Source organism: Carassius carassius, chromosome 38 (genome assembly GCF_963082965.1).
Source record: "Carassius carassius chromosome 38, fCarCar2.1, whole genome shotgun sequence".
Lineage (NCBI taxonomy): Eukaryota > Metazoa > Chordata > Actinopteri > Cypriniformes > Cyprinidae > Carassius > Carassius carassius.
The window spans coordinates 20,665,131-20,922,055 of NC_081792.1; the positions used below are offsets into that span (position 1 = coordinate 20,665,131).

At 36.8% G+C, this 256,925-nt stretch overlaps 9 protein-coding genes and 1 pseudogene across 15 annotated transcripts; 2 read left to right on the forward strand and 8 right to left on the reverse strand.

Annotated features, from left to right (window-relative positions):
* Nucleotides 1-332: 332 nt before the first annotated feature.
* Nucleotides 333-19,848, reverse strand: LOC132119542 (constitutive coactivator of PPAR-gamma-like protein 1). Of its 4 annotated transcripts, none has more exons than XM_059529600.1 (17): nucleotides 19,077-19,848; nucleotides 16,976-17,222; nucleotides 16,600-16,682; nucleotides 15,686-15,814; nucleotides 14,802-14,892; nucleotides 14,029-14,093; nucleotides 13,682-13,932; nucleotides 12,785-12,869; nucleotides 12,437-12,658; nucleotides 12,170-12,341; nucleotides 6,618-6,867; nucleotides 6,328-6,442; nucleotides 4,961-5,170; nucleotides 3,643-3,832; nucleotides 3,208-3,349; nucleotides 2,555-2,651; nucleotides 333-2,177 (listed from the first exon to the last, which is right to left on the reverse strand). In XM_059529600.1, the coding sequence occupies exons 1-17, from the start codon at nucleotides 19,548-19,550 to the stop codon at nucleotides 1,866-1,868; spliced, it is 3,135 nt and encodes a 1,044-aa protein (XP_059385583.1). In that variant the 5' UTR covers nucleotides 19,551-19,848; the 3' UTR covers nucleotides 333-1,865. The 4 variants fall into 4 exon arrangements, with proteins under 4 accessions (XP_059385583.1, XP_059385582.1, XP_059385581.1 ...); XM_059529599.1 differs by having other exon boundaries at nucleotides 3,208-3,346; nucleotides 13,682-13,938; XM_059529598.1 differs by having other exon boundaries at nucleotides 13,682-13,938.
* A 4,378-nt stretch (nucleotides 19,849-24,226) lies between these two features.
* Nucleotides 24,227-36,450, reverse strand: LOC132119544 (cas scaffolding protein family member 4-like). Its single transcript, XM_059529602.1, has 7 exons — nucleotides 36,119-36,450; nucleotides 28,688-29,092; nucleotides 27,399-27,470; nucleotides 27,085-27,171; nucleotides 25,661-26,929; nucleotides 25,054-25,137; nucleotides 24,227-24,949 (listed from the first exon to the last, which is right to left on the reverse strand). The coding sequence occupies exons 1-7, from the start codon at nucleotides 36,122-36,124 to the stop codon at nucleotides 24,536-24,538; spliced, it is 2,337 nt and encodes a 778-aa protein (XP_059385585.1). The 5' UTR covers nucleotides 36,125-36,450; the 3' UTR covers nucleotides 24,227-24,535.
* Nucleotides 36,451-39,817: 3,367 nt separating this feature from the next.
* Nucleotides 39,818-42,464, reverse strand: LOC132119197 (cleavage stimulation factor subunit 1-like; annotated as a pseudogene).
* A 348-nt stretch (nucleotides 42,465-42,812) lies between these two features.
* LOC132119545 (eukaryotic translation initiation factor 4 gamma 3-like) lies at nucleotides 42,813-96,198 on the reverse strand. Its single transcript, XM_059529604.1, has 34 exons — nucleotides 95,473-96,198; nucleotides 84,217-84,289; nucleotides 83,616-83,783; nucleotides 82,371-82,463; nucleotides 80,783-80,815; nucleotides 73,138-73,314; nucleotides 72,089-72,195; nucleotides 71,748-71,859; nucleotides 67,362-67,544; nucleotides 63,297-63,393; nucleotides 62,482-63,192; nucleotides 62,306-62,385; nucleotides 59,739-59,973; nucleotides 59,284-59,408; nucleotides 56,302-56,427; nucleotides 55,386-55,535; nucleotides 54,920-55,117; nucleotides 54,650-54,796; nucleotides 53,854-54,090; nucleotides 51,994-52,098; nucleotides 51,244-51,382; nucleotides 50,223-50,326; nucleotides 49,886-49,973; nucleotides 49,604-49,724; nucleotides 49,289-49,506; nucleotides 49,054-49,172; nucleotides 47,580-47,752; nucleotides 47,355-47,480; nucleotides 46,291-46,372; nucleotides 45,999-46,097; nucleotides 43,946-44,092; nucleotides 43,774-43,855; nucleotides 43,543-43,689; nucleotides 42,813-43,461 (listed from the first exon to the last, which is right to left on the reverse strand). The coding sequence occupies exons 1-34, from the start codon at nucleotides 95,634-95,636 to the stop codon at nucleotides 43,280-43,282; spliced, it is 5,148 nt and encodes a 1,715-aa protein (XP_059385587.1). The 5' UTR covers nucleotides 95,637-96,198; the 3' UTR covers nucleotides 42,813-43,279.
* A 1,428-nt stretch (nucleotides 96,199-97,626) lies between these two features.
* On the reverse strand, nucleotides 97,627-127,034 carry LOC132119546 (endothelin-converting enzyme 1-like). Of its 2 annotated transcripts, none has more exons than XM_059529605.1 (19): nucleotides 126,730-127,034; nucleotides 111,247-111,333; nucleotides 109,369-109,507; nucleotides 108,180-108,392; nucleotides 106,949-107,073; nucleotides 106,678-106,824; nucleotides 106,389-106,454; nucleotides 106,118-106,306; nucleotides 104,759-104,901; nucleotides 104,543-104,657; nucleotides 102,469-102,579; nucleotides 102,284-102,382; nucleotides 101,895-101,972; nucleotides 101,681-101,784; nucleotides 100,899-101,009; nucleotides 100,739-100,806; nucleotides 99,839-100,029; nucleotides 99,271-99,366; nucleotides 97,627-98,240 (listed from the first exon to the last, which is right to left on the reverse strand). In XM_059529605.1, the coding sequence occupies exons 1-19, from the start codon at nucleotides 126,772-126,774 to the stop codon at nucleotides 98,064-98,066; spliced, it is 2,304 nt and encodes a 767-aa protein (XP_059385588.1). In that variant the 5' UTR covers nucleotides 126,775-127,034; the 3' UTR covers nucleotides 97,627-98,063. The 2 variants fall into 2 exon arrangements, with proteins under 2 accessions (XP_059385588.1, XP_059385589.1); XM_059529606.1 differs by lacking the exon at nucleotides 126,730-127,034 and adding an exon at nucleotides 115,582-115,738.
* A 1,476-nt stretch (nucleotides 127,035-128,510) lies between these two features.
* On the forward strand, nucleotides 128,511-150,348 carry LOC132119547 (alkaline phosphatase-like). Its single transcript, XM_059529607.1, has 11 exons — nucleotides 128,511-128,647; nucleotides 129,434-129,553; nucleotides 131,237-131,352; nucleotides 132,879-133,053; nucleotides 133,850-134,025; nucleotides 134,871-135,011; nucleotides 135,435-135,504; nucleotides 135,599-135,733; nucleotides 144,971-145,162; nucleotides 145,273-145,392; nucleotides 149,887-150,348. Exons 1-11 carry the CDS (start codon nucleotides 128,578-128,580, stop codon nucleotides 150,150-150,152), a joined length of 1,581 nt encoding a protein of 526 aa, XP_059385590.1. The 5' UTR covers nucleotides 128,511-128,577; the 3' UTR covers nucleotides 150,153-150,348.
* A 33,453-nt stretch (nucleotides 150,349-183,801) lies between these two features.
* LOC132119060 (guanylin-like) lies at nucleotides 183,802-189,772 on the reverse strand. Its single transcript, XM_059528810.1, has 3 exons — nucleotides 189,657-189,772; nucleotides 185,930-186,116; nucleotides 183,802-184,055 (listed from the first exon to the last, which is right to left on the reverse strand). The coding sequence occupies exons 1-3, from the start codon at nucleotides 189,765-189,767 to the stop codon at nucleotides 183,991-183,993; spliced, it is 363 nt and encodes a 120-aa protein (XP_059384793.1). The 5' UTR covers nucleotides 189,768-189,772; the 3' UTR covers nucleotides 183,802-183,990.
* Nucleotides 189,773-192,056: 2,284 nt separating this feature from the next.
* On the reverse strand, nucleotides 192,057-193,166 carry LOC132119061 (guanylin-like). Its single transcript, XM_059528811.1, has 3 exons — nucleotides 193,007-193,166; nucleotides 192,489-192,675; nucleotides 192,057-192,407 (listed from the first exon to the last, which is right to left on the reverse strand). The coding sequence occupies exons 1-3, from the start codon at nucleotides 193,076-193,078 to the stop codon at nucleotides 192,349-192,351; spliced, it is 318 nt and encodes a 105-aa protein (XP_059384794.1). The 5' UTR covers nucleotides 193,079-193,166; the 3' UTR covers nucleotides 192,057-192,348.
* A 16,577-nt stretch (nucleotides 193,167-209,743) lies between these two features.
* Nucleotides 209,744-214,921, forward strand: LOC132119549 (neuromedin-U receptor 2-like). 2 transcript variants are annotated; one of them, XM_059529610.1, is made up of 3 exons: nucleotides 209,744-210,127; nucleotides 211,289-212,242; nucleotides 214,156-214,921. In XM_059529610.1, exons 2-3 carry the CDS (start codon nucleotides 211,384-211,386, stop codon nucleotides 214,464-214,466), a joined length of 1,170 nt encoding a protein of 389 aa, XP_059385593.1. In that variant the 5' UTR covers nucleotides 209,744-210,127; nucleotides 211,289-211,383; the 3' UTR covers nucleotides 214,467-214,921. The 2 variants fall into 2 exon arrangements, with proteins under 2 accessions (XP_059385593.1, XP_059385594.1); XM_059529611.1 differs by lacking the exon at nucleotides 209,744-210,127 and having other exon boundaries at nucleotides 211,208-212,242.
* A 2,341-nt stretch (nucleotides 214,922-217,262) lies between these two features.
* On the reverse strand, nucleotides 217,263-226,978 carry LOC132119548 (putative beta-lactamase-like 1). Of its 2 annotated transcripts, none has more exons than XM_059529609.1 (7): nucleotides 226,785-226,978; nucleotides 226,196-226,346; nucleotides 223,315-223,418; nucleotides 222,140-222,297; nucleotides 219,978-220,225; nucleotides 218,809-218,914; nucleotides 217,263-218,600 (listed from the first exon to the last, which is right to left on the reverse strand). In XM_059529609.1, exons 2-7 carry the CDS (start codon nucleotides 226,299-226,301, stop codon nucleotides 217,622-217,624), a joined length of 1,701 nt encoding a protein of 566 aa, XP_059385592.1. In that variant the 5' UTR covers nucleotides 226,302-226,346; nucleotides 226,785-226,978; the 3' UTR covers nucleotides 217,263-217,621. The 2 variants fall into 2 exon arrangements, with proteins under 2 accessions (XP_059385592.1, XP_059385591.1); XM_059529608.1 differs by having other exon boundaries at nucleotides 223,315-223,421.
* Nucleotides 226,979-256,925: the final 29,947 nt, after the last annotated feature.

Here is a 256,925-nt window from a genome sequence, read left to right on the forward strand (position 1 = left end):
TATTTGGAGTGGAGAAGAAAGAAATTACTCTTGGATGGAAAAAAAAATGTAATGGTACAATATTAAGAATTTATGCCTTACTTTGTGGCAGGGCGAATTAAGACTCTAAGACCCGTTTAAGAACCACAGAAACCCTGTTATCTAACATTATTGTTTTCATGAAGCAAAAAGACCTTTTACTAAAGAACATGACTTGACAGTTTGTTGTCCAGCAGGGGGCTGAAAACATGTAAAACCTGATACTGTAAAATCATGGAAAACAGCATGTGCTACTTGAGGAAATATGAGATGACACGTCATCAACCCTTAAAAACACACATACACAAAGCAAATTATTCTAAAAGAATAAAGACTTTTATTAAGCATTGTAAGTTGCATTCAATTTCCTTCAAATACATCACACCACAATCCATCAACAATCACTCAAACCCAACAGTAGTTCATTCTTTTACAACCCATAAGTTAGGAAGAAACTCCGATCAACTTACATCAAGGTAACCTACTTAGACTTGCGGCAGGGGACTGAGGGGAATACACCATATTTCTGATCACTAATGTGCAATGAAAAGCTTCAGGATTAGATGGAGAAGTAATGATTCTCGTTTAGAAGCACGTTTATAAGTTCGGAAAACACTAAAGTAAACATCAAAATGATTACAAGTGTACTTGCTTAGGCAAACTCTCAAATGGGAGGGTCGAATATTTAGCAAAACTTGTCACGAGCTAAGAAAAGGGGGGAGAATTTAAGATCAAAGCTTTTTTTTTTTTTCAAAGATTTTGTTTTTCAAAGAAGGTCTGCAAGTATGAATGCAGAAAACAGCAACAGAGAATAATAATGTATACAGCGATGAGTACACCAGGATTAACAATATTTCAAGTGGCTAGATAATGTTGGAGTAAATACAACAGAGGTCAATAAATCACAGAAATAATAAACTTAAGGTTAGCGCAAATCAGTTTCTAACAGTTAACTACTTTTTAATGATTATCACCCCTTTTAAATTTTGCAGATGGGCACGGTATTTGTAATGAAGAAACAGGACAACATGCATTATAACTACACACAATTTTGTTTGTTTGTTTTTTCTTCTTTTATTCGTGAGCCATGCAGTTTAGCGGAGACAGTTGTAATAATGTGCTACGTTTGATTAAAGAAACCACACTGATCGTTGATCACTGATGCATGGCATTTTCTGACACGGAAAGAGACATTGTTTTTTTTTTTTTCAAGAGCTCAGATTTTTCTAGCCATTTCCTGACATATTACCTATAATCGTTAATGTATGACATATTGAAATCATCAGAACTAAAGATCCAATAGTAATACAGTTACTCGATGTCAAAACAATCGCACATCTGAAACAAGTAAACTCACAGGGATGAGAAATGCGTTCTTGGTTTTGTCTTTTTCAAATTGTGAGTATTACATTTTCTAAAAATAAAAAAGCATTTAATGTGACGATACAAACCCAGTTACGATGGCAAATATATCAACTTACTAAAACTAAAAGACTGGCAAATGAAAATCGGTATTTCGGTTTCTGCATTTCCTAGAGAAAGTTAAATCATTTCATGTAACCAGTTGAAACACGTAATATCATTGACGAGGGAGAACACGGTCTTTCATCATTCAACTGGTAAGATTCTCAATATGACTTGTATATCTATGTTTTACCGAGAGGTATCCTCATCATTACTTTGTTGTTTTAACTCGCTGATATTGAAGAGGGATTTCGAAAATTCGTAAGTCCTCATTTATCGCTTTCGGAGGAAAAAATGTACACCAACTGTAGGCCTTCCATCCTTCCAGATATTCCTTAACACATAACCTTCCATCAACCTTCACCCTCTCTATAAAAATAGGTTTACTCTTCTGTTTTTAAGACAGCAGCGCCCAGAGCTTCATCTCTGCAGCCCTCGCCATCTTCATTTAGTGCATTTAAATGAGCATTAGTATTGCACATTTTAGATTCGTTGCTAAAGGCACTTTCAGGTTGGTTTGTAGCCCTGCTTTCCCCTTCGTTCCCATTGAGCTGGTCTGCCTCTTTACCCTCAACCGAGCCGTTCTCTGCAGCCATGGACCCTTCTAAGGCCAGATTTGGTGTTTTGGTCTCCAACTTCGGCTTCTTTCGGTCTTTTAATGCTTCATTGGTTGAGGCAGTATATGCAGGATTGCTCTGTTAAAATTAATTTTGTACCATTTGTTTACAGTCAATGTCCATCAATCCAATCAAAAATTATACCATTACCGATTTTTTAACAATAACTAAACACTGTATTTGAATAACTTAACATTATGACCCACGACATGTGACAATTCAAACGTTTGAGGTCAGTAAGATGTTTTTAATAAGTCTCTTGTGCTCAGTAATACTATGAAATATTAAAATTTAAAATAACTTTTTTATTTTAGTATCTTTTAAAATGTAATTTATTTTTGTGATGGCGTGGTTGAATTTTCAGCAGCCATTACTCCAACATACTGACCCCAAGTTTAGAATAACAGTTTATGTATTCCTGTTGTTTTCAAATCTAGGAAAACAATATTATTCACCTGGTATGTTACCTGACTCTTGAACCCTCTAGTGTGGTATTTGGTTCCTCGACCAAAGGTCCTTATAACAGGAGTAGAAATCACACCTCTTGGACGACTGTTCAAAGAAAGGCAATCATTTAAAAAAAATTTTTTTTTAAGTAACAGTAAAATATAAAATTATTTTAAGATTCTAAACATGATGTGTGACCCTGGACCACAAAACCAGTCATAATGGTAAATTTGAAAGCTGAATAAATAAGCTTTCCATTGATGTATGTTCTGTTATGATGGGAAGTATTTGGCCGAGATACAACTATTTGACAATCTGGAATCTGAGGGAGCATAAAAAAATCGAAATATTGAGAAAATCACCTTTAAAGTTTTCCAATTTAAGTTCTTAGCAATACATATTACAAATTTAAAAAATACGTTTTATACGTAGGAAATTTACCAAATATCTTAATTGAACACAATCTTTACTTAATATCCTATCAGTAATTTTTACCCTTACTATATATTTTTGGCTATTGTTACAAATATACCGCAGCGACTTAAGACTGGTTTTGTGGTCCAGGGTCACATATTAGAGGACAGATAATTGCAAACATTCCATCGCGAGAATTTATCTATAAACAATTTATCTAAACAACTATTGAAAATGTATTGCTTACCCTCTGGTTTGTCCACCAACTGATACCACCTGAATGGGAAACGAGGCTCTCCCTCTTCCACGACGACTACCAGCCCACTGACCCACCACTGTGCCTGCAATCTCAAGCTTCCCACCCTGTGAGGGCATGGCTTGAAGTCCTACTTTAGAGGAATGAAATGATAAACAATACCTTAAATAACTCTGAAGCAACTCCATACCTAAAAGACCAATCAAACAGGTTTAGCTGCTTCAGCTAATTACATTTAAGAGTGCACTGTTCACCACTCAGTGATTGGTTTCCAACTTTAACAACATAGTAATAAACACAACTTACGTGGTATTATCAATTTTGTTGAAATCTTTTCGCAGCTAAGCCAAAAAATAATCAATTACTAATGAAGAGCTGTTTGGTATGCTGCTTATGTTTGCCAACCAGTCGAACCATCATTCTTACCAGGCATGCCCCTGCCTCTAGCCTGCAGTGGGGGCAGAGGAGGTGGTGGGTAGAAGGTGCTGTTGGGAGGGTAGAAAGGCATAGCGTGTGGAGGTGGAGGGTGGAATGCGAGCGGCTGGGGTGGCCGAGAGAAGTTCAGACCCTCCAGGATACTCTGACGCATCTTCTCCACCTTGGCAACTAGTTCAGTCTGGAGATCACATGCAAGATGTGTACATTTTAGCTTGATTAGATTGCAAACCCGGATTTACTTTGTAGAAGTACAATTACTTCCTTATAAAAAAGTATTAACATTAATGTGAAATTAGGTATCTATCAACCAATTCGAGACTGTGGATTAATGGTTAACAGCTGAGTAAATATTACAGTATATATTAAGCAATAAATTACAGTGAGCTACAGCACCATAAACGAAAGTGCACTCAAGACTGAAAGCTCAAAGTAGCATTTCACCTCCAAAAACATCTGTGTTAAACATTTTAAAGTAGAAAAAGAAATATTTGTTATACAATGATTGTGGTGCATTGTTTTGGATTCTGTGTTTCATACAATTATATTTACAATGTAATATAAATGTATTTTATATACACACTACTGTTCAAAAGGGTTAAAAAGATTAAATGATTCTGAAAGACTCTTATGTTGACCAAGAATGCATTTATTTGATTAAAAATACAATAAATATCAAATATTACTTTTATTAAAAAAATGTATATTAAAATAAATGTACATACATTTTAATATGTTATTAATCCTGTGATAGAAATGCTCCAGTATTCAGTGTCACATGATCCTTCAGAAATCATTCTAACATGCTGATTTGGTGCTCAAGAAATATTTGAAAACAGTTGTATTGCTTAATATTATTGTAAAAAACCATGATACGTTTTTCTGGATTCTCAAGTTCAAAAGAACAGCATTCATTGGAAATATATACGGTAAATTAAAAATGTATACATTAAATTATTTTTTTAAATAAAGTCCGTCACTTTAGATGAATTTAAGGTGTCCTTGCTGAATAAAAGCACTAATTTCTTGACCTCAAACCTTTGACCAGTAGTGGTAATATATACACATGACTGGGCGAGGACAAAATGTAAAAAACAAAATTTCCTCTTAAAAAGGGAACAAAATGTGTAAATGTTACCTATATAAAAAATTCAATCCCTCCCTAGCACACAGTTCTATCACCAATCTTTTCTGCTGTAGTACTTCAATCCGCTGTGTCAGTTTGAGGTCTGCATTAAATCATTCAGTCAGTGATGGCTTTGAAACTCTTATGCATGTAAAAAACACAGTGGTGTTGTGCCGACTGTACCTGACCATCGCAGAGGTCAATGAGTGGGGCCTTGTCCCTGCTGCCCCGGATAAGTTTACTCTGTAGCAGCTTGCCATCAAAATACATCCACGGACAGCAGTGTTCCCAGGGAATAGGCTGCCCGCACACGTCATTGGCAAACAGCGCCATATCCACGCCGCTCATAAAAAGAGCAGCCAGCTGAACTCCGCGTGGATCCAGGTTATCAATCTGGAGGCGACAGATGCAGCGACAGTAAAACAAAGCTCTTAAGGTTAAATAAGCATCTACATGTTAAACCACCCAGCAGATAACCACCCCACCTATCTCAGCCAAAGCACAAAGCAAGCATAAACAAATCATAGCCTATCCATACATGTAGACTAATGCACAAACCACCCCAGCAGATTCTGTCAGCGAGAGCAACCAGCAATGGCAGCAGCGAAGCAAAAAGAGTGTACAGATCGACAGAACTGACAGACATGGACAGCCACGACACAGCACAGCTAGTGTGGATGGTTCACATTTTTTTTATGAGCTCATAGCCATTTTGACTAAAATGAGCAGGAAAAAGCAGCTCAGCTAGGCAAGTAAACCCTCTACACAAAAAGACCACATTCCTAGCACTCCAGTTAAATGCCACGTCTTTTCCTGCAAAGCAGACTATCAGATGAAAACATGCTTTTACAAAGCATTAAGGCCAATCAGCCTGGCAAGCGTTCTTACAAAATAAGAAGTCTCCAGAAAAATACCTAAAACCCTACTTTTTGAGGTTTATTGCTTTAAATACTTGAACATATAAACACATCTTTACCAGATTATTAAATAAACTGGAAAGAACTGTGGCCCATTCACACCAAATCTGAATGTAAAACACCATATACAAGCTTTAAAACCAATTATTTATCTATGAACTCCTTTATAGACTATTTATAGAATAATTTCAGTTCATTTTTAAATGAAATGAAAATCTCCAAAGGCTACCAACAAAAATTGTTCAGGTTTCTAAACTTAAAACTAAAATAAAATGTCATCATCATAATAATAAAAAAAAAAACAGTTGTAGGGAAGAAAAAAATGTTACTTTCATTTTAGGATGCTAACAATTAATTTTTTTAGAAAGACAAACAGGTTACCATACTTTGCACAAATAGCACTGCATAGTAGTAACTGGTAGCATATATCTTGAATTTCCATTTCATGTTCATGACAATTTAGTTGGGTATTAATTGTAATTTTTTTTTTTAAGTCTGTGCGAATAATTTTGCGCGCAATTGTTTTCTGTTCATGTTGTTAAGTCGCATATGCCTTGATGTGAACGGGCCTTTGATGTGGGTTTGTGGGTATTCTCTGGACACTCCTTATGCATCATTCTCCACATAAATCACCTTCAGGTCCTGCAGCTGGTCAGGCTCATATAGTTTAGGAGAAAGTGCTTGAGCTAGGAAAGCGTCAAGTTCGTTACGACGCAAAATTCTTACTCCTGGCCATTGTAACATAAACCTGAAGTAAAACACAAAGGAGTGAAATATTACAACAAAACAAAAAAACAAGAGCTGATACTGAAGGCCCTTCCTGCATTGGATTAAACCATTTGTAATTGTATGAAAGCATTTAACATAGCATTCCACAGTGTTTTATGTCTTTCCAAGATTTTAGAAGCTGTTCAGACTCTCACCGTAGCACACAACAAAGAACCATGAGAGGTGTGGGGACATTGGCAGGGTTCAGCATAGCTGGAGTGTCCGACCTCATGCAGGCCAAGAAAGCCCTCATCCTCCGGTTCTTGTCCTCAACTGCTTTGCCCAGCCAGAGTTTCTTCAGGTTTGGGCAGGTCCACTCCCGGAAGGGAAGAGCTTCCACTAGTTCAGGGGTGTGGGGAGATTTGCCTTTGTATGCAGCCCATTCTTTTATTATCACTGTTGGATCTATAAAGGTAAATCAAAAAAAGCTTAACTGGGGAATTCACCATTCAAGCCATTTAAAAAACATTCCCTTTTTAAAATATTGAGGGTAAATAAACAAAGTTGTTATCTTAACATAAAATTTTTTGGTGGATCATGGGTAGAGAAGTTTTTCCACTGTGAATTGGACAACTGACTGTTTTTGCCTAGTTGTGTAGTAATCAGGTATAAATCATATAGTGGAGGCTAAACGCACGTACACGCCATTTACGCACCTCCCAAAATTCGGAAATAACGTTTACCCACCACCAAAGTGCGTTTATCTACCTCTAAATAGCCTACAGTTCCTAAGCCATTTTAAATTAAGCTTATGTCGTTTTAGTTTCATATTGTTCATTATTAGTTTCAAAGGTTGTTTGTTGTTAAACCTAAGAGAAGACAGGAAGAATAAAAGACTCTGACTTCACTTGTCGATTCAGAACCCATATGTTGCGTAATGCGCATGTGTGGTCAACACAAAATGAACGAATCACTCTCTGAGACAACTCTGTAGTCCCGAGTCATATTAAAGATTTGTTCAAAATGAACGAAGAGTTCATGAACGACACGCAACAGACTGCATCAAGATTCAAAAATGGATATCCGGCAATTTTTTAAGCACCGTCAAGACAGCAGCCATCCTCCTGATGCCAGCAAATGGCCTCGGCTACAAGCCCAAAGTGAGTAGGATCGGAAAACAGTACTAAACTTCATGTTTTTGAGGTTAATTTGGTTCACGGTAGATTCATGCCACTGACTCAAGTCACCTCTACCTAGCTAGTTAATGTTATCACTAGCCGTTCACGGTTTCACGGGTACGGTAAACTGCAATGACGCTGTCTGTGTCATTGATAAAATATATGAAAGCATCTTATCAGGCTTTTTTAAAACTTCTCCAAAGCCTCCCATGATACGGTCTTACAATTATAAAATGCATAATTTTAGAGATATCATCCTCAGATTTGAAATGAAGCATGACCACACTTGTAGCTACACTTTAGTTGTGGTTAGTGTGTAGTTGATATCCTACATTCAAAAAAATATTTTATACATTTAATAAATATATTATTAATATTTGTTGTTTTTGTTTTGCTAAAGCATTCAGGGTACCTAAACTGGGTACCTAAACATTAAATGCATACTAAATTTATTTTAATGGTTCGTCTGAAAGGGTTAGTCTATAGGCCTTACAACGTGACCAACTACTTGACAAGATGTGGTGTGCTAAGCTGTTTTTTCTCCATTTTAACTTAATTTTACAGACATTAGATTAATGTATGGATTGAATAGTGATTGTGTGACCTATATGAAGGAACAACCAGTGATACCCTTGGTAGTAATATCAAATGATAGCCTATAGCGATGTCATCAGGATACACATACACCGGCAGTGGCCCACCTTACCGTGACCACGATGTGGTCAACCAGAATTTATAGTTTACCCACCTCTTTTTTTTTTACAACTACACCTCTGGTAGTAATAGTATATATATTGCTTAATTCCAGAGCTCATAGAAGATCTGACTGAAAATTTCTCTAATTAAATAAATTGAATGTTTACTTCTGAATAACAGTGTTTCCCTCATCTATTTTCATTTCTTGTATTCTAATTTCCAATGACAGAAAAAAATATGAATCAGCATTAACAGAACCAATGTTCTTTTTTTGAATGATGCTAATTATCAAAATTAATTTTTCCAGTTACAGACTAGAATAACAAGCTAATTTCAACACTCAAGTGCGCTCTCCGAATAATTAAATCAGTCATCAACAGGCCCCTGGAGAGAATTTAGGCATTGGGAATTGAGAACTGACTCTTACTTTGAGCCAATTCAAAGTATGTCACCTTTAACACTGCAGGAACATGCTACAATCTAACAATAGTAACATTTCTAGGATTCAAACCTCTTCTGCTTACACAATTCTGAACAGTCTATATTATGACAACACTACTTAGGCTTTTTCACTTATTTAAACAAAATTTATCCCAAGTGTTATTTGTTATTTTTAGGTGAGAAGGTCATTTATTTTTAACGTCAAATCTGCACCAAAGGCTATATTCATTGCAAAAAATGTACAAAGTTTAACAATAATTAAACTTTAACTTCAACATTATGATAACTATACAAAATCTTTTAGTGGGGAAGATTGCAAAACCTGTGATCATACTGTACAGTACATCATGTAGATCCTTATTCTGAAACAATTTCAAAATGTTGTAAAATTGGTTAAGGTCTGGCTCATGAATATTGATTACATTAGACAGATGGCTCAGAGAATGTCATGTAGCAAATGTCGTAAATCGCATTGCACTGGTACTATATATATATATATATATTTATATATATATATATATATATATATATATATATATATATATATATATATATATATATTAGTGGTGGGCATAGATTAATTTTTTTTAATCTAGATTAATCTCACTGTGATCTTGAAATTAATCTAGATTAAAATAGCTCATTCGAATTCTGCCGAAGGCATTCAGAATATGTGTGTTACCCAAATAAAATTGACAAACAGTAAGTCTTTGAGAAGGGGTTTATCAAGCTAGTATACGCACTGCAGACAGAGTATGTGTGAAACAGGCGTGAGCAGGGCCGTAGCTGGGGTCAGCGGGGACCCGGTGAAGGTTGTACCAGTTGGCCCTGCTTGAAATTGTTTCATTTGTATGTTCGTTTATTTTTATTTATTTGTGCTATTTACACATGTTTAAGTTTTTTTCAAGTTTGTAGGTGTCAAGGTAAAGAAACCAAATAATTAAATGTAAAATAGAACTGGATAGTCTTCAATGTAAAAATGAAATATACAATCAAACCTACATTTATTCAGACACCTTCAACATTTCTCACATTATTACAGTTTTGCTATATATATATATATATATATATATATATATATATATATATATATATATCAAAAATTATATCTGGTGTCTGAATAATTTTTGGTTTGACTGTTAAAACTACAAAGTAATTCAGTCAAGAGCAGTGAGTGATTTTCATTTTCATTTTCTTGGATTAACATTACAGCAGCCAGTAGCTAAATTAGGCGCGGTCACTTTAAGAGACGATGAACAGATCCAATATAATACACATCCCATTTTTTTCCTCAACTGTTTACTTTCACTTAAGAAATAACTGACAGTTTTTTCGAGCATAATTTCCATGGTGGATATTTTGACATATTTTGTATGTATTTGTCGGCACAAGAACAAAAATAAGCAAATTCGATGTTCAAGTGTTTTGAGACGCCTCTCTCTGCGTGAGCCCTGAACATCAGAACACCGCGAGTACTGAATTGGGCTCTTTCGCATCTTTTTGTTTGTTCAAACTGCGATTTGTATTTGTTCGTTCAGGTGCAGGAGGGACTTTGAGGAGAACTTCGCAGAAGAGAGCTCGGTTCAGTGTCGCTGTCCGTGATACACGGCTCTCGATCTCTCTCGTGCGCACCGAACACAGCGCCCAAGTAACCAGCTACTCTGTTCAGCTTTTCCGTGTCTTGTGTTTGGATGATTTAAATGTTTAAATCGACAAGCGGTAAGGCTTAAAAACACATGAAAAAGATAAGCTTTCGTGACGATGCGCAGCAGTGGCCCGTCAACTGTCCTGAACATCGTTTTAGGCTGGCCTCGGCCAGTCGGTTATATAAAATATCAAGGTGAAAGTCATCATAGCTTGCTTAGTATAGACCCAGCTCCCAACCCAACTTCGAGAATATATTAACGGCGATATTTTTTATCGCCCGATAAGAGTCTCACATTAACGCAGCACGTTAACGCCGATAACGGCCCAGCACTAATATATATATATATATATATATAATTTTTTTACATCTAGATTAATCTCACTGTAATCTTGGAATTAATCTAGAGCGTCAGTGTGTTCCAGTAGCGATGCGCTCTGCAGCAGTGCACGTGTACTTCAATAACTGTCTGGTTTGGTTCAGCAACAAAATCAGACATCAGAAGACTACAGAGAACTGTTTGGACTGCTGAAAGGATTATTAGTGCTCCCCTGCCCACCCCCTTCAAGAACTGTATACATCCAGAGTGAGGAAAAGGGCTCAGAAAATCACTCTGGATCCCTCACATCCAAGTTACCCCATCTTTGAACTTTTACCATCTGGCCGGTGCCTCAGAGTCACAAATACCAGGACAGTCAGGCACAAGAACAGTTTCTTCCCCCAGGCAATCTACCTCATGAACAGTTAAATGTTTCCCACTTATGCTTATGCAATACAAATGTGCAATATCCTTCTATTTATTTGTTACCCCTCGATCCTAGCACATCCCTGCATCTTACTCAATCCTATTCCATTATCATTTATATCACAATTGTTTATACACGTATTTATTTGCCAATTTTTTTTTTCTGTGTGTTGTTGTCTCTGTGTACTGTCCTTACCTATCTATTTGTATCCTTACCTACAGATTTGTATTTTTTTTTTTTTTATTCCATTTTGTGTGTTTTGTTCTGTCACTGTCATTATGTTGCACTGTGGAGCTTCTGTCACGAAAACAAATTCCTCGTATGTGTGAACATACCTGGCAATAAAGCTCATTCTGATTCTGAAGCTTATGTCACTAAACCAAATTCCTAGTCTGCACAAGCATACTTGGCAATAAAGCTCTTTCTGATTCTGATTCTGTACGTACAGAGTAGCGGACCGCAAACGCGTCCTGTGTGAAAGCACAATGAGTCCGTGCTGCTTCTGCACCACATACGAAACGCACACGGATTGCATACGCACTGCATACAGTTTATGTGTGAAACAGGCGTGCGTCTTGTCGCGGTTTCCATTGGGAAGCTTCTTTAAAAAAAAAAAATTCCCTGAAGCAAACCCGGCGGTATCTTAGCTGCATCCATGTTAGCACGTCACGTTTGATGTGGTAATTTCACAGTAGGCATACACACAGGTTTAAAGACTCCCTACAGATTCAGTTAGGTATACATCCGCGCTAAAATATCAAGGTGAAAGTCATCATAGCTCGCGTAGTATAGACCCAGCTCCCAACCCAACTTTGAGAATATATTAACGGCGATATTTTTTTTTTATCGCCCGATAAGAGTCTCACGTTAGCGCAGCACGTTAACGCCGATAACGGCCCACCAATAATATATATATATATATATATATATATATATATATATATATATATATATATATATATATATATATATATATATATAAAGTTTTCCTTATTAGTGATACTTATGATTGTTTAAAAAGTTTGACTGTTGCAATTTAGCTGATCTGTTCTGTAACTCACAATCAGGGTGGTGATTTCTCCTCATGGCGAATCTCTCCGCCTTCTTTTTGGCTTCGGCCAGGCTGAAGAGTACCCCATAAACATATTGGCGAATTGGCCGGTACAGCTGCACCGCAGAAGGCAGGTCTTTGTTTGCTTCATCCTCTATGGTGACAGATAACTTTATCTCACCCTGCAAAAAATAACCATCAAACACTTTAAACCATAACTGTTTAACAAGAAGTAGTTTAAAAGTTACAGCTGAGTTGCTAGTAACTAAAAACTGACCTTGGTAAGAACATGGTAAATATATGGGTACATAAGGCCCTTTTTGTGTCTGTGCTCAGCGACTCGTAACACCTCTGGTGCCACCACTGGTAAAGGGGGAGTGGTAATATCCATGTGATTTCTTGTTGGCATAGAAAGGAGGGATGGGATATGGGCATTGACCCCTGGGTGACCTCTGCCCTCCAGGCCTTGGTTTACAGCGGAGGTCACAGAAGTATCAGACTGAAAGAAAAATCAAAGAATTCACTAAATGGCTATAACATTATTTTATCAAGATTATTATCCATCAAAAGTTTTCTTTACCAAGCATATCATATTTTAACACGTAGAGCTAAAAAGTAGACCTACTTTATTTTGGTCCCCATGGTCTCCTTCTGGGATGTTATCCATCTGGTTTCTCTGTTTGTCCCATCCCTTATGGTCACTCACATGGCTACATTTGAGAATTAAATATATGCACCAATATTAAAATTCAGACAGATACCCTATATTTATATACCCCATATTTCCATATTCTGGCCAATAACAGATTAACAGCCAATAGTCAAATTCTATAGTATTTTTTCTGACTAAACTAAAACTAAACCGTAAACATTTAAATAAACAATATAAGTGAATTTAAGTCTGACAACATTATAACGTATAATCTAAAAAAGGTTACTGTTTTGTAACTGACTAAACATTACATTTTAATAGTGTTGAATTATTAGTGCTTTTATATATGGGGATTATTATAATAATTTTTTATTTAAATCTCCTATGCTTACCCAGGCTGCATTTATTTGAAGAAAAGAATATTATATTGTCAAATATTATTAGAATTTAAAATCATATTTGACATTTTCTATTCCTGTGATGGCAAAGCTTGACTGTCAGCATCAGTACTCCAGTCTTTAACGTCACACGATCCTTCAGATTTTGTGCTAAAGAAACTTTTCTTCTTATTATCAATACTGAAAACAGTTGTGCTGCTCAATATTTTTGTAAAAAGTTAAAATCATGATATGTTTTTCAGGAATGATTGATGAACAGAGTTCAGAAGAAGAGTATTTATTTTAAACAGAACTCTTTTGTAACAAAGTAAACATCTTTACGATCACCTTTTATTAAGTTAATATGTCCTATATATTATAGCATTAAAACATTACCTCTACCCACAAATCAATTTCTGATTAGAAGAAAGCTGTTTTTTTTATAAGTCGACATATTCCACATACATCCCCATACATGTTCTCGTTCACTCACTTGGCAGTGGAGCCCGGGTTCTCCTCATTCTCAGAGGACGAGGATGTGGACGAGGTGGTAAAAAAGGCTGGGTCTGTGTGGTTGGAGTTGCCGCCGTGAGCCGGGTTGATGGGAGACAACCTCTCGTAGAGTGGCGTGTGCTGATTCCCATTAATAGGAATGTTGCTGTAGCTGTTCTGTTCTAGGAGCCCTTTACCCGACGGGTCCGCCTCATGGACAGGCTCGTCCAATGGAGGGCCGGAATAGCCATGCTGGACCTTGGAGTATGAACAGAAACATGAATGTGTCAGTCTGATGGGTAAGCGCGAGTCGTTGAGGATGGACCATAATGGTGGAATGGTGCTCACCTCAGGTTTGCCTGGAATGTTAAGCATCTGCGGTGCTGCTGGCAATCCCATCTGATTTGGTCTGACTGTGGGCCAAATGTGAAAAATAAAACAGTCTGTACATTATACATACAGTGTATATATATAAAAAGCCCTAACTGAGGTTCTCATTATACCACATGTCCACCCACCAAAGAAGCTGACCTTGATACATTTAAAATATGTGTAGGCACAGAAATGTGTTGAGGTAAAGGCTCATGTCTATACCATTCTAACAACCAGAACAGTTAAAATAATTCAAAAAGTCAATCTGCCTGAATTCAAATAAGCACAATTATAGTTCTACAAGACAACCACTATAATTTTAATCAAACATGCTCTCACTAACTGGAAAATGTCGAATTGAATTCTTCTCTCATCTGATAATCTTCAAGTGACAGCCTTTTAATGAACCTGTTGAAAGTTTTCAGGCAAGCGGAGCTGAGGAGAGTTTTTCCAGACTAGCAGCTCTCTGTGCGAGAGTCTTTTATGAAAAAGCCCATTTGTATGCACAGGGCACAGCGGCCATTCCGAGTGCACACAAGGTCTGGGGTGAATGGGAAAATTTCTCACATTACTGTGAGGGCTGAGACTGAGAGATGGTTGAGAAAGAGAGAGTGTGCCTCTAAAAGCTGGCCTCAAACATAACACCAGGCGAGCATTAGTAGACATGTCCCGCTCCAAGAATTTAACAAGTGCAAACCAACACAAACAGATGCCATTCTGTGAGAGAGAAAAAATATTAATAATCTTACCTAAATAGGGGGGGAAGTGAAGGGGTTTGCTGGCAGTGGCATAATACTCCACTGCCTTTTTGAAACGGACAACTTTGTCGTCAGTTCGAGACTAGAATGCAAAGCCACAGAATTATTACATATTGTCTGTCCACAGTTCTTGGTAGTTGATAGTTCCCCCAGAAACGAATAATTTGTCATTCTTCACTCACCCCAATGTTGTCCTAAACCAATATAACTTTATTTTGTGGAACAGATAAGAGGAAAACAAAACACTGTTTTTTTTTTTTGGTCCATACACTAAAAGTAAATATCCAATTTGTTTTTTTTAAAACCACATTATGCATATGCATACATGTTTACTTTTTTAATAATATATATGTATAAATACACACAGAACACATATATAAACAAAAACCTTTATTTTGGATGTTATTAATCGCGATTAATCGTTTGACAGCACTACTAAATAATAACAATATACAAAGTATTTCACTGTAAAATAAAACTGAGTATAAAAAAAAAATCTAATTTTATTTTACAGTACTACTGTAAAATTACAACACTAATATTTATACTATCCTTTAAGATTCTTTTTATCTGAAAAGTTTTTCAGCAGTTCAAATTAAAATTTGGGATTATGGTTGGTGCATGTTGCATTCTGAGATGCTGAAAACACTGGCTCATGAGCTGCTCGTGTTTAAAAGAACACAGTGTATATATATATAAAATTCAAATCACAGTATTTTTCCGGTTTGATAATTACACTAAGCCATATAGCGATGCTGTTTTTATTCCGATTAATTATGCAGCCCTACATGGGATAGAGTGAATGATGACAATTTTCAGTTTTTGGGTAATCTATCCTGTTAAAGGTGCTACGATGGTATGGTGTGTTATCTTACCTGGGAGTGCTTGAATATGTCTTTAGCAATAGCTTCCAGGTCATGGATATCTTGTAGGTTGCGGACGTAGTCTGCCACGGCTCTTATGACGACATCACATGGAGGAAGTACAAGTTGGTGGGCACGGACCTGCATCAGAGAAAACAACCCATCACACCCCCAGCAAAAGCTCCTTCTGCTTAAAATGTGATGGGCATCATAGGAGTACATATCTGACTAGGTACAATCCGATACAAACACACATATATTAGGTTTATCAAGCTCAATTGACAATGGATATCATAAACTGCAAAGAAGAGCATTTTTATACAATAACAATCAAATGACTACCAACTATAGACACAAACATAGATATGCAAAAATTTGCAGTGATGGTGACAAAAAGTAAAGAAGAATGCACCGATGTGCAAATCAGGTGTTAAAAGTAAAGTTTACCCTACTCTATCTCACACTGAATCAATGAAGCAATCTGTCAAGCAACACCAACACCGAGAGAAGATAACAGAAGGTTACACATGAAGCCATTCCTCAGCTCAACTCTTTCCTTTATAATCACAGGGCTCGATTTGTTTGGGCGAGATTCAAGGCAGAGTATTTAAAGCCAAAAGGGTACACATTGAGGACAAAGTTGTCAAGGAAACTGGTCACAGTAGCTTGTGACCGAGGGAATCTAATGAGAACTGAAGTCTTTTTTTTTTTTTTTTTTTCTTTAAACATTTATTAATCAATGTAGAAAACCTTGAAGTATTTGAATTGTTATACACATGTATTTCCATTATGTGATGCATTTACAAGTCAAATAGAATATTCAGCCACAATTGAGTCAGACTAAATGCATGTTTGCGAAAACAGTTCTTAAATAGCTATTTGGTTATTTAGTGCTGTGCTACAATTATATATGCAGAGACATTTACCTTCAAGGATGCTAAAGGATGCTCAGGGCCAAGTAAACTCCAGTGAAAGGCAGCCAAGTCTTCATCAGGCAGTATGTGATTCCCTTCAAAAACAGCATTTAGTTATTTGATCATGAATTGGAGAAGTACTAACATGTACACTTCATTATTGCAGCTGGAAAACATTTAAAAGCCATGAAATTCAACAATTTGTGACATTATTGATAATATGTGAGCCATTCTTTCTACTGCATTAGTAAATAAAGACAGTCAAGAAATTAAGATATTCAAGGTTTTCTTTAGAAAAACATGCAGTATTGAATCCTTCACAATATGACTAAGAACATGCATTAAGCGAACAGGACTAATGGAGATGACATTTTGACTACAAACCTACCTAAAAGTGAAGCAAAAATGACAAAACGATTTGGATTGAGATTAAGTTGCTTGGCAACTTCGTGCATCAGGTATTGGCTGGTGGTGAGGCTCTTGCCATTACGGCTGAGTTTGAGAGCATGGGCACTGAAGTAGCACGGGATGTTGCACAGGGCATAATCAGAATCATAGGCAACCAGGCCATGGAACCCATTTTCTCTAAATAAGGCAATCACTTCCTGGTGATGATCCTCGGTGGTCTGGACAACCTGAGTGAGGAAGCAAATTACAGAAAGGCTCATTAGAAGAACAAAAACAAATTTACATTGATGAGATTCAGACTATACTCCAGGGTTTCACAGATTTCCATGAAAGGATGTGAGGCACGATTAGCCTGGGAAATGTTACTTCTAATTGTATCATATAATGGTTTCTCTGTCAAATGCTTTAATCGATTAGCACTATTTGAATGAATCAATGAAGAGATGATTCTTAGCTGTGATGTGAATTTTAAAACTATTTATTGAATGAGAGGATGTTCACTGGGCTTTAACTGATAGGAAACGAGGCTTGACTCGTAAACATATACATTTTTAAATCAATCATATTTCCCATTTCCTGCCCCACATTTCATAGTTTCTGTATTGAACCAATGTTTATGAGAACAGGAGATAAGAAAGAAAATCATAGTAACATAATAAACACTTATGCTGAAAGTCCTCTGAAAAATAATCTAAACAAATAAATGCAAATAAAATCATTCATGGGCCAGAATCTAATAAGTCATGTCTCTCTGCTCAAAACAGGGCCCATAAACTTAGCCACGGCTTGTACGGCTGCTAAATCTCAGCAGAAATGACGCAGGAAGCATGCAGCCAATCACAGAGCAGTTCTTACTATTCTTGTGCCACAAGAGTGTGACACATCAGCCAATCACAGCAGAGAAGAGGTGGCGCTTCCTTTTGCCAGCACAGCCTACTACTAGATGGCTTCATTTCAGTCTTCATACATAAATGCATGGTTTTATTCTATTCTGGGATGTTTGTATTTGGTTGTTGATGCATAAGGTTATTAGTGTGTAGACATAAATTGCACTTTTAATTATTGTTGATGATCCAGGTAAAAAATTAAAATAAATATTTTATACATGTTTTTGTTATCATTTATACAACAATTACATAATACAGTTTTTTTAATTTTATGTCTTTCATTATTCACTTGTGCGTCCTTTTCATTCAGTTGATTTTAAAAAGTGTATATATATATATATATGCAAGCAGTGAACCAAAACCATACAAATTGATTATGGTTTTAAAATATTGTGTGTAATTTTTTTTGGATTTGCATGCAAAAAACAACAACAAACAGCTGTACAGCTGGCATCTCTATGTTCCCCAAATGCCTGAGGAAATGAGATCAGAACTGATCAGAACAGATTTGTCCAAGACCTGTTTTCCTCTGCAAAATAAATAACCCAACCCAAATATATATATATATATATATATATATATATATATATATATATATGTTCCAACATGTTGTACTCCTGTGTTTAAAAAAAAAAGAAAGAAAGAAAAACAAAACAGTGAAAATAAACCAGCTGCTAATCTTGGTTTTAACATGTCTGTGTATATTATTTAAGACCTACACTGGTTTTCAAATGAACAAAGCAGTTTCACTAACAGCCTAGTTTGGTCTACTACTGGCTGGTTTCAGATTGGTTTTAGGAACTCAGCTTGGCCAGGATGTGAGACTAGCTTAAATCAGCTGCTGGTCTTGTTTTTAACATGTTTGTATGCATGCATAACGCTACATAAAAACCAGGTTAGGTCTTGATTCAAATCTGAAGAATGAAGTTGCACTGACAGCCTAGTTTGATAACCTAACCTGGTTCAATGACTGGTTTCACTGAGGTTTGGTGAACTTTTCAGCTTTCCTAGGCTGTCAGACCAGCAGTCATCTTAGACTGTCTTGGTTGTGCTAGATATACAACCAGAAAGCCGTGTAGGCCACCTGCTAGCTACCAACCTACGGTCTTGTAAGACGAGCACTTGATCTGGGTCTGGTTCTGCTAAGCTAATGGCAGCATGTCAAAAACACAACTAGCATCTGTCGCTACTCACCCCGATGTGGAACCTGAGGAGCGCCAGGCGGATGCAGTGGGCCATACACACCGGCGGCAGGAACCAGACCTTGGGCGGCGGAGTTCCCTTGTTCTGGACGTGGCTGACGATCTGCTGGGCGGTCTGCCTCTCGTTCACCTGTCGCTTGACCCACTCGTGGAGACGGCCTTTCTCCATGGCGCCATTGAAGCACACTAGCAGCTCGATGTTGCCGTTGAAACAGGCTTTGGCGAGGGCGGCGAGGTACCCGAGCATGTGGTTCCACTGGCCTCCGCTCACCCAGTCGGTGTAGAAGCCGCCGTAGAGCCGGTGCAGGCAGTTCTCGGCGTCCACTAGCAGCCGGAGCGGAATTTGAGGAGGTCTCTGCCGGCCACCGCCGACCAGACTTCCCCGGGCGAGCTTCTGGAGCTCCACCGGCACCACGGCATTGGGGCAATGCTTTTCAATGTATTCCTGGAAACCCTGGATACCCATTACTGTTGTTGTACAATATGATATCTACGATAATGTCGGGTTAAGTAAGAACGTAAAATATTCCGGTGGAAATGGAGACACAGAGAGCGAGAGAGTTGCAAGCAAGCAGCCTCTCCCGAATGCTGAAAACCGGATTGAAGAATATTGCGGCGGATGTGGAAGTTGATCAATCGAAAATCAGTCAAATCAGAGATGCATCTGTAGTTTTTGGTGAGTTGTTTTTTGGTTCATGGCTGCCAGCCGCCATGTGCACCCTTATGAAGCCATGTCTATGGTCTGGATGTATCTTGTGTGTAGGGGAAAGAGAGGAGCGCAGAGACGCAGGGCACGTACAGTCAGTCACACTGGAGGAGGAGTCTGGAGTTCAGTGGGCGTGGTTCGCCTGAAGAACTGTTGCATGTTATGATACTCTCACTATTTTAAAACGTCTCATACATGTTTGTTTTTGTGAAAAGCGGGGACATCCCATAGGCGTAATGGTTTTTATAATGTACAAACTTTATATTCTATGGCCCTACACCAACCCTACACCCAACTCTAACCCTCACAGGAAACTTTGTTCATTTTTACTTTCTCAAAAAAACTCATTCTGTATGGTTTATAAGCGTTTTGAAAAAAGGGGACATGGGTTATGCCCTCATAAGTCACCCTCTCCTTGTAATACCTGTGTCATACACATGTCATTATACAGAGTTGTGTCCTGATATGTCACAAAAACAAGAGCACACACACACACACACATAATATATATACAAACCATTTTAAAGTTAGTTGTAAAACTTGTTATTAGTAATGTTCTTAAAGTTAATAGCTTTTTTATACTTTGGGTCTATCTGTTGGTTGAGGGTCTGGTTGGGGTCCCTGGTTACAACAAAACTAAATGGCTTTCCAGGTTCAATCTACAGAGGGCGCCAGCGCGTTATTTATATCGTACATTAGAAACCTGACATTTCTCATTAGAAGCAGACAGTTTGCACACTTACAAAGTCAATCTTAGTAATTTGAACTCTTTTAATGTAAAACAGCTGGAGGACTTTAAAGAGATAGTTCACATTAAAAATTAAAAATTCTGTCTTAATTTTCTCACCTTTATGTCACTCTAAATCAAACTTTTTTTCTTCTGTGGAACGTAAAATAATATATTTTGAGAAATGTCTTAGTGTTCCTTCTTCTCTCCATACAGTGGAAATCAGTGTTAACTGTGGAAGAATATTATTATTAGTATTATTTGTGTCACTATACTAAAGAGTGTTCTTTAGACTGTCTATGAGAGCTTGAGTTTCTGATGAGCTGAGAGATAACAGAATATCTAATGGATGTGTGTGTGTGTGCAAGACAAAATGTGAGACAGAATTAGCCACTTAGAAAATGATTTACATTAAATTCTTAGAAACTCATCTGGAGGACATAATTGAACTGAAAATTTGAAATTTGGGATGTTTGTTCTGGGATGAACTTTAAGTCGGCGGGTTCTGTGTTTGTTCCTAGTTGATTAAGAGTATTTTTAAGAACAAAACTGAGATCAACTAGTGGATCATCGGAAGAAGGATCTGGAAAGAAGTTATTGGTAGAATAACCACCTGTTCAGTTGGGAAGACTGTATAGGGAAGAGAGAGAGAGAGAAAAAAAGAGTTATTGGTAGAATAACCATTTGTTCAGTTGGAAGGACTGAACCACCAAAGAGACATCTGGAGGTGGTTTATAGAGCAATATGTGCCTGGATAATCAGAGTGCTGGGTGATGGGAGAGTCTCAGAACAAACAAAGAAATAACATACATGATAATCCTGTGTATCATCTAATGCAAAGTGTAGGGTATATGGCTATGGTTCTAAATGAATAACAGGAATGGCACAGGGGGCTTGATTAAAGTGAAAGTGAAGTGACATTCAGCCAAGTATGGTGACCCATACTCAGAATTTGTGCTCTGCATTTAACCCATCCGAAATGCACACACACAGAGCAGTGAACACACACACACACACTGTGAGCACACACCCGGAGCAGTGGGCAGCCATTTATGCTGCGGCGCCCAGGGAGCAGTTGGGGGTTCGGTGCCTTGCTCAAGGGCACTTAAGTCGTGGTATTGAAGGTGGAGGGAGAGCTGTACATGCACTCCCCCCACCTACAATTCCTGCCGGCCAGAGACTCGAACTCACAACCTTTCAATTGGGAGTCCGACTCTCTAACCATTAGGCCACGACTACCCTACAATAATTAATCATCATGGGTTCCCTGTTGGTGGAATAATAATTCACATTGAAACTGTTTAGCCTTGAAAATTTAATCAAAGGAACTTGTATTTAAGGTGATGAATTAGAAACACTATTGAAACTAAAGATCAAGAAAGAGATGTTTAAAGAATTGAATAAGATCAATAGATCAGTGTTGATTATCCTGAGATTTTGTACTTATTTTTTTAAACAAATAAATAAATAATAATAAGTTATTAACTGCAGGTGTTTAAATATACAGTGTATCTGAAGACGTCTAAAATTTATATCCCATATCCCTGGGAGACAGCATGAAAAGTTGATCCATTTCAGAGATTCTATGATTTTGCTTTGGTTTAGGTTAACTTAAATCATGCTTGTGCATTGTGTTGAATGAGAACGAGACTGGGTGACCAAGTCAAACATATAACAGACATCTCACAGTAATGTTAGTTTACAGTAAACGGGAAAGACCAATACTTGTTAACTATTACACCATATACATTATTCTATATTAAGTAGCCTAAGTAGTGAGGTTACTGCTATTTTCTGCATTTTTGCAAAAAATGTAACTGCTTGCTTTTTTCTGCAAAGAAGATATGCTTATTAAATTATTAAAACAGAATGAAGAACTGCTGTTCAGCAGATGAGACTTATAAAATGTGGAGAAGGTTAAGATTGCAGAGAGAAGAGGAAGTCACTAATGAGCCTTCTCCCCTCATAAAAGAGGAAGTTGACACTTCTGAGTTGTCATGGAGGCAGACTGATGCAGGAAAAGGTTTTCACTTGAGACTTCGCCTAAAGACTTCTTCTGTTAAAATTAACATTCTGAATCTCATTAAATAGATACCAGTCCAGCCTATTGTACATCTTAGGGAAGGAAAATGAAGTTAATTGACATAAGTGGGAGCTTGACTCACTTATTAGTTTAAATCTGGGCTGGATTTGGCATAGTGAGGGTTATTGATAATACACAAATAGATTACAGACTATGTAGAATTCTTTGGCAAAGAAATGGGAAGGAAGGCACATTACATTACATTTATCTATGAATTCTAAATTTCTGTTTGAACATTTCAGCATGATGAACGTCATTGGACTGATTTTGTAATGTGTTGTGTCAGAAGTATTACAGATTTTCTTGTTATTGCTAACATGAACAAAGTGGGTTGAGAGTTTTCCAGAGTGAAGTGTTTATTGTGCTGGAAAATTTTACTGATGATAAAAGGTTCCAGTTTTTAAATCAAGGAGAAAACAAAAGCTGAACTGGCTAAATTTGAAATTCATTATGCCATTATCATTAGCAGCTCTATCAAATATCAGTGCCAGGGTTTTGATTCACTCCATCAATAAGGACCAGCAAATGTGCTGTTGTGATCTTAGGAAAAGATCTGCAATGATCAGTGAAATGGTTGGAGAATGTAACACCTGAAAACTCAAGAAAGTGAAGGATGAAGGGCGTGCTAGTAATTGCCAACATGAAGAATGAACTCATTTGATGCAGGTATAAATGTTGAGTCTGGGTGTTTCCTCTTGGTCGCACTCTGCAGTCAACTTGGATGACTATCACCTTTTCTCACAAGAAAATAAATATTCAAAAGAATGTTGTCCCATAACTGAAAATTGCCACAGCAGTGACCAAAACAGTTTGGATGCCAACATCTTTTAAATATCTTCTATGTTCCACAGAAGAAAGTGAGTTTCATGATTTAAACGACTTGATGGTGAGTGAATGATGAACTAACCCTTTAAATAATGCTATCGCATATGACAGCTGTTAAAGTCACGACATATTAAACAGTCAGAAAATGTTGGTAATTAAGATTTTATTTGTGTCAAGAAGAAATATTGTCATAATTATATGCATGGGGGGGGGGGGTGAAAAGACTGAATACTGAAAACAAGAAAATTGACAAATTATACAAAAAAGTAACATTAATTGTATTGAGGAATTATTTACATTTTGCTCAAACACTGAATTTTCAATTATTATACAAAAAAGAGACACATACTTTAGTCATCTACATGTATTTTGTCTACTTATTATAACCAAAAAATCTGTATACAGTGTCAGGCATTATAAAAGTGCAATTTTTGCTTAAGTCATTTGAAGTCTGAGGTTTGGCAAAGTGAGTACACAAAAAAAGAATAAGACTAATAGATGCACAGATCGTGTTTAAGACTTCCTCTATTACGGTTTTTAAAAAGAACAGTGTACCCAAAAATTAACATTCTTCAATAACTTGACAGACTAACAGAATAACTTGAACTGTCACTTTCACATCTAAACAGCAACTAGAATGTTTTCTGTGTTTCCTTTTTTTTTTATATGCACAATCAAAAAATGATATTGCTTAATAACCCAACAACGATGTTCTTTTATCAGGTAACATTTTTAAACGATAAAAGCAAGACCTGATTGCAACACGTTTTTAATATTTATATGTAAACACCTTTACAGATATTTGTACAGATACTTTTATTTTTGCATCAGCATATTGTTGTGCATGTAAACACATCAATGCCATTATTTGAAGTTATAATTATAAGGTGTGCCTTTGCTACCTTTAACACTGCCTCCTCATCCAGATTAACAAGTTGGACATTTTTATTTATTTTTTTAATTCAGTGAAGCTTGTTTTAACAGTGGCTGGTTTAGACTCACATACAAATCACACAAATTGAGATATTTCACATATTCTACATCTGTCTTCTGTCTTCACCAGTCCACTCCCACACGATACACTGGGCAAACAGATGGCAAAACTACAGCTCAGACATCCAATGACAGTCTGAATTGTTGTGCCCTTTGAGCCAACTCTTTGGCAATGTCCTGCACCTCCTGGAGAGCCAGTTTGTCGGGGAAGTTCAAAGCTGCCCTCTTGGTCATCATGGCCAGTTGCTTGAGATGGGCACACAGCTGATTGCTCACAGACAACATTTCCTGGCTGGCTTCATGATTTTTAGCTTCACTACACAAAGTGTTCACGAGTCTTTGGCCCACCATAATGACCAGCTTGCTGTGGGATATGAACTTTTCAGGTGGCTGGCCATCATTCAGGCTACTTATAAACACACTGATGGCCTTCTGAATAGCTCCAAAATACAGCCGGCAGTGGTCAGAGATGGAAGGCTTCCTGGAGGTCGGGACTGGAGTGCAGGGGTTAACTGATTGTGATTTGGAAACCTTTTGAAGACACATTAAGTAATAAATTGGTTTAGAAATTTGAAATCAGTTCAAGTTTTGAACACAATACTGTGAGCTGTACTGGGAGGGTCACAAGTTTTTACCTGTTTTTTCAAGGTATCGCCATTTCTCTTTGATTTAAGACTGCTTTTTGCTGGTTTTAGTTGTTTGTCAAACTCTGTCTTGGTCTATTAAAAAGCAGTAAAGAATTAATACTGAATATACTTAAGCAAGAGAACATCACATTGATTAAAAGTCAAAGAAAAGACATTTATAATGATATAAAGATTTATCTTTCCAATAACAATCTGACAAAATGTTTCCTGAGCAGCAAATCAGCAAATTAGAATGATTTCCGAGGAATCATGTGACAATGAAAATTGGATGAAATGGCTGATGAAAATTTTGATTTGCCATCACAGGAATAAATAATATTTTATATTGTAATAATATTTCACGATATGAATTTTTACTGTTAATAGATCAAATAAATGCTTAAAAAGTTAAAAACATTAACTTTGCTGTCATTAATACATTTACAATGATTTCCATTCTTGGTTAGTGCATTATTTTTACTTTTCTAAGTTTATGACGATTTAATACTGAATTTATTTTATAGTATACATTTTATATTTAACATTTAATATCAACCATTTATCATTTAAAGGCCATAGCATGAAAATAATTATGCTTAAGGTGTGATTTGCCTACCTGAAGTTGTACATAGTCACTTTCATCTATTCCGGAGTCTACCATTGGTTCACTTTTGCTCCTTTCAGACATGTCTATATTTTCCACTACATCTGGTTCCTTAACCAGCACTCTGAAAAGAAGCTTTCCGTTTGCATTCAGGATGGATACCAGCCTCTTCACATCCTCTGGTATGGTTCGAGCCACCATAACAAAGCGCTCCAGATGATCAGGTGTCTGTGACTGACTGGCATCCTGAGCTAGCGTATCCAGCGGCCAGTCCACATCTCGCAGAGTCCTTGCAGCCTCCTGAAGGATCAAGCCCGAGTCTTCAACGATGGTGAGCTGCTTCAGCAACCTGGTCTGCAGGTTAAAGTCTGTCAGCCGCTGTGCATTACCTCTGACATCCAAAGCGAAGTTCAAGAAACAGGTGACAGAGTCAGTCACATCTTCAGTGGCCATGCGGATCTGATGGAGGTGCTGACTCAGATGCTCTTTGGTTCTCCATTGGCTGCTGACGAACAGCATAAGCTTGGGCACGGATTGGCACACCGCTTCTTGCAGCGCAAGCAACCTGTTGCTGACTTCTTCCTGTGATAGTGTGACCTCACGCAAGGGCTCAGGTTCAGGAGAACTTAGCATGAAGGAGTCGCATGAGCTCCTGGAAGAACTTGAAGCAGTGGAGGATGTGGACACCGTTGAGCTCCTCTGGTGGTCTTTATCGTCCCTTTTAATTGTCCCTTTCACAGGCTGCCTGGACATTGTCCTGCCCCTCGAGGGCCAACGATCAAGTTGGTCATGCATGGGTCCAGGTTTATCCCTGTACTCAATGGATTCATGGCTTGTTTTAAAGTCCATTTCAGGAGGGCTTTGCTGTCTGGGTAACACTACAGGGCTCTCTGTTTGTTTAAGGCAAGGTGGGACATCATAGATGCATGTATTTGTTGAATCCCCAGTGTCTGTACAAGACTGCACCACTGCTTTGCTCGGTTTGGGGATGTCATAGAGGGGCTGGATGGGACCATGCTTCATTGCAGGCCAGCTGTGATTTGGCAAAGTGTCATAAAGTGGCTTGTTTGAAAACATAGTTTTGGGTGGCATGGTGCCATAGTAACAAGGTTCACTTTCTTGTTTTTGGGGGAAAACAGGCACGTCATAAATCCATTCAGACTTACAGGGTTTTGGCATGGTATTATAACGACATAAAGGCTTTTGAATATCATCATTGATGGAGGGCACTGGGATGTCATAATTGGGTTCTTGGTAAGCCAATGGGGGTATGGTGGCGACCTTAAAAAGAAGGAAATAAATTGCAAATTTCACTTAGACATTTCACAAATTGATTCGATTCAGCTTTTGTACTGAATGAGAGTTATATAAGTAAAGATGTCTTCACAGTTTTAATGTGTTTGTTCGAGTTGCTGTACAGGAGTTACTAAACTTACTTTTTTCTTGGTTAAAGTGGCGCATCTTGCAAAGTCTTTGCTTGACATCAATGATGTTTTCCTTTCCAAAGGCTTCAGTGTAGGTGGCTTCAAAAGACAAGTTACACAATTTACGACGTTATCTTTGATCAGTATTATCTTGCTGAAGATTTATTAAGGTGACATTCTACTCTTCTTAGTCATTTGAATGAATAACCAAAATGACAAGTGCAAGGGTTTTTAAACATTTTAATGACAAAGGCCCCCCAAAATAAAACACAAGTTTTTTTTTTTCACAAATTTATTTACAAAATTAAATGAGCAAGAGGACTTACTGTGAACAAGGAGGGTTTTCTCACCAGGCTTGGGACATCATATATTTCTATACCACGTCTGGCAGTTGAAGCCTGAAAAGCATAAAAATGTAAGTCTAGGCAAAAAAAATTTAATTAAACAAGCAAAAATGTGAATACTTTATGTAGATGACAACACATGGCCCACTTCTTAAAGCGAGACAGGATCCTTTAAAGTGCTGTAAACTTTACTGTGTGCCTGCCCAATTAACCCAGATTTCTAATTGAAGCCATACTACACATAAGCTGCCAAGGCAAACATCTCTCCCTGAAACAGGAGGGGAAATGGGCAACATGTGAACCCAGCTACCTCACCTATAACACAGTAACTTGCACAGACACTTCTCTCTCTCTCTCTCTCTCTCTCTCTCTCTCTCTCTCTCCTTTTCTTTGGGGTCCCTTGCCATAGGCCATAGATCTTCTGGTTGCAGTTAGTGGTGTCTGAATTCTGTCTTTGCTTCTCTTTTACAAGCTCATAAAGCCCTTGTGCTACATACCTGTCCCCACAGAGAAAGGCCCCTGGTCCCCATCTGTGAACTCTTTGCCAGCAGGGGTTTCTGAGACACTGCTTGTTATTAGCCACTGTTCAACATATAGTCTACTAAATCATCTACACATTCAGTTATTCCTTTTATATTTCGGAATGATTGGCTATTGGCATTTCATGGAATAGTGGATTGTTTTATGATTAAGCAATATCAGATTAGTAAAGGCCCAATAACCTTAGAATCCACACCAATGGACAATAACATAGTTTATTATAAGCACTGTTTATATGTTGAGTCAGTGATTTAGTGACTCGCGTTGCATTTGTTTCACATGAATCAGAGTTTTGAAACAGTCGATTGGATAAATGATTCAATTGAATGACTTGTTCATAAAAACAGTCACTAGTAAAGTGACACATGGTAGGTATGTTTACATGCATTTACTTTCCATCAGTCAGAATGAATCCAATCTAAATTCAGATTCTGAAAGTTCTGTTATATAATCCCTAACATACTTGTTTAAAATGTATTCAAACATACACATCACAGAACGGTACATTGTACATTTAAGGTATTTTTTGGAATCTGATTAAGAAAATAGTCTGTTTCAGCAGTTAACATGCTTTTTTTTTTTCAAGTTGATCATATTATTTCAGATGTTCACCACTAGTTTTCAATCCGAAAAATGTATTTGGATCGAGCTCAGTCAGATTATAAACTGATTATTTGGGTGCGTATATAAACGTAGCCACTGATGTGCTGTTGTTCTAGTGAGAGACTTACGTCACGAGAAGAACTGGTTTCATCGAGATCCTCTTGTGCTGTGCGTTTATCTGGTGCAGGGACGGTTTTAAGAGGCACTTTATATATTGTACTCATTTCTTCATAAATGGGAATTGCTGGTGGCCTGGGGGCTTTTGGAGTTTGATAGATGTTCTGATTACTGTCATTGTCCAAGTAGTCCTTCTCTGTTCCTAATTTCATTCTAATTTTCTCAGCCTCTGCTGGGGAAAGCGGAGCCAGGCGGTTCGCTGGTGCCAGGCCCTGACGTTCAAGAAGAGAACACTTCCACCAGCCGATGCTCCCCGCCACGCTTTTCTCTAGCACCATGACGATGTCACCCTTGCGAAAAGCCAGTTCATCTTCAGTTTCGGCTGTGTTGTCATAAAGAGCTCTGGCAAACAGCGTCTGAAGGAAACAGAAGACAGAAGATGTGAGAAAATGGTCTCTTAATAAGACAACTATTGGTTAGAAGAAGACACGTAATTACAATGACACACAATGAAGGACCACCACAGATGGCAGGGCTGTCTTGGAATTGGACCTGAACAAACAATGGGTTTGTGTGACATGGATAATGGGTCTTTGCGTAACTAGGCACAACTTCGTAGCCCTGCTGAAAGAATGCCTATGACCTTGTTCCCTATAGATATCAACTGAGACGTTGTTCTTGTTTTTATTTTGTTCTTGTTTTGTTTTTGTAGCCTGAACAGACTTTTCTTCTTTGTCTTATTGCAATATATGATATTGGTATAATAATGAAATATGGTCTGATAAAATGGTTTTGTTCTGTATATATATACAAACTCTGGGGTTAAAATAACACTTTTATTCAGAAAGGACACTAAAAATGTTACAAGTTGTAGAAGATCATCCACAAAATATTTGTTTTCAATACTGAAAATAATAAGAAATGAGCACCCTATCAACATATAAGAATGATTTCTGAAGAATCATGTGACTCTGAAGATTGGAATTATGATGCTGAAAATTCAGCTTTGCATCACGGGAGTAAATTGAATTTGAAAATATATTAAATTAGTAACTACTACATTTTTTATTAAACAAATGCATCCTCGGTGATAAAAAAAAAATTGTGCTGACCCCAAGAATATATGCGTGTTTTTGGGTATAAATAAAATTTTAATAACCAAGACAATGTTCAGAAACGTGTTTAAATGCATTCATTTTTGTGTATGTTTTCTTAATATTCACTACGCCAACTGAGATTGTGGATGTCCAAAGACAAGTGTATGGATGGGCAGCCTTCCTCTCTGCTTGGTTTTCACATCCTGCAACAATTTTCTTTAGAAAAAAAAGGAAACATCTTCTACACACTTCCTCATAAGTCTGTATTTTAGATTCCCAAAAATACAACATTCAGGTTTCTGGTCTAGACTGCTTAACTGTGGGAAACAATTTAAACAATGAATCCATTCAAATCATTTTTAGCAGAACTCTATCTGTACGTAAATTCAACAGTAGATCCGGAGTTTGATACTCAGTTACTTCACTTGTCTGTACGGTTATTTATAAATAGGCCCTCAGACACACACAAACACCTGCACCTGCAAATCATACAGTAAATAAGAGATCTGATGCGGGTGACATCTGGAGAGCCCCTCACTCAGCACACATTACCCCACACACACATGCACACACGCTTCTAATATGTGCACACGTCCCTTTAAACCCCATCCCATGTGTCACAAATTCCTCAGCAGCAACAGTGCACATGATTAAAATTAAACATCATCTTACAAGCAGCATTCATTATATATATATATATATATATATATATATATATGCATTTACCAAAATATTCCTTTAAAAAAAAAATTCTGATTGACTCACAACCCACCTAACACCTCAAAATGCAACTACTCAAATGAATAGCTGTCTGCAGAAATATGAGATCACTACCTCTTCGATGCATTGTACATGTGTGTATGTGTGTTCAGTAGCTGATGTTCAGCCCCCCCCCACCTCCCCCCCCCCCCCATATCCTCTTCCCCCACACACCAGCCTTCCTTCCTCAAAGCTCTACTCCCTACTGATAATAGACGGACGCAAACGCTGCCTTAAATGGCTCATGGAATGGCAATGGCCTCTGCAACAAAGCCTCTATTCAGCCCACATGACAGACATACTGAGCACCTGTTCTGCTCGCAAGCCCTCCACTCGATTGCAACATGGGCTCTGGTTAATGCACGCTGACCACAACAAACCGCAGGCCCTCTTACACTGATCCATACAGAGCAAAGCACGCCATGGCCAGTCCCAGCATGCTTTGTGTGTGCATGAGAACTTGGCAGCAAACGAGAACACCAAACCCAAGTTTCACCCACCTTGTGTGAGGTGGTTCGGCTAGCATACAAAATAATAGGATATGTATTTTTTGTGGTTATATGTGAAAGACCATTTCAGTTGGTGGATTCTTGGCTAGGTTACTCCTGTAAAACAGATTTTTTTTTATATATCAGTCAGGTTCTTTCCTGGTCAAATAAAGGCTTAATAATAACAATCATCTACAATAATGTAATACACCTAATTTGCATAGAAAAGAAGTTTGCACAGAAAAAAATGCTGTGGGTACTTTTTGTGGTAACTGAATATGCAGAAACAACCACGCTGAAAATGGTTTGAACATTGTTCACACTCTTCACTACAACTAAAGAGTCTAACCAGCAGACTTTTGTGCTCAGATCCTGTGTGCTGAAATGGTGCGACTGTAATGAATCTGTACAACCACACACGTGTCTTAAAAGGGAAGATTGCTGAGTGTGTACATTTCTAAGTTAGCGTTTGGAGTATGCGCGTGTGTACAGTGAGAAAGGAGGTCAAATTCAGCTGGGATTCCAGCACACGCCTGCTTGTGCAGATCAGACTCAGACAGCTGGCCTCAGCTCTCAAGAAGCAGCTGTCTCTCTCCTTCATGTCTCACACTCTCTCTCTCTGCGCATCTTGTTCTCTTGTGGGATAAAATCTGTGGTATTATTATGTAAATGCATAGCATGGATTATCTACATTTGTAGCAATTTATCAATATCTTGTTAATACCCATCTTATTATTTCTACATGTAGAAATTCATATTTCATGTTATTTTATTTAGTTTATCAGAAAATGCATTTTGCATGGGGGCCCTGATCTCCCTGTTGAGTTTCTTTAACAAAAAAAGATTTTACTGACTGTATATTGCACTTATTACATTAGGCTTCTCCCACATTAACCAAACTTCTCAATAGTAAGATTCAGTATTACAGAACTACATATATTCCTCTGAACAAGTGTAGCTGTGAGTGTAAGCTTTTACAGTAAGAATGTGTTCACACTTCTGCAAAATTTAGTGTGTGAAGCTTCCCATTCACTTTAACCCCTCAACCCCAGTGTCAGCACTCCTCAGCAGATGATTCTATGAACGAGACAAAAAGGTTTGATATTCAAAGAATGACGCAAACACAGACGTCAGAGCTTTTCATCTTTAGCACTTTCTAATGCAATATCTGTGGACCCCCAAATGAAAACTCATTTTATTAACTCCCACGCCCTTAGAAATGTCCTTACTTACTTTCTTTTGCAAAACACAAATGGTGATATTTTAAGGAAAGTTGTAACACTTTTTCACCTTTTGTCCATTCAACAAAAAGTCAATAAGGGGTCCAAAACAACCGTTGACCAGTTTGACATACACTGTATGGGCAAAATTACACTGAAACCACACTTTTTTAATTTCCACTTTTTGTATTGCAAAGAAAGTAAGTAAACTTTCTCTTAATTGAAAAATTGCACACATATTTGAAACTGCAGAGAAGCTGTTGATAAGATAAAGTCTCCATATTTCCAAAGCAAGAATATTTTCGGACTGAAAGGACTGCTTTGACATAAATATTTATAGTCTGCACGCAGGGTCACTGGCTCAGGCAATGAGCATCTCTCTTTACAGGGACAGGAAGCTGCTGTGTAAAGATGATATATTAGACTTTCCCACACTGAGTGAGTGCATGAGAATGCATCGATGTATGCCATCTGAGATGTGCTTCATGCAAATTGTGTACCTAAGTAAAATTCCACTTGCTTTTCCAAGCTCATTCCTTAGAGAATCCTAGTTTAAGGCTTGATTAGAAGTGACAACTTTATCCCACTCTTGTCCCAAGCATTAGGGAGTAGTTTTGTTTTGACTATCGGCATGAAGTCTGGTTCACTTTGCAGGGAGTGAATAAAGCCCTCCTGTAGCAAGTCGATTAATTTTTGTAAAAAAAAAAGAAAAATCCATATTTAAAGTTTTATAAACAGTAATCTCTAGCTTCTGCTAACTGTTGTATGCGCATTCAGAATAGAACACCGTTCCGGCGGATGATGAAGGATGTTAGAATAGACATTAGGGTCCGGTGAGAATATGCAAGTCTTGCAAGAATCAATGTTTGTTTACAGGAGCAAGGGAAGCAATGTTTCCTTACTTTAGCAAAGTAAAACCAGTCTCCTCTTGGCTTATGAAATCCTCAAACATTTTTCTCTACAAATCTTCATTTTCGTCATCTGCCAGAATGGTGTTATTCTGAACTCGCATATGACAATTAGCAGAACTACTGTTTATAAAGTTTTAAATATGGATATTTTTCTTACAAAAAAACATTGATTCGCTACAAATAACTTAAAACCCATTAACACCAAAATAACACCCATTCACAGCCATTATAAAGCTTGTAAGTAGAAAGTCATTGATGGCTTGAGGGTGTTTAAATTTTGGGGTAATTTTCATTTTTGGGGGAACTATTCCTTTAATATTAGTTATTACACGGTTCTCTGGAATACATGAACAATGTAATATTGCTCAATGTAGATTCATGAACATTTACAATATGTTAATTTATACAACTTAAATGCAAAAAATGAATAAATCAATACATAAAGAACAAATAAGTAAATAAATAATTGACCATAGAGGACGATTTAGGTTATGATATGGCATTGCTAAGAACTAGGTCTGTGAACTCCCACCCAATGCATATATAAACCGTCCAAATTCTTTGGTATTTCCTGTCTCACAACAATGATATCATATACAAACCTCTCGCTTCTCAGAGATGACTTCCTGGGACCCATGCTTGTAATATCTAAACATAATGTCTATGTTTAGATATTACTGGCTACAAGTTCCCCTTTCTGAAATTGATGAATCACAGTAAATGTCATACATCTACATAACATAAGGACTAAACTATTTAATATAAAGACAAATGGCAGATTATGCGAGTCATGATTGATATACTGCAAATAAAGACTCTGGGCTTTTAAGGCCCAATGAGTGGACTATTTTGCAGAGCTGATTTTTTTTCTTTTTCTCTCTTTTCCTGGTTTCATCTAGAAGCCGGTTTCCTGACCCTTCATGTCTTCTGATTTTTTATGCAGATACTATCACCACATTCTGACACCTTCCTATAGCTGAGGCAACATACAGCTCAAGCCACCAAACATTTGTGTATATTTTTTCCCAAATTCATTAAGTTGTTAGCTTCCACTGTTCCAGTTCTAGCATTAAATTTAGACACAGATGTGAATATGAATTTTAAAAATGTTTCTGCATGTATCATGTATTAAAGTACAGCTTACAAAATGTAACCAAATAGCATGTTGTATTTTTATTGCAGAGGAACTGTCTTTCAATTAAATGCTATTTTAAATGACTTTGGTACCAATTTTGGTCCAGGGAAATAGAAAACAGAAGTTCTCAAAAGATAATTTAGGGTTATTAACCATTCGATTAAGCAACTTTTTTAACGACTTGTTGGAAGTGTGGGAGGAATCAGGCTGGTCTGTGGGAGAGATTTTGCAATTAATATCTGTCGTATCACACGGCAGATGATTAAAATACTTGGAAGATCACAGAAATGGCCAGAAGGTCAGATGACAAAGAAACCTGAAAGTAGCGAACATATGCTAACATTCAGATATTTAGGGTACGTTTTTTTTTTTATTTTGATTGAAATTAATATTTTTATGCAGAGAAGACTCATTCAATTGATCTAAATTGAGAGTAAATACATTCAAGTTACAAAAGATTTCTATTTCAATTTCAAATAAAATGCTATTCATCAAAGAGTAAAAGTAAATCTATTCATGAAAGAAACCTGAATCCAGATGTATTATCTTTTCCACAAAACTATTAAGCTGCGCAACTATTTTCAACATTGATATTAATAAGAAATGTTTTGTTAGCAGCAAATCAGAATGATTTCTGAAGGATCATGTGAAACTGAAGACTGGAGTAATGATGCTGAAAATTCAGTTTGGTCTCAGAAAAAAATTACATTTTAAAATAAATTAAAATAGTGTTTTAAATTTGAATATTTCAAAATTTTAATTTTTTTACTGAACTTTGATCAAATAAATACAGCTTTGGTGCGAGTCTTCTTTTAAAAACATAAAAAAATCTACGTTAATTGAATTAGTGTAGAATGATAGAACGGCAGTGTATTTTAAAGACTGCAAATTAGTTTGTACTTAGTCACATTGGTCACTTTAATGCAAAGTGACCAATTATTTTTCCATTATGTCAGTAGAAAGCGTACATAAAAGAAGTGCACATAAAACTTCGATACATAAACCCAGATCAGGAGTCAGTAGAGTAGATCACGCATTTGGACATCAGCTTTTCTGATCGTTGGCTTTACATTACATTCTAACCTTAAATTAATTCCTGTTAACTTCCTGTCCAGTCTAGTAAACTGAACCGACCTGGATTTAGAATTATAATAAAATATATTATGGCTAGCATCAAACTCGCTCAATATTCTCAACGTATCACACGGGCAAATATATAAATATTTAGTCAAATGTCATGTGCGATATCTGATCTGATTGGCTTTGCAATTATGAGCAAATAGGCTACACATATGAAGGTACAAACTGCAGCCATGGTTGGAAATGTCAAATAAAGATCAGCAGTTCAACACTAACAGCATCAGATGTCCATAGAAAAACATTCTTATATGGAGATGGGACTTTCTTCAGGAATAGTAAAAGAGCTCATTCCCCCTCAAACCTGTAACCTCTCTAGCCCTACTCAACCCTAGTTTCAAAAGAAGAGAGCATGTTAATAACAGCCATAAACTGCCATTCTCTTCCTTTCACTCTCAGGGTTAGCAGTGTCAAGTTACAAAGCACCTTCTGCATACTTAGGGGTCTATACAAGGCTCAGGGCAGTGAGGACAGTGAGGACAGAACAGTATAAAATCCCAGAAGTTTGATGTCGGCAAGCAAAAAATATCTATTGTACAGAAAACGGTTCTTGTTTGAAACACTGACAGCAGAGGTTGGTAGGTTCCTCTGAGAAATAATTGAATATTACTAGTTCGTTCAGGGTCAAAATGGTTCGAAGATGCACCTAAAGAAGTGCTATTTTGTTTCTAAAGTTAATAGGGAACAATACTGACCTCCATCTCTCTGAGATATGAATCCTATGATAAATCAGTTCATAAATCCAATTCAAAAGTCCATGTAGAATTGACAGACAGAGCAAATCTTGTCCAACAGCATCTGTGAATCTGTCTGAGATTCGGTTTTTATGACTGTCTGCTATGCTTCTATGTTCTCCGGTCTTCTTGTTGCTGTCTCTCTCACACACACACACACACACACACACATTGCCCAAATTAACCAGTCCAGACACTTTACAATAAGGGGCGGGGAGTGCAGCATTCACTCATGACATGTGTCTTGCTCTCATGCATGTCAGCCAATCTGAATCCCCTTGAACAACTGCTACCACACCTCCTCCAACTTCTACGAAAATGTGGGAGAATATCTGTGGGTCTGATTTTAAAAAGAAGAAAAAAGCAGAAGTTGGTCAAATGCGATTGTAGGTTCTTTTCCAAAAGAAAGACAAAGTCTTTCAGTCTGACTATTATTATACTTCCACTATTTGTTTTACAAATCTATTTTCACTTTCGTCTTTGCACATGAGTTTTTGTATTGTTTTAATAGGGCAGATTCTCCAGTGGACAGACTTTGCTGTCAGGACAACAGATAGAGCCCCTGGAAAGGCCTGGTGGGGGTGAGACACCAATGATATACAACAGTGGTTCTCAACTGGTCTTTAATAGAGAATTAGAGATCAGTGTTTGTGACCCAAAAATGGGTCACAGGTCTGCTCTGATTAGGTTGTGGACAACATAGAATAAAACGCCAAATAAAATAAAATCTCATAATTTGTAAAGTTGCACTTCCTTTTTTCATGATGACATCAAGCACCGTCATGCATTTGATCACACTCTACACTATCATGAAGCTATGAAATAAAATATGACTTAACAAAAAACAGATTTACTCGTACTGGGAATAAACAAATTTTTTTTCTGGCAGTTAATTATTGGTGAATCGGACATTTATTTCATTCTTGAGCCTATGCCATGTACATTTAGATAATTTTGTGCCTGTGCAATTTTAATAAACATCCATGTGTGCTTAAAGGAAATTTGGTATGAAAATCAAACACACGCAGAAACACATGTTAATTCATTCAAAATATAAAATACAAAAATAAAATAACACATACATAGCTATATATTAATTCATATATTACAAAAATGTTAATATTTAGATTGTAAATAAGATATTTAGGCTAATACTGATAAAACTTGACTCTAAATAATGTGTGTGTATGTACATACATATATATATATATATATATATATATATATATATATATATATATTAAGAGTACTATCAGTGCCAAGAAAAGGAGGATCTTGAAACCGCTATGAGGAATTACCCTTCTGCGTCAAATAACATTACGCAATTTAACCTAGAAAAATTCTTGCCTCAGAGGAAAAAATTTATATATATTTTTAGATGTTCCAAACTCATCATGACCTTAACATCTGACATTACTGAATAAACTCAGTAGAGCTAATGTAGTGTTCAACTGTTCGCTACAGTTTACAGAAAAATGCAGGCCAGGTTTTAAGCAACTATCTACCACACACAGGAACAAACAACCATATTAACATATGAAGATGTTGCAATGCCTGTAACGGACTAATCTGCCACTTCTTCTAAACGTTCCTTTCTATAAAACTCTTTCTGTGAATGCTTTCTTTGACCATTTACCACAAATAGTGCGTGTGTGTGTTTGTGTGATGCGATCTGGGAAAACCCGTCAGATGTTGCTCTAGGAAATTCTAAAAATAGGTTGTATGTAATTTTTTTTTGGTTTAAATTAGGGTTTCACTCAATTATTATTCTACAACATCTTGTCAGCAGCAAGCATTAAAGACAGTCTTTTTCTCATGTTAAGAGTCCTGCGGAGGGAGGCTACTTTCTCTGAACACCACAAAAACAGTTCACCCTATCAAAATAAGTCAAGTAACATATAACAAAGGTGTATCAATGCACATTTCCCACCAGTCCTGTGTAAACTACGGCACACAAAGTTTTTTATTTATTTATTTATTAATATCATGAGATCTTAGTCTGCTCAATCGTGGTGACGTCATTGCCCTAAAGATGTTATAGGCTGTTGGACTATGTCACATCCAGAGATGAAGAATCAGATGATGTTACTAAAAGGAGAAGTCTGATGACAGTCTGTAATATGCACAGGTGTGCTGCGCTCACTCTCCAAACTACAAGGTACACCGTTCGTGCTATCCAAACAAAAAAAAAAGTGGTGATCAAAAGTTCAGAGACTATGCCCATCATGATAAACAAAGGAAAACTGTCCTCTCCAGGGTAACGTTAGTCTGTTTGTGTAATGATGCAGTATAGCGCTCCTGACAGACAGCGGTCGTTAAGTAGAAGTGAAAGTGAAAAACGTCTCAGTTTAAACCCGTTTTTCTCAAAATTCCATTCCGGGAAATCATAGCTATCAGCCAACTTCAGATAGCCATAACTTTTGTTACGATCAAGCTATGGACAAAATGAAATGGCTTGAACTCACTCAGCTTTCATATGTTATCCCCAAAAAAATTCACCATGTGTTGGGTTTTCCCAGATAATTTCACGGTTCGGTATGTGCTATGTTTATGGAGAAACTACACTTAAAAAAAATCTATCTAACTATGAGCAACAGCACAAATAAATACAATAGAGTAAAGATACAAATAAAACAAACAGTGATTTTCTTTTTAGGGAGGTCTAGCATTAGTTTTAGGTACGGAAATTGAATCAAATGTAACAGCATCGCATATTGGACTGTATAAATTAAAGATTGTCCTTTATTAAAGTTACAAAAGCGTTTTAATCAAGAGCAGTGAGTGATTTCTTTGTTGTTGCCGTTCGATTAATATAAAGACTGTCACTTTAAGAGAATGCACTGATCCAGTAGGCCTACGTTCAGCCGGCTATAGCCCCTTTCACACTGTGATTCCAGCAAATACACGGGTAAAGTGTTCCGGCAATTGTTCCCAATTGTCGCTAGATTTTGCACTTTCACACTGCCAGTGATTACCCAGAATATGAGTCAGTCTATTGTTCGTTATTTGTCTCGGCTCGGTGTTCATCTTCAGTTCTCTCTTCACAGCAGTTCAGTCAGTGTACTGTTTGAGTACATGAATTACTCCAGGATATTGGTTTGTTTGAATTCAGAGGGAGTGTCAGCCACATTAAAAAAGTTAACAGCTTAATTCATTTGTGGATTAATGCGTATTGGAGACGCGAACAGTTTTTAAAATGATTCAGTTCGATTTGGTGAACTGGTTCAAAAAGATCCGGTTACATCGAATGATTCGTTCGCGAACCGGATATCACTACACTGTTGTGTTTTGAACTCTCTCACAATAGACACGGAAGAGAAGATAATGCTGAATAAAGTCATAGTTTTTGCTATTTTTGGACCAAAATGTATTTTCGATGCTTCAAAAAATTCTAACTGACCCTCTGATGTCACATGGACTACTTTGAAGATGTTTTTCTTACCTTTCTGGACATGGACAGTATACCGTTCACACAGCTTCAATGGAGGGACTGAGAGCTCTCGGACTAAATCTAAAATATCTTAAACTGTGTTCCAAAGATGAACGGAGGTCTTACTGGTTTGGAACGACATGAGGGTAAGTTATTAATGACGTAATTTTGCTATTTGGGTGAACTATCCCTTTAATATAAAACAAAGAGCACAGTACACAAATCAAAACGGAAAAAATGACATTCTAGGCACTTGCCATGACAGAATAACACTCATCTACTTGTTGTCGGACACACATATTAAAAAAATTCTGTCTTTAGCTTCAATGCAACTTTACGGCTGATAGTTCTGATGTTATGGTAGTAAAGAAAACGACAGATCTCATAGTAGTAAAACAGCACCACCTGGCAGTAATACAAAGGTACCACAGTCATAAGCTCTCTGGTGCTTTTAAAAATGGTTTTGTGCGTTCAGTGACATGGAGGCTTGGCAAACAAGCCTGTGAAGTCATATACAGTGTTTGGGACCTGCTGATAAAAGAACCTCAGAGCCTTTCACTTTTAAAGCACACAGATGTGTCTTAGTCCGTGGTGGTGCGGCGATACCAGAAGCGTGCTCTGAAGTCATCGCTGCAGGTCATGAAGCCAGGGTTGGTGGGTGAGTGTACGATACAGCGCACAATGTTATGTGGCCTAATGAGAGCAGGTTCTTCCTCTCAGCAGTGCGTGAATCCCAGCAGCACAAGCTGATGGTTCACTCGTCTGGCAGCAGCACATAGTCCTCAGTATGGTTGACAACACCCTGAGTGCGGTGCGTTTGTCGCCCACTAAGACCTGTGCCTGCATGACAGGAAACACAATGAGGGTGAGCAGGCGGCAGAGTTAAAAACAGTTAGACATGGTATTTCCAACATATATGTCAAGGTTTACCCCAAACTGACCAATGGAAGTTCCAAAATTATATTATTAGCTACTAGCACTTTTTACCCACATTTTGTTTTTAACACATATTATAAAATTATTTATATTTCCACTCCTAGATGCTTATAACATACACAAGTTTACTGATTAAATTTGATTCAGATTCTCTGGCTCTAAATTTGGTTAGATTCTGATTTATTCCAGTATATTTCAATCTATTTTATTTACAAACAAATTTATTCTTTCCCAGTTAATGATGTTAATTATACAAGGCAATGTTTCAGACTGATTTAAACCGTTAACCGGTGTTTATGAACTAATTATCAACATAACCACTCATAGCACTGGCCCTGGCTGTGATGTGTGTTTCTGAAGTAGGTTCATACGAGTCATTTTCTAGTGAGCTGGGCTACACTGGTTTGAATAAATCAGTTCATAATAGTTATTTGAAAATATTTTAAATGATATTGAAATAGCTTAAGATGGAAAATCTTCACCTTTTTCCAACCTTTAATCATAATTCCTCATCTAGCCTGTGTAATCCATAATCTATCCCTACCCATAATTCTCCATTTTACCTGTGTATTTGACCAGAGTACGGCCTGTGGGAATTTCCCAGAGTTTAGCAACGGAATCCTTCCCGCTGGACAGAATATACTTGGGAGTTTTTGGAGAAGATGGCTAAGCAGACCTCAGCGCCACCGTGGGCTCTCTCAAAAGTGGTCACGCACCGGTTCGACACTCCGTCCCATAACTTGATGCTGCCGTCTTTGCTACAGGTGACGTAGCTGTTAGCGCTGGGATTGTAACAGACTCCGCAGATGGTGTCTGTGTGCTGATCCAGAGGGCTGCAGGACACAAAACACTGGAAAGTGTTGACGTCATAAAGACGCAAGGTTGGATGCTGCGTGCCAACTAGTAAGAAATCCCCAGAGGATGAAAAGAGATGGAGCGCAACATTTCAGCTTCCTGTAGAAAATGAAAGGGAGAAAGAAATCCATGCAAACTTCTCCATTAAACTCCAGCTTATTATACACTTTTATAATAATGTAGAATCATGATTTAGTTAGATTTTATACCTGTATGTGCTTGAAGGCTCTTTTTGCTGAAGTTTGAGCGTTTAAGTAAACAACAATTACTATATAAACGGAGTTTCATTTATTTTAACGTTGTATTTCATTAACGACTTACCAAATTGCGACTTTAGGAGGAGCGCCCCCACGCTTTGGACGTCTGACGTCACGACGTACGCAGATATGGTGGAGTCGTGGGAATAAACCTTATAAATTAAAAGTCTCCGGCTGTCTTAAAGTAAAAGACTCTGACTGGTTGTTATCGTTACATTTTCACACAGATCATTTTTATGATTTTAGAAAAAAATTGTAACAAATATTGATCACACTCTATGACTAATTAAACTAACGCAATATTAATAAAACTGGTTTCATTACGTAATGCTTAAGTCAATAAGGAAATGAAGTAAAAAAAATAATAGATCCTAAAACATATAATTGATATTTAAATATATCTGAACTGCTGATATGTTTATTAAAGACTTATTAAGGTTATCATACTTTGTATTCAATGACAACAATTAGATATAGCGTTTTGAATTATATAATGGAGGAATAAAGGTGCAATTTATAAGCCGCTCTGCTGCCTAAAACGGTCCAATTTATAAAGTATCTAATATATTTCTTGACATACTTTTCAAATTATGTTTATTATTATGCATGCCTATAAATAAGATTTATTAAATATTTACCCAAATATTAACAAGTCTTTTTTTTTTTCTTTTTTTTTACAATCCTTTATCCTTGAAAACAAATAAGGGTAAAAACAGCAAATAATCTGTTCAAGATAGCCATTCACATATCAGGATGCAGAGATTAACTAGTCTAGTGTATAAGCAAAATCCTGTAAATTTCCCTGCAAAAACAAACAGCACACCATCATGGTGATTTTTAGATCTTTTTTTTCTCTTTAATGTATTTACAAGCTTTACATTTCCTCTGTAGTTCTTCATCACAAGTACACTGAGCAATCCTGGCAATGCTCTGACTTGCATTAGTGTTTGTACTTCACCTTAATGCATACAAGCCATGTTGAAGTCTGAATTCTTATCATTCCATTCAGGATGCATATTCATTTTTACTGTGTTTGCCATGTTACTTGGAAAGTTCGTCGAGCAAAAGCCGGAGCAGAAGAACCAGTGGCGGGTGTTTCTCAAAACAGCCTGAAACTTCAGCAACATTAGCCGATCCTGGACCAGTCCCCACCTCGGGCCGAAAATGTATGCATTAATTTATTTCTGAGGAAATATTTGATTTGTTTTAAGGTGAATCACATGAATCCAGGGCGGCTGCTGACACATTTAAACAAAATTAATACATGTTATGATACATGTTTATTTCTGTTATTTAGATCAATGTTCTTTTTGCCTGCAAATGTTAAATAGAACTCCGTACTTGCAGTCTCTTAAAAAAATAATAAATTAAAGAATTCAGAACCTATTTTAAGTCTCTTCTTTTAAAAGTAACAAAAGAAAAAAAAAAGTGAAACTTTAAAACAAAAATATTTTCTATATATGATACAATAATTAAGTGTTCCCTCTGTTGCGTAGAGAGTTCCAGCTCAAGTTGGCCAGCGTTTCAAAGTCAAAGTTCCTGTGTCTGCAGGAGTAAGTCTGTCTATGGCTGGACCTGTTTAGTCTGGATGCATTTTTCGTTTGTGTCAGTAGGGGGCCTCTGGGCGTCGGCCACCTGCTTGTGTCAATTATCCTCAGACTCCTCCTCCGCCTCACGTAACCAGGTAAAGAACGCGGTGACAGACTTCAGTGCTACGCCTTTTCCATGCTGTTCTGCCGGGTCTTTACTTGTTTCCCACTGATAGAAAGCGTCCTCCGAAATAACGTCCTCATCGTAAAGACAATCGAAAAACATTCGCAGTAGATCTGTGGATATACGTAGAGAAAAATTACAATCCTAGAAATCTTTAGTTCAGTTTGGCATCTTTATTTTTATCTGCTACATACTGGGAGGTTGATCCAGGGCGACAATCAAAGACTGAAGAGCATAAAGTGCTTGTAGCTGCCGCTCGGTGTCTGAGTTAAGGTACTTATGTAATATAGGCAGGCGTCTCTGGATGATAGCAGTGTCCACTCTACAGCACGTGCTTTCATCTGGAGAGGAAAAAAAAGACTAAAGTAATTGGGGAAAGGAAGATAGAGATGAAGCTGTTTAAGTAGAGTAAGTAGTTTGCTCACCTTTAACTGCTGCTTTACAAACAGCCGTCATTAACGCTCTCAAAAATGGAGATGAACTCATTTGAGATTCGTCCAAATTAGCCTAAAAAGAAAAGCATCTTTTAAGCCTTGCATTTTCTTGAAAACGTTGGCTTTGTGGATCTGCTTGAGAGGACTTTGGGATCCGTCTCACCTCAACCCAGTCGAAGATCTGTTCATCACTAGCAATGTCTTCTAGCAGGAGGTGCTCTAGCTGTTTGAAAAGCTCCTCAGGACTGAGGCTGGGTTTAGCTGAGGCCGCGGACACAGGGGAGACTTCTGATACGGTGAACTCTAACTTCTGGAAAAAGTGGGAAAAGATACAGCTGGTTGATTTTGTGTTTAAAAGCACATTTTTCCTTAAAGGGTTAGTTCACCCAAAAAATTCTGTCATCATGGCTTCCATCATAAATTGAACAACAGCGTAATTTGTAATTTGAACTGTATGTAAACAGTGTATGATATTCTGTGTCAGCTGTGTCAGGCGTATATGTTTTCTACGTTGTTTACGCTTTGATTTGAACAAAAACAACGTGTCCACGTGATGTAGCTGACACAGAATAGCATACACTGTTTACGTGGATTTACGTGTCAGTGGATACTCTCCAAAATGGCACCAGGGTGATGCAGAGGAGATGAATTGTGGAATAAAGTCGTTAATTTTGTTTATGTTGCGTACAAAAAAGTAGTTAATTAAGTACAATTTTGAATTCATGCATTTAACAGACGCTTTCATCCAAAGTGACTTACAGTGCATTCAGGCTATAATGTTTTTTTGTTTTTTTTACCAGTATGCGTGATCCCTGTGAATTGAACCCATAACCTTTTGTGCTGCTAACGCAATGCTCTACACCACTGAGCCACAGGAACACTAAAAGTATTTAAAATTAAATTAAATTAAATTAATGCATTTAGCAGACGCCTCTATCCAAAGCGACTTATAGTGCACATTCAGGCTAACAATTTTTACCTATCATGTGTTCCCGGGGAATCTAACTCCCAACCTTGCGCTTGCTTGCTTGCTCTACCACTTGAGCTACAGGAACACTTTATTTATATTTTTATATTTTTTTTTATTTGTATTTCTCGTAGCTTCGTAAAGATTACGTAAAATACGGTTGAATCCCTGATGTCACATGGATTATTTTACCAATCTCTTTGCTACGTTTCTGGACCTTGATCGTGGCTATTACTTTGTGTCTATGGGAGGGTCACAGCGCTCAGAATTCATCAAATATCTTAATTTGTGTCCCTAAAATGAACGGAGGTCTTACGGATTTAGACCGACATGAGGGTGAGTAATAAAGACAGAATGTTAATTTTTGGGTGAACTTACCCATTAAAGCTTATTTTAGAACACGTTCCTTGAAATAGAGGAAGTTACTTTAAACTGGCTATAAACACACACACACACACACACACACTACTGTACACCAAGGCTGCATTTATGTGATCTAAGAATCAGGGCTGCCCTCAACTAAAGATTTTTCTAGTCTACTAGTAGTTATTCGTTTTTAGCAAATAGTCGACTAATCATATGTTTATATTTGAATTGCCTATAGCATAAGGGAAAAAACAGCAAGATTGCCTTAACATTGTAATAATTCAATGATAAACTAGTGTTTTCTGTAGCAGTGATGAAGTCAAGACACTGACTTGTCATCTCCACAGACTGCAGACATGCAGGTTTCTTACGGATTACATAATTGAATAGCACACATTTTTCTAGGTTAATGGTAGAGCGAGCAGCTTGGATGTCTGATGTACAGTAATTACCATATAGACCAGCTGTTAATAATTTGTCCGTCACGGACTGCGTGATTTTGCCACTTCCTGTGGAAATAGTTTTTTTCTGCGACAAATAAAATTTTGATCTGCTAAGCCTCTTCTTGTTGACTAATGGTTAATCGACTATTAGGGGCCAGCACTACAAAGAATACATTAAAAAGTAATTCACTTAAATGAGTCAGAATTTCTAATGCTTCATACAGTATAAGAACAAGAGCTGACATTTTGGGTCAGATTATAAACATTTTTTAAACTTTTGGTAACAATTGTGCAATGCTGCTATCCGTTATAAAACGTTGCTTGATAAAGCTATGCTTTTTTTGAAAACAGGTGAATTTGTATATGTTGCTATGTCTAGTAAATTACTTCCTAACACCAGTGGTTCATTTCTGGGAATGGTGTTCAGGCTACATTCTCACCTGTTGTGAGATGAAGGCAGGAAGATGTTCTCCCTCAGGCAGGAAGTCGGCCCAGTTCAGCCCAGACTCTCTCCACAAGTCTCCAACTTTCCTATGGCTCTGTAGCACAATCAGATGCATGTAAACACACAAACCCATGGCACCCAGAACATTGCACAAAGCTTAATTACAGCATACTGTTTCTGTCACAGAGGTGTCTGTTAATAGTAAGCATCATGCAGGAGCCCTAAACCACAGATGACAAATAGATAAAGACGAACTTGAACACCATGTCAACAAAAGTTGATCTTACCATTTGTTTGCATAGTAGGTGCAGTATTTCAGAAAATAAGATGGAAGCTCTTCCCACAGGGAGCAGCGGTTTACTTAACTCACTGCAGAAACAAAACAAATCTCCATTAGATGCTAAACTGAATCACTAAGACAGCTGGAGCCTGCAAGGACCTGGAATGACTGCAACTACTGTGCACTGCCAAACTGTTAAAGCCCCAGAAGTCCCAATAACCCAATACAATGAGGTGTGTCGGAAGGGATGCGTTGAGTTTTTATTTATTTTTATCTAGTACTGAATTCTGTAGTCCAACTTATTTGGAAATTTAAAAAGACCATGTACACTTAAAAAAAAAAAAAAAAGAATTCTCAAAGACTGCAAAACATCACCTGCTTTGAATGCAGCTCACCCTTCGATAATACATTCTTGCCTACGGAAGTTGTTTTAAACAGAATTTTTTAATAAATTATTCAAAAAATTGTAAAATGTTCTTTTAGTGTAATAGTGACAAAGTAGCAAGTGAGGCTGCATATTGTACTTTTTTTATTAAATGTAAAAAATATATATATTTTGTATTATTTATTTTAGAATTGAGATTCTATACTAGCTTTTCTTAATATTTTGGTTATTTTAATGCCTAAATCCACCTAAGCCATGGATTATCCCACTTATACCATGCTCATTTGCCATCACTTACAATTTAAAACTGTAATAAAAAAATAAAAATAAAAGGCCGGAGACATGCTGGGATATGCTACAGCAATTCCCCATGAACCTACAGATATATGGAAAGAAAATAATATAACAATACTATAATTTCATGTTTTAGATGTATTATATAATATGTATAATATTTTGACCCTGTACTGGAGCTTGAACAGTACATGCACTTCTTAAATCATCCTTTGAAAGGAGATTCCACCTCAAACGAAGATCCATCTATTAATCAAGGACAACATGTAACAGGGTTTTTGGGGTGGAATGTCCTTCTTTTATCACAAATGAAAAAAAAACAAACAAAAAACAACAACAATAAAAAAAGAACTCATAAGACCATCCTCGTTCAGTGTTTTGGGGGTCCTGACCTGAGCAGCTCTCTCATGTTGATTCCTCCTTCTCTCAGCAGTGGACTGAGCAGCTCAGCCAGGTAAAGCCAAATGAAGGGAACATCTATGGCCATATCATCAGCCTGCTCCAGCATCTCCGAAAACCTACAGAGCCAAGAGACAGGGTCAAACCGTAGCGCTTTACTACATTAGTACACAACAAGTAAACTACATTTGATCTCAATGTAATGTGTGTGTGCTCACCCTTTGTAGAGTTGAGAATGGGGTAAGATGCTCTTCTGAACAAGCTGATAGAAGAGCAGTCCCATGTGCTCTCTGGCTTTCTGACTACGCTCCAGTGTGCACTCCAGACCCATGCGCACAAACACAAACAGCAGAGAGGGCTGATCCATCTCAATCACACATTGCACTGCCTCCTGCACACACAAACAGACACGGACACAAATCGGCTTACAGTACTGACAAACAGTCACATCGCAGATATTCAAAGTTATTTTACACACACTGAATCGAACATTATAATGAAAAGCTGTATGATGGCAGGGACACACATAGACAGACACTCTTACAATGAATATATCATGGTGAAAAGTTATGCACATAATAAAGACTTCCAAACACTAGATACAAGAATTCAACTTCCTTTTTAGCTGAACGGTAACACTGTCATGGGGGTTAAAGTGAAAAATGTCCAGGTAAAGGTTTCAAATTGAATTTTAATTCTTAAATAAAAAACATGTTCATCCTATGAGCCGTAGTCTCTCCTTCTTGTACCTGACTGCCTGTGATGCATTACAATCCTCCGACAAGAAAGTTATCCATGTTATGCTTCTCGTTATTCCAAGTCCAAGCTTAATCCACTCATTATTTCAGCTTCAAAAGTTCACTTGATGTCACGGTGACGGTTGACAAATGCAACTGTGCACATGTACATTCTGACTCGAGTTAACGTGCATAATAACTTCGACTGTTTGCCCTTTTGAACTATAATAATCATTGCTCGTTCAGTGCCATGGCTGATGACATTATTTATTTGCTATCATCTCTGTGCTCTCTGCTCTGCATCGAGTCTGAATCTGACCACTAAAACTTTAAGATTAAACGGTTCATTTAAATTATTATAAAAATGGGAGAAAATGTAAAGCGCGGTTTGTCCCTCACTGGTTGCCATAGAAACATGACACGCGTTTGAGACTGCACATGCGTGCTAGCTGGATCAACCTAAAATATGCTTAATGCAATTTGAGCGTCATAGAAAACATTCATGTCACAGTTCACCTCAGATTTTGTTGCTGATTTGAAATATATTCAATATGAGTGTTTCAAGTATGCAAGCATTATTACTGTGCGTGCCCTTGCATTAACTCTGACTCTACGTGAGAGAGAGAGAGAGAGAGAGAGAGAGAGAGAGAGAGAGAGAGAGAGAGAGAGAGAGAGAGAGAGAGAGAGAGAGAGATCACTTTTTTTTGGTTCACACTTTTCTTTTCCTAATTTTACAAGTTGCAAGTTACAAAAAACACAAGCACTGTCTGATCACGGCCGGGTGTTCTCCGAGTCCGATGACTCCGATCGCACGGGTATTACACACAATGTTAAACAGACCCGGGACCCGAAGTAATAGATTCGGAGCTGGACCCGGCTGATCATTTAAAATATATACCCGAACCCGTATGGGTCCCGGGTCGACGGGTCTCGGGTACTCTGTGAAGACCTCTACCTTGTAGTCATTAATGTGCAGAAACTCATCGATGATGGATTTGGACTTCCGCTCGACCTCCTCTTCGGTCAGGACGGGCTTCTCTGAGCCACCAGTGACCTGCGGCGTCTCAGAGTTCACTGCAATGAAGCAGAAGCTCAGTATTAGAATATATATTCAGTACACAAGCAAATACATGGAAAATGCAGCTTTAATGTATACGTGTTCACTAGTGTAAGCATGTATCCTTCCTCACATGTCTCTGTGGCTCTGATGTTCTCCATCTCACATTTCTCCTCTGAAATGCTGGCTTTACAAGGTGTATGGTGTGAGTCAGGTCCCTCTCTCCATGTCTCCTGAGGGGCCATGTTGTCTGTTAGCTCCTTAGCGCTGCTCCCTCTGCTGAAGAGCCCCGGTCGTGACGGCCCCAAACTCAACGGCTTTTCACTGCGATCACGACCAGTGCTGCCTCGACTGGCAGAGATATAAGACAAATGAAAAGATGTCAGGCTTTTGACATTTAAATTCTACATTTGTAATTGCAGCTCCTCAGTTCTCAGATGTTGGGTACCTTCCCAGTGGGCGTCTGGAATCAGAATCAGAGGTTTGGGCTGGAGCTGGGCTGAGCTGAGACGTGGGCGACTGTAGTGCTGAATAACGGTTCAGGGTGCTACTGGCAGAGCGTGTTAACTCTGGAAACATGGGCATGGACGCATTCATACATACATGTTATATAGAAAACCGTAATCTAAACTTCACTGAATCGGCAGTCAATTTAAGACACATGAATGTTGGTAGGTTTAAGTCTTGATCAGTACTTCACACTGTGTGTCATTTGTGGATGTGGCCTCACCAGGGTCACTAGCTTTGGCTCCGCCACTGCTGCCCTTTATCCAGTTCTGAGCCCGTGGACCAAGCTGAATCTTTTCATCGATTTGAGGCTGTAATGGGGATTGGTTGGGATTCAGTACGAGAGCATTACTATCTCATCATTCTAAAATGACTCATCATTGATTGTTAAAAGCACATGTGGTGCCCAATGTTAACATATTCTGTGCTGCACTTAACAACTGTGATTATAATCAGTAGACGGCAGTGTTACTTCAATCAATTGTACCCATTGATTTGCATTCAAAAATGGGATTTATGTGTGAAATATGAAGCGTTTGTGCAGCGAATCGTCTCTTCACCTTGGAGATCTTGGGGATCTTTGTGGGGTCGATGGTCCTGCTGTTCTTAGTAGTGGGCACAGTGTTCCACGTCTCCTCCCTCTGTGAGCGCTGATCTCTTTGGTCTAGAACCAAAGACACAGAGCAGCGTTACTTCACAACAGATCACCACTAGCCTTTAATAGTCATTGAACACTGAATCAGAAATGCCAAGGATTTTATTACATATTTAAAGCAGGGGGCCAAGACCAACCAAGGGGCCTCAACACAATATTTCTTTTAGAAATAGAATTATTATAGCTTTTCAGTGAATTAATTCCAAGCATATTTCTTATTTTAATTTGTTACCTCAAAAACTATCATTTTTATTTAAGCATTCCTAAAATAAAACCTGTATATATAAGGGTATTTAAATAGTTTAAAATGCGATTTTGAAGTGTCATGAAAATGTTTTAAATATTACAAACTTTTATCAATTTAAAAACAATACATTTCTATAATGAATAAACACTTTTATAGCTCTGTGACGCTCTGAGATTGCTGAGAATTACAATCACAAACTAGTGCAGTTCTTGACATTTTTGGATAGAATGTCTGGATTTTCAATATCAGCTCTTCTAGTTTCTGAAAATATAAAAAGGAAAACAAGAAGCTTTGTACCAGAAATAACTTTAAAGGTTGAGAACCACTGATCTAAAAGAATAGTTCACCCAAAAATTTGAATTCTGTGATTAGTTTATTACTCACAAGCCATCATATTCCTTACTTTTCAAGATTAGACATTTTGAGGACCATTCCTTTAAAATAATAAGAAATCTGTCAAGTTACTGTTGTATGAAAAAGCCCAAAAGCACAGTCAAAACCTTGTTAACCATCTGTCTGTTGTCTGAACAGCATGTTCCCAGTAATGTTTTGATGTTCAGACCTTATCTCGGAGTATACATGGAACGTCAAATGAGGTTTTGTCCTCTGGGTGGCGCTGTAGTTATAACTGGAAACACAATCTAAAAAAAAAGCTGCGAGGAAGTGCTGTGAATCTCACCTGGCCTTCTCTTGATGTCCTTAGACAGAAGCTGCTGATGAACCTTCCTCTGTTCCTCCTGTTCCTCCAGCTTGGCCTCTTTATGGATCTGCTCTATGGTTTTAGGACCTTGGTCTGCTCTTCGGGACACCCAGTTATGCTGGACAATATAAATAATCAGAGAGCTCAGGTGTCTTTGATGAATAAATCAGTGTCCTTCTGAGAAACACTTACATTTAACTCCAAACTATAGAAACCTTTCAGATTTTTTTTTTAACCTGTGTACAATAAAGGCTTCAAAATTTTGAAGAAGCATCCCTACAAAACTGAAGAACGCTGGGGAGCATTTCCGTGCCTATATTTTTCCACTTTCATATGTTAAATAAAAATGAAATAAATTATTATAAAGTAAAATGAAAAGTAAAATTATATATTTTATTTAAAAAAAAAATGTAATACTATAATTAGAAACAAATGCAAATTGATAAAAGGTGACAGTAAAGAATACATTCTAAATTGTAAAAATATTTCACCATATTAATTCACTGTACCACTAGTTTCGTATAAGTCAAATGCCACATAAAGCACTACAGATTATGAAATGGTTAAAAAATAATTAAGACAGCAAAAACACTACACAGATGTTTTTGCTTCTTTCGGTTACCTTCATCAAAACCAGGCCTTTCTAAAGGTCTGGCAATGGCTATCTGTACACTCTCTCAACACACACACACACACACACACACCCCACTCCCACCCCATGGCACTTACCAGTCTCAAATCTATCACATCCTGTAGCATGAACCGTATCCGTGATGATGTCTTGCGCTCTTTGACAATTTTCTCCATCTGGTTGAAGTACTGGTCCATACGGGGCTATTCAAGGACACAGAGCAGGGAGTGATAAAAAAATATCAGTTGAATATCAAACACTGAGTTCATGAGTCCATGTGTCAATCTCTGCAAGATTACTGATTATAAATGAAAACAGACTTCTTCAATGCTGCAGTGGACAGCTGTGATCATATAGCACAGATCTCGTCTGTACCCATCCATTACTGGGTACAGGACATACAGGGAGTCATCGTAAATCTAAAAATAATGTTTTGAAGCAAAAAACTGCTCCTAAATCAAGAGGGTTGATAAATGCAGAACCTAAAACTGCCTTAAGTTCTTGCTGCTAGAAAGAAAGGATGGATACAGGAAACATTTACCCTCTTGCCTAACACTTAGCTCCAGGGTCTGTTGGGCCCAGCTGAAACACATTTAGACTGTGTGTGTGTACAGTATTCAGAATATGTTCACCCTCATGCCTGATTATTCCTCATTCTTTCGAGGAAATGCACTGCAGCATTTTCCCAGCTCAGTCCTTTGTACAGCTACAATGACATTTCAATCAAGTACTTCAAGTGATTTACAACAGATTCACAATCAGATTCAAGATAAACTGCTCAAAGCTACACAATCGTGCCACGATGATAAGGAGCTGCGCTGAAAACCTGGGTGAAAAACGTTTATTTCCTGTCAAAGCTTTTGGAGTGTAAACTGAGTTTAATGCACTGTGATCTTCCATTTAACTTATAACTGCATTAAAAAGGTTTCTATATTGAATTCTAATGTTATTTAGATGTCATTCAATGCATGTAATTTAGAGCTAATTTAGTTGAACTGCAACAAAAAGAGTTAAAAGAGTTCACTTAAAGTAAAAAAAGAAAAATAACAAACAAAAAATTCAGCTTTTGAGTGTCACTTTGGGCTAAATAAAGCTCCAGTCCTTATATACAGCAGTCTCAGCCTCAGACAGAACACCCATTGACTGTCTACAGGCCGCCTGTCCGATGCATATTGCACACTAAAATGGCAAGCTCCAGTCTGATTGGCTGAATTTATGCAATGTCCAACAGGGAAAAAGAGGTTTTTATTAGTCAGGTGGGAAACAAAACTTTTGACATGTTCGACTTTGTTCCCATGATGTGCACTTCTAAGGTGAAACCAATTACAGGATTTGCCAATATCCGCAAGGTTCTGGCACTGAACCGTTTCAAGATATTCAAGAATTTTCTTTGAGGAACGTAGAAGCACATCTGCACATGATTTCAGATTTACCTTTCCAGAAAGATCATAAAAAAAAATCAGTGTTTGGTCTGGTACAAGTCATTGCAAGATGTGCAAGTCACGACAAATGTTTTCTTTAGTAGATGATTTGCATGTCTTTCATTTAATTCGCTTGAGTCATTTACATCATGGAGGATTACACAAGTCCAACTAACCATGCATTATGTCGCAATTCCTTGCAAATTAACCCAATGTCATCAAAAATCATTTTAACTTTTATTTGGTGCTCGACGAGTGTTAATATCAGATGCTACTTACTTGTCAATTAGATGCTTCTCTCCTGTCTAAGAGGCCGTTCTTGAGCAAAGTGTTTGCAAAGTGGACCATACTTTTGCCATTAGGTTTTACAGTGGTTCTAGTTTCATGGTCATATTAGATTACTTAAATAAAAAGCTAAATATTCTACCTTGGATGCCTTCACCAATTTCCCTTTCCAAGGGATTTCACCGCTGATCTTGTGAAATACGAATCAATACGGCTCCAGAATGTAGAATAACAAACTGCTGGGCGAGTTACCTTGGCTTTCTCGAAGTCAAGGTCTTTGCCGATGGTAGTGAGGAGTCTGCAGAGGCACTCTAAGCTCTCGTCGTCATGGTTTTTTAGTAGTTTCACCATACAGTCATGCATGATGGGCTCTGTCAGCATCTTGAGCTTGAACAGCTCACCGATAAATTTGATATTTCCTGTGGAGCGACGCCGAGCCTTGTCCTTCGCCTCCTCGAGCTCCTCCTGCAGTTTTTCCTTTTCTGTGGGCTAAAAAAAAAATAGTAACATATAAATCCCATAATGCTTTTTGAAAATGTCTTTAAAAGAATAGTGCAACCAAAAATTCATTGTCATTATTTACTCCCCCCTTTAATGTCATTCCTTGTGTTCGGTAGAACACAGAAAAAAATAGAAATGTTAAAGAATGGACTAGCAGCACTGTTACTGTTAAATAAAACAAAAATGAAAACTAAAATGATTAAAAATGTTTTTTGGGAACTGAAATGAGGCTGGAATAAATAAAATACACATATTGGATGGAAAACTAACAATAAAATGAACACTGAATATTCAAATAAAAGCAAGTTCACAATATTAATAAATATTTGAATAGTATTTAAAACTAGCATTATATATAATTTAAAATAATAAAGTAACAACTGCATACAAACCATTTTTAGGGTGAGTAAATGATGACAGATTTTTCATTTTAGAGTCAACTTCCTATTAAATACATTTGCCCAGGTGAAAATAGTACATAAATGGACATTACGGACAAAACGTTGCACAAGTCTAAATTCTTTGCTAATCATTATTGAATTATTACTGATGTGGTAGAGTCCAGCTCCTTTTGTTTTCTCTCAAGTACGACGTCGTCCACTTTGTCCCTCTCGAATTCCTTCTGACAGCGGTTCAATAGCAGCTTCCGGAAGTTTACCGTGGTATTAGGTTTGTCTGCTGTGGGCACTTTTAGCTACAATTGGATCATAAGAGGAAGAGATACGTGTGACATACTAAAGAAGGAATAATATGAGGCAAAATAACAGACAGTCCAAGGAAAATAGACATAAATAAACTCAAAGTGCACAGAACGTACTGTAGCCAGGCAGCGACACATGTTGGCGTAGGCCACAGAGAAGCTGGGCTCATCAATGGCTTTCTCGAATACAAGGTCGATGACACCTTTCAGCCTCTCCTCCGTGTTGATCGTGAGATCCGTCACCTGCTTCATCAGCTGATTAAACATCTGGGGTGTGAGCTTGTTCAAAATGCTACGAACTTTCCGGAACAACTCCTGGAGTGCCAGAAAAGCAACAGATTGCCAACGCACTGTAGTTCAAATCAACAAAACAACCTTCAGATAAAATAAACAAATCAGGTGACAAATCAGGACTTAATGGATGGGAGAACCTCCAACAAAACCCCAGTGCCGACATTAACAAAAGCAGCCACATGTGACAGCCATCTACTTCAAGCTTAGGAGTGCATCTCTTGAAGTGCTTCTTTTACAGTGAATTTTTTTAAACACCTATGGATAACAGTAAAAGAACCAAAATCCACACCTGGGTTTTCACGGCCTCTGGGTCATCTGTGACATTTTCTTTCTTCATCCCAGGTTTCCAGGCGTTCTCTGCCTTCTTGAGCTGAACGTCATCATTAACCGAAACATTTACTATGATCTTGCGTGGTGGAAGTCGCCGCACGTTTATAAGCTTGGGATAAAGCAAACAGATAGAAAAGAAATTAACAACTTTTAGAAGAGTGTCACGCTTTAAAATGTAGACAATTGCTGGGTCAATCTCACTTAGGAAAAAAATAAATAAAATTAAACTATATTTTATAAATTAAGCACATTCTACCACTAAATTCACAGTACTGTAATATCTGTGGATGTTTTGCTTTTTGAGCCATTACTTAATTTTTTTTACAGTAAAATAATGTTAGAAAATAGTGAAGAATTTTTTTTTTTATTTAAATTAAAAGCAGTAATAAAGGTATCATATAAAATTCTCAATATATCAGCTTTTTTTCACATTATATTAATGTGAATTGGATTTTTTTGCATCAATAAAGTAATAAGAATTAGGATGGACATGTGCTTACGTATTTGTTATGAAAATTATGTCATAAGGCAAAAAAAACAACAACTTTAAATGGACCTAAAAAGAGGCTTTATTTAATTTATGAAAAATACAATGACTTAGATCTTTCTTTTGATTTTGGGGTGAAACATGTCCTAGATATTAATCTTAGGTGGTTTCTTGATGAACAGATTAATTTACCAAACTGCTAAATGTTCTAAAATACTCCTCAATCATACGTATATAGGGTTGGTAGACTCAGATTTGTGTGTGTGTGTGTGTGTGTGTGTGTGTGTGTGTGTGTGTGTGTGTGTGAGAACACCTCACATCCATATACTGTATATGAATCGCTATTGGTATTGGGTCTGTAATAGAGCATATGAGTTATAAAACTCACTGGGACGCCATGTCCTCCTGGCATCTGCCTGCTGAAGTCAGCAAAAGCGGGAGTGAAATCCTGGGGAGCACCCCTGGAGATCAACCTGGGGTCCACAGACCTCAGTGGCAGTTTGTTTTGGTTAATCTGAAACAGAAGAGATCAATTCCATAAGTAGTCCAGCAGGAGGCGCAGTGAGAAACAGAGCTGTGACGTGAACAGAACACCAGATCACCCTCCCCTCCTCCTTATGCTGATCTTGGACAAGCTGAACCTATCTGTATCTTTATCACAATCAGTATGAGAAAAACTGGTTTGAGATCAGCATTCCCTTGCCCTACAGCACTGATGGGAAACAGTATTTGCCATGTAGACTAGCTCCATTTGTTATTTATATATCAACAACATTTTCAACGATTTACGCTCCAGTCATCTTGTGACAGAAGGAGCAAGAACAGCCAGAAACAGATGTGAGCGAGTACACATCCGGAGTAAAATCTAGGAACTTAAATAGGAAACTGAAAGTACTGCGTGTACAATCGTGGCCAAATGTTTTGAGAATTACATAAATATTAGTTTTCAAAAAGTTTGCTGCTAAACTGCTTTTAGATCTTTGTTTCAGTTGTTTCTGTGATGTACTGAAATATAATTACAAGCACTTCATACGTTTCAAAGGCTTTTATCGACAATTACATGACATTTATGCAAAGAGTCAGTATTTGCAGTGTTGGCCCTTCTTTTTCAGGACCTGTGCAATTCGACTGGGCATGCTCTCAATCAACTTCTGGGCCAAATCCTGACTGATAGCAACCCATTCTTTCATAATCACTTCTTGGAGTTTGTCAGAATTAGTGGGTTTTTGTTTGTCCACCCGCCTCTTGAGGATTGACCACAAGTTCTCAATGGGATTAAGATCTAAGGAGTTTCCAGGCCATGGACCCAAAATTTCAACATTCTGGTCCCCGAGCCACTTAGTTATCACTTTTGCCTTATGGCACGGTGCTCCATCGTGCTGGAAAATGAATTGTTCTTCACCAAACTGTTGTTGTATTGTTGGAAGAAGTTGCTGTTGGAGGGTGTTTTGGTACCATTCTTTATTCATGGCTGTGTTTTTGGGCAGAATTGTGAGTGAGCCCACTCCCTTGGATGAGAAGCAACCCCACACATGAATGGTGTCAGGATGCTTTACTGTAGGCATGACACAGGACTGATGGTAACGCTCACCTTTTCTTCTCCGGACAAGCCTTTTTCCAGAGGCCCCAAACAATCGGAAAGGGGCTTCATCGGAGAATATGACTTTACCCCAGTCCTCAGCAGTCCATTCACTATACTTTCTGCAGAAGATCAATCTGTCCCTGATGTTTTTTTTGGAGAGAAGTGGCTTCTTTGCTGCCCTTCTTGACACCAGGCCATCTTCCAAAAGTCTTCGCCTCACTGTGCATGCAGATGCGCTCACACCTGCCTGCTGCCATTCCTGAGCAAGCTCTGCACTGGTGGCACTCCGATCCCGCAGCTGAATCCTCTTTAGGAGACGATCCTGGTGCTTGCTGGACTTTCTTGGATGCCCTGAAGCCTTCTTTACAAGAATTGAACCTCTTTCCTTGAAGTTCTTGATGATCCTATAAATTGTTGATTTAGGTGCAATCTTAGTAGCCACAATATCCTTGCCTGTGAAGCCATTTTTATGCAACGCAATGATGGCTGCACGCGTTTCTTTGCAGGTCACCATGGTTAACAATGGAAGAACAATGATTTCAAGCATCACCCTCCTTTTAACATGTCAAGTCTGCCATTCTAACCCAATCAGCCTGACATAATGATCTCCAGCCTTGTGCTCGTCAACATTCTCACCTGAGTTAACAAGACGATTACTGAAATGATCTCAGCAGGTCCTTTAATGACAGCAATGCAATGGAAAGGTTTTTTTGGGATTAAGTTAATTTTCACGGCAAAGAAGGACTATGCAATTCATCTGATCACTCTTCATAACATTCTGGAGTATATGCAAATTGCTATTATAAAAACTTAAGCAGCAACTTTTCCAATTTCCAATATTTATGTAATTCTCAAAACTTTTGGCCATGACTGTATGTTCAGAACAACAGCAATAAGTGTTGTCAGGAAAAGTAACCGAGAAAGTATACACAGATGACAACAAACCCGCAGTAAAAACGCACTTCAACAGATTAGACTAAAGTTTAAGACTATGCACAGAACAGGGGCAGGGCATTTATTTTCTAACATCTTTAGACTAAATGATGCCTACTGCCAAGTATGACATAACCGTAATGCAATTTTAATGGAAACAGGACGTCAAGGGAGTTTCATGGCTGAAGAGTGCAGCTCAGATGAAGTTAAGAAGTCCGGGGAACATACTTGTATTACTGTACTTTTCACGTTGTAAGCACCTTAAGAGGAAAATTTGATTCTTCAAAGTAGCCAAATAATGTTTCTGACACTAAAAGAATTGTTAGGATCACCCTGTTAAACGGAGTAGTCAGGTTACGAGATTTCCCTTTTTACAAAATGGGTTAAGATGCAATGTGCATATTTATAAGGTTTATAACACTGATTAGACATGTTTGGCCATCGACTAGTTTTGATAACTTCTTGTTCATTTTTGTTCAGTTTTGATAACCGCTTGCTTGTGCAAGTTTATTTTTTATTTTTTTTTAAATGTTTGAAAGTCTTGCGCTCACCAAACATGATTTTTTCCTGTGATACAAAACTGAATTTTCAGCATCATTACTGTAATGATCCTTCAGAAATCATTGTAATATGCTGATTTGGTGCTCAAGAAACATCTCCTATTATTATCAATGTTGAAAACAGTCGTGCTGACTAATATTTTTAGGGAAACCACGATTCATTTAATATGTGATACTGTAATACTATTATTTATCAAATGTCTACAAGAAGCAGTCAGACAGCTCAAGTCCAGAAGGACTCCAAAACTACTGATAACATAAGAAATAATAATAATAATAAAAAATTAAAAAACACCTTGTCTAGCACCACATCACTGATTTGAGGCAGTCCCTCTGGTTTCTGCACGCAGGCTGGCATAAACTGAAAACCCAACAGGAAGTCCCGGTCATACTGTCTCTTTCCATTTGATTGCACAAGACCTGGGGTGGAAAAAGCACAACAATAGTAGGACAGACATATATTATTGTTATACAATTTGTTAAAAGTAATACATTGGAAGAATCAATAAAAATAGTATAAAATTGTATGGTGCTTTTTGGTGTTACAAACAACAAAAACTTTTATAAGCAGTCTATGAAATCAAAAAGTGACTAGCAATAGCAATTCATGGCTGTGCTGTATACCAATGTCTCATGGCTATTTGACAAACAGGATGAGCTCTTCAAATCTCCAATAAATGATTTTTTTTTTTTAAGTACGCTAAAAAGAGAAGATCGGAAATTTTGATTAGTTCCAGTGGGAAGTCTTACCTTCCTGTATGAATGGAGTGGGTGAACACATGGACCCCCCACTGTCTCCGAGTGTAACGCCACTGTCAGTGCTTTCTGTCTCCACCCCATTCCTAAAAGGCTCTGTTTCACTTTCACCGTTCTCTTCTGAGAGCTTCTCCTGGTGCTCAGGTACTGTAAATGGGCTGCTGTAAGTCCCTAAGGTTAGCTGTGAGACCATGTCATCTCCAATAGAGCTGTCTTTTGAGGTCTCCTCCTGATGTGAATGAAGAAAAGCTGCATTAAACAAGGGCCTGGAGGTTTTATGTGAAATGAAGGACTGCATTCTGGTTTGTGCTAGGGATATCCTGGTATCAAATTTTCCTGTTGCGATTAATTGCTAATGCTTTTATCACGGTATACAATATAGGGGTATAACGATTCACTCGTTTTATCGATGCATCGATTACAGACCCTGACGATGCATATGCATCGATCCTGAAACATGATTTTTGAATCGTGAATTGCCTATCTTGGACAGTAACCGATCTAAAACGCTAAGAATCGAATGAATCACGATTTCTATAGCGATTCAATTTTTTCAAAATATATACACATTAAATTACTACAAGCAAGAATTAATGGAGACCTTGAACAGTGTTCGTGCCTCGCTTCTCTCCTTTACGCGCTCCACTATTGCCGGCCGAGACTGTCACAGGATTGTGCTTGCACTTTGTTCGTCACTGATGCAGCATTTGTGTGATTTCTCTTTAGGACTTGTGGCCAGTAATACTAAAGTCGTTTTACTTTTCTGTAGTTTTTCAACTACATAATAATTTGGTAGTCCGGCAATTCTGTCTGGTAAATACATAGATACTTAGAGACAAACAATATTAACTTCTCCATTGTTGTTTAGTTCAGGCGTGGTACAAGCAGGGTATGACGGTTGGTCTTAGTCCTGCCCCTCCTCCACGGTGTTTGGTCAGCTGACTAAAAAAAGTGACAGTGATAAGTGCTGCGTTTACCCAAAGTTGAACATTCTTCAACTCCCAGCACTGAGAAGAAACACCCGAGCACTCAATGTTAAAAAGATGCTCAGCATGCTCCTACTGTTTTAAAAAAAAAACGTGGTGCTCCCATTGAAAACAATTAAATATGCTTTGCTGGACACATGGCCTAACTCAGGCCCCACGGACTCCTCCTTTTAGGATGGCATTGATGTCCAACCAATTTGTCCAACCTGCCTTTCCCTGTGGTTGTTAGTTCTTAGCACCACCTCTGGTGGTCAGGAAGAATGAATTTACGCTAGAGTTCCTCGTTATTCAGAAAGTGTGAGAAAGCATTCAGAGGTTGGACATCGAGCTTCTGTGGTTTATATCCTCGTATCTTGGTCTATGTTATGACGTGACTATGTTGGTATTTCATTCTCGACCTATCTAGCTGATTCAGCGATTATCCGCTAGTGCTTAGCACTGCCTCGGTTGGTCATCCGTAATTCACAGAACCACAGTTACATATGTAAATAACGATAATGCATATAACTGGTTTCAATTAAAAATATTACGCGTCTTAACAAGATTTGGTTTGGAGGATTGTAAGGAGGACGGTAAAATTTTCAGGCTTTTGGAGGATGTTTTATGATTCCAAAAATCCAAAAGTAATTAAAGTAAGATAAAATCCAAAACGTAATAAAACAAAATGAATAAAATGTATGTATTTTTTAGCTTTTTGAGTCCAAAACCATTTGAAAATGTTTTTTCAAAAAAAAAAAAAAAGAAGAAAAAAAAACATTTTGAAAATGTTTTAATTTATTTTTGTTAGGGTTGGGTATCAATTCAGATGTCCCAATTCGATTAGATTTTGATTCGCAAGCTCTCAATTTGATTCTCAATTTTTTTTTATTACATTCAGTGAATATAGTTTAAATACAAATGCTATTGATATTTTAAAAAAATAAACTGTAAACATCAATTTACAAATGGTGAATTAATAAAAAGAAATTAGGAACACAGGCCTGTATCTTAAACCTATTCTTTTTTGTATAGGGTCCTTTTTTTAAACAATAATAGGGCCCTATAAAATATTCTTCCTATTTTTTCTGGTAATCAGAAGGCATAAAACTAGAAGTAAAAAACACTGCGAGCGTTGTCCACGATTTAGTATGCTTGTTGTTAGTAAACAAAACAGTGCGCTGCACCATCCGCCATTCAATCATTGATTGCAGAAATCATGGCGCCTTATGCGTGATATCAAATGCTTCTGCAGATTTATAGTATTCCCATAGCATTTCACCTGAGCATTGAGAATCACGCGTATGGCTTAGTTCTTGGTTCTCATCAACAGTTTCTCCGCCATGATAATTAACGCTGAATGAATGACAGGCTTTGTTATAACATTGCGAAAGGTAAATAATGGTGATCTAGTGGAGAAGAGTAATGATAAGATTCACATTAATCAGATTTTGTTTTAAATGTGTGTTGAAATAAATACCGAAAAAAATAGATTCACGGCTTTTGAGAATCAATGTCATTTTAAAAAAATGATAAATCAGAAAATCTATTTTTTTGCCCGGCCCTAACTGTTGTCAATGTAACCTCTGTGCATCTCACCTCATTCTCCTTCAGCAGTGTTTCCACCATCAGAACATCTTCATTTGGTTTCTTCAAAGACTTTGGTACAGCAGAAACAGCTTGGGCGATCACAAAAAGCACAACACAATTGGTAACGGGTCATTTGAACTTTAAATTTTGCCTGGTTTGTAACATGAATCATTAAGAACAAATACCTGAAGGTTTTAACTTTCTAGAGTTGTTCTGAGTTTGTGATTCTGAAGCATCCAGAACCTTCAGTTGGACATTGTCCGAGGAATTGTTTTGCCCTGGCACCTCAAGGACAACTGACTGCACTAGTGGTGCCAAACCAGGTGGCGGTCCAATGACAGTAGCAGTGCAGGAGGTGCTTGAAGGGGCCTGAACTGTAGGGATCAAGGGCACATGTACAGCTAAAGAAGGGAGGTGCTCTGCCTGGAGCTCCTCCAAGGCCACTGGAACTTCCTGACCAGACTCCTCCAAGGATAACATATCCTGGGTTGGCAGCTGAACCTCTTGGGACAATGATATCTTTAAGGCTTCCTGGACCTCAGGTTCTTCATAGCTTGATAAGATAGTTTGAGACTCAGCAAGGCCATTTACCACTTTGAGGGACAGCAAGGGCGAAGCAGATAGTCTGAGAGTACTTTCAAGAATAGAGTCCCCACCAGAATTAACCAGATGAGTCTGAGCCTTGGTAGTTGAAGGAGAAATAAATCCAGGTTCTCCTGCAGCAGTCGTTTTAATGCATTCACTTGAATGATGGGAGGGAACATCAGAGGCCATCTCTGGAGAAGAGGCTAATAATGGAAGACTTGGGGCTTCCCTTTTCTCTAAAGTGGACTCTGAATGCCTAGGCCCAGGAGATACAGGCATTATTGGAGCAGACACCATTTTTGGCCTGTCATCTATAAGGTCAAGAGCAAAGAGAAGGTTAATACATAAATAAAAGGAAATTAGATACCTAAAAGACAAATATTACCAAAAACGTGGGTTGGGTGTGGAGTTATACCTAAATTAAGTTTGCCATCCATGGGTGCAGGGCTCTTTGAGATTCTCTGAGGGGGGTTGACACATGTCGTTTGTTCTGGGGTCTGACAGTTGCTTGGCTGTTTTAGGGTGAAAAAGAGAGAGAGAGAAAATGCAGACACATCAGTCAATCGTAGCACAGTCCTGCAGAACAAGAAATTTAACTATGGGCATAAAGCCTAGCCCTCAGTCTAGCTTATTCTGGCCCATAATCACCCACCCAGCATCTTACTTTATGTAATATGGTAATTAGGGGTGTCAAAAAAAAAAAAATCGAATTTCGAATATTCGTCGAATTTATAATTAAAAATCCACATTCGAATGCAAAAATGTTGCATTCGAATTTTAGGTGTGCGTTAAGGAGGCTGCTTTAAGGCCCGCCCCGGGTATACTTCACATTCCGTGTTTTGTTCCATGTCACACACAGCCTTGTCTGCACAGCTTTCAAAAGGCTGACGAGCTTGACATACAGTACCACTTCTGTCTCATCATTCACATCATGCATGTGTTGATGACAGTCGTGCACTCCGTGACTGATGTGCGGCTGTCCGCGAGCGGCCTTTATCAGTGGCACTCGAGATGCGATGACAACATAAGAGTCACTGCATAATGTTTTTGTTAACCTATACAGTTGAAGCAACTAGATGCAGCGCTGCTGCGATGTTCATTCAAAATTTTGTGGAAACAGAGAATGTGGAGAAGATCTTGTTTACGTCAAAACTGAAACCAAGCCACACAGAATGCATATTTCACAAATTTTCTAGAGGGACATCTTCTATCACCGTTGCACTTGCATCTCGCATCTTGCACAAGAGAGCCACATGTTTAGAAGGCCATGTAAAATTAAGAAGTGTTCAATTTTTTTCAAAAACATATTTCGAGACATGCACACGTGATGCTGTTTTGTTCATAGTTCTTTAGACTACTTAAATATAATTGGTTTATAAACATTATTTTAAATATTAACTTTTTTTACAGTCATATTTTCTTATGCTTTGAATAAACGTGCATTAGTAATATCTTTCCCAATGTGCCCTCTTGTGGCCTCAGAAGAGAAGCCAAAAGTTTTTCTTCACCCTAACTGAAATTATGCATTTTAAATTCTAATATAATTCGAATTTTGATAATATTTAATTGCAAATTCGAATTTAGTTTTTCAGCCATTTTGACAGCCCTAATGGTAATGATAATTTACTTGTATAGTATTACCATGGCAATACAATGTTTTTTGGACATCTATCATGGAAACATTTTTAGGACGTGAATCATAGTAATAGCATGTTTTTTTTTTTTTTTACATGGTACAGTAGTAATATCACATTTTGGGTACATACTATGGTAATACAATGTTTATGGATAAAGTAATCTAGTGGGGGGGTTGGTACCGTGGGAATACCAAATTTTTGGACCGATTAAATGGCAATGCCATGTTATTGGGTATAATGATACCCTCATGTTTATAGACATCAGAGGTGGAAAGAGTACAAAAATATTCTACTCTAGTAAAAGTACCATTACATTAATGAAATTTTACTTAAGTACAAGTAAAAGTACCAGTCTAAAAATCAACTCAAGTAAAAGTAAAAAGTAGCTCATTTAAAATTTACTCGAGTAAAAATTACTTAGTTACATTTTAACAGTGGGAGGGAGTCAAAAATGGGACAGGCCAAGGGTGTCAAACTCAGTTCCTGGAGGGCCACAGTCCTGCACAGTTTAGATATAACCCTAATTAAACACGCCTGATCCAGCTAATCTAATCATTTAGGTTTATTTGAAAACTACATGATATGTGTGCTGGAGCAGGGTTAGAACTCAACTCTGCAGGGCTACGGCCCTCCAGGAACTGAGTTTGACACCCCTGGGATAGGTCTATTAATCTCAAACTAGTAGTTTTTAATTAAAGGAATCAGTTATTTATAATAATAAAACATTTGGGCTGTTACCAGGCAAATCAGTATCAACAAACTCATCTTTTAATGCAGAGGAAATGCAGAAGATTCATTGGAAGTGGCATTTAGATGTATTACACTGTTTAGTGCAGGACAAGAATGCATTTAACCTGCAGTTACAAATGCATGAATAATGTTTTGATATACAAGACATAAAATGTTGAATACTCATTTGAAATGATAAGAAATTAATTATTTAAAAAAAATCAAAAGATACTTTAAATGTGAAATTAAAATGGCCAGTATGTGTCAGCAAGTCACTGTTAATAAGTGAGTCATTGCGATTGAACCGAATCATTTAAACGGTTGATTCATTCAGGAACGAAACACTGTCACGTTGCTCAGAGACGCGAAACTGTGCTTTGGTGGCTGTGTTTGGAATTATTTTCTGTTGTAGAAATAGAGCTAAAAAAGGCAATATGGTGTCTAAAACGCAAGTCTCTCAATTAACTTGTTTACTGAACTGTTATATATATGTATGTATATATTCATGATGATTTTTGGTGGAAAAGACGGCATTCTTTGTGTGATTTTGATTTAATATATGAAATTATATAAATATGTGAATTTTCTGCCCCTATATCTTCAATTTTGTGATCTTTCTAAATGCATTTTAGGAGACTGAATCACACAGTGAAAGAACGCACTATAAATGCGCGCGCACATCATTAAAACAAAAAATATGATATTATCGCAGACGATATATATAGCACACTCCTCACCACTGTCTTTTTGGCTAATTTGTGCAAAACCTCTTTCTAAAATGTCAAAGCTTCATTTTAACCACCAATGCAACGATGTAATTATTTAGCTTACCTCTACATTCTTGCGAAGGGTTGATGTCTTGTCGAGATTTTATAAGCTGCTAGTTTGGTCTTCCTAGGCAAGTACAGCTTACACTGCATAATAGAGCATACATATGGCCAGGGGTCACTTCATTTCCTTCGAGTTCAACTTCAGAATATGACGGGGTTTTGTTTTATAGCGGTGTCTGCACCACTAATGCCTGTGTGACCATCTGCATCTTTCTTGTGATTTTAGCGCCAGTTTGCCCTCCTGCCCATTATTTACTGCCGTAGTTTCCAGGGAGCGATTTATTTATTTTTTTATATCTTTTTTTACTCAGTAATTAATGTGTTTTAAAATGTAGCGAAGTACAATACTTTAAACAAAATATACAGTAAAAGTAAAATTACAGATTTAAAAAATTACTTCAAAAAGTATTAGTACACAAAAAAGCTACTCAATTACAGTAACGCGAGTAAATGTAATTCGTTACTTTCCACCTCTGATAGACATGTACTAAGGTAAAACTATGTTTTTGGACATAAGTATGATTTTTGACAGGCACCTTGGTTTTACAATGTAACGTGGCGTATCATGTAAATACCACATAACACATGGTAATTCTTCAGTTCCATAGTATACATTAAAGATGTCAGCATTTGACATAATCTGTGACTGCCGCATTACTTTGAGTCATAGTGCTGGCTATGATCGAGAGGGAGTGACATTTAGCTGCTTGTTGACACTTTATCAATACTTTTCTTTTTTTTGATTGTCCATAGACAAAATCAATACATATAATGGTGCAGCCAACAGCCTAAAGGTGGTCACACACCGGATGTGAAGCACAGCGTCACATCACGCCATGTCTTTAAAATTCAAACACATTGCTTCGATGAGTGTACACACACCGGCGGTGCCTTTCGGCATCTGTCTGCGGCGCCCATGGACATCGTGTTGTACGAACTGTATTAGACTGTATTAGAACTTGTGTGGCGCTTCTCGTCTGGTGTGTGACCGCCTTAATGCTATCAACGTGTTTATAGGGATTATATTGGGGGAAGAGTATGTGAGCTGGAACTAATCCATGCACACCCTGTGTACCAGAGAGAGAGAGAGAGAAGAGAGAGAAGAGATAGAGAGAGAGAGAGTAGCTACACATGTCTGGAAACCAGTATTGGACAGGTAAGCTTAAAACAGATAAGCCAAGGACCCAATGGACAGAAGTAGTGAAAGCTTAAAGCAGTGCTACACCTGCTCCTATTTGAAGTGATGCCTGTTTCTGGAGGCACAGAACAATGTGTATTTCTTGCCTGTGGAGGGGTGGGTGCAGAGGACAGGTGTCCTGTGGGTGGGGTTGGTGTTGAGGAGGTCTGTCCTGCAGGTGGGGTTAAGGTGGAGGCCGGGTGCCCGGCAGGAGGCGTAGGATTACGGCTTCCAAACATGATTTCCTCTGTGATATCCTTTCCACCCTGGTTGGGGTCTCGGATCCGAATCTGGGAGGACAATGGCACAAAACAACAAATAACTCACTAAAGCAGCCGGGTCAATCGCAGTTCCCTAGCCTACAGGTCTGTCAGAAGTACCAGTAATTCAGTACCAACTGTATTTTGAGTCACTGATTGCTGAATATATTCCCCTTTTATAATATTCTCTATTTATATTACTATATTTTACCAGTGTTCAAAAGTTTGCGGTCAGTAAGATCTGTTTTGTAAAGAAATTAATACTTTTATAAGGCAAGGGCACATTAAACTGAACAAAAGGGACACTTATACTGTCACAAAATATTTTTGTTTAAATTTTTTTTATATAAACTATTATATAAAAATTAATAAAGCCTTGGTGTGCATAAACAACTTCTTTCAAACACATTAAAAATAGTGCTGATAAATTTTAGTTACTGCATGCAATACATTTTTTCAGTTTAACACCCTAAAAATATTTAACGCAATTAATGCAGGGGTGGAGCTAGGGTTGGCCACCCCACTCACAACTGCTGCTTCCGTCTCTTTTTTCTTGACAGGAATTAAGTTTATTTAGAAGCAGAAGGTCTTTATGACCACATCAATCAAGACTTTTCAGACGTGCACTCTAACTCCAAAGGTGACTAGGGAGCTTCTGTAGAACAACAGTGAACTGTGGTCAGATGAGATGTTGCCAGGCTATATGTCAGTAAAAACGAATTTTCCTGTCCTGTCAGCTGTTAAGGCCCGTTCACACCAAGCATGATAACTATAAAGATAACGATAAAGATGTAGTTCGAAAAATCGTTATCAATATTAAAGAATAGCAGAGTCCACACTACAACTATAACGATAAAGGCATAGAGAAATGGTATCGTTGGAATCATTTTCAGATCCATTTTATTCCAGCTGATGAACGATACAAACATTGACATCCAATCAGAATCCATCCTGCTATAATGAGCTCGAGGATTTAAAGCGGCAGACGCACGTGCGCTCAGAATAAACAGACGATATCATCTGCTGGTGTGGACGGTAATATCGTTATCTTTATAGTTATCTTTATAGTTATCGTTCTTGGTGTGTACGGGGCTTTATACTGTGCTCGTAGCACCTGTTCTTCAATCACATACACAAATGCGGCAGGACGTACTATATTATTTCATATTAAAACATAAAAGAAACTATGAGTATGCAATATCATAGTTATGTCGTCAGTTAAGTCATGAAGTAACTAAAAGCTGCCTTAAAACTATGCCTGCATGTAAGTATTTGATATATTTGAGTCACGTTTAAGAACATGTCTCTGAAATGCAGTGGTTTTCAAAACTGTCCTGGAGCGGCTCTGCCAATTTTATCGGCCGATATGAGCCTGTCAAATATATCGGTATCAGCGAATATGCTGGCAATATGAAAACATTTTAACAAAACATAAAACGCAGATAAAATGCTTCTAAATTACGTAATTATCTCTTTGTTACTCTCTATCTTGTTTCTACTTTAATTTGAAGATTGAATGTGAAATTACTGCAATATAAAAGTATATTTAAGAACGTTAATGTAAAGTGGGATTAATCATGATAAATTTCAGAAAAAAGTGTGATTAATCCATTCATCCAATCCGATTCATTTTATTTTAATTGATTGACAGAACTAATTAAAACACCTTGCTAAAACCTAACTTTTCAATGGTAGTGTACAACCCGAATTCCGGAAAAGTTGGGACGTTTTTTAAATTTTAATAAAATGAAAACTAAAGGAATTTCAAATCACATGAGCCAATATTTTATTCACAATAGAACATAGATAACGTAGCAAATGTTTAAACTGAGAAATTTTACACTTTTATCCACTTAATTAGCTCATTTAAAATTTAATGCCTGCTACAGGTCTCAAAAAAGTTGGCACGGGGGCAACAAATGGCTAAAAAAGCAAGCAGTTTTGAAAAGATTCAGCTGGGAGAATATCTAGTGATTAATTAAGTTAATTGATATCAGGTCTGTAACATGATTAGCTATAAAAGCTTTGTCTTAGAGAAGCAGAGTCTCTCAGAAGTAAAGATGGGCAGAGGCTCTCCAATCTGTGAAAGACTGTGTAAAAAAATTGTGGAAAAACTTTAAAAACAATGTTCCTCAACATCAAATTGCAAAGGCTTTGCAAATCTCATCATCTACAGTGCATAACATCATCAAAAGATTCAGAGAAACTGGAGAAATCTCTGTGCGTAAGGGACAAGTTCCGGAGACCTTTATTGGATGCCTGTGGTCTTCGGTCTCTCAGACGACACTGCATCACTCATCGGCATGATTGTGTCAATGACATTACTAAATGGGCCCAGGAATACTTTCAGAAACCACTGTCGGTAAACACAATCCGCCGTGCCATCAGCAGATGCCAACTTAAGCTCTATCATGCAAAAAGGAAGCCATATGTGAACATGGTCCAGAAGCGCCGTCGTGTCCTGTGGGCCAAGGCTCATTTAAAATGGACTATTTCAAAGTGGAATAGTGTTTTATGGTCAGACGAGTCCAAATTTGACATTCTTGTTGGAAATCACAGACGCCGTGTCCTCCGGGCTAAAGAGGAGGGAGACCTTCCAGCATGTTATCAGCGTTCAGTTCAAAAGCCAGCATCTCTGATGGTATGGTGGGTGCATAAGTGCATACGGTATGGGCAGCTTGCATGTTTTGGAAGGCTCTGTGAATGCTGAAAGGTATATAAAGGTTTTAAAGCAACATATGCTTCCCTCCAAACAACGTCTATTTCAGGGAAGGCCTTGTTTATTTCAGCAGGACAATGCAAAACCACATACTGCAGCTATAACAACAGCATGGCTTCGTCGTAGAAGAGTTCGGGTGCTAACCTGGCCTGCCTGCAGTCCAGATCTTTCACCTATAGAGAACATTTGGCGCATCATTAAACGAAAAATACGTCAAAGACGACCACGAACTCTTCAGCAGCTGGAAATCTATATAAGCCAAGAATGGGACCAAATTCCAACAGCAAAACACCAGCAACTCATAGCCTCAATGCCCAGACGTCTTCAAACTGTTTTGAAAAGAAAAGGAGATGCTACACCATGGTAAACATGCCCCGTCCCAACTATTTTGAGACCTGTAGCAGAAATCAAAATTGAAATGAGCTCATTTTGTGCATAAAATTGTAAACTTTCTCAGTTTAAACATTTGCTATGTTATCTATGTTCTATTGTGTATAAAATATTGGCTCATGTGATTTGAAAGTCTTTTAGTTTTGCATTTTATTAAAATTTAAAAAACGTCCCAACTTTTCCGGAATTCGGGTTGTAGTTCTAAAGTGAAATACACATTTAAAAAAAAATTCTTATGCTTGTAATTTGTTTTATTGTATAGATTTTACTACCAACTGTTTACTTGGAAAAATAAATAAATAAATAAATAATAATAATTATAATAATAATAATTCAGCGCTATACAACATTGCTTTAATTAAATCTGTTAATATTTATATGATTATGTAACTTCAATTACAGGAGAATTTTCAACAGCACATTAATTAATATTTTGGTCTTGAAAACTGAAATATTTCACTAAAATTTGTATCCTGAGAGTTCAATTTACTGTATGTGATGAATACAAAATCAATCTTTGAAAAATGCTTAGATACAAGCTGACATCTTTAATTGGCTGATGAAACATATACAGTCTTTCAAAAAGGCATCAGACCTTTTTGTAAATTTGACATATTTTACTGGATTCAGATTTTTTCCATTCTTCTAGACCCTAACCAAACCCAATACTAAAGAGTTACTTTATTTAAAAATATATATATTTTTACATGAGGCTGGGTGATTTCTAACTGGCTTAATTCTAATTTTGGCGTGGGATAAAACACCTCAGCCATGCAAATCTCCCAGCATGCAACAAAACCACCACATCAGACAGTCTGATCCAAATATGTCAGGAGTTGCAAATATGTCACAAATTGACTTAATTCCCGGATAAATTCAATACTTATTCTTTATCTTAAATTTAGGAAATTTAATAGACTAGCATAACATAATTGCACAAAAAGCTAAGGCCAGTACCAAGGTAAAACTAATACTTAGGGTTAACAGCATTTTTTAATTTAATCTGGCTCTGCCAGACAGGGCTGTTGGGATTACATCCAAGCCTTATCAGTCTAAAATGAATTGAGAACTAAGTGGATCCTTTGGCATTTCTAAAAATGTGGCAGAGTGTTTCAGGTACTCACTGGTTTCTTTTCACGCTTGGCTGGTGGAGGTGGCAGTGGTGCAGGCACTATGATGGGTGGAGAGGGAGGGTACACTGTCTGGCCGGCATAATATGGCGGCCCGGCAGCTGTTGTTGGAAAATAGATGGAAGGCAGGAAATCATTGAGTCACATCACTGTGCGAGCTGCTTTCATATGAAATCTAAACAGTCTCAGAGTGAATCACTTTCTGGAAATGGGGTCATTTCTCAGTTAATCAGACACACACTGAAACAACCTGGAGCTAATATGAACCAGCTGAGTGTGACGCAAGCACACTCACACTGAGCTGTGCACTACAGAGAGGTCTGTACTTGCCATAGGGAGCAGGGTATTCCCCAGGGCCAGGTCCTGGATAGAAGGTTCCGGACCCTGGTGGCTGGATGGCATATTGCTGCGGGGGTCCAACGTAAGGTGCACTATGACGATACTGAGAAGAAAGGAGAATTTCATTGAAATATATATTTATACACTACTGTGCAAAATTCCCAGGCCATTAGTATTTTCACCAACAAAAAATGGTTTGAAGACATTTATTATCTTTTACTGTAGCGTGTCAGTAGTAAATATCAGTGTACATTTCCAAACATTGCTTTTGCTATTAATTGTAATAATGCAGCAAAAATGTTGTATGCACAAGGAGTCTGACAACAGCCAGTGCTCCACACAAAGATCTGATCCCAAAATCATCGAGTCCGTCTGGAATGACATGAAGAAACAGAAAAAGCAGCAATCTGAAGGCTTTATTGAAGTATTATTATTGCACAAAAACATTATATTTCATAATCATTGAGCTTCGATTGTATTAAATTCTGCAATACAAAGTCAGCAAATGACTCGTTAATTATCCCATCTAAATTTTATTTAATAAAATGCATTTAATAAAACTAATTTAAGTATACGTTTTGTTAACCCCTGCATCTGAATTGTATTTAAAGAAAAATACTTAGTTATTTATGTTTTTACATACACATTTAATATAAATACATCTCATTTATTTTGTTAATACACAAATTCCTTAAATATGTTGTATATAAATATTTTAACATATTTACTATAACATAGTATATTAATTTTAACAAACATAAAATTATTAACATTTCTGCTATACAAAGAAAAATAAAACAATACCAAACAAAAATAAAAATGTTAAATATCCCATTCAGGTTTTATTTATAAATAAATTAAATAATAAATCAGATATAATGGCAAATTGGGTAAAATTGCATTAAAAACATTTGATGAAATTAAAAACTTCATGATATTTTCTTGATAGGTTTTTCCATCACTGTGGGAACCCTGAAAATATTTTGTGTATACAATCCAGTTTTGGTGATTCTTGGTCACAATAACAGGTCCACTGACTAAATACCTGGGGAATGTAGTACTGATGTGTCTGGGTAGGAAAGGGCATGGGCGTCATTGTCATCATGATGGCCTGGTTGGGGGGATAAACCGTAGCTGTTGGGGTCTGTGAGCCTGGCCGAATGGAGGGGCTGTTGGTAGGAAGGTTAGGTCGTGCTTGCTGCATCTGAGTCCTGTGGAGGAACTGAGGAGGAAGTCAAACAGGCAGAAACAGAGAGAAGAGAAACAAATCAGAGTTGACTTAATACACAAATTGATACATGTATCTGTCAGGCAGTGTATACAAATCATGAGACATTTGAATTTGCAGTTAATTGACAATCTAATATTCAGACACTAGAACTGCACAGGTTTGGGCCGAAAGTTGACAGACATCACGATGTTGAGATGGCAATGTTATTCTCTCCTCCCTTTCACAATTAACATAACTGTTCCCGATCACAATACAAATTACATTCAAAAGTGCAATGAACACAATTTAAACAGTAAAAGCTTTATTAATAGATATAAACATAATTTAATATAAATATTAAACAAAACATATAAAAACAGCAACAAAATTCAAAATAATTACAATTTAATTTGATTAGAACATGTGGGGAGGATTGTGGGTGTTGGATTATAAATATATCAAATAGCCTAATAATAATTCAATGAAATGTTTTAATCCTCTGACATCTGCTCCGCGTTAGGCCCGGGGATACTTCACTTTCGGCGTTCCTTTTCATCTTGCGCACAGCCGCATTTGCACAGCTTTCAAAGTGCTCAGCCGCAGATAGATGAGCTTGACACATGCACAGTCTCACCTACTTGACTCGCTCTGTTTCAACTTTCATCTCGCGCCTGCGCTGTTGCACACGGACTGTCCATGCGGTCACAAAAATTGGGCAGCATGCGCAACACCCAACCTTAGAACTGCAGTGATCAGAAAGGAGTTATATCAATTCTGCTCGTCCAAAAGAGACAATGAAACAAACATAAATACAGACACACACACGGCAGCCTGGAGAAATGAGCAGTATTCTCATTCCCCGCTGTAACGGGATGGTGGCACAGCTTTGGCACAAGGGTTCATTCTTTAGGAGTATACTGCATGCCTGCTAGAGTCGCTGTCCCCTCCCCCATCACTTCCTCCCCCGCTTTCCCTCTATTTCTCTCTCTCTCCATCCACACAGCAAATACTACCGCTCAGCAAACCCAGTCAGCCGGGTAGCACTGGAGCGAGAGGTGACCCCTCTCTCTCTCTCTCTCTCTGATTCTACACACACTAGATATTCTTACACCATACATTTTCTCACAGAATAAATAAAAGTCTGAATGGCTGTCTGTGTGGTTAATTCTTCAAATAAGGCACATTTTCAATCCCTTATAATGATTTCAAGGGATAAAAACAACAGCCATTGTAGTTAAAGGATATATTATATAACATACGGTTTTTAAACATTTTTTGCTGTGTCTTTTTAATAGTGTTTTTTATATTATTATTATTATTATTATTATTATTATTATTAAGTCTTTACAGTCTATATTAACTATTAAAAAACACAAACAACAAATAATCTATTAACATGACATGCTAAATAAATGAATTATAATTTGTGTACTTATGAATAAATAAAAATGGTTTATATAATGATTTATAAAATTTAGGAGAGAGATAATTTAGGCTTTTAGGAGAACTGAAGAGCAGAAGTTCATACAGTTCTCACATAAGTGACAGACAACTTCTCAGAGAGCATTTTGGCATTCTGACAGCATGCTTTGCTTTAGCGTCCTAATGGTCAGCACAGTAAAACTCTCTATGCGGAATGTCATTTCTTCCTTCTCATTAAAATCCAAATCCATCAACGCAGCGCAAATGTACAAACTCACCACCTTTAACAATAAACAGATTGCCTGTTGTGAGCAACGTTGCAGTTATTAAGCAGAATCTGTACATTTATTTGGTGTGTTACTCGCTCCTGGGTGTCTGTCACAACAGACAGACAACTGCTTTAGTTAATAGTTCAAGTAGAAAACAGGTTTGACCAAATGCAGGATTCCATGAACTAGATGTTGTGATTTCACACTATTTTGCCCTATGGTCATACACAATATCAAAATCCATTACATTAAAACACTGATTAAGGCCATGCTCAGATGCATATTCTATGACTTGTGATAGACAGTTTGAATAAGATTTTAAACAAACAATAAATGTTGTGTATTCGTATTATAATTAAAAATAACTGTTCTGCTGTTTAATATATTTGTGGAAACCAAGATACATTGCCATAATTTGCCACCATTTCCAAGGTTATTTATTCCTCCCTAAAATCTAACCTAATAACATAGCTCAGGTACACCCAAAAACATCTAACAACATGGCTCAGAATAATCCAAGCCTATCATTTAACAAGTCTCACAGAGATTTCCCAAAGCCACGAGTGTGTGTAAAGACAAGAACAATAAATGTAGCAGACGCCCCTTGACGGGTGACAGAAAAGTGATTTAACACCACAGAACTGATCCGCTAGTGCCTGAGAACAGAGCGGAGATTATGCATAACTGTCTGAACTCAGTGTGTCTGTCCTGCAATAAACATGCTGCTGAGTTCCACTGTGCTTTTTGTAGAGCATTTGTCATTTATGACAGTATCGGCCCAATACTGATACTATTATCGGTATCGGGCCGATACTGCACACCTGTATTTATACTCATTAAAATTCTGCGATACCACACAGCGTGTGAAAAGTGCTGTGTCCAGACAAAGAAACGCAGACAACAGAACAACAGACAGCAGAATAGAGTTACATGTACATGTATGTAATTATTATAACGTTAACATTCTGTATATTCATGCCTGTATAGCTTATGTGCGTGAGCTGATAAGCAAAGCTCGCTGAGTGGATTGAGTAAACAGGAACACAGATGTGCAAATGAGCAAATATCCCTTTCTCACACACATCACTGTAAAAGTTTCTAGTTCGGTCGGATATGTCACAAGCAAGTAAAACTATGTTGATGTGACTAAAGTTACTTGACAGTAAGAAAGAGAGTGAGAGAGAGAACATGTGCACTTTTGTTGAATGATCTTGATTGCTGTTTGTAACCGGAAATAATAAAGGAATAATAAAGTGTCAAAATAACTGAAGGATGAAACTATTTGCTTTTGATTCATATTATTTTGGTTTTTGTGTACACAATTTTTTTTACAAGTGCAGTGAAAATCCAAGTATTGGTTTTAGTATCGGCAAGTGCCAAAAACCCCTACTATATACCCTATAACTATACTATAACTATACTATATATACTATACTATATACCCTTGTTGTAAATGTATACACTATGTGTGAGTTGGTGGCATGTTGGGGCAACTCACACTAGAGGCTGAAAAGAAGCTCTGACACTAAAACAACTTGCTCAAAAGAACAGCTCTCTAATTAAATCTATTGCATTTGAGGACAGTACGCTCTGTTTGCATCATGACAAAGGGAAACAACGGATTCAGCAAAATATTAGCTGAGAAGCAAAGTAAAGACAGAATATGGTTTAACAAATGCTCAGAAAAAAAGTGATAACATATCACAATCATCTCAAAAGACTCCACAATGAAATAAAACCAAATAAATGACAAAAAGTTTTTGCTAATGTGATGTTGCTAAAAGAACATTATTTTGTGTATTTGGTGTAATTTATGTGGTTTAAGTAAAAAAACAACAACATTATTTTCCACATACTGTACATTCTTGTATCTCCTCTACACAAAAAAGTGAAAACTAGACAAAACTAAATTACAGATTAAAAAAAATGTACTAATTTGTTTAAAAAAAAATCATTTTAACATTGTCATAAATATCAGTTTATAGACCTTAAGCCACCTTTGGGTCAAAGGTGAAAAGAGAGACCTGACAAAGGAAACAAGATAGAAAAGAAACAGAAGACCACCATAGGAGAATAAACAGTGCTTGTGTGTGTGTAATGGGTGATTTCCTCTCAATGTGACCATGAATGTGACTCATACAGGCCAACAGGTGATAGAGCGCAGCCTGGGGCAAAGACCACTTTGTGCTAAACTACTGTCACAATGCCATACAAGTGTGTGTTTGTGTGTGTGTACGTGGAAATGCCAGGGAGGGACGGAAGCAGAGACTTGGTGTCTGTGTGTTTGTAAGGGACAGAAATAAGAATGAGTGCATGTATCTGAATGGCAGAAAGAGAGAGAAAGAAGGCATGAAAGATTGTGGATCTATGAAAGGATTAGAAAAGAGCATTAGAGAGCATGAGAGAGAATAAGAGAGGGGGGGGGGGCTAAGAGAACATGGAATGTGAATGGAACTAATGGATATATATATATATATATATATATATATATATATATATATATATATATATATATATATATATACAGTACAGTAAAACAGTAATATTGTGAAATATTATTGCAATTTAAACATAACTGTTTACTTGTTGAATATATTGTAAAAAGTAATTATTCCTGTGATGGCTAAGCTGAATTTTCAGCAGAAATTACTTCAGGGTTCAAAGTGACACGATCCTTCAAAAATCATTCTAAATATGCTGATTTGCTGAAACATTAAGGAAGCATGTCTAATTATCTATGTTGTGCACAATTGTTGTACACAATATATATATATATTAATCATAATTGCCAGAATCTTTCATCCTGCACCACAGAGACTCTAAATGTTCTTCATTTCTCTTCCTCTGACAGTCTGACCAACATTCAACACAAGCCAACTATTCCAGCCTCTGCTCTGTGTTGAAGTGCGTGTGTGCGTGATTTCACTCTCTCCTATTTCTGTTTGTTTTCTAATGGCCTGTAGCCATCAGTTTTAGCCGGTCTGCAGTGGAACCGAGCTGGGACTTGCCGCAGCCACAAGGGAGAAATGAAACCTTAACTCAGCTCTTTTAACATCAGCACAGATGTCAAAGCTTCTTTCACTGCTGCACATTACACAAATCAAGCGCTGTTCTATAAGGTGAACCCTTCTCAGTTCTATGTACAGTATTGTTATGCTTTTTGCTCCCCCCCCCCCCCCCCCCCAAATAAAAAAAAAAGTATTAAAAGTGTAGGCAAAAAAGGACCATTGTATATAGTCAATAATGTAGTGAATACATGAAACATCCCTCACAGAAGTCATTTTCTGATTCTGAACCTTGTTGCAAAATTTGCATGGGAAAATTGATTGTGTAGATTCCTATTGAAATTAGTCACTTGAAAATTCGACAAACAACGATAATGTGACAGAATCATTATAGCACCCAATCATAATCTCATCCATCCAGTAACAGTTTCTTGTGCTGTATTGAGGATAATGAAACATAATACAGCTGTGCTACATTTCAAGCTAAGCCCGTTGCACATGGGCTAACACATCTGTTAAAAACTGAAACTTCGAAGGGGGAAAGTAATTTAGGGACAGCATTAAAAGCATCTTTCCTAAATAGTATTCCTCAGTATCGCACTGTAAATCAGTAATCTGCCACTTCGTCATGTCAGTTTGTGCGTGATTGGTTATTTCCTGTGATTTAATTCTGGCGCACTTAAATTTGGCAAAGCCAGTGGAAAGAGATAAATGTGTGACAGGTTGGGGCAGAAAGTCACACAACTTTCCTTAGAGGTCAGATGCTTGTGGACGCTCTCGGATGGGCTTATAGCTACACGCAAAGCGCATAAACAAATCATTATAAACAAATGACAAACAAGTTTTCCCTTGTAATGAAACACCAAAGCACAGCGGCTGGAATATCTGGAACACACTCACGAATGCGTGTACGGACAAGTGTAATGCTGCCCAAAGCAAATTACATTCTAATGATCCTAATGACTTCTGTATGCTTTTGGTTACGACTGACAAAAGCCCAAGTCTTCTAAACACTTACAATGATGATTCTGCTCAGGAATGTGACACATTTAAGTATTTCATCTAATAAAAAGTGCACTAACATCTTTGACAAGCATTAGCAATCAGTGTCAGTCTTTATGATTGCACATCTGCTCATCAGATAACATGAACGCAAAACATCATCAATTAGACGCTCCTTCAGAAACGACAAGAAACGGATGAGTCAGAGGACACACTTCTAATGTCTGGTTCTCAAGGACGAGGAGCTCGTTACACAGTCGAGCTAATACACGAATGTGTGACTAGGAATACATCTCTAGTCATAATGGTTCATAGAGCTGAAGAGTGTAATATCTGTGCCACCGGCATCACTAAACGCAACTTACAGGTTGAGCTATTACTGTAGCGGAGTATTTGTAGCAAACTTGTGGCAAACAACACAATTTGAATTCTAGGCATCTTAGAAATTAATCTGTGTGTTAATATCACGAATACAAAAATATCATAAATTATAATTGGCTAAAAAAAAGAGAACACACAAAGTAAGCAAAGGCAAAGATGAATTTGACTGACACATTTCTTTTAAAAAATTTCTATGGATATAACGATAATTTTGTGATATCGAATTATTGCGAATTCTTTTGTGTAGTGAAAATCTGAAGTCGCAACAGTTCTAATTGGAATATTATATGTAACAACTGAAAAGACATTAACAGGCGTAATAACCGTGAGTTCGGATGACATAAGTAGGAGATATTTTTGCTGAATTTTGAATCAGGCACTAAATGCTTTGGAGTCCTAGGTGAATTCAATGGGTGGACTGAACTGTCCAAAGCCCCTTTCACAAAGTATTACCAGTAAATTGCCATAAAATTACCGGAGCATCTTTACTGGTAAATGTGCCGTTCACACAGGCAATGATGTTCCGTAAAGCATCATTCACACACCGGTTTCAAAATACTGGTAAATTCCGTGACATCATTAACCGAAAATGACCTCTAAGTGGCTGCATGTCCCAGTGTTGTAATTGTAAAGTGTTTTTGTTTATAATTTCATTTAAGTGTCAAACGTTCAGATTCAAGCAGCTGCTTATGGTCCAGAGACATCGTATTAGACAACTTCAAATCAAACTAAACAGTGCAGAGTAAATGCGTCATCTGCAGAATGTTATGACTGGTTCAGAGTAGATGTCTTATGGCAGTGCGTCCTGAACTTGTACGTGCTCATACTAGCAATTTCGTTCTGCATTCACACAGAGCACATTAGGCTACTGGTAATTTACTGGTGATGTTACAGCTTCTCATACCAGGAAATTGCCAGAACGAATTTACTGGCTTTTTTGAAGGTCCTAGTGTTCACACATGATCTCTTAACGGTTATTTACCAGTAGATTGTATGTGTGAAAGAGGCTCATGACACATTTACCATCATAGATACATCAGCATATATTTTTTAATAGATTTAAAATTGTGTGCCAATGTGCTCAAAACTGTCTTTGCGGTTTGCACTGGTGTTGCATATCTGATGAAAAAATTCTGAAAGGGAAACATGATGCCATGGCATTTCAAAAAAGATCAATCTCACACAATGGTCAGTGTGAGTCTGTAAACGATAGCTCTAGTACAACTTTCTTTTGCAATTTAAAATAGTTAGTCATTTATCATATGCCTTTATCCCTCAAACCAAAAAACTTCAGTCCAATCGGTCCAGATCTTTATCCACCACACCACACATAAGCAAAATCCAGAAGCCTCTTAAGAAGTGTCTGATAGGATAAAGAGACATTAGGTCTCTGGGATTTACCTGATGGTGGGTCGGCCGAGGCCCCGTCACAAACTAAGAGAGATGACAGCATGTTTTAAGGTCATCAGGAGCAGGAAAAGAAGAGAAAGAATGCGAGACAGTGAGGTTCACCTCGCATGGCTTTGCATTTCCATTACAAATGAAACAAGAGCAGCATAGCAGGATTGAGTGACATGTCAGTAGAGCAGGTGGTCCTACTGGCTGGTTTTAACATGAATGATTTGATGGTGCTTAATTAATGACTGAAGTTGGTTTGATTCAGGCATTTAAAGTCAGCAAGACCAACAACCTAAGGGTGACACTCCTAATTTTATATATATTTTTTATATTAATGATGCAAGCCAAACTATGTGAGGTATATGGTCTATACAATCTTTCAAAAAGTTTGGTTTAAGTACACATTTTTCAAAGGAATTAATGAATTTTAACATTACAAAAGATTTTAATTTAAATTAATTGCTGTTCTTCGAAAACTTCATATTCATCAAAGAATTCTGAATAAAAATTCATCACGGTTTCCACAAAAATATTAAGCAGCAAAACTGTTCTCAACAGAGATAATAAGAAATGTTTATTGAGCAGCAAATCAGCATACTAGAATGCTTTCTGAAGTATCATATGATACTGAAGACTTGAGTAATGAAGCTACATTTGAATATAATTTAAAACAGAAAACAGTCATTTTAAAGCATAATCATTTTTACAGGTTTTACTGTATTTCTGATCAAATAATTGCAGCCTTGGCTTAAGAGATCTTAAGAGCTTAAGATAGAATAAGAGGCTTCTTTCAAAAACATTCAAAAATCTTACCAACTCCAATTTTTTGAATGAAAGTATAAATAAAATCTTATTTCATGTTATAAGTAGGCAATAGTGTTTTTGTGTTTGTTTGGGTTTTTTTTTCTTGGTGTCAGATTTTCTACAAATCTGTCCAAACAGAATCTTTACCAGCTGAAATATTCATACCATTGCAAGAACCATCATACCATCCAGGTGCCCCCATAATGAAGACAGCATCACAAGAACCATGTGCAACACTGAATGTGGCTTCCAGCGATGTATGTTAAAAGGGTCATGAAATGGAGAATTCAAATGTTCTTGATATTTACACATATAGAGTTTAAGAGTTTACGCTACAATAAAAACATACTGCAAATTTCAAAACTCAAAACTATGTCTCCTGTCCAAAAAGACTCCTGTCCAAGTCTGAAACAGCATTTAATGAGCATTACGACCTGTGATCGGTGTAATATGTAAGCGCGCATGTTTAGACATTCTTTACTGCTAAGTGGTTTACTGTTGTCTATGCATTAGTGAATCAAGCCAGTGACTAAATGATCAACTTTAAACTGTTCCTGTTAGTAGCATGAAAGCCATCTGTTATCCAAGTTGTGATTTTTTATATACTGATACATTCCAGATATTTTATATACCAGGGGGCTAAATTTAGAGTAGAAAATTAAAATGTATAGCTAAATTATGACAGTTTTTGGTGAAAAGGCATACTAAGATTGTAAGTGCACCCCACTAACATATAAAAAAGCATTTTACGACCCCTTTAATGTATTGTGTGGGGTGCAGTGTTTACCGGCCGAGTCTGCGGCTGTACGTTCATTGGCTGCGTCTGTTGTGAGTACACCAGAGGGGCGGAGCCTGCATTCTGAGCTGGGTTATATGGAGGCTAAGGAGTAAATCATAGACAAGGAAAAGGTTAGGCAACTTCCTTTTGAAGCATGATGTACAGTTTTAATTCACAGCGCAGGTTACAAAATAACAAGAGTGGCATGCGAAAAAATCTGTAGTTATCTGTATATCTGTGTGTGTACATATTGACTTCAATTCTGTGTCAAATAAAACCTAGGCGAATACATACCCTCCAATCAGAGTGTATAGAAAAAGTGTCTGTAGAGTGTGTTAAAATCTGTCCAGAGTGTGTGTGTGTGTGTGTGTGAGAAAGTCGTGGGATCATTACAGCACCTGTGTCAGCTGGAAACACTATTGATGAAATAGCGACAGTGTTCCTACAGGCTGCTGGTAACCATAATGAGGAACCATAAAACCAGTCATAACACAAAACCATGGCACTCTGTATTCAGAGTATGTATGTGTGCCAAAACATCAGCCATCTAAATGTAATACACAAGTCTTCAGGCCTAAGTCTAAAGGGCAAATACTATAAATGTAATGATAAAGATATCGTTCTAAAAATTGATCTCAATATAAAAAAAAATAGCAGAGTCCAGACCACAGCTATAACGATAAAGTCACAGAGAAACGATATCGTTGGAATCACTTTTAAAACGATTTTTTTCCAACTGATGAATGATAAAAACATTCAATTCAAGTTTATATGTATAGCGTTTTTTACGATCCAAATGACTGCAAAGCAACTTTACAGAAAATGTAGTTTCTACAATATTTAGTAGTCACTTATCAGTGGTGTCTGTCAGTTTATGTGCATATGTCAGACATTTTTGACGTAGTCAACCAGACGATGAACACAATTTACAGCAATTATTATACGATGCAATCACACTTGTAGCAATATTTGGTAGTTCTGTATGCTGTTTCAGGGTTAGCATCATCTGGGGTCCTCTGAGGGGTTGGCATCATCTCTTCTCAGGTGTTCATTGGCATATAGTTAATATAGTTATCTTTATAATTATTATTCTTGGTATGAACGGACCTTAAATGTCACAGTTAATTCAGATACAAAAAAGGCAAAGAACAAACATAATTTCTAGTACGCAAAATGTGACCCAGAGCAACGGCAACATTTTAAAAATGAAAATATCAGACAATTAAGCAAATAATTGTGTAGACTGGTACTCACCCCAGCACCTGTCTCCCAGCTCTTGAGGAAGCGGAACGAGGCGGTGGCAGGGACTGATACCTGAGAGAGGGCTGGGGACGTGGCGTGGCCAGGAGGGGTGCCCGCCAGATTTGGGTGGGTTTTGCTGAGGTCATGACCTGGATATGGAGGACCAGGGTGTCTAGATACCTGTGGAATGACCACAAACAACATTTACAAACAGTGTACAATCATTCCCTTCAGTTAAATAGCAATGCTCTATATTCCCCTGGTGGTCACTTTATTATTTAATTTTTTATATTTTATATTGCTTCATATAAATAAATTACAATTTTAAATGTCAACTACATTTACAGTCTGAGGAGAATCATGCTGAGCAAACTACTTAAAGCTAGTTAAGCTGTCAACATGTATATAAATAGCTCAGACAAATAGTTAAAAGCATCTATATCAACTGCTTTTAATTATAATAATAAAATAACTCACAGTAAGTATGTACAATAGGACCACATGCTCTCACATACTTGCTTTAGGTATATTTTTGGCCTTGGGGATTGTCTGTGCATATACATTAAAGTGATGTGTAATGACTGTAAGTGAACATCTGTGTGTAATCACTCACACTGTAGACTGCAGCCACCCCAGAGTGGGTGGAAAACATGCGTTCTTCTAGTGATAGTGCTGCTCGAGAAATCCTGGGAAGGGTAATGTTAGAGAAAATCTTGCTAATAGGCTTAAAATGTCAACCTTAGTAGCCAAGAAGGTCACAAAACATGAAACATTAGCCACAAGAACCATCCAGCATCATGTTTCATAATAGCAAGCATTTGGTTCATTCAGCGTTAATGGTGCAGACTCTTTCACACAAATTAATATTATTAACTTCAGCCAGTGGCTTGCATTTGGGGAAAATGTTGGAGAAAGTTAACATAAACACATTTTCTCCCTCCCCTCTTCAAAATGTCCAATTCAGTTTTTCAGTACACCCTGTACCTCCTCCGGCCAGGAAGATGTCAAACAGAAATCCTGACATGGAATTCCAAATATGTGAGAAACAGATCAGCGCACTGTTGGATACAATATGTGTTCGAACACATTAAACAAATGGCAAATGTTAAAATAAGCTGCAAAATTCCTTAACAAAAATTAGAATACTGTTACTTGACCACCAAAAATGTCCCAACTGAAGTTTATGCACCTCTTTACGCATGCTGTTCTGTTCCTAGAAATGTATCATTATAACAGACATGTTCAAGTTGCAGGTGGCGAGCTATTAAAAGACATGGGAGTCATGGGAACTGAAAATTTGCATGATAACATCATTATTTTACCTACAATTAAAGGTTGTGCAATATTTACACATCACTCATCCAGTCTTCCCTAAAGGAAGTCAAGTCAAGTCACCTTTATTTATATAGCGCTTTAGACAATACAGATTGTGTCAAAGCAGCTTTAAGGTGTCCATAATGTAAGATGGGCAAAAGCGAACAGTCCTCCAGCAGGCTAAAAGAGTTTATAATGAATGTTACAGTCACAGACAGCGACAAAGACGGATGGATGTGACAGAAAAAGAGGAAGAAAAGTCCAGGAACCGGCTTCGGCGGTTACGGTTATTGTGCCTGTAAGTGAGAGATGAGCAGATCACATGGTTTCGGGGAAAGTGGAGGAGGTCTGAGTTTCCTTCATGCGCTTCATGTACTCATGGACACTTTTTAGTCTTTTCGTGAAACCCTGCCTTCCGATTTACGCTCTCTTTCCCCTTTCCCCTCCTTCTACCTCTTTGGACTTCTGCCAACCTAAACTCTGAGGCGAAAAAAGGGGGGATGGGGGAAATAAGGGCTGTGAAAAAAACGGCCGGGAAGAGAGGTATATTGTGTGATGAGATGACGCGCATTCTCACGTGTAGCCAATCTGACTTTGGAAACCTATGCTCCAAGTCATCAGGGACTCATCCATGGTCCTCCTAACCCAAGTTCAGAGGGGTGCACCTGAGGAATGCAGCTAGGAGGACGGCCCACAAGACTATTTGATCAGGTTAAAATTGACAGCTGACACTCACGATGCTTTGGCAGGACACAAGACACAACTTACTGGAATTACAGGCTGATCTGATTCTTGTGTTCGCAGTTTGGCACTCCATTGCATAACCAAATCCCTTTGCATGGCAGTGTTTTGATGGCACGACATGCAAGTGTGTGTTCACAGGTGTGAAGAAGTGTGAAGAAAAGCAGAAAAAAATTTAAAACACAAATTAAGAAGTTAGGTGATTCGACATGTACAGAACAGGTGTTATGCTTCCAATGCAACACAACCACAATCTATTTAGTAAAGCTCAATTTGTCTTATGCAGGGAACTACACTGCGACCAAATGGTCGCATATGCGACCTTTTGAAATGACATTGCGACCCTAATTTTTTTGAGGTCGCAAATGTATCACTGATTATTTTTGTACCTACCTTATGTTTTAGGCAATATGCTATGATATGACATTTATTAAAACAGAAATGTGTATTTTAAAAATACGTTTCATAACGTGCTCTGAGCATTCAACACGTCAAGTTGGCTTCAGCCCTGCGATGCAGTAAAGCTGAACTGAGCAGCTGATTACTCGCGCGCTCTGTTCGGTGCGCAAGAGAGAGCCGCGTCTCACGGACTGCAACACTGAACCGAGCTCTCCTTCAGGACGTTTGAGTCCTCCTGCACTTGAACGAACAAAATACAAATCGTAGTTTAAACAAACTTAAAAGAATGCGAAGGAGCCCAATTCAGCACCGCGGTGCTCAGGTGTTCAGGGAGCTAGCAGAGACGCGTCTCAAAGTCTTCGTGCTTTTGTACCGACAAATACATACTAAATATGTCAAAATACCTGTCTTGGAAAGTGTGTTCGAAAAGTATGTGGTTATGTCTTAAGTGAAAGTAAAGAGTTGAGAAAGAAATCGGATGTGTATCATTATAATGGATGCATTGTCTCTTAAAGTGACCGCGCCTAATTAATAACTAGCTCTGCTGTCAGTGTCTTTAACTTATGAAAATGAAAGTAAATCACTCACTGTTTTTTTAGAATTTATCCACAGTCAAACCAAAAATCAGATATAATTGATTATATTGTTTTACTGATGAGTGCAGGACGCTAGTTCATTTATGTAAGTGAGTATAGCAAAATACAGCGAACTATGAAATATTATACCCAAAAATTCTTCATACTGTAGACTACCAGTGAAATTGATAAAAAAAAATGCAGGGACCTGACCATGTTTCTTTCTTTAATTGCTAATGCAACCTTTTCCATTGTGGAAAAGTCTAAAGAAGATCACCAATTACAAGACACCACCCCCCAGCACTGTGGAGAATCAACGACTGGCAGACGATCTGAACGAGTTTTACTGCAGGTTTGAAAGAACACCCATCACCTGCCCTGAACACCTCTCCACACAACCATTCACACCAATAACAACTCCTGCAACCAACCCTGAATGCCTCTCCAAACAACCGTTCACACCATTAACAGCTCCTGCAACCCATCCTGAACACCTCTCCAATCAAGCACTCTCACCATTCACACCTCCTGCATCCCCCCTCTCCCCCACACCTGCAATACAGATCAGCAAGGATGCGGTGCGCCAGGTCTTCCGGAAGCAGAAAAGGAAAAAAGCACCAGGCCCAGATTGTGTTACACCAGCCTGTCTGAAATCCTGTGCTGACCAGCTGGCCCCCATCTTCACAAAGATCTTCAACAGATCGCTGGAGCTGTGCGAAGTCCCTTCATGCTTCAAACGCTCCACCATCATCCCCATCCCCAAGAAACCCAAAATTACAGGACTAAATGACTACAGGCCTGTGGCTCTAACGTCTGTAGTCATGAAGTCATTTGAAAAACTGGTGCTGGCTCACCTGAAGGACATCACTGGACCCTTGCTGGATCCTCTTCAGTTTGCCTACAGAGCAAACAGGTCTGTGGACGATGCAGTAAACATTGGACTGCATTATGTTCTGCAACACCTAGACAGACCGGGGACCTATGTGAGGATCCTGTTTGTGGACTTCAGCTCGGCTTTTAACACGATCATGCCAAACCTCCTCATGCCCAAACTAACTCAGCTCTCCGTGCCCACCTCCGTCTGTCAGTGGATCAACAGCTTCCTGACAGACAGGCAGCAGCTAGTGAGGCTGGGAAAATACACATCCAGCACCCGTACAATCAGCACCGGAGCTCCCCAGGGCTGTGTTCTCTCCCCACTGCTCTTCTCCCTGTACACTAATGACTGCACATCTAAGGACCCCTCTGTCAAGCTCCTGAAGTTTGCAGATGACACCACACTCATCGGCCTCATTCAGGACGGTGACGAGTCTGCTTACAGGCAGGAGGTTAAAGAGCTGGCTGTCTGGTGCACTCTCAACAACCTGGAGCTTAACACGCTCAAAACAGTGGAGATGATCGTGGACTTCAGGAGAAACCCTCCTGCACTCCCCCCACTCACCATCATGAACAGCACTGTGACTGCAGTGGAGTCATTCAGGTTCCTGGGCACCACTATCTCTCAACACCTGAAGTGGGACATTCACATTGACTCCATTGTGAAAAAGGCCCAGCAGAGGTTGTACTTCTTTCGCCAGCTGAGGAAGTTTAACCTGCCACAGGATCTGCTGAAACAGTTCTACTCCACCATCATCGAATCCATCCTCTGCACTTCAGTAACTGTCTGGTTCAGCTCAGCTTCTAAATCTGACCTCAGAAGACTACAGAGGGTAGTCCGGACTGCTGAGCGAATCATCGGTTCAACTCTCCCATCAATTCAAGAACTGTACTTATCCAGAGTGAGCAAAAGGGCTGTTAAAATCACTCTGGACTCCTCACATCCAGCACACTCCCTCTTTGAACTGTTGCCATCTGGTCGACGCTACAGAGCACTGAGCACCAGAACGACCAGACACAGGAATAGTTTCTTCCCTCAGGCAATCCATCTTATGAACAGCTGATACACACTGAACACACTGAACACACTACACTTTATATTTATATACACATACACTTAATTTATCTAACACACATACTTAGTATACACTTAAATCTTGCACATAATATACATGTACATACATAACTGCATTTTTGTAATATACCTGCCTACAATTGTAAATTTGTATATTGTCATTCCTTATCTACTTATTTGTATTTTTTGTATTTTTATATTCTTTTATTATGTGTTTTATGTTCTGTCGCTGTCATTCTGTTGTACTGCGGAGCTTCTGTCACGAAAACAAATTCCTCGTATGTGTAAACATACCTGGCAATAAAGCTCATTCTGATTCTGATTCTGATTCTGATTCTGAAATATTGTCATACTGACAGTTGTCTGAAGTTTTGGTTGATTCCATTACATATCTTTCCATCAAAGTTATCTGACATTATCAAGAGGAATTTGTTCTGACACAGTTTAACTCTGAGTTCTTGTCATATTTTATTACCAATTTCTAAACTATAGCAAATAAACTGTGATAATGTAAGAACTGTTGAAGGTGTCTGAATACATTTTGGTTTGACTGTGTATTTTATTTTACAGTCAAGACTGTGCAGTGCTATTTTAAATTAGTTTCTGGACACCTACAAACTTTAAAAAAGGAAACATTGTGTAAAAAGCACAAATAAATAAATAGAACGAACATACAGTACAAATTAAACCATTTCAAACAGGGCCCACTGTACATCCTGAACCCCTCTAGCCCCAGCTGCGGCCCTGGGTTAAGGTACCAAGACGGAGCAATGTACTGTGTGGTACTGTAAGAAATAAAACAAGAAGGCATGTGGTTTAAAAGATGGCCAGTAAAATAAAAAGCACATCTGTATGCAATACAGTTTCATTATTATCCAGAACGGCTTACTTTAAAAAATTTGTGTGACCAAATCATGTTTTGCGCCAGTAACTGAAAAAGTTAGTCGCGCAAGTGCCACCAGTGGAAAAGGTTAGTGTAGTTCCCTGTTATGGCTAAATGGAGCATCAATTCAATTAAGCACATTTGCGAGGCAAGTCTGTTTTAGGTGAATTACAGCAATACATTAGACTTTAACAAACAGAAACCAAAGGAAAATGAGCATCATTTTAAACTAATTTTAAAAGAGTAAACTGGATTTTTGAAAAACTGAGACAGCATCTCAAAAATTTCCTATTAGTGTCAAGGTCTCTGGAGAGTGATGGTCCTTTACTCTAAATGTTGTCTCTTTAATTACCGCCAGTAAAGGAGTACAGAGAAAGGCAAAAGGATGAGATGGCAAAACTGTGTAGCCTTAAACTTTCGTATTAGCTTACTGTAAATCCAATTAAGCACCATATGGAGTGATAGATAGAAGGGAACAGTGGAGAGAAAGAAAGAAATAACTGAAGGATAAAATGAAGGAAAGAATTTAAACCAGCAGAAAAAGGAAGGAAAATATGACTTAAGTATATGAAGGGGGAAAAAATAAGGAAGGAAATGAAGAAAGGAAGGAAGGGGGAAAAAAGGAAAGGAATAGGAAGGAAAAAAGAGAAGTTAGATAAACCAGAAGTAGATTGTCTACATGGCAGAAAGAGGGTCTACATCTGAGGGAAAGAGAGGAAAACAGAGAGAGAGAGAGAGAGAGAGAGAGAGAGAGATTTATTCCTTGCTATCTTAAACCTCAGATAAGACGGTGATCAGTTTGATTTCCAGGACTGTGTTTTATGATCACATTTCAGGTGAGGATCTGAACCAAAGACTATAGAATACTGAACCCTATGCCCCCCATCTGGAGACATATTCACACACACACACACACACACACACACACACACACACACACACACACACACACACACACAAATGCACTATTTGAGGAATATAGTCACTAAGCATATGTAAAATTCTTGCAATGCAGTTCATGTAGACTGTACAATACTGCAGCAAGAATGCGGCCAACACTCTGACAGTTGAGGAAACTTAAAGGTAAAGCATCATTGTTCAATGCTTGATCTGCAAAGACAAATTTAAAGGGGTCATATGACGTTGTTAAAAAGAACATTATGTTGTGTATTTGGTGTAATGCAATGCGTTTAAGATTCAAAAAACATTTTCCACACACTGTACATTATTGTTCCTCCTCTATGCACCGCCTTTCTGAAAGGCATAGATTTTTACCAAGCTCATCTTCTGAAAAGCCAGGTTACGCTGATTGGCCAGCTGTCCAGTGCGTTGTGATTGGCTGAATACCTCAAGCGTATGAAATGTTACGCCCCTTACCATACTGTGATGCAGTCCCGACACGACGAGACAAAACCAATACAACCCATTAAAAACGCGGCATTGTTACATCCAGTGGGGACATAATTATTGATTATAATGACTTATACTGTCTTTTTACATTGAGTATCGTGCTCTGTAAACATAAAACTATGTCTGCATTTGTGATCGGAGAAATGACAAACAACAAGCGCTACTCTACACTGCTCAAAACTAGTTTGAATCAACAGTGGCAAATTCTTTAAATATAAAAAAACTTACTTACAGGTTGTGAGTCAGAAGCGCCAGACTGTCCTTGCAAAGTAGGAACTGCCCCACTTTAGAAACAGCCTTTGTGTGTAGATGCATTGTAGGCTACTCTGCAGGTTCAGGAAACAGTCCTCCATATGTTCTGGAACAGTATTGTAAATACAACTTAACCGCTGATTTCTAGTTATGTTCTCTTTTGGAAGGCCAAACAAAGTAGTTTCACTTTCACAATGAAACAAAAAGCGTCACACATGGCGGACTTGAGTGAGGAACTGCCGGCGGATTCTACGAAGGAGCAAACATATGAAACGACCCCGGGTTGGACTCCGCTTCATCCACAGTAGAGCTAAAATACATGCGATATTTAATGCGCATCTTATCAGTAAAGCCACTTCTGTAATCAGCGGGAAATCTCCATCACCTGCACGCTTTCACATGAAGCAGCATTTACTACACAGAGCCATTGTTCACTAACAAGCTGTGCAAAACCACGATCATATTTTGAGCAGCTTGTCAGTGAACAACGGCTCTGTGTAGTAAATGCTGCTTCATGTGAAAGTGCACAGGTGATGGAGATTTAGTCAATGGAACGAAAAGTCTAATGTGACCCCGGCTTAATGCTGTTTATATGTCACCTTTAAACAGTCAAACTCTTTAATCCAGGAAAGACTCTGATTGGCTCTCAATGTTTTTATCGTTAATCAGCTTAAAAATTATAGTTAAAATAAGTGTCATCATTATTTTTATAGTTGTGGTTTAAACTTCACCATTATAATAGAATTAGAAGGGTTATTAATACTTCAAAGCCCAAACGTTTGACCAGTTGTGCATCAGGCAAAAAATGTGTTCAAACAGGTTTCCCAGTAGTCCCGCCCCAAACTCATGAAATAGACTGAGCCAGAAGTTGACACATCATATTACTTAGAGTAACATCATAGCCCACTACAAACAGCTTACTTTTAGTTATTTCTAAGTATTAAACTGAAATCAGATAAAAGAAGATTACCTACTTCACTTATAAGAATGAGTAAGAACACGAGGTCTTTATCTTTCCTTGTTTCTCATTTACCTGATAAGCATTCAGGGTTCATTGTACAGTGTGCAAGGGAGATGAAAAGGGGAAAAGCAAGTGACAAGACGTGTGGGAACCAAGCAAGGGGCTGCATTGAGAGGTTTGGGGTTGTGGCAGGCGGTGTGTGTGTGAGACTCTCTGTGACCTAGGCGATTGTTGGCAGGCGGTGGGAAGCCTCACACTCTGAATGCTAAGCAGCGCTGCCATTGTCTGAGGGCTGCAGCGCCAGTCGCATATGTTACCCGTCGTTCTGGCAACCACTCCCTCCAACACCCCAACCCCCTCTGCTTTACACAAGCTCTAGACGCAGCATCATCACCAAAAGCACGTCCCCAGATTAGGAATCCCATCCACTAAGACGATTTTCTCTGTTAGAAGAAGCAATACAGTGACTCTTGAGCACAGGAAGGGGTCGTACTCGTAATTGCGATTTCTGCAATCATGAACACTCTACAACTGAAAAACACTGATATGCATCAAGTGATGTAATCATTGCTATCCGATATAAGTGTAACCATGTGTGCACACAATAGTTTTTTTGTATGGCCACATGTTTTTGCTGAGGTTTGTGGTCGATGTCGATCACCGCTGAACAGCCTGAGCTGATATAATACGATTTCCAATTACAAAGCAATAACAAATCATTGTGGTAGTTATAAAACCTTTGTGATAGAGAAATACAGTCTGAAACTGATTGGAAAGTTCTGAACAGGGGAGGCCAAAAATCAATGAAAGATAAGACGTTTAAAAAAACACTCTACTTAAACAATCTGGACTTTATACAGGGTAAGCAAACAAAGCCTATCAAAACCATCAGTTTAAAGAAAACCAGGTCCAAAATGTCTAAGCAAACAAGTGAAAATGCTTCTAACTATTACAGTTTAATATATGTAATTAGAGCTGGGCATTGAATACTAGCAATATTATTGTGATATCTTTGATGAGGGGAGGGAATATTGTGAATTTTGTGATAATGTTTAAAGTTAATGTTTTTTGAAGCATTTAGCATTACAGCCAATTTAAAAATATGTCTATCGAGCACATGAACAATGAAAGATATGTGACCCAAATTAAAGGTCTTTAAATAAGTCAGAATGCATTTAACAACACTCTCAACATCAGGAGTTTTTGTCCAGTGTGGAAGTGTAAACAATGTAAAGTGATTTATTGCAAAAATGTTGAGATATATATTAAATAATCAAAATTCTGAAAAATACTTGTATTTTTTTTTATTAATATTTGTATTATTTCAGCATGACAACCTTAATCCAATTTAAAAAGCTAACAATTCTGAGGTTTTTCTTAATATTTAGCAATGACTCGAGACCTGACACGTCAAAACTTGATTACATTATCAAACGTAATTTTAGAGCATCCCGAGCTTTAACAGAAGCAAGAACAAGAACATCCAACATTTGTACAAAAACGTTTGCATGATTAATGGCAAAATGATTTGTTCTCAAATTAATTACATTTTCTAAAACATTATTCCATTCTTAAACATTATTGAACATTATACATTATTCAACTTGATTGTTGTCTCAAACTTTTGGACCCCACTGCAAGTCTTTACGATTATATGATTAGGTCACATGATAAAGAGCCAAAGGAGTCAATATGCCACACTAAGCTATTAAGGAAGAGCTCACATGTGCCAAATCAGTGCATGCACATCCATAGTTACAAAAATAATGAAACCAATAGTATGTTTAAGTGTTGTAGATTTCCCTATTGATTGAAATGCGAAACAAACTGGATGTCATCAGTGCTTTGAATGAGATGTTCAATTCAAAGGAAATGATTATCAGAAAACGTTTCGGTTTCACTCAACTACTGCAATATTTGACAGATAGGCGGCAGATACAGTAAAGACCTACAAAATATGAACAAAAACAGCTAAAATATTCCTTAAAATATATTTGTGTGTGGGAGAAGACAGAAAGTCATACAGGTTTGGGAATCAAGGTGAATAAATAATGACAATGTTCATCTTTAAGTCTGTTTGAAAGCCTTCATCATTTGTGCAGTTCTGTTCGGTGACACTAGTTGCGCAAAAACAACACAATTCACCTTTAAATATACCTTAGCAAATCATGGCTCAGACTTGGAGAACAACAGAAATTCTCAGAGAGCTCAAGAGGGTGACCCAGATTTGCAGTCCGCCTATTGCTCAATTACTTAGCTTGACGGTGTCTTAACAGCCTTTGCTTGACTGATTACTTAACATCACGTCAAATGAGGCAGAGATTCCTATCATACATTTAACCTGACCCACACTAGCGAACAATGCTTTCATGTGACGTGATTTACTTTCAAAAGCAGACGAGAATGACATAGTGTTGTATCAGTTGGTGTTTTCTGTTCTGTTTTTGGAAAAATCAGCTTGAAATATAAGCTGTTTCTTGATTATTCCCAGATATTAAATTAAATATTAGTGTATGTACGGCACTCTCAGTGTATGAATGCCTTTGCATAGACTAGATAATCAGATTGGCATGTGTGCACAAATAAACTAGACTTTCTCTAAGCTAACCTCTATTCTGAGCCATTTCTTGTAACTAATTTTAGCCAGCTTGTCCCAAAGTGATAGTAACACATATATAAAGTAAATTCCCCTCAACTTTGCACAGGTGCCGTAACAGGATGTAGTTGTTTGCCCGTCGGCCAGATAAACGAGATGAAAAAATCCCATAAACCTACACTGAAAATGGATCACAGGGATCATATCTCCAGAAAATAATATTTTATAAACTTGCACTTGGCTCAAGCCAACATCCAGCCTTTCACAACACAACAGCGACTTCCTATTCCTGCCCTAGCAACCAGCAACAACACCCTAGCAACTGTACAAATGCCATTCAGGTCACATCTGACTTGTGCACATGTTCTTTAGAAAAAGCATTTGATCATAAACTGAGAAAATGCAGCAGGTAACCAATACAAACATGCAAAGATTGTGAGGTATGTTAAACTGTAATGGACCCTGTGCACAAAGCTGGGATTGTCAAGTTCCCTGAACAAAAGCAAGTGCCAAGAGGACCAGCAAACAACAGACACCAAAGAAGTAAATCCCTTCCATATAATCGATGCACACCCCTAATCACCCTGGCAACGGTTATATTAAATTAATATAAACTATATATTAATATGATCTAATGCAATCTTATAGTAGTAATTCCATCATTATAATCAGGTAAAAACAAATAACAAACAAGCCAGGTGATGGCAATACAAAGCGAAATTCCCATTCGTTTCCCCATTGATCTGTGTTGTGGGACACAAGGGGCTTTGTTATTAGTGAAGGATACTGGGTAGGAGTCACGGCTACCGGCGCAGGAGCGCTCTGGGCTCCCGGTGGTAACGACACCGAGGTCAGCGCTGTGCGGAGTTGCGTTGGCGGTGCCGGTCCGGTTACGTGTCCACTAACAGCGACGGCGGCCGGTTTCGAGACCACTTTCGGTGGCAAACTCATCGCAGAAATTTAAACCAAAACAAACAATACGCAGCTGAAAACGATCGCACGTTCCAACAATATCTGGCCGTTTCTTCTCTCTACGAAGGCCGGAACGTGTGTATATCCTTATGCCATGGATTTCATTCAAATCTGGCTGTTAGTACCAAAAATGTCATTTTATGTTTGAAGTCGGGGGTTGTAGCTGCTCTATGCATGGGAACGGTAGGGGGTTTGTATCCCCCTCCAGCCACCCTGGATCTCCCCGGTTGAATTGTTCTTCTCCGCCTTCTCAGATTGCCGTCTCCGGGTTTGTTTGCTCCGCTTTGCGTAGTAACATCACAATAACGAGTCGCATTATAGGAATTTCTCATAAAGACGGGAGACTTCGCTCAACATGGCGTTGTTGCCGCTGCTTCCATCAGTCCGGCTGGACGGACGGCTCGGTAAACGTCGGGCGACTGGTTCGGAGATAATCGGGTTCACCTTACGTCACTTTGTGGTTATGGGAAGTCCGACACATTTCCAGGAATCGGTTCTTTCGAACAGTTAGTTTCAAAGATGCGGTTCATAAAACGAGTCAGTGGTGATTTAACGTCGTGACGTAATTGCGCCCTCACGTCGTCTCTTTGACAAAGTTTGTGAGAGCTTCAAATAATTTATTTGATCTTTTATACCCGTTTGTACTCCTTACTTATGATTGTTATATAATAATAATTAATGAAATTATTATATATGAACGGAAATGTATGTATGATGGTAATGTTTATGTAGAAAAAAGATGCTCCAAAATGTAGCTAATTAAAACTAGTAATTTAGAACCATAATATAAAATAAATACGCAACACTATTTATTTGAAAAACAAAATTTGATTTATTCAGTCCAGCTCGGTTTTTTTATGTGTGTTGATAAAACTGTAAAACAGTCAAGCCATAAAAATATTCCAAGTACATTTTATTTGTAAATTTCAGTTTATGAACCGGTGAGTTGTTGACTCGAGGAACACTTGGAACGATTCGGTTCGATTTGTGATCGAAACGTTCAGGCCGCTGTTCTGAACCGGTTCATTGACAAGATCCAAAAAGAACGATCTGTTAAAGTGACGTCATAAAGGCAGTCGCCACATGCCTGCACTGTTTCACACAACGAATGGCTTCTCCGTTACATTCCAAGACATCAATTATCAGCATGAAACGAATGAGTCATAATACGCAGTCAATTATTACTGAATATAAAACTGCAGTTTCATCTTTTTAAAAGGGGTCCAGCCCAAATTTTGGAGAACGACTACTTCAAATGCTACCTCTATCTTTGATAAAGTATTGTCGAATGGAATAGATACGCCTAAATATGTTGTGAAGTAGCATTTGTATACTGGGATCATATGGTAGGCGCCAAATAATAAGAATATTAGCTTGCTTTTTAGCGGCCGTCTCTGTTGCCATTAATAAATGTGAATGTGGCGACATCTGTCGGGGTTAAAATGCATAACATTCTATATAAAAAAAAGACTGTTACATTTCGTTAGCATCAGCTAATGCATTTGCCAACATGAACTAACATTGCGCAATATAAATATTAACCCCTGTGATTTGCTGAAAATCCTTTACCTAATTTAATGTTCCAGATCAAAAATGACCAGCCTTTTAAAAAAGCTTGTACATTTCTTATTATTGCTGTATCATCACCAAAGTTTGAAATCATATTTTTTGTCAACTTGTTTGCTTTCAAATAGCACAGGTTTTGTCATGCTTTTTGGAACTGATTTATTGCAAGCATCAGTGATCTGAGCCTATGAGTGAAATAAAAAATATTTTCCCTTCAAGTCTCATATTTGCATAGTTTTAAAGGCACTTTCTTGTATAGTGGTCTGAAGTGTGCATACTGCTCAAATATAATATCTTCATTTGATATTAAATGACACTGTGAAATGGATAATAAAATCGAATTATTTTTCAAACAAACATGCTGCGATGAAAGTCTTGTATAAAACTTAACCAAGTATCAAAATGTGAGCAAAGTTATTTAACAATGTAAAGAATTAAATAATTGGCAAACACTACAGACCAAAAAAAAAAAAAAATCCCACCAACAACATCATACAAAGAACATAAATATTATTTCCTAATAGAAAAATAAATGCATTTGCTAAAAAGGCACATATTCAAAGAAAATGTATTTACAAAAAGGACAAGTCCTTCTCTCATTACATTTAACCACTAACTTCCAGTGTTTTGAATGTAAGAATAAAACTCCATTATATAGACTTCCATGGATTTACTATTTACACCAATTCCTCAATAAGAGGCAAGTAATAGCTGGAAAATATGTAGTATACTATAAATCCACCAGTTTTTTGGCAGTCTAGATTAGGTGACCCGAGATGGATGTGTGGGATTTTTGAGCATTAACAGCTCCAGGATCAGTCCCCCATGTAAGTGTCTCTGTCACCACAGCTCACACTTTCGTTTGGGGTTCATGGGTGAGTCTGCCTTGCAGCCAAAGTGTGTAGAGAACTCATGGGAATTGGAGATGGTACCAATGACCCGGAAACGTGACGGACTGTGGGGGTCAGTAAGAACACCCTCGTGAGAGCTTTCAGGTGTCCGAACGGAGCACCACACCTAGCAAAAAAAGGAAACAAAAAGTTTTGTTAGTCTTTTAATAGAACACAAAAAGATTGCATTACATTTTCGGAAAATTGGCGACTGGTTTTTGTCAATGCAAATGTCATTGTCCCAATGCTTCGGGTGCTGTTGAGTATTACAGTTCTTTTTTTCTTTTTTTTTTTCTATTTTATCTTTCAGTTTAAATGTATTTTAGATTTTTTTTCAAAGTTATGTTAATTAATTAATATAATAAATATAATAAATTAATGATTTTTTTAGTCCTGTTATTACAGTCTGTATTTTTTTTATTTTTTGTTTTACAATGTATCAAAAATCGAATCAAATATCTTATGAATAATAAATTATTTTAGTTTATATATATATATATGTATATATATATATATATATATTTAACAGTCTGGTTATGTCGATCTAGTTGCATTTTCATGTTTAACAAACATCTGAAGTATTATAAAAACACAATGTATCAAAAACTAAATTGAAATATTTTATGGCTAAAATAGAATAATTGATATTGTTTTTAGATAATTTAGATAATAATAATTTTAGATAGTTTGAGTCATGAAAATGTATTTTATTTAAAATGTTTTAGTTAAAAAGTTTTTGATTATTTTTATTTAGTTTTCATATTAGTTTTCGTTAATAAAAGTGTGTTTTTTTTTTGTTTGTTTTTTGTCTACCAGGTGAAAATTGTGAGTTCAAGTAAGAATGTAGGCTAAGCAGCACACCTTTCTTCAACAATCCACATCCAAGAAAAAATGTTCAAATCATAGTGTGAGAAACAATAATATAAATTCTTGCCTTAGCAAACAGCTAAAAAACAAAGACAAAAGACAGACACCTTTAGTTTGCTAAGTTTGTGACCAGTAAAACAAATAAAAGTGACGTGACGTGTAGCCCATGCTCTGCATTTAACCCATCCAAGAGCACACACACAGCAGTGAGCAGTAAACAAACAGCGATTCCTGCTCCGCTGCCCGGGGAGTAGTTGTGGAAAACATATTGAGCAAATATTGACACAAACCTGAGCAAATCCCACAAAAAACAGCTGATGATTGGTCATTCCAAGGGCAGGCAGAGTGGCTTCCTCACCATTCTTCTCGATCCAGTTTATATAGGCCTGCAAAGCGAGAGTGAAAACATTAGTCCGCTAATAATTCTGCATGCTACACTGCATGCTGAGATCACAAATAAACAGAGCCCTGGCGTCAACGGTTATTTTCCTCCCCATCAGAGAGGCTAACAAAGGGTCTTCTCCAGCCATATGCTTTGCACATCTGCTTTGTAATCTATGCCTTCTCAACCAATGGAAAGAATCCGAGTTGCTGGAGGTAGAGCAGCTCATTCTGAGCCACCTGTTGCACTGCGAGGCTTTTCAGAGAGATGGGATCACAACAGCCCCAAAGCTATCAAAGCCGCCAACGAGGAAGAATATAGAGAGTGTAATGCCTTTCGTATCAGATTCTCAAATGTCATAAGCCATAACTGTTTTCATGTTATGGAAAGTAGCCATTGGCGTCAATCAAATCTTTTGATTGATTTAAATTCTAATTCCTGCAATGTCTTTGTTCCACAACAGGATCTTCACAAACCTTATAAGCTGCCCTCAGGCCTCCGTTGTCAGCAATATTTTCTCCCAAAGTGTGTTTCCCATTCAGAGCTTCTTTATTTATACTGTAGTTGCTGTACTGCTCCACCATACACTGGGTCTGGTGTTTAAAAGCCTCCACTGAAGAATTTTGCCACCACAGACGCAAATTCCCATCCTTATCATACTCTCTTCCTGTAAGACATTTTTAAAACATTACGTTTTGTATTACAACATTACATTTTTCTGTAATAAAACCTGATGCGTTTATTAACATATTCACATTATAACAATCATATAGGACAGTACAATTATTTACATTATACTGTACATCAGAAAAATACTATTAAATGAATATCAATACTAATTCATATTATGTTATATATTATTTTTTCCATTTATTTATTTGATCATTTATGTAATGTAATATAAATGAAATGTAATAACTAATTTAAACAACACATTTAAAGTATGAATAAAGGTCAATGAATTAAGTTGTTTTTCAACAGCATAAACACACACAGCCTATGATCTTTGACTTGGAAGTACATTTCCTAGAACATATTTACTGTTTATAACATACAAGAAATCAAAGGACGATTTATATTAATCAAATAGGACTGATAGACTGAGGTCATAAAAACAGATAGACAGAAAAACACGTGATTTGATATTTATTTTTTATTGAAATATTTGTAATAATATTAATTCAGTAATGTCTGAGATGTATTCCCCATTACCCTAGTAACCAGTCAGGTAAATAGTTATTCCTGTGTTTGTGTAACTCTCTAATGATGAAGCAGTGGAAGGGTGGCACACTTGAGTCTTTACAGCAGTTGACGAATCGTATATACTGGAGATCTAACAATCTGAAATAATATTTTAGAGAGAATCATTTTGTTACCTTGATCATCAAAGGCATGGGTGAGCTCATGCCCCATAACCACACCTATACCACCGAAATTCATTGCTCTAGAAAACAACCAAGACTCAATAAGACGAGGTAAGAGATATAACACTACTACAGGACTACAGGAAAGGGTTTGTTAGTGGGAGACTCTTACTTTGGCCAAGCATGGTTATAAAAGGGAGCCTGGAGAATGCCTGCTGGAAGTACCATCTCATTCTTTGTGGGGTTGTAGTAGGCATTAACTGTGGGTGGAGTCATACTCCATCTGTACACGGAAAGAAATGCAAAAATAAACTGACATCAAGGGAGTTTTCTGTTAACAATTAATACATTAAACCTTCATTTATTCACCCTCATGTTGTTCCAAACCTGTATGATGTTCTGTATGATACTTTGAAAAATTACTTTTTTTTCCCCACCTTCAATAAAAGTCAGTGGGGTCCAATGTTATTTTGTGTTCTTTTATATTCCACACAAAAAGGTTTGGAACAACAGGAGGGTGAGTAAATGACACTGTTGTTATTGTTAATTAAATCTAAAACTAAAATTATTAAAAATAATATTCGTAGCTGGAATATTAATTACTTATTTTACTTTCAAATTAATTACTTTCACTTAGACTTTAAAAACTTCAGAAAAAGGAGAAATGTCACCTTGGCAAATAACTGAAATAGATAAGTTTAAATTTAAGTGCTAAAATGACTAAAACTTACAATGAAATTAAAATTAAATAAGCTAACAAAAAAAATGTAACATTTTTTTTTAAATACTAAAATATAAAATTAAGAGCTAATTTAAAATATGAGAAGTTACTATAGTATGGTATAAATAATACTAAAATAACATTGGTAAATGTTAAAATAATTAAACATTTTTGGTGGACTATCCCTTTAAGAGACATGCATCATCTTGTGTGTGAGCTGGACAGATACTCACTGATCTCTGTTGGGGGCTTTTCTTAGCTGGGAAGCAGTGACTCGTGCAGAGAAGTTGTAATAGTTCATAACGTTTTGAAAGTAAAGATCTGAAACAACATCAAACTGATATACAGTTTGGAGGCCGAGATATTAGTCCAGACTCTCTACAACATTGAACCACATTATTTTCCATGAACAAAAACCAAACAGAAATCAATAAAATGTATACATACGTCATTAAACACCTGGTCCAGCTCTTTGGGTTTCATGATAAATTTTGGATAACCAACCATGTTGTATATTGCATCTGCCTAGACAAGAATAAGAAAATAAAAATGAGTGGCAGTTTACACTTTAACACCAGGTGGCATTAAAGTAAATCAACAAGGATAAAAACCTTTATGTAGTTTTGATGCTCAACAAGATATATATACAGTATTTAGCCAAATTTGTCCACCAGGCAAAGCACTGAAAATTATAAACCACCACCAATTCTAAATCTAAAGCTAATACAAATTGTGAAATGTATGACATTTTAGTTAGGTGTTGTTTTCCGCAAGATCCATCTCTGCAGGCAACTGCAGTGAAAAACATTGCGTGGGATTGTGCTGGTGGTTCTCACCTTTTCTTTAGCTGCATTTTTTGTCTTGGGATCCATCCAGCCGACAGTCTTCAGGCTGTCTTCAAAGGCCCTCTTGATCTCAGAGACCATATCTTCAACCTGATAAACACATCAGTTGAGAATATAACTTAAAAGCCTTGAAGGAAAAGACGGGGATGGTGTGCAAAACATCACAAGAGACTCACAAAAGCTTTGCTGTCTTCAGAAAAAGTAGCTTTGACAAAGAGCGCCCCGAGAGCAAAGCCCAGAGCGCTGTCCGTGTCGCTGACACAAAGTTTCCAGCGTGGTGTGCAGCTCTGAAAAACACAAAGGTGATATATTAACAACTAGCATCCTCATTTGCACCGAAGCCTTCTTAGTGTGATATTTCACAAACAATTTACAGGTACATCTAGGCATGAACGTCTACAGATACATACAGTCTTTTTTCCATGAGTACAGCATAGCACTTGAGGAAATGAGCACAAATAATTTGTTAAATACATAACAGATTTGCATCTAACAAGCTAAACAGAAGGTTTTTTTCTACTTTATCAGCAAAACAAGGCATTTCATTGTTCTCTTGAAGGTTCCTCGAGTATGACGCTCATAGACGGGCAGAAACAGGACATGTCATCCATTCCACTTCCCATCTCTTGTTTAGATACTGAGGATCTGGAGATAATGGCCAATAGCTCCTAATGCAAGACTATGAGGGTAAAATGGAGTTTTAGTTTGTTAAGGAAATTAGTCATTAAGTGAAAATGAAATAAGTCATACAGGTTTGGAATGACAAGAAGGTGAGTAAATGATGACAGCAGATGTGAAGGTTATCACTGAATAATGGCTTTATTTTGATATTTTGAAAGCGGAGTCAATGTTCTCCCTAAAATCTATATTTTTATTCCTCAGAAGAAAGTCACATAGGTTTGGAACAACATGAAGGGGAGTAATTAATGACAGGATTTTTCATTTTTGGGTGATCGATCACTTAATGCAATCATAAAAATTTTATGTGACCTTCTTTTACGTTCCTCTCTCCATCTCTTATCATAACCTATCACACATACACACATCGCCCAAGGCTCTTTCATTTTGTTATTTCAGTCTGACCCCTGTGGAAAGTAAGGCAACAGGATCTCCTCCTTATCATAATCTGAATAACCTGGCTCCCTGCAGAACAACACACTGCCTCTCCATACACACCAGCACTGAAACCAGCTACTCTAAGAGAGAGTCAAAGAGAGGGAGAAGAAGAAGAGAGAAGACGAGGGCAACAGATCACTTCCCTCTCATGCTGACCAAGCACACTGACTGTTTTAATATCTGGGTCATTTTGTTCTAATATAAAATGATTTCTGCACCAAATGTCCCTCACAAGAGGAGGAATGAGTGTTGAGGAGTAGTTCACCCAAAAAAATATTTATTCACATTTACTTAGCCCAAATGTTGCTAATCCTGTATTATTATTATTTTTTTTAGACACAATATCCAATATAATATATGCTCTGTTCCATGCATGAATTGTACGGGTGTATACAGTCCAGCTATTTACAGAGCTACACTTCCATTCAAAAGTTTGTGGTCTGTAAGTTTTTTTAAAAGTCTCTTAAGCTCACTAAGGCTATATTTATGTACAAAAAAATATAGATGTTTTATTCTCATTAAGGCCGCATTTATTTGATCAAAAATACAGTAATACAGTAGTGTATATTTCAAGACTTCTCAAACCACATGACACCTTTGGGATTTAAAAAAGATACATCAAAGTAAACTGAAATCAATTTATCTCATATTTTTAATATCTCAACGGCACTTGGATTCAAAGTCAGACCTGACGTAGGTGACAGATAACATTTTTTAATCGAACACAGCACTGAATATGGTTTTTGTGATCTGGCAGTGGAGAAAATGACCAGAGAATGATGGCTAAAACGTGTATCTATTTCTCCAATTTTATTTCACAAAGCTATTGTATGATTTCAAAAGACTTTGAATATAGTGCACAAGTCATATGGACCACTTTTATGGTGCTTTTATAAAAAATTCAAATGGTTAAGAATAAAAAAAAAAAATTTTTAGGAGTGAACTGAATTGAAATATACAAATCATAACAAAAACTCTCCTTTAAATCTCAACTAATGGAACATTTAATTATGTTTCATAGCTAGGGTAACAAAAAAATAGAAGCAAATGTCAAAAACATGACTGTTATTTCATATTTAGTGGATCATTCATGACTCTTTCAGTGGCAGCAGTGATTTGGACTTCCTTCCTCACCTTCTTGGTGCCGTACATGACTTCGAGGAAGCGCTGCTCTGCATCTTGGAACCTCTGGTCTAAGATGGACACCATTTTCAGCACCACTTTCATGATCATGTAGTTATTCAAGACACTGGTGGAGACACATTAGCTTTGATATCAGGTAACAGACTAAAAAGATCTGTTATAAATATGGCCCAAAAACCCACAAAATTCTGGCTAATGCTGACTTACCTCTTGTTGGTGTTGCTGATGAGCTCTGAAACCTTCTGTAGGTATTCTTTAGCATATACAACCACGGGTTCAGAGTCATTTAGGGCAACAGGGGTGAACACTGCAGAGAGGAAAGGCATCCAATCTACCGCAGGAGCCAATGTCTACAGCACAGACAAACACATGACTGAAATCCCAGCTCACATGCAACACCACAGTTAGAGTAAGGAAAGAATTCTTTATACTACATGCTCTGACATGTTCACTCTCATTTTAATAATCACAATAAATAAGTATATCTCTCATTGCAGGAGACATTTAAATTAGTGGTTCTCCACTGGTTTTGTTTAAAGACCCAGCTTTTCAACTGGACATTGAGTGGTGTCTGAAAAATTATCACCAAAAGTATCTTAAAAGTTTAGTATCATGAGCTTTACAGTCATATGAATATCATCAAAATGACATTCGCTACCACTCAAAAGTTGGAGGGCAGTAAGATTATATATATATATATATATATATATATATATATATATATATATATATATATATATATATATATATATATATATATATATATATGAAATTGGTCCTTTTATTCATTAAGGATGCATTAAATTGATAAAAAATGACAGTAAAGATTTTGTTAAAAAAAAATCTATTTCAAATACTGGAAAAAATCGGCACATTAGAATGATTTCTCAAAAATCATGCGACACTAAAACTGGAGTAACTTTTTTTTCAGTATCAAAAAATAAAATTACATAAAGACAAATTGCATTTACAAATATATTACAATGAAAAATTTGTGTTCCTTAAGCTCAAGTGGTAGAGCATTGTGTTAGCAAGCACAAGGTTGGGGGTTTGAATCCCAGGGGACACATGTTAGGAGAAAATTGTAAGCTTGAATGCAATGTAAGTTGCTTTGGATAAAAGCGTCTGCTAAATGCATAAATTTAATTTAATTTAATTTAATTTTTGAAAACAGTTACAATAATAACGTATATTACAATGAAATAAATATATTACAATGAAAACAGTCACAATTCTAATGTTTCTGCTGTATTTTTTCAAACAAATGCTGCCTTGGTGAACATAAGAGACTTCTATTAAAAAGATAGAAGTTGTCGTCTTATGAATGGTAGTTTAGGCTGAATGGAAAAACTGCAATTTTGCAAGATTCATGCTAGTTTTTCTGTACAAAACAATTTGTACCATTGCACCACTGTAATATTTTGCCATAAATTTTACTATTTGCATTTAGCATTTGCATCTACGGCTGTATCAGAAGAGACCTTTGACTATTTCTGGGGCCTGAACAAGCTGTAAAGAACCACCGATTCCAATCCAAAAGTAGTACAGTAACTGTACAGTACTCACAGCTAACTCTTTGGCTTGAATCTTATGATATATTTTCATCTCGTCACGGCGCTCATCCTGAGGGACTGTGATGTGTGCCAGGGCTGTTTCAAAGTCTATGATCTCCTGCATCATCTTCGGAGAGGTCTCCTCTGAGCCGCCCAAAAGGATTCCAAGCTCCACCAAGAAGTTCAAGTATGCTGTTAAATACTGAAGAAGGAGTAACAACACAAGCTTTAGACCAAAGCAGAACGTTTCCCAATTTCATGAACAACAAAATCTCTTTGTTTACCTTTTCATTGGCTGTCTTATTGAGATAGTATTCCCTAGAGGGAAGTCCCAATCCTGACTGATCCACCTGTGGGAAAAAAGGAATCAGAGCATCAACTGCATTTCCATTATCACTCAACAAGCTAAGCTACAGGGACATGCATCATGATATAAAGCCTGTTATAATATATTTCTGACAGCCATCAAAAAACAAAATATGATATCTAGAACAGTTCAGAGTTTCCCCAAGACATTTAAGAATTCATGTTATGGTCATTTAAAAAAGTAATAATAACCATATGTGTTCCCACCTGGATAATGTTGCTGTTGGAGTTTTTTGAGTCTGTGCTGACGAAAACAGTGAAAAAGGGGGAGGTTCGGAAGCTGGCTGACACAATCCGTAAAACCTCCTGGAAGTTATCTTTATCCCACGGGCCTTTCAAGCCCCAACCTCCTGCCTGGAACAAAACATCATTAATAATTATATACCGGAATAAAAGTAAAAGCAGGTTTTTATTAGGGCCGATATATTTACAACAGATCTTTTGAGTTTCATATTGAGGTTTGTGCATCTGAGGTCACCTGATTGAGAAGATCCTGAAGTGGTTTTGCCCCAAGCTCTTCAATTTTGCTCTCGTTCATACAAGCCTGGTAATACCACTGGGCTTTTTGTTCCGCTTTGCTCAGGCTTTTTATGCTGGTATTCTCTGAATTTAACAAATGAAGAAAAGTTTTATGACAAGAACCACAAAGCAAAGTGAAAGGAAGCCTGTGAGTTGGTAAGAACCTTTCAAGATGGAATATTACTGCTTTATTTGTACAGTGGGGTCATAAATCTGAGACCCCATGGAAAATACAGGATTTCAATTCTAATTAAGAAAAATAAGAGGAACAGATGATATCGAAAAAATACAAGTCATTTCAGAGACAGAGGAAGTTATTTACTGAAAGATTAGATTATAAAATATATGAAATAATAAATAAAATTTAATCTAAAATAAATCATTAATTAAATTAAAACAATCGTGGATGTTGTGGACATAATTACTATTTTTAAAATAAAAATAGTTATTAGTTAATAGTTATTTTACATTATTTAATAATGAATAGCTATTTAATTTTTTTTCTTAATGATTTATATTTATATACTGTATATGTATATATATATACTGTGTATATATATATATATATATATATATATATATATATATTAGTGCTGTCTAATGATTAATGATTAATCACAGTTAATTGCATCCAAATTAAACGTTTTGGTTTATATAATATATGTGTGTTCTGTGTATATTTATTATGTATATATAAATACACATACATACATTATATATTTAGAAAATGTTTACGTCTATATTTATATTAATAATTTATATTATAAATAAATATATTTAATATATAAACCTATTTTTCAGAAATATCCACATGCATGCACACATATATACTGTACACAGCACACATTATTATGTAAACAAAAACTTTTATTATAGATGCGATTAATCGTTTGACAACACACACACACACACACACACATATATATATATATATATATATATATATATATATATATATAAATATAATTTAACATAATAATAATAGAAATAGTACTAAAGTAATATAACAAAATAACAAATAATGAAAACTTTTTAATATTAACAGTTAATACCATAAGTTATTGAATAAGAACATATTGAATAAGGTAAGTCTCTCATATCTCTCATACAAAGTTAAGCATACTAAAATAAACATTTTAAATATTTGTTTAAAACCCAACTTTTGTTAAGCCATACTTTGTGTTTCTTACCTAATAAGTTCTTCATGACGGCCATGTTGTGTTCCCACAAGTTGCTGAAAGAACCCCAGCGGGACTTGCCTTCAGGCAGTGGGTTTTTCTTCATCCAACCCCCGCATGCAAAGTTATAGAAATCCTGGCAGGGGTCCACTGACCGATCGAGAGCCCCCAAGACTGTACTTGCAACACTAACACAAGGCTCTGACAGGCACATTCCCGGATGAGCTGTTAAAACCAATATATGTATATAAATATACTGCTGCATCCATTATAATATGCCTTAATATCACGAATAGCTGCCAAAACAAATAAGCAAGACTTCCCGATGTCTCTTTTACTCAGAATATTTTACACTATGGTAATCATAAATGGGATTTTGGTGAGCTACACTTTCAGTGCTGTACCTCATACTGCAGTCAAACTGCACATCATGAAAATGCTCTGAACATCTCTTTAAGGAGGATCCCAGGACATGAAGCCATCTGGAGCGATTCACTAATAAATGGTTGATGCCAACATTTCAATTATGAGAAAAGGACTGTATTTATTCAGTCTCCTGATCAAATAAGGAGGCCACAAAGACAATCTCTAGAGTGACCTGTGGAGCCTACAATGATTAAACCTAAAATATTGCGTTTTCCCTTCATTTAATACTAACACTAACCATTAAAAGTCATTAAATATACTCATTAGCATAACTGGGTGATATGCAGGCTGATATGGAAAATATTTGTGTCTGTATAGCAACATTAGCCATTTGCAGCCACCAATATAATACTTTAATTTGTGAAAAGATGTTCTCAGACATGTTACGGAATCTTTATAGGCACGCACTTCTTTGTGTTTACTTTGGCCTCAAGGTTTTGAGGTTGGGCATTATTCCACTGAATGAGGTTGTGCAAGTATTAAGTTTAATATTGGAAATGATTGGGAGTTAAAGGGCACTGTTTTTATTCAGCTTGTGGATGCACAGAGAATGCAGCTACAATAGATTCACTGTAAGCTCTTTAAAAAAAAAATATTCCGCCCAAAAATGTATCCCTAGCTCCTTATCTGAAGAGATAATGCCAAGAAAACTAGAGGCAGTGTGAGACAAAGTTGTTGTTCTTTCATACAGTGATAAGTCATGGTTGGGCAAAAGAGTAAAATTAGTCTTAGCTTAAAAAAAAAAAACTCTTTATATACTGTTCCATCAACTCACATTCTTTATAGTGCAGACCCAAAGTCATGATGCATATGAACAGCGCCACGGACAGAGCGCACAAGACGACCACTAGCTTTCTCTCGACATGGGTTTTCTCTGCCCAGCACCGGAGACCCAGACCTTGCTGCAGCCCTACCTGATAATCAAAGTTATCAGAAAAAAAGGGTTATCACTGAAATAACTATCCTTGCAAATGAGCACTGATACATAGATGACGCAAATGACACTGAAACTCACTCTCCAAAGGACCGATCCTTGAGGGTGTGATGTTTATTGTGTGTTTCTTAATGAAAGTGATATCTGTGACATTTTGTATCACACTGTGCAGGTTTCATATAAAATTGCATGGGAAAATGACATATGATCGTGTCCAACAACAATATTAAACTTTGGTGTGACCAAACAGCATTGTCTTTCTGCTCCAGTTCAGAATACAGATCACATTCCCACCTCGAATGAAGACTGAAGAGATGACTCAAATAATAAAAAAAAGATTTTTACTGAATACTTTAAGCTTCACATTTCTGTTTTTACACTCTCCGGAACCCTCGCCTGTTTATTTCATTGTAATTGTGTTACTGTAAACTCAACTGTTTTCTGTGATAATCGATAACATATCACAAATTCCATCCACAGAAATCAACTGGTATTGAACCAGAAACATTCCTTTAAGGGTTATCTGCATTGGGTTAAGCATTAAATCCTTAGAAGAGAAACTAGCCCACAGCAACACAGTGATAAACTTCCTTTCTAGGAAAGGCCCTCTTCTATAAAACACTGCCAACTCTATTCTGCCAAACACATTGCTATTCAAACCACTGGATAAGAAACATTCGAAATTAGATACCTCTCATGCTACATTATCTGGCTGTCCACGTTATATTTACATACACATTCAAGTCTGGGGTCAGTTAGATTTTTATTTAATGCTATTAAAAAAAGAAAAAAGATGATAACAGCTCTCTTTTGCTTCTTTGAGACACGTAATACCTAAATGAAACATACCTGAAGTTCTGGTTCTTACTAGAAAAATAATTTAATTAAATTAAAATGAAAGAATGGACACCAATGTGAAGCAAGAAAAAAAACTGATATCAAAGAATAGAAGAAAGAAACTTTGAAAGAAACTAAAAATATGTCATGTGATGATGTCTAAATTAACTGGTTTTATTCAAATCATATTTATAATTTCATATGACTGAATCAACCAGACAACATTAGACTACAACAACAAAGTTTCATATCAGGAAGAAGTAGTTCCTTACAGTATTAACAGCAGTTAAAAAAAAAAAAGATCAAACTATAAACTACACAGTTAATGTCCAAATGTACGCACTAAACAATTCTTATTTTCTAATCACATGTTCATTAAGTAAACAATAAACAAATATTAAGCCTTAATGGGTCAAAGTGCAATTTAGAATTTCTAAATGTTTATGCACATTGCTCCACTTGTGCTTCATATCTCATTAGGATCTAACAAATTAAACAGGACTGTAAAGCAAAAATTTAGCTAGCATTTGTTTTGACTTTTACACACACACACACAAAAATGTATTAGAAGTAAACAAGAGTGTATTCACACAACACAACTGTTTTGAAAAAAGTTTCAAGAGAATGAGGAAAGAATTGTATAGAACAGTGCTAATACACTGCGGATGTTTGAAAGGAAAACCATGAGGAAGTAACTTAAGACAGTGTCCTTGTCTTCCACTGGAATCACTTAAGATTTGTTGGTTCGGAAGAGTTTGGTAAAAAAAAAAAAAAAAAGAAAAGATCGCTACCTCAGTCGATTGGCTTATATTTCAGTACACATACATCAAAAAACATAAATTATAAGAATAGTTAAAAGAAATAATAATAATTAACTCTCACCTGCATGGTAGAGGTGTGGTAGATCCCATCGGAGCCGGTGTCCAACAGCTCCTCTTCATCCAATGTGGCCCGTTTGTATGTTGACATCTGAAATGTTAAATGAAGTATAGATTCCCTCAGTGATTCCATAATTAAAGCAAATCTTCTGAAAGTGTTTCAGCAGTTTTTGGGATTCCTGTGAATGTTTATCCTCCTGTGTTCCATCAGAAGAAGACTGCGAAACTAGTTCTCCCTGAGGAATAGAGAAAACTCTCAGCTTAGCGTGTCAGTGCTGTGTGATCTGTGTTTGAATGGGGTTTCCTCTTCCACCCCACTTTCACCTCATCCCAAGCAAATTCCACCCCAACGTCAGCAACATCTAGAAAATAAGCTCCAAAGCATAGCCAGCTCGATCTTCATAAGAAGGAGATTTAAAATCTCTCATCTCAGCTTTTCTTTAGTTAGGAATCCTAAACAAGGGATTCATGGGAAACTCCTTCCAGTCTGCGACAACACTAGCGTCAGTAAAAAGGCAGGAACTTGTGAAAAACAGGAAGGAGTAAGGACCTGCTGAACATACGTGAGGGGAGAGTGAGGGTGTGTGAGTATATGCATGTAAGAGAATGTGTGCATTCCACAATAGGCTTTCATTTAGGACTGGGAGGGAACTGTTAGAGGTGAGTTTCTGCCCTCTCATTCCTACAAACAGGACATTACAGAAAAGTAGGCGGGACTTGTACAAGGCCATTCCCACTATGTTACAGTTACCTAGATTAGGATACAGTCAGTATTGCTGTTCAGTCTTAACTCTTAACATATAATAAATGCTTTTTTATAACTGCATATTTTGAAAGTGCTGTAAGTTTTTGACTCTACTAAAGCATAAAAATAATAATATGTTTGCAGATATTTAATAAACATGCTAAGTTAACATACTTATCTGAACTTATCTTTATATCTGAAAAACAATGCTACAGTCAGTTTCCTTTGAAAATGTGCGTTCAGGGCAAGAATGTCGGTCTCTGTTTTGGTTTGTGAAATCCGTCCACTGCCAGTTTACCCAATTGTATTTTGGCACCCCAGGTTGCCAGTTTGCGGAAAACTCAGCGTATATCATTTCATTCATCGTCAAGTGTTTTAGTTCCTGTCGTCAATCTGGCACTCTGCATGTGTGTCAAATCTGAGAAGGAAGGGGCCAGGTGAAAAAACCCTCTCTTCAATATTTTGAATTTAGACTGCAATACCCAGTTCAACCACTCTGTGTCAATCCTACATACAGCACCTTTAATTAAAGGCATGGTTTACATTTTTACGTTTACATTTAGCTGACGCTTTTATCCAAAGCGACTTACAATTGCTACATATGCCAGAGGTCACAAGCCACTGGAGCAACTAGGGGTTAAGTGTCTTGCTCAGGGACACATTGGTGTCTCACAGTGGATTCGAACCCAGGTCTCTCACACCAAAGGCATGTGTCTTATCCACTGCGCCAACACACCACCATTTTTGGGATAGTTCACCCCAAAATGAAAGTTACCCCATGACCCCAACTTAAATTCAATTACTATTTATTTTTTAAATACAACAAGCAACACTCAACTTAAAAAATAAATAAAATTAACTTCTAAATAATAAAAAACTATATTGGTTTTTTTAAATATAGCCTATTCTTTTACACAGTAAAATTGACTAAGATTACAGTATATTTTTCTTCCAGTTCGTGAAGAAGATCCATATAATGTCACTTCCTGGATTTTATTGGATGTTCCATTATTTTAATAGGGGAAAAAATCATGTTGTAACAGGTAAGGAATGGGACACAAATTAATATAAAGTGGCTCATGTATTTATACTACATTCTTCATATTCATAGTAAATGTGTTTATGGTCTTATCCAAATAATTCTATATCCAAAGACAGACTCAAAGACATTTTCCTGGCAGGTCTGTCCAGCAGATGTGCAGACACGTAGCTGCCAACGGTCATTACATCGCTTTCCAATGACATGACTCATTGAGAGTTAAGCTAGAGGCTCACAGACCTGCCTGTATCCGGTCTAGAGCTTTAGTTTGAAGGCCGACTCAACCATCTGACAGCCCCAAATCAAAGCAAGGCGCAGGTGTACAGAATCCAGAAAAGGATGGATTCATTTCCTCTTTTCCATAGCCTTTAGTATTTACTAAAGGCTGATCTGGGATCAGTTCCTGTGTTTTCCATGCTCATGAAGAAAAAGGAAGTAGGTCCCAGCACAGTGTGAAAAACACAGTACAAAATATTCCAAGATTCCTAGACCAAGTCTCAAATGCTGTCTTTCAGCGAGGCAGTAAACCACAGCTATGAGTCAGAAATTCATGACTGATCCTGTGAACTGTCCAATTGTTTAAGGCACGAAAGCATTTCCCTGGTATGACTAAAGCATTTGTTTGTCACTGTGCAAATATGTGGAAGCATATGCACACTATTTGTGAGTATGTGTGTGGCATTTCATTCCACACCTGAGTCAGAGAATCTGTGACTTTGATAAGGCCTAATTCCTGTTCACGTGCCACTTTATAACACACATCATTCAATCTAAGAATTAATCTGTGTAAAGACACTGAAATGCCACTTCAAAAATGCCAACTTCGCCAGTTAAATTTGCCGTTAAATAATGGGGAATAAAAAATAAATCCCTCTGAGCTTTCCCACATCTGGTGAGAAAGAGTCCACAGTTAACTTTTTTTAACAAAACAAACCAGTACATCACTCACAAACATGTCAACTGTCATCCAAACAGAAACACTACAGATTCCTGGGATTCTACATTTCATAACACATCCTTATCAAAGATTGAGATGGAAATCCACAGAGGAGAAGACTAAGGGTGTACTCACACTAGCCAGTTTGAACCGTGCCCGAGTGCGTTTGACCACCAAAGCGTGGTTCGTTTGACTAGTGTGAGTGCTCCGAACCGTGCCCGGGCGCGGCTCGATTAGCCGGCCCTGGCCCGCTTGGAAGAGGTGGGCCAGAGCACGGTTCAGTTGGACTCGGGCGCGGTTCGCATGCAGTGTGAGCGCTAACCGTGCTGGAGCACGGAACAGGACGCGTGGCGTCACGGTTTTGCGACGCTCCAAAAGTGCAACTGCAAAGTCCTTGCTACACTTCAGCTGGTACCTTGCAAACCTCCTCATATGAGCAGCACGATTACGTGAAAATTTTCGCGCCACTAAGGCGACACATCTGTTTAACAACAGGCTGTGAGAGGGCTGTGGACCAAACGACACAAAATTATCCACAAAGAAAACAGAGCGATGGACTCCATTGTGTTCAGAGAGCGCCGCTCTTCCTGTTTATCCCGAAACCGTCGCGCACCATAATGACGTAAGCGTGCTCCGGCACGAATGCTGAAACCCTATGTGAGTGCAGGCCAGAGGGGGAGTGGGGAGGGGGGGCAATCGTACTCGGGCCCGGTTCATGGCAACCGTGCCTAGTGTGAGTACACCCTAACAGCAACATGCTGATCTCTCCTCTGGAACATTTGGCAACATGAAGTCCCATGATAGCAAAAGGTCACAACTTCTGGCGTCAGAGATTCCCCAGTGCAGTCATCCTATCTAGGATTACACTAGGGATAAAAACTTAAACCATCGGACAACTTAATCTCTTGAGGAAATTGTGCAATACATTGCCAATCATGGTGTCAATCCACATCAGTGTCCGGTTTAAACCAAAAAGCTTAAAAAGATATATATATATTTAAATAAATATTTTAAAAAACTAGACTGAATGCATGTCTGTCCTTGATGCAAACATTAGCTACTGCTTATAAGCATTCTTGGCAATATGTACATAAACATTACATGAACATTAAACGTAATCTTTTTATCTAAAGCACACAAGACTGAAGGAGTCACAAGCCTGGCCATGTTTACAGCCTTGTTGTTGGTCAGCATGTACTGTACAGCTGTGACTTTGTTGCCTTAGGAAAAGACGTATGATGATTTCTAGGTAATTAGTAACTCGTGTTCAAACTACTGCAGCACACGGAACTGACTTAACATAATTAGTTCAGTTCCATTTTTATACTAACGTGGATTGAAGTATTTGAACCAGTAGAAGTGATTACCATAACAAACAAGGAGTGTTTATTTAGGAGCAGATGTGCAGTAGTACATCTGGTTTAAATTTCACCAGATTAATTCACAAGCATTTAAGCACTAATATAGAGACAGAAATACGAGACATGACTGTGTATTGATATTTAAAGTTACATTTATACAGCTTTATCTGCAAATTATATAACAAATATTGAGCAATGCAGTAACAAGTCAACAGCTGGGTTATTTTGACAAACAAGGAGAAGCACCGTTTCCTTACCATTAAATGTATTAGATTCCCTCTCTCTCTCTCTTCTAGACTGCTGTCTACTTTCCGCTGTAATCTCTATTTTGCAAACCAGCATTCCCCCGTTGACTCGACACAGCGTGCAAACTAGTGTACAGTAACTGCCAAAGTCCCGTCGGGATTATAATAGTAACTCCAGTCAACCAATCATCTTCCAAAGCAGGTTCCCACGTTCAACTTCTGACCAATTGTATTTCAGCTGTGGGCGGGTCTTTGGTGACATTGCAAGTACTGATAACGGGGTCAGAGGTGAGGGCCTACAGAAAGAATTACCAGTATAATATCGCAAGCCATTTTAACATTTAAAAGTTAAGTTTGACTAACCGGAATTAACATGGTAGATATCACCAACGTCTTTCTGACTAGTCGTAGTTACACTTTTGATAGTTGGAATTGTAATTCAAGATATCTGTAACGTAATTGTGACTAGTCAAAACGAGCGATAGAGATATCTATAATGCAGTTTTGGCTAGGCAAATGAAAGCAGAATGAAAGTTTAAGATATCTCAAACGTCATTATGACTAGATTAGAACAACAAGCTCTGCTCCCGCCTAAAGTGCGATGCGGGCCTAATTTGCATAAAGATATCTGCAATGTCATTTCGCCTAGTCAAAACTCGAATTCAGGATATCTGTAATTACATTTCGACTAGGCTGAATAAAAATTACAGATATCTCAAATTTCAGATATCTCTAATCAAAATTCATTTCAAGATATCTATAACTTGATAATAGATATCTACAATTAAATTATGACTATCCCTAACTCCAGTTTGAGATATCTACAATGCCATTTTGACTAGTCATAATTCCAGTTATAGATATCTACAACGTCATTTCGCCTAGTCAAAACTTAATTTAAGATATCTGAAAAGGAACATGTAGATATCTTGAATTGACTTGAATTAAAGATATCTTGAACTGGAGTTATGACTAGTCAGAATCAAATTGTAGATATCTCAAGCTGGAATTACAGATATCTACAATTCAGTTCCAGATATCCGTAATTCACAAAGTGGATATCTTCGACTGAATTGTAGATATCTGTAATGATAAACCCCATACAAATGAATGGCAAAAGTGATGTCATTTGTCCTAGGAAGAATGTCTTTGTGTATATCTGAAATTACAATTATGGATAGGAAGAATGTAGTTGCGGATATCTGAAATGTTCTTTTTGATGAGGCAAAACTGAAATACAGAGATCTGCAACACACATCCAATCTAGCTTTTAAATGTTAAAACGGCTTTCCATAGGTATATGCATTTCCCTTTCATAGGTCACTTCGATGCTGCAGTGACGTCACCGTATGGGAACACCTCTCGGTGTGACGAATGTCTGAAGCCCTATACCATCCCGCCAATCCTATTGGCCAAATAGCGCTTGGCACCACCCTACGCATGCGTACGCATCGTATACCTGAGTGCCGCGTGCTATTTCGCTCCGATTTCATTTCCTTCAGGAAAGCGAATCATCTGTGCCTTAAGGAAACCATCTCGCATTCTCAGCGTTTTTTTTCTTCGAGCAGTGTTCAACTCCTCTTCACGGACGCGATGAGTCAATGAAAGGTAAGAGCGATATAATGGGTTTATCACGGGGAGGCACTCATGAGAGGTTCGTTTAGCAGCCTTTCTACATGTTCTCTCCGTGATAGCCTGCGGCTACAGTTCTGCGCTCTGGAGTGTATTTTCTATAGGTCGCCTCGCATCTAACCCCCACCGTTATGCTTCTGCGGTCGCCGAGGCGCCGCATGAGGTGATGGTTTGATGGCAACAGATTAAGCGCGAAGTGCTACCAAACATACTGCCCGAGCGGTGAACCGTTTTATGACGGGGATGTTAACGGTCAAGCGCCACCTTGGCTAATCTCTCCAACATTACAAAAACCTCAGTTGGACGGCAAAAGCCTCTCGTCCTCAATCCCCACGCTCTAACATTGACTGTCTCGCAGCAAAGGCACCTTGAGCATCATTGGATTGAGCTATCACTTGAGCGCCCCCTCAGACACTCTGCACAATCCAGCCTTCAGAGTTTGAGTTTTAGGTCAAATGGCAGCGGCATCCCCTGTAATCCGCCTGGGCATACTTCATATGCGCCCTTTTCAGTGGTGGACGACAAGCCAGAACCTTTCACCCCGTTGTCTTTCCGCATCGGACGATTTCGGTGACACGGAGGTGTGTTATGTCAATAAGACAATGGATGTCAACCGAATTTCTTCTAGCTGGAGTTCGGCTGGGGATTTGTGCTTCCCGCGAGACTGTCACGATGGACGCATCTTTGACCGGTTGGGGAGCTGTATGTTGTTGGGGAGACAACATAGCGGTTGTGTCGTATCTGAATCATCAAGGAGGATTACGCTCTTGCCCCCTGTGCAGACTGGCGAGAAATATTCTTCTTTGGTCTCAGAACAGATTTCTGTCGATCCAAGCGGTTCATGTCCCCGGACGTTTGAACTTCGGAGTGTATTTGCTATCCAGCTTGTATGCTTTTCCCCTGATTCGTCTAATTCCAGTGGTGTTATCCAGGATACGGCTGGACAGAGTGGAGCAGGTGCTGCTGGTGGCTCCGTGGTGGCCCACACAGCCGTGGTTTGCGGACCTGGTCAGTCTGTTAGCAGGCTCTCCATGGGAGATTCCCCTCAGACAGGACTTACTATCGCAAGCACAGGGAATGATTTGGCACCCAAGGCCAGATCTATAATGAATTCTAGGGCAGCTTTTACGAGACGCTTATATGCTTTCAAATGGAAACTGTTTACGACCTGGTGTGGAATTCGTAATTGGATCCGGTTTACTGCCCAGTGGCTTCAGTACTGGAGTTCCTTCAAGACCGTTTCTCTGATGGAGTAACGCCAGCCACTCTGAAAGTTTACGTGGCAGCCATTTCAGCTAACCACGTATATATATACATAGATGGTGCTTCAGTGGGCCGTCATCCTCCGGTCTCTCGTTTTATACAGGGTGCGCGGCGGCTGAGGCCTTTCCACCCTGTGCGAGTTCCTTCACGGGATTTATCCATTGTGTTGCAAGGTTTATCAGGGCATCCGTTTGAGCCCTTTGAAACTATACCGGTTAAAATTACTGACTTTAAAGACAGTTCTTCTTGTGGCTTTATCCTCCCTCAAGAGACTTGGGGATTTACAGGCTTTTTCTGTTTCGCCCTCGTGCATGGATTTTGCACCAGGCTCTGTGAAAGTATTGCTGCGACCGAGGCCTAGTTATGTCCCTAAGGTCGCTTCGAACCCTTTTCAGTTTCAACAAGTGGTCTTGGAGGCTTTACCCCCTGTAGAGGCGGGGTCAGGAGATCTGAGTCTTTGCCCTGTCAGAGCGCTGAAGACTTATGTTGATCGAACAGCTCCATGGCGTGAGTCCAACCAGCTTTGTCTGTTAGGACACAAAATAGAGGCCATGCTGTCACAAAGCAGCGGATGTACCATTGGCTGGTGGAGACTATATCTTTAGCCTATGAGGCGCGCGGACTCGCTTCGCCCTTAGGAGTTAGAGCTCATTCCACGAGAGCAGTGGCTTCATCACAAGCTTTCTCAGTGGTTCTTCTATGTATGATGTTTGTGCTGCAGCAGGATGTTCCTCACCAAGCACTTTTGTCAAGTTTTACAGTCTGGATGTGAGGATGGCTCCTGGCTCCCGGGTTCTCTGCGCTTGAGCAGATGCTTTCCTTGGATTCCAACTATCAGGTACGTCAGGCGTTATGGTATGGGTTTTCATACGGTGACGTCACCGCAGCATCGAAGTGACCTATGAAAGGGAACATCTCGGTTACATATGTAACCACGGTTCCCTGAATAGGGAACGAGATGCTGCGGTCCCGGGCGTTCCGTACCTTGATAGCATTTCTTCAGTTCATGAAATCTGAGCGAAATAGCATGCGGCACTCTGGTATACGATGCATACGCATGCATAGGGTGGTGCCAAGCGCTATTTGGCCAATAGGATTGGCGGGATGGTATAGGGCCTTCAGACATTCGTCACACCGAGAGATGTTCCCATACGGTGACGTCACCGCAGCATCTCGTTCCCTATTCAGGGAACCGTGGTTACAGTAACCGAGATGTTATATGAAGCTCTTGTCAGATAGTGACACAACTGCATAACCAATATTTTTTTAGCAATTATGATTTACTAACAACCGTAAACGGCTGTGGCAGTTTCTGTTCTTGTTGGAAACTGTGTGGACTAAAATTATTTTATTTTATTTTAATAGCCCCGGTTTAGCCCCATTTCTTTATGAAGTAACTTTGACGTCATGGATATAATTTATTCTCTTAGCACCCCCTCATATTGGTCTAGCCCCCCTTAGCACTGGTAGAGAAAACCCTCTGGCGCCGTGCCTGCCCCACAGCAGGTCAAGAGTCGATTCCCAGTAGTTATACTTTTCAATGAGCTCTCTGATGGGCAATCAAGCGCAGTGTTGCGTTCATAGTGACATCTTGTGGTGAGTCTACTAGAATGAAGATGAAGTATCTGGCATAAAGTCCGACTGGAAAGTTTAAGGCAAAGACATAAGGTTATGTTAGGTAAATGTAAACCTTATACACCTCGTTAGCACATGAAAATCAAAATCAATGAGAGAGATTTTTTTTATTTGAAAAAGTCTCATGTGACCATGTTAGCATGGTCTAAGTGATTTTTGCCTTAGGGTAACACTTATAATGAATTCTAGGCAAGATGTAATGAGACACATGAGAATATGTTGCAGATTTGTTATATGTATTTTTTCTCTCTTTTTAATAGGTCTTACTTAGACTAACTTAACTGTATGAAATCTTAATCTTTTCTATTTTTTTTCTTCTAAATTTCTATGATAACATTTAATTGCCAGAAACTACCGCTGCATGTTTTATTGTCTTGTGAATAGCCTATGGAATTCTGTATATACAGTCGTGGCCAAAAGTTTTGAGAATTTCATAAATATTGGAAATTGGAAAAGTTGCTGCTTAAGTTTTTATAATAGCAATTTGCATATACTCCAGAATGTTATGAAGAGTGATCAGATGAATTGTATAGTCCTTCTTTGCCATGAAAATTAACTTAATCCCAAAAAAACCTTTCCACTGCATTTCATTGCTGTCATTAAAGGACCTGCTGAGATCATTTCAGTAATCGTCTTGTTAACTCAGGAGAGAATGTTGACGAGCACAAGGCTGGAGATCATTATGTCAGGCTGATTGGGTTAGAATGGCAGACTTGACATGTTAAAAGGAGGGTGATGCTTGAAATCATTGTTCTTCCATTGTTAACCATGGTGACCTGCAAAGAAACGCGTGCAGCCATCATTGCGTTGCATAAAAATGGCTTCACAGGCAAGGATATTGTGGCTACTAAGATTGCACCTAAATCAACAATTTATAGGATCATCAAGAACTTCAAGGAAAGAGGTTCAATTCTTGTAAAGAAGGCTTCAGGGCATCCAAGAAAGTCCAGCAAGCTCCAGGATCGTCTCCTAAAGAGGATTCAGCTGCGGGATCGGAGTGCCACCAGTGCAGAGCTTGCTCAGGAATGGCAGCAGGCAGGTGTGACTTTTGGAAGATGGCCTGGTGTCAAGAAGGGCAGCAAAGAAGCCACTTCTCTCCAAAAAAAAAAACACCAGGGACAGATTGATCTTCTGCAGAAAGTATAGTGAATGGACTGCTGAGGACTGGGGCAAAGTCATATTCTCCGATGAAGCCTCTTTCCGATTGTTTGGGGCATCTGGAAAAAGGCTTGTCCGGAGAAGAAAAGGTGAGCGCTACCATCAGTCCTGTGTCATGCCTACAGTAAAGCATCCTGACACCATTCATGTGTGGGGTTGCTTCTCATCCAATGGAGTGGGCTCACTCACAATTCTGCCCAAAAACACAGCCATGAATAAAGAATGGTACCAAAACACCCTCCAACAGCAACTTCTTCCAACAATCCAACAACAGTTTGGTGAAAAACAATGCATTTTCCAGCACGATGGAGCACCATCATAAGGCAAAGTGATAACAAAGTGGCTCGGGGACCAGGGGCCTCATTTATAAACGTTGCGTACGCACAAAAGAAGGCGTACGCCACTCTCTACGCAATAATTGATATTTATAAAAAGGAAACTTGACGGGAAAATGTGCGGTCCTTCACGCAAGCTCTGACCCAGGCGTACGCACAAAAACGGGTGAAATGAGAAATGGCGACACCGCCGGCAGATGGAAGAAACACGTGAAAGTGAAAGTGAAAATTACAATACTGCCTCTCATAAATAACATGAAGACTTCACAAAGCAAGTCTTACAATTAACAGCCTACACGAACACCCGTTTGATCGATCAGCAGTAAAACAAACAAAAAAAATCAAACGAAAATTACAACAGAAACTCAAATGAACACATATTTGCAAAAAGAAAAGTGAAATATGTTCTGCAATAATATTGGCATGTTGTGCAATTCATCCTCATAAATAATATAGTTAACAGAACGAAATAATGTACAAAACTGATATTCTCGTCAATGTGTCCGTCTGGCGGAGCAGATATAGGTGCAATTAGATAGACAGATAGATAGATAATTAAGGAGATTATCTATCTAGACACACTCTGGCGATGGAGCGCTAGACGTTTTTTTGCCTCGACTTTGATGTCCGACCATTTCTTTTTTATTTCGGCCACGGTCCGAGGTTGTGAGGCTACAGCATTTACGGCGTCTGCCACCGTTTGCCACTCAAGTGCCTTTTTGGCATTAGTAATGCCCACACTGTGCCCTCCAAACAACATTTTTCTCCTCTTTTCCACCTCGCCAACGATAACTTCTACTTCACATTGAGTGAAGTTACGTTTTTTGATTTCCTCTCTGTGTTTGCCATGATTTCGCAATCAATGAATATTAACTTGTGGGCGTTTCACGGACTATTTATGGGCAACTATGGGCGTGTCATGAAGCCGCAAAAGCTGCGCTACATTTAGAATTGATTGTGATTTATTAAGGGAAAAATGCGTAGGATGTGCGTGCGCACGGTTTTATAAATCCGAATATTTCTGTGCGTACGCACGTCCTATGTTTCATCCGTACGCAACTTCTGACGCAAATCTTACGCAGTTTTATAAATGAGGCCCCAGAATGTTGAAATTTTGGGTCCATGGCCTGGAAACTCCCCAGATTTTAATCCCATTGAAAACTTGTGGTCAATCCTCAAGAGGCTGGTGGACAAACAAAAACCCACTAATTCTGACAAACTCCAAGAAGTGATTATGAAAGAATGGGTTGCTATCAGTCAGGATTTGGCCCAGAAGTTGATTGAGAGCATGCCCAGTCGAATTGCAGAGGTCCTGAAAAAGAAGGGCCAACAATGCAAATACTGACTCTTTGCATAAATGTCATGTAATTGTCGATAAAAGCCTTTGAAACGTATGAAGTGCTTGTAATTATATTTCAGTACATCACAGAAACAACTGAAACAAAGATCTAAAAGCAGTTTAGCAGCAAACGTTTTGAAAACTAAAATTGTATAAATCTCAAAACTTTTGGCCACGACTGTATATATAATACTGTAGCCATCATGACAACTGCAAAGTTTAAGGCTGCACTGTTTATGCTTTATATTTTATTTCAAGTTTTAAGTTTAATTTTGTGAAATTTTATTCTATTCATTTTATTTTTCAACTAGATCAGAAAACATTTTAATTACTGAAAACCAGTGCTGCATGCTTTTCTATGCGTTGTGCATTTGATAATTTTGAACTTGACCTGCCATCAGAAACATTTAACCATTTATCCTATACTCATTAGCCTAATTCATATTATACTATTTATTTTTTACTTACTACGCATTTTTTTTATAACCTGGCTTAAAAAAAAACCCCTGTTGACCTCAAATGTTTGTAGAAAATACATTTTATTGTCAAGTGCAGCAGTTTCTATGTATTTCCACAAATAAAACTTTACTGGCTCACAGCAAACAAACAGGTTATACTGACATGAGTGTTAATACTGCTTTGACAATATAGTTGTTTGTAGCAAGTGAAGAAATGCTGGAATTAAAAAAAAAATAAGACCGCGACTATAGGTAAAAAGAAATACTTCAAATCTAATGTCCTATGTGAGGTTCTTCTTTAACTCCGGAGGCTCTTATCAACAGGAGGAGCTCGCGCTTCAGATTGCGCCAGTGTTGCCAGACGTACGATAATTATCGTATTTGTACGATAATTTTCACCTCTGTACGATGTACGATCAATAATGAAAAAAATCCCGTAATGTACGATAATTTCAGAATTTTATGAAAATTTAAATGGTGGTAGTTGCAGTCATAGGACTTCTTTACTCATACACGAAATCGGCTCATTACAGACACTCTAAATGCATTCGTGTGCACCTCAGAGTGTGTTAAGAATGCTGGAGGGTGCCCTGCTTTAAAGCCAACGAGCACTAGTTGCGGTCCATGACAGAAAGAACCCCTTCAACATCTGGCAACACGCAGGATTCCGATGACAGCGGCTCAGATGTGGAGTTAACTGCACCACGCAGAAACAGCTAAATTCCTTCTTAACTGGATGCGACAAAGCAAGTGTTAAAATCATTTAAATATGTTTTAATATGCGCCACGCCCGAGACAGTCACTGAAAATAATGGGATAGTATTTTGTCTCACTGCTTCCGTCCAACAATACGCCTTATCTATTGTGGTAATTTGCAGGTCGTGTCGAAATGTTGTTGGTTTAGAATAGATAAATAACTCTTTTGACTCGTGTACGATAATTTTCTTCCAAATACGATAATTTTGAACTTCTGGTACGATACTTGGGCATTTCCAATCTGGCAACACTGGATTGCGCTATTATTAATAGTAGATTCTACTAACGGGGTCTCTCTTCCTCTCTCTCTCTCTCTCTCTCTCTCTCTCTCTCTCTCTCTCTCTCTCTCTCTCTCTCTCTCTCTCCTGGACTGATGCATTGTAAAAGGTTATAAAAGCTCGACTAGAGTACAGCACGTGAAACTTGAGTCCTGTTTTGCTGGAATAGCAGAGGTGCACGGATACACATACAGCACGAGGGTGAGTACGATCACTTTTAGCGCTGCTTATCTGCTGAATGGCTCTGTTCATTCACCGCTTCATGTGACTGGAGTTCTAATGAAAACGGTAGGAAGAGTTGGACAGTTGTGCTGTTATTAATTCAATACAATCCAACAAGTTTTCTAGGTTGCGTTGGGATCTCCGTATGCATAACGGCGAGTTGCTCATCCAACTTTACTGCAATTAAGCTGGAAACCGGGAATCACAATGACTTCCACATGACTTTTTTACTATAAAGATGTTGATCCATATATGCTGACAAAGAAATTTTAAATGCAAACAAATATGTCATAGTTGAAGAAATTTAATCTGTAATCTGTTTCTTCATGGTTGGATAAATTAATCGAGTGCTAAATACTAAAAAAAAGGTAAAATGGTAAAAAAAGGATTAACAAATATCATGACATGAATATGAATTAGTTTTCAGGATATCTGACATGAAAACATCAATTTGAGTTCAACAAGGTGAAAATTTAGATTTTAAATAATAAATAAATAATATTAAAAAAATCTTAAATGACCTTGACACTGTATTGAAGATCTTGAAGGGGTCCTTTCTGGTTTATGGGGTCCTTGTCACATGACCCTAAAATAGCTTCCTGCATGTTGACTTTGACTTGGTGATAAGTTTTTTCTTGATTTGAAGAGAGTTTTTTATGCTGTACTTTAAAATATTTAATAATAAAAGACTATGACAAAAATGACACTTTGAAAAATGCTAATAACAAGAGAGGTAACATACATAACATGAAACATACTGTGAGAGGTTATATAGGGAGAGATGCAAGAGATTAAATGATTTATTATTATTAATGTATTCATTTTATTTTAGGGGACAATCTCACTTTCCTGTACAGTTTTACCTAAACCATTGTATTTTCTGACTGATCTAAAAGAATTTAATTTCTATTGTAATCCAAACTGGATGAAACAAAAGTCATCTAAGAATCATGTTAGATAATGCTGGATAAAAAAAAACATGAAAAATAGGAATTTTAGTACGTCAAGTAGGACATTATTTGATTCTTTGAGAATTCCTGTTTTATCCCATTATGATTAGTTCCAAATTGTGATCAAAATTCCATTAGCATTCCTTCAGAATGTTTGAATGAGGGATCAAACTGTTGAGACCATTCTGTGAGACTCCTTGTGCCTTCCAGCCTTGTGCCTCACTCTTTCTGTTCTGCTTTCACATATTCGTGACTGCAGACTATACTTGAACAAGTTAAGACACTTTCTTTTTTTAACCTTAACCCCTTTACTGTCAGACCCCATTTTCGAACATAGACGTGAAAGTCTAACCTTAAAATGTAATAATAAAAAAACGTTTTAGAATACAGACCTAAGGTTGGTCTCTTTTTAAAGAAGACAATCAGCAGATTATTGAACAATCATTTAAAAAATGTTAGAAAAAGTTATAGAAGTTTAAATTTACTGTAAAATAAATGCACTGTATTATTTTTATTTTTATTTTATTTTATTTTATATAAAATAAATATTTGACAAAATGTTTTAATCAAAAAATTGCACAAAAAAAAATAAAAATTAAAGACTCATGTCTAAATAAGTTATGTTCCAAATTTGAAGTCGATAAAAAAATGCCCCTGTGAGATTTTATTTAGGTTGTTATACTGACACGCTCAAGGCCCAGAAAGGTAATAAGTACAATGTTAAAATAGTCCATGTGGCATCAGTGGTTCAACCTTAATTTTATGAGGCTATGAGAATGTTTTTTGTGCGCAACGAAAACAAAAATAAAGACTTTATTCAACAATCTCTTCTCTTCCATGTCAATCTTCAACATGTTTTGACAAGAGTACAAAACAACAACGGATTTGTTGTGCAAAAACTGGCTGGCACTGCAGAGCAGACATAAAATTGCATGTCCTACAGAATGCTTTGATCTGACAGGTCTGAACATTTTATTTGAAATTTCAAAATAAGGAAAGTCTCTGTTCATAAAATGAAGACGTGAAGGAAGATTGCCTCCATCAGTAATAACACTAATGCTCATTCTTCTGAACACATACTCATTGGCAGTTGTAGTTCAAGTCGGCGTGTCGAAAACGAAGATAGCTGGTTACCTGTTGTTTCTGTTTTGGATGTGTTTTCTTCCAAAAGAAGGGCATGTCTTCATTCTGAATACATGAGTCGAGAAGAAGTTTCAGTTTTGTTGACAACTTTGTCTTCCGGTTTCCTGCCCCTTTGTGATTTGGCACTGCTGTGTTTCTTTACATACAGACAAGCTTCAAGAGTTCTGCCTATTGGAGCCCCACTGCATTTCTGAAAGAGCTTGTGAATGAGCCTCGGAAGTCATGGAAGACTTGTCTGAAGCAGAACTAATAGGAAAAAAAAAAGCTTAAATGCTTACTGATTCAGGTTCGACACAGGAAACAAAAGCATTTAATAAGTTGAATTAGTGGTTGGTTGTTGGCTTTGATGATTTTTAGGACAGTGAACTTTATATGTACACACACACACACACACACACACACACACACACACACACACACACACACACACACATTTCGAAACTGAGAAAATAAGCTTTCCATTGATGTATGATTTGTTAGGATCGGACAATATTTGGCCGAGATACAACTATTTGAAAATCTGGAAGCTGAGGGTGCCAAAAAATCTAAAGTCTTTAAAGCTGTCCAAATGAAGTTCTTAGCAATGCATATTAATAATCAAAAATAATGATTACAAAACTAATGATTTTTGGCATAAAAGAAAAATCAGTAATTTTGACCCATACAATGTATTTTTGGCTATTGCTACAAATATATCCCAGTGACTAAAGACTGGTTTTGTGGTCCAGAGTCACATATATTATACATATAATGCAACTGCAGTGATTAATTTCATTGCACTGTAAATGAAGCAAATTATTTCTCTATGTTTTTAACACTTCATAACTGTGTGAGAAATACCAGACATGATGGGGTCCTGAAAGAGCTTTGCATTTACTCAAGAATTTCATAAGAGATATTATTGTTTACATATTTATTACATATTTCAGTGCATTATGTGGCTAGCACAATGCCCATTTTTGTCCAGTTTTACAAATGTAAATACAAAGTGGTCACAGCTCCAGCAAGGGTAATGTATAGGTTGACTGAACACATGGCTTTTGATACTGATGCTTTCTGCGCAGTGACTAAAGATCCCATTAAAAGGATGTGAAGTAAGCGGAGAAAGTGTGTGTACGTAATAGAAATCTTGCGATCCTGTGCCTTGGAATAGAGTTGTCTAGTTAATCAGCTTTGTCATGCCTATTAAAACACCATGTGCAGTGGCACTCAATCCCATTAAAATGACCTTGACTAAAGAGAAGACAGAAACGTTTAATACTAATGTAGTCATATCACGTTTTCAGGTGTGAACTTTTAGGCAGCCTAACAAATTAATGTGCAAATATGCCACTAAATTATTGTTTGCATCAGTTTTCATGACATGCATCCCTATCTGAAACAGTCACTCATATTGCAGTTGTTTTTGCTGAATGTAAGATTATGGTGAAAAAAATAAGCTTTGGGATAGTAAATAGTTGTTTTCTGCGCTTAAAGATGAAGCTTGTCATTTCTGCTCAACTGTAGAGGCACGACACATAACAGCAACAATAATGATTGTTTTCAAATGAAATATACCTTGAGAAATGTAGCCCTGTCCCAAACTCACTCCATTGGTTGAGCCGATATTATTATGTTAGACCGTTCAAACAAATAGATTGAAGTGCCACAGTCACACAGAGTTCAAATCAGCATATGAATGGCTTACTTGTAGTTATCTCTGAAAAATAAATTGCTAATAGAAAATATATTTTAACATTGACATGCTTTAACATAACTGCTTTCATCGTATATCTTGGAGTCTTCAGACATCCTTGGAACACGAGTTATTCTGCAAAACGGTGGCTGATAGATGACAAAATGAAGGTCGCTGCACTCTTTATCCTCGGTTGCCTGGTTTGGGGAGGAATGGCGAAGCCTGAATTTCCAGGTCAGTTAAGACCGTTTTTTTGTCAGCTTTCTTTTAGTTAATGGCCTTTCGATTTTATTAGATAGGACAATTACACTTTTTTCTTTGCAGTGATGAATGTATTGTCTATTGTTCTAAGAAGAAACTGTTTTAGTTCACCTTATAGCAGAGGTGCTAAATCCTGTTCTTGAAGATCTGCCTTCGTGCTGAGTTTACGTCCAGCCCATAACCAAATACTTGTGAACCAGCAAATCAAGATCTTCAGAAAGACTTCTGGATATAACAAACATTAATGCTGGAGCAGGGTTGAAACTAAACTTTGCTGGAAAGTATCTCTGTTGTAACAGGAATAAGCACTTGCCTGCCTTGTCATTTGCTTGCATTGTCTTTGATTTATAGATAGTTATGTGTCAGATGAGTGCTTCATAAATGAGGTAACACCATCTCAGACCACTAAAGTTGAATAGTCTTCTTTTTGACCTTGGCCCAAGTATAGCTAGAAAAAAACTCATTTCAATTGTACATTAGCTTCCATTAGAAGACTGGACCTTTGGGTCAGATTGTCCCTTATATGTTAATTTACATGAATGTGTGTTTTAAGAAGCATAGGAACCGAGTAGCTGTTCTAGTCAAAGATTTGTTAAATTCATCTCAGTTTGGTTTAGAGAGAGATAGCAAACTCATAATCTCTAAATGGAGACTTTCAGTCTCAGGCCATGATCATTAACTTGTTTTGCAGGCACATCTTTGTTAGTTGTGTTATAATTTGTGGGCAAATGTATAAACATGTTTTCTTACGGCTTGTAGAATCAGAGAAGGACCCTGATTTCTGGAAGGAATGGGCTCAACGCACACTAAAAAATGCTTTGACCCTCCAAGACCTCAACAAGAATATTGCCAAGAACATCATCCTTTTTCTTGGTGACGGTAAGTCTTGCAATTTGTGGACTTTATCAATTTGTCAATACTTTAACTGGGAAGTCGTGGCCTAATGGTTAGAGAGTCGGACTCCCAATCGAAAGGTTGTGAGTTCGAGTCCCGGGCCGGCAGGAATTGTGGGTGGGGGGAGTGCATGCACAGTTCTCTCTCCACCCTCAATACCACGACTTAGGTGCCCTTGAGCAAGGCATCGAACCCCCAACTGCTCCCCGGGCGCCGCAGCATAAATGGCTGCCCACTGCTCCGGGTGTGTGCTCACAGTGTGTGGGTGTGTTCACTGCTCTGTGTGTGTGCATTTCAGATGGGTTAAATGCAGAGCACAAATTCTGAGTGACATACTTGGCTGTATGTCACTTCACTCACTCACTTCACTTAAAAGGACCAACTCATGAGAGTCCTTTGATCATGAATTCGATGTGTTTAATTATCTTAAAAGAACTGATGATAAAAAGTCACTTATTCATGAGTCGAACAATTCTGAATTTATTTGATTAACTAAATAAATAACCAGATTAAAGACTCATTTGTTTGTTAAACCAGACTGCACAACTGAGTACATTTTTTTGTGCTACCCAGTCTACTCACATTCAGTTTGGACTGCAAACACAGATAGAATATAACTTAATTTGCTAGTTCACTTGTGGAAATATTTGGCAAGAAAGGCAATATTGTTCAAATTAAGATCTCATTTTTATATTTGAAAGTACTATAGATACAATTTCAAGTCATAGTTGCAGCTAAAGCGCCCCACCTTTCAAGTACGGGGTTATCAGGAGAAAATGACTCAAAACGCGTATCCGCGTTAATCGACTTGAGAGGGTTAAGACATTACAATAATTACATTATGAAACGCTGTGTAATATTTCATGATTTCTTTTAAGCTTAAGGCTTAAAGAGAGACTTTGTGAACTCTTCAATATGATTGTGCTTTAAAAAAAAAAAATAATAATTCTGATTTTATTATTATAAAAAATTAATAAAAAATAAATAAAAAATGAATAAATTTTTTTTGTAATTTTTAAAAGGTTTGTTCATCTTCGGAACACAATTTAACATATTTTGGATGAAAACCGTGAGGCTTGTCACTGTCCCATAGACTGCCAACACTGTCAAGGTTCAGAAAAGTGCATCTGCCATCAGTGGTTCAACCGTAATGTTATGAAGCGACGAGAAAACTGTTTGTAAGCGAAGAAAACAAAAATAATTCCTTTGTCAACAGTCAGAACTTTGACAGTGTAACTTACTTGGCAATCTATGGGACAATCAAGAGCCTCATGGTTTTCATCCAAAATATGTTAATTTGTGTTCCGAAAACAAACTAAACTTTTACGGGTTTGGAACGACATGGGGGTAGGTGATTTGTGACAAAATGTTCATTTTGGGGTGGAGTATCCCTTTAAGTGTACTCTAATTTGCCTGATAATTTGCCTTTAATTATAGCAGGTCATTAAGTGACAAGTGAATCTTTTATCTCACAATTATGGACCAATTTCAGGATTTCATTTGAGAATGGCTTGTTCATCAACATAATAATATAAGGGCTTTCTCAAGCACCTTTGAGGTCCTTAGGTACAGGAAGACTGTTGTTTGTGATTTAAGGTGCTTGAAGGATATGTACAGTATGTTGTTAAAAATAGACTGTGTGAACGATCTGACCTTTGTTGTGTGTAGGCATGGGAGTACCCACGGTCACCGCAGCACGCATTTTAAAAGGTCAAATGAGTGGACACAGCGGTGAGGAAACACAACTAGAGATGGACAAATTTCCCTTCGTTGCTCTCTCTAAGGTACATCCCACATGCTGTAAGCCCATCATACCATTCCTTTGTGTTAATAAGCCATGCAGTCGCTCACCCGGACCACAGAGAACAGATTCAAATCATAGTTTAATTTCTCTTGCGGGCACAGTTCTGGGATGATGATTCTCTCGTAAATATTTCACAGATACCTATTATTGAAATAACATCTGTGGAAGATAGTCAATTATTATCTTCTAGATTCATTCAGCTGTTTTCTTTTTGGCTTCATGTAAACTTTTCACTTAACCCTATAAAGCCTACTCTATCATATTTGATATACAATTTTCTAAGGCCTCTATATTACTAACATGATTGACATTGCTGAAAAAGCTGTTCTAAAATAACTGTTCAATCTACTACATGCCTTTTGTCATCTGATTGATATTCTATGTGTTATCAGCTGTCCCCCTTGTCCCCCTTGAAGTCATAGTGTCTTTTGCTGTGTAATCTTTGCTGTGAGATCTCTCAATCATCGTTTTATTGCAATGCATTATATATAAAAACTAGAGCTTTCATCTTTCTAAGACATATTATTGCGGGATAAAGAGTAACAAATTGCACCTTGCAAGCTAAGATGTTAATCTTATGTTGTGGCCATATACATGTCAGCAACTGCACCAAATTTACAATTTTTGCTCAGTTCGGGAATAAAATGTAGATTTTTTTCTCCTTGTATATGAGCTCCATATTTTCCTATATCATACTAAGAGATCCATAAAAGCCAGATTTATCGAATATGATTCTCAACCACAAACATTTACATATGTTGTCTAAAGGTTTTGTCTAAACTGTTCCATTTCAGCATTTTTTTTTCGGAATATTATTTCATATATGTCAAGTTTTATAGGGTTTTGGCTACTAAAAAACAAACAAAAAAGAACTAAAAAAAAACCTATATATATATATATATATATATATAAATATATATATATATATATATATACAGTACAGACCAAATGTTTAGACACACCTTCTCATTCAAAGAGTTTTCTTTATTTTCATGACTATGAAAATTGTAGATTTACACTGAAGGCATCAAAACTATGAATTAACACATGTGGAATTATATATGGAATTATATACATAACAAAAAAGTGTGAAACAACTGAAAATATGTCATATTCTAGGTTCTTCAAAGTAGCCACCTTTTGCTTTGATTACTGCTTTGCACACTCTTGGCATTCTCTTGATGAGCTTCAAGAGGTAGTCACCTGAAATGGTCTTCCAACAGTCTTGAAGGAGTTCCCCGAGAGATGCTTAGCACTTGTTGGCCCTTTTGCGTCTGCGGTCCAGCTCACCCCTAAACCATCTCGATTGGGTTCAGGTCCGGTGACTGTGGAGGCCAGGTCATCTGGCGCAGCACCCCATCACTCTCCTTCTTGGTCAAATAGCCCTTGATGCCTTCAGTGTGATGAACAATTATTTAGTTACACTAAGTGCACTAAGTACACTTTAATTTTGCTCTTTTAAACAATCCCTGCAGCTATTAAAATTGTGCACGTTTCCCCCCCCAGACATATAACACCAATGCTCAGGTACCAGACAGTGCAGGTACTGCCACAGCATATCTGTGCGGTGTCAAAGCCAACGAGGGTACAGTTGGAGTGAGCGCAGCAGCTGTAAGATCCCAGTGCAACACCACTCGGGGGAACGAGGTCTGCTCCATTCTAAAATGGGCCAAAGATGCAGGTAAGATGCCCTGTTGAATCCTCCCACACAGCAGCTATAAAGCCTTTTCTGCCCCCGACTTCTATTGAAATTAGTATATAGATAGGATATTTGTTTCTAGGCTTAAATTTTTGATAGCAGTCCATTAGCTTGTTTTTGCATGAGAGAAACAAAGGTGACACTGGCACATAAAGCAGACTGAGCAGATAAAGAATGGAAGAAAGTGGAAAAAACACATCCTTATCTGAAGTAAAGGAATAAATGAGAAGAGTGACAGTTTGACTGATGAGTGCAACACGCAGATGGCTTGCTCATGTTTTATTCTCATATTGTAAATAAAAACAAATGAGGCATTTTATAAGACCGAAGTCCTTTACCGAATTTAGAGGTGAATGAAAGCAGCCGAGTGGAATTTGTACGACATGACCAGAATAAACATTTAAAATCCATAGTGGTTTAAAAGGAGGATGCTGCAATCAGTGTCAGACTGATAACCTGACCTGATCTGAGTAAAGGGAAAAATGTTCTCTCACTTGGGTGCTTGTGTCCAGAGAAAGCATTAAAAATGTGTACCATACAACTGTGTGACCTTAGCCAGACTTACAATAAAGCTGTTTCCTGATCCAGTACAGCATTGCAAAGCTGATGCAGTGCAAATTTTAGTCAGTTTATGCTTAGTCAGTCTGTTGATTAAATATTTAGCATTGAATTACCAGATAGATGAGGAAAAAATGCGTAACCCAGTTGAATATAGACATGGTGGTAATCATGGACATGCCCCTACAGGAACAGTTTCAACTACCTGTATTTTCCCCAGGCAAATCAGTGGGGATCGTCACAACAACACGAGTGAACCATGCCACTCCGAGTGCAGCATATGCCCACTGTGTAGACCGGGACTGGTATTCAGACGGGGACATGCCCACTGAAGCACTGCAGAGCGGATGCAAAGACATTGCCAGACAACTCTTTGAAAATATCCCTGACATTGATGCAAGTTTTTTTAATTATTATTTTTCCATTTTTAAAATTGGTTTTAAATATTGTTGTGCTGGGTCATTCAATATATGGTTCTGTTAATATTGTGTTTGTTTACCTAGTTTTACACTACCAAGGTATATGTTAATATATTAGGATAGAATGAGGACTAAAATTCTGAGATCACTAGTTAAAATGCTTCTGTAAATTATTATTATTATATGTATATTCACTTTTTACCTATACACATTTATTAAATGAAAAAAATGCATAATTTAAAATATGAATTAATAATAATAACAACAACTTAATATTATTATTATTATTAATTTTTTATATAATTGAATGATGATCAAATTAAAAAATATATATTTAATATTGATGACAAATTATTGTATCAACAACAACAAATAATACGAATGTATTATTATTATTATTAGTAGTAGTAGTATTAATAATATTGATAACAGAAATATTATTAAATAAGTTATACAATAATATCATATAATAATATAATAACAATATATAAATAAAATAATAAATGTGTAAATATTAAATAATAATAATTATAACTACTGTTATTAATATTACAGTTTGTATGAATATGATAAATATTTACAAGTATTTAAAGTATTAAATACAAATTATATTAATTATATTAAATTATATTAATCAGTCAACAGTCAGAACAATCAGTTATAAATAGTGCAGATTTTTTATATATCATCATGTTTATTTGTTTTACATTTTCAAAATCTTAAATGGATTTGGTATAAATTAAAAATTGTTATTTTTCTTTTTTGACAGCACTGTGTACAATAAATGTGTGTGTGTTCTCTTTTCTTGGTTTGGATGGGCAGGTGATTATGGGGGGTGGGCGGAGAAGTATGTACCCCAGAAACACACCAGACGTGGAATACCCAGGAGACAAGAAACACAACGGTACACGCAAAGATGGCAGGAACCTTGTGGGGGAGTGGACTGACAGCGTGAAGGATAAGGTAAAACATGAAACAAGGGGAAAACAGGGAACTTCATTTAATCTTTTCATTTACAATGCCATGTTCAATTCAGTGTAGGGAAAAAAGCTTCCACGCTATGCCTCTGATGACAAATCCCTTTTTCATTTTCTCTCTGTGTTTGCACTCTCGTGGTATATTGTGCTCTTTTGATGATGCCCTGTTTATTGACTTCTCTGAATCTAATCTGATTCTCTTGAGGCCCCTAAAGCAGGCTTTACAGCTGCACAGCTTAATAACAAATGAAGACAATTTGTACTTGTTGTGAGACCGTATTACAGAGATTTGGTTGCCAGATATTGGATCATAGCAGTGTAGTACATTTCTATAAAGCATCTAGATAAGAGGGTACAGTCCTTTCTCTAAACTGTTTCTTTGTTTCTTTCTTAACCTTTGTGTAATCAGAAAGGTTACTATGTTTGGAACAGGAAGGATCTCCTTGCCCTGAATCCAAATAATGTGGATTATCTTTTGGGTGAGTTTAATAAACATTGGTTAAGGGACCTCGTATATGATGTAGTTTTTGCTTGTTCTGTTTATGTTGTTTTCTGGTTTTATTTGCGCTGCAGGTCTGTTTGAGCCGGGAGACCTGCCCTATGAGCTGGAGAGAAACAAAGAAACTGACCCTTCCCTGACTGAGATGGTAGATGTGGCCATTAAGATCCTCCGAAAAAATGGACGTGGGTTCTACTTGCTGGTGGAAGGTAAAAGTATAGTTTACATCACTGTTCATTAAATCACAGTTGTGTAATGGGAGGTCAGTTCAACATCTGATTAAACTACTAATAATTATTTTGCATTTCTCAGTGCTGGGGAGGTTACTTTCAAACTACTGCATTTTTTGAATTTATATTTAAATATATACATATATATATATGCTTTTTAGTTAGATTTTAATACTTTATAATCAGGGTTGGGGAGTAACAAAATACATGTACCGTTTTATTTAAAATACAAAATATGAGTAACTGTATTTCATTATAGTTACATTTTAAAGGGGTGGTAATCCAATAACAGTAACATCCAAAAAGTGTTTTAGATGAGCAAAGTGATTACTTTGAATTTTAATGTAATTTATTTAATATAATATTAATGTAAAATAATTGGAAAATTTGAGGCAACTGGATTTTTCAAGACAGCTTGCAGTCTGCCTTTGTTACAAAGTCTGTTTAGTTTCACGTTGTTTGTCTTATTTGTGACTTGGTTAATATACAACTCTACATCTGCACTGATCTACGATCATTGTACACTTTTAAACATTCAAATCTCTTATGAGAAGTATGTTACAGAAGAACGAGGAGAATCTTGACCCTCCCCCCCTTTGAACTTTGAGCTTTGAACTTCAAGTCTTTGAAATACAGATGCTGAGCCTTGTGCTCTGTGCTTTTATTTATTGGCCACCTAGACCAAATAAGGATTTTATTTCAGAATTGTCTTCCTTTTTAGGGTACGTGTTACTGAAATATGACAGAAGATTCAGTGCAACCTGTCCTCCAACCAATACGCTTGTATAGGTCGTTTGTCCAAATCCCTGAAATACGACCCATCAGAGCGTATACTACAATTGCGCCCCTATCAGCAAAAGGTCGTTTTCATATTAATGTTTTGTACTCTTTTATTTGCCCTCTGGTTTATGTTTCGTGTAGCTAAGTTGTTGGATTATTGTGTTATACCTTGATATGTAATCATGCTATCATGGGTTCGATCCCAGGGAATGGACGTGCACGAAAATGTATATGCTCAATAAATCATAATTTAGCATGATTTCTGTGAGGGTAAGGTTTAGGGGTGGGGTTAGGTGTGGTCATTCGAACGAATAAACCACCTAGTAAAATATGTAGGAAATACTGTGAGATCGGTGTAAAACGCCACACATTGCATTTAAATAAACGTGCGTTTTGATTGGTAATGACGTTATACGTCAATTCATGACGACAGACGCAACGCGATACTGTCATTATTTTTACGCCCGCTAGAGGGTGCTTAACTTTAAAACGTAAATATAGGTCGTAATAAATGCTTGCACAAACGACCTATATGGTCGTTTTTTGTTGGAGGATAGGCTCTTCAGTGCTAGGGGATTTTAATGTTCATGTCTCTTGTCCTTTAAGTTATTTTTCTAAACATTTTTATTACCTTATAGACTCTCTAGGCTCTCAGCAAATGGTTAATGGCTCTACTCACTCTAATGGTCACACATAGGATCTGATGCTGTCTCTTGGTCTACCAGTCAGAGACATTACCATAGAGGACTTTGTATTAGCTGATCATCATCCCATTCTTTTTACTGTCTCCTTTGCTTATCAGCGAAAGAGAGTCTGCCATGCAAAGTGTTGGGTGGGACCAATTAATTCAAACACACAAGCTGACTTCTTCCTGAAAACACTGCAGTGCTTAGAATTAGACTCTTTTTTTCACCTCTTCTTGGTGTGGAGGAATCTTGCTTAATTTGTTCTAATACATTAGGTATTTTCACTCCTTTACAGCAGATAAATAAAAAGCATAAATCAGGCCCGTGGTTTAATGAGTATATTCGTTCCTTAGGATGGGTATGTAGAAGATGGGAATGAAAATGGAAAAATTATAAATTACAGATTTCTTATGAAATGCTTTTTGCAGAGATTCTCTGTCTAAATTCCAAAGGGCTGTAAGAACTGCTAGATCGAAGCACTTTGCAGATCTTACTGAGAAAAATTATCATAATCTTAGAGTTCTATTCTTGATGATAGATTCCTTTATTAATCCCAGATTAGAGGTGGTAAGACCTCTCTGTTGAATTGTGTGATTGCTTTTTACATTTTTTCATAAATCAGATTTCAAATGTACATAATAACATTACCGTAATCGTTTGTATGCTGTTGTTCAGCAATCTGTATCTGGTGTTACTTTCTCCGATTTTGAACTGATCTCTCTTTCAATCCTTATTGTAAAGTCTACAATTTATCCTCAAGATATGGTTCCGACCCATTTGTTAAAGCAATTTTTCGAATCAGTTGGCGCATTTATGGTGTCTATAATTAATATGAGTTTGCTTTCGGGGGTTGTATCTGACTACTGTAAACACGCAGTGGTTCAACCCCTTTTAAATAAATCAAACTTGGATAAGAGTATGTTAGCTAATTTTGGCTAAACTTCCTTCCTAAACTTGCAAAAATTATGAAGGAGAGAATTCTCATACAACGTCATTTATCATTGCAAATGAGGTCCGTGAAGTGTTGCAAACAGGTTTTTAAAAAACATTACAGTACAGAATCAGCTTTGCTGAGAGTGTTTAATGATTTTCTTCTTTCGACCGACCATGGTAATTTCACTGTACTTCTACTCCTAGATGTGATGGCAGTGTTTGACACAACTGACCATTATATTCTTATATCTCACCTTGAAACGTGTGGGTATTTGTGGAAAATGCCCTAAGATGGATAAAGTCATACTTCCAAAATAGGAGTGTCTTGGTCTGCATTTGAGAGTATGTATTGGCCTTGGCACCCCTATCATGTGGTATCCCCCAAGGTTCGATCTTAGGATCTCTTTATATGCTAACATTAGCATATATAAATATACATTTACCATTTTGGGTAAATTGGGTTTGTACGCCGATGATACTAAATTATATTTGTCTTTTAACCCAAACTCTTCCAGTGCCTTGGGGCATTTTTTGGTCTGTGTAGAGCAGGTTAAGTACTGAATGGCTGAAAACTTTTTGAGTCTTAATGAATCGAAAACAGAGGTGACTAAATTTGGTCCCTCTGAAATTAGTAATATTGCTGGATTTAACCTGGGTACATTGAGCCCTTTTATGAAACATCAAGTAAAAAATTTGAGGAGTGGGGGTTGATCTGTGACAGTGCTTTAAAAGTTTTCAAATTGTTTTATATCAAATAAGAATGATTTCTAGGATTAAGCCTTTTATTTTCTCTCAATTAGATTATTGTAATTTGCTTTCTTTGGTACTCAAACAAAACTTTTGGACAAATTACAGATGGTTGTGAATGCAGCCGCGAGATTACTGACAGGTAGTCATAAATATGACCATATCACACGTCTTGAGATCATTGCATTGGTTACCATTGCCTTACAGGGCTGTCAAAATGGCTGAAAAACTAAATTCAAATTTTGTACTTAAATATTATCAAAATTTGAAATATATTCTAATTTAAAATGCATAATTTCAGTTGGTTGAAGAAAAGCTTTTAGCTTCTCTCCTGAGGCCACAAGAGGGTGCATCGTTTATTCAAAGCATAAGATAAAATGACTATCTGTGAAAAAGTGAATAATGTTTAAAATAATGTTTATAAACCAATTATAATTAATTAAGTTTCTTAAACAACAATAAACAAAACAGCATCATGTATGTATTCAAAGTTTAATATAAAAAGCCAATTACACAGAGTACATTTTTCATTTAAAAACACGAGTTGAAGTGGGATGGGGGAAAAAGCCCCACCATAAAGTCTCGAGATATGTTTTTTCAAAGTTGAAATGTTTAATCTTTGTTTCTAAATCTTTGCATGGTACTGTAGCGTATCAGCTTAAAGGGGAAATATGAATAATTAATTAGAACTAGTTATAATTAATTATAAATATTTAGATCTGCTTTAAGTATTTACTCGACATCTCAGTGTCAATTGTCTGTCAGTTCTAAGAACGTTAATTTTCTGGTTAATGAAAATAACTTTCTTACTGAACAATACTACTCAGAGCATGTAGCAAAAATCTGCATGATTAGGGATTCCAGTTATGAGCCAGCAATGAACAACATCAAATGTGATACAAGAAATACTTTATTAACTACATAAACAAACCAGGATTAAACTGGATTGGCTGGTCAAGAGAAGAATATTCAGAGGTTCTTATAATACTAATGTGTCACAGAGTTAGCCAAATGTAATATAAATGAACACATAGGAAACATAATTTAGAGCTTATAGATACCAAGCACAGCATATGTGCGATCTTGGTTAATTATTTAATAATAGATCATTTATTCAAGGTTTAATATATAGGCAAAATACTATAAAAGAACATATGATTACATAGGATACATGATTGTACATGTCTCAAGTGAATAGTAGAGTTCATGCTCTGCTAAGATCGGCTGACACCTGACAAAAGCAATGCATTCTAGTTAGAGCATTTGTCCGACTTTGATCGGCGCTGCAGCTGCCTTACGATCACATGTGCCATTAAAGTGCCACGAGAGCAAAACAAGACCAGTTGCCTGGGGCAGATGATGCAGTTACTCAAAATCGGTTGCGAAATCGTTGATGAAGACACACTTTATTCTGATTTGTTAGAGTCTGTGATGACAAGGATGACATGTTCAATTTATTATGAATCTGTGTTTTTGTAACAGTAAAATCTTTTTTTGTGTGTAATTGCACTGTTATATTGAGTCAGGTTTATCAAAAAAAAAAAAAAAAAAACCATTAAAGCATATATACCCCCGCTTTATTGGTATTTAAATAGTATATGTTTATGTTGAACTTTATTTATGAACAGAAGGCGCTGTATTAAGCAGTATATAAATAGTGGCTCTGTTTCTCATTAAAAAACGTTTCTGAAGCATCTGTGTATTTGACAAATATTGCATTTAATTCACTTCATCTTTGATAGAGTATACAAACACCGCAAGATTGTCACAAACAGGAGCAGAAAGTGTCCGACTTGGCATCTCTGCTTTTAATTCCACCCCCAAATGCAAGCAGCTACTCTCGCAAGCCGGTGGCAGGCTAGTATAGTTCATCTCAAACAAGCCTAATGAAATCCCGGAGGGAGGCGGCCAGGGCGGGGCCGACAGAGCAAGAGGGTGCCAGGGCGGGGCAGAAAGGACAGGCCAGTGAGCCTCCAGCCAAACAAAACCCCCGGCAGGCGACCAGTAGCCTGGCAGACAGCAAAGGCAGAGACGACGACCATCTCAGCGGAGCCGACAAAGCCAACAAACCCCCTAGCAGCTCAGGCAGGACTTTAAAGAAGAGCATAGAAAGGTTAGTAACAGCCTTGATGGCTGCAATATGACAGGCAGACATTCCAGCAACCATCTCCCCGATCGAATGGCCATGACAAGGCAGACTGGGACTTCAGGAGTGGACACCAACGCCCAAACGGGAGTTGAAGCGGATGCTGCCGCCTCAAGAGGCTCCACAGCAGAAAATGCCACCTCGGGAAGAACTAGAGCAGACTCAGTTGTGGACTCTTGGATAGGAACAAGCTCAGGAGTGAAGTCATAAACTTGAGTATGCTCTGGGGTGGATTCCTAGATTGAAATGAACTCTGGAATTAATTCATAGACTTGAGTGGGCTCCAGAGTGAACCCGTAGACTTGAGTGGGCTCTGGAGTGAACCCGTAGACTTGAGTGGGTTCTGGAGTGAACCCGTAGACTTGAGTGGGTTCTGGAGTGAACCCGTAGACTTGAGTGGGTTCTGGAGTGAACCCGTAGACTTGAGTGGGTTCTGGAGTGAACCCGTAGACTTGAGTGGGCTCTGGTGTGAACCCATAGAATTGACTGGGCTCTGGAGTGAACCCATAGACTTAAGTGGACTCTGAGGGCACAAAAAACACATAGACCAGCAACCAAAGACAAAGAAAACCAGGCTTATATGGATGACTTAACAAGGTAAATGGAACACAGCTGAATGTAATGAGGCTCGATAGTCAAGGCAAAGGGTGATGGGAACTGAAGTCCATAGAAATAAACAAAACTAAGAAGAGTGCCCTCTAGTTGCTATACATGGGCACACCAATTAGACACTGTGATGCTGTGCTTTATGAATCAAGTTTGATTGTATCGGCTGGCCTGGGAACGCCTCGGTATCCCCCCGGAAGAGCTGGAGGAAGTGTCTGGGGAGAGGGATGGATGGATGGATGATTGTATTGGATTGGAGCTGTTGATTCTCTGACTCTCATGCAGCCTGTTCAAATAGCAACCTGGCCTGCAAAGTGCAGACTAGTGACGACTCACTAAAGTTCAACAGAAAATCAGAAAACCAAACACGTAACTGTCATGGAAATACAAAGACGACTTTACTTATAAATGGAAAAGTTAGCAGCAGTGGTGTAGGGAGTAAGATATGTGGTGATAAGATTTTATGTTATCTACCCGAGTTATGCCTTATTCCAGTTTCCCATTACATATCTGCCACTGTTTGCACTAATAGGATCACTTATTGCAAAGAAAATGCTACTGTTTACAAAGTGTAAATAGAATTTATAGCTGTTTGCACTTAGTGTAAATAGCATCTATTTGTTATTTATATTTACTGTAAATAGCATCTATGGCTATTTACACTTACTGTAAATAACATCTTTTTACACTTACTGTAATGCAACTAACCACTGCCTTCAAAATAAATCCACATTAGGAGAATTGCATGTCTGCAAGCAACATTTTGTTCCTGAATGAAGCCACGTTTTGAACTAATCACCTGAGAGAATGAATCAGTTCCATTCATTAAATCACTTGCTTCACTTCTGAATTAGTCATTTTGAACTAATCAAATGTTTCCATGATTCTTTCTTTAAGTTTTGTATTTTAAAAAAATATTTTCCTCCCATTTTCTATATTTTACGGAAGTTCTAAGTGGCCATGCATTATAATTTTTTCCTTCTTGTTTTCTCATTATCACAATGTCATTTTCTCGTATACATAATATACATAATTATTATTCTACTATAAATTCATATATAAATTAAATGACTACAGACCTGTGGCTCTAACGTCTGTGGCCATAAAATCATTTGAAAGACTGGTTTTGGCTTTCTGAAGGACATCACTGGACTCCCTGCAGGCTACAGAGCAAACAGGTCTGTGGATGAAACAGTCAACATGGGACTGCATATTACATCCTGCAACATCTAGACAGACCAGGGACTTATTTGAGGATCCTGTAAGCTTACATAAGTAACGTGAGCTTTTTTTGGCTCATTGAAGACAACCCTCACTGCTGCATTCTGGATCAATTGCAGAGGCTTGACAGTACATGGCATGCAGGAAGGCCGGCCAGGAGAGCATTACAATAGTCCAGTCTGGAGAGAACAAGAGCTTGGACAAGAAGTTGGGTGGCTTGCTCTGACAGTAAGGGTCTAATCTTCCTAATGTTGTATAAGGCAAACCTGCAGGACCGGGTCGTTGTAGCAATGTGGTCGGTGAAGCTTAACTGATGATCCATCACAACTCCTAGGTTTCTGGCTGTCCTCGAAGGAGTAATGGTTGATGAACCCAGCTGTATAGAGAAGTTGTGATGAAGCAATGGGTCAGCTGGAATCACCAGGAGTTATGTCTTCATAAGGTTAAGCTGAAGGTGATGGTCATTCATCCAGCTAGAAATGTCATCATAGACAGGACTGTGGCTGCACTGGAGTCATTTAGGTTCCTGGGCACCACCAACTCCCAGGACCTGAAGTGGGACAATCACATTGAGTCCATTGTTAAAAAGGCCCAGCAGAGGTTGTACTTCCCAGCTGAGGATGTTCAACCTGCCACAGGAGCTGCTGAAACAGTTCTACTCCGTCATCATTGAATCATCCTCTGCACTTCTATAACTGTCTGATTCAGCTCAGCTACCAAATCAGAGCTCAGAAGACTGCAGAGGATATTCCGGACTGCTGAAAAAATCATTGGTACAACCCCCCCTTCTCTTCAAGAACTGTACGCATCCAGAGTGAGAAAAAGGTCCAGTAAAATCACTCTGGACCCCTCACATCCAGCACACTTCCTCTTTGAACTGTCACCGTCTGGTCGACGCTACAAAGCACAGAGCACCAGAACGACTAGACACAGGAACAGGTTCTTTCCTCAGGCAATCCATCTCATGAACCCTTAACAATAATCTTGGAACACACAACACTATATACATTACCTATTTAACACCATACTTGTTAAAATTTCAATTTTGCACATATCATACATGTACTTCATCATTGTCTATGTTATATTTTGTGTTTTTGTTTTTTTGAACATTGTCTATTTTGTCTATATTTATATTATTCTTTTTTTTAATCTGTGTCCTGTCTTGTCTCTGTCATTCTGTTGCACTGTGGAACTTCTGTTACTAAAACAAATTCCTTGTATGTGTAAACATACCTGGCAATAAAGCTCATTCTGATTCAGAATTTTTTTTTTACCACACACACACACACACACTGCTCTTTTGATTAAATAGATTTCTAAGTCTGGTAATATAATTATAAATTAATTAAGGGGAACTCGTGGCCTAGTGGTTAGAGAGTTTCACTCCTAATCCTAAGGTTGTGGGTTCGAGTCTTGGGCCGGTAATTTCATGACTGAGGTGCCCTTGAGCAAGGCAACAAACCCCCAACTGCTCCCCGGGCGCTGCAGCATAAATGGCTGCCCACTGCTCTGGGTGTGTGTTCATGGTTTGTGTGTGTGCACTTTGGATGGGTTAAATGTAGAGCACGAATTCTGAGTATGGGTCACCATACTTGGCTGTATGTCACGTCACTTTCATAAATACGGTGTATAGAAATACATGTGATAAAAAAAGATTTGTAAAAATCCAATTGAAAACTAATACAAAATACTAATTTATTATACTAGTTATAAACTGCGGCATTTATGTGCACTAAATGTTTAGATTTTGAATAATGAGTTGAATAAATTAATTTAAAGTATTCATTAAAATTTATTTGACAATTGCCTCAGATTGCTTGTAGCACTACGTGAGAAAAAAAACCTAAACCACTTATTAATTAAATTAAAATCAGTTATTTAACTTAAAAAGCTGCACTAGAACAGCTTAGCTACTGTCACAGTAAAATTTTTTTTTTTTTTTATGTTTGCAGGATTGCTACTTTTAATTAACTCCCCACCATTGTGTATAAATGTACGATCAAATGTTCAAATGTTGCTGCTGGTTTTAAAGAGAAATAGCTTGTATGGCTTCATGCTCTGGATCAAATCCCTGACTGGGCTGTATGCTGGCAGGTGGGCGCATTGATCACGGACACCATGAGGGGAAAGCCAAGCAGGCCTTGCACGAGGCCGTGGAAATGGACCGGGCCATTACCCGAGCCGGTCTCCTCACCAGCATTTATGACACACTAACTGTTGTCACGGCTGATCACTCTCATGTCTTCAGCTTTGGAGGCTACACACATCGGGGAAACTCAATCTTTGGTAGGTAATGAAAGCTCAAGGCATGTTGGGAAAACTTTAATTACACAGTATGCTGTGATTTCTCAGTGATTTATGGCCCAGACTCAGACCTTTAAATGTCTTTTCCTAAGGTTTGGCCCCCATTGTGAGTGATATTGACCAGAAGCCCTTCACATCCATTCTCTATGGAAATGGCCCAGGGTTCAAATTGGTTAACGGCAATAGAGAAAATGTCTCAACTGTGGACTACGGTAAGTAATTATAGGCGGATCATTTCCTGGTTCTGCCTAGGTCCCCCTACTTTTGATATACTTTGATGTTGGGATTTTTATTATTTTTTTCTATGGCATGTTGTGTAGTTGCTAAAACGAATAATGTAAAATGTCTATTCTAAAGAGCTTATACAGTGAGGGTGGATATACAGCTCTGATTGAAATGTTTACTTGTTTGAAATTAATTTGGAGCAAATTAATGAGCCTGGTTAGAAATCAAAGTTCTTAGAAAAGTGAGCGTTCCTCCTGTAAGGGAAACAGGTCAATTTAGCTCAAAGGGAATCATTTAAGATTTTAAAGGGAATTTGAACAGAATCACTGTTTCACGACTGATCACTGAGATGCCCTGCGATTCACTGAACGAGCCGTTTAACATCAAATCTGCACTGGATATTAATATCCAAACTATAGTGAAAACACTATCAGGAAGCGAATTTGGAAAGTGAAATAAAATGGACCGAAATTTGCCTGTTGAATATTATACATCGTATTTTTAACCGATTTAATATTTTGGAATTGAATTCTGGAACGTGAATATGAATTATTGATTTTTTAATTATGAAAAGGTGTGTGAAATATTTTTAATTGAAATATTCACAGCTTAAATGAACAACTATATAAAATTTCAGGACCTAACAATGCAAGCCCTGGAAATTCAAGGCATTAAAATGCAAGTACTGTTAATTCAATGAATTATTTTTCAGTTAGTGCTATTCAGCATGCTTTTTTGTTTCAAAGACATAAGTCATTATTTTGCTTCCATACAATCTGGTCATTATTTAATTGAAAACCACACATAATGTTTCTACTGTATCTCTGTCACTCACTCTGATATTTAGTTAAAATGAGTGCTGTCTGTCACTGTCTTTAATCAGTTCTGTGAATTACTGTGTGCTCATTCTTTATAAAGTAGCAACAATGTCATTTTTAAAATACAGTACTGTGCAAAAGTCTAAGGCACATTAGTATTTTCACCCCAAAAAAGGGTTTTAAGCCAGTTATTTATATTTTTTGCTGTAGTGTGTCAGTAGGAAATATCAGTTTGCCATTAATTTTAATAATAATCTAGTGCGATTTTGAATGCACAAGCAGTCTGTCAACGTCAAAATGAATGTTTGGAAATGTAAACTGATATTTTATACTGTCACACTACAGCAAAATATATAAATAACTGGCCGAACACCATTCTTTTAAGTGAAAATACTAACGTGCCTAAGACTTTTGCACAGTAGTGCATGTATAAAGTACATATGATTAAATTAAATATATTTAAATAAGTGTAATTAAAGTATGTGTTCGTTCATACGTGTTAAGGGCTAATTTGTCGCTGGAGGAAACAGCTGTTTAGTGATGAGCGAAAACTTTACAGTAGATGAGAAACCGACTGCTCCCTCGTTAGGCTACCTTTTGTAAACTGTATTTATGACAAATAACTGCACAGATACAGATATTCTAACAATCTATCGATAAGCACATATCTTGTGTCCTCTGTTTGTGTTTAAGTGCGCATGCGCTGCTCCGCCGCGGTCAGTAGACTGAAGAGCGCACTGAAAGACGGAGAGGAGACCGGTCTGACGCCGGTTTCATATGAAATTTTAGCGGACTGACTCTGAGGCGATTAGATACCGGTTCCATACCCAACCCTACTTTTAAGAAATATATTTTTTGTAGTAAAAAGTCGGCTTCACATTGGCTTCACATGTGAGGGCCAGACTGTGCATCTTCTTTGATTACTTTGATTCCAAATTGAAATTATGAATAATTGTTCTAATGGTGTTAATGTTGAAAGCTGTTCTGTGAAAGAGTTGGTTGGTTGGTTATCTTGCTTCTGACTTGTGGCACTAGGAATTGATTTACAACATCCTGTTGCCTTTCTGAGGAATTCGGCTCATGTTTCAACCATCTATCTATCTCTCTCTCTCTCTCTCTCTCTCTCTCTCTCTCTCTCTCTATATATATATATATATATATATATATATATGTCTCTGTATATGTAACAGTATTGATGATTACCAAAACCATTTTTTGGTCCATCAAAACAGGAAATCAAAACGGCTTGATAATTGAGGCCATTTAGGTTTTTTGGGGATTAAAAAAAAGGAGTGAATGGATTTTTATTGTGTGGTTGTGACCACACACTGTCAAGATACAATTACAGGATATGCAAACACTAGGGCTTCCCTCTATTAAATATTTTCTGGTTGACTAGTAGTTGTTCATTTTAAGCATTAGTCGACTAATTGCACGTTTATTAATAAATCATTTAAATCATGCTAATGGGCCTTTAATTGCCTACATAGTCTAATAAGCTCTCAAGCTGTCATGGTTCTGCCTTCATGTCCTGATTTTTCTCTAGTCTTGTGGCAGGATCATGACAGGCCCGTGTTTTGTGTACAAGCACATGGCCTTGTCTTTGGGCCATGTGCTTGTGTTGTCTCGTTTCCTTGCCCCGCCCCCCTTGTTACCCTAGTTTTGTCATCATTGATTTACCTGTTCCACCTGTTGTGTTCATTAGTAGCCTCCCTTTATAACCTCGTGTGTTTCTCTGTCCCTTGTCGGTTCATTGCGTGTCAACCTGTGTGAGATCTGTCTGTGAGTAAGTCTATTGAAAGTCTTGTCTAAGTAGTAGTGTGATCCTGTTTTTGTTATAGTGTAGTTTGTCAAGTGTTAGTCTAGTTTATCTCTCGTCAGTCTTGCCCTTGTTTTGCCCCCTCGTGGGTTTTGTTTTCCTGTTTTTGTATAATAAACTGTTGCTGTGACATCTGTCTGCATTTGGGTTCATCCTCCACCATCCACATAACACAAGTGTACACATATGCACACCGGCAGTAGTAATGAAGCTGAATTGTCAGGGAAAAACAGCAAGATTAAACTGCATTAACATTTTAATAATCTATTGATAAACTAGTGTTTTCAGTTTAATCCACAGAAGTGGATGCGTCTGCTTGCAAGTTTCCTATGGTTTACATTATCTGAGAATATTCTTTTTTTTTTTTTTTCAGATTTGAATAGTTTCATTTGAAAATAGACATTTCACTCTCTATAGATATATTTTTCATGTCTGTAAGACAGGTATATTTGAGTTTTGCGAGGCTGAGATGGCAGAAAGCGCATCCTGTTTGCTTTGATTATTTTACAAAAGCGCAATGTTTTTTTGTTTTAGTGAGTGCACACAAATAAACGTAGAGGCTTTACTGATTCAAAAGATGTATTACTCTTATCTCTATGCCCAAATTAGAATTTTAAGAGCAAATGATAGAACCGGCACCTCCATCTGTCATGCTGTGAGCACGCTACTGTTCCACTTTCACACTCTGCACAGACACTTGAATAGCGCACATTTTTCTAGGTTAACATAAGATTGAGCAGCCATGTAAAGTTGCTACTACTTACATATTTCAGATGATAAGCCATATTTGAGGTCGATAAATGATAGGCGAGCATTTGGATGTACTGTATTAGGCTACCACAAAATCCAGCCATTAAAGATCTGTCTGCAACTAAGCGACTAATTAAATTTGGTCGACCAAGCTTCTTCTCATCGACTACTATGGGCAGCCCTAGCAAACACCATGTAAAAGTGAATTTTACATCCAATGTCACCTTTAAGAAAAGTTTAATTTTACAAAAGGTTGTGGTTGCTAAGGTTTGTTGGTTTACAGTATATTTGAATTTTATGTATTGTGTTGTTTTGACTTGTCAAAGACCCCTGGTCTACATCATTGTGACCCAACATCCTTGTTAAATGTAGTCTCTGATGCAGTGTTAACTTCAGCATGTAGGTGCCCTGAATGTCAAACTCAGTGTTAGTTGATGATGATAAAGTGCATCTTTCTCAGATCCCACCGCCCATCTTTCTTACTCTTCCTCTATATGTTTGACAGGCCATAGAATTATGGCTTTTGTTCCTGCTTGGTCTCTCTCTTCTCTCATTCTCTTCCCTATCACCCTCTTTGGCATTCCCGGTTTGTCTCATTACTATTCCACAGCATAGGTTTGTCTGTTTCAATTGCTTTCACTGCTTTTGGATTGTGTTCTATAAATGAAGTAAAATGCATTGTCATCCCTGCTGCTGACATCTTCCTGTAAATAAATTATAGTACATAGACTCTACAAAAAAACAAACAAAAAAAAGTTGCTATAGTTATATGTATTGACAAGCAAACAAAAATAGACAAGAAAATAAGAAAGCTCAATGCTCTAAATTTTGTTTCTTTGTTATTTATTAAGTATTTTTTTATTTAATATTAACTGTAATATGTAGCATTATAATTATTCATTTATTTTTCCTTATTGAGAAATGCTTTCAAGCTAAATTGTTTTCATTTTAATTAGTTACAAATACTATTTATATTTAACTAAAGTAGTGTTTTCTACATTTTAATTTTATAATTAATTTTAATTTAAATATAAATATTAACATTAAAAATGGCATTTGGATATCATGAAAATTCTTCTTTCTTCTGTCCTCAGAGCAAAACAACTATCAGGCACAGTCTGCCGTTCCCTTGAGCATGGAGACTCATGGCGGTGAAGACGTGGCAATCTTCTCCAAAGGTCCCATGGCTCACCTTCTTCATGGAGTCCAGGAGCAGCATTACATTCCCCACGTCATGGCCTATGCAGCTTGCATCGGCCAAAACAAAGACCACTGCCGTGCAAACTCTGGTTCCCCTTCTCTCAGTCACATCTCCCCTACACTTGCCTTTCTTCTCTCAGTTAAATGGCTTCTGTGCTGACCCCTCTTCTTTGGATCATCTCTTATCTTATTGTGATTAGGTCAGGAACTATCCTAAAGTGGAATTTATGATTCTTTTTATTTTATTTTTATAACGTGATTAGTTTTTAAAGCATTTATCAACATTGGGATCAATGTGTGGGCATTATGGAGAGCTTGTTGCATTATTGAGACGTTGTTGCAATAATGTAAACAAAATGTAAGTTCTGCTAAATCACATGAGTTCTGCTAAATCACATGAGCTTTTTCACTTATCTCTTGTGAAGATTTTATCTGCCATGTATCCATAAGAAGATATCTATACTACTGTTCTAAATTTTGGGTTCAGTAAGATTTTTTAAGTCATTAGGACTTTCATTCAGCAATGATACATTACATTTTTTAAAAGTGACAGCAAAGACATTTATAATATTACAAAAGGTTTCTACTTCTACTTAAGATAAATGCTGTTTTATTTTTATTTTTTTACTTTGTTCATTAAAGAAATCAGAAAAAATAACCATGGTTTCCAGAAATATATTAAGCAGCACAGCTGTTTTCAACATAAAAAAAAAAAAAAATGTCTCTTGAGCCCCAGATCAGCATAATAGAATTATTTCTGAAGATTCATGTGAAGAAACTGAAGACTGGAGTAATGACACTGAAAATTAAACTTTGCATCACCGGAAAAAAAATAACATTTTACATATTAAAATAGAAAAAGTTATTTTAAATTATATTAATATTATGATGTTTTTTTCATCAAATAAAAGCAGCCTTGGTGAGCAATAAAGAATTTCAAAATCATTATAAAAATGGTTACTGACCCAAACTTTTTAATGATAGATATTAGAAGCAGATGTTTTCATGAGAATTAAAAAATAAAAAGGATGTGATGTTGCTCTTTTTGGTATGTTTATAAGATGTACAGAATAATTACAACAGCTTTTCAGATTTTGTGTGATTTGGGCAATGAGTTTGACTTGTGTAGTGTGAGCATGGCCTTTTTTGTTACCTGGTTTTCCCCCATAAAATGACAGCAAAGCAATAATTAAATGATTAGAAATAAAAAAAGAAGAAACCACAATCTGTGCTTATTAGAGAATTATTTTGTGACATATCATAAGGCCTAAGACAAAAATCACTCTACTTGTAAGGATATAAGGATTCATTTGAAATCGAATACAACTTACCTCACAGGCATGTGATGCCTTACATGCATTACATTCCCCTGTGAAGACCACTTCAAAATTCCCATTAAAGCAAGTCACAGATTTAGAGCAACTATTACTATTTTAATTGTTACTTTCAAGAATGACTATTTTCTTTTACTATTCAAGCCATGTTTTTGTGTGCAAAGCAAAAATGTGCATTAATATTTTAAATGGAAATGCTGGATTCAGCTTATATTGATTTATCTGAAACAGAACTGTATCTGTACCTGTTTGATCATCGGAACAAATGTGGAGTTTTTGAAATACTGTTTATCTACCATGTTTTCACATCATATTATAGAATGCAGAATCTGAATGATAGTTGTTCAATTGTTGTTTGTTTATAGCAGTCTATGAGTCTCTCTATGAATGTAGGTAATTCATGAATAATGGCAAAATATGGATTTAAAGTAAATGTTTATTTTCCTTGGCTGTTCACTTGGACCCAAACACAAACATGCCATTAAAGCAGAAATTGCAAAAAATGTTAAAATATACAAAGTTCTGAAGATGGAGGAAAAATGATACAATAAAGAAAAATGTGTGGGGAGAAACTTTTTGTTTGTCATTCTTTTTTAGGTGTCTTTCTTTCACTGTTGTTGCTTTTGTAAAATGCACAGAGCTCAGCCACAGTAAATGGCCCTCAGTAAGCAATATGAAAGATTATGACTAACATTTGACATTAAGACATGAGGATCTATGCTGATTAAATGATGTGATTTAAAAACACTACCGTCATCAGATTTTAAAGACTTTTAGAAAAGAATTGTGACCACAGTGCTCAGATTGCATTTCTATAAAACACACAATTATGCAGTGCTGTGAGAAATTTCTAGTAAAACATCAGCACCACAAGCTTGCACTTATTTGTCCTGTGGCATGATTTAGAGATATTATAACCCACACGTTATCTCTTTTATGTCCCAGTGTGTAAAAAAACAGCCAAACTCTCTCTCTCTCTGTCAGCCTGCTGCTTTAATGAGGGAATGTGATATTTGTATTTGATGTCACCTGAGAGACTACCTCTATGGAAATGAGTCCCAGTCCCAAACTCATCTTCTTTTAGCTTCTTTGACCTCTGTCGGTGTCCCAGTCGAGTTGTCTTTATCATCATCCAGACATTTTGCATTACATGACAATTTGGCAGAGCTTCCCCATCCCCTTTTCCAAGCCTAGTGATTTTTATATCCGCCATCTAGATCTGCCTATATAACCCTGACATTTAAATGCCAGTGCTTTTAATTTCCATAGGCTGGGAGTGCTAGTGTCCTGGCCTTCGCAAAGTATTGATAAGGTATAAAGCATTGGTGGAAGTGTGGCAGCTGCTGTACCCTGCACTGTTCTGAAATTGTGGTAAAATGAGATTTAAATTAACAGAGTACAGAATAAAGCCTGAAACTATTTTTTTAAACTATCTTTTACAGCAAATTGTCAGTAAAAAGGGGATGTAAGCTTAAGAAACATCAGTGACTCATACAAATGATAAGTTATAAATATCTACTCAGCCAATCACATGGCAGCAACATTGGCAGCATGTCCATTTAGGCATGTAGACATGGGAAAGTCCAAACTCAGCATCAGAATGGGGAATTAAATCTAGATTAAAGACCCATCTCTTTATTCTGACATAATACACTATCGCATTTCTAGGATTCATATCCATTAAAGGATTGTTAGGCTGCATTAATAAGGTCAATGGAAACCATCTACTCTTCCCAAAACACTCGATGTATTTGCTGCATCGTAAGAAGAATGGCATATATGCCAATATTAGTCTCTTTCATTCTTATTTCGAGGTCACCGTAGCCACCCAGCTCCAGTCCATACCCAGACCAGATGGTGGAATTTTCTCCATATCTGTCACCGATGGAGTTTTCATTTCTTGCCACTGTTGCCTTTGGCTTTCTTAGTTGGGGATGCTTGACTAATTGCACAGTTACTGTTGAAAGAGAGCTGAACTGAACGATGACATCAATGAATCATCAATGATCTGACTTTAGCTGAAAAAAATGGCTTTTTGTTATTGTCCTCTTGCATAACTGACCAACTATTTTCCTGTTTGATACTGTAAAGCTGCTTTGACACAATCAGTATTGTATAAATAAAACTTAACTTTAATTGATTTGGTCCACCACGGACAGTGCTCCAAATCTGGTGGTCCCAAGTCCAAAGGTCCTGGAGGTCATTCGACTGTCCACAGTGCTTCTGGTAATAGCCACTAATAACCTGGGCTGTACACATTTCTCCAGAGGCAGCACTACAACTCTGCTTTCTTGAGGTGTTTTGCTCAAAATCAATTGTGCTAAATTCGCAATAACCATAGCAAATGAGGATTTCACTTGATTAGCTGGGAGACAAGTCATATTTTCATATGTTTGGATAAGTGTATGATTCTGATTTTACAGCTGCTCACCCCCCTTTGATGCCCCATAGGTTGAAAACTCTAGTTCCATGTCATTGCAATGGAAGCTGTTTGTGAACTTCCTGTACTACATGCTCCCTATTCACGCCTGCTCAGTCACGTCTGTTCAATCACTCCCAGGGTGGTTGTCAATAGCCTGTCACAGCCACAAAGGCCATCCACGCCTTCTCCATCAAGGCTAAGAAGATTGTCAACACCTACTTAGTCATGGCTACAGAGTTCATCCATGCCTTCTGAGTCATGGAGGGTGTCCACACCTGCTTACTCATGCCTGTTCTGTCACAGCCACGGAGGTTGTCAATGACTGCTCAGAAACAGCCACGGAGGCTGTCCAATTCTGCTCATTCACAACCAGGAAGGCGGTCCACGTTTCTGCTTCAACAACTCAGACCACTATCACTTCTGTGGTGTTCTGCTCCACCATGATGTCCTGTTGTGTTGTTTCTGCCTCCATCTCTGCTGACTCTATACTGGCAACCTGATCCTTTATGGTCTTATCCTCTGCTTCACACTCCAGGCCTGCAGCCATGCCTTGATCCAGACTTGTTTCCGCTGCATGGTCCATGCCATGATCCTTTTTTTTTTTTTTTTGTCATTACATATTTAACCTTGATATAAACGTTTTTCAGAGACCTTTTTTGGTCTAAACAAAAAAAAAAAAAAAAAACAGACAAATTCAGCGGCTTGCTGGACTAAAATCTCCCCTTTGCTCTTCGCACTTGAGAACTCTTTTTGAGAGTACACAATTCCTGCATGATACAGTATATGATGATATAAAGTATATATTTCAGATATTTGTAATTTTTATAAAATCTATAAATATTTGACATTTAATACAAAATAATAATAAAAACAAAATTAATACTATATATTTAACTGAAATATAATTGTTATCATTAAATATTAAACAATAAACAATAATACTAATTATTATACTAACTCCTTTTCTATTTCAAATAATCTATTTATTTTATAAAAGGTTTGCAATATTTTAACCCCATCACAAACATTTGTGACACATCAAATACAGTTTAAAACCAATAAATAAATAAATAAATAAAATAAAATAATTAAATAAATAAATAAACATAACTTAAATTAACTTACAACCCGAATTCCGGAAAAGTTGGGACGTTTTTTAAATTTGAATAAAATGAAAACTAAAGGAATTTCAAATCACATGAGCCAATATTTTATTCACAATAGAACATAGATAACGTAGCAAATGTTTAAACTGAGAAATTTTACACTTTTATCCACTTAATTAGCTCATTTAAAATTTAATGCCTGCTACAGGTCTCAAAAAAGTTGGCACGGGGGCAACAAATGGCTAAAAAAGCAAGCAGTTTTGAAAAGATTCAGCTGGGAGAACATCTAGTGATTAATTAAGTTAATTGATATCAGGTCTGTAACATGATTAGCTATAAAAGCTTTGTCTTAGAGAAGCAGAGTCTCTCAGAAGTAAAGATGGGCAGAGGCTCTCCAATCTGTGAAAGACTGCGTAAAAAAATTGTGGAAAACTTTAAAAACAATGTTCCTCAACGTCAAATTGCAAAGGCTTTGCAAATCTCATCATCTACAGTGCATAACATCATCAAAAGATTCAGAGAAACTGGAGAAATCTCTGTTTGTAAGGGACAAGGCCGGAGACCTTTATTGGATGCCCGTGGTCTTCGGGCTCTCAGACGACACTGCATCACTCATCGGCATGATTGTGTCAATGACATTACTAAATGGGCCCAGGAAAACTTTCAGAAACCACTGTCGGTAAACACAATCCGCCGTGCCATCAGCAGATGCCAACTAAAGCTCTATCATGCAAAAAGGAAGCCATATGTGAACATGGTCCAGAAGCGCCGTCGTGTCCTGTGGGCCAAGGCTCATTTAAAATTGACTATTTCAAAGTGGAATAGTGTTTTATGGTCAGACGAGTCCAAATTTGACATTCTTGTTGGAAATCACGGACGCAGTGTCCTCCGGGCTAAAGAGGAGGGAGACCTTCCAGCATGTTACCAGCGTTCAGTTCAAAAGCCAGCATCTCTGATGGTATGGGGGTGCATAAGTGCATACGGTATGGGCAGCTTGCATGTTTTGGAAGGCTCTGTGAATGCTGAAAGGTATATAAAGGTTTTAGAGCAACATATGCTTCCCTCCAAACAACGTCTATTTCAGGGAAGGCCTTGTTTATTTCAGCAGGACATTGCAAAACCACATACTGCAGCTATAACAACAGCATGGCTTCGTCGTAGAAGAGTCCGGGTGCTAACCTGGCCTGCCTGCAGTCCAGATCTTTCACCTATAGAGAACATTTGGCGCATCATTAAACGAAAAATACGTCAAAGACGACCACGAACTCTTCAGCAGCTGGAAATCTATATAAGGCAAGAATGGGACCAAATTCCAACAGCAAAACTCCAGCAACTCATAGCCTCAATGCCCAGACGTCTTCAAACTGTTTTGAAAAGAAAAGGAGATGCTACACCATGGTAAACATGCCCCGTCCCAACTTTTTTTTGAGATTTTGAGACCTGTAGCAGAAATCAAAATTGAAATGAGCACATTTTGTGCATAAAATTGTAAACTTTCTCAGTTTAAACATTTGCTATGTTATCTATGTTCTATTGTGAATAAAATATTGGCTCATGTGATTTGAAAGTCTTTTAGTTTTCATTTTATTCAAATTTAAAAAACGTCCCAACTTTTCCGGAATTCGGGTTGTAATAAACATCATTAAAAAACTATGCCAAATACTGGGAACAGGCTAAATTAGGCTTTAGGCTAAATATTGAGTGGATTGGTAGCTAATTTGGAACCAAATGATGATATATGTTGATAGATACATTTATATTTCCCAATATTTGTTTGATCATTTTTACTTATTATAAATGGGTGATAGAGTTAAATGGTTGATGGCTGTCAATGCGAGGCAAGTTTTTATACTAGGTTAATTTTCTTAGATAATGATCATATCTATTAGATCTCACAACAAAACCTATGGGATTTGCCTCTGAATATTTTATTCATTTATTTTTTTTAAAGGTGCAAGACACCAAAGTGTACAATATTCACATGATATTGCCAGTTACAGATGACCCTGAAGAGAATTTTTTAAAGCTTCTTTGGAGCTGCTGTGATTGATATAAAGAATCCATGAGAGCCAGAAATGAGGGCACTGTCTGACAACTCACTGGCATGTGGCACCATCGAATCTTTATCTGCCTCTCGTTTCCTCTCTCCTACTGTATGTTTGTTTTTAATGTGCTCCCCTTCTCTCTAACCTCTTCATCTATTTCACGGTGTGAAATACCGTCCTCTGAGAAGCTGATCTCGTGTTCATTCTTCTTTAGAGCACTGGCGTAAGGCAAGCGTAACCAGGCTGAATAATTGGTGGGAAGGGGCTTTGTATGGACTCTTGCTCTCTCAGATCAAATCTAGAAATCAGGGCCAAGCTGACAGCCACTGGCTGCCCTCATAAAGGGAGTGCTGATGCTGCAACGAGATACTATAGTAATGCTCTCTTTTTCAAAACTCATATCCTCCCCCTATCATTTTCTCCCTGACCTCTTACACAAGACTTGAGCAAAACAAGCACACACACCCTTCAGAATCAATCATAAAGTGGCACTGCATTTGGAATAATGCACCTAGTATTCTGAGCTTTTTTGTTGCTTAGCAATCAAACAGTAATATTGTGTGCATGTCAAAGAATTATATATAATATACTGCCAACAGATCATTTAGTCCATTTTTGATTTTCTTAGCTAATGTCTTGGTATGAGGAGTGGTGACGGATCCAGCAGGTTTGTGGTGGAGTTGAGAGGTCATGATATACATTTATTAGAAAAGGCGTTGACAGAGCATTAATACTGTATACAATGGTCAGGAGTTTACCCATAACTTCTAAGCTAAACATATATAGTATAGGCTTTCTCCATTTTCTATTATCTCTTTCCTCACCAAAAAACAAATTTAGAAAAGTGGACATGAAAAACAAAAAAACTAAAAGTGTGCCTAATTCCTATTCCAATTCCTAATTTCAGTTTTAATTCCAAAATATGTTGCATCACTGTACAAGCAAGATGACAATAAACAAGCATTATTATTCAATTAAGAATTCTATAATTTAATTCTATTAAAGGCTCAGTCTTTAAATTAATTGGGAAGGGAAAAAGTTCTGCTTGGCCTCCCCCACATATTGTTTTGGTTTGTTATTTATAGGAGCCCAGCATAATGAGAATAATAAGAAGAAATAGCTTCAAATGAGTCCACAGATGAAAAGACATAAAATGAATTCATCTATACACTTCAGCCCAATGTTCATGCTCAATTCATTCTTCAATGTTTATGCTTCACTTGCATCAGAGTTGGTGACAGTTTTATGTTTCTGAAACTTTCTTGGATTGTTCATGTTTTTACTTTTATTATACCAAAATAAGAATGTTGTTTAGAAGTTGTTTGCCATTTCTTAAAGGCTGTTTTTAGGGGAACATGCCCATGCCCATGCTATGTCATACTCATAGCACACAGCTACACCTTAAATGGCTGCTTGTTTCGTGTTTTATATGGTCGACTTAAAACAGTTTAAATATGTTTACAGACTTCTGCAGGGTTTATTTTGCACATCGTCTGTTTTGTAATGCTATGGTTCATTTTTCTTCTCTATCTCATATTTCTCTAACATACACCAAGACTGATTCTTCCATTGAATTGCAAATAGATTCTTCCATTTTTATTGTTTTTTTATTTTTATTTTTTTGTAATTTTTTTAGAAAGCATATTGCTTGGGCACTTAAATAAATACAGTGCTAAAAGAAATACCCTCTTGGTTTTCTCTTTTCTGTGTATTTGCTGCCACTTTTTTTTGTATAAAGGAAATTACAATGCCAGTTTGTGAATTTGTTGAAGTACAGATATTTATAATAAAGTTAATGATTGGCAAAATTGCCAGTTCTACTGTTTAATAATAATAATAATAATAAATCTAGAATACAGTAATGAAACAGTAAAATTACAGAACACTGCTGGAAATCCTGCTGCCAGCATTTTACCATAAAATTACAAAGAAGCCGTAATTCAGAATACAGTAATAAAACTGTAAAATTACGGTACACTTCTGGAAACCCTTCTGCCAGTATATTACCATTAATTTACAAAAAAGCTGTAATTCAGAATCCAGTAATAAAACAGTAGAATTATGGTGCACTGCTGGAAACCCTGCTGCCAGTATATTACCATTAATTTACAAGGATTTTTTTTTTACAATGAAGGCACTACATTGAGAAGATCTTTTCTTAAGAAAATGCTATCAAAAGGCAAAATTATTTATGCGGGGTTGTCAGTTTATGTAATACATAATTTTTCAGGGACATTGTAATGGGGCTGACAAGTCGTGATCCATGTGCAAGCTTTTATTACACAGAGACGTGGTCGTAACAGGCATGGGTCAAACACTGGCAAACAGGTATATAAAGGGCAAGACAAAGAATATTCCTTGGGCAAGCATAGGTCTTCGATGAACGAACAATTTCCAGAGGGCTAAGCAAGAGGGGTGATCCAGAATCCAGAGCACGAGAAACAGGGCAAGGCAAGAAAAAGACTAAACTATGAAAACCAGAAACTAAGATAAGACTATGAAAACTATAAATTGAAACAAGACTATGAAAACTATAAACTGATACAAGATCATGAAAACAAACATGGAATGGCTTGGTATCACAGCTATCGCTAGGAGAGGGATATATGCAGAACAATACTCGGCAGTGTGTTAAAAGAATTCCAATGCTTATAAAGCATGCCTGAAGATTGTGCTGTGTGTGTGTAATTGGTGGCAGCTGTGTGTAATTGTTTTCAGGTGAATGTGATTGGTGCGATGGAGCATGGGAAATGTAGTCCAGGGTGTACTGTGCAGTGTGAGAGTCTTGTGTTGTGGATGATGACCTCTGGTGGTGAATTAACGGAAGTTCAGTGACTGGATCATAACATACATGCTGATGGGATTGAGCTGGAAACTTTTTATTTTTTATTTTTTACAAATTCAACCATGCATTTTTAGATTTTAGAACAATTATGAAACCACTGCATGTATTTACTGAATTCTATTTACAAGCCCAGCTTGCATTTAGTGTTACTGAATTAACACCTAACACTTTATTTGTACTGTAGCGATAATAACTTGACCATTACAGCTTTTACACCAACACTGGATTTCATGTCCCAGTTTATTCTCCAAGACAGTATGTTCTGTTTTCTGTTGCTCCTAAACACATTATCCCCAAACCCTTATCTTTCATGGCCTCTTCTTGCTTTGCATTGAAAAGCCTCCAGCTCGCTCGTAATGGTCATAACTTTTGAAAGATGTGAAAGTAAATCCTTCTTTCAGACTGAAACTTTTTATTTTATTGTTATTTTATTTAGCGTGAAATCATAGGCGGAAATCGCGGGGGGGTCGGGGGGTTCCGGACCCCCCTATCTGAGGGTTGTCCCCCCCTAAAATATAATTCAAATATGTGTATTGTAAATAATATAATGATATATAGTTAAACTAATTGTGCAAGTAGTAAAACAATACAAATGCAAACGGAGCAACAACAACAAAAAAGTTTTAAACATCTCGAGTTCCCCCTGCTTTGCCTCACAGTGCTTTGGTCCACTGCCTGCTCCCCTTTTACCTCACCACCACCGACACACACACACACACACACACACACACACACACACATTCCAGTTCGAGAAAACATCGTGTTTCAGTAGTTGTGGAACTAGTCAAGCTTACTTTATTCACATTAAATATCGGATGACTTGATTATTTTCTCTTTAATATAGATGATGCTGAATCATTAATAAATCATGTCCAAAAAATATTATTGTGTACCAATTTACTTTTGTCACCGATGTAGTCTGCGCTGTTAGCGATTATAACGTTTACCCATGTTTTATACAGGCGTTTACCTAGTTTGTTTAATAAAATCTTACACACACCCATAGTGTATGCATATACAAGTCTTGTACGTTAGATTAGAATAGTGCGGGTGCGCATTTAGATTTTCCCGCGTTCACTATGATTTAGTCGGTTTCAGTGGCGGCTCGTCGGGTGAGGCAGGGGACGCACAGTTTCCCCCTAATTTTGAGGTGAAAATGAGGAAGATTTAATGTAAACAAAATTTACTATTCGTTTCAGTTCATGTCTCAGAATGTGTATATTTTTGTTTGTAATTTCACAGTTGTAATCATGTTTGTAATACCATTACACGAAAGCTCCGCTTTTCTCTATCGCGAATGTGCCGAATCTGCTGATGTAATTACAACCGCTATAATGGGCCTTTCACACAGGACGCGGTATGCGCGATGCTGGCCGCTGGCCGCTTGCCGCTGGGTTCAGCGTTGCCCTTCAGATACAACCATAGACTGTAAAAAATAGGATACAACGCGATTTGCGCTGCGCTGCGGCGTAGGCGGAGTTTTAAAAACTTTTAGCGGGAGCTCTTTCATAGTCTGTTGTTCCTCCTTTCGGTCAGCAGCAAACATGTATCTGTCCTGTTGTAAGAAGCGAGCGATAGCGCTAGTCCTGCTGATGAGAATTAAGAGAGAAGCAAGGAAGAAGAGGCTGTGGGTGCATGAAACCCTCAGGTCCAGAGAAATATTTGGTGAATTCAGGCTGGCAAAGGAGCTCCGTTTCCAGTGACCGGTTCCAGGTGTACTTTCGCCTCAGTAGGGAACAGTTCGGCTGTTTGCTGGGCAGAGTTGGACCTAGAATCTCAAGGATCCACACGAGCTACAGAGAGCCAGTTGCTTCAACAGAACGTCTGGCAATTTGTCTGAGGTGGGTGATTTATATTAAAATAAAAAATTATTAATTACACCAGTTTCTTAATTGGAGGTGGTTAAAGGTTTTTGCTGTTTTAAATTGTACTGATAGTTATATTTGAATGAACACTACAATGTCATTAATTTTAGATACCTGGCAACTGGTGACTCCTACACCACCATTGCCTCTAGTTACAGAGTGGGCATCTCCACTGTGGCAGGCATTGTGCCAGAGGTGTCCAAGGCCATTTGGGATAGCCTGGTTGATGAGTTTCTGCCTGTTCCAAAGACTGCTGATTGGCAGGAGATCGCCACTAGATTTAAGGAGAGGTGGAACTTCCCCAACTGTGTGGCTGCAATAGATGGGAAGCATGTGGTAATCCAGGCACCACATAATTCAGGCTCCCAGTACTTCAACTACAAGGGTACATATTCTATTGTACTTTTGGCGGTTGTGGATGAAAGGTATCTTTTTAGGGTAGTGGATGTTGGAACTTTTGGTCGGAACAGTGACGGAGGGACCCTTGCTGCCTCTGCTTTTGGACAAGCACTACGGGAAGAGAAGCTCCATCTCCCAGAAGATGCTCTTCCCTCAGGCGCAGATCACCTGGGGCCCAAGCCTCATGTCTTTGTGGGTGATGAGGCTTTTCCCCTTAGGTAAGTTATATTGATTGCATATATATATATATATATATATATATATATATATATATATATATATATATATATATATATATATATATATATATGGTATATCATAGTGGTATATTAATACACAAAACTGATGGTTCAAACATTTATGATTATTATCACTGTTGAAAACCGTTATTTACACTTTTATTTCAGGATTCTTTGATGAATAGAAAGTTCAAAAGAACAGCATTTATCTGAAATAGAAAGCTTTTGTAACATTAAACTACCGCTCAAAGGTTTGGGGGCAGTACGAATTTTTCTTTTCTTTTTTGGGGGAAAGAAATAAATCAGCACTTTTATTCAAGGATGAAAGTCTATAATTCATTTATAATGTTACAAAGATTCTATTTCAGATAAATGCTGTTCTTTTGAACTTTCCATTCATAAAAGAATCCTGAAATAAAAAAAGCTAGAAGCCTGAAGTAAATAACGGTTTTCAACAGTGATAATAATCATAAATGTTTCTTGAGCATCAAATCCAGTATAAAATACTGATTTGTTAAAGATCATGTGACACTGATGTGACATGTTACCTTATATATGAGTATAGATGATACATATAATACTATTTTTAGTATTTCTACATATTTCTTTTTGTTTATACTGTACATACATTCATACACGTATAATTTTAAAATGTTTCATTCTTGGTTTAATAATATTCAACTGTAGCCTGTATTTATAAATGGTGTTTTTCCTTCTCACTTTATTACAAGGAGGACTGTGCTGAGGCCCTATCCTGGAAGAAACCTCTCCCAACTAGAGAGGATCTTTAACTACCGCCTTTCACGAGCCAGAAGAGTAGTTGAGAATGCCTTTGGGATTCTTGGAGCACAATGGAGAATCTACCACCGGGTGATTGGAGTGAGCTCTGCAAATGTGGATGCAATTGTGAAAGCAACAGTGGTCCTTCATAACTTCCAGAGGTGGAACTCCACAGTAGAAGTCCCAGTAGATGAACATCACATCCCTGCACTTACACGTGGAAGGAGATTTGGCACCAACAACTCCACCCAAGAGGCCGTAGCTGTACGAGAGTCTTTTAACAGCTACTTTTCCTCTGCCGCTGGTGAAGTGCCCTGGCAACACAACCTAGACTGCTGATGTGCTCACCTGTCGTCTTTGCATCCCATCAACATAAAACAAAGGCTCTTTTAAGAGCCACTCACTTATTTTAAACTGCAATGTCTGAATCAAAACAAGAATCATGAAGTCAGCTCTTTTTTAGAATAAGACATTTATTCAAAACATTAAACCTGAAACTAAGGAACACATTTTATATAAATAAGATCTGAATAAAACAAAAATCAGGAACTCGGCTATTTTTTTAGAATAAGACATTTATTCAAAACATTAAACCTGAAACTAAGGAACACATTTTATATAAATAAGATCTGAATAAAACAAAAATCAGGAACTCTGCTATTTTTTTAGAATAAGACATTTATTCAAAACATTAATCCTGAAACTAAGGAACACATTTTATATAAATAAGATCTGAATAAAACAAGAATCATAAAGTCAGCTCTTTAAGAATATAACATTTATTCAAACATTAAATCTGAAACATAATTATATATATATATATATATATATATATATATATATATATATATATATATATATGTGTGTGTGTATATATATATATATATATATATATATATATATATATATATATATGTGTGTGTATATATATATATATATGTGTGTGTATATATATATATATATATATATATATATATATATATAAAATTTGTTTCTTAGTTTCAGGTTTAATGTTTGAATAAATGTTTTATTCTAAAAAAAGAGCTGACGTTTTAATTCAGATATTATAGTATATATATATAATCGAGAATTTATCTCTCAGGAAAAGTCAGCCCTATGTAAAGTAGTGAGGAACTCGATTTTAACTTGACTCCTTTTTTCAAGTGACAGGTTTCTGAGACTTGGTGCCAGACTCAATAGAAAAAGCTCCTCCTCATCTGCAGACTGATTGAGAACATTCATCAGCTGGTTCTCGAATTCATCATTCTGCCCCTTCCTTTTTTTGTTCCTCGTCGATCCCTGTGGTGCTGGCGTAGCACGTGGAGTGCTGGGTGCTGCAGGGACATGTGATACATGAGGTGCCGAGGTAGATGGTGCCCCCCAGGACACATCAGGAGGGTCAGACAGAGTCTCAGAAGACTCAACAGCCAGAACTGCAGGGGTAGACAGGGTACTGGGAGATACACCAGTCAGGTAAAGGGTCAAGGTTTCAGTTTGCGCACCAGGTGGGGGGGTGCAAGGTGGTGATGACGGAGGAGCCAGGGGTGATGCGGTAACCTGGGAGCTGGTCAATCTCTCTTCTAGGGATGGGGTCATATTAGATGAAGTGGCCCTCTCTTTCACATGAGGCTCCAAAAAACACATTATAGAGAAATACCTCCATGTGGTCTTCTGTTCTGCCCCCGCACCACTCTTCTTCTCCCTCATAGCCTTTCTCTCCTTTATAAACCTGTCCCTGAGATTTTTCCATCTCTTTTTACACTCATCCTCTAATTTGAGAAAGGAATTTATCTTTTTTAATAACACATTTGAAAACTATACCTCTACTCCACGTAAAGTAACAGGTGTAGAGTTCATTCATGGGGGACACATATTAAAAAACTGCTTACACACATTGCCTACCTACAAGTTACCCGACAGTTAAAACACAATTATTTTTAATGTAAATGTAAATTTTTTAATGTAAATCTGTCTATGATATTTTATTTAATTTTATCAATCAATAAATTCCACTAGAAACAAACCTTGTTGTATTATTTTATTTTAATTTAATACTGTGAAGCTGCTTTGATACAATCTGTATTGTGAAAAAAGCTATATACAAATATACTCAAGTAATATACTTGACTTGACTTGACTATGAGACGATTGTTAATACCATACGATGTCTTTATATAATTCACTTTACAGTTCAGGAGGGAAAAAGGCTTTTAGCACATACTGCCCGTGCATACGTTCTATGTATAACAGTTATAATACCGTATAGACAGATCACCAGGTGATCGCCCATATTGCATATCTACAACAAGCTACCTGATTTACACACCTGACATGCCAACTTGAATGGAGATATGTCTCCATGACACAGCTTTCCTGACGATGTCCCTATACGACCTCAAACTTGAATCATACAGCTCAGGAAATTCTGACACACACATGCTGAGTCCCAATTCGCCTACTTATACTACGACCTAAAAGTATGTACTTTTTTTGTGAGGAAAAAGTACATACTTTTGAGTGTGTAGCAAAAGAGTATGCACGCTCTGGGACATACTTCGATGACGTCATGCAACGTGAATGACAACGTGGTTGCCTAGTTACGCACACCACAACTGTTAACGTTTCATTCATTCTTGTATGTCCAATAAAATTTTATTTACTATTCCCATCTTTTTTTCTCATCCTTTTTATTTTCACAATACATTTTACAATGTGTTCTTCTACCAAGTTGAGGGGTGAAGAAGCAGGGCGGCGTCGTCGTAGAACCAAACGCAGGTCGTTTGTGAGGCGGCTGGTTCTGACGTTCATGTGCAATGTGTGTAACAAAGCCATCGCAAAGCTCCTCCCTCCCGCACGCAATGGGTTGTGGGCAATATTAGCCCTTAGAGTGTGCATTCGCTTTATTCACCTGGCGGCCATTTTGAAAACTCGAACGCCAGTTGAGGGGTACACAAACCCGGAAGTTTGATTCCGACGCAGCACCAGCAATGGAAACTCCAGTGTGGACCACCAATCTTTCCTGTCTGCCCGAATTAACTATACAAAATGTGGAGCAGTGGGCCAGTACCGACTGCAACATCCCCCGGGCTGTGTTAATTAAGGGATACAGTAACTGGATCGAAGGTTTTATCCACGACATTGAAGGTATGAATGGACGCCAATTTACCTCAGTTTCTGCTAGCTTGTAGCAGCTAACGTTAGGGGTAAGTTTAGCTGTGATATTGAGTTGTTGACTATGTGTACTATGTTAGATTTTATTTAACACTTAACATGTCTATGTTAGATTTTATTTAACACTTAACATGTCTTTAATCGACAGTTAATAGGAGCCCATCACACATATTTGTGAGGGCAAGGTCTTTTCCCTCGGTGCGGAAAAATGAGGCACCTTACAACATACAGGTGCTAAGTGGTACAAACTGCTCAGTTCGCAGAGCAGTGCCACAGTTAAACCAGCTTGATAAATGTTCATTATGAGTTTATATCAACAATGTACCCTTCCCTGTCTTACTGAAAATAACATGTTGATTTTATCTCATTAACATGTTATCTGTAGTTGATGTAATATCACATAAGCCTCATTAATATCTACTCTCAAATATTATCTTATTTCAAATTAGCAAAGCCAGACAGGGCTAGGTGCATGTCGCTATTACTTGTTGATAATGATAGTGTAATGATAGTATAACTATCAGCAGTGTTGGGAAGGTTACTTTGGAAATGTAATAGGTTACAGATTACAAGTTACCCTGTTTAAAATGTAATAGTAGTGTAACTTTTTCAATTACTTTATTAAAGTAATGTAACTAATTACTTTTGAGTACTTTTTGATTACTTTTCTAAATTTGTGAAAAATAAAGAATAATAAATAAAAGCATATACATCAACTTAAATACAGTTATCTAATAAGCATGTGACGTATTCTGTGTAATAAACTCCTGAAACATTGGTTTTTTTTTTAAACTGCTGTCTCTGTATATGATGATAGTTTTCTCAAAATAAGTAAAATGCACATGAAGTGACACAGAGCAGTTCTAGAAATTATGTTTATGCGCTCGTGTACTCCTATATTGAGGTAGCAGAGGTTGAAAACACTGCGAGCTTCAGTAGGCCTATGTGTAGTAAATGAAACCATGTCTTTGCCATTAATTTACAGGAGGGGCGGACTGGGAAAAAAATTCAGACTGGAAAATTCAAACTCATACAAACAAATTCATGGACAAAACTATTTTTTGTATGGACCTGGCATAAAAAAGGTTTAAATCTTTAATTTGGGGACATGCAAAATAATTAAAAGTTCTCTCCTGAACTGCACCTTCACTTCCATTTTTCTCTTCAGTCTTTTTATTTTGCTCTGTTATCCATCTCTCTCATGACTTTAATACTCAAGATTGAACAAAACTATACTTTACAATACAATACTCTACAATACTACAATATCTTTATAGAAAAATCCTAATACTGTACACGAGTCATGTGTTTCTCTTACGTCCGCATCCGGCATTTCGTTTTTATGACTGGATTCTACGAACCAAACTGTGTTTCCGCATCCCGGAAATTATTAGGGCGGTATGTCTTAGAATAGTCAGTGCAATTTGGGAAAGAAATTAGTTAAATCTGTATGTGGATGTGGGTAAATATTCAAATGTAATCCCCTTTGTAATCGTAAAAAATTTCATAAGTAACTGTAATTTAATTACTCATTTTTTCTTAGTAACTGTAACTAATTAGTTACAATAATTTTATAATTAAATTACGTAACGCCGTTACATGTAACTAGTTACTCCCCAACACTGACTATCAGGTAAGTGGTAAGGTAAGTATTAACATTCATATTAAGATAAGAGTTGCTCAGTTCTTGGAGCAGTGTATCCAGGGTTGAGGAAGGTTCTTAAAAATGTAATTAGCTTACAAATCTGTTTAAAATTAACATAATATGGAATCCATACTGTTCAATCTTAATATGAGCTTTTCCACAACCCTGACTATTTTGTACGATGAGTGTCCAAGATATTATGTATCTTTCAAGTTGTGTTCGCAAGTATCACAGCTGTAAACAACCTACCAGTACCAGCATGTAGCTGTAATATTTTCATGGCAGATCATTTAAATGCCAGATGTACCTAATTCACTGCACACTCAGTGTGTGTGTGTGTGTGTGTGTGTGTGTATGTATGTATACATGCGCGCACACACACACACACACACACACACACACACACACACACACACACACACACACGCCATATATTTGTTAATAGCAACTCTGAAGTGTCAAGTGTCTAAAGCTTGATTATCTTTTCAGGTGGAGCTGTCACAGCACACTTTTGTTTATGTGTTTATCTGCATCAGCAAATAAAATGCAATCATATAAACATTTTTACATGTAATTTTATTGATCAGAATCAATCTGACTCCTGTACATCCTCCTAGCAATGAAAACTGATGTGATGTGTTCCCTAGGTTAGCTTGTGACTAGAAGCTAATACAAACAAGGTCACTCAGAATATGCTTATACTAGTGAATCTGTGGTGGTAGATTTAAATAACATACTACTAATTTTTGACTAGGCTGTATATTTCAACAACCTGGCTCTCTGCCTTAATCTATCTACTAAAACGTGTTAGTTCTGTCCTAGCCTAGCTAGCGATACAAGCTAACGTATGGAGACACCTTAGCCTCACAGCACCAGACATAAACTTACCTTAAAATTACGACCAGGATCCCTTCTGATGTTTATTATCCATTGTCGACGTAGTCCCTGATCTTTTGGGAAACGGTGAAATGTTTGTCCTCTATTCGATTTTTTCCTGTGTGATGAAGTGCATTTGGGAACACAGCAGTGAGGCGCCATTGCACTGACAGAATTCAGAATTCGCGCTGTGAGTGAGAACTCCCGGAAGTGGTAAGTGTACCCCTCAGGCTCGGTGGAACGTTCGATAATAATGAATAAGGCGAATTGATCAGGCGGCAAGGAAGCCGACCGGAAGTTGAAGTCGGCCGGGTGCTGCCATTTTGTAGCAGAACTTCACTTGCGTTAGCATCCCATTGACCTCCCGTTCATTTTGGCATCTCTTTGACAGCGAATAACTTTACATCTGAGGCGTTTAAAGACTCCATTTGTCCATTATTTATTTCTAAAGATACACGACAATGTATAAAGGGCTCCATTGCCTTCTATGTTACATTATGGCCCCGTAGAAACAGTTTTTGTAAAAATAGGCTAACGATTGCGTCATAACCACTCGACTCTCTGTCGCATTACCGTACAGACAGGAGGAAAAGCTCGTGTCACCGGGTGAAAACCTGGTGAATCTAAAAAGATTCCTCATTTGTTTTAAATCTGGCTCTGTTTAGTGTTGGCCATAACGAGCGCCAGCTGAAGCAAATCAGCTGTGCTTCATTGAAGCACGTGCTCAGGAAGAGGAGCATAAAAAGGGAGTGTTTGAGCAGTGTGAGAGGAGACGGGCAGGCAGTAGTGTGTGTGCTGACAACGGCGGTGAAGCAAGAAGACTGAAGGTTCAATGCCAGGGACGGGCAGGCAGTAGTGTGTGTTCGCTGACAACGGCGGTGAAGCAAGAAGGCTGGAGGTTTAATGCCAGATCAGGAGTTCTACTGTGAGATTTCCTGTGGCATGCTCACTTGGTGAGTTTTCTGGAGAAACCACGAACGAGTAAGTGAGAGGATTATACAGAAGTGAGAGAGGAAACCACTGCAGGATATTGAGTGACTCACCGAGGAAAAGTTAAGTGCACTCTTCCATTGATTACCTGTTGAGGAAAACCTCATTTGAAGATTGACCATCACCAGTGTGCAACTAACCTTTGTTTGCGGGCAGTGTGTGTGGTCTTGTTGACAGAACGAAGCGTAGTGATTGGAACAGCTGGGAGGATCGCTGATGTGTTCATGCTGATCTTTTGAAACCATTATTCCTTGAGTCATCCACCCTACAGAGAGAAGAGAAACGAGTTGATTAATCACTGTGGAGTTTGCAGTGTCTGAAAGAGTGAGGTTCACAAGTGTGAAGATTTACAAGAGTGATTTATGCACAAGTGTGGTGAGAATCAAACGACTGTGTTTCTTCTGAAACTTTGATGGATGAATATTGACTTGTGACTGTGAAGATTCCTCCAAATTGATCTGTCTAAGCTGTGTCCAGGTTCCTACTCGAGTGGACGGTGTGAAGGGAAAGTGCTAAACGCACTCCGAGTATCACGCTCCACGAGCACTGTCTCGCACGTCCACGAAAGTCCAGTTTCACAAACTCCCCAAACGACGCCATTCCGCTACGCATGGAATGAGAGCAAAGGCGGGTAAATTACCAAAGTCCTGTATCACTTGTTATTGCCTGATCTACCGTTATTGTCTGTCCCTCAGAAGAGGTGAGGAAGCTGCTGTCATTCGATCGGCTGTTCTATGAACACGTACACAAGCCGAGTCTGAGCCCCGTCACTGTCCGTCCCTCTGAAGAGGTGAGGAAGCTGCTGTCATTCGATCGGCTGTTCTATGAACACGTACACAAGCCGAGTCTGAGCCCCGTCACTGTCCGTTCCTCTGAAGAGGTGAGGAAGCTGCTGTCATTCGATCGGCGGTTCTATGAACACGTACACAAGCCGAGTCTGAGCCCCGTCACTGTCTCTTCCTCTGAAGAGGTGAGGAAGCTGCTGTCATTCGATCGGCTGTTCTATGAACACGTACACAAGCCGAGTCTGAGCCCCGTCACTGTCTCTTCCTCTGAAGAGGTGAGGAAGCTGCTGTCATTCGATCGGCTGTTCTATGAACACGTACACAAGCCGAGTCTGAGCCCCGTCACGGTCCGTTCCTCTGGAGAGGTGAGGAAGCTGCTGTCATTCAATCGGCTGTTCTATGAACACGTACACAAGCCGAGTCTGAGCCCCGTCACTGTCTCTTCCTCTGAAGAGGTGAGGAAGCTGCTGTCATTCGATCGGCTGTTCTATGAACACGTACACAAGCCGAGTCTGAGCCCCGTCACGGTCCGTTCCTCTGGAGAGGTGAGGAAGCTGCTGTCATTCAATCGGCTGTTCTATGAACACGTACACAAGCCGAGTCTGAGCCCCTTGCCCCCTCAGTTCCTCTTCCCAAACAGGGTTCCAGCCACAAACATTCTCAGCACTGTTTTTGTTGTTTTAAATTAATAAAAGAAACTTACCTTTTAAAGTCATTCTGTTGTCCGCCTCTTGGTGCCCTCTGGTGTCTGCTCCTCCGGAGTGTGGTAATTGTCCCTCGGCCCTAACATCGGTTGCACTCGCAGGCAATTAACTTAAAATGGCGTACTGGCGTTACATTTTAAAATACTATACAAAATAATTAATCAGAATACTTACTCCTGCTCACTCACGCCAAAGAACTCCCCGCTCAAGCTCGCTGTCTCTGCAAGATTAACGAAGGCAGTTTGCACGCACAGCCACTTAGAAGATTTACATCTGTCAGACAGGTTGCTGACGTCATCAAGCTTAGTTTGAGTCTGCGCGTCAGAAACTGAAGTGCTAAAAATAGCTAAAACTTCACTTGTCTCAATTGAGTTTCAATGGGGTCGCTGTGTCCATTTCTTTTACTGTCTATGGCATTGATCTGCACTTTGAATTCTAACCGGAAATAGTAGACCATCCGGGTATCTTTGGAATACTCTTTTCAACATACTACGATTTGGGACGTACTAATTCTAGTTTCGCATACTATTTAGGATCTATTGGTCGCGCTGGTAATCGTCACAGAGCGCAGCGGCAAGAGTTGAACTATTTTGAACTTTGACCGCGGCGTGCGCAAATGATGCGCACCGCTGCGCTTTGGTCGACACAGCAACAAAACGTCCTTGCGCGGCGCAAGCCATTGAGATGAATGGGTTTTATAGCGCAGCGCCGCGCATACCGCGTCCTGTGTGAAAGGCCCATTAGTGAAAGAGAAGGGGAGGCCAGGGGAACCAATCAGCATCGAGTGTTCACTTTCAGCGCTGAGGAGTGCTGAGAAAAGTAACATCTATTTTAAAATTCACGAGCCATTTATTTCATTTAATATAGTTAATCTAATATAACCTCATACTAAGAGTGTAGTTGTTCTCCAGATATAAGCATAACCAGTGTTGGGGAGTAACTAGTTACATGTAACGGCGTTACGTAATTTAATTACAAAATTATTGTAACTGTAATTAGTTACAGTTACTAAGAAAAAATGAGTAATTAAATTACAGTTACTTATGAAATTTTTTACGATTACAAAGGGGATTACATTTGAATATTTACACACATCCACATACAGATTTAACTGATTTCTTTCCCAAATTTCACTGACTATTCTGAGACATATGCCCTAATAATTTCCGGGATGCGGAAACACAAGTCTAGTTTGTAGAATCCAGTCATAAAAACGAAATGCCTAACGCGGACGGAATATGCCACATTTTGGATGACTAAATCAAAAGTAGGTCAGTACACTTGAATCAAAACATGACATGGACTAGTGTCTGTGAATATTAAGCCCCAAAAATGCAATATATGACTCCTGCACGTTCTGCGTGTCTGTGGAAATCAGGCGCGGACTGGACACCGGGAGAAACGGGACAATTCCCGGTGGCCTGGCAGACGATTTTGCCCCACTATTTAATATCATTATTGTATACTTGCCTGCCGAATATACTAAAGCGATCATTTGCGAATCCGCCATTTGATAATTAAATCTCTAATAAGTCATGAATTGTTAGTCATGACTCGCGCGCTCTCCGCGCCTCCGCCAAACGGTTTGGATCAGACTCCGAGTAATCAATGCGAGAGAGAGAGAGAGAGAGAGAGAGAGAGAGAGAGAATGGAGTGTGGAAGCGCACAGCTGGAGCAGAGAAGCAGAACTCCTGTTCAGGGTTTCGGGTCAGTTTCATCTGTAAAGATGCTTTTTTGTCTTTGTTTCTTTATTTATTTAATCAAGCAGCAGCACGTTGCTCATCAGTCATCACTCAAAATAGGCTACTATATAAAGGACATAATTATTATCTGTTGTAATGTTACAGTAGTAATTTAGCTGAAAAAAAATCAGATTTTTGTTATAGGTTTAGGGGGAGCTACGACAGACAACAACACAACCCTTACGAAAATTTACATTTTAATATTTAACTATAAATCCAGAGAAAATGGTTAGCCTACTATTGTTTAACTGTGATAACCAAAAATGTAAAATTATTTTACAAATATATTTATTTAAAAATAAATACAAATCCATTTGCAAAAAAAACAAGGTTATTTTACTTTTATATAGGCTAATAAAAGCATGGTAATTTTTTGTAAGGGAAAAACATGACTCATGTACAGTATTAGGATTTTTCTATACAGATATTGTAGTATTGTAGAGTATTGTATTGTAAAGTATAGTTTTGTTCAATCTTGAGTATTAAAGTCATGAGAGAGATGGATAACAGGGCAAAATAAAGAGCCTGAAGAGAAAAATGGAAGTGAAGGTGCAGTTCAGGAGATAACTTTTAATTATTTTGCATGTCCCCAAATTAAAGATTTAAACCTTTTTTATGTCAGGTCCATACCAAAAATAGTTTTGTCCATGAATTTGTTTGTGTGAGTTTGGATTTTCCAGTCTGAATTTTTTTCCCAGTCTGCCCCTCCTGTAAATTAATGGCAAAGACATGGTTTCATTTACTACACATATATAGGCCTACTGAAGCTCGCAGTGTTTTCAACCTCTGCCGCCTCAATATAGGAGTACACGAGCACATAAACATAATTTCTAGAACTGCTCTGTCACTTCATATGCATTTTACTTATTTTGAGAAAACTATCATCATATACAGAGACAGCAGTTTCAAAAATACACCAATGTTTCAGGAGTTTATTACACAGAATACGTCACATGCTTATAGATAACTGTATTTAAGTTGATGTATATGCTTTTATTTATTATTCTTTAATTTTCACAAATTTAGAAAAGTAATCAAAAAGTACTCAAAAGTAATTAGTTACATTACTTTAATAAAGTAATTGAAAAAGTTACACTACTATTACATTTTAAACAGGGTAACTTGTAATCTGTAACCTATTACATTTCCAAAGTAACCTTCCCAACACTGAGCATAACAAATGTGATTTTGATTTTTATAAAATTTTATAAACAAGAAGTTAATATTAAGTGCGTTTTAGACACCATATTGCCTGTTTTAGCTCTATTTCAGCAACGAAAAAAATTGAAAACTAAGCTACAGCAGTAACAGTTATTGCGTCTTTGAGAAACACACCGAGGAGGTGTTTCCTAACTGAATGAATCCACTTTTTGAACAAAGGAAGGCAAAGTAAGTAGTAGGCTTTCCTCTCTGTACACATATCCTTAAGTAATGTTACAATTTTGCCTGTTTTATTGGTGTCCCCTTCAAAACTGCTCGTGAGAAATGTTATGTTTATTGTCCCCCCCAACATTTAGATGAAATTTTCGCCCCTGCGTGAAATACATCTTGTGTTTTTTCAGACAGAGTCAGGGTCAAACACTTTCAGTGTTTACTGAACATTGATTGTCCCGTGTTAAAGTTTCCTGTGCTGGTAGAACTTGTATTTGTGACATTCAGACAAGGTAGTGGAAAATTACACTACAGCTGTTTTACATTTGCATACTTTGTAAACTGTTTGTGTCACAAGTTAACATTTTCCATAAGTAAGAGACCTTTTGGTTTGTATTTGAGCAGGTCTCTCTCTCTTTTAAGCTGATGAATTACGAATGCTTAAACAAAGGAAATACATTGAGGTTTCTGTTTGAAAATATTTAGCCATCCCTTTCTTAACCCCTCTGTTTTAACCCTTTAACAGTCCTCTCGGCCATTTGGTATATCACATTTTGAGCCATGATTATATGGTAAATCATTTTGGTTTGCTAGTTTCAATTTGCAGATTTTATTGTGTTCTAAGGAGACTGTCTATGCCAAACTACTAAATTAAAATTTAAATTATTTAACAACTATAAATACATATATTGTAATAGAATTACAATATGAATAATACAAATTTACATAATTCTCAATTTTCAGTTTTCAGTTTTGCACCATTATACAGACAAGCATTTCTTTTTTTTTCTTTGACCTTTATTTATATATATATATATCACACTTAAGCCTTTAATGGGCATGTCCAGATTTTTATTTATATATATATATATATATATATATATATATATATATATATAAAAATCTGGACATGCCCATTAAAGGCTTAAGTGTGATTTATTTTGTTCTGAGACAATAACATTATGTTCATCAAGGACAAAGAAATATACCAACAGTAAATGTATAGGTTAAATGCTGATTGGTAAAACACAGGGAAAGATAAAAAAAGACAGCAAAAGAGACTAAAAGGAACCAGGGTTTGCAGTAAAATAACCACCAGACGCTCTGTGTCAAGCACACCCTGGCGTGATTGAAAACAAATGTTCAAAAACAGAGCGGGATATAAAAACATATTCATTAGTCTTTCCCACAGTTCTCCAGTAACAGCTCCAATTAGACTTACTGTATATAGGACATTCATGTAATGCTTTTATAAACATTATACAGATTTACTCATGAACGCCCCATTTTGAGAAAAAAAAACCAAACACAAAATACTAATGAAATATTTGGATGTCATTGTGTTGTTTGTGACCATAATAATTATTTCTTGATTCTTTAACAATGTAGGGGCCATTCATGTTTAGAAACTTACATAAAGGAGTAAGGGACCTTTTCTATGACAATCTGTTATCCTCAGACTGTTAAAAATTAATGCTTTTGACACAGGGTGAGCTTATGATGACTTATGAAACATTTTTACTAAAGGTCAGCATTCCACTTTTTTTTTTTTTACTTATTTACTCTGTCTAACAGTGGGTGATGATAAGCCCATATGTGACCTTGGACCACAAAACCAGTCTTGGGGTATCTTTTTATCAATACCAAAAAAACATTGTATGGGTCAAAATTATTGATTTGTCTTTTATGCCAAAAATCATTAGGATATTAAGTAAAGATCATGTTCCATGAAGATATTTTGTACATTTCCTACCGTAAATATATAAAAATTAAATTTTTGTTAAGTAATATAAATTGCTAAGAATTTATTTGGACAAATTTAACGGCGATTTTCTCATTATTTAGATTTTTTTGCACCCTCAGATTCCAGATTTTCAAACAGTTGTATATCGGCCAAATATTGTCCGATCCTAATAAATCATACATCAATGGAAAGATTATTTATTAAGCTTTCAGGTGTTGTATAGTCTCAATTTCGAATAATTGACACTTAAGACTGGTTTTGTGGTCCAGGGTCACATATGTGTGATATTATTCATAAAACTGTTTAACAAACACTTGCTACACTTAATCATCATGAGACTAGGTTACAATAGCAAAAAAAAATGTGTCAGTTATAGAAAGAGCTAAATTAAACTGAAAAGAGATTAATAATGAGATACTTACTACAGGCACAGCATTGCCAGTTACTTCATCAATTTTTGCTACTCCAACAATAATAGCTCCAAATGAAGCAAATGTAGCAACGACCATCAAACTTGGCCATCATTAATGAACCATTGTTCTTGAATGAATCGTTTCAGCATTTGATTCAATGACTCACTCATAAAGACTTGTTTTGTTCATGAATGGAATGCTGCGTTTGAAAAAGTAGGCGAAAAACTGAGAAAGTAGGCAAAAAACTTTTGAAACAAAGGAATATCGCCGAATTCACAGTATTCATAAAATAGGAAAAAAGTCACTGAAACACCTACTATTTCTGGAATAAATAATAAATTGGTTGAAGCATGGCTCACTCATAAAAAACACTTTGCCACCTGTTGGAGTAACAATGTAAACTGCAGAAAGTTTCTACCAACTAATTCAAAGTCTGATGTGAATTAACATTATATAATATAAACTATTTGATTATTATAGCTTGTCAGTCAAATTGTAATATATTTTACTCTTATTTAACACACCAGCTTGTTAGAAGAGAGCTCCATGCATGAACTGTGTCCCTACACAGTGTTCATTGCTCCCTACTCCCTGAGCCAAAGAAATTAGTTGAAATTTAATTCACCTCTGAACTTTTATTCACAGATTTGCACTATACCATGACCTATAGCATCTTGACTTACAGACGAAACTTACTAGAGAAGTGTGAAGTGTGATATAATATACCCTTGTAGATAAATATAATTTCATTTCATGTCTCGCACACTTTAATGCCCTTTGAATAGAACAGGGGTCCTCAACTCCACTTTCCTGCAGAATTTAGCTCCAACCCTAATCAAACACACCTGAACAAGCTAATCAAGGTCTTTATGATCACTACAAAGTTGCAGGTAGTTGTGTTTAACCCAGGTTGAAGCTAATCATTACAGGAAAGTGGATCTCAAGGTCCATAGTTGAGGACCCATGAATAGGAACATATACCGTTCCTTCGAACTGGAATCATGGTCATATAGGACAAACGTCTGAAGTAATAAGAGAAAGAGCGGGGGTTGTGTCCCACGAGTACTGGAATTGAATACCACAGATTTAGCTCATCAAGAAATCAAATGTCAATATTTCCACCTGTTCTCTCCAGTCAGAATAGGATGCAGATCTAGTGAATTTCTGTTTCTTAGCCTTAGCCCTTCAAAAAGCCCAGTTGGTATAATATCAGCTACCACACACCACGCTATCATGAATAGCGTCGTGACTCACAGAAATACTCCAAAGTCAAGACGAAAACCAAGTCTACTCTGCATTTACACAAGCATCGTTCTCTCAGCCTTCACTTTGAGCCCATAACAGCTGCAAGCACTCAATCCACTCAGACTGAAGCTGACTATCATCCCCCAAATGCTATATGAAATAGTGCCAAGTCTTTCTCTCCTGACCAGTTTATACCAGAATAACCTGGGGGCTTTGACATTACATTACATGTAGGGCTTTAAAGATCATAATGACATCTAAGACAAATCTTTTACACCAAATTGTCCTTCAAAGTTAAGTTTTTAACAAAGAATCATGGTGAGATCATCACAATAAGTGATCAATAAATTTATGTTTGTACAGTACATACCAAAGACAAGAATTCTGTCACATTTATAAATTTGAAGTGCAAGCTTAGTGTACAAAGACACTGAGTGTTTGAAATCATTTGGGGCGGGGAGGAGGACATAACATTTGAAATATTATCTTCTTGTTAAATTGCATTTATCTACAGCATACAATATTTTTATGAAGATGGAAGGTTGCATTTTCCTGGTAAGTGAATCTCTCCAGGTGGGGCAGATCAATTCTCTGTCTTTGTACACACAAATGTTGACATGATTAGGTGGAAAAGATGAGACATTTGTCATTTATGATAAAATACTCATCTGGAATGCTGACACATAAAACCAGACCAAAATCTCTCAAAGTGCCTTTTGTGGAGTCTGGGTTTTCATTATCTCTGTCATAACATCCTTCCAACAATGATGATGCACGTAAACACTGTTTTTCATCAGTTGGCAGTTAATCAAATTACAGAATGCCTAACAAACAGCCTCTATGAGTGACGTTGACTGTCTTTGTTTTAAATGTGTTGTGTTATTCTTTTAACATCCAATTAACCTGGCTGGCGAACCTGAATGATGCCCATTGAACGACTGCCACACGGGATAATGCACCCAATTAAAGAGGACATTAGGCCAGACTTCATTATAGTATCTTTGTCCAAGAGCAGTAGGTTACTCTACTTGGTAATGTTCAGTCATGGAAGCTTTATTTTATGAAATTTCTGTGCAACGTTAATGCATTCACATGAATTAATTCAACTCATGTGCTGTGCAGTTACAACAATAGCACTATTGTTTAAAGGGGCCGTGCACCCAAAATTAAAATTCCAATTCATTATGACTTTCTTTCAACCTGAAACGTGCCTCTACATACATATGTGAAATCTCATACAAAATGCAGTTCACTGCAGTTTCAGAGAAATGCAATGGCAACAACCTTTATTCCTTTTAAAATTTTAATTACAGAGGCAGATCACTGATTAATAAAGACTAATTTTACCATAGTGTATGATTTGTAAACTACTGCATTTTGATGTTTACATCATATAACCATCTCCATATGCAGGAAAATTGATTTCTTACACCGTAAACTTGCTCGGTAGCTCATGTGGTACAGCACTGCACCTGTGATGCATAGTGCCATGTGTCACAATAAAACGAAAAAGAGCAAAGCCATATAGAAGCAAGCTAAAATGGAATGAATGGTTGCTTCAGCAAATGTGTTTTTTATCCGCCTTTTTAAAAATTAACACTATCGATTAGGTTAATTTAAATTAGAGCATTAACCTTTTTAGTGCCACTCACCAGATATTTCACTTTTGAAAAATGCAGGGAGCAACATATAATCATTTAGCAGAAATATCACCACAGGCACATTTTTTCCAATGAGCCTGAAGATATTACAGAAACCATAGGGGTTCAAACAAAACTGGACCCTATTGACTTTTAACAACACTAAGATCACATATCTTCATTTTTGTTGTGTGTGTGAGTGAATGATGACAGAATTGTCATTTTAGGGTGGAGCATTCCTTTAGCAATATGTAGTGAATGCTCAGAAGGAACAATGAGAGCTGATGACAAACATTACAAACCTATAACCACCAGGAGGTTACTGAGAGGTCAGTGCGTATGAGGATCAGATGGAACTGAAGCGTGATGATTCAGAACCACTTTATACAACCACCACCTTCATTCTCATCATCATACAGTACATTCAGACAAAAAACAGTTTTGATTAAAACCTTGAACACCTTGCTCATCCTCGAAAAGTCTTTCATTAGATGCCACAGACAATCCAAGGACATTCTCTCTCAGTTGACTCTATATGCCCAGCTATATGCCTTAAAACGCCTTCAAACAGTCCCTCGGTTAATCAGACGATAATTAACAGTCTCTAATCACTCTCCACTACCATACTCTTCCGTCTGCACATTAATAAATGGGATTTTAAGTGGAACTCCTGAGAGTTACCCAACCAGCAGCAGCAGCTTACGGCCAGGGACTCCGGGTGGAATTGATATACTTTGTGCTTATTTCCATGTTAGAAAGGAAACACTGTCCTTTCAAAGAAACATTGTCCCCCCTTTTTATATTTATATTTGATTGTATTCAGAGTGTCCCAGGTTCCTGTCAGCCTTCCTACAGCCTGCCAAACAAAAATTTGGTTTAGGCTGGGTGAGGTGTTCCTGTATCCACATAGAAAATGACACAATGTGAACAGCTCCTGTGTGTTGTGTAGTCTTTTAAAGTCTGGCAAGAATGTTGTTCCCTCAAAGTCTTCTGCTTGTTTAAGTATGTAGACTAGACCATAATATTTTGGAGGACAAACTTTAACGTTTTCTAATAGCTTTCCTTAGCAAGTAAATTAATAGAATCTTCCCACTTTAGATTTTTTTTTTTTTTTTTTGATATTTACAAAGTGTAGGCCTGGTAGAAAATAAGGGTCAATTCAGTCAAGCAAACACAGATAAACTCAACACAACATATGGTATACTGAGTTCAATCTTAACACTTAACAAAGATAGAAACATAGACATACATTTTATTTAATAATAATAATAATAACAGATTGAGGTTTTATTTCTTAGTTTTAACATTTTTATTATCATCAAGTATCAGCTATTCATTTTGGATTTATCTATTTTTAGAGTTTACACTGATTTATTTATTTATTTATTTTTTATGAGAGAAGTCACAAAAACTGTTGTGATTGAGATTACGGCTCTTATTAATTCCTATGGTATATGTAAACAGTGATGTTGCAACTCTGACAGAAATTCAGTGATGTCAAGGTGATTTATTATCAAGGACCATTACGCTTTCTCCAGTGGTACTGACACAGACCCTGCTATCTCCAAATAATAAGACCATCTAATTTTGGACCAATGAGATTTCTTTGTGGGTGGGGCTATGAACAAAAAGATAACCAAAACCCCTCAACTTTTTCAAACACAGTAGTGTCAGCCATTTCATTTTTTTTTTTCAAAAATAACAATTCCGTCACTGAGTCACTGAAAGACTCAGTGAGAAAAATATATTGAAGGGTTTGTGTGGGAGGGGATGAATGGATCAATCTATCTATCAAAAAGCACTAAAATACCGCCTCACACAAGAAGTTCAATATAAAGTGCTTAGCAAATACAACGTGGAAAAGAGAGCACAGCAAAAAAGATGAGAATGAACGAGTAACAGCAACAGAAGCCATAGCACAGTCTCCATCTGTCAACACCACCCGGGGTTTCAGTAATGCCCAGGACATTTTCCCTACTCAGCTGTCACCATCAGCATGCCCATGTCCAATGCCACTGTCAAAAATAACAGAAGTGTGCTGAACGGGACGAACATCAGTATGTGATTTCTTGGGATCCTTTTGTCAGATTTCAGAAACTGCATGTTATCACAGCCTACCTACTGACTTTTTATTTTATTTGATGCATTATTATACCGTAAAAATTCATTTGCGTGGCTTGTGGGTATGCATATGTGTTCCTGTGGCTCAAGTGTTAGAGCATTGTATTAGCAGAGCAAGGTTGTGGGTTCGATTCCCAAGGAACACGTTAGGTAAAAAAAAAAAAAATTGTTAGCCTGAATGCACTCTAAGTTGCTTTGGATAAAAGCTACTGCTAAATGCATAAATGATGTTGTTCTGAGTTAGATTATTCCAAGATCACAGTAGGTCAAGCTTAAGCAAACAGTTCAAAGGACCCATTTCAGTAGGGTGACCATATGAGCCATTTTCCTAGGACGCGTCCTTGCCAGGATTTTTATATTACCTATAAAATATCCAGATTTTGGCTGTTTGTGCTGTGCAGATCAATCATTGTATGACATACATAACAGCTACAGAGAGCAGAGCAGATGGCTCCTTATGCATTAAAACCACTCTCTTGGTACTTTGGTGTCATACAATGATCGGTGCGCAGTGACGCTTCAAGTTGAATGAACGAACAAACACCTAACATGCACGTGTATATGCATTGCTTTGATCGTTCTCTGCAGATCTCAACTTCTCACACACCACAATTGGTTGATTATGTACCATACCTGCATGATATTGGTCAAACTACTTTGGATGTTGTAGGGAAAATAGAAATCCTGGACGTGTCCTGGGAAAATGGCTCATATGAATACACCACTACTGAGATGGAGACAATGAGGTTTGGTTAAGGTATTTTGTTGTGTATTGGAACATGCTAGATGTATTTGAGTGAAAGGATATCTTTAGGTAACTTCTCATCCAGGAACCCCATCTGTAAATGTATTAAAGAGAGCATCTACACTGTATATAATGATAACTGGAGTATGTTTAACAAGAAAATACTATTTCAGAATTTCAAATTTCATGTTTAATTCAATGTGTTAATTTAATTTCCTTTTTTTTTTTTTTTTTGCATAGAAACACTGAAAAAGCCTCAGATTATGGACAAGGATTGCACAGATTTTCCTTTATAATCACAGAGGGAGAGATCTGTTGAATATGGAAACCAAATGATAATAATAAAATGTTACAATAAAATACAAACAGGCTCTGCTCCCTACGCAAACACCACTTTTATATTCTTACATAACTGGCTCTCAAAACAACACTTTAGCTGTTAGTCTATGTGGGATTGTCTGATTCACACTCATTTCAGTGCTTGTGAAGAAAAATGCTTGATGCTTTTGGACAGGAAACGTTGCTTGATTCTGTTGATCTGATGTGAGCTGTAAACTGCAGACTGATGGGTTGTCAATACATACACTTATAGGCAATGCATTTAGTCACACACCATTTTTAGACACTTTGAAACAAACACGTTAATTCTTCACAAGTGCAATTTGTTTTTGAACACGTTTCTTATTAGAGTGTCATGAATTGTGCGGATGCAGATTTTTTTATGCAAATGTGTTTTCGATATACATGAGATCATGACGTGAAAAAAACGAATATAGTACCTCTGTACTTCAAGTACACATTTAGCTTTGGATCTCTCTCCAGCCAAGTATTATTTGCTCATAACTTACAGCTTGCGTCGTTTTAAACACCGCTTCACACAATACTAACACCAAACACCTGCATCGAATATCCCACAGTGCTGGACATCAATGAAAGACCAAAACATTGTTTGAGGCAGTGCTGTCCTCTAGTGGAAGAAAAAGTTAAATGCATTGGGTGCAGCTTATTATTATTGTCATTATTATACATTTGACAAATTATTATATTTTATTATTATTATAATCATTGTTGAAATAATTTTTATTTAAATTTTTTATACAACGCAGATAAAATTACAGACACTTGGTTTTGAAAGACATACTGTATTAGATAAAATATGCTAACTTTAAAAGGATATGATATAGCTACTATAAATAAATAATTATTCCACTTAATCGCGAATACTTTCCAGAAAGTTATCCCCTTCGTAGGGCTGTAGCTAGTGGGAATCATTCTAGGGTCCAGGATTTTTATTTTAGTCAAGTTTATATTTTACAAATCATCAAATAACAAATGCCAAAATATGAGTAAAAAACTAATCTATAACAGAAATATGTATACATATGTATAATTCTTAATTATTTGTCCCTGGACATTATTTAGTCAGGAGGCCCAAAATACTAGCTACAACCCAGCCAGATTTTGCATTCTGAATATATAGAAATGTATCACTTTCAAATGTTTATGTAATATAAAATGTGTTTAGATTCTCTAGGTGGCAGTATCTCCATTCAAAACTAAATTCTGTTTTTGTTTAAAAAAGTCATTCTGTACTATGTGACCCAAACATTTTATGAAACACACTAAAATACATATTTTTCTCATTGTTGTGTAAAATTAAATGAGTCATATGTGTTTTACCCTGTTATATTTTACTCGCTGTTCTGTAGATAGATGCACGTATGATGGCAGTGATGTATATGAACGCTGTGATGCTGGGAGTATGTCCGCTCTAACAGCCGGTGCAGGCCACATTGGCGCAGATCTCACAGGGGTCTATAGGACTGATGATTTTCACTGTTGACAGAGCATTAAAAATGTCAGTCTTTAATGTCTAATGACCCTGTATTATATTTGCTCATAATCACGCAGCTTATCCAATCTGAAAACTTCTGGGGTGTTCTCACATTCAGCAAATAAAACAGACTAGTGTTTATAAGATAGCAATAAAAGATATGGCCCATTACAGAGAGGGGCCATGTTTACAAAGAGAGAAATCTATCTGCCTCGCTAAAGTACGGTTTTACTGCTTAGAGGTTGCTCTTTTAAAGCTATTGTCACCTAATGGAGTTATATTTCATTTTAATATCAACTTGACACTTGTTTCTCCTTAGGAGACATTAAATTAGACACAAAAGAAACAATTTACCACAACACAGTAAGATTATAGAGCTAGCATGATAAGAAAATAGCCCAAATTATTTGATTATGAACCTATTTGATGAGAAATTTTTTGACATCACTATTTGATGAGAAATATTTTGACATCACTGACTTTTAATCTACACTATACTGTTCAAAATATTGGGGCCATTAAGGTTTTTTTTTTTAATTATTATTATTTTTTGTATACATTTTATTCAGCAAGGATGCATTAAATTTATCAAAAAGTCATTTATAATGCTACAGAAATACTATTTAAAATAAATGATGTTCTTTAAAATTTTCTATTCATCAAAGAATTCGTAAAAAAGACACTGAAGATGAATGATGCTGAAAATTCAGCTTTGCCGGGAATTAATTACATTTAAAAAAAAAAAAATCATCAAAATAGAAACATTTTCCGCTTGTAATAATATTTTATAATATGAATGTTTTAGTGTATTTTTTTAAACTAAATGATCATTAGTAAGAATTACAAAAGCACAGTTGGACGAGGAAATGCATGATGCATCAAGACTAGAGAAATATTATCAGCCGTCAGTTTTTTTGATCAGGCCCACTGCCAGAGCCATAATGGCAGCTGCAGTATCACAGTTAAGGTGATTACACCTCTCCGCTGCTGTCTGTCACCGGTGGAGAAGGGAAATGACTGCCTGGGAGACTGACGGGAAATTAAGGCTGCCCTTTAATGCAGCCTTATGACACAGCTGGGAAAAAAATGGCAGTACAACTGTGTTTGGTTTAAAGATTTGTGTGTGTGCATCATACATGCCTTTGACAAATCGTGTTAACTGTTGCAATGACCAGAGGAACACACTTCCATTCTTTCACTACCACACGTTTTAATGCTGTCCTTCTGAAAGACAAAAACAAGCATTCTAGTGTTTGTTTCAAAGCGATGACTCATCTGAACGCCTCTGATTGGCCATTGCATTCATAAACAGAATCGTTCATGTGATTGTTTTTCATGGCCAGCACTGTAAAAAGAACTATTTTAAAATAATTATATTTTAAAATGTAATTTATTCCTGTGAAGGCAACACTGAATTTTCAGCATAATTATTTATGGTCTTTAATGTCACATGATCCTTCAAAAATGCTGCTCAAGAAATATTTCTTATTATTATCCATAAGTGTGGCTTAATATTTTTGTGGAAACTGTGATGCATTTATATATATATATATATAAAAATATATATAGAAACATGTCTTTACTGTCACATTTGATCAATTTAATGCACCACTGTTGAACAGAACAATACAATAGATTTATTCAAGTTTCAAGCCACATCTCAATTGTTTATATATATATATATAGTGTTCCTGTAGCTCAATTGGTAGAGCATTGCGTTATCAAGCGCAAGGTTGGGGGTTTGATTCCCCGGGAACACATGATAGGTAAAAATTGATAGCCTGAATGCACTGTAAGTCGCTTTGGATAAAAGCGTCTGCTAAATGCATAAATTAAATTAAATGTATATTTATCAATGATTTTACAGCACACCAACCCAGACGCTGGAAGACTTCTTCAGCATCATCTTTTCTGCACATCACTCTGATCTCTCCTGGCAGGTCAGGGTCGGCACACAGGGATGCTGCATCGCCGTAGGTCTGTCGCGGGTTTGAACTTGTGTCAGTCTCCATAAGATTTTTCAGGGTCTTCACTGCCTCCAGGGAGAAACTGTACCCACTGTCCTATAAAACAGACACCCAATAAGAAGCTAAGATGTGAATTATTACTCCACACTGCAAAGGCATTCTTTTCCCACATAGGTCTGCCATAAACCAGTCATAAAAGGGGAGACTTTTTAAACTGAAAGATATCTAGGTACAGACCAGCATAGATGATAGCCAGGGTCTCTTTTAAAGGGAGGTACTGAGAGTGAAGAGCATTAGCCACCATTTACATTGATTGATATTGAAAGTCTGAATCTGAATTATACACCGAATAAAATCCAGCCATTCATAAATAGTTAAAAAGAGAAACATCAAATAATTTTCCATTAATGTCAAGTTCAACTGATATACACAGAGAAATCTTCCAAATGTATGCTGAACATTGAAAAAAATAATATTGATCGGGTCATAGTCAGCTTAATTATATGCTAAGATAAATATTACAAATCTTTCAAGAATGTATCTGGGTCTTTTCCAACCAAAACTTAAAGAAGGGAAAAAGAAATTATATTTCACTTAAAGAAAATGAAGCATATTTTAGGAATATTCAGTTTTACTCATGGCAATCAAGCACATTAAATTAATTTATGATTAGATTATGATAAATTAGATTATGATATATATATATAATCTATATATTTATATTCTATATATTCTCAACATTCACAGTTATTCTCATTACTATAAAATAAGTATTTATATGTATGTATTTACAAAAAAATATAAGCCTGTATTACAATCACTTTTGTTTAAATCAGCATAAATTATTTAATTATTAGGTAAATTATCTGAAAGATTTAAAAGGGTTGTGAGTATTTAAATATTGCAGTGTTACAATAATGAGCATAACCACTGAGAATATCAGGGAATTATTATAAATACATTCAGAAGAAAAAACAAAACAAAAAACAATTCTGGACACACTGTGGTAATGAGAATTGGTGGTGGTGTAATAAAAAGTTAATAATAATAAAAGTCGGTCATATTTTATTTTGGGGAACTGTTCTCACTATTAAGTAACTATTAACTTTTGCCTCAACAAATTCCTAATTTGCTGCTTATTAATAGTTAGTAAGGTAGTTGTTAATTTTAGGTATGGGGTAGAATTAAGGGATCTAACTTATGCAGAATAAAGCATTATGTGTGTATGGAAAAAATTCAATTAATAAATTATATCTATATTTATTTTGATATTTGTACAGTTGCAATCAAAATTATTCAATGACCTGCGGAGAACAACATTTTATGAAATCAATTCAATAAAGGCACCAGGAAAGTATTAGAGAAAGTTTGTTAATACACTTTTGAGTGATTCTGAGAATGGAACATTGATGAATCATGATAAAATTCTAATTGGCTCTAAACATTCATGTTCAAAATTATTCAAACCGCTTTGTGCAGAATCTTTTATTGTTTACAATTACCAATAAACGCTGTCTGTAAGTGTTGAGAAGCTTCTGTCACCAATCTACTACAGTCTTTGCCCATTCCTCGCCTGAAAAAGCTTCCAGATCACTGATAATCTTTGGTTTTCACATTGCCACTGCTTTCTTCAAATTCAACCAGATATTTGCAATAAGAATTAAGCCTGGAGACTGAACAGGCCACTCAAGTACAATTGTATAACTGATCACTGAACCAAACAGAAGTATATTTGGATGATGTACTTTGGGATGACTGTCCTCCAGGAAAGTCCATTGATCATCAGCTTCAGTCTTTGCACCAAAGGCATCACAATTCTTGTCAAAATGGCCTGATAATTCAAAGGTGTCCTTCATACATCCATGATTTCCACTTCCTTCTACAGTAAAGCAACCCCATAACAGGACCGATCCACCTCCAAGTTTGACGATGGAGATGGTGTTCTTCTGGTTATGAGCTTTGCCTTTTTTTTGCAGCAGACATACCGTTGATCCATGGGTCCAAAAAGTTCCAGTTTGGTCACATCACCCCAGAAAACATTCCTCCAGAGCTCCACAGGTCTACACAAATGAATTTCATCAAGTTAAAGTCTGCCTTTTGTTCTTCTTGATCAAGAGTGGTATTCATCAAGATATCTCAACATGAAGGCCATACTTGTCTAGTGTTCTTCTTACACACTGCATTGAAATGGTTTTCTTCCTTTCATTGGGTCATCTTGCAAGTCTTTGGTTGTACATTGCAGGTTTTTCTCAGTTGCTCTGCTTAAACATTTTATGGTATTGTGCTTTTTCTTCAACACCCTCAAAGGTTTTCCGGTAAAACACACTTTAAGCTAAGGAATAAGGTTGAGAGCTGTGTATCTAGAAACTTTCAATGTCTTAGAAATCTTCATGTAGCCTTAGCCTTTCTAAAGTAATACAATATTTATTCTCTTTAGCTTTTGTGAGATCTCTGTTGACATTTTTGCTACTCAACTTCAACACATGCATGAGCTAACTGTATGTGTAACAGCTCAAGCTAATTCTGTTTTTAATAGAGTTTCTAAAGGCTTAATTGTGTTTTGAGACTGTTTTATTCCCCACCATGCAAATAAGTGATTTAAAAACAGCAACGTTGAATAGGGGTTGAATAATTATGACAAAGCAGTATTATTAAAAAATCTTATAACTTTCTAAATATTACATTATATATTGACAATATCATTTTTAATATGCCAGTGAACTGTTACAGATGCAATTTAAATTTATCCTGGATCTTCAGAAAAGCTTGTATTTGTAAAGTACTGCAGTCTCTGAGGGGTTGAGTAATTTTGATTGCAACTGTATATTAACTGAAATATTGCTTTGATATGAAGTGCAATATGAGTGTTCACGTGTGAGACCTCTGAGGCCTGCTTCTGTCTGAATATGAGGAGATGTCACGATGACCTGCTTGTTCTCATATGCTTAGGAAAAACAGGATACCATCTTGAATCTCTTACAAGAATAAATATTTAAAAGACTCTGAATGTGTTCCTGATTTAAGAAGAAAAATTCTACAACATGTGCTTTATAAGTACTAATAAACAGCCATATGCTAGAACAACGCATGCTAATAAATAACTTATAGTGAGAACTGGTCCCTAACCTAAAGTGTTACCATACATTCCAATCATAATTGTCTAAAAAAGTAATTTTCTTAATGCAAAATATAATTTTGTCATATTTTTGTCAGATTCACCTGTTCACACACAATGTGAATCTTATGAAGGATATGACAGTGTGAAATCTGAAAAAGGATCCGTTGACGTTTTAAATAAACCTAAGATTATAAGAGTATGTTTTACAAGAAAATGTAAAAACAACTAGCATTTTCTGAGTGAAAATTTTTTATTAAATTTTTTTTTCTGAGTAGTATTGTGTCAGTATTTTGTCACAATTTGAAAATTGCCCTAATGTTATCTGTTAAATATTTACATTATAAATGAAGGTTCACTATATACTCCCAAAAGGTGCCTATATTAATCAAATACAGAAACGCTTTGAGATTGCAGTTCCACAATCAAGCTAATAATATATTTCCCCAAAACAAATTCCCAATTCAATCCAGCCTCACAAAGTGAGAGGGGTTTGTGAGAATGGGCTAGTTCTGACTTACCGTAACCTGCACACATTGTAAGATTTGTAAGAAGCGGGTCAGGAGGAGGACGAATATCAGCGCTCTCATTTTCAGCCTCAGATGGACAAGTTCAGAAGAGTGGCTCCGCATGGAGAGAGATTCCATTAAATGAATTCAGATGCACATCAGGTCAAGCTATATAAAGTGTGATTATTGAGTTACTAAGTAACCTATTAAGACCTGGTGGTCGAATACAGCCCATCGTTTACATTTTGACCTCCTCCTTGATAACAAAAGAGGATGTATGGGTTTTCTCTATAAGAATCATATGCAGGCCTGTCAGTAAGTGACAAACAGTGGGCCAGGTAATCTCATAAATCCATCCTCTACGAGCACATACAGGACATAGATGTCAGCTGGCCGGCTTGCAAACTGCGATTAGAAATTAGATTGTACACAAGGTCGTCTCTCTATAAATTTCGGAGCTGTCAGGGCTTAATAGTAGGGCTTGTGCAAACTGATATCAGTTCGGAAGCAAGTCTGAATCAGTGACCTGATATCTTTATCAAAAAATAAAAACAGAACATGTTTTTGCTTTGAAAAATGTGTGACTCGGGCAATGCAATTAGTTTTTTAAAAGTGAAACTCTAGTGGGTTCCGTCCCTCCAGGACACCCATGTTCTAAACTAAAATAAACGAATCAATCAAGTTGCATCCCAAATGATGCACTATACACTATGCACTTATACACTATATACTTTTTGCTTAATTAAGTGCATCATCCAGATATTTAAAGTGCAGTTTTTCTTTTTGGAATTTTCAATGTGAACACTACTTGCACTATTTATACTACAAAACTGCATATAATAGTATGCAAATGGGGACGCACCGATAGAGAAACCATGGAAAAGTAGTACAGAGGAATGGAGAAACATGTCCTGTGTGAATGGCCTCCACACGGCCTCCTTCATGGCAACATATAGTTTACTTGCCAAAACTGAACAAAATGTAAGCTGAACTACCAGTCAGTGCTGCATGCTATGCATACAGTACATTTAAGCATTTAAGACAATAGAGACTTACGATTAAAATAAAGTATTTTAATCATACTATGTTTGCAGTCATAAGTACGTATGTTTGAGAAATGAGCTTGTGTGATCTAATAATGCATGGCGATAAAACACAATGCATCAGAGTAATCCTAATAAAACTGGGCTGTGACACAACAGGATACTGTACTTGCGTCAGTCCACTGAGCTATTGCAGCTGTGCAATAGCCTAGTAAATACAAAAAGATGGGAAAATTTGCATAATAAATGCATTCATAATTTGCATTCAGTGCATGCATAAATGACATTTTAAAATATATTTAAAACTGTTTATATATGTATATATATATATATATATATATATATATATATATATATATATATATATATATTACTGTAGTTTTTTTTTTTCAAATAAATGCAGCCTTGTTGAACATAAGAGACTTTGACAACATTTCAAAAACCCAAACATATAAGATGCAAGATGCTTACGATAACACTTGAATGTCTTCTCCTTTTGAAGATTTCAATACTGTCACCTAAAATTCAGAAATAACTATTTATTCAAGGCTGGTTGGTCTCCCTAATGACCAAAACCTTCAAAGTGAAAGAAAAGGTGTACTCTCCATTCTGTTGTTCACCATTTCGCCGAAGCTTTCAAAACAAGTAAATTACAGATCCATCAGCAGCCTGCTTCTATTTTCTAGAGCTTACAAGCAAACACAGAGCAGTACGCAAAAAGAACATTGTACCTAATAAATTTTTACTCAAAGCACAAGGCAGCAATCAAGGTGGCTGTTTCATGTACAAATGTTGTGCTCCATAAAGGTTTGGATTCTCATCTGGACAACGGATGATCAAGAATGTGTTATGTTGGGTTGATGTACTGATGTGCTGTCTATATGCAATCAGCAGAACGGTTTCACCATACACACACACTGATCAAACTCACACAAAAACACACATTCATGCCTGAAAGATTCCATTTTGAGTAGGTAATGAAAAAAATGTATATTTAAATGAGCAGTCAAGCAGTTTCCTGAAGACATATATCAGTAAATACAGTCTTCCCATTTAATATTCCTGTCACTCATCATTCAATAAATCTTGTATGAGCAACAACCCACTGAACCTCATCAAGAACTCCATGGGTATGTTGCTTTCAAATTGACTGAATATAAACATGAGGTAGTCTGCTCCCCCTATGCCAATCAAAAAGTATGACATGAAATGGTTTGCACTCAGACATCTTGACATCTTCATTCATTACAAATGAACTAATTGCCTAGTTTGGGCTGTAAAATTGTATAACATTTTTGCAACGTCAATCAATTTCTTTGAACAATAAATATAATATATGATGCCCAGGGAACAGATTTGAGGCTTTTTTATACTTTTTTATTGAACACTGAGGCATTGCCACACACAAAGGAGTATAAAACAGAGAAATAGTCAAATAAACAAGACACTTCTTTCTTAAATAAATGAAATATGTGCTGTAACAAAACAAAACATGGGAAAGAAAAGAGGGGAAGGTAATTTAAGTAACAGTTCATAAACCATGTTGCCATTCAGGCAACATTCACAATGTTCAGTTGTTAGAACTTATGGCAGAAGATGAAAATATGCGGATTTTATTAAGTGAAGGTGGTGATAATCAAGCGAGGGGATGATGGAAGGAATTAGCAACCGGTACAGGCCGCAAAAGCACATATTTCACAGACGTCTACAGGCACAGATGCTGAAACAGACATAACAGGATCTCAGGTTAGACAATAAAATGTAATTGAGCTTGGATTTAAAAGTAAACCAGGACTATTACCTAGCCTAGCGAAGGACTTTGTTGCTCCTCTCTTCATGCACAGAGGCACAAACTCCTGAGGCAGCGTTGGATTGGAACATACAGAAAAGTAGCTCGTCTTGGTCAACCGAGGGTTTTGTGTTCGTGGTTGGTCGATTAATTGCTGGAGAACTTTCACCGAGTCCAGTGAAAAGGAAAAATCGCCTTCCTGCAGGAGGGAAATCGTAGAAATAAACGGATAAGTTCAATTCTCAATGCAATGATCGAACCATGCATCAGCATTGACTGTTGACTTAAACTTAATAACCTTTGGATGAATGATTCTTTATAAATAGCTCAAACGACTCATACATTTATTGAATACACATTTGAGCTACAAATGCAACAATATACAGGATTCAGAATGAAGTCAGATGCAAATTGGTGCAATTCTAAGGAGATTAAGTCCATAAATCATGGAATAGAATGTTCATAAGGTTCATTTAAATTAGTAAGAGTTTTTTTTTTTTTTTTTTTTTACAATAAAAGCTTGAACTTACCTGGACTTGCACAGCCTCAGAGACCAGGCAAAGAGCCACAATGAGGAAAGCGACAGACAAAATGGTTTTCATGCTGGCTGGTTCTTCTCGAGAAAGGTTTTGTTGTACAATGTGTTTCAGTTGTTGTCAATGCAATCTCTGCCTTTCTCCTCTTTCCTTCTCCTCTTATATAGGACATGGTCAGACCACCAGCCTATCAGATCCTGCCATTGTTTCTTTGCTGTTAATGAATAAAGAGGATAAATTTTACAATGTCGTAAAACAGAATTCATAAATCCTACGTGACCTCATCTGTAGTTGTGACATGCACTTTTATGGATCTTTTAGTTAGGTTTGCCTTGTGGCCTGTTCTTCATTCTCTAGTTTGGGTTAATTAATAACCACCCAATGAGCGAACACACAGGCTATGACTAAATGTTTGGTCATTGTCTACAGTACACGTTTTGCAAATATTAAACTAATGATCTAATATACCATGCTGTAAGAAACATATATTCCTCTGTGGATCTTTGAAAACTGACTTTCTCTGGACCCTAAGTAAGTGATATATAACTATGTAAAAATATACAAATGTAAAGAATATCATAAGATTGCCTATTGCAAACATTTAGTCTAGGTCACTGGTTCACATCTAGTGGGTCATTACACAAAATGTTCTGAAAAGGTCATGGACAGCAAAGAAAAAATAAAATGTAACTAACTATACAGTCATGCATATTAATCTATTATTAATCTAATGTATTTTGGTGCAAATATGTCAGTTGTCAACACGGTTAAGGCTTCATTCTCAAAGAAATACAATATTTTGCTCAGCTCTTTTGATTTTTTTATTTATCAAAGAACCCTGAAAAAAAGTATCACAGTTGACACAGAAATACAGTTTTTAACATTATTAATGAGAAATATTAGCATATTAGAATGATCAGAAGGATCATGTGACACTGAAAACGGAAATATCAATAACAGAAATAAATTACAATACATTAAAATACATAAAAATTGTAAAAACATTTCACATTATTGCTGTTTTTATTGTATTTCAATCAAATACATGCCACCCTGGTGAGCATAAGAGGCTTATTTTAGTAACTCTAGTGTAAGTTGTGCTGTTTTGGGTCACCACATGTTCAGTGTTAAGTTTGGGCCGTGCCACAAAACTAGTTGAGGCCCACTGGTGAAGTACAACAAAGTGGATCTGATTCTTCAACATTACTATGGTAGCATATTCATGTTGCACGTTCCCTGGATACTGTTTAAGAACTAAAGAAAGATTGAACTCCACTGTTCTGTTATCAGTTACAAATCACTATTATGCAATCAAAATCAATAAGCTATAAGAGCAGTGTATGAAAGTTCATATTAAACCATTATCAATAATTATCATTAAATTGCTTATTTCATTTAGATATGTATTAGTATAAAGATACTCTGTTCAGTTAACCGTGCTGACAAAATGAACATTAAGACTGATGTCTGTCAGGTCCTGATAAACCCCTTAATCATTAATCAGAAAGTTTCTTCTTCAAAGTTCCATTGTCACACAATAATCTGTTCAATCCACTCAAACCTTCAGCTAAATTAAATGTTTAGACAGATGTTCAGTAAAATCAGTTTTTAAACAATAGGTGTATAATTCTAATAATCACCAGGTTCATAGAAAAGCTTTAGTTTGATACCGTGATGGTGCGCGCACCTGATGACATCATTTAACTTCAGCATTGCAACTGCTTATCGACCAAGTCTCTTCTTTCCTTTGTCAATATACGTGATTGTTCGCACTACAGACACTCAATCACACATGTTCGGCTTCCAACACAACACACATATCTCACACTTATCAGGCGCACATGGACGTCAGGCATGAAGAGGCAGAACCCAACGCTCCTGTTTGTACATAGGAAGCTTCTCATGCTTGAATATGCCATTGCTTATCATGGCTCAAAGACAATGATCATTATGTATTGTGTTTACTTAATATTGTCAATATTCTCCTCCCTGTGAAGGCGCGTTCTGTTTTAAAACCGCTTTATGATTTAATGGCCCTAATTACACCGTAACTGGTTTCACCTTTGCATCAGACACTCCAAGAGCTGTGAGAAAGAATTCAGGACAGTGGAAAAAATACATTGTAAGTCCCTTTGCATGAATATGAAAATAAAAGTAGATAGAAAATAATAAACTTTAATTAATACTGAAACAGTTCATTGTGTTTTATAAAGCCTGTACCAATAAAAATGGTTTAGATGTTCAATATAAAATGATTACAAATATTAAAAATGATCAAATACATTTTTATAATAGTTACATTTTCTTAATTCATTGCATTATATTGAATATTTTTCTGTTTGTTCATTTGAAAAGCCAGTGAAAGCTTGCATTCATGAGAGCACATCATTTGTGTCTAAATCAAATATAATTCACTGAAAACTAGGTTTTATAAGACACCACTTATGAAGAGAACATCTTTCATTTTCTTATTTCCTTGTGCTCCTGCTCCAGCATATTGTGTATTTCAAGCATCGTCCACTGCAATTCTAAACGTTTTGATGCAGGCCAATGTTAAACAACTGCAGATGGTCCATATTTATTTGAGATGACGCATGAAAGGAAAGAGCATGTCAGATGAGAGGATATTTACAATGATTTTAGAGTGAAGTAAATTTTTGATATGATTTTTTTTTAAACAAATGCAATGCCCCTCGGAGAGCGGAAGTCTAATTAAGGACCAAAAAACCTGTCCCTATGAATCCAAATAGCTAAACCCTTCTCACCTGTGTTCATAATGATAGGACTTCAGGCCAGTCATATCGAGCAGATATTGTGCCAAAAGTACCACTGTGTGGGTGACGTGAATGACAACTCACATGAACATTGAGTAAATCAATCTATCTCTCTCTCTCTCTATATACTTTGTTCTTTAAAGATAAAATCGTAAAAGCTACAAAGTACATATACTTTTATATTTCACTAATATATTTATTTAATTTCACTTAATTTCATTTTAATTAAACAGTATACTTGATTAAAGTACACATTTCTAATGAAATTATGCATTAAATATAAATTAAGCATGGTTAACAGGTACAATTAACCAAGAACTTTACCCCTGACATTTATTGTCACAATATCTAAGGGGTCCAAATAGATAATGGGGCCAGTTGTAGGTAACAGGCTAAAATGGAGATTGTAAAAGAAGGAAAAATGAATGAATGAATGAATAAATAAATAAATAAATAAAAATAAATAATTCGAACAGCTACTGTTGAAAAATATTAAGTACTTGAAAAGTAATTATGATAAATAAAATAAAATAAAATAAACTTCATTTAATCCAACAGCACTTTGAGCATTTGGAATCTACATAAAATGCATATTAGACTAAAAGTATTGTCCCAAGTAGACTATTTATCTAAACAAGTAATTTCATAGTGGAAACTGTTAAATCAGCATTAATACATTTTGCAGTCACTTATGTTTTTGCTCACTTCTTGAACTTGTTAACTATTTGCTGTGTACTAACATTAGGAGCTCACATTTTACTTATGTTTGTTGACTGTCTCCTCTGATGGAAAAACTTTTTTTTCTACTGCCTGATAATCAGATCAACCAGTCACTGAGCTTGTGAAATCTTTCACCTATCAGTGACATGGACCGGAGACAGCGTGCCCCCGGATGGTGACTCACGTCATGGTCTAATAATTGAACTCTTGTCTTCTTGATCTTTGTAACTGAAAAGGAAACACAGAACTTCAATTAATTCATTCGTCTGATTGAAAAGGAAGTCAATGCTGCTTGTAAAACAAAGCTGAAAGTGCAAGGAAACTAAAGAGGATGTATACAGTTTCATTTTTATATTCCACTTCAGCTAAAACTTGCACTGGGATTCATTTACAACAAATAAATAGAAACAAACCAAACTCTCATGCTACCATAATCATTTTAATGTAAGAATATGCACAAGGCTTATCCTTGACATTACATTAATGTGTAAAACTGATATGGCACCTAAAGTTTTTATAGGATCTTCATATTTTTTTCCTGGTTCAAATAGCTGGTCTGTAATCAACCATAAACAACATCAAAAGCTAAGCAATTTTGTACTACATTATTGTTGAGGTGAAAATGTATTAACATAGTAATTTGAAACGTGAGAGATAGTATATCAGTTAAATCAATGTCAGCCGACTGATGTGCACTTGCATTGTTTTGTTTTAGCTCAAGAAGGAAAAAACTATTTTTTTATGCTAATTATGCAGCTGTATTTAAAAATTAAGGCATAATTTCAGGATTTCCAGGACTAATATTGCAGCCACATCTCTGTATAATTCAAAACTGTAATCATGCCCATGCTGGCCGTGATTGCAAAGCTAATTCATTCTGTACAGATGAGGTCTAGTAAACCTGTCCAAAAAGTATTTTTTTATGGGGTGGTGATGGCGCAGTGGATAAGACAAAAGCACTTAATGTGAGAGACCCGGGTTCGACCTGGGTTCGAATCCACTGTGAGACACCAATGTGTCCCTGAGCAAGACACTTAACCCCTAGTTGCGACCTCTGACATATATATAGCAATTGTAAGTCGCTTTGGATAAAAGTGTCAGCTAAATGAATAAATGTTATGGATAAATTTAAAATAAGATTTAAAATATTTGAAATGCATCTATAAAATAATTTAAGGAAAATACTGATTCAACTGTATAAACAAAAGACTGTCAATCAAGACTTACTGGTGTAAAATGTTCTCTCACGCCATGTGTGTGTTTTACAAGCGCAGATGTACGTCATGAGATTTAAAAGTAATCTAAATTATGTAAGATACTAATATGTTACAGGATCTTTGTAGACTGTCTAGTTGAGCAATAGCAGATTCTATAAATATGGGAGATCTTTAATGACCTCATGCTGTTGTCAAACTGGAACTGTAAAAAAAAAAATACTCATCTGTCTGTGGGGTTACAGTAGATCACACATTAATCATATATATATATATATCAAATTATGATTAACAGTGGGAACCCCAAAACAGATTTGTATCTGTAAACCTCTTGCAATAAAGACTAAAATGTCTGTGACCTTTTTATTTTTAATATACCCTATATTTTCCATATTCTTAAATCTCACAAATCTCACACACATTAACGAAACTGCTTGTGTTTATATGGTCATCCTTTTGTTCTTTTATAAACCTGCATAATCTTTATCTGTGAGACATTAACTCTTTTGGGCCAGAGGTTTACAATAGTTTAACATTTCTGTGACAGCATTTACATTATCTCTCACTATATTGAGTGCCTCATGAAGCGGAGTCATTGATTTAGCATTGTAAAGGATAATAAGACAAGATATTTGATTGGATAAGACCATGGAGATAATGTATTTTTCTGATTTACCAATTTTTTTTTTTTCATTATAAAATATGTGAAGAGTTTGTTCCAAAATGCAATAAACGACATAAAAAAAAAAAAATCAGAATGATAATGTTTAATTTTACACGAAATGCGATATTCGCAGACAAGGGCTGCACGATAAATCGCATGTGATTATCATGTGCATCTCCTCAGTAAAAAATTTGTGGGGGAAGTTGTGGCCTAATGGTTAGAGAGTCGGACTCCCAATCGAAAGGTTGTGAGTTCGAGTCCTGGGCCGGCAGGAATTGTGGGTGGGGGGAGTGCATGTACAGTTCTCTCTCCACCTTCAATACCACGACTGAGGTGCCCTTGAGCAAGGCACCAAACCCCCAACTGCTCCCCGGGCGCCGCAGCATAAATGGCTGCCCACTGCTCCGGGTGTTAATGCAGAGCACAAATTCTGAGTATGGGTCACCATACTTGGCTGAATGTCACTTCACTTCACTAAAGCTGGTTTTGTGATACCGGTAAATCTCCATCACGTGCTTTCAGACGGAAATTATTCAGATGCATTACACAGAGCCGTAGATCAGTGACAAGCTACGCTATATGGCGGTCATTAGATGAATCACATTCGATTATGAACGTGATATCGCGTAGCTTCTCAGTGTTAGGTGTTTTATTAATTCCGTTTGTGTTTTTGTTAATACAGCACATTGCACTAGTCAACTAAATGAATGTAAAATGGCAAAGATGAATGCACTTTTGGAAGTTGAATGTAAAGGAAATGTCATTTTGGAATTTTGTGTGGCCTAATGTGATATTGTTAATGTTCTTGTACATGATTACATTTTATTTTATTGCTGTAATTAATTTATACCATTAATAAAATTACCTATTGAATTCATTTTGGAAGCGATGACTGATGAATGTATTTTAAGTCCAGTGCCCGAATATAAGATTACTATTGACCAAGTTCAGAGGCTGTCATATGTGGATCAACTAACTATATTGTGTTCATATTGATTCAATGGATTTATTGCATTTTGAGAAAAAAAAGTGTCATGGATTTATAGCATTTTAGGGAAAAACGTAAATAAAATTTTATAATAAATCTTTGAAGATCAGAACCTGGATTTGATTTTATTACATGTATAACATGTTAAATGTTATTACAGTATAACCTAAAGATGCTATGTGAAGGTTTGAAACAGAAAACAGTGGTTTTCATCTTGCCACTTTCTTGGTAAAGAAAACACATTTTTACGCAAATTAATCCAAATGGATTTATTGTATTTTGGAACCAGACTTTTCATATAATCTGTACAATTCGAGTGAAAGTTTTTATTGAAAAAATAAAATAAAATAAATTTAAGACTTTGTTAACGTTTACATTTATCTGACGCTTTTATCCAAAGCGACTTACAATTGCTATATATATGTCAGAGGTCACAACTAGGGGTTAAGTGTCTTGCTCAGGGACACATTGGTGTCTCACAGTGGATTCAAACCAGGGTCTCTCACACCAAAGGCATGTGTCTTATCCACTGCGCCAACACCATCCCGTTTATTTCAGTTTATTTGTGTTTATTTGTTTATTTCCCATTTTCTTCAAAGAACTAGCTCACCCAAAAATGAAAATTTGCTGAAACTTTATTACCGTCAGGACATTATTTGATGGATCACTTGTGGATTATTTTGATGTTTTTATCAGCTGTTTTTACATTCTCATTCTGACAGCACCCATTCACTACAGAGCATTCACTGGTGAACAAATAATGCAATGCTAAATATCCCAAAATCTGTTCTGATGAAGAAACAAACTCATCTACGTTTCGTCTGGTCAGAAGAGAACTGGCCCCCCAACTGAGCCTGGTTTCTCCCAAGGTTTTTTTCTCCATTCTGTCACCGATGGAGTTTCGGTTCCTTGTCCCTGTCGCCTCTGGCTTGCTTAGTTGGAGTCACTTCATCTACAGCGATATCGTTGACTTGATTGCAAATAAATGCACAGACACTATTTAACTGAACAGAGATGACATCACTGAATTCAATGATGAACTACCTTTAACTGTCATTTTGCATTATTGACACACTGTTTTCCTAATGAATGTTGTTCAGTTGCTTTGACGCAATGTATTTTGTTTAAAGCGCTATATAAATAAAGGTGACTTGACTTGACTTGACGTCTTTAATACTGTGAGTAAACAATGGGGTGGGTGAACAATTCCTTTAATGACAGCAGTAATCAAGTTGCATGAACTTGATAAGTACCTGATAATCATGATGACTACATTTCATTATAATGACCTTATTAGATTTCTTTCATTTAAAATGTTTCAACTTACTGTCTATTCCTAGGTTTAAACATTTCAGTGATGTCACAGACTTTTGGATCCCTGCCTTGCACCATCATCAAATCCTTTTCTGGTCCTGCAGATAGATTTATTAGAAACTTAATGAACGGGATTCATTCTAACTTCCTCATTGAAGATGTTGTGCCTCGAAACAGAAGTCCAAACTGATACCGAGTCATAAATGATTTGCAAACATGTTCCTTAAGTGAGAACTGACTCAAGGTTTTGGATTTGGGATTGATCTCTGCTATGGCAACAGCAAGTCAATATAAAAGAACACAGTACTTACTCGTGGGTGACTTTGTTCCAACGACGATTTCATGGCAGGCCAAAGCAGACATGCACTCACAAAGGCCAAGCGTGACCAGGCAAGATTTTACAGGGATATGAATAACAAGAGCATCCCAGTGTCACAGTTGGTTAGTAGTTGCCAGGTGATGTCCGTGCTGTGAATATCTCAAGAATGAAGATGCTTGTGACTACTCTTATGATACTGTATTGTTTACCTGGCCAATTTAATTTACTTTATATAAGTTACAAGAGTGTGTACATTATAGTGATTATTATCACAGTGAAGGAGTGTCATTGTTATGCTATGTAACCTTTTACTCCCTAGCGGCTAAAAATAACACTGCATGTGACTTGTAGAAGAGCACTGGTTGTGCTTCAGCTTTGCTACTCTGAGCAGATGAATGTGGTGTACATGGAAATCTAAAAAACAAGTAATTTGAGCAGGTGCCATTTCTTGTGCTGTTGTTGACCTTCTGGGAAATACTGAGGTATGATGTAACAATGACGTACAGTCTGACGTAACAAATTTACATTAATTTAACATTAATTCTTGCCACCTCTGAAAGGCCAAGCTAATGTTGATTCAGGTTTTATTACGGAGTCTATCGCTTTCCTTTTTTGCTTGTAGATGCTGCTCTGTTCGTTTGTTGTTGTTGTTTTTACAACCAGTGTTTCCCAGAGGTTTGACATTTTACATGGTCCATGGTCAATATTTCTCGCTCCTGACAACCACCTCTCAGCTTCACACTACTTACACACCATACATGTGCCAGAGTAATCGGTGTCAGGACAAATTGGGTCCTATCTGGAAATTGGGTCTCCATCAGCTATCAGTTAAAGGTCCCGTGACATGAAAATGTCACTTTATGAGGTTTTTTTAACATTAATATGAAAGTTATAAAGTTTCCCTAGCCTGTCAATGGTCCCCCAGTGGTTAGAAATTTCGATAGTTGTAAACCAAGCTCTGGGTGTCCTGTTCTGCCTTTGAGAAAATGAGAGCTCAGACGGGCTGATCTGGAATCTTCCCCTTATGTCGTCATAAGGGGAAAGGTTACCTCCCCTTTCTCTGCTTTGCCTGCCCAAACATTTACATATAATTCAGTCACAATGTCAGCACAGGCGTTACAAACAGACAGCATCGCCACAAACAGTGAGTAACAGTGTTCATTAATGCCTGATCTGTGATCAGTGATTTCTGATGTGTAGCTAATTATTCAAGTTCACACAGACTTTCTTTCTAAATCATTTAATACTGTATATGCATCAGTGAATAAGCCAGTGACTAAACAATCAGCGTCACATTCTTTCTCTTAGTAGCACAGCATGAAACAAATCTGTTATTTAAATGGTTTATTAAAAGACAGAGAGTAATCAAAGAACTTTATATTGTTTATAGCTGTCAATCACACATCGCGAGTATATCTGCACATTATCTGCCGTTATAATGAATGACACTGTTATGCTGCAAGACGAAGCTCTTACTGTATTCATGTCGATATTGTGTTTGCTGTTAGTTGTGGTGAAAGCATTTTTGTGAGAGAAAACGTGTTGCAATGACGAGATCACTGTATTCACACTATAAACAGACTCTGTCTACTCAATACTCATCACTGCAGCCTTTCATGTGATGGGAAAAGATCTAAAAAATAATGCTATAATCAACACTTCCATGATTCGTTAATCTCGACAGCTGTAATAGTAAAAAAAAACACACCTATAAAACCCTTGTACAAGTATTTGAGTGGGGTTCCACATGTAATACGCATTTCCAATGCAAAGATGTCAGCCAATCACAACAGTTGGCGTTTACTCTGATTCTCACAGCAGACACGCCCCTTCAAACAGAGCATTCAAGCCAGAGGACTAAAATCAGGATATAAAAATGACTTTTATTTCTAAATTTTAAATGTTAAAATCATACTAACATAAGGAGCCCCGCACATGCAAGAAAAAATAAATAAATTGTGAGCACGAATTACTAATTTGTTCCCTCAATGTACTAAAACGTGCACATGATTACTATTGCGTTCCCTCGATTTACTATTGCCTTCCCTCGATTTGCTAAATCGTGTGCGCGATTTAGCAAATCGAGGGAACGAATTAGTACATCGTGCGCAAAATTTATACATCGAGTGAACGAAATTGTAAATAGAGAGAACGCAATAGTAATCATGTGCACATTTAATACATTGAGGGAACGAATTAGTAAATCGTGCACACGATTTAGCCTAATATTTTTTCCTGCATGTCATGTGCGGGGCTCCGTACTAAAAATATAAGTACACCTCAGGAAAGATTAAAAAAATATATATATAAAAAAAAAGAAAATAATTCACATCATGGGACCTTTAAATTTACAATTTTACAAATTTACAACCTTACAATTTATATTTCAGACCAAGTGGAGTAATATTAACTAATAATAGTAATAGTAAATGTATAAAGTTGCATAAAATGGAAATACTGCTAAAACTCCTTCAAATGTGTACTTAATGGTTGGATTCCACAACTGATAACATAAAACATATATAAAACATTACAACATTTACTGCAGGTGTCATAACATTTACTGATTACTTAATTTGAGAAATTTTCTATTGTGCTTCTGATTTAGCTGTTTAGCTGTCACACTTTTGTGAGTAACTACCTGTCAGGGTTTTTAGGAAAACGATGAAAGTCAAGATTTTTACTGTCACACTGATAGTTTTTGCAGTGGATTAAATGTATCATTTAATGAATCGACAACCTGTTTGCTAATCTTCAACATGTTTTACATTCAACACTTTCGTTAGGAACTATTATAGATTTTACCTTAACAAAAATGTTATTGTGATGTGTCAAGTGGGGCATGGGTGGCACTTTGAGTAATAATGTGAATCACCTGGAGCAGAGTGAATGGAGAGGTTGGATATAAGGAGCAGACAAGACTGGAGGAGCAGGCTTGCTTGACCTTTTTTTGTGAAGCCTGTGCAGGATGAATGAATTGTTGAAAAGAGGACTCTGTTGTCGGATAAATAATTTATTGGAATGAGTCGAAGGGGATGAATGTATGGTGCCCTGTTTGTGATCAGAGACTGTTGGTGTGTATATGAGTGACATGGAACAGATCAACAGACATGGAATCAACGGACATCAATTCTGGATTTGGGGGGATCAGGGTTTTTAAAAAATTTTATTTTATTGTATTGAGGGGTTTTGTTTATGTGGGAGGGGGAGAAAATTGTGTTGAGGCTTGTGTAAAAAACTTGCAGCAGTACACGTGTGATTTTTCACGTTTGCCATGCCCTGTTATATTTGATGCACGTGTGTCAGAGTGAAGTGATGCACTTCTGAATAGAGTTTTATGAATTGCGAGTGAGGTTTTGTAGCATGTGCTTGAGGAATTTTATACTGCTGTTTGATGTTTGATACCCAGTCAAACTTAAAAATGGAAATGTGTTAATAAAGGTATTCTTATTTCCTGATTCTGATTGTATGTCGGACCTAACTGGGCAAAACAAAGGTGGTTAATTGAACTGTGAACTCATTTAGTCTCGTGTTATAATAAAAAGAGATAGAACTCAATATTACATTATTTTAAAGAGAAGGCAGAGTAGGTAATGTAGCTATAGGCAGGACTCTTACGGCATTATAACCAGCAAATAAGCGTTGCATTACTATTTAAAAAATGTAATATTGTTTAATTTCTAAAAAATATAAATGTTTTACCTGAAATTAGACTTGAGTTGTAATGACTATTATGTGACCAAATTCCTTATGTTAACGCAATGCATTTTAATAAGTGTATTATATTGTATCAGTGCTTGAAGTGAAAAAAAAGAAGTGCCCCCCCCCCCCTTAAACATAAATAAATTTCCATAATTCCCAATGTATGAATTGTATATAATGCTGAAAGAAAAAAAGAAAGAAAGAAAACAGTTTAGAGCATTTTTAATATAAGCACCAGTTAAGCTGCTATACAGTACAACAGGGAGACGACAAAAGACCATTAAACCTGCTGACTGTACGTGCTACTATACGGATCCATTCAGAATAACTAAACCACTGACCAGCGCATAATCTGCCAGCCAGCATTCCTCATACAAAACCCAGACACTGATGCATTGACTCGGCACTGGCAACATGTCAGAAGTGCTGGTACGCATAAAACAAATCCAAGACGCTAAAGACTAAAATATTGAAGTACCGGTAATGCATATCGGTGCGTATCGGTCCACTTCAAGAACTTAAGTAATGGAAATAAAATATATTCTTTCTATGGCTTCCGAGTTTCAATAAATAAACTTGAAATGTGAACTTGTAACAGCTGCGTATGATGATGATATAACACTTTTTAATGAATAAAAGTTAAAAATATATATATAAATAAAAATGTATTCTTTCTATGGCTTCCAGATTTCAACAAAAAAAAATGCATTTTTAGTGACTAGCATCAGTGTTATGTATGCCCAGTCATGCTGCTTTTTTAAATGAACAGAATACCATATTTTTTACTGTACAACATAAACTACAACTGACTGTCATAGAACTGTGAAAGCCAGCCACTGACGTCACTGTCATTGTATGATTGGCCGAGGTGCCTCAAGTGATTAGCCATTTAGCCATTATGCTTTTTCCAGTGGTAAGTATAATACTTTTAAAGACATTCTCAACTCCCAATAATAAGACAATCTATGGTAAGAATGGTATTTCCCCTGAAATCTGTCCCGACTGCTCTTAGGTTTATCAATGTGGATCTGGGAAAAGTAAAGACATGGTTTGGAAGATATTTATTATTATTATTATTATTATTATTATTGCGCTATTTTATGTAATTTTTTAAATGTCAAAATGTTATTAATGAAAGAGTAAAAACAAAACAAACAAATAAAAAACATAAAAAAGTTACATAAAACAGATTAAAGAATGCGCAATAAAACAACTTTGAAAAAATATTAATAAAAACAGCAAACTGTCCATACCTGATTATGACTGGTCACTTTAATTAATATATTAATGTTATATTTTCCAGGCTAATTGTTTTGAATGTTGTAATATACTTTTTTCCTTAATGAAAGCTTTTAGGTATTATTCATGTAAAATTATAATTGTAAACAGACAATTATTTATTAGTTTTTATCATGAAGTAATCTGTCAAAAATAAACAAATCTTAGAGATTAGGATGACAGCAAATTTGACAAGATGAATCAGTTTATCACAGCACTGTCAGACCACTCATTTGTGCAGTATGGATTCTGCTATAGCATACAGCATTCTGAATGGTTCTCATTTATGATTTTGTTGTGTTTTGTGTGTTACTTCGGTTGTCCTAGAAACAGAATTGTGCCCCTTGAAAAGGTTATAACATGGTATTGCACTTGTGACATAAAATTCAATAACCTTTTTTGGACAAGATTATCTGGCAGACAATAATTTTGTCTTTAAGATTCGTGGGTTATTTAAGTAAGTGTTATTACATGTATCTGTGAGGCACTGAAATGGGTGTAAATCCGTATCATTGTACCATACTCAGTGTTGGGAAGGTTACTTTGGAAATGTAATAGGTTACAGATTACAAGTTACCCTATTTAAAATGTAATAGTAGTGTAACTTTTTCAATTACTTTATTAAAGTAATGTAACTAATTACTTTTGATTACTTTTTGATTACATTTCAAAATCTTCAATAAATGTTTATTTGCAACTGTTAATCATCTTCAAACATTTACACCATTCAGGTTTAACCTTACAGCAGTGCTCAATACTGTCAGACTTTTACAATCATTCATCACTTGAATTAAGATGATCAAATTTGAACACATGTCTGCTTCATTAATTTCCACATGGGGCGGACTGGGATAAAATTTCAGACCGGGAAATCTCAAACTCATACAAACAAATTCATGGACAACACTATTTTTTTGTATGGTCCTGATATAAAAAAAGATTTAAATCTTTAGTTTGGGGACATGCAAAATAATTAAAAGTTCTCTCCTGAACTTCACCTTCACTTCATTTCTTTTTTCTTTTCAGTCTCTTTATTTTGCCCTGTTATCCATCTACCTCATGACTTTAACACTCAAGATTTAACAAAACTATACTTTCTAAATTGCCTACATGTCAAATTGAGTGCATCACTACAATATAAAATCCTAATACTGAACATGAGTCATGTTTTTCCCTCACAAAAATTAACTGCTTTTATTACGTAAAAGTACAGTAACCATGTTTTTTTTAATTATTATTATTGCAAATGGATTACCATTTGTATTTATTTTTAAATAAATAAATATGTAAATTTGTGGCATGGTTTAACAACAGTAACCTTTGTCTCTGAATTTATAGCAAATATTAAAACTTTGCATATGCTTTGATTCAAGTGTACTTTTGATATATTTGTCCAAAATGTGGCATATTCCGTCCGTGTTAGGCAATAGCAATCCCGTTTTTATGACTGGATTCTACTAACCAGACTATGTTTCTGCATCGCGGAAATTATAGGGCCGTACGTCTCAGAATAGTCGGTTCAATTTGGGAAAGAAATCAATTACATCTGTATGTGGATGTGTGTAAATATTCAAATGTAATCCCCACTGTAATCTTTAAAATTTTCAGAAGTAACTGTAATTTAATTACTCATTGTTTCTTAGTAACTGTAACTGATTACAGTTATTTTTATTTTGTAATTAAATTACGTAATTAAGTTACATGTAACTAGTTACTCCCCAACACTGACCATACTGTTCATGGGTTCCCTTTGAATCAATAAAGTGTTATCTTATCTAATCTCATTTTATGTTACCTTATCTTCTTTAAGGGTTGAATATGCCTTTGAATACAAAAAAATTAAAATTCTGATGGTATTCAGTTTTCATTTTAAAATTTGTTATTAGTGGTGATGATCCATTATTGATGCTCAGATTACTTAAATTAATCTATCAAAAAAAATTTACTGAGACATTTTGTGTGCATACTAAAACATTTCTAAACACATTACCATATGGACATACAATTCTATCTCCTCTCAGCAGCGCTCATTGCATTTCACTGTTTGCTTAGACACATATAATGCCCTCTTTTGGTAGATTCTATACCTGCTCTGATCTTTTATTACTGCATCTAAATAGTATTTGACAAGCACCATGGATTTTAGTTTCGGTCCTATTGCTGTAAATGTAAAAGTTACATGAATATTATTTTTAGTTACATGAACTACTAACCTCATAAAAGCCCCAAAGTTTTTAACTCTTTGAACATATCCAATTTACAAAAAGTTCAGAGTGTTGTCATCTTAATCAAGAGCACTCTACTCCACCAGTTCAAAGAAATTTAAATCACATATACAGTAGATATTAAATCCACTTACTCATCATAAAGTGCTTTCTATCTTTTATACCTTTTTTTTTTTTTACATATTTTACTTCCCCCATATACAGTATAAAAAAAAGAATGGTCATTTAAAGAACTTAAAAAGAATGTGTATGCATGAATGCAGCTGAAGTGAAGTCAATCAAAGAAGGTTATGAATTATTTGACCCAAAGGTGTGAGTATAGTTGAATGTACAGTGCACACTGCATAGCTTGTTAAGAGCCTAGAAGGCTTGAACATGAGCAAAAGATAACACTAAAATCTTCACAGAAAATCCATGTTTATTCATAATGATGGATTTTCCATTAAAAACTGGGGCATATTCTAAAAAAGAGTAATAAAGACTGGAGAGTGTTGTTAGCCTATATACAGCAGTCCACACAAACATACACACACACACACACACACACACATACATACACACTACAGGTCAAAATAAATGGAGCGGTACTATTTTTTTAATAAATTTTTTATTTAACATTTATGCTCACCAAGGCTGTATTTGTTTGATCAAAAATACAGTAAAGACACTTGAACAGCGGTTGGTGGGAACAAACATACCTATATTAATTATCTTTAAGCTGAAGTAGGGGCTGAATAAAGCAAACCAGTAAGGTTTTGATGGATGACGATTGCTTAATGGAGGTAAAGACGATGACACTGACATACTGCAACCGTACACTATTGGATGTGTGGGTACGTCATTATTAATGTGCAAACAAACAGACTGTGTATTTGTGCTCTCTGATAGCTTTTTGCACGAGCGCATTTCAGTATGGTCGCATGTCTGACAAGTGTTTTATAATGGACACTTGCTGAAGAAGCGGGTTTTTACAGGGGTTTGCTGGGGTCTGTGGTGTGTATACTACATGGGCATGGTCATGGGTCATGTTGACCTGCTTTCAGATCACCACATTCGACAGATTCAGAATGTTTTTATTTATTTTTATTTGATTTACTTTCTTAATTTGTGCTTTGCTTTGTTTAATAATTCTGAATGGATCCATGTATATTTATATACAGTCTGGTTAAGGAGACTAGTATAGTTCTGTGTTGGCCTCTCCGTGTGGTCCTGTTTGGTATTGCTGCTTGACTTGTAGTTATTTATATATGTATAGAAAATGCTCTAAACAAATGCAAAAAAATACATAAAAAATACATAAATTGTGAATTATGAAAATTACAAATGTTTAAATTAATCTATAAAAAAGTTTGTCGAAAACAGTTTTGTGGGAATCATCTCGAATCTTGAACTTGGTAAAACAATTTATTTAAAATGTTTTAAATCTTCATACTTTTTATTTTGTTTTACTGGGATTAATCATACCGGAATGTATGCTAAAATTGTTGGCGCCCTACCTAGACAATTTTCAACCATCCGCCACTGTGATTGGAGGCAGACAGAGGCGCGTGCAATTGCCTCCCTCCATACCGGTCCATTGAATCCACTTTAAAACGAGTGAAGCATAAACAATCAAAGGTAAAATCATTTTGATTTGCAGATGAAACCTCTGAGAAACGAACACCGAGAAGGATGAAAGCCCGGCAGCCTGTCATCTGTTAGGGTGCGTCTTCACCGCAAAGATCCATCATCCGAGCAACTCCGTCAAGGCAGAGACACTGTAATGACTGTGAATGACACCTGCTGTGGGTGCACGGTCTTACAGCTTTACAGACACACTGATTGCTTACTGGGATCGTTTTAACATGTGCGTGAACAGGGATCAAGTTGAAAGAACAAGTCTGGATGCGGTGCGCGTGCATTGAGGACGCTGGAAAGGTGCGTGTCTTTTAGCATTTCTTAATTTAAAAACACTGAAGGCTTAAATAATGTATTTGTTGAAGTAACATTTATATAAAGTACATTTTTAAACTCAAATCCAGTCAGCTGTATACCAACTATATATTTTACAAATATGTTTTAATATACTATATGCTGCTTCTGTTAGGTAGCGTAATCAATGTTTTAAATGATTTTACATGCATGAACACACTGAACCTTAATTAACATTTGTTATTTAGATTTTTTGGTCAAAAAGCAACAGTCAAATCCTCTCAATACGCGTCCTGATTAATTTAAGGATGAGAATGTGGGCTGATGAGTTTTTAAATTAAGTTTCTCAGGGATCTCAAATAAACTTATGAAGAGGTATTAGGATGTATTCACATAATATGCGTTTGCATGGATTTACATTTAGAGTGAGTTCAGAAAAAGTGGAACCAGGTTGATTAATTCATTTATACCTGTTAATGAATTACTTTATTATTATGGGCTAATATGTACCATGGCACACAAGGTAAGAGTTATGGCAGCTTATGTGTTACCCATCTAATGACAGATAGTTTTAAATATATATATATATTTTTTTTGTAGCTAGACCAAGCTGGTCAGTTATGGTCATTAGCTAGTCCAAGCTGGTCTAGCCGATCTAGATGATGAATATGACCTGGCTAGACCTTGACCAAACTGGTTGGATGGATATAGCCTAGTATATATTTTAATTAAAAAAAAAAATGATGCATACTGATTTACGCATAAAATAGACACACACACACACACACCCACACACACACACACACACACACACACACACACACACACACACACACACACACATTATATATATATATATAACAATACTCCTATCATTTAAATACTAAATATGTTACTTGTCAAGGTAATGGTTAAATATCAAATCTCTGGAAAAGCTCACAATGAAAAAAAAAATGAAGGAATCCTACAGGTGATTTGTTGGCAGGATAAAGCAGACTGTGTTTAATTGTTCAGGGTGATTAAAATCCATTTGCAATTGAGGAAATGACAGTAATCAAGAAAAAAAAGCAGATAATGTTCCTGTAAACACACTATAATGTACCTCCACTGCATCAGCCTTTATACTGGCTAGTCTGCACTAAGATTGTTCAAATCTGTTTGACACAGGTCTCCATCATGCTGTAGGTACAGTCTGAGAGGTAGCAGTTCAAACGCTTACTTCAAGACCGGCACATTTAACAATTTCTCCCTCGATTGCCATAATGGCTCTGACCTGCCTTTGTGAGTCTGTGAATGGATCAGACCAGGACTATGTGTTCTGCAACATCACTACATTCAACTTCACCGGCAACGAGAGTGGACGCTGTCACCTTCAGACCATGGATGAAGTTCTGTTGAGGCTTCTGGGCCCTAGACGATCTCCTTTCTTCCTTCCTGTAACCTTTACGTACATCTTCATCTTCATCACTGGGGTCTTGGGAAACCTCCTCACTTGCACCGTGATCACTAAAGACAGGAAGATGCGGACACCCAGCAATTTATATCTTTTTAGCTTGGCCATCTCAGACCTGCTGGTGCTGCTCTTTGGGATGCCGCTGGAAATCTACGAGCTCTGGCAGAACTACCCTTTTCCCTTTGGCGAAAGCATCTGCTGTTTCAAGATCTTCTTATTTGAGATGGTTTGTTTTGCTTCTGTGCTCAACGTTACAGTGCTAAGCATTGAACGCTACATAGCTGTCATCCACCCGCTAAAAACCCGCTATGCCATAACCAACAAACATGCACAAAGGGTCATTGCTAGCGTTTGGGTTGTTTCCCTGATCTGCGCCATCCCAAACACCTCACTTCATGGCCTGCAGTACCAGTACCTTCCAGAGAGGGTTCTGGAATCAGCTACCTGCAACCTGCTCAAGCCCAAATGGATGTATAACTTGGTGATCCAGGTCACCACTGTTCTCTTTTACTTTGTCCCCATGATGATGATCAGCGTGCTGTATCTGATGATTGGTCTGACACTGGCCAGGGGACAGAAGCAGAGGAAGGACAAACTGGACAAGAACCAGGACAGCTGGAAAATCAATCTGGACAGCAGACGGAGGAGGCAGGTCACCAAGATGCATTGTAAGTGATGGCCAGATTTTTACAGTAAAAACAACATTTATATATGTGTGTGTGTTTATATACAGTATTATATATAGTGTGTATATGAGTAGATTAGATTAAATTAAAATAGAATATTAAAGTCTTCAGTGTATGGGATAAATGTTTTTTTGCATATATTTTTATATTATTCGAAGTACTGTTATTTTATTTGTGCTTTTTTATTAACTTGTGTGTGTGTGTGTGTGTGTGTGTGTGTGTGTGTGTGTGTGTGTGTGTGTGTGTGTGTGTGTGTGTGTGTGTGTGTGTGTGTGTGTGGAAGGCCACACAATAGAAGTATTTCTCATGCATCTCACTCTATTGCCAGTGAATTAATGCAGAATTAATTGCTAGGTTAAAATATATTACTAATATACTGTATAGTAAAACTAAAGCAGTGAGTCATGCAAGGCATGGCATAGAGAAGAAACAAAAGCCTATTTTGTATTTTTTTTATGGGTTTACACTTTCATAAAAGATCATTTTTAAAACATAACATTTCTTTTTTTATTTCCTTTTGGACATTATTATAGGAAATCCAAATTAGTAGCATCAATAATCCACTGGCGAATCTAAATCCCACTGTAAAAGCGTCACTTAGATGTCTGAAAACATCTATCTGCATGGTGTAAGTTATGGAGGAGTGAAATATCTAGCCGAACAATTGTCCAAATCCAACCAACCAACAACAACAAAAGAAATCCCTTTCTTATAGTGTTTCACATCTTCTGTATGCCTTTCCTTAATGGCGATGATGTTATTCCCAAAGCGGCTTTCAGTTTTTAGCAGGTGTTACGATCATATCATGGCTCTCTGCTCTGGTAAAACTCACAAAGTAAAGTGAACCAACATAATGAAAGGGACCTAAAAGCAAGACACGTTCATCTGCTTTTATAGAGCATGTGTCTATACAGTTACAAACTGTAACGGCACAAATCTCTCACCATTACAGCTATTCAATTATACACTCAACTATAAGCTCATCACATTGCTATTTTAGGGTTTCTTTATATTATAAGTGTTTGAGAGAAGCATTAGCAGTGCTTGTTTTCTAGAAAAGGGCTTCGTGATTTTCTTAGTAAAAATGTAATGAATTTAAAATGCATTTATTTAATTCATTTTAAGTATAAATTTCTTAACTTTACTGACATATCAATCGAGATTTACTGATGATATATCATATCATACTAATGATATATCATAATTAACCTTTTTTCTTAATATCATCCCTAGAATGGGTTTTAATGTCACTGTTGATAATGTTTGTATGATCTTTCAATGCAACTTTAAATGCAAGATATTTAAAGTGTACCTAAAGCATGCTTGCAGTAGTTCCACTTTAGCACAATCAAATAAGTATATCTTTAGGTGGACTTCAACACTACTTCCACACAATTAAAGTGCCTTGCATGACTCACCCCTTCAGTTTTACTATATATATTACTGTAAGACTGCAACCTAAAAATTCACTCTGCTTTAATGTCTCTGACAATAGATTGAGATGCATCAGCAGTACTACCTGCAGCAATCTATCGATTACTTTTAATTGAATAAACAATTAGCCCATAAATATTTAATAGCTGGATAGTATGGTCATTTAATTAATTGATTTAATGAGTGATTTACTCGTTAAAGTCTTTCTTCCTCACATCTCAAAACATCAGAAAAAATTTCCTTGCTGTTGTCATCTTTATCTTGGACATAGGCAATATATTTACATAAAGTTCCTTTGAAACAATGTCTCATTAAAAATTACATTGAAACTGTAGTGAACTAAATGCAATTAACCATACATCTATTCTGTACACTGAATTAATCACAAAAATAATCCATTGCAATTGTAACTTTATAACATTATATACAATATACTTGATTCCTTCTCTCTCTCCCTATAGTTGTGGTGGTATTAGTGTTTGCCATCTGTTGGGCTCCCTTCCACATCGACCGACTCTTGTGGAGCTTCATCACGAGTTGGACGGACCACATGCATAACATATTTGAATATGTGCACATAATCTCAGGTGTGCTCTTCTACCTCAGCTCCGCTGTTAACCCCCTCATCTACAACCTTCTCTCCAGTCGTTTCCGGGAGCGCTTTCAAGCGCTGGTGTGGAGTCGCCTGCCATCAGGCTCTTCTCGTAATGACTCAATGCCTTTCTACATCATCCCCAAAGACAACCCCACTGATCTCCAACATCCAGGCTAAGAGCAAGAACACGAGCGGCCCACTTCCTTTTGTCATTATCAGCAGCGGGTGGGAATGGGAGAATGAATGCTTTCATGTGAGACAACATGCTCTGCAATCTCACATAGGAAGCTTTGGTTACCTCTTGCTAATAACAGAAAAAGACAGATGTGAAATGGGTCAATTACAATACTGCGCAAATAAGTGACGTTTACTTAAAACTACATGTGAATGGACACATACTGGGTTTGGATTGATATTGTCTATAAGGCTTTTTGTAGCCAAAGACCAACTTAAGATAATGCTAACCAGTGTGGTCATGCTGTCTAAATAAATAAATAAAAATTAGAACAAAAATGTACAATTTTGCAGAAATGCCACTTGTTATCAAGCCACTCATGGTCAATGACATTGTTCCTGTGAACATTAGTGAAATTTCAGGAGACGCCAAAGTCATTGATTAACCGATTACAAAATTTCTGCTATGCATCAGTTAAAAAAAAAAAAAAAAAAGGGACATCTGTATAATTCACATAAAGTTTGTATCAAATGTTCTGTAAAATTCAGGGTTACACTTTATTTTCTTTAGACATTCTACTAACTATAAATAACTATGCACCTACATGTCAATTACCGCTCATTAAATTGCAACTACATGTCAACTAACTCTCATTAGAGTATTAGTAGACTGTTAGCTTATGGTAAAGTTAGTAAAATAAGTTGACATGTACTTGCAAAGACTATCGAAATAATATTAGCAGATGTTAAGCAGACAGTCTACTCTAATGACTGCTAGTTGACATGTAGTTGCAAAGTTATTTCTAGTTGTTAGATTGTTTAAAGTGGACTATCAAAATAAAGTGTTACTTAATTCAGTGTATAGGCATAATTATCCTTGTTTCTTTATTCAAAGCTTTTTCAATCAAATTAGGAATTATGCTTGTAGATCATTTATTTAGATTGTATAAATACAATGCATTTTAAAACAAATTAAAATATCTATCTATCTATCAGCATGTGGATGGACATCTGTCCTGCAAATCTAAACTGTATTACTGTATAAAATGTCATATGGACAGTAATCATTTTAAACGATCGCCATCAGTCTTATTGGGAACGAGTTGTTCTTTTTTGTCATCTGTGTCATGGGGACATGAAAACAAGGGGTGAAAAGCACATTGTTCCCCGGATCTACTTGCCTCCAGAACTAGAGAGGAGAGGAAGTAACAAACTTGTGCCAGAGGGGAGTCTTTGGAAAATACATCATGAAAATAGAACAATAAGAGCGGCATGGCACATTAATCTTTACAGACTATTACGTAAATGTGTGTATTTTATGTTTCAATTAACTGCAAGGGCTTGTCAGGTACAAGAATGCTGTGTGCGGGGATTCTAGTTAAAGTGTTGCAATGATGGAGTTTTATTGTTGGTTTAGAAATGTTTGTGCCAAAAGTGCTTCACTAGAATTCAGCATCTTGAGAATTAGAATATTTCTTGTATCTGTGGATTGTAATATTAAATAGATTGTAGAACTGTGGCTTCACTTTCAAACATTGCTCATTATTTGTTTCTGTCCCATGTTGGTGACCTTGCCTGTTGACAGTTTAATCTAGCAGCTAAATCCTGCTGTGACGTAAATGAGAGATGAATGGGTCACGGTCTCGGGAAAGACTTGTAATCTGTAATTTATAGAACATGAGAAGAAAAACATTAATGGGTTTAACACCAAGTTCTATTGATATATGATACAAGAATTGTTTATTAAAATAGAAATAAAGCAATGTTGTAGTCTCTATTAAAAAGGTTTTGAATATATTATCAGTTTTAGTGGGTGTGTCTTTCCAAATCACCAGTTCTCCACTATACCGCAGAATTAGGTTCCAATTGCAGATACCCATGGTTTATTTTGGTATGTTTTTGTAAATTATCTGTATTCATTCCACTGTACAAACTAAGCCTAAAAACTTATTTGCATTCTCATAATTCCATACTTATTCTTACGAATATATAATGGAGATCGAAAACACAAGTTCAAAACTCTTAGGGTTAGAGGTATGAATGCATATTGACCTTTCAATTCTAACAATGAACTGACATTTCAAATGATTGTCACACTCAAATCTTTTTCGGAAGATTCCAGCACATTAATATTCCTACATCAAACGGGACTTAAACCAAGGCTTATTTTGTATAAAACAATATTACAGCATTGGAAACTGGATTTATTTCTGCATATTCAATTGCAATAGCATAGAAAATGAAAATGTGACAGTGATTTAGTGAGATCATTAAACCCAATGAGGTCTCCATAACATTAATAAAATAATGTTATTTTGCTTAAAGAACTCATTTATTTACGATGCTAACTGTACAAAAAGGTTTTTATATACAATGGCAAGGAGATATGAAAATATGAGGACATCTATATATAGGGAAGTCGTGGCCTTATGGTTAGAGAGTCGGACTGGCAATTGAAAGGTTGTGAGTTCAAGTCTCGGGCCGGCAGGAATTGTGGGTGGTGGGTGGAGTGCATGTACAGCTCTCTCCACCTTCAATACCATGACATAGGTGCCCTTGAGCAAGGCACCAAACCCCCAACTGCTCCCAGGGCGCCGCAGCATAAATGGCTGCCCACTGCTCCGGGTGTGTGTTCACAGTGTGTGTGTGTGCACTTCGGATTGGTTAAATGCAGAGCACGAATTCTGAGTATGGGTCACCATACTTGGCTGAATGTCATGTCACTTTCACAAGCATATGAATGTGTGCAAAAATAAGGTTTCATTAGTTAATGTTAATGTATTAACTAACATGAATGAACAATACATTTATTACAGTAGTTATTAAACTTTGTTAATTTTAGTTAATGAACATACAGTTCACTTTTGATTTTAATAATGCATTAGTAAATGTTGAAATGAACTGAAACGATTAATAAATGCAGTAGAAGTTTTGTTCATGCTTAGTTCATGTTAACTAAAGTAGTTAACTAATGTTAACTAATGAACCTTATTGTAAAGTGTTACCAAATAGGTTATACTGAAATTTAAGCTATTACAAAAAAAAAACAAAAAAAAAACAATAACAGTGGTAATCATCCTCTGTGATCATTTGATGCAATCACTCATAAATATACCCCCTGTGTCTAAGAGTACAGTTTTTCAGAAACCATTTCATCCTCAGTTAGAGAACGTGGGTCTGCGAGATATTCTAATCACATTATATGTGTTGAGCCCCGGAGCGTCGAATCCAGGAGACATGCCTTTCTTGTCAAAGACATAAAAGTTAAACAGCTGCCCATCTTGGGCTTCGAGGGACACCGACGCTGTGTTGACGTGCAGCACACAAGGATATTCTTTCTCAAACACGACTTTAAAGACTCGGTCCACTAGGTAATTCAATTTAATGGTACGATACTGCTCAGGAATGAGATCATCTATTTGAGGTCCAAACTGCTGCATGATCAAGACACCATCTGGTCCCACTTTAATCTCGTAAAACGTAATGTTGTTGTAAGTGTAAAAGCCCACGTAGGGTGCAGGATTGGGCGGAGGAATAAGAAACCGCTTGGCCTCCCTGAAGGCCCTCTCCATGGCAGGAATGATAAACGAGTAGGTCTTTGACACAATATCCTGGTTCTGCGGCCGTGTGCCTGCCATCAGCACCACCAATCCAAGTTTAAGGCGAGGCACCAGAGAGAACATAGAGGAGTAGCCGTCCAGATCGCCATCCTTGCGTAGCACCTCATATCCCATCTGTTCATTCACTTCCCATGGTGTTCCGGTGCGGTTGGCGAAGTAGTCTTTTTCACAGCGGAACAAAGGGGTTAGCATTATTTTTAAAGTGTCGGGCTCCAGTATCTTGCGGTGATAGGCTCCCAGTAACATCATTGATAATTTAGCCATGTCAGCAGCTGTTGAATACATCTGGCCTGAGGGGCGGTACCAACCCAAGTCATAAAGAGGTGCATTCTGGCCACTGGCGTATACACCTACAGCCATTTGACTTTGAATACCAGGGTTGATGTCAAACCCTGTGTCCTCCATTCCCAACCTGCCCAGAATGTTATCCGTAATCCATCGCTGGTAATTGATACCGACAACTCTCTCAGAGAGGACATGGGCGAGCAAAGAGAAGGCCAAATTGCTGTAGTGACATCTAACAGAGAAAATAGAAGAGAACAGTATGTTACAGTATGTCTTCTTTCTGCCCCCAAGGAGTGTTATTAGAAGACAACAGAAAAGATATTATCATTATCGCCATGGTTCATAACCTCTACACAAAGAAACAGCAATTCAGATGGCACAAAATGAGTTTGTTAAAAGTAGCTGATAGGAAGAAATCTGGTTACATGGCGGAAACTTACTTGGTCCCAGGATCAGCGACGAGCACATCATCTTGCAGGAGGTTGATTGCAGACTTGGTCTTTCCTTTCCACAGCAAGGTAGTTCCACGGAGTCTTCGGGGTAAACCTGCAAAAATTACAATATTGTGACTAATGCATAATTGTGACTCTTTAAAAATCTATTTTTCTACACTGATATGAACATTTGCAGAATAGGGAAATTCATGTTCTTTTAAAGAGGTCAAAACATAAAAATAAAGAACACAAAATGTTTTCCAAAGTAAGAGCATGCATTAAAACTAAGCAGCAAAAATAGTTTGTCCTGTACATTCACAACAATAATTTTATTGAATACTTATTCATAAGCCAGAATAAATCATTTACATTTCTACATTTGAAACTTGGTCTTCCCAAGTTACTGCAAGGAAATACAGATAAAGTAGGATAAATGTAACGGAGGCTCTGCAAAGAAGCAGTTATTGAAGGATTTTGGACAGCTGCAACCTATATTGGTATTAAAAAAGCAGCGGCTTGTGAGCATTTACACTAAAGTTTTGAAGGCACAGTATGAAAAACTCTTCTTAGTTCAAAAGCCCATAGTACACTTTGTATGCTAATGTATGCATTCAGTGTGCATTTGAACTCAATCTCATCATCAGTAAGCAAAGTAATGTCAAAACACTGTCTTTGTCCATTGTTTTACAGTTGAAAATAAAATGGATAAGGTGGAACAACAACAAACTACTAAAGACAGCAACAGCATAAGACTTTAATGCTGATGAGAGCTTACATTTAAAGACGGTTTAATTTCTGCACTAAAAGGGTTTAAATTCATATCTGCATTTCATTTTAATTAGCATACAGGCATAGCAGCTGTGATCAGTAATTACACACATCAAGTAAGTGAAGACATCGCCAGTCACTTAAGGTACATTCCTTTTATTACTATGAAAATGCAATAGAATAATTCATTGTGTTTAATTCTGAGTTTTTCCACTATATTGTCCATGTTCACCACCAGTAATTAAGGTCAAACAGCTGGCCCACTGCTGAGCTCAAAGAAACATTCATTTTGACCTGCTGCTATGGTTATTACATGCTGTGAATAAACAATGTTGTTATTCCAACACTCTGTGATTGTGCATTCATGGAATTGCTTCGTGAAACAAGACTGGAAGCTGGAAACTTACCAGAAAGCTGGCTGGCCATTCTTCTTAATGTTACAGAGGACGAACGGATTTGAACCTCACCGCTGTCAAGGAAGATCAACCCATCAGTGACGTATTTCAGCTCAGAGTCTCTGCTTTTGCCCAGGGGGTTTTTAATGGTGAAGTTGTCCACATACTTCTCCAGGGGGTCATCCAGAGAGGCCACCTTGCCATCTTCCCACAGTCTATACAGCATCAGGGTGGGAAAAATCTTGGATACACTAGCAATCCTACAGAATGGGCAAATGTGCAGCAGATTCAGACATTGCCTATAGTCAGTGTGCTCAAAATAAGATTTTTTATTATTTATGAAAATTATCCTAAGCTATGAGAAAATAACAGCTTCTTTTGCATTGGTGCTATAAGTTCAGCAATGAAACTGAATTATTAATCATGAAAATGCCATAGAATTGCTAGACATCAAGTGAAGTATAATGCTACTTTAAGCATTGAAGGATGTCATCACAAAATCCTTAACTGTATAGGTAAATGCAAAGGTAAACCTATTCTTACTGATTGGTGTCATTTCTTCCAAAAAAACAATTTATCTATTTATTTATTTTTTACTTTTTTTCCATGTTAGGTTTCACATGTTCATGAAAAGGCTTTTAACAATTCCTGACTTCTTAACTCTTTTGCATTGTGCAGCCTTGACTGGCTGGTCAATTGGCCGTGTGCGTCAAAACTTAACACTTAAACTGGCATTGGGTAGTTTATGAGCTCATACTCAGCCTTTTGAACTATGAAAATAACATCACTTAACAGTGTGCCCTCATAAATCCTATATACTCAGCCATGTGAGCATAACATGTCAAAACACCTCGCAACTAAAAGATTGATTATATTTGTGAATACCCTTGACTCTGAAAATGTCATAAAACTGTTCCATAGCCCATCACAATATTTTGAGTTATGAAAACAATTGCTAGGTTGTGTACAAGATGTTCCTTACAGCTATAACTACAGAAAAGCAGCTCAGTGACTCTTCTCTTCTCAGATTACTTCTCGGAAAGCTGAGAAAGTGGCTATACATTCTCAAGGTCTGATAACACCACCAGCCTCATCATCTGTATTCAAAACCGTTCCATACAGCTGCAAACCCTCAAGAGCTTTTAGAAATAAGCTTTGATGTTAAATACAGCACAATACAGTCCATAGAAAGGTTTTATAAACTAAAAGGGAAATATGTGTGTGTGATGTGAAAGCAATTAATTGAATAATTGTACAAACCCTTTCCCTTCAATATGAGCTCTACAAATGTAATTTTGGAGGCCATACTCTAGACAGAAATAAGGTCTATTATTACTGCCTCTGGAGTGGATGTTCATTTTGAATACATAATGATTAAAACTATGCACTGCTTCTGTATGTGCCTTCAAATAGTGCTGGTATTCATGTCCATTTGGTTCTGATTTTTAAAAGCAGACATGTGCCTAAATTAAAAAAACAAAAGACCATGGCTTTCAACAGAGAAGACAAGCTTTCTTTTGTCCACTTTGAAATCGCAACGACACTAAGCTGTGGTATTTGACAATGATATCTCCAATCTAAATGTAAAATGAGCAAATTAGAAGTGGATTTGGACTGATTAAATCAGGCTAGGCATATAATTGGGCTTTAAACGTGGAGATGTGAGCTCCGTCAATGAAAAAGAGCAGAACAACTCTTAGGTGATGATTCATGAATGATTGCAGCTATATTGGTCCAAATCAAGGACCCTTGAAAAGGGGAAAAAGATCACAAAGGAGACACTCAGACAATTAATTGCCAATTGTGATAACGCTCCCTCTCTGTGCTAGACATTACTGTATGAGGGTGATGCACCGGCAAGTTTATCATCTCTCTTATTAACCAATAATATTGAAGTAAGTGAATTTGAATGTAACTTTCGATGCAAAAAGGCGTTGCTAGCCACACACTGAATTATTTCATGACTTGAGAAGGTCTTACAAAAATATGTTTTATTATATAAACTACAAAAACTTCAACTTGATTCTTACTCTTACTAGTAAATGTACAGTATATGTAACACACACACATACATATATACATACACACATATATATATATATATATATATATATATATATATATATATATATATATATATTTATGGAAAAACATAATAGATAAATGTTCCTTACCTGTAAATGGTGTATTCATTTGGTGGTGCAGAGTTTGGATCACTACCATTCCTTTTGCCGAAGTTCCCTGTCCACAGTACTGTGTCATTGTAAGTAACAATAGCTGACAATGAGGGCAGACTGATGGGGTTGATGTTATTCCGCAGCAGTGCGTCAACCTAAACAAATGACAAGACATAACTACATCTGTTAATATGCCAGCAGTGATTCTGGCATACAGAAGATGTAGCTGAAGTCAAATGTGATTTGTGTAATGCGTTCCATGTTAAAATAAACCATAAATGTAATGCATCCTTGCTGGAAAAATAAATAAATAAAAAGAAAAGAATCAGTACACTCTTAAATAAAATCATACCGATTCCAACAGCAGTATATATTTCCAGTACAAACAAATACAAGTAAGCCACACATACGTTTTCCCTGAAATATCACAGTGGCATTCAAAACATTTATCTGTTAAACATGCTGACCAGCAGAATCAGACTCAACCAATGGCATGAGTTTAGGGTGGAACATTCTGTTGAAGTGACCAATGGCTGTCAGTATTTTTGTGATTCCATTTGATGATGCTAGTGGCACGTAAATTAGACATGTCAACATAATAATACAGTTCTTTAATACTGAGAGCATTTTTTTATTATGCCAAGTACTTATTCTATGAGCCAACACTCTAAATGATGCTAAATGAATTACATTTTCTTATTATGTTTTTGTCTAAATATTGTCAAACTATTCATTATGTGGCTCACTCATATTCATAATTCATGCTGTACATTGATAACGACACCTGACTGATTTAAATTTCACTTCATGTATAACATTTTTAAGGTGCTGTCAGGAATGCATCCAGCAGCAGTACATTATTTTACCGCTGCTTTTTTAGAGCAATGATTTTATGCTTTTAATGGCCGCAGGTATAGACAAAGGAACAGCATTTATAATCTGGTGCACTTTCAGCCGAGGCTTTTGCTCTAATGGCATCTAAAGTGCGAGGGGACATTTTGAAATAATGATCTAAATATATAACTAGACTTCAGTTTTTGGAGAAGAAGAAAGCAAACTCGGAGATAAAATGTGTCGTAATCCTACAAAAGACAAAATCATAGCACAGAAATACTGGTTAAAAATGATTTTTGGACAGTGTAGGGTTTAGTTTTCTATCTTCACATGCTTACTTTCTCAAGCGCTTCATTCAAAGAGTGGATGGGATGTTCAAGAGGTGTGGGCTCCGGGAAGCGAGGGCACATTCTCACAGATTTGGATCTTTCCCCAGTATTTTCTTCTTAAGAATGGGCACACAGTCATAAGAATATATATAAAAAGAGAAGGTGAACAGTGCAAAAGGGAAAGCTTAGAGCAATGTTGCATAAACATTGGAAATTAGTGAAGAGAGCACATTTAGTTCCCAACTGAATAAAATTGCAACATGAGCTCAAACAATGAATGAAAAAGGTGACAGATTAATTTTGAACACACATAAAATAATAAGCCCATAACATAACAGATAGAGACAAATATCTGCATGAATACATTTCATCATTTTTCTAGCTAAATATAGACATTTTATTGGTTAAAATGTAAATAAACTTGACTAACCGTTTTAAAGATGTGGAAAAAAATGAAAACAATATTTGAGAATAAAACTGAAGCCATCATGTGGGTTGAAGAAATTCATCTTTATAAAGGGAGTAAACTTCTTAGAGTTGAATTCACTAAGAATGAACTGCACAGGCACCAGATGACTAAAAGAATTATGCAAATCAGGGAACGGACACAAAATTGGTGCTCAATGCAAATAGCATGCTGCAAATATCCATTTTGCAGGCCAGTTCTGAGTGTCAGGTTGTTGAGCATGAGGCACACTGGCATACTTTTTATAGATTGTGTTTGCACTTAAAAGAATGACAATGGCCAGTGCTATTTTAATATTATTTATATACTACTGTAGTTTTCAGTTATATTTTGAAAAAGCTTGTATTTTTATATTTTCAGTTAGTTTTATTTCATTAGTTTTTATTTTATTATCAGTTTCATTTTGATTACTTTTGTTTTGTGTTTTTATCTTTTTTTATATTAATGTTTAGGATTAATTTGTTTTTATTTAAGTTTTAGCCTCATCTTACCAATTACTAATTTTAATGTTTCAACTTTTATTTTCCATTTAGTTTAAAGGTCCCCTTCTTCGAGATTCCATGTTTTAAACTTTAGTTAGTGTGTAATGTTGTTGTTAGAGTATAAATAATATCTGTAAAATTCTAAAGCTCAAACTTCAATGCCAAGCGAGATATTTTATTTAACAGAATTCGCCTACAAAAAAACGACCCGTTTGGACTACATCCCTCTAGTTCCTGCAGGAATGACGTCACTAAAACAGTTTTTTGACTAACCTCCGCCCACATGAATTCACAAAAAGGGGGCGTGGTCTTGTTGGGCTCTGACGGAGAAGAGGAAGAGCTGCGTTTGAGTTTGTCGCCATGTCGTCGAAACGCTGTTATTTTCATCTCGGCGTCCAATCATCTTTGTTTGGCCTTCCCAGGGACGCTGTACTTAGAGATCAATGGTTACAATTTATGTTTAACTCGGTTCCCGAAAATTATAATCCACATGTAAAACTATGTGCAGCACATTTTGCTGAGGACAGCTTCCTCAATCTCAATCAGTTTAATGCCGGATTCGCACAAAGATTATTCTTGAAAGATGGAGCAGTTCCCTCTTTGTCTGGAGAAGGCGTTGTTTATGGACCACAACAGGTAAGTGTATTTTATTATTTAAGTTGGTGCGTTTAACAGTTTCTGTAACTTTTTACATAAAGGGCAACGCTGTTTAGCTTTGTTAAACTAGATGTTAGGGCTGTGCAAAAAAACTAATGCGATTTTCATGCGCATCTCGTCAGTAAAAACGCTCCTGTGATTATAAGTACATCTCCAGCACATGCTCCTGCCCACTTGCTTCTCAAAACTAGTCCAATCGCGTTACCAGGAGGTCAGCCTGCGCTCAGCTGCTGTCGAATCACAACACAGGAACCGCTGTCCCAATCAGAACTCGTTACGTATTTCTGAAGGAGGGACTTTATAGAACAAGGAAGTCATCAGCCCGTTTTTATGACAGTGTAAACAGCGGTATACAGATAGGTGAATTGTGTGAAAAATACTGTGTTTTTTTTACACGCGAACCATGAACACATGTTATATTGCACACTGTAAACACAATCAAAGCTTCAAAAAAAGTGCGAAAAACAGGACCTTTAAGAACAGTGATTTACCACATTAACATAACGCATTCTCATCCCAAGGCGTCATATACTGACCCTTTTGACATTTCGTCAACATCCTACGCATATGGCACCCTCTAGCGTCAATATGAGACACAGATTATGGGTTAGGGTTAGGGTTAGGGTTAGACCGCTAGGAGGCGCCTTCTGGCCCATATTTATCTGCGTCTAATATTGACGCTAGAGGGTGCCATGTGCGTAGGATGTTGACGAAATGTCAAAAGGGTCAGTATATGACGCCTTGGGATGAGAACGGCCTAAACTTGATTCTGGTTTTGTGAATCAGGCTCATCACGTCTTTAGATCATGCAGCACAAAATGGCTTTACATATGTAGCTCCACTCCATGTTCACCTAGAAAAGAAGACAGCCTTCCATCTTTAGCATTCAAAGTCAATCCCCAGCAGATAATAGGATCTACTAATCACACCTCGTGTAACCTCTCAGACATGCACGTTTGACAACAAAAAAAGACAGATTTTTATTATAGTTTATTCAGTAGGAAGTATTTATAAACCTGCAAAAGAGTTTTGTATAATTTAAAGTTTATAAGTGTGACTTAAGGCTTTCACAAGGACAGAGTCTTGTTGTCTGAGCAAGTAAAGGTTAGTGTTCCTGTAGCTCAGTTGGTAGAGCATTGCGCTATCATACGCAAGGTTGGGGGTTCGATTCCCCGGGAACACATGATAGGTTAAAATTGATAGCTCAAATGCACTGTAAGTCGCTTTGGATAAAAATGCATAATTTAATTTAATTTAGTAAACACATGACCCATGGACCACTTACCTAGCACTAACTTGGGCAGCTGGTACTGCCAAATGAAGCATGAAGTCATGATGATGGACAGAAGCAAGGAAAACACCAGGCCCAGTTGGGTCCATTTCACCTTCATCTTGCTGGTTTTCGTTAACCCATCTATGTCAAGTGCTGGTGTCGGCTATTAACATGGATATAAACATTAAATGATTTAACGGTATAGGAAAACTTTTTGGGGGCTATTTTAATTCACTATATATACACAACCATTCAAATGTTTGGAGTTGGTAAGATTTGTTAAATGTTTTTAAAAGAAGTCTCTTATTCTTATAATTTGCCATTTTGAAAACACTTGCGCTAACATCCCAATTCAATCAATCAACGCTCCACGCTCCAAAACAAAAATAAATAAGAAAATGAAACGTAGTACGTCTCTGGGTCTACTCCATTTGTCATGCTGTGAGTCATTCAAAATATTAGAATTAATGACTGCAAGAAAAAGACGAACAAAACTGATAAAGTTAGCCAAGGAGAACAAATTATGACGTAAAGCCTGAAAGTACTGTAGTTGCTGACCAAAACTCTTTTAAACAACAGAACATAATTTAATTACACTCACCGGAAGCAAAGGTCCATCTGTAATATTATGTGTATATATGACTCTATTTCAACTAGCTTTTCTAATCCAAAGTGTGCAGATTCCGTATGGAATTCCTTTTCTTCTGAAGTGGAAACTCCCATTCCATCGCAGTCACACCCTAGGTACCACTGGGTAGACACAGATCTAACTCTTGCCATCGCCACAAGGATTGTGGCATAATCCTGGCCACCAGATTCCCTTTGACAATTCAATTTCCACCACAGCGCTTGACCTGACATCATAATCCCAAGATTTACCCCTTTAAAACCCATTAGACCAGAGTGGTTCTTTATCTTAATCCCTGTAAATCGATTCACTTGGCTGCTGATTTTCTGCTTTTAGTGCGTTCTCTTCTCTGAACTATTAAACTTCTCATGTATGGAGAATCAAATTTCAAATCTCATGAGAACTTTTGTGTGTAACAAGATGACAAGGCATGGCAGACTTCATCTTGCAAGAGCATTTAATCACATAAAGTGAACGTCAACATTGGACATCCCTGAGGGGACTACAGGAGGGTTACATAAGAGACCCAAGGATATATGTACGGTTTTTGAACAAGTTTTGAAATGTTGTCTACATGTTGCTACATGAAATGTTGTCTACATTGAAATGTCTACATTGAAATGTTGTCCACATGTTGTCGACATTTAGCATTAGTCAAGTCACTCATTTGGCAAGTCTTTTGGCAGATATTCTCCAACACAAATCTTATCAGGTAATTTGCAGGTGTTAAATTTACACTACTGCACTCCACTGATCCAAGGATCCTGACATGTGACTCTTATAGCAGGCCATGATTGGACCAATTTACCTGGAGGTACATTGGGATTAACAGGAGCAGCAGTGAGATTACTGTATTCTGAATATAGCACTGACATCCTCTCCAAAACGTTTAAAATAAAATAAAATAAAATGCTTTCATAAACAGCTACAAAAATACTAAATTTGTCTTATGATACATCTTTCTTAATATAATATAATATAATATAATTGAATTAGGGCATCATTATTTGATTTAAAACATTCTTTCATTATTAAAATTATAATAAGACCTTTAAATGTACTCAACAATTGCAGAGAGTAAAAAAGAGAGTAGTCTCAAAAGGTTTTACCATGTAAACCATCAGATGAACCATTTCAACCAAAAAAAAAAAAAAAACCCCTGTCATGTAATAATAAAAAATTTATATTCTGATGATTAATGAGAGATACTTTGCATCTTGATCCCATCCTGTGCAGCATCACAGCTAGTGAGTCAAAAGGCATTGCTGATGGAATAGCAGTGAAACGCATTGTGAGCTTTGAACACACAGATGGTCATGAACTAAATGATGATGCATCAACAGATTAGTGCATTGCTTTTGACTCAACAAGAGAAGTCATAATCTAATTGTTTAGTCTCTGTTGTTTACTTGTTAGAGAAGGATTTGTGTTGTTTTGGCCATGCACAATATATCTGTAGAGTGCAGTGTGCTTGGGCTGTGAAGCTGATGTCTGCATGGAGATTACCTGTGACTGGACTCCGTCCACAGATGTCTCCCTCAGCACCACCTTGCTCCCTGTCTCTCCCATGTTTACTCCACCAAAGCAGAAGACAATTCACTGGTTCTGGCAAATTTCATGGAAAAAGAGGCATATATCTCTTTTCAGCTTAGGGTGGGACAAAAAACCGAATGTTTTGTGAACAGGCCAATGATGTGGCCATCATCTTTTTGTCCTATCCATTAATTTATTTGAAAATACATTAAATATACAGTTCATCCATACAATCAATGTCTAAAATAAGCATGTTGTTTATTTACAAATTAAAATTCATATTGATATATTTGGAAGGCATGCAGTCAAAAATGTCAAGTAAAATATACATTTTTAAAAACTTTCACCAGCAGGCAAATCAAAGTCAAGTTTAACCAACATGTACACAATAAATAAATACATATATATAAATAAATAACCAACCATCCAAATTAATTCATGAGAAGGCATTAATTAGAATCAATATTTATGGTCATATGTTAATACATTTTTATAAAAAAAAAAAAAAAAAAATACAATCATAATATCATGCTGTATATTCATATTCCACAGTGCAATGCACTTGAGCTTTCTAGGTTAAACCAGTGTGGTAACAGATAATATCGACCAATAGTTATTTGATTTTATAAAATACATAAATAAATAAATAAAAGCAAAATTGGGGTTCAAAATGTAAAGATGATATTTAGGAGATACCTCTCTGGAAAACATGTTAAAAATCAGGCAAATGAAAGTCACATGGTTCAACCAACATGCAGAAAGATGCAGGCCAGTAAAATTCTGCTGTGCCCCAGGAAAAAATTACTGAGGATCCTTATGAATCAATGGGATTGACGTATACCAACTTGAGAATCATTTTCTCTTATAATATTTCATCAATCAAGTCATATGTGTATTCTATCCACTGTTTAGAATCAGAACTAGTGGTGTCACTATTTTTAATTGGTCAAACAGCTTTGCAAAAAGTCTGAAACTGTTCACGATTCAGTGTGATTCATTTGGACAGTTTACTCACACACTGGACGGTTTGCAGCGGTTTCACACACAGCAATAATAAAGGGAAAATTTTGTAAGAAAGAAAACATAAAGAGCGCTGGATGAAGTGGATAAGTTAAATACAAATTCAGTCATATTAAAAATATCTTGTGGGGCACTCATATCTGGTAACTGCGGGGAGCAGTTGGAGGTTCAGTGCCTTGCTCAAGGGCACCTAAGTCATGTTATTGTCGGCCCGAGATTCGAGCCCACAACCCTAGGGTTAGGAGTCAAAATCTCTAACCACTAGGCCACAACTTCCCTAAATGATGTTGAGACTTAATAGATTAGGCCTGCATAACAAATTAGGCTACTTTTAGCCTTACCTTGCTGTTGGTTCACCCTCTTCTTATGGAAAGGACAATTTATAGGCTCATCCATTTATATTCAAAGCAGGATTAAAAAGAATGAATATGGGCACACTTTTTTGATGGGGGGCTGTGCACCAGTAATGATGAATGGCTAGAAATTCCCCTGATACTTAAATAAATACATACATAAATATTTTAATGAGAAGGCAAAGTTAGTTCAAGTTGTTGAATGTCATGTACATTTTGTAATATTGCAACTTCCCAAAAACTCAATTACAATTATTCATGAAATGTGTAAAAATGTTTTTTAATAAATGATTAACATATTGTTTCTCACAGTTTGGAGAATGGGTACACATTTACATTTGGCACTTTTCCTATACAGTCGTCAAAACAATTGCTTTGGTCTAGGTGTTATTCAGATAGAGCTTGTCATTTCTTTCACCTTTCATTTAGTTATTTGCAGCTGCGACCTGTGAATAAATTATTTTATTTTGGGTTTTCAACTGTATTCTACTGAGCATAAGAAAGATGTATCATATATCATCTCATCTGTATGTGACACACACCTTTTAAACCCAGGCAATCAAACATCAATTTTAGCCCTCAAATATACTGCAAGTCACTCTTACGGCTCTGACCGTCTACCCAATCTATTGAGCTCAGGGAACAATAGCACATATCTGATGAGCCTTCCCATTCTGTGAATTATATGCGAATGTCAGCTATTAAAACTCTGAAAATGTGTCACACGCAAGGTCCTGAGGGCTCAACATGCCCACCAAAGACCTGTTCTTTTCTCACATTCATATACTGTAAATGCAGGGTGAAATCTGAACAGAATCTGTTGTGCAGATGAGTCATTGTCCTGAGAGTGTAACACTTGGTCTAGCAAAAAATATATATTTTTTCAGTGAAGCACTGCTGTTCTCAAGCGGAATCATGCAACAAAATATGCATTGACGTATTACTTAACATTTAACGTTAAATGTTCTATTATTCAAAGGAACACAGGATGTGCTTCATCAGTACATTTTCATTTGAAACCTGTTAATTGAAACAGAATGCTAGTGGCATTAGAATTTCACGATTTTCTGAAGGACTACTGCATATTAAACGAACCAATGCTATTTTAGTCCCTAAGAGTCCTAATTATCTGGCTGCATATCACAAAATGCTTTGTCACTGATGCATGCAAATTTCTGTCATTTTTCAAAGAGGATGATTTCAATGTGACACTAGGCTGTACAATGGCCTTTAATACTAACATGGTCACAACAAAGAGGTCTAAATTTAAGATCATTACAAACATGTTTCATAACAATAGACACGCCTGGGAGTGTTTGATGACATGTTGATGACAATAAATACAAGTGTCTTTCAAATGGATGCAATGGGAATGCATTTGGATCCTTAGTTTGAATGAAACTCTCACTGAACTACAATTACAATGTATAAATGTTTAAAAGTATTAAAAGGAATATTAATGACTATATGTTCGAATATCAGATTACCATATTACGAATACTATTGATGCAATATATTTTAACTGTACATTTTCTGTATGAGGTATTACTTAACAAAATGTGCTGTATACATCAGAACATACTTCATATTTTTTATCCTACAATTTAATCAAACCATGAAATGAAAAGACAAAGTTATGCAAAATAGTCAATACAAATACACAATGTTTTTTCATCGACAAGTGCAATACTTCAATGCAAAATTTAACCTGTTAGCAAGCGTTCTACATGAACCGAGGATATTAAGATAATGATTTGCTGTTTCCTACTGGCTTTAATAATGCTGGACCATTTTTCTATCAGTGTCATCCTTTGTCCTTTTATTTACAATTTTAAACTGAGAAATAAGTATTGCTTAGAACAAAAAATTGCTTAGAACAGTTAGGACATTCAAAAACCTCTAAATACCCATTAAAATAAGCATGATATGACCTTATTTTATATAGAAAAGAATTTCAGTCACTCTCGACATCAACATCAATTTTTCCATTATGTTTTCCACTTTGGAAAGGAAATGCTATTGAAGATGGTAGTTATGTACACCGCAGTAACGTAATCGTCTAGCACAATTGACATCCTCACATTTTCTTCTATTGTACTGTTAAACCAAATTTCAATAAACACATCTATTTCAACATGAACTTACCCTTATGTGTGGTTTAGGAATGCTTTTCTTCTTTAATGATAAATGAGTATTCACACTCCATACTCTCTCGCGTTCAGCTTACTGTGAAGTCACGACAGATGTTGTTATCATGGCCATGGATAAATCCAGCTTGCATCAGACCCAAGATTCTGGATTATCTGCCATCTGCAACATCTGCCATCAGTGGAGAATGGGCAACGCGCAGTGATTAAGCTAAAGTGTTAGACAGCAGACAATGTTATGGTCTAGCATGAAATGCTTATTAGTATTTGGATAATAGGCCACAATTCAAAGTGTATTAAATGCACTGCATTAGATGACAAAATATCAAACCGGGATGCAAGGTATTTGTATTCAGAGCAATGACACTATATAATAACATTATAGGTTTTCATCAGGTACAGTTCATTCACTGTTTTTCATTAAAAAAGAGTCCAGTTGATTGTTAGACAGATTCATTAGTTGTTACAGTAGATGAGGAAATACAGTTGTGCACAGGTAATAATGTACACTAAAAGAACTGTTCGCCCAAAAATGACAATTTTGTCATGATTTTCTCATCATCACGTTGGTCCAAACCTGTAGGACTTTCTTCTTTTCTGCAGAACACAAAAGAAAATATACAGTATTTGTCCAGTATGCAGTAAAAAGGAAAGTAAAATAAAACACCAAAATGTGCAGTGATTGTTTCAGGACCCTATAGGTGACAATTACTGAGACAGAACAAGATCTGTTGAGTGTGTACGCTAGTCCAGTTGAGGTTTCGATTAATGTACCTGTTTGTGGTCCAAGTGAGTCATGCTGATTACAACCCACAAAGGTTGTACACTAACATCTGGAGATGAACTAATATTATTCAGACCCACGAGTGCAATTGGAAGCTGAAAGCAAGTGACAGTACAAAACTCCAATTCATTCGGAAACCACTTTTCAAATATGCATTCTTTTGTTAGGACAGCAGTTATTGAACAATCTTTTACAATATACAATAAACTCTCTTCATCTAGAAATATAAAACCATAGATTTATATAAAAGCAAACAGCATGTGTTGGTGCATTCCAGCTTGCGATGATGAGATTTTTTTTTTCTATCACAAGAGAGCTTTTAACATTCCTCTTTCTACACATTTAAACTATAACAAATCATTTAACAAGACATTTCAGTTAACCTAAAGATCATCAAGAGCCAAACAATCACTTTAACCTGCTGTTATATAAAGACAGATCACTTATAGCATGATTCAAAAGCATTGTGGGATACAGGATGGAAAATGAATTTCCACATAGTGTTATTACAAATTGGGAAAAACAATGTCATCAGCTATCAAGACAATGATTATGTGCTTTATCCAAGGGGTGTCACATAGTTCTCCTGTGTCCCACGTCATGACTGTTCATTTTAATCAAGTTTTTCATCCCCAAGTCACATGGACGGTTTTATGAATTCCAATGATTGTCCTCATTGATTTAATCGTCTTGCGAGGGGTGCATTGCTGAAAATAAATAAGAAAATCCTAAATGATTTTGACTGTCTATTCTAGGCTTTATTTTCCTTCCCAAGCTCATTTTACAGGTGGACAGAGATGTAAACAGATCTTAATGAATTCTGCATGTTCGTCTGAAAACAGCAATCAATCTTTGAATGCAATAACAAAAAGATGGTGAGCTGTTACGCATCATTCACAGCCAACTACTGTACAGCCATTTGCTATTATCAAAAATAGAAGATGGACTGATGGTTTGGTTTTGTTAAAAGCAGAAAGTCACATCCATGTGTGGTTTGGCACAACTTAGTATTTTTCTATGCCTATTTGTGAGAGAAGTACAGGTACTTTTCAAAGCAAATAATGAAGTTATCACTTTTGCATGTAACTGGGAGATGCAATTAAAATGTAAGCACAAGTTCACAGGCTTGTGAATTCTCGAAAGCTCAAGAGATTGGTGAAAAGCATTTATACTGCAGCATAAATTAAAAGAACATTGACATTAACTACTGGAACATGACATATCAAGCTTTCTATAGATATCTCTCTCATGTCTCTTCGTTGAGTATTCACGGAGTTACAGTTCATTTTAATGACATGTTTGTAAATGAAGATCAGCGCAGACAAAGGTTGCAGACAGCACACCTTGTTTGTTATCTTTATTTTATAAGTGCACAAAGTTTTGTTATTATGTCTGTATCCAAAAAAACGTAGACCCTTTACAGATTCGATTGATGTATTGCTCTTATCTGTACGATTAAAACTGAAAGTGTAATTTAAGTTCTTTTCGGGGTTATCAGGAGAAAATGACTCATAACGCATATATGCGTTAATCGACTCCAGAGGGTTAAAGAGCCAAGTGGGGGACTGTCAGATTTAGAGCTGTAATGAGGGGAAAAAGAGGGAAAATGAACAAAAGCTCCTTTATAAATGAGAACAACAATGTACTGTAATATTCATACCTCCTGTGAAATATAAAGGTATAAAATGAAGTACAGTTTGGATTTGCTTTGAACTGGGGTGTAGGAAACACATTAACGTGTCCATTGCTGATGACATGATGCAGTGAGACAAAAGAATCACGTTATCTCAAATGAAAAAAAAAAAAAGTTATTACATACTCTCCTGAGTTTCTATAAAGACCTGCCTCAGACACCCGCTGACCACCTACAGGCCTTTCAATGACTCTCTGATTCTTGCACAAAAACGGCTCCCCCAGCTGGGACTGGTTCATTGCAAGGATTTTTTCTCTCCCCAATCTTTTACTTTTCCTTCTTAACAAGCTTTTTCCTTTGCCTTGGCTGCCATTGGCTTGCAAACTGGGAGCTTTTAAGCTTAAGGCATTAATGTATGATTTTCTGTAAAGCTGCTTTGATATGACATGATTGTGAAAAGCACTGTACAAATAAAAAATGCCATCAATTTTCTTAGCTTGCCTGTTTTAAAAAAAAAAAAACCTAAAGTCATGAAGAATCGACAGATTCTGCAATGGCATCATGTCTACCCTGCAGGTTATTTATTAATTTTTATTTGATTTGGTCTGTCATAATGGCAGACAATTCTACATATTGCAAATTAAATAAGCTTTAAAACATTTGGAATATTTGGATATGCCCTTAACAATTAAATGTTATAAACTGGACTACTTATTTCTGATCGACCGAATCAAATACAGGTATGAAAACCTTTCAGAGAGGCATAGTGGCTAAAGTAAATACTACCTGTCGCACAATTTGTGTTTGAGTTATCGTTTTAAAATGGGTATTTCATTTCACCATGCCGTTTCTTTCAGACAGTTCAGTAAAAAAAAAAAAAACAATACATGTCTTCACGCAATGATATCACTATTGCAAATTGCTCATTATATTGTCTTTCATTCATTTAAGCTAAACATATCTGTCGTCACAGTTTCATTCACTAATCCTTCATGTCAGAGTGACCAAAGTTACCAAAAAGTTTCGCACATTAAAGACATTGATGCACAAACACGTCTAAACTATATCCACCTTATTTTTCCCATAAGAGCGAGCACGGTAATAAAATTTTATGAGTCTGGCTTCCGGTGTCATTCGCTTCCAGCTATTTTTAGCTGTACAAACCAGCACGTATTGCTGCTTGATATTCCAAACTGATGTCTTACCATATTACTTTAATCTATCATCTTAATTATGAACACACTGGTTTATACTGCAAACAGTTTTACCATTTACTCCACTTTATTATTTCTCTCGTTATTTCCCTATAGCAACTAATGAATTGGACGTCCCGCACATTCAAAGAAAATTAGTTCTGCGTTGGAAAAAAAGGTGGATAGAAAAACATACATTTTTTTTCTTTGTTTTCATAAAAAAAAAAATCTCGTCAGAATCCTCGGTAATCCTCGGCAAACTTAAGATAGTTGGCTGAACTGGCTCATTCAGCTCTATGAGTCGAACATGCTACTTTGGCTGTGAGTCTTGAATCATCAACACGGAACCAAACGTTTGACTCCGTTTGATTTGTGTTCCGGCTTAAAAGAACAATGCGTTCAAGAATCCAACATCACTAGTATTTTGTTGTAGTAAAATCCAAAATAACTGTACAAAATTTATATTTAACATCAATCATGTTCAGCGCACTAATGAATCTTTTCTCTTGATTTCCAGTTGAGCATTAGCAGTGTAGTGATGGGAGAAACTAACTGTTTCGAAGCTTCAAATCAACTGAACCAATTGCTTCGTGAAATGATTCACTGTTTTGAAACACCACACGCTAAGGATGCATGCTGGTTAACTTTACCCCTAGAGTGAAACAGTTGAGTTTTACCGTTTTCGAATCCATTTAGCTGATCTCCGGGTCTGGCGGTAGCACTTTAGCTTCACTTAGCATAGATCATTGTATAGTTCTTAGCCATATTGGCCTAGAAAATCGCAACTTTTAATTTTCCGTCAGTGTAATTGTGTAACACAATGTAATTACAGAAGAGTTAAGTTTTAAATAGGAAAATTATCAAAACTCATGATTAAGTGCAATGCTAACAGTCTAATCAGGGTCAATGATCTATGGAAAGCTAAGCTAAAAGTGCTAACGGCAGACCCAAAGATCAGCTGAATGGATTCGAAAACAGTAGAGCTCAACTGTTTAACTCTAGGGGAGTTAGAAAATTAGCCTATTTTCAAAAATAGTGGAGTGTTCCTTTAAATGCAACAAAAACTAAAATAAAAATAAAATCACGTTCGTATGTCTACTTCCAATGTTTTAAGAACATACTTACCATGTCCAACTGGCACTTCACATGCTGCCATCAAAATGCTTTCGTTACAGTGTTAAATCTGAACTCTCTCTTTTTTCTTTTAGCTTTTTTAATTCTGATGGTAACCACGTCCAGCTTAGGAAAAAAATTGAATATTCCATTTTGAGCTTGATTAGTTTGATTAATTTTGAGTACTGGAGTACTTGATTAATTTTGAAATACTGGATACCTCTCGGGCTAGTTTAGAACATGCAACCACAATTATGGGAAAGACTACTGACTTGACAGTTGTCCAGAAGACATTCATCAACACCCTCCACGAGGAGGGTAAGACCCAGAAGGTCATTGCTGAAAGGGCTGGCTGTTCACAGAGTGCTGTATCAAAATATATTCATAGAAAGTTGACTGGAAGGAAAAAGTGTGGTAGGAAAAGGTGCACAAGCAACAGGGATGACCACAGCCTTGGGAAGATTGTCAGGAAAAGCTGATTCAAGAACTTGGGAGAGCTTCACAAGGAGTGGACTGAAGCCGGAGTCAGCGCATCAAGAATCACCACACTTAGACATCTTCAGTGAAAGGGCTACAGCTGTCACATTCCAAGAACCAAGCCACTCCTGAACCAGAAAAAAACGTCTGAAGCATTTCACCTGGGGTAAAGAGAAAAAAAACTGGACTTTTGCTCAGTGGTCCAAAGTCCTATTTTCTGCAGGAAGTAGAACAATTAGACAGCAGAAGTGACAGTGACATGACATACAGCCAAGTATGGTGACCCATACTCAGAATTCATGCTCTGCATTTTACCCATCCAAAGTGCGCACACACACACACACACACACACACACACACACCAGTGGGCGGCCATTTACGCTGTGACGCACAGGGAGCAGTTGGGGGGATGGTGCCTTGCTCAAGGGCACCTCTGTCAAGGTATTGCCGGCCCAAGACTTGAACCCACAACCTTAGGGTTAGGAGCCAAACTCTCTAACCATTAGGCCACGACATCCCCCTGGTCTGCAAAGTTATTTTCTCTGATGAAGCTTCCTTCCAACTGTTTGGGACTTCTAAATTGATTGTTCGGAGGAAAAAAGGTGAATGCTACCATGAGGCCTGTGTTGTGCCAACAGTGAAGCATCCTGAGACCATCCATGTGTGGGGTTGCTTTTCAGTCAAGGGAGTGGGCTCTCTCATAATCCTTCCCCGAAACACTGCAATGAATAAAGTATGGTATCAAAACGTCCTGCAAGATCGACTACTTCCAACGACCCATGAGCAATTTGGTGATGATCCGTGCATTTTTCAGCATGACGGAGCACCATGTCACAAAGCAAGAGTGATAAAGAAGAGGCTCGAAGATCATTACATTGAAATTTTGGATCTGTGGCCAGGGATCTCAGTCCCATAGAGAACCTGTGATTAGTCCTCAAAAGGCAAGTGGACAAGCATAAGCCCACAAATTGTGATCAACTCAGAGAACTAATAAGGCAATAATGGATCGCCATCAGTCAGGATTTGGCCCTATATATATATATATATATATATATATATATATATATATATATATATATATATATATATATATATATATATATATATATTGATAAAAGTCTTTAAAATGTATGATATACTTATCATTGTTTTTCAGTATACCATAGAAACGTGGAAAATAATCTACAAATACAGTAGCAGCAAACTTTGCAAAACCCTCATCACTAGGTCAGCATGTATATTAAAGTTAATTAACAGAATACTCAAGGGCATAAACAAGACAAGCACAAAAAAAGAGTTGGGACCAGGATTGAAAACCGTTGGTTTAGGGCATATATATATTAACACACATTAAGTAGCAGAAAATTTGTGTGAGGCCTTATGCAAAAAGCTGTGATGAAATTTATCACCAGCAGATGGTGCACGGAATATAGATATTGAAATACAAAGTGGGCTCTGCATGGAAAACCTGGTTGTGTGCTGCCCTCTAGAGGGAACATTCTGCATCATTCCTCAGTTTTACACAGGGTGACAGATCTTAGCCTTTTGAGCCTGCTATTTTATACACCCAAATTACCTCTAATGTGACCCTTCTTTTTCCAGTCTTCACAAAATTGCTTTACTTAATTGAACTGCAACTGCGTGCAGTTGTAGTTTTACATGATTTTAAAGAAAATACACCTGTGTTTGGGAGTATCCCGACTTAATGTGTGCAAAATCCAAAGAAACAATATTATAAAAGTTTTTATAACGTCAGTACACAAAGCAGCGTGGCGCGTTTATAAACGATACTTTATCAGGCATTGTAAGTAGGTAAGATAAAATGAAAATGCCAATGATACTTTTCTGAAGACAGTTGATTCCCTTCAGAGACAGCCACAAAAACGCACTGCGTTTTGACTTTGAAATGTGCAACGCTCATATTTATTAAATGAAATCATAGCCTTTTGAAGATTAATCCAGCCATATCGTGATCCTTGCATGAGTTTTGGACAAATTTGTGTCTCTCATAGTATATATTTTCAGGCGTTTTTGGAGAGCTGTCTATGTCGCTGTGCTGTTTGAACATCCCTGAGGATGACCTATCCACCAGAGAATGCATGCAGAGTCAGCCTCTTCTCAAATGAGCGCCATGTGGTTTTTCACCAATATCACTGCTTCAGTCAACAAAATGCATGCCTGAAATTTTCCCCTTTGGTCAAGTAGAACTTGGCATTCGGATAAAACAGAGCTGACTGCTTTGCAGTGCCTTACAGCCATGTTCCAAATGTTTTATTTGGCATTTATCCGCCAAGACGTGGCCACAGTTGTCATCTGCTGTGAAGCACAAAACTTTTTTTTTCGCTGATCAATTATTCACAATCACGATGAATCAGATATTGACATTTTGTAATACTCAGAAATTAAAAACTAAAAATATCATTATATAAATATAATATAAATATAAAATTAGCTGAAAAAGTACTCACCCTCGGGTAATTTGTTGATGAGTCTGAGAAATTTGGCATGCTCACCATTGGCTCCTCTGCAGTGTATCGGTGCTATCAGAATGAGAAAAACAGCTGATAAAAACAATACAATAATCCATACAACTCCACTCCACCAATGTATTGTAAAATGAAAGACTGCATGTTTCCAAGAAACAAATCCATTGTTAAGGCATTTAAACAGTCACTTATGGCCAAAATATTAGTCCATAATAAGACTTCCACCTTTGAAAAAGTTGTTCTCTGTTACATTACCCTTTTGTCCTCTTAACATCAAAATCCAGAGACATATTTTTTTTAGATTGGTTTTGTTTTAGATTTGGTTTTGCCTGTAAACAGTGCTTGATTTGTGCATATTTCTCTCCTGATTCAGACAAGACAACTTTTGTTCATCGGGTAAAGCAATATTATGTATAAAGAACTGTGTGGTGAGTGAATATTTTAACAAATTTTAGTTCTTGGGTGAACTGTTCCTTTAATCATTCGGACTTGGTGTAGAGTGCTATGGTCTTGTGCGAGAATGCCTAAATATTCAGCGTAATTCTTTTTAGAACTACTGAAGCAGAAGAAAACACTCAAAACACCATTGCCACTTGTCTTTCAATAGTACACAATGTTGGCCTCCCTCATGCCTCAGTAGGTTGCTGTGAATGCCGGGTTTGTCGCCCGCAGTGTCTGCTCTCTGCTGCCACAGATTCTGAAATAATGAGAGGGCCTCTGCCTCTCACTTCTTCTTCTTGGGGTAAACAGAACAGACCACCTTTGCTTTTGAGTGTTCCTCACACTGATTGCTTGAACCTCATGTTTTCATCCGGTTGCCTTGACCTTCAACCCATTTTCAGCCCTCCATCAGGAGTGTGGCATTTTGACACAACGTGCCCTGTAGGAACGCACAAAGCAGCATTACCCGATATGTCTAGGTCAGATGACGGCCACCAAGTCTTCCCTGAATATGTGTGTGTGTTTGGGAGCAAGAGAGAAGCAGCAGAGAACAGCGCCTGTGCGTGTGTTTTTGTATAACTTCCATCCTACGTTTTGTATGCCATACAATGGAGTGTTCCATCTTTTGTGAGTGCCTCTTCAGACTTCATGCCTATTTCACTGCTGACGGTTGTGCAGATCCATTTACTGATTTTATCCAGAGTGTCCTCTAGCCCTTTCATAAACACTGTGTAGCACACTGGAGCAAAGCAGGACTGAGGAAAAATGACCTACTGACAATTGACACTTTGGGAATGTCATGGGCATTGTTCTCATTTACAACGCGAGAATGAATATGATGGTGGTTAAGTAGAGATTTGTTTTTCTATTATTATTATTATTATAAAATATAATATAAACTATTAAAACTTCTGACAATTGTCAGTTTATGTATATATAATATATAATATAGATTATTGTTATTATTGGCAAAATTTATATATATCATATTTTTTATAAAATCTAATCTTTTTTATAGAAATTTGCTAATGCTTGAGACATTGTTAATACTAATATTTATAATTTTTAATATTTTAAATATTAATTAATACTGTGGTAAAAATCCCAGTATGCATAAGATACCTGTTGGGGTATCGTCTACTAGCGTTGCATACAAATGTATATTCTAGCACATCTACTGATGACATTGCCCAGGTCGGACGACGTCTCGGCCCTTTTGAACACTATCACTCGAACTAAGATCTTTGGTGTTCCACTAACCCGCTGTGCAGCAGTAACAGACAGACTCCAGACAATGCCCTCAAATGTGCTTTAATCACAACCAGGAGGACGTCATTTTAATCAGAGAGAATCCTCCCTACAAAAAGAATACAACAGTTTATATAGCATAGCTGCATCCGAACGGCCTCCTCTTTTGCAGAGAACAATGCCTACAGCAAGTGCACACGGTCACTTAAGCACATATATATTTAGATGCACACATTTTGATTAAATGCATATGGCTCAACCTTTTCTCAGTAGTGGTCAGCATGTATAATAGAAATGTATGGAAAATGATGGTCGCCCTGATTTTGCCAAGTACGACATGTTCCTGGATCAACATCATTATTAAAAATACAGACTTAACCCAATCCCTACCCCTAAATCTCACCCTACCCATAACTTATTCCTAAAATCAGTGGTAAATTATAGCTGATTAAAAAGAGTGTAGAAGCACCTAACCCTGATTTTAAGCCTAAAACAGATATTTGAAATGCAAGATCTCACTATCATAGGGTTTCTCAAACTTTTTTTTTGAACCAAGGACCCCTGTCATAACCCCCATAATGCATTTCTGAATATTTAGTAATGTAGGGGTTGTTTATTCTTGTAGTCAGTACTTTCATAGTGTATCATTGTCCATTAGATTAAGAAATAATTGAGGGAAAATATTTATTAGTGGGGGAAAAAAGTTAATTTAGTATTAAAGGTAGGTTTAAAAAAAAAAACACATTTATTATTGTTGTTTATTATTAATATCGCTAGACATGCAAAAACTCACCACCTCCTAATTGAGCGACAAGTTGTGGGTGCGTCCTATTTATACTGACCTCTGATCAGTTTGGCAAAAGCTATTAGAGTGATTAATGCTGAGGTTTAATGATAGAGCTTTGATCAGCATTGAAAATAAAAAGGGCAACGGCTACTTCCAGGATCAGAGGATTGACCAAGTGTGTGTCCAGGAGAATGTTATGCTGTTATCTGCTGACCTGTGCATTCATCCTCAGAGGCAACAGACTGAACAACATGGTTAAGATAAGGTTCACATTAAAAACTCTAAAAAATAAAGTATGTATTTAAAAGTGTGTTTTTTTGTGTGTGACATTGTATTGGTAGCTGAATTTGAATTTCATGAATGTGTTTTCTCTAGCAGTTGTTTTGTTTAAAACCTTTGTTTCGAACCCTTACTGTTTTCTTAATCTGTGAAAAAATTTGGATATTAGATATTGAATTTTGGTCTGCAAACAAAAGCCCTATTCGGACGGGACTAGTTTTCTAAACTAGAAAACTCTTCGATTCTTACCACCTGACGTCTGCGATTTTCATGTAGGCTACCAATTCGGACGGGACTAACATCTCTGTGTTTATTACAGAGGTGGGAGGGTCTGTTTTGTGCATCTGGGCGTCGCAGAGATCACGCGTGCATTGCATTCATTCAGAATGATTGCCATCAGTATTATTACACAATGAATACTAAATGGCTAGTATAACAAAACCATGTTAATGTGTGGTTCCTTTAGTTTAACTTGTTTTCCTTTTTTTTTGTTTTTTTTATTAAATGTAATTAAAACATTATGTAACTGAGTACATAAATGAACGTGAGTAATCTTACCTGATGCTGATATTACAATAGCCGGTTTTAACAGTTTACTTGATCTTGCTCTTGATTTTATTATTTTTGTTCTTTTTTTATTATTATTTCAACATGCGCGTGGTAAGAGCATCTACGGTAATTCACGTTGGCCAACACACACAAGGAAACGCGTTGTGAAATAAAATATCACCGGCAATCACAGACATTCGCATTCGGACGGGATTAGTTTTCTCGGAGGATCACTGAGTTTGCTGAAAAACAGTAGGTAATTTGCTATGGAATTATCACAGAGGTTGTGTGAGAAAAACACAGACGTGGCAGATTCGGACGGGATTCAAATCACCAAGTACGTCTGTGAAACACATATTTCTCTAACGACCCCCTGTAAAACTAGTCCCGTCCGAATAGGGCTAAAAATGTCAGTATCATCCAATTTTTGTTATTGTTCCTCGATCATTAACTGAACATACAACTATTCTGGAAGTGATTAAGGCCAGGGTCAAATTTCTGTACATTGCTTTACAATATGACCTTTTATTATATAATTTGTCTGAACTACTGTTATATGTGTTTGAATTTGTGTTAGAATTCTTGAAAAGTGTTGTCAAAAGACATACTATAGAGTAAATTATTTTTTAATAGTTAATAATAATGAGTTTAATAATCATTAAAAAATTATCACCTTTCATTTATGAATTTTCATAATTCATTCATGAGCTTCCATAACATATTCTGTGTGCCAGATTTGCCCTTACACACTTATCACAAGCTAGCTTCACCTAGATGGATTAAAAATGAAGAAAGAGAGGAAAAAAGGTGTGCATGGATGAATAATTCCATATTTTACACCATCACAAGGGATATTTGCCCGTTAGAGAACTCTTGACTCCAATTAGGGACATTAGACAGGGATAACGATAAATAATGCCATCCTCAAAGTCATGTATTCACTGGCTGCACTGAGAATAATTACAGATAATGTAGTGATGTGTAGCCATGCATTGAATTTAGATCACTCCTGCGGTTGACCTTCAGCAAGTGTTGCTAATTTGCATGTAGTCCTTGGTTTCTTCCTAATGATACACTGCATTATGCTTGGGGAAACTGCTGTTGTTGTGTCTCATTCTGTTCCCTAGTTTGTGATGATGGGAATCAGTATATCTGAAACATGGATTTGGGTATTAGCAAGGGCCTTGATGTGTGAATGCCATTAATTATTTACTATTTTTTAACCAATAAAATGGCAGCATTGTTTCCCTTTTATGCATGCAAGAGATGCATTTTAGAAAGAGAGCTAATAACAAAAAGTCTCTATTAAAGACTGAAAAACAAGGCTTTTCATACTTTAACTTGTGTTTTGGAAATTTTTAGGAAGTGAACTTGTTGGTGCACAAATTATTTCAACTTCGGGACAATCCTGAAATATGGTCTCCCCAGGAAGTGCAGTTATTACTGAACTAGGGAGCTGATTAAGACTCACCCTGTGGCAATTGTGGAGCTACTTGTCATTTTAGTGACCAAACTTCAACAAAAATACCCTTAAAAAAAGGTCTTTCTGTCTCTCGTTTACTCATGGACGACAGCATGCAACGTTTACCCTGTAATTATTCTGTTCAGCCGTACAATCAAGGTAGAGCAGATACGATTCCACAAATCCCAAAAACAAAACAATAGAGCTACAGTTTTACTTTAATGGCTACTCATTACACTCAGTGGACTCTGAGGGAGGACCCTGCAGGATGACAAAGTAAAACTCCTGCTGATAGGTTGCGTGCATCTGCCGTTGGCCCCACCGTAAGCAGGCACGCCGTTCAAGGCGTATTAGGCCAAGACAGATTGAGTCCAGGCAATGACCCAGAGCAGGTCGGGAGCATAGTATAGCGGGTGTTCTCCACCCTTAACTGGCCTTTAGAAATGTACATGCACACAGTTCGTGCCCCCTCCTGTCAGTCTCCATCGTGCTCTCCCTGCCTGACTCTCTCTCTTGCAGATCGCTGGCTGTCTGTGTCCTCTCACAACCTGGGCAAGCGTTCATGTTCCAGATATTAAATTACTCATGAAATATTTGCTTGTGCTCCAGGCTTCGCTGATGCCTGCACAGAACATTCCACTTAGCCCCTTTCCGGCTTCTCAGAGTCCTGGCGTGTGGCACCTCTCCTTGGAAAGTCAATTTTTCCCATTTGGAGCAGTGGCATTAAAGGAGTATTTCGGCTTGCATTAGCATCAAACCTCAAAATCTTGCCACCTCATCTTCGGCACCCTCATTTTTTTCTCAACTTCTAATCACAGCCACCTTCACACTTCAGATAAGATGCTTCCCTAAAACAAGACCCTGGGGAGGTGACCTCCGCGTGATTCTGAAATGAAATCCTTCATGCTTCCGTGCACATGACAGCTCCAGAGAGTTCCAGCACTGCTCGGTGAACCTGAACAATTCTTTAAAGACCCCAGCACATGAGAGCTGTAAGAGGGAACACATTCCGTTTCTAGAGCCTTTGTTTCATTAGAGCCCTCAAACCCAAACTCTGCATTTCTGTCACATTGTGTATGCCTGGGTGGTGACTGAAGACCCTAGTGAAAAAAAAAAATCAATTTATTTTGTGCTATGCTACATTACATATAAAATACCCTACAGTTGTACTTCTGGTATTATAAAGTGGTATACTTAAAGTCTGCTAAATTGGAACAACTAATTTTGTGCTTAATGCACTTTAATTTTGAGGAAGTACTACTGAGATCCAACTAAAGATAAACTTATATTTGATTTAAGTATATTTGATTTATGCTAAAGTGGAACGATTGTAAGAATACTTCAGGTACACTTTAAATATCTTGCATTTAAAAACTGATATTATACGGAGATCATACACTCCTTATTAATAGTGATGTTAAAACACATTTTAGGTTTAAAATTAAGATATGTGCATTATGCAATAAAGAAATACTCCATATGTGACCCCGTACCACAAAACCAGTTTCATGTAGCTGGGTTATATTTTTAGCAATAGCAAAAAAAAAAAAAAAAAACATTGTATGGGTCAAAATTATCGATTTGTCTTTTATGCCAAAATCATTAGCAAGTAAAGATCATGTTCCATGAAGATATTTTGTACATTTTCTACTGTAAATATATCAAAACATAATTTTTGATTAGTAATATGCATTGCTAAGAATTCATTTGGACAAATTCAAAGGCAATTTTCTCAATATTTAGATTTTTTTGCACCCTCAGATTCCACATTTTCAAATAGTTGTATCTCAGCTAAATATCGTCCAATCCTGATAAACCATACATCAATGGAAAGCTTGTTTATTCAGTTTTCGGATGTTGTATACATGTCAATTTCACAAATAGGGTCACAAATAAAGTTTAATTATAAGTTTATATCATTAAGTCTTAAGTGATATGTCAATAAAGATGTTAATGGATTTGAAGTATATTTAGTATGAAATGAATGCAATTTGCAGGATAGTAAATAAATCTAAAAAAATTATTTACACTAATATACAATAATAATATTTTTTTTTTATCAGTCATACAGAATGGCATTTTTTTTAGCAAGCTTGTTTAATTCCCAAGGAACATATAATTTTAAAATGAACGCTATCAAAAACTTTTTGTCGTGTACGTTCTTCTTGTGGTAACATTAAAATCAAGTGGTTTTATTAAAGTAATTTAACAGAACTGAATCATCCCGACTACATTAGATTACACCAATGCATTACAATTTTCTTTGTTTTCTTGATCAACTGAAAAAAGTTTCTTATGCTCACCAAGGCTGCATGTATGATACACTAAAAAAATACAGTTAAAATATTATGAAAAATTAATTAATAACAATTTTTATTAATTCTTTTTTATTTATTTATCCCTGTGATGGCAGAGCTGAATTTTCAGCAGCCATTACTCTATTATTCAGTGTCACATGATTCTTCGGAAATCATTCTAATATACTGATTTGATGCTCAAGAACATTTCCTATTATCAGTGTTGAAAACATTAACATTAAGTGCTGCTTAATAAATTTTTTTCCCCGGATTCTTTGATGAATATGTTAAGTTCAAAAGAACAACATTTATTTGAAATAGAAATTTGTCACTAAGAAAGTATAAATAAAACAAAAATAAAATAATAAAAAAACTAATCCTAAACCTTTGAACAGTAGTGTATATCAGTTGTTGTGGTGTATTTAATTATGCATTCTCATTTTCATTTTAGATTACCTTTGCCTTAGTGTCATCTATCAGTGGTTTATTAATCTTTAAGAAATTCTAATAATTTAAGTGTAAATAATTTTAAGCAAATCTCAAAATGAATATTCATTTTTTCATAGTGTACATTATGATCTTGTGATGCCTAATTAAGCTTAAGGCATTAACAATGATTGATTTTTGTGTTTTTTCATATTTAATTTTTTTTTTAATCAGCTATAAATGTAATATAAATTACAGAAATGAAATCTTGGTGCAAAGACATTGATTAATGTGAAGTCTGAAATGCTTTGATTTTTTATTAATGCATATGCAACCAAAGCCTAACTTGCATAACATGAATGTATTTTTTTCTTTAGTTTAGTTGTTATTAGCACTGAAAATATATCTGGACTCTGACAGTAATGAAAGTGTTCCTGTATTTTGACTTGACACCAAGGTCATGGGATCATTTCCCAAAGAAAACATCCCTTAATAAAATATACCTTGAATGCAAGTTAGTTTGGCAGACACTTTTCCAGACATAAGTGTGGTATAAACAGCTGTTTAACAGATTTCAAGACATACTTAGAGGGAAAAAAAATGTTCAGATGGGATGTCAAATGTTAAGTATTCTGAATGACATATCTCTAAATCTTGCCAAACAATACGACTGAACTGATGGTCTCCGGAGGCGGCTACTTTGATTATGTGTGAAAAATCAAATTACTGCTAATGACAAAATCAGATTAGTTTAGTTCTGCAGCTGCAGGGTTTTACCTCCCATCTGCAAAATATGAGTTCTCCATGTCTGGTTTTGGAATATTACTTCTGATTGCTTCCTCCCTCTATAGCTCGGCAGTGAGGCTAAATGGGGTCTCAGTGCTCAGAGTTCTCTGCAGACCTCGTCTGCTCACACTTGCCAACCGCCAAGTTTTGTCGAGACATTCACATCTGTCTATTAAAAACTGCTGTGTGGCTGCCCTCTATATTTCTATATTTCCGTTTGGTACTCGTTCACTGGAAAAGGTGACCCATGATTATTACCAGCTCATTTATTAAATCTCCAACCAGAGGACAGTGATATGAGGCATAGCTTCTTTAAGTATTATTTTATTGCTCAGAAACGGAAAGCATAGCTTCTTTACATGAACCAGAGTCCTAATCATTGACCTTTTCAACTTATATGTGTGGCACTTTAATTTGCTTTGAATTTTTTACATCTGCTCATTTCTAGGAGCTTTATTTCTTTCTTTTTTTTCTTTTTTCTACAGATTGCTTTTGGATTAGTGGACGCATCTTTATATAACCAAGTAGATGTGATTATAGTGTGTGTGTGTGTGTGTGCGTGCATTGTGTGGTGACAACTAACTGTTTCCACAAGTGTGTTTGTCCCCCTGGGAAAAATTATATTCTTTTTATAAACAAATCAAAGACATTCTCAGATGCAGACCGTAGACCATAAAACATGAGCTAATGTTTCAACTTATATAAAAACAGTTCTTAAAAAAAAAATTCTCTGCCATCTTCAAATAAAATCAGCCCCTCCGGTGGTTGTATCTTCTCTGTTGTGCTGTTCCAAAGACATGAGAGAAATAAATCATACTTACTGTACCCCTGCTGATCTGGTCATCCTCCGTCACTCTGAACAGTCAACCAGTAACCAGAAAAACTAAGAATATGGGATAGGAAATATGTACAGGGTCACAGATAAAGGCACATTATAAGGTGGTATGCAGAGTATCTATATACACGTACTCTGGGCTATTACTTTTTTTTTCACAAATTCAAATAAGTTTTATTGCAAAAATAAATAAAGTAATAATAAATAAATAAAAGGTATCTGTCTCTATTCAGTTTTTCACCAAATATGTAAATGTTCTCAACATAAGATAATCACATACTTCTTAATTTTTCCTTATGGGGGGGGGGGGGGGGGGGGGGTTAATATAAGAATTAATATATGGTTAATATAATATAAAAATAAGGTTAATATAAGTGTTTTTAAAGTATGTTTATGTAGATGTTAAGATCATTTTTCTTTTTTTTATTATTACAATTTAAGTGAACACCATTTCTATTTCATATTTTTTCAAATGTAATTCCTGTTGTTGCGAAGCTGAATTTTAAGCAGTCATTACTCCAGTCTTCAGTTACATGATTCTTCAGAAATCATTCTAATACACCGATTTGCTGAACAAGAAATATTTTATCTTATTATAAATGTTGAAAATAGATGCTCAATAGTTTATTTCCAAACCATGATACACTTTTTTTGCCCTCAGGATTCTTTGAATAGAAAGTTCAAAAGAAAAGCATTTCTTCAAAATATAAATCTTTTGTAGCATTATAAATGTCATTACTGTTATTTTAATGCATGCTTTTAGGCAAACAAAGGTTTTGCCATAGGGAACAGCTCTATCATTAAAAATGAGAGCCTGGCAAATGCTAAGGAGCACAGACTATGGCTGGCCATCTGTCAGCAATCACTGTGATCTTGCTTTATGCCCGTTTGTTGCACCCTGAACATCTTACTTTACTCTAGACGTGAACCTCTTGTTCAGCAGTTTGTCTTTACTTCCACAGAATGTCAGAGGGCTGCAGATGGGCCAAACTGAGAAATTAGAGTACAAAAGACCCCGTTTAGGTCTGCATATGTCTACTTGAGAACCAGTCACTAATGGAGCCTTGGGTTCGCAAATGTACACACACAAAAGAAAGATTAACAGTCCGCTTTGTAGTTTCACAGTTGGAATGCAGGCAAAATTTGATTGATTGATTGATTGATTAACTGATTCTGCCTTTGTTCAGATGTTTGTCACCACAGCAACAAACAGATTCAGTATTCGGCATATTATTGATCATTCAGCTTGCTCATCTGATGTTAGTGAAACCATTGATTTGTCATTTGTCGATATGTATCCGCTGGGATTTTAATGATTTAATCATTTCAAAGACAGGTGTTTACTCCAATAATAGATTCCCTTTTGTGTATTGTTTTCATAAACCCATAATGTGGCCCTGTCCAGCGAGATAAGTCTGGGTAAAAGCCAGCTTTTATAGTGTAATTTATAACCCTGAGTCAAGTCAGATTAGTCCTGATTGGATCGTCTGTGCCATATGTGACCTACAATCTGTACTCTGCTTGTATTGGCCGGCTGAAGGGGTCAGCAAACTCCCTGGGCAAAGGTTGTCATGGGAACGACCCCTGGATCCTTCAGTCTGCTATTTCGTGCCCCCTGCTCATCTTGAGGCAGAATGATCCACATTCTTGTATGTCACTCTTATATTCTTCTGCTCTATTTCCCAGCTCAGCTTCTCTGCACAAAATAATACACACAGTCGCTTATATATATATATATACACACACAAAACCATATTTGTAAAGTATATGTATATATTCAAGGAAAGCATGACTCTTACAGTTAAGTTCGGTTTGTCTCTGTTTGCCTGACAAACATTTTTAATATTTCAATCTATAAAGGATGCCGAACCAGAAATTGTATTAAAACAAATTTTATTTGAATGTTTTTAATAGTATAAGCAAACAATTGAGTAGGTGTATAATGTTGTGCATAAGTACTTTATTGGCACAATACTGGCAAAGCATCGGTGCAGCAAAGGACAGAAAAAAAAAAAAAGATTACAAGAAAAATAAATAAAAATTTTATGCATTACTAAAAATAAAGTAAAACTGTAGTTTTACAGTTCGAATTTCTATAATACAGAAAATATAAGTATTTTGGGGGAAATGGCGAGTAATTTTTATCAATAAAGTTACTAATTTACACAAATATATTGTGAATTTTAAAAATCATGTGGTGGTAGTATAAGTTAGTAATAAGGAATGGTAATTTAATTTATATTCATATATATGATTGCGTCTATATACAAATGTTTTTTATTCCATTATTATTAAAACACAAAGTTATTCTTCTAGACTCATTTTTCCCAAAAATAGCTGGGAAGGAAGTGTATTAGTGCCTTTGGAAATGTAATAGGTTACAGATTACGAAAACTCTATTTAAAATTTTATTACTATTACTATTTAAATGACTTTATTAATGTAAGTGATTACTTTTTGATTCTTTTTCTCCATTTCTAACGAATGTTTTCATCCATTAATCATTTTCAAAATACTATCGACATTGAAGGTTTTCAATGTTGAACTTGAGGAAGCATCAGTATGCAGCTAAGCCTACAGTTAACTGTAAGCAGTCATTAAATAAATTAGGAAAGGCATTGCCTACTCTCGCCTGCCACACCATTTTGATAGTCGGCAAATATATTTTGCACTGATGTGTTATATTTGCACCTTTTTCTTAAATGATTTTTACATTTCCAGCACTGGAATGCATTTATATCATTCGCCATAGTGGCAACCTAAAACTTTCTGTGACAATGTGCGTTGGCAGACATGTGCTGCTTTAAATAGCAAGAGGCATAATGCACATCAAAAACAGGCAAAGCTAACAATGTATATTATTCAACACATGCTAGCTTTTTTTTTCAGAAAAAAAAACAGATGTGGGCCCCTTTAAGTAACCACAATGGATTACAGTTCCATTTTATTTAATTTTTTTAATTAAATTACATAATACCATATATATAACTATATAAACTACATATAACTAATTACTCCCCAAAACTATATATATATATATATATATATATACACACATACATTCACACATATATAATATTTTTTAAATAAATCATGCTAGAAATTCAGTCGATGGTAATATAAGTTATGAAAATTTCTGTTCATTTAAAATAATTTATTTACCCAAATGTACCACATACGTATTCCATTATTTAAACACTTATTTAAGAGCTTTGAAAAGAAAAATCATAAGATTTTTTTTCTTCTAATTTTAAAAAAGTTTTAATAAATAAATGAGTAACTTCAACAATAAAAAGTTTCATAAATAATTTTGAAGTATGACCATTTGAAGAAAATCAGGACAATAATTCACGTCTAGGCACCACCTAAACACCTTGAAATTATTCAGAAAATGCTGCTGCTGTGGTTTTAAAGGGGCCAGTCTCTGCCTTGGCCATAACACTGTCATCCCCTTCCATTAATAAAACATCCGCAGAGAGCTCCCTAGCACAACGCTGTATTTCTTTATAGTCAATGTGGTACCAGTAAGAAATGGGTGCACCCAGCCGCACTCTGACCATGAAGTAGTCTTTAAAAATGAGTGTTCCACATGCCTGATGGTAAATCAGGAAAGTATCTTCTAGATGTAGTGCAGTAATAATCTCCTGAAGAACAACAACACAAAATGAATAGTTACTGAATTTGCAGAGAGTTAGTATACCGAGAGTTAGGAATCTGTTTGAAAGCTGTGCGCTCTGGTATTAGCAAACAAGGAGATGGCCAGACCGATCAGCTTAAATGTGTGTCTGCTAAATCTAATCGTTAAATATAACACATTTTCATTAAACACTTTCTCTGTGTAGGCAGGTGTTAAGGGTTCCACATCATGGGTCGTTAGTGACAGTTATGGGAAGTTCATGGAAATGTATTGGATATGAATGGTTTGACTGACACATGGAAGGTTTCATCTTTTAGTTCACTGTGCTGCTTCACCATTTGTATATATTTAGCTTGATAATCGACCAGAAATAAAAACATTGCAGTTGCATGACAATTTCTACAGTAAAAGTAATAAAATTCCATCTTTTATTTATTTGATGTTTTGTTATTAAAAAAAAGTTTTGTTCTTCATCTGCATCCAAATTAAATTAGATGTGGCCGCTTTTTCCATAATATCCTGGACAGAGAAACATGCTTGTGTTTTAAACAAGGCCACTTAGACTACAATTTAACATAAGATTTTAAATTCTGCAACCATTTGATGCTTTTAAAGAACAGTATTATAAATGTTCATTGAATCTTTTTGTCAGACCGTGAGTTAGAGAATTAGGGTTAATGGGAATTATCAGTGTAATTTTTCCAATCTTCCAATCAGAGTAATTTGCTTCAAATGAAAATTTAAGGAGCTTGAAGTGTCCTCCACAAAATCAACATATGCTTCGGCTTTTCACTGAAACAAACGCACATGTTTTGTCTAGAGTTACATAAGGCATTTGACATGCGCACACAGGTGCACACGAGAAAATCCCCTTCTTGGGATTATATTTTTTCGCTACAAGAAATCTGACAGGATGCACAGGAGCTTTGCAAGGGAATTCTGGATAATCTGCATTTGGAAAGTGAACAAAGCTGTGGACAGGGAGCTTGTGTTTTGTGTGGCTAATGAAAGCCACTCTTCTTTAGGGCTGTATACAGTACGTCCACCGGCATAGCTGCTAGAGCAATCATTGCTTTATTATGAAGAAAGCTGTATCAATTAGAGTAAGTTCTTTGTGGTGTTCATGTGGCCTAGACGACATGACATATGATTAATGAAAACGTTGAAACGTGCCTTTTGCCTTTCTATGACTTTCATTTGAATAATTTTAGCACAGGCTATGTTTTTCCGTAACAGAGCTGGATACATTTCGGTGATAAAAGCCCTGTCCTGGATTGCAGTGGCTGATTTGTGAGGTGTGGGCCACCGGGACATTTTAACACAGGCATTCCTCCCTCATAAATGGATAAAGATGCAATGCTACACGGTGACTGAGTGCTTCAACAAAGCATTCTTGTGACATAACAACCCAAACGTGAGGTAATGAAAAATGGTTAAAACGTACTTATAGGGATGACTTTGCTCCAATTTAGAGCTCTGATCTCACACAGATAGCTTTACTGCATTTTTTCCTTTGTCTTTTATTGTAACTCTGTTCATATAAGTTCGCATGGTAATAATTCTCCATAAGTTAATTAAAATGGGACAGGACTGTTGGCATTAGGATTAAATCTGCACAGCCTAGGTTAAATTCACATTTTGGCAGCGAGTCACTGAAACGCTAATAGGATAAGCAGTAACTAAATGAATAGGATAAGCAGTAACTAAACCTGACCACATGGGAAGTACAGAGAGCTGGTGTTGTATATCAATGGGTTTGATTATTGCTCTCACTCGAAAGAATATAATTCATTAACATTCAAATTTGCACATTATATTCAACCCCTATCGCCGGAGAGGCTCATTTATCACATTAAAATAGGGGAAAAACAGATGTAACCACAAAAGAAATCCCAGGTGGTATATGCCTCGTGTCAAGCCCAAGTTTAGTTTTAAGTCTTGAATGTGAAGTGGCGGTATGAAAACCTTATCTTTTCTCTCTGACCTGTGAAACAGCGTCCCTCGAGGGTTTATTCACATCTGAAGAGTCTTCTCAGATTATAGAGCAGCCAGGATCTGACACAAAGGTCAGAGATCAAGCACACATACTTTACAGACAGAAAAGCACTTTAAAGCCTACTTTCATTAAGTTCTGCAGACAGCCATGCCAATAACAAAATGCGGATAAGGGTGGCTTGAACGTAATCTAAAAGGTTGTTTAATGGTTTTGTTTTCGATTGGAAGAACAGAAGGAGAACATTGATTCTGAACTTAAAATGTGGGATTTTGCATACAGGTATGTGTGTCATGGCTGAAAATAATTGATTTAAAGTTTATTGTTGAGGCATGATATATGAGTACTTGAGATGATTTAGTTTTTTTTCTCCATTAAGTGTTTTTTTTCTTCTTCTTAAATCCAGCTTGAATAAATAATAACATTATTTACTTTTACCTAAAGTTTAATAAACCTATCTTTTAGACCTAAATAAACCTATCTTTTAGACTACATCTGATAAACTAGAGTCAAGAATGCACTTCTTCTTAAGAGAGAAGTGTAACTCCCCACCCCTAGGTGGCACTGTTGAAGCAATCTTCACCTTTATTTTTTCAGCGGCTTCAAGGTCACACATTAAGTATTTTATCAGATTCCGTTTATTTGAATAATTTGTTAAACTTTTGGGCCCAACGATTGGCTTATCTTTTATTTATTTATTCATTCATTTTCTGATCTGTAATTAGCAAAATATATGCCAAAAAAGTGCAAAACTGAACTTGAATTTGGTTTGAAAACCAAAGCAAATTTTATTAATATATTGTTATTTATATATTATGCTTTTGTATTGATTGTATGTTCTACGGTTTACTTTTTTTTTTTTTTTTTTTGATGAAATGTGTGTGACATACTTGTTAATCAAGTTTCTAATTTTGCAAATAAAAATAAAACTTCAATTTAAATATTATGGTTGTGCTAAAATGTTGATACTAATTTATTTTTATTTATTTGTTATACATGGTTTTGCATTAAAAAAAACACAATGAAGTGCAGAGCCAACACAACACATGTAGCTATAAACATTATGCTAAACATGTTTATGCATGAGACAGTCCAAAAACTTAAAGTTTAAACAATATAAATAAATTAGGCCATTTCGTTTTTAATATAAAACCAATCCTTGATTGGATTTTAATGTTCTTATGCAATTTTAATGTTATAATGTGGGTTTAAAAAATTAGCTGGCTAAATGACTCCTCCAGAGACTGCGTACACACACGGTAGTTTTCCCTTTGATGTACTGTGATATTAGAGAATGCTATCAATTCACAATACACATTATTTTCCATACGGGAAGTGATAAAAATAATTTAAAACATTTCTTGCTTGATATTCCAGCAGACATAAGTCAAAGTATTAAAGTCCAGTCTCCCATGGTTAGTGTACTTTTATATCCTTTGATATTTTTCCTTAGACTGACTGGTATTTTCAAGTAAAATACTACCAGTTATTTATATTACAATAACAGCTTTGTTCCATGAGAGCACAGACTAACATAATGCAGATTTCAAATTCAATAACAGGGAACAGAATAACTTATTCCCGTCATTGCCCGCAAGACTTGGGTTATTTAGACAGACACCTTATAAGTCGATATCTGCATTCTGATATATTGTGATCCTCTAAGTCAGACCATTACTTTGTCAAATTCTGTGACCTCGTAGGGAATGGTTAAAGCAGTGTCAGCTGCCATTAATCTCAAATTTGTTCCCCATGCCCTGCTACTGTCACTTATAACAACACATTTCATTCCATCTGTGTAGAAAATCAGCTTGTGGGCTTCTCTGAAATTTACCTTCTGCCTGTGAGCCAGTTTTTTGTTATTATGCTTAACATTATTTGGATGACACCACCAGCTGCTGAGACAGAAAATCAGTAGTACTGTATATTGCTTTAAGGAATATTTCTAAATTCTGTTTGTGGCTTGGCAAACAATTGCACTTAAATTCAACTATCGACTATTATCGACTATTATCAACTATCGACTATTATCGACTATTACAGTTGACAGGTCAAAAAGCTTATCCATTAACAAAGTGTTTCAGGGATTGTATTCTGCTGCTTTTTTTTTCTTCACATTTTTAAAAACCATACCTGCAACTGTCATTTCTTAATGTACCGATAAAACTGCTCGAATGGGACTTGCTTTAAAGTGAGTGGAGGAAATTAATCAAAGCTTGTTTTCAGGCCACATTCTTACTTTAGAGTAAATCCACTTGGGAAATAGATTTAACAACAAAGCAAAAGTGAGATTTCTGTGCTATTGCTTTTTTGTAAAGATCAATTTACTGAGAGACCAGTGAGTAATAGATTTTACTGTTGTCACAGAGATCTGTTTTTTCAATAATTTATCGGAAAACTAATATTTGTAGGAAATGGAACATAGTTTGAGAAAAAGAAAATATTTGCCTGATGACCATATCAAGTACAGTACTTATTTTTTTTCTCTCAAGAATTTCTTTTTAAACTCATAAAAAAAACACCAGTGCTTGCCAGTTGTAAATTTCACAAGCAGCACTATTCTTATAGTGACCTTTTTAATTAATTTTATTTATTATTATTATAATTATTATTACTATTACTTTATTTAAAAGAC

What these genes read in the sequence shown, in the direction of transcription:
- LOC132119542 (XM_059529598.1), bottom strand. Translation starts at nt 19,550, where the DNA reads ATGGGTATCCAGGGTTTCCAGGAATACATTGAAAAGCATTGCCCCAAT. An exon ending in GTTGGTGGACAAACCAGAGG is followed by an intron (nt 2,652 to 3,207) that starts GTAAGCAATACA and finishes TTCTTTGAACAG; the next exon opens with TCGTCCAAGAGGTGTGATTT. An exon ending in AGAGTCAGGTAACATACCAG is followed by an intron (nt 2,178 to 2,554) that starts GTGAATAATATT and finishes TAATTTTAACAG; the next exon opens with AGCAATCCTGCATATACTGC.
- LOC132119544 (XM_059529602.1), bottom strand. An exon ending in GAAAACCCTCCTTGTTCACA is followed by an intron (nt 27,172 to 27,398) that starts GTAAGTCCTCTT and finishes TGTCTTTTGAAG; the next exon opens with CCACCTACACTGAAGCCTTT. An exon ending in GCGATACCTTGAAAAAACAG is followed by an intron (nt 24,950 to 25,053) that starts GTAAAAACTTGT and finishes TGTCTTCAAAAG; the next exon opens with GTTTCCAAATCACAATCAGT.
- LOC132119545 (XM_059529604.1), bottom strand. Translation starts at nt 95,636, where the DNA reads ATGAGTTTGCCACCGAAAGTGGTCTCGAAACCGGCCGCCGTCGCTGTT. An exon ending in TACAGCCGCAGACTCGGCCG is followed by an intron (nt 80,816 to 82,370) that starts GTAAACACTGCA and finishes CATCTCTCTTAG; the next exon opens with TTTGTGACGGGGCCTCGGCC. An exon ending in CACTCCATTCATACAGGAAG is followed by an intron (nt 59,409 to 59,738) that starts GTAAGACTTCCC and finishes TTTCCACCCCAG; the next exon opens with GTCTTGTGCAATCAAATGGA.
- LOC132119546 (XM_059529605.1), bottom strand. Translation starts at nt 126,774, where the DNA reads ATGCCCTTCTTTTGGAAGAAAACACATCCAAAACAGAAACAACAG. An exon ending in TGGACCAGGTGTTTAATGAC is followed by an intron (nt 101,785 to 101,894) that starts GTATGTATACAT and finishes ACTGTATATCAG; the next exon opens with TTTGATGTTGTTTCAGATCT. An exon ending in AAAGCCCCCAACAGAGATCA is followed by an intron (nt 101,010 to 101,680) that starts GTGAGTATCTGT and finishes TTCCGTGTACAG; the next exon opens with ATGGAGTATGACTCCACCCA.
- LOC132119547 (XM_059529607.1), top strand. Translation starts at nt 128,578, where the DNA reads ATGAAGGTCGCTGCACTCTTTATCCTCGGTTGCCTGGTTTGGGGAGGA. An exon ending in CATCCTTTTTCTTGGTGACG is followed by an intron (nt 129,554 to 131,236) that starts GTAAGTCTTGCA and finishes TGTTGTGTGTAG; the next exon opens with GCATGGGAGTACCCACGGTC. An exon ending in AAAATGGGCCAAAGATGCAG is followed by an intron (nt 133,054 to 133,849) that starts GTAAGATGCCCT and finishes TATTTTCCCCAG; the next exon opens with GCAAATCAGTGGGGATCGTC.
- LOC132119060 (XM_059528810.1), bottom strand. Translation starts at nt 189,767, where the DNA reads ATGCGGAGCCACTCTTCTGAACTTGTCCATCTGAGGCTGAAAATGAGA. An exon ending in TACAATGTGTGCAGGTTACG is followed by an intron (nt 186,117 to 189,656) that starts GTAAGTCAGAAC and finishes TCTGTTTTATAG; the next exon opens with GACAGTGGGTACAGTTTCTC. An exon ending in AGAAGTCTTCCAGCGTCTGG is followed by an intron (nt 184,056 to 185,929) that starts GTTGGTGTGCTG and finishes CTCTGTCAACAG; the next exon opens with TGAAAATCATCAGTCCTATA.
- LOC132119061 (XM_059528811.1), bottom strand. Translation starts at nt 193,078, where the DNA reads ATGAAAACCATTTTGTCTGTCGCTTTCCTCATTGTGGCTCTTTGCCTG. An exon ending in CTGAGGCTGTGCAAGTCCAG is followed by an intron (nt 192,676 to 193,006) that starts GTAAGTTCAAGC and finishes TCCCTCCTGCAG; the next exon opens with GAAGGCGATTTTTCCTTTTC. An exon ending in AAAGTCCTTCGCTAGGCTAG is followed by an intron (nt 192,408 to 192,488) that starts GTAATAGTCCTG and finishes TGTCTGTTTCAG; the next exon opens with CATCTGTGCCTGTAGACGTC.
- LOC132119549 (XM_059529610.1), top strand. Translation starts at nt 211,384, where the DNA reads ATGGCTCTGACCTGCCTTTGTGAGTCTGTGAATGGATCAGACCAGGAC. An exon ending in GCAGGTCACCAAGATGCATT is followed by an intron (nt 212,243 to 214,155) that starts GTAAGTGATGGC and finishes CTCTCCCTATAG; the next exon opens with TTGTGGTGGTATTAGTGTTT.
- LOC132119548 (XM_059529608.1), bottom strand. Translation starts at nt 226,301, where the DNA reads ATGAAGGTGAAATGGACCCAACTGGGCCTGGTGTTTTCCTTGCTTCTG. An exon ending in GCTGCCCAAGTTAGTGCTAG is followed by an intron (nt 223,422 to 226,195) that starts GTAAGTGGTCCA and finishes CCCATTCTTAAG; the next exon opens with AAGAAAATACTGGGGAAAGA. An exon ending in GTCGCTGATCCTGGGACCAA is followed by an intron (nt 218,601 to 218,808) that starts GTAAGTTTCCGC and finishes TTTCTCTGTTAG; the next exon opens with ATGTCACTACAGCAATTTGG.